Source organism: Hyperolius riggenbachi, chromosome 12, assembly GCF_040937935.1.
Source record: "Hyperolius riggenbachi isolate aHypRig1 chromosome 12, aHypRig1.pri, whole genome shotgun sequence".
Lineage (NCBI taxonomy): Eukaryota > Metazoa > Chordata > Amphibia > Anura > Hyperoliidae > Hyperolius > Hyperolius riggenbachi.
Window position 1 is genome coordinate 8,719,929 of NC_090657.1, and position 275,985 is coordinate 8,995,913.

At 47.9% G+C, this 275,985-nt stretch overlaps 3 protein-coding genes and 1 long non-coding RNA gene across 5 annotated transcripts in view; 2 read left to right on the forward strand and 2 right to left on the reverse strand.

The window, feature by feature from the left end:
• Positions 1-118,699: 118,699 nt before the first annotated feature.
• LOC137541541 (uncharacterized) lies at positions 118,700-189,928 on the reverse strand. Its single transcript, XR_011025206.1, has 3 exons — positions 189,892-189,928; positions 134,783-134,885; positions 118,700-118,985 (listed from the first exon to the last, which is right to left on the reverse strand). It is a non-coding gene; the product is annotated as an uncharacterized lncRNA (long non-coding RNA).
• Positions 189,929-189,962: 34 nt separating this feature from the next.
• On the forward strand, positions 189,963-241,227 carry MEIOC (meiosis specific with coiled-coil domain). 2 transcript variants are annotated; one of them, XM_068262873.1, is made up of 8 exons: positions 189,963-190,144; positions 204,347-204,475; positions 213,208-213,362; positions 216,222-216,326; positions 219,885-221,466; positions 224,291-224,425; positions 232,509-232,689; positions 239,173-241,227. In XM_068262873.1, exons 1-8 carry the CDS (start codon positions 190,139-190,141, stop codon positions 239,319-239,321), a joined length of 2,442 nt encoding a protein of 813 aa, XP_068118974.1. In that variant the 5' UTR covers positions 189,963-190,138; the 3' UTR covers positions 239,322-241,227. The 2 variants fall into 2 exon arrangements, with proteins under 2 accessions (XP_068118974.1, XP_068118975.1); XM_068262874.1 differs by lacking the exon at positions 204,347-204,475 and having other exon boundaries at positions 189,964-190,144.
• A 12,195-nt stretch (positions 241,228-253,422) lies between these two features.
• On the reverse strand, positions 253,423-268,055 carry CCDC43 (coiled-coil domain containing 43). The gene is made up of 5 exons (XM_068264137.1): positions 267,831-268,055; positions 263,697-263,787; positions 257,455-257,590; positions 256,547-256,602; positions 253,423-254,011 (listed from the first exon to the last, which is right to left on the reverse strand). Exons 1-5 carry the CDS (start codon positions 268,038-268,040, stop codon positions 253,824-253,826), a joined length of 681 nt encoding a protein of 226 aa, XP_068120238.1. The 5' UTR covers positions 268,041-268,055; the 3' UTR covers positions 253,423-253,823.
• Positions 268,056-268,237: 182 nt separating this feature from the next.
• DBF4B (DBF4B-CDC7 kinase regulatory subunit) overlaps positions 268,238-275,985 on the forward strand; it is a 103,381-nt gene continuing 95,633 nt past the window's right edge. The window contains exons 1-2 of the mRNA XM_068262643.1: positions 268,238-268,333; positions 272,371-272,403. Coding sequence (XP_068118744.1) covers positions 272,376-272,403 — 28 coding nt within the window. The 5' untranslated portion in view covers positions 268,238-268,333; positions 272,371-272,375. The remainder of the gene's footprint in view (positions 268,334-272,370; positions 272,404-275,985) is intronic.

The following is a 275,985-nucleotide window of genomic DNA, read 5'->3' on the forward strand; positions in this document are numbered from 1 at the left end:
TGGGTGAAGACGTTACACTGTCACCACTTTGCATTCAAATAAAGTTATTCAATAACAATAGTATTTTAAATCTAGCACTACAGCCAAGAAAAGCGTAATTATAAGCTGTGGGGAAAGTTTTTATATCGGTCTGTCCAGAATTTCATGCTGTATTTTGCAGCTGTGCATTCACTGTTTTGCTTTGTCATGCTATGCCAGACATACACAATGGTGAGAGATATATTTACTTAGTATTGTGAAGTGTATTGTTCTTACACACGTAAGCTCTCAAACACACCACATTATGAACATCGGATACAGCAGAACTGGCTGGATGAGGAAGTCATTGCACACAAGTGAACAGGGCCGCCATCGGGGGGGATAACTAACACTAGAGTGAGGGGCCCGGAGGCCTGGCCCCCCTGGCATTAAAGGATACAGTAGTGGTGGCTCTTCTCATGCCCACCACTCCCCTCGTTTCTCCACAGTAAGTTCGGGGGGTCGCTACTGACTAACGGAGGGGAGCGGTGGGCCCACTAAACATGGCTGCTTTCCCCATTTTTCATTTTATTTTCCACTAGGAATCCTTAATCTTATCCTATGAAAGCACTTACTGGCAGGCAAGGGGTGGGGTGGGTAGTGGGTGGGCCCAGCAGCCAGTGGGGGGGGGGGCAAGGCCTGATGATGTGTGAGGGGCCCCCAAATTTCTGATGGCGGCCTTGCAAGTGAATACAGATATTCCTGTCCAATCAGTCTTGGAAAAATGGTCAGTGGCCTAGATCTGATTAGCTGGCTCACTTCTATAGAGTGATGGGCTGGTCTGTCCCCTCTCTACCCGCATTTGCCAACAAGAGATGAATAATTCCCACACTGACTTAGAAGTTGTACCTGACCTGAGGTAAAGCTACCTAAGGTAAGCTCAGTACTCCCCTCTTGCCTGAGGAAGTGAGCTCAACCTGCGAAACGCATTGGAAACAAAATGGAGTAAAATTCCAATAAAATTGTGTTTTATACTGAAATAGACCCATCGTGTCATCCCTTGGGAGGTAAATCCACCACTGCCTTCCACTTTTAAACTGTTTTTAGTGTATTTTATTATTTCTGGTGCCTCTGTTTATCCTGAATCAGTCTAGCTGTTGTCCACCCTTGGTGGAGAGTAGTCACCTCCTTCTACCTACTACATACAGTGACTTCTTGACCGAGGTTGGGTCTAACCCCCCCACCTGCATTTACACCTAAGTGGTAACCTACACTTGTGAGTATTATTTCAGCTGTTGAAGTTTCGTCTCCTGCAACAAACCTTCACGTACTACACCATAGTGGGCTCTCAGTTGTCTCCCCTCCCCCTCTCTGTATTCAAGTACAGAGGTACTTTCACGCTGCATCCATCTGTGGATGCTGGGTCCGTTGTCCATTCCGATCCTTGTTCCCTCAGGTCCATGTAATCACTCCTTGAAAAATCTAGCTTTCAGCTAGTAGTAAAATGCACACCTAAAGTGGGGAGCAGAGAAAAAGATACTTACCTCAGTAGTCGGAAGAACCTGGATGGTCCAGAGGCCTCCCAGAACCTGGTAGGGCCCACCATTCCAAGTCATCCTCTAGTCACACTTCTGGCTGTGGACACATGCATCCAGACAGGGACAGCTTAAGAGTTTCCGAGGCCCTGGGGCAAACTCGGGGGCCACCTGCCGAACACCCTCTCCTCTCTGCTCCCCGGGGCCCTCGTCTGGCGGGTGGCGGCAGCTACACAGTACAGACACTCTTTCTTCGCTGTCCTCTTCCTACTCTAAGACCCAGCGCATGTTATGCCTAAACACGTGCCGGGTCATAGAAGGAGGAGGACTGCATGGAAAGAGTGGCCGGACTGTGTAGCCGCCGCTGCCCGCAAGGACAGGTTAATTACTGATACGGCTTGTCACACACAGGCCCCGGGGAGCAGTGCAAGTGGGGGGAGCAGGCAGAATTTAGTGGGGTTGTCGGCGTGGGGGGCCCCTGCAGAAGTCGGGGGCCCTGGGGCCTCCTTTGCCTCTATGGCAGCGCCGGCCCTGCATCCAGACCTGGCCACCTGCGAGTTAGGTCTGCTCATGCCCAGCAGAACAAAGCCACTCGTGTACAAGCTCTTACTTCTAATGGCCATGTGTGGACTTGCTTGTGCATGCTTGTCCGCAATCATGGATTTTGACTTGCTGAGCCACATCATATGCTTGAATGCGCTGAAATAGTGGCCTGTATGAGGATCAGAAATCCTCGACCATCCAGATTATTAATCTCCCCATAAGGTTTGTCATGCAGTGTGCTGTTGGGGGGCGGGGATTGGGGTGAGCCTCCCTACTTACCTATGGGGTGCTGCTCCTCTGGCCCATATGGGATGCACCATCTTCTCCAGGACGGACTGGCATTGAACCGCATTTTGTACGTCCCCACAGTGTCTCTATCTCGCGTCACAATGCATGCCGGGAGGTGTAGTCCATGGACGCGAGAACAGAGATGTTCCTATATCCGGGACTACATCTCCTGGCATGCATTGCAGGAAGTGCAAGAGAGACGGTGCTGTTCCCTCCTGGAAAAAATGGTGCATCCCGTAAAGCAGGAGTGTCCAAACTTTTCAGGCCAAGGGCTATATTGCAGTTCTTAAAGTGGATCCGAGATAAACTTTTACTTATTGCATAATTGTGTTCCTTTCATATAGTTTATAGGGCATTCCACAAGCCAAATACTTTGGGTCCGCTTTAAGAGTGCTAAGGGGCCGAACTAACAAAATAAAATACTATACTTTTTTCTTTGGGGGGGGGGGGGGGGGAGGGAGATAGTTATGCTGATTAAGCTGAGATATGCCTGTGGCGTTTTGTCAAATAAAACATTTCCGTGGAAATAACCCATATACCCTGTGCAGTTAGCACAGTGGCAGCTGCAAAACAGTGGTTGTACTGGCATAGTGACGGCTGCTAATCCGTGGCTGCTACTGCTACAGTGGTGGCTGTTAACCTATTGGCAAACAAAGGGGGGAGGCAACGCGGCGTCACAAGGTGGCCCCTGCATGTGGCACTGCAGCTATGGCCCACAGGCCGCATGGAAGTAACAACTGTAGAGAGCTTTGGTGGCCACCAAAAAAGGGTCGGCAGGCCGCATTTAGCCCCCGAGACGGACTTTGGACAGAAGGGCTGCGGCCAAAGGAGCAGCACCCTGTAGGTAAGTATAGAGGCTCACCCCAACCCCTGCCTCCCCAACGGCACACTACATTAACTGCTAGCCGACCGCGTCACGCCGGTGGGCATGGCCACGGCGGCAGCCCCAGGACGGCCTAACGCCGATCAGCGTAAAGTCCTGGGGCTCTGTTTTGCAGGACATCGCGCGCAGGCTGCGCGCGCATCTCCTACTTGGTGGGCGGAGCGGAGCTCAGACTCAGACTCAAGAGACTGTTAGATGGCGAAACCGCCGTCTAATTACCCGTACAGTGCTGCGATCTACAGCAGCGCTGTACTGGGGACAGCCGTGTGACACGGTTGTCCCCTCCATCGGCTCAGAGGTGATCCGCTGTCATAGGCTGAACCCTATGACAGCCGATCACAGAGAGCACATTTTTATTTTTAAAAAAAAGAAAATAAATATTATTAAAAAAATAAACAAACATCTGGGGGGGCGATCAGACCCCACCAACAGAGAGCTCTGTTGGTGGGGAGAAAAGGGGGGGGGGATCACTAGTGTGCTGTGTTGTGCGGCCCTGCAGCGAGGACTTAAAGCTGAAGTGGCCTATTTTACCAAAAAAGGCCTGGTCTTTATGGGGGTTTAACACTGTGGTCCTCAAGTGGTTGAAAACATCCCTTATGGGGAGGTTCATGTAAATAAAAAGAAATATCCTTAGTGCTCAGTGCACTTTAAGTTTAGGACATTTTAAAACATATTATTGGCACAGGTGGCAGGTTTAGTAAAAGGCTCCAGGGTGTGGTCAGCGGAAGGATACACTGGGAGAGGTCAGGACAGGTAAGGAAAAACGACAATCATCAGAAGAATTATGTATGGAATAACTATTCAAATCTATTATTTTATCTAAGTGCAATTGGTAATCCTACCTAATAAAACCCCACTGTCCCTGTGTCCCCTGTCCCTGTGGGCGTGCTTTATGCCAGCGCGCATGCGCAGCACACGGACCTTACAAACAGAAGGACGAGGGCAGGGGGTGCGTGTGGCAGGGAGGGCGGCCGTGTGCGTGGGTGGGTGCCCTTGGGAAGGGGAATCAAGTTGGAAAATGTACCGTGCCAAGACCTTCTTATCCCAAAAAACAGTTCTTAGCTCCCAGTGGAAGAGCAGGGAGGGCACATGCTGCCACCCTTTTTTTTAGGTTTAAATAACAGAAAATTTGGGAGTGAGATATTTTTAATCCGAAACAGTGTGTATAAATGTCGGATTATTGTGGCTCTGTACAATTAACAAGCTGACACATCACTGCATTCCAGCGGTTCTAGAGGTGTGGCTACAGGGACAAAAAAGGATAATTTGATGCACTGGGAGACATCTCAAGCTCACTCCAACCTGAATTATCGCAAATTCCTTCTGTTTTAAGAAAGCAAACTTATGTTTTTAATCAATAAGGATGACTGCAACATACTACTCTGTGGACTACCTTCTAACAAACTGGCCCCGCTCCAGTCGGTGCTGAACTCAGCTGCTCGTCTCATTCATCTTTCTTCTCGATCTTCCTCTGCTGCTCCTCTCTGTCAAGCTCTTCACTGGCTGCCAATTAACCAGAGGATCCAGTTCAAACTCCTAACCCTAACCTACAAAGCTCTCCCCAATCTCTCTCCCCGGTACATATCCTCACTAATCTCCAGATACAAACCCAATCGCAATCTCAGATCTGCACATGACCTGCTGTTGTCCTCCTCTAGAACCACCTCCTCACATTCACAAGATTTGCACGCGCTTCACCCCTTCTCTGGAATCCCCTCCCACAACACATCCGCCACTCGCCAACCTTTGCTACTTTTAAACGCTCTCTAAAAACGAATTTGTTCCGACAATCATATGCGCTACCTTAGGCCACTTCCCTTTGTCCTAAGACCAAATTGCACTCCTACTAGGCATCCTAAAACACACTGCCTCTATATATTTTATCGTATACTACCCCTCCTCTTGTCCCCCCCCCCCCCATTCCCTTTAGATTGTAAGCTCACAAGGGCAGGGCTCTCTCCCCCTTTTGTGTCTTGGAAATCATTCTACATTTTATTTATCATGTTACTTTTATCACTGCCATTACCACTTCTGTATTTTGTATTCTATATGCTGTATCATTTTTTTGTATTTTGTCACTAATTATGTATCTTGTATATTGGTGTACACGATTGTCTGTATTATGTACCCCATGTTTGTTTCTTACTTTGTACAGCGCCAGGGAATATGTTGGCGCTTTATAAATCCATAATAATAATAATGACATCCCTATAAATAAGCACTGGCCCTTGATGTCACATAACAGAGACTCTGATTCAGGAAGGACACCATTGACAGAGTCATTATCAGGCAGAAAGGACTTTACGTTCCCCCATTCAAGTGCTTTACAGAAAGTGATGTTAATGGCTATGAACGTACCGTCACCCTAACCCAAGATCAGTGTCCTCCTGTTGGGACTTGTCCTGGGTTCTTCCTCCACAGTGAATTACCTCAATAGGCTGCAGTAAATGATGCCAAGTTGGACTATGATTATCTTCCTGTTTGTCTGGAATGTACAGGCTTCATTCATGTCCTAGGAGGCCCTGCTAGCCTAACACCCACCTTCTGGCACCAGGTCCTCCCTGCCCCCACTCCAAGGGCCTTCACCCTGCTCACAAGGCCTTGAAATTAGGTAGTGTTTTTGCAGCTGTGCTCAATTACAGGAGCTAGGAAATAGCTGCAGTTGTGTGTAAGTTTAGTGACTATCCGTGTGCTGTCTCTGGATGCCACATTGATCTCCCTGTGCACTGCTGTAATATATCGGTATTTATGTGTATACAGTAGTTCTATTTGTATTTTGTATAATGCTGCACCTAAATACACATTTCACTGGTCTATATACAGAGGTGCTGCATTTACTGTGTGCCGCTCAGATCTTCAACAAGATGAAAGGCTCTTACTCACCTCACAATTTTTCAGACAATTTTCCAGGCCAGCGATTTTTTTGAGCGAAGAGTGGTCGTTTCCGCGATCTCACTAAGTGGGTACAGGCGCACAATCATGCCAACTTCCCTAAGTGTTGCGTGGTGATAACAACCATCATGGCGGATTGGCCAGGAGCTCTCTGCATGTGCGCACGATGACATGGTGACGTTGTGCACACGCACAGAGAGCTGCTGGCCGCATGAGGCTTACAATCTAGAGGGAGAGGTAGGGACACGAGAGGTAGGGGATCAGAGCTCAGCTGTGGGTTTAGAGCACTTGTGAGCGGTAGTAGGCCAGAGTGAAAAGGTGAGTTTTGAGGGCCTTCTTGAAGATGTAGAGGTAGGGAGTTCCATAGTGTTGGAGCAGCTCTTAAAAAGTCCTGGAGGCGTGCATGGAACTGGGTGATGCGGGGGCGGTCAGGTGAAGTTCATTGGAGGAGCGGAGTGAGCGGCTAGGTGTGTATCTCTGAGTAAGATCGGAAATGTACGTTGGGCAGGTTTTGTGGACAGATTTGTAGGCCAGACACAGTATCTTAAATCTGAACCCCATGTTTGTTTCTTACTTTGTTCAGCGCCACAGAATATGTTGGCACTTTATAAATCAATAATAATAATAATAGTAATAATATTATAGTAGCGTGACCAGACGTCCCGGATTGCCCGGGACGCGTCCCGGATTCGGGGTCCGCTGTCCCAGGCTGCACGAGGTCTCGGGAAACGTCTCGCTTTCAGCAGCGGGACGTCCCGGCCTCGGGACTCTGGCCACTCTATCCTCATGAACTGGCAGCAGCGTCTATAGACGCCGTGCCAGTTCATTGCCTGCAGCCCCGCTCCAGCCTCCTTCTTCCGGTGTCTGTTCCGACACCGGCAGGCGAGCAGGGCTACGGCAAGATGGCTGCCGAAGCCCTGTACTGGAGACTATTTGTGTCTCCAGTACAGGGCTTCGGGCGCCATCTTGCCGCAGCCCTGTCAGCACGGGAGACGAGCAGGAGGAAGGTGGTCCCGGGAGCAGCGCGCCAGAGGCCAGAGACTTCTGCCAAGTGAGTAAATGCTTTTTCCAGGTGAAATGTGCTCCCATTACGTTTTTTTTCTGGTGAAATGTTTGCCCGCATTGCGTTTCTTTTCCAGGTGAAATGTTTGCTCCCATTATGTTTTTTTTTCAGGTGAAATGTTTGCCCGCATTGCGTTTCTTTTCTAGTGAAATGTTTGCCCGCATTGCGTTTTTTTTCTGGGGAAATGTTTGCCCGCATTGCGTTTTTTTTCTGGTGAAATGTTTGCCCGCATTGCGTTTTTTTTTCTGGGAAAATGTTTGCCCGCATTGCATTTTTTTCTGGTGAAATGTTTGCCCGCATTGCGTTTATTTTCTGGTGAAATGTTTGCCCGCATTGCGTTTATTTTCTGGTGAAATGTTTGCCCGCATTGCATTTATTTTCTGGTGAAATGTTTGCCCGCATTGTGTTTATTTTCTGGTGAAATGTTTGCCCGCATTGCGCTTATTTTCTGGTGAAATGTTTGCCCGCATTGCGTTTTTTTTCTGGTGAAATGTTTGCCTGCATTGCATTTTTTTCTGGTGAAATGTTTGCCCACATTGCGTTTTTTTTCTGGTGAAATGTTTGCCCGCATAGCGTTTATTTTCGGGTGAAATGTTTGCCCGCATTGCATTTATTTTCTGGTGAAATGTTTGCCCGCATTGCGCTTATTTTCTGGTGAAATGTTTGCCCGCATTGCGTTTATTTTCTGGTGAAATGTTTGCCCGCATTGCGTTTAGTTTCTGGTGAAATGTTTGACCGCATTGCATTTATTTTGCACTGACATGTTTGCCCGCATTGCGTTTATTTTGTACTGACATGTTGCCCGCATTGCGTTTATTTTGTACTGACATGTTGCCCGCATTGCGTTTATTTTGTACTGACATGTTTGCCCGCATTGCGTTTATTTTGTACTGACATGTTTGCCCGCATTGCGTTTATTTTGTACTGACATGTTGCCCATTGCGTTTATTTTCTGGTGTCCGGGGTAACTGTTACTGCATTTATTATTTAATGGTCATAGATGGCTATGTTTGCTGCTTTGGGGTTACGGTATACTATTAGCATCACAGTTTCTGCACACCCATGATGCAAAGTCTCGTTTGTCCACATCATGGTGTAAACACTGCATTCTTATGCCTCGCTGTTACAAAACTGACTGCACAGAAAACAAAGATGTTCCTGGCAGTTGAGGTTCTTTCAGTGGTTTATGGCGAACAGGAATGCACAACAATGAAACCCAAGTCAGAGGAGTCAGGATGCTTATTTAGGAGGGGAGGGGGTCATACTTGAATGATCAGCTATAGACATGGCATATAACAAAGGTAACTGCAGACAGACACCGTGTGGTACCGCCACTTTTTACAGCAGTGTCAGGCTAGATTGTGGCAAATCAGGCTTTATTTGTAAATCTCTTAATTCCATCTGTCCTTTGGTGCTTTCTTTGCACACCTGACCATGAAGCAGAAAAGCTAGGAGCACCTTCCCCACTCCCTGACCTGGTCACAGCTTGCTTTCCATTTCTCCTACATTCCAGTGGTGACAAGACAGGCATAAGTTACTGTGGCCAAATGGCATTTCCACACCCCACAGGGGTCCATCCTAAGTGGAGGCAATCATTACACTCTCACTGGCTCACACACAGCAGTGGGCTTGATCAGCTGTACAAAATGAGCTTAGATCAATGTGTTGTTGGCATTAAACTGTAAAAGGGGACTGGGCAAGAACCTATAATGCTGGGTACACACGATAGATGCATTCCATAGATAATTTCCGACATGTCCGATATTACAATAATACAATACAATAACATTTCTATAGCGCTTTTCTCCCATAGGACTCAAAGCGCTTAGGCTCTCTCAGATTCAGTAATTGGTAGTAGGATGAAGTATTCACACAACAAAAGTTATATTTCTGCAAATGCCAAACTGAACAGGTGGGTTTTCAGTCTGGATTTAAACACCTCTAGAGATGGAGCTGTCCTGATCTTCTGAGGTAAGGAGTTCCAAAACGTAGGGGCAGCATGACAGAAGGCTCTGGGACCAACAGTTTCCAAGTGGGCTCTGGGTATGACTAGATTATTAGAACCTGTGGATCTGAGAATGCGGGGTTTACTTTCGACCGTTTTACCGCTCAATTTCTCATAGAAGCGAATGGAAATTGATAAGAAGAGATATGAGAATCGAGCGGGAAATCGAGCGAAAAACGAATCAAAAATTGATCGAACAGAAAATCGGACAAAAAAAACGCATCATGTGTATGTAGCATTAGGGCTGCGACCCACTACAAAGTGCTACGCACTATCGCAATTGCTAGTGATTTGTGCTACAGCTTTGTAAGCAATGTAAGAAGTGATTTCCCTGCTCCTATACAATACATTAGGGTGGAAAAGCTCCCAAAATTCTGCATGTCCTGCGATTGCAATTTCCCTAATCGCAGTCGCTCCAGTGGGATCTGCTCCATCCACTTACATTGGCAAAGCATTGTGGGAAATCCCTAGTAATTGAAAATGATCCCAAATCATGCCAAAACTGCTTTAGGCTCCATTCACACTTGAAAGCGCAAAACGCAGGTGCAGGAGTGATTTCTCCGCAATTTCACGCGGAAAAATCACTGGACACTGCAGCAATTTCCCCGCGATTGCATTTAGCGCTTCTATCGCCGGGAAATCTCCTGAAAATGGTGCAGGCTACGCGTTTGCGTTTGGCGATTTGCGTTAATCGCCGGCGATTAACGCAAATCGCCGAAGGGAGAACGGGCCCATAGGGTTTTATTACACTAGTGCTTTCAAAAGCGCTAGCATTTCAGCGTTTTGCCGAAATCGCCGGCAAAACGCTCTAGTGTGAATGGGGCCTTAGTGGGTCCCAGCCCTAAGGCCTGGAACCCACTAGCAGCACTTTTCTAAGCCTTTTGTAAGCACTTGCTAATGTAATGCTATGGGTGTAATTTTTTTTTTTTTTAAAGAGAACCCAAGGTGTGTTTAAAGAATGTTATCTGCATGCAGAGGCTGGATCTGCCTATACAGCCCAACCTCTGTTGCTATCCCAAACCCCACTAAGGTCCCCCTGCACTCTGCAATCCCTCATAAATCAAAGCCGTGCTGTGAGGCTGTGTTTACATCTGTAGTGTCAGTCTCAGCTGCTCCCCCGCCTCCTGCATAGCTCCGGTCCCTGCCCCCGTCCCTTCCCTCCAATCAGCAGGGAGGGAGGGAAGGGATGCAGGCGGGGACTGGAGTTCTGCAGGAGGCGGGGAGAGCAGCAGACTGACACTATAGAGATAAACACAGCCCGCTCTGACAAGCTGTTTGTCAGCAGCGTGGCTGTGATTTATGAGGGATTGCAGAGTGCAGGGGGACCTTAGTGGGGTTTGGGATAGCAACAGAGGCTGGGCTGTATAGGCAGATCCAGCCTCTGTATGCAGATAATATTCTTCAAACCCACCTCGGGTTCTCTTTAAATCCCCCATAGCATTGCATTAGCACTGCTAGTGGGTCCCAGACCTAACTGGAATTTTGGAGGGTTAACTATTTAGAGGCATTTTACATTTTGGGACCTGTCTTTTATATCCTACCTGCCTAGTGCCTACATGCTAGTCTGATCGGCTATTAGCTACGATGAAATGACTGCTGTAGGCGGTGGATACATGTTTGCATATTAATTAAGTGTAGTACGGAAGATTTGGACGATGACAAGATTCAGGGGAAATATAAACAAGTCATGCCTCTTCTATAGATATATTTAGACACTGTTCCGCCTTTGGCGTGCATGAATGATGATGCCTCTTTGTATAACTGTAGAACATCCAGATACCCACCTGGCTTATAAATTTATAGCACTGTTCTGTAGGCTATGCTGTTGGAAGTGAGGTAGTAGAGCAGATGGAAAGCATTTTCCAGTTGCCAAATCCTTGGGAAGCTGTACCATGGAGCAACACCACAACGGCACAGAGCATTCTAGCATGGGCTCCTGCACAGCACAGAGCATTCTAGCATGGGTTCCTGCACAGCACAGAGCATTCTAGCATGGGTTCCTGCACAGCACAGAGCATTCTAGCATGGGTTCCTGCACAGCACAGAGCATTCTAGCATGGGTTCCTGCACAGCACAGAGCATTCTAGCATGGGTTCCTGCACAGCACAGAGCATTCTAGCATGGGTTCCTGCACAGCACAGAGCATTCTAGCATGGGTTCCTGCACAGCACAGAGCATTCTAGCATGGGTTCCTGCACAGCACAGAGCATTCTAGCATGGGTTCCTGCACAGCACAGAGCATTCTAGCATGGGTTCCTGGCACTTCCTGCACAGCACAGAGCATTTTAGCATGGGTTCCCGCGCAGCACAGAGCATTCTAGCATGGGTTCCTGCGCAGCACAGAGCATTCTCGCATGGGCTCCTGCACAGCACAGAGCATTCTAGCATGGGTTCCTGCACAGCACAGAGCATTCTCGCATGGGTTCCTGCGCAGCACAGAGCATTCTAGCATGGGTTCCCGCGCAGCACAGAGCATTCTAGCATGGGTTCCTGCGCAGCACAGAGCATTCTCGCATGGGCTCCTGCACAGCACAGAGCATTCTAGCATGGGTTTCTGCACAGCACAGAGCATTCTAGCATGGGCTCCTGCACAGCACAGAGCATTCTAGCATGGGTTCCTGCACAGCACAGAGCACTCTAGCATGGGTTCCTGCACAGCACAGAGCATTCTAGCATGGGTTCCTGCACAGCACAGAGCATTCTAGCATGGGTTCCTGCACAGCACAGAGCATTCTAGCATGGGTTCCTGCACAGCACAGAGCATTCTAGCATGGGTTCCTGCGCAGCACAGAGCATTCTAGCATGGGCTCCTGCACAGCACAGAGCATTCTAGCATGGGTTCCTGCACAGCACAGAGCATTCTAGCATGGGTTCCTGTGCAGCACAGAGCATTCTAGCATGGGTTCCTGCGCAGCACAGAGCATTCTAGCATGGGTTCCTGTGCAGCACAGAGCATTCTAGCATAGGTTCCTGCGCAGCACAGAGCATTCTAGCATGGGTTCCTGCACAGCACAGAGCATTCTAGCATGGGTTCCTGCACAGCACAGAGCACTCTAGCATGGGCTCCTGCACAGCACAGAGCATTCTAGCATGGGTTTCTGCACAGCACAGAGCATTCTAGCATGGGCTCCTGCACAGCACAGAGCATTCTAGCATGGGTTCCTGCACAGCACAGAGCATTCTAGCATGGGTTCCTGCACAGCACAGAGCATTCTAGCATGGGTTTCTGCACAGCACAGAGCATTCTAGCATGGGTTTCTGCACAGCACAGAGCATTCTAGCATGGGCTCCTGCACAGCACAGAGCATTCTAGCATGGGTTCCTGCACAGCACAGAGCATTCTAGCATGGGTTCCTGCACAGCACAGAGCATTCTAGCATGGGTTCCTGCACAGCACAGTGCATTCTAGCATGGGTTTCTGCACAGCACAGAGCATTCTAGCATGGGCTCCTGCACAGCACAGAGCATTCTAGCATGGGTTCCTGCACAGCACAGAGCATTCTAGCATGGGTTCCTGCACAAAACAGGGCATTCTAGCATGGGTTCCTGCACAGCACAGAGCATTCTAGCATGGGTTCCTGCACAGCACAGAGCATTCTAGCATGGGTTCCTGCACAGCACAGAGCATTCTAGCATGGGTTCCTACACAGCACAGAGCATTCTAGCATGGGTTCCTGCACAGCACAGAGCATTCTAGCATGGGTTCCTGCACAGAACAGAGCATTCTAGCATGGGTTCCTGCGCAGGATGTTGAATAGGTGGTCCTTGTGCTTGGAGATGTTTCCAAAACAGAGAGAAGAAAGTTCCTGAGGAAAGTCAAGCTGCTATGGTGATCAAGTCTGACAAACTAGCTCTTCTGGAGGAACGTGTGCCAATAAAGCTGGATTTCTGCAAAGGCCCCAAAATCCTAGGCCTTGGGCGGCTGCAGTTCAAGGGGGCACCTGAACATGAAAGAAGTTGCTAGGTATGAAAGAGGAGGCTGAAAATGGGGAGACTGTTAGATGGTGAAAGTGAAACTGCCGTCTTTCTAGTTAAAGGGAACCTAAACTGAGAGGGACATGGATGTTTCCTTTTAAACAATACCAGTTGCCTGGCAGTCCTGCTGATCTCTTTGGCTGCAGTAGTGGCTGAATCACACACCTGAAACCAGCATGCAGCTATTCCATTCTGGCTTCAGTCGGAGCACCTGATCTGCATGCTTGTTCAGGGGCTGTGGCTAAAAGCATTAGAGACACAGGATCAGCAGGAGAGTCAGGTAACTGGTATTATTTTACAAGGAAAAAGCCATATCCTTCTCCGTTTAGGTTCCCTTAAGGCTGCATTTCCACTTGTGCGGTGCGGAATCGCCGGGAAATCACCGCAGACGAAATCGCATGCGGGTGCGATTTTGCATGCGGTTTTTCACGCGATTTCGCATGCGATTTCGCATAGGGTAGTAGGTGGGCGATTTTAACCATGTCACTGCCTGTGTAAATTAACATCACCTCCTATGCGAAATCGCATGCGAAATCGCGGGGAAAAACGCATGCCAAAATCGCATGCGATTTCCCTATTAGATACATTGTATGCGATTCGCTTTGCGGTGTGCGGGGAGCGAATTCTGACGGCTCTGCCATGCAGATTTTCCCCGCACACAAAAACGCTCCGTACAACGCACAAGTGGAAACAGGCCCATGCACTTGTATTGGCTGTGCGAATCCGCATGCGGACAACGCATGCGGATTCGCTATAGTGGAAATGAGCCCTTAAGTACAGCACTGTGACCTCAGCAGTGCTGTACTGGGGACAGCCGTGTGACATGGCTGTCCCCCTGAGGCAGAAGAGAGCGATCGGCTCTTATAGGGTTAAGCCTATGAGAGCTGATCGCCATGATTGGCTGGCTGGGGGGAGGGAGGGAGGGGATAAAAAAAAAGCTGATGGAAAAGCAGCATCTGTGGTAGCAGATCAGCTATTATCGGGTGCCCAACTCACCACCTTGGCCCTGTGTAGCTGCAGTTTACAGTGCGGTCTATTACACGGCTACCAAGGCAGTGGCCCGGAATAAGGCCCAGTTCACATCTGCGTTTCGAGCCAAAAGGATCCGGTGAGCGGATCCGGTCTCCGCTTCACCGGATCTGGATGGCTCTGTCCGCGGCCCGGTTCACATTAAAATGGAAAGTGAAAACGGATCTGATGAATGATTGATCAGATCCGTTTTCACTCAATTTCGCCAGCAAATACATACCTAATCTTCTGCAGCAGCCGGCAGTAGAGGCTTCCTCTTCTTCCGTTGTGACTACACAGCGCATCATGTGACTAGTCACATGTAGTCACATGACGTGGAAGACAACAGAAGCCTCTACTGCCGGCTGCTACGGAAGATTAGGTATGTATAAACCCTCCCTCACCCACCCGCCCGGCTGCTGCACCCTCCCCCACCCTCCCGTCGCTCAGGTTCACGTCGGCACATGCTCCCATCCCCCGTGGAACGGTCCGTTTCTTCACCACTGTGAAGAAACATTCCGTTTCCCATTGCCCCAAAGCTGCTGCATTTTTCTCTGGATCCGTTCCGCCGGGCAGAACGGTCCGGAAAATTATGGCCTGCAGCAATTTTTAGATCCGGGGACCGGAACGTACGGAACGTATCCGTACCAACGGACGCATGTGAATGGATCCATAGGTTAACATTGGATCCATTCACATCCGTTCCGTTTGTACAGTATACGTTCCGGTTACGTTCCGGAAAAAACCGCTAATGTGAACCGGGCCTAACTGCTTTGAATATCTGCTAGCAGTCATATGTGCCCCCCAATATCAGGGGTTAGGGTCTGTCAGCGGTTGGGAACTAAGCCAAAGCTGAAAACGTAGTGTGGGGTAAACTGTAACACATTGTGGGGGAAGTTCAGACACAACAAGGTGCTGAAAAGCAGGAAATGCAGAAAAACTCGTACACCCGTGGCTAACTGCACAATATCACCCCAACAGTCATGTGAGTTGATCCGCTTAATGGATCGGGCAAACCACCTGTTATCAGTCACTCGTCTAGACGTTTGCCACGGGTACATGCGCCATACTATTGTCCAACAGACCAAGTTTGAACGATAGTTGGGTGGAATAGTTGCACGTGTGTATGAGGCTTCAGACAAACCTGTTGTGTTGCAGTCACTTTCTCTGTTTAGGATTAAACAGGCCATCTGTAGGTCACTCTGGATTGACAATTGTGGCACAGTACTATAGACAAGATAAAACAGACAAAAAGCGGGGTTTTCTTTGAACCAAAATTCTCTCATTTATTCTTCATTCACAGTATCTTCAAATTGGGGACACGGCGTGTCGGTACAAAACCAGACTTCCAATCCACATAAAAAGACTGCCTGAAGCCGCTTCCTCAGAGGCACTCCGTACACAAACATTCGTGGGCTTATGACCAGTACCACCGCCATCTTAAGTTTGAAGAGGAGCTGTACTCAGCGCCGATACCATGCGTACACGGGCTGCAAGAGACGCTGTCTGACGTATACACGTGTACTTCTTATTTGTCTATGTTTGCACATATTTTACAATTTTTTGCCATAGTGCCCCTTTAAATAAATCTGGGGCAGCTGGAGACTATTTCTATATTCCGTAGACCCTTTTTCTGTGTTCTACACTCTAAGTTCTGCATTACAATACAGAGCACTGCTGCAAGGTCCTACTCTACAATGTAGCCCTAAAATTATGAAGAATTTATTTTGTAAAGAGAGTAGTTAAGGGTTAAATCATGTTTTGTTTTTCTATTGAGGTCTATGTGGTAGATTTTTTACTCACTCCTTGATGACCTGGTCACTGGGACAGTGAGGGGAATATCAGTGGGCTCATAGACAGCAATATAACATTCACAGATGTTATGACCCTAAAGTTGAACCTGTGAGAAAAAAATGCTAAAATGATATACTTACCTCAATAGATTCTGCATGATTCAGAGGCTTCCCCGGTCCTCCTGCCGCCCACCGCTGCTCGCCCGGACCCTCTTCCGTCTGTGTGCAAGTGCGGCTGCACCGTGAAGTAGCACGGAGGAAAAAACCACGAGCTGCTCCGTGCTTCTGCACAGGCCATCGTTACACCTTCGCAAGCCTATTCGACAAGCCCTTTTCAAAGCGCTAGGGCAATAAAAGTCTATGGACCCGTTCTCATTTGGGCATTTGCACTAATCGCCACAAATCGCCCAAAAACGCTAAATGCAAACGCGTAGCCTGCACCATTTTCAGGCGATTTCCCGGTGATCGTATTTCAGTGCTATAGAAGCACAAAACGCAATTGCTAAAAAATCGCCAGGTGTTAATGGTGATTTTTTTGGCGTTAATCGCTAGCGTTTTGCGATCAGCAAGTGTGAATGGGGCCTCAGGGTTGTAAAACACTGTGGGCTTGATTCACTAAACCGTGATAAGACAAATATCACACGTTATCAAAGTTATCACACGTTATCAAAGTTAACACGCCTTATCAGAGTAGCATAGCGAGCGCTAAAAACGTATGCCTGCTAATTGGCAATGTCGTCCTGCCCTGAGCCCCTGCGGGTTGGTAGCGCACGCTATGCTACTCTGATAAGGCGTGTTACATTGACAACGTGTGATACCTTTAATAAGGTGTGATATTTGTCTTATCACGGATTAGTATATCCAGCCCTGAGATTGGCAATCCCTAGTGATATTGTGCAGTGACTGCGCTTGTACTTCCCGTTCTGGAAACGAGAATCGCAGCACGCGGACTCCCAAAATGCTGTATGCAGCGCTTTTGAAAATCGCAACACTGCATTGTGAAGCAGCGCATAGGGAGACACTGCAATAGCGATTTGCCAATTGCCAGAATCGGCCAGTGCAGCACAATTGTCCCCCAATTGCCTCTAGTGTGAAACAGTCCCTTTGAAAGGACATAAATTGAGAGGGAATCTCTGTTATTGGAAGTCAGACAGACACAATCTAACACAGCATCATGCCCTCGCCTCACCCTCTCTGCTTTGCTGATATTGAACTGGTATCTAGTAATTATCCTCCAGTGTCTGTGTAGAATATTTCAGGAAAGGGTCCTGTGCTGAGAATCGGTCACTTCTACCCCTCCTGGTCATTATCTGGGGTACATCTGATTCCATGAATGAGAAGTATGTAAACCAAATGGGTATCACTGACGACCAGGGGTGGGATTCAAAGGTCTCCATGGTGGTTGCTGGGAAAATTCTGCACACAGGTACTGTGGGTAATTACATTTAGGAGGCCCCAGCAAGTTTTATAAGCACAAGTGCACTTATAAAAGCACTTATCCATCCTCTAAAGGTTTCTCTGCAGTGTAATTATGCACATCCTTGATGACCAGATAATGTACACTCACTGCAATTATTGGCAATGACAAGTATTCATACTCTACTCCACCCCTTGTGCAGTCTACAGGAAGAAGATATAGATCTCGGAGACAGTCAGCTGGACCTCACATTGTGGTTTACAGTAGACTAGCCATAGGTCCTCAGAATCCCTTGGTCTGGCTAGCCCTTTGAGGAAATTATACAACTAAAACAATTAAGATAAATTGAGCTAAATTCCCAACTTCAGCACAACTGCAACCGGCCCTATTCTGAACCAGCAGATCACCAAATCTTTTCACTTGTTGCTAAGAGTTGTACTGTAATAAGGCAAAAGAAGTGATGTTAGGGGCCGGTTCATGCGGGATTCTGCCACACGTTGATCAAATGCTTTTCTGCAAATTGGTTGAATAGTTGATCGACATGCTTGTTGAAGCAACAATTTTCATCCAGTTGGATAAAATTTAGAATCGAATGGTCGATCGGGCTGCAATATCACTAGATGTATGGCTGCCAGTTTGGATCCAAGTGATAGCATGCTTGGGAAAAACTGATTTGTGCCACCAAATCCTTGTGTGGTCTTTTTAGATAGCCACACTGCTGCCTAGTAGAGTTCTTCTTTAACACCTCCAGTGATTCAGCAGTAAGAGGTGGAGACCAGCAGCTGCATGGCTGACAAATGGACTGGAGCAGGCGTTGATGTCACAGTTGTCCACTTGTTTTTGCATTATGTTCCCATGCCTTTTTCACAAGTCAGGAAGAAAGTCTCCACCTCCCAGAGGAATGCTGTGTGTGCTCCATACTCTTCTGGCTGCCACACACTTTCCTTGCAGCTTTCCTCCCCAGGCCTGTCAGTGACCACTATAATGTCCCATTCATATGGGAATGTACTGTTCCCTGTCACGTCAGTGTGAACAGGCCCAGCATATACTGTCTGCTTGTGGCAGCCATGCTCAGTGTCAACAATACTAAAACTTGAAGCAAACACATTTCACTTCCTTTCTGCCATTCTCTTCCTGGAATTACTTTAGACATAGAAGATGTTTGTGAAATGAAAACACTGTTTTCCCCAAACCCACTGATGCTACTGTAAAGCTAAGTACAGGCAGGGTCGGGCTGAGGCAGAGGCGAGAGAGGCTCCAGCCTCAGGGCGCAGTGTAGGAGGGGGCACAGGGCTGAGGCAGAGGTGAGATAGGCTCCAGCCTCAGGGCGCAGTGTAGGAGGGGGTGGAGGGCGGGGCAGAGGCGAGAGAGGCTCCAGCCTCAGGGCGCAGTGTAGGAGGGGGCACAGGGCTGAGGCAGAGGTGAGATAGGCTCCAGCCTCAGGCGCAGTGTAGGAGGGGGCGCAGGGTGGGGCAGAGATGAGAGAGACTCCAGCCTCAGAGCGCAGTGTAGGAGGGGGCGCGGGGTGGGGCAGAGATGAGAGACGCTCCAGCCTCAGGGCGCAGTGTAGGAGGGGGCGCAGGCAGAGCTGAGAGAGACTCCAGCCTCAGGGCGCAGTGTAGGAGGGGGTGGAGGGCGGAGCAGAGGCGAGAGAGGCTCCAGCCTCAGGGCGCAGTGTAGGAGGGGGCACAGGGCTGAGGCAGAGGTGAGATAGGCTCCAGCCTCAGGCGCAGTGTAGGAGGGGGCGCGGGGTGGGGCAGAGATGAGAGAGACTCCAGCCTCAGGGCGCAGTGTAGGAGGGGGCGCAGGGCGGAGGCAGAGCTGAGAGAGGCTCCAGCCTCAGGGCGCAGTGTAGGAGGGGGCGCAGGGCGGAGGCAGAGCTGAGAGAGGCTCCAGCCTCAGAGCGCAGTGTAGGAGGGGGCGCGGGGTGGGGCAGAGATGAAAGAGGCTCCAGCCTCAGGGCGCAGTGTAGGAGGGGGCACAGGGCTGAAGCAGAGGTGAGAGAGGCTCCAGCCTCAGGGCGCAGTGTAGGAGGGGGCACAGGGCTGAAGCAGAGGTGAGAGAGGCTCCAGCCTCAGGGCGCAGTGTAGGAGGGGGCGCGGGGTGGGGCAGAGATGAGAGAGACTCCAGCCTCAGGGCGCAGTGTAGGAGGGGGCGCGGGGTGGGGCAGAGATGAGAGAGACTCCAGCCTCAGGGCGCAGTGTAGGAGGGGGCGCGGGGTGGGGCAGAGATGAGAGAGACTCCAGCCTCAGGGCGCAGTGTAGGAGGGGGCGCGGGGTGGGGCAGAGATGAGAGACGCTCCAGCCTCAGGGCGCAGGCAGAGGTGAGAGAGGCTCCAGCCTCAGGGCGCAGTGTAGGAGGGGGCACAGTGCTGAGGCAGAGGCGAGAGAGGCTCCAGCCTCAGGGCACTGTGTAGGAGGGGGCGCACAACTCACTCAGCTATCATTCCCCTATTGTGTATGAAACAGAATGAAATAAGAAAAAAGGGATACATGACAGTGACTGCAAACCAGATAGCTAGAGATTAAGGTGTTGGGGGGCCCTGGGGCGCCTCTAATAGCAATCAGTGTGTGACGGCTGGGGTGGGAGGGATGGGGAGGGGCCTCTTAGTGTAATAGCAATCAGTGTGTGACGGCTGGGGTGGGAGGGATGGGGAGGGGCCTCTTAGTGTAATAGCAATCAGTGTGTGACGGCTGGGGTGGGAGGGATGGAGGAGGGGCCTCTTAGTGTAATAGCAATCAGTGTGTGACGGCTGGGGTGGGAGGGATGGAGGAGGGGCCTCTTAGTGTAATAGCAATCAGTGTGTGACGGCTGGGGTGGGAGAGATGGAGGAGGGGCCTCTTAGTGTAATAGCAATCAGTGTGTGACGGCTGGGGTGGGAGGGATGAGGGAGGGACCTCTTAGTCTAATAGCAATCAGTGTGTGACGGCTGGGGTGGAAGGGGCCTCTTAGTGTAATAGCAATCAGTGTGTGACGGCTGGGGTGGGAGGGATGGGCCTCTTAGTGTAATAGCAATCAGTGTGTGACGGCTGGGGTGGGAGAGATGGAGGGGCGCACTTTGCTGTCTCAGCCTTGGGTGCTGGAGGACCTTGTCCCGGCTCTGAGTACAGGCACTATATTACATCACTAAATTTGCATTTGGATCACGTGACACAATTATGTCAGTAGGCTGGTGCATTATCCAGATGTTTTGAGCCCGAGACAATACAGCCCCCGACTCCCGAAAGCATCCTCCCCGAGAAAGTGGTTCTGGCTGCTACTGAGACTTGGGAGGATTGGGCACTTACTCTGAAACCTTATCAGCAGGGGGTTCCCGAAGGGAAACCAGATGGAGTTCTCTTTGTACCACTACAGTTCCAATTAAAGATTCTTCAGGTTTCCCATTCTCATAAGAATGCAGGGCATCCAGGGGTTGCCAGAACGCAGGAGCTGCTAGACAGATGTGTTTGGTGGCCATCCATTGTGTCTGATTGTAAAGAGTTTACCGAAGATTGCTCTGTGTGTGCCAGGAGTGAGCCGTCCAGACGGGCTCCTGTGGGTACTCTACAGTCGCTACCAGTGCCTGAACAACCATGGACCCATCTGTCCATGGACTTTGTGGGTGAACTGCCCAGATTTGAGGGGAAAACAGTGATCTGGGTGGTAGTCGATAGGTTCAGTAAGATGGCCCATTTTATCCCGCTGGACGGACTCCCCTCTGCTCAAGAACTGGCAGAACTCTTCATTCACCACGTTTTCCGGCTGCATGGTATCCCGGAGAATGTGGTGTCAGACAGGGGAGTCCAGTTCGTCTCCAAGTTCTGGAGGGCGTTCTGTCATCACTTCGGTATGAACCTATCATTTTCCTCCGGCTACCACCGGTGGTGATTGATGGGGAACCTGAGTTTAAGATAGAGCAAATTTTGGACTCTCGGTGGGTGCAGAACTCCATACAGTACCTTGTCCACTGGAAGGGGTATGGGCCTGAGGAGAGATCTTGTGTACCAGGGCATCGTATGCATGCGGAGGAACTTAAGGAAAAGTTTCATGAATTGCATCCTGAGAAGCCCAGTAGACTGTGTCCGGAGTCCACGCCTCAAGGGGGGGGTACTGTAACATTCTCTGGAGATGCAGCTGCGGGCAGTCAGGATGCCCCCACAGCTGCTTCGGTTTCCCTGTCGGGCGTTTCTCCTGTCCCTCCGGCGTCTAGCACGCCGAGGAGGGGATTGTCAGTAGCTCATAGAGTGGCTTTGTGGCGTGCGTGCGCACAGACAGGACCTTTATGCTGGGAGGAGGCGCGTCAGCTGACCTGCCGGTCAGCTGACGTCCGAGGAGACTCTCGGCAGCTCTGATTGGTTGATGGGCGTGGGTGTGGCCGAAGGGTCTCCTCCGCTTCTTAAGCCTCCGGGAATCACTTGCAAACTGTCTGCTGTTGCGAATGCTTCGTGTGAGCACTCAGACCTTAGATAGTTCCGGTGTGCTTTGATCTGGGAGGAAACCAGGGATTTCACACAAGACTAGGAATTATTACTACTGTTATTATTGCTTGATTATCTGTGTATGACTCTGGCTCTCTTCTGACTACTCTTACGCTATAAGATTCTGTACCTTTGCCTATCTGATCCTGTTGCTGACTCTGCCTGAAATACTACTATCCTTCTGCCTGCCGATTTTGTACTGTATCCTCCTGTCTGTTGCCGAACCGATCTGTCTGACCACTCTACTCACCAATGAGCCCTTGTCACTGGTAAGGTTCCTTACTGATAGTACCCACCAGCTCCTCTGGTGAGGTTCTGCCAAACTAATCAGTGTTACTGTTACACCAAGCACTGTACACTTGCTATTATCTTGTTTGCTATACTAGTATTATTGGTGATTCTGCAAATCACCATATAATCATGTATAGTGTCTGATTTATTGGTGATAATGCAGATCACACAATAACCAGACTTCTGTTTGCTACACCAATCGTTACAATATGCAAGTGAAACATTCTGAATCACTGTGTAATCCTTTGAAGTGTATCCAAATGATCCAACTCTCATTTCCAGTAACAGCTCATTGTGAAGTGTGAAAAATGTCTGAATAAACTAGTCACTGCTTACCGGCACTAAGAAGATCAGACTACATACTGAGAGAAAAAACAAGTTGCACACTTACCTTAGTAGTAGGAAGGCTTCATGGATCCTCCCCACAGTCCACCGTTTCAGCACAAAGTACCTCTATACCTGTTCAACTTGCGCCAGTTCAATAGGTCTCTTCTGGCAGCAAGTATAGCCGTGGATGAGCACATCTGGAATGGGTATTCTTTCCTCCGTGCACAAGCACTTCATTCTAGTCCTTGTCCTCGGCACAGCCAGAAAAACCTACTCAACAAGCTTTTGTTACATGGTTTTACTAGGACGCTGCATTGAAAGGGTGGGCTGCATGAAGCTTTTGGACCATTCAGAGCCTCTCCACTACCTAAGCTAAGTATTTTTATTTTTTTTCTTTCAATTCAGGTATACTTTACTTGTGTGCTGTACACCCCATGCCAAGTACACTTACCCACATTATGTACATTCTTTCACATCTTGTAGATACATACACTCACCTGAAGGATCATTAGGAACACCTGTTCAATTTCTCATTAATGCAATTATCTAATCAACCAATCACATGGCAGTTGCTTCAATGCATTTAGGGGTGTGGTCCTGGTCAAGACAATCTCCTGAACTCCAAACTGAATGTCAGAATGGGAAAGAAAGGTGATTTAAGCAATTTTGAGGGTGGCATGGTTGTTGGTGCCAGATGGACTGTTCCGAGTATTTCACAATCTGCTCAGTTACTGGGATTTTCACGCACAACCATTTCTAGGGTTTACAAAGAATGGTGTGAAAAGGGGAAAACATCCAGGATCCGGCAGTCCTGTGGGTGAAAATGCCTTGTTGATGCTAGAGGTCAGAGGAGAATGGGCCGACTGATTCAAGCTGATAGAAGAGCAACGTTGACTGAAATAACCACCCGTTACAACCGAGGTATGCAGCAAAGCATTTGTGAAGCCACAACACGCACAACCTTGAGGCGGATGGGCTACAATAGCAGAAGACCCCACCGGGTACCACTCATCTCCACTACAAATAGGAAAAAGAGGCTACAATTTGCACGAGCTCACCAAAATTGGACAGTTGAAGACCGGAAAAATGTTGCCTGGTCTGATGAGTCTTGATAGAGTCAGAATTAGGCGTAAACAGAATGAGAACATGGATCTATCATTCCTTGTTATCACTGTGCAGGCTGGTGGTGGGGGTGTAATGGTGTGGGTGATGTTTTCTTGGCACACTTTAGGCCCCTTAGTGCCAATTGGGCATCGCTTAAGTGCCACGCACAGGCTACCTGAGCATTGTTTCTGACCATGTCCATCCCTTCATGACCACCATGTACCCATCCTCTGATGGCTACTTCCAGCAGGATAATGCACCTGTAAGAATTCACCGCATACGGCGGCGGAACACCGTGACCCATGCTGAGTCGCAAGCCTCTGGGTCTCGGCAAAGCTCTGATGTTAGTGGAGTGCATGGCGCTCCGTTTCCATTGGCCAAGCGGCGGACGCGTCCTCAGTAAATGCTCCGCTGCTGTAAACAGTGACAGCATGCGTACTGGCGTGTCAGCTAACTTGCTGACACGCCGTAAGATGATTGGTTGTTTTGGATTCTCCTTTGTGTTCATTGGTTAGTCCTAGTATAAAGTAAGGTGAGCGCCCTCAGTTATCGCCCGTGATAGCCAATGCTGGGCTTGTTGCTAAGCTTGCACTCACATCAGGTTGCCTGTGTTACTGCCGACTTGTCTGTCTCTGACTAAGCTTTGTTCCAGATTGCCTTACCATTGCCTGCTTTTGACCACGCTTCTATTGGATTACCTGTTGCCGCCTCAGCTAGTACCTGGATTATTGCCACCCGGATTGCCCCCTGCATGTAAAAGGGCTTCCATGAACTCTGCCTGCCCTGACTCTGGATTCGACTACACATCTGCTTTCTGATTATACTGCATCTAACACAGCCTGTTATCCTCGCTATCATCTGGACTGCCTCTGCCTTTAGGCCTCAGGTGACTATACTAGCATATTGTGTTTGCACTCATTGCTGTGTTTGGTGAATGCTGTATGTCAGTTGTATGCCACATCTACCTGCAGGGTTTGTAGTATTGTTGTTAGGTAGGAGTTTACGCAGGTGTTAGGCCTGGGCGGTGGGTCAGTCATATGGGCATACAGCCTGACTCACAGCAGGTAACCAGACTAGCCTGACAGCACCGTTGAATCAATGCCACGTAGAATTAAGGCAGTTCTGAAGGCGAAAGGGGGTGAAACACCGTATTAGTGTGGTGTTCCTAATAATCCTTTAGGTGAGTGTATATCTGCTTTCTGTACACTCATGTGCTGTGCACTTATCACGTTATACACATGCACCAACGAAAAAGATTACTGGTCGGGACATGTGACCACCCACAAGCGGCGAGAGCCATTTAGGTGCAATTAAAATGAAGCCAAATGGCAGATTTTGTAACATCAGGAGTGTCAGAGCTTGACATGTGGTGGTGTAACCGGATGGCAACTAAGCAGGCCACGCTCAGATGTGACTGAGATGGGGAGGGGCTCACCTTTTCATCGTCAGTTCTGAGCGCTAGCAACCTTCAGGCCAGTGCACAGGAGTAGTCAACAGGCAGTGGATTCAGCCTCCCTTGTGAAAGATGCCTTATGCAGGGACAGATCTAGGGGGGGGGGGGGGGGGGGGGGGGGGGGGGCAAGCGTATCTTTTGCCCCAGGCGCAGCTTGTTGAATGTTGAATTCTTAAAAAGGCGGAAAAATTTGGATGGGAAATGGCAGTTTAGGCGCCAAAACCTGACCTTGCCCCAGGCGCAACTTGGTCTAGATCCGTCCCTGGCCTTATGCTGAATATTTACCTGACAATACAGGAAGATGGATTACAGCGACGTCCCCCACAACGAACGTTCCCCAAACAATCTTCCTGCTTGCCGGGAACATTACCCAAAGTGCACAAGAGTTCAGACCATTGCGGCACTAAGCGCGAGAGTCATCGGGGGATCTTAAAGATCCAATTTGCCGTGACGGTTGTTATCTCCACACGTCATTTATGCCATTGCGTGCCTGAACCCATGTCGCAAGATTGCGGAAATGCGTTCACTGTTTAGAAAATCGCCAGTCGATGGACAAATCATCATAGAAATCGTGTAGTGGGTATGGGCCATTAGAGAAGAATGGTAGCCTTGCTGAGTGGGGCTGTGAACCTTCATGAGTAGTATAGGTCACAGCTGGCTTAGCATGTAGCAGGACCAGGGCCGGCACTTCCATAGGGGCAAAGGGGGCAATTGCCCCTGCCCCGCCCAAGGTGTCTCCCTCCTCTGCTTCAGCTATGGTGACGCTATACATGCCTGCAGGGAACAAGGAAGAGAAGTACCGGTGAGGAGAAGCACTCCAGAGCATAGAGCACGGTACTCCCTCCTGTGTCCTGCCTGGATTAAGTAAGACTATAGTGTACACACTATACTCTCTGCATTTGTAAGGTAAAGGACGAGGGGGATAATGGGGACCCCAACAATGCTTTTGGGGACATGTCATAAACACCTACCGTAATAACAGTCTGATTCAGGGTGGGGGAAGGGGCTTGGCAGCCAGCTCGGGGGCCATGGGGGATGAATTTGCTGCAGGGGTGAGGTGCCCCCCAATTTACTTCTGCCCCAGGATCCCATTGGCCTCAATTCACTAAGCTTTATCAAACACTTTATCAAACGTTATAGTGTTAAGTGTTATATATTTATCGAATGTTTTATCAATAAAACGTCCAATAAATCCAAAGTTGAAGAGAGTCCACCACTTCCAGCAATTTTTTTAAAATTTTATGTACTTTTATCCTTCTGGCGCCTCTGTTCACCTACCAATATGTTCAATAAATCCACAACACCTTAGTGAATTCAAAATTACATTTTACCCATGAGGTCAATTATCAAACGTTCGATAAAGTGTTCAATAAAGCTTAGTGAAGTGAGGCCACTGTAGCTAGACCTGGGCCTGAGCAGGACATAGCGGGTTACACTGCAACAAAACAAACTGCATGTTGCAGGGGATTGCGTTCATAACAACAGCATATTTACATTGCTATTTGCTACTCACACTGGTTGAACAGGGGTTTAGTATAAGGTCTGGTGGTCACATGCCGCAGTCAACGTTTTCTGGACTTTTTCAATGTAGACTTTTTGGAACAGCTTGGACATTTTGTCTTCCTCCAATATTCTTTTCCGCTGCCTTATTGCTCTGATTTAATACCCTGCCTCACAGAAATTTCTCTCTCACATTATAATGTCATAAATCAAATCCAGCCCAGTAATTCAAGCTGCTGTGGCTTTGTTCGCTGTGCTCGGCGTAGAGCAGTCACGTGACTATGGAATGGAATTAGGATATCCCAAGACACTAAACACTGGAGCTGGCTGCTGCTGCAGTGAGTCATGTTACCTGAAGCAGAACAGCCCCCTTTCCCGCCCACTGCTCCCTCTGACAAAAATCCACACATACAATGTTAAAGGGAAACTCCTGGAAGGAGAAAAACTATTAACAATAACTCATTCTTTTATAAAGTTTGTGCCGGCCTCATGCACTTCTTAAAGTGTACATAAGGCGAACCTCGGGTTAAAGGATACCCGAGGTGATATGTGACATAATGTGATAGACATGGGTATGTACAGTGCCTAGCACACAAATAACTAGGCTGTGTACCTTTTCTTCTTACTCCGCCTGAAAGAGTTAAAAATCCGGTATGCAAACCGGTTTCTGTCTGGGTCAGGTCAGACCACAGAGTAACCCTCACTGGTAAGGAACTGCAGACATAAAACACTTTCCTGGCTGTAAATGGATTCTGAGAGCAGGAACGAGATAAAAAAGGGTCAATAGTTCTTAGATTTTAGCTCTGGCATACTTCAATGAATGTGTCATTGAGAAGAGGCCATGAAACAGTAAAAACTTAAAAAATAGATTTAAATATAAAATAAAACTGTGGGATTGCTATAAAAAGTCATTTTTAGAAGAAACTGCATAGATACAATTGTTTACCTCATTAGTTTATTTTCACCTCGGATGTCCTTCAAATAAGACATACTTACCTAAGAAGAGGGGAGCGTCTGGATCCTATAGAGGTTCCCCACGCCCCCTCCCGGTCTCCGTTGCCAAGCGCTGACCCCCCAAGAAATCCAACCAGTGCTTGTCAAATTGAAGAGGAGACCACGCCTGCACAGGAGGCTGGAGACGCTTGTGCTACGGTGCAGGCCCTGCCTTGCTTGTGCCTGAAGAGGAGGCCACGTCTGCACAGTAAGCTGGAGACGCTTGTGATGTGGTGCAGGCACTGCCTTGCTTGTGCCTGAAGAGGAGGCCACGTCTGCACAGTAAGCTGGAGACGCTTGTGCTACGGTGCAGGCCCTGCCTTGCTTGTGCCTGAAGAGGAGGCCACGCCTGTGCAGTAAGCTGGAGACGCTTGTGCTACGGTGCAGGCACTGCCTTGCTTGTGCCTGAAGAGGAGGCCACGCCTGTGCAGTAAGCTGGAGACGCTTGTGCTACGGTGCAGGCACTGCCTTGCTTGTGCCTGAAGAGGAGGCCACGCCTGCGCAGTAAGCTGGAGATGCTTGTGCTACGGTGCAGGCACTGCCTTGCTTGTGCCTGAAGAGGAGGCCATGCCTGTGCAGTAAGCTGGAGACGCTTGTGCTACGGTGCAGGCACTGCCTTGCTTGTGCCTGAAGAGGAGGCCACGCCTGCGCAGTAAGAATCAGAATCAGTTTTTTATTTCGCCGAGAACAGCAAGAGCCATAATCGGAATTATTTGTGGTACACATGGCAAAGACAGAGTAAAGACATACAACACATACACTTTGAAATGCAGTAATCAGATATACAGATAGTGATGCCGGTAAACACTAGTAAAAGGCCCCCGTTTCCGGATAAGAACCGAGGGAGGCAGCGACGGGGACCAGCTGACCGACCCGGCAACTACGAGTGCAGGTCGGACCGGGAAAGGTCAGAGTTCAGTGACCGAACGGCTTGGGGGAAGAAGGTGTTCTTCCGCCTGGTGGTTTTGGCTGGTATAGTCCTGAAGCGGCGGCCCAACGGGAGAAGCTTGAAGTAGTGGTTGCCAGGGTGAGAGGGGTCACGGGAGATCATGGTGGCCCTCTTCCTCAATCTAGCGGAGTGGAGCAGATCAAGAGGTGGAAGAGGAGATCCGATGATTCTCTCTGCATCAGCTATGACCCTCTGCAGTTTATGTTTATCACTGGCCGTTGCACCCGCGTACCAAACAATGACTGAGGAGCAGAGGATGAATTCTATGGTGGCAGTATAGAAGCTGGTCAGCAGCTCCCGTGGCATGCCAAATCTCTTCAGTTGGCGCAGGAAGAAAAGCCTCTGCTGGGATTTCTTTTGAATTTTAGTGGTGTTTTGCCCCCATTTCAGGTTATTGGTGAGAGTCGTGCCGAGGAACCGAACCGATGACACCGTAGAGACTTCTGTTTCTCCAATGAGGACAGGGGAGAGGGGGGGTGAGGGTTCCTCCTGAAGTCTACAACTAGTTCAACAGTCTTTGCTGTGTTGAGAACTAGGTTGTTCTCCCTGCACCAGTTGCAGATTCTCTCGACCTCGCTACGGTACTCATGCTCTCCGTTGCTACCAATAAGGCCAATAATAGTGGTGTCATCCGCAAATTTGATGACCTTCACAGAGTCAGCGGATGAGATGCAGTCGTTGGTATAAAGGGAGAACAGTAGAGGTGACAGAACACAGCCTTGTGGAGCCCCAGTATTGGTGGTTCGAATGCTGGAGTAATAGTTGCCAAGCTTCACCTGCTGTGTTCGATTTGACAGGAAGTCCTTGATCCATGCTCGGAGAGTGGGATCAACTCCGAGCTGTGTCAGATTGGTGATCAGGATGTCAGGGCAGATCGTGTTGAACGCTGAGCTAAAGTCTAGGAACAGGATACTGGCATAGGAGGCCGGCCTGTATAAGTGCTCAGTGATGTGTGCCACGCTGACATTGATGGCATCCTCCACGGATCTGTTTGCCCTATATGCAAATTGGAGCAGGTCTAAAAGGGCGTCCGTGGACCTCTTCAGGTGGGCAAGGACCAACCGCTCAAGGAGCTTCATGATGTTAGAGGTTAGGGCAACTGGGCGGAAGTTGTTGTGCTCGGTACTGCCTGGTTTTTTAGGGACTGGTACAATTATAGACCTCTTGAAACAGGAGGGGACTGTACCATCAGATAATGACTGCTTAAAAAAGGAGGTGAGCACAGGGGCTAGCTGATCGGCGCAGTAAGCTGGAGATGCTTGTGCTACGGTGCAGGCACTGCCTTGCTTGTGCCTGAAGAGGAGGCCATGCCTGTGCAGTAAGCTGGAGACGCTTGTGCTACGGTGCAGGCACTGCCTTGCTTGTGCCTGAAGAGGAGGCCACGCCTGCGCAGTAAGCTGGAGACGCTTGTGCTGCTGTGCTGGCACTGCCTTGTTTGTGCCTGAAGAGGAGGCCACGCCTGCGCAGTTAGCTGGAGACGCTTGTGCTACGGTGCAGGCACTGCCTTGCTTGTGCCTGAAGAGGAGCGCAGCCTTGATCTTCCAGAGGGTCCCGGTGAGCAGCAACAGCGGCGAGAAGGACCCCGGAAGCCTCTACAACATCATCGGTAAGCATGTCTGAAAAAAAAAAAAGATCAATCAAATCCCAGCAAGGCTTAGTTTGATTGGTCCATTTTCAAGCAGTATACGTTTGCATGCAGAACTTGTATAATCATCTTATTATTATTAATATTATTTGCATCTCAGTGACCATCCCTATCCAACAATTAGTTATAGGTAAGGTACCGTACAGTGGGGTGCAAACGTTTGGGCAACCTTGTTAGTCGTCATGGTTTTCCTGTATAAATTGTTGGTTGTTATGATAAAAAAAAATACCAGTTAAATATATCATATAGGAGACACAGACAGTGATATTTGACAAGTGAAATGAAGTTTATAGAATTTACAGAAAGTGCGCAATAATTGTTTAAACAACATTTTAATCATTAAAATTTGTCATTTTAATGATTCCAAAACCTTTAGAACTAATAATTGGAAGAACTCTGAAAGTCTGCAATTGTAAAATCAAGAGTCAAGGGAAAACACCAGGATAACGAAAATGGGATTGAAGCATAATATATGGAGCAATAAACAGGTCCTCTGCATAGCTGAATTTTAACTGAATAACTAAATTAAAGACCCAATACCCAAACTCAAGCTAAGTAATTTGGCTTGAGCAGGCCAGTGTGGTAAAGAGTCCAAAGGCTGGTACATTGGGAAGAGCAGCTGGAACATGGCCTAAGGTAGAAGAAATGACAGTGGATCAACATTTTGGATTGAGAGGACACTTTTTTATTTTTACCAGTGTGCAAAAATGCAATCTGGAGCAACCATCCCCAAATAGAAGTAGCAGCCTCAACACCATTTGTCATCAATGTATAAAGTAAAATATAGCGTTGATCCTCAGAAGAGCTCATAGCCTTATGCCTAGCATAGACAGTGTCTAATGTGTCTACCAGTCTCTAAGACCAGTTTTGAAGGGACCTGATTAACCTCCCTGGCTGTATGCAGTTTCTGAGGCTGCGTCCGCTGAAGGGATTTTTTGAGTTAAAGTTGTTGTAAAGCTTGTAGCTAGCACTAGGCTAGCTACCATTGTCCCCCAAGTCCCTCCGCACCCTTCTGATCCCCCTGATTGCCGCTGCTATACGTTACTCAGCCGCAATCCCACGAGTGCCGCAGCCTCCCCAAAGAGCATCAGTCGCCGCTATGGCGACGATCTGACATGACGTCATGCGTGATCCCGATCCTCCCCATAGCGAAGCCTGGAGCTGATTGGAGAAGCTGCGCCATCACGGGATTCAGGGGGGTACATATAATGGCGGCAACCGAAGGCAATCAAAGAAGAGCGGAGGGACTTGGGGGACAATGGTAGCTAGCGAAGTGCTAGCTACAAGCTTTACAACAAGATTTATACAAAAAATTCTTCCCGAGACAGAGAAATCCTCTGCGGCGGCTACCACGAGTGTAGGTCAAGGTCACCGCCAGGGAGGTTGATTACTCAATGTTTTTGGTATTTAAGAGGAAACAGCAACCTATCAGGTAATGTATGCTCCTGCCCGTGTTGAGCTGGGCGGGGGAGAAGCCGAGAGACTGCTGTCCCTATGCACGGCAAAGTAGGGAAATATAACAAATTTATTTCCCTGCCGATTACCTAGCCTGTCTTCTGGTGGCTTAAAGAGACACTGAAGTAAAACAAATAAATGATGATATAATGATTTGTATGTGTAGTACAGCTAAGAAATAAAACATTAGCAGCAGAGACATAAGTCTAATATTCTTTCCAGTACTTGAAGCGTTAAGAAACTCCAGTTGTTATCTATGCAAAAGAGCCATTGAGCTCCACGACTTTTAAAGTCGCAGAGAGCTCTGTCTTCTGAAGCTTATTATCTCAAGTGTCTCTAACTGTATTGTTGTATTCCTGCAGAGGACAGTTCAAAAGTTCACTAGCCTGCTCTGTAAAATCATTTAGAATGCTGAGTAGTGTGTAAACTGCAAATATTAGAGAATGATGCAAGGTTATTAAAAAATACTATATAACTGAAAATAAAAATATGAGAACATTTTCTTCGCTACTAATGTTCTAGTAATTATCCGTACTACACAACCAATTCATTATATCATAATTTTTTTTTTTGCTTCAGTGTCTCTTTAGTTCATGGTCCAGCTATTGCTGGCACCTGAATTAGTGTCCCCCCCCCCCCCCCCCCCCCCCCCAAGTGCTGCTATAGCTGTAATAACATTATGGTCTATGGCAGTGCCCAAAGCCGGTGCCGAGAAGTCCTGTCTCGACTTTACTAGCACATAGTGCATCAGGACTCATGAGTCATATAGCTCAATTAAAGCACATCTGACCCGAGGCAAAGCTACCTTAGCTAAGCACAGTGGTGTGATCATGCTGCATCGACATACCTTTGTGTGTTGTCCGATCCGCTCTTTAATCCCCCACGTTCCTGCAATCATTCTATCAAAATATGACTTAATTAAGATCAGGCAGGCTTCCTGTTATGTTCCTTCCCATCACCCTCCTCTCTTCCCTTCCCCCCATTCACGTCCCTTAAGAGGTGTAAAGTGAGTGAATTACCCACATTAAGTTAAAGGATATATCAGGCAAACCTAGGACAGAAAAGTTATACTCACCTGGACCTTCTTCCATCCACTAGAAGTCAATCGGGTCCCAAGCCAAGTTCCGCTGTGCTTTAGGCTCCCGCTGTAAGATTCCGACCATGCGTGCGCCTCTCGTGATTAGCGCTCTGCTCTTACGCAGTCCAAGTCTTTGTGACCTGCACAAGTGCAGAGCGCTCCCAGCCACAGGAGCGTGATCACGAGAGGCGTGCTGCTCGCATGCGCTTAAGACTACGACATAGCCACGGGTCGGCATCACTGGGAGTGGACAGCGACAGCCTAAAGCACAAACTTCGGGATGGGACCCGATAGACTTCTAGGGACTGAAAGAAACTTTTCTATCCTAGGTTTGCCTCAAGTAACCTTCAAGATGTTTCCTCTACTCAAACTAAAGAAGGCACTAGGATTCAAGATGGCCCATCTTCTTGGATTACTCAAGAGACCCAATTAAATGTAATTAACTTCTACTTCATAATTCGCATTTGAAGAATTTAGTCTAACCAAGATAATCTCAAGGGTCTTTAAAGTAGACTTTTGGCCATAAATCAAATTCCATGTTAATGGTTTAGACTTTTTAATTGAATCTATTATTAACAATTGTGTCTTTGACCATTCTATACCAGCGTATTCCCATAACCAGACACCCATAACTAGGGGCATATTTAGGGGCACGTCTGTCGCCCTGCTAAGGCTGAGCAACAATTGTGAGATATTTTTTAATGCCAAAAAGTCACTCTTCACTTTTATTTAACTTTGAGGTTTTAAACATATGCATTGTCATCAAAGCTGCAAAATCCCATTAATACCAATGCAATGCAATGCAACATCAAGCTAGCAATGTTTGCAGGAATAACATTGCTGAATGTATGCTCTCTCCCCAACAAGGTGGATGAGCTACTCCTACTGCTTGACAGCAAATCCTCCATTGCCAAGAACACTCCGGTCCTCTGCTTCACCGAGACCTGGTTGAATGACAATGTACCGGACAACTCACTACACGTGCCGGGCTACAACCTCCTCCGTGCAGATCGCGATTAGGCCCTTTAGGGGAAAAAGAGGGGAGGAGGCATATGCTTTTACATAAACACCGATTGGTGCACTAGCTCAGCAACCCTAAGCAAGGTCTGCACACCAGACATTGAGCTCCTAGCCTTGAACTGCAGGCCTCAGTATGCACCCAGGGAGTTCTCCTCATTTGTCCTCATCGGGGTCTACATCCCCCCGGACACTAACACCATGAACGCTATTCGAACACTTAGCGACACCATCTCCCAGTGGGAAACTGCACTTCCAGAAGCCCTCTTCATCATTCTGGGAGACTTCAACAATGCAAATCTGCGTCAGGAGCTGCCTCGGTATAAGCAGCACATCACGTGCCCCACCAGAAATCACAACACCCTAGACCATTGCTACACAGTTCTAAAGAACGCGTACAAAGCTGTTCAGGGAGCTGCCCTGGGGAACTCTTACCATAACCTTATCCACCTGATCCCCACCTACAGAAGGCTCCTTGAGTCCTCAAAGCCCATCACCAGGACTGTCAGGAAATGGACGGAGGAGGCAAAGCTTGAGCTACAGGCATGTTTCGACTGCACCGATTGGACAACCCTGGAGGCACCCTCCCTGGAGGAGTGGACAGAGAATGTCACTTCCTATATCAGCTTCTGCGAAGAGTCATGCGACCCATCCAAGACTTTCAAGGTCTTCCCAAACAACAAGCCTTGGTTCAACAGCAAGCTGCGCCGGCAGCGAAAACTCAAGGAGGAGGCACACAAGTCTGGCTCCTCTGAGGAGTTCAGGGCAGCTAGGAACTCCTTAAACCGAGAACTGAGAGCTGCAAAAAGGGCCTACTCTGACAAGCTTGGTCTTAGTCTCCAGTCCAACAACCCACGGGAGGTATGGAAAAGCTTTAGGACAGTGACGAACTTCAAAGCCCCCACACATCATGCGGCCCCAAGCACCCAACTGGCTGCAGAGCTCAACGAGTTCTACTGCAGATTCGAGCACCAATCTGTGCAGCTCGGGGTCCCTGCACCCGTGCCAGGAGAATCTCCTCCCCTCCCATCCCCACCGCCGGATCACGACCCCCCTGTGCCAGTTGTGGTCCAGGAAGCGGAAGTACTAAGACTCCTATGCAGAATCAACCCCAGGAAAGCCGCCGGTCCAGACGGTGTGTCATCAACCTGCCTGAGAACCTGTGCAGATCAACTTGCTCCCGCCCTGACCCCCATCTTCAACAGGTCCCTAGCGGAAGGCAAAGTACCCTCCTGCCTAAAAAGATCTTTGATTATCCCAGTTCCCAAAAAACCAGGGAACACAGAACTTAACAACTTCAGGCCTGTAGCCCTTACCCCTGTCATCGCAAAGATCCTTGAACATGTTGTTCTTGCCCTCCTGAAGTGCTCCACTGATGCCCTCCTCGACCCACACCAGTTTGCCTACAGAGCCAACAGGTCCGTGGAGGATGCCATAAACGTCAGCCTGGCATACATCACAGAGCACCTTGACAAACCAGACTCCTATGCCAGGATCTTGTTCTTGGATTTTAGCTCTGCGTTTAACACCATCTTCCCGATCATCCTGCTCGACAACCTTAGGCAGCTTGGAGTCAATCCCACCCTGTGTGCATGGGTCAATGACTTTCTCTCCAACAGAACGCAGCGGGTTATGCTTGGAAACTGCTCCTCCTAGGAAAAAAACCACCAACGTAGGGGCTCCGCAAGGGTGTGTGCTGTCCCCGCTACTTTTTTCTCTGTACACCAACAACTGTACCTCATCTGCAGACTCCGTCAAAGTCATCAAATTCGCAGACGACACCACTATCATCGGCCTTATCCACAACAGAGGTGAGCACACTTACCGAAGCGAGATTGAGAGGATCAGCAATTGGTGCAAGGGAAACAATCTCGTTCTCAATGCGACAAAAACTGTTGAACTCATTGTAGACATCAGGAAGCACCCCTCCACGCTCTCCCCAGTCCTCATTGATGGAACTGCAGTCTCCAGGGTGTCCGACGTACGGTTCCTCGGTACAACCATAACTAACGACCTTAGGTGGGAGCAAAACACTTCCAGGATACAGAAGAAGGCCCAGCAGAGGCTATTCTTTTTGCGTCAACTGAAGGAATTCGGTATGCCACGCGAACTGCTGACCAGCTTTTATACCGCTACCACGGAATCAATACTCCTCCGTCATTGTATGGTATGCAGGGGCATCCGCCAAGGACAAGTACAAACTCCAATGGGTAATTAACTCCGCAGAGAAGATCATAGGATCGCCCCTACCACCTCAGGGCCTTCTCCACACAGCGAGACTGGGATTGAGGGCTTCCAAGATTTCACAGGACCCCTCTCACCCAGGGAACTGCCATTTCGAATTTATGCAAACAGGCCGACGTTACAGGACCATCTATTCCAGAACTACCAGGCGCAGGAACACATTCTTCCCTCAAGCTGTCCTCCACTTGAACTCCACATCCTCCCTCCATAACCGTCCGTAGCGCATAGTCCCTAGCCAATGCTCTGATCCCTGATCTCTCTCCACTCTGGGCAGTACTGCCCTTCACTCTAGCTACCAGTGCTCTCAAATGAACTGTTCCCCAGTTTCTAAATGTATGCTGCTATACCCATCTCATTGTATATACCTGTCTGTTCTTGTTCTGTCTGTCATGTAAGAAATGCCTATGCCATGTGTACCACAACCAATTCCGGGCACGACAACTGTCGTACTTGGCGAATAAAGTCAATTCTGATTCTGATTCTGAATGGTATTCATTTTACATGAACACTACTGGTATGTTTCTTAAAGTGAACCCGATAACAAAGAAGAGTGAATGTTTTGTTGTCTCTACTCAGTGGCAGCCTATTAAGTGTCCCTAAATGAAAATAAATGAACTATTAACCTTTCTGTTTGATCTCCCCTGCTCTCATTCTGCCAGGAAAACTTGTATGGCTGTAATTTGCTTATCAGCGATGTTTACTGTTTTCGACAAGCTACCGACAAGACAGAAGCTGTCACTTCCATGCCTAGAAATTAACTCTTTCAGGCAGCAAAATAATACAATAATTCAATACAAGTACATCATTCAAACGAGTTTGTACACGTGGCCAACTGCACAATATCAGTCCAGCAGTCATGTGACATTGATCCGCCGGATGAGTCAGGCAAACTGCCTGTCAGTCGTTTGCCACCCATACACTTGCCTGATTGTCATCCAACAAACCGAAATCAGACGACAATCAGGCAGTTTGGTCGAGCGTGTGTACGGGCCTTAAAGAGGAACTGTCGCGAAAATCTTAAAACACATACAAATAAGAAGTACATTTCTCCCAGAGTAAAATGAGCCATAAATTACTCTTCTCCTATGTTGCTGCCACTTACAGTAAGCAACAGAAATCTGACATTACTGACAGGTTATGGGCAAGTCCAATTCTCCATGGGGGATTCTTAGCATGGCCTTTATTCTTTATAAAGACATTGCCTGAAAAAGATTTATACAAAGATGCTAGCCAGCCTCCCTGCTCGCTGCACACTATTGTGGCAGTTGGACGGAGCAACTGCCATTCACTAAGTGCTTTTAAAAAAGAAAGAAAACCTTGAGAACCCCCCCTATGAGAAGATGGGCTAGTCCAAAATCTGTCGGTAATGTCAGATTTCTACTACTTACTGTAAGTGACAGCAACATAGGAGAGAAGTAATTTATGGCTCATTTTACTCTCAGAGAAATGTACTTCCCATTTGTATGTGTTTTACATTTTAAGATTTTCACGATAGTTCCTTTTTAAGTATGCTTATACTACATGGACGTGGTAAAAATGGTCGATGGAAACTGGATGTGTGTATGCACCTTAACTCACAGTTAGCTGCTGTTATTGACAGTAAAGAACTATCACTGAAGAGGCGAGGCTCATTAGATGCTCTTTCTTTGTTGAACTTCAGCTTTTATTGTATGTATCCAGGTAAATGTATGCAGCTAGGCCCAGTCAGCCAGATCACTTAGGACATAAATGTCCCATTAGTAAGAGTGGCTGTCTGCTGACCTGAGGGGACAGGTTTTGTTTGCTGTAACATCTGTTGTCAGTGCTCTTGAATGCAGACACTGAATGTCTGCTAGTAATGCCCTCCCACTGAATTCCCATTTCACTTTATGAATGTTACACGGGTGAAGCACCAGTTAAAGACCACGTCTTAGCACAAGGTTTACTTAATCACTGCCTTGCTCCCTAAAGTACAGTGACTCAACAATCAAGCTTTCAAAGCACCAGGAAACAACTCAAATGTTTTAAGCTAGCAGCACTGTCACATGACCTGCTCTTGCTTTTTTTTGCAGTGGACAGGTAATTACCCTTTGCAGTATGCCACTTACCCACTTCACCCCAAAGCGGTTTTTACCCTACAAGAGTGATTTTCCCCTTTCAGTGCTCATCCCTTTCATTTCCCAATAACTACTAATCGCAATGAAATGATCTATATCTTGTTTTTTTTCACCACCAATTGGGTTTTTTTGGGGTTGATATTTGTTTTCAGTAATTACTTTATTTTCTATGCATTTTAAAGGGAAAAACAAGGAAAAAAATACACTATTTCTCCAATTTCAGCCCCTATAGTTTTAATATAAACACTGCTACTGTGCATAAAACCCACACATTTTATCTGCCCATTTGTCCTGGTTATCACAAGATTTTATTTATGTCCCTAGTACAAAGTATGGTGGCATTATAGTATTTGGAAATAAAGGTGTATTTTTTCTATGTTTTTTTTTCTCACTAATCTCACGTGCACCCGCAAGGGAACGCACGTGCATGAGCAGGAGCGTGCACGTGCATGCGCACAGCAGAAGCAGCACTGTTTGACTTATAAAAACATCCTGGAGCCATTAAGAGGCTCTAGCAGGACGTTTTTATATGTCTGCTTGTCATTAAGTGGTTAAAGTACCTTATTTCATTCAACCCAATGGGAGGGGCTTCAGTGGCACATATGTATTAGTACACCGCCGGAGAGCTGGGCGCAGGGTGAGCTGAATAACGGCTCACCCAGCAGCCACTCAAAACCCCAGCAGCATTAAATACTATTACCCTTCTTCATAACAACTCGGAGGTAGAAGTAATGTGGGGTGCGGCAATTGTCAGAACCCCAAATTACCCTTAAAGGATACCCGAAGTGACGTGTGACATGATGAGATAGACATGGGTATGTACAATGCCTAGCACACAAATAACTAGGCTGTGTTCCTTTTTTTCTTTCTCTGCCTGGAAGAGTTAAATATCAGGTATGTAAGTGGCTGACTCAGTCCTGACTCAGACAGGAAGTGACTACAGTGTGACCCTCACTGATAAGAAATTACAACTATAAAACACTTTTCTAGCAGAAAATGGCTTCTGAGAGCAGGAAAGAGATAAAAAGGGTCAATAGTTCATAGATTTTAGCTCTGGCATACTTCAATGAATGTGTCATTGAGCAAAAACAATAAAACAGTAAAAACTTAAAAAGTAGATTTAAATATAAAATTAAACTGTGGGATATCTAAAAAAGGTCATTTTTAGAAGAAGGAGGATAGATACAATTTTTTATTTCATTAGTTTATTTTCACCTCAGGTGTCCTTTAACCACTTGCCGACCGCCCACTACCTATGGGCGTCGGCAAAGTGGGACCCCCAGGACCGCGTAACGCCGATCGGCTCCTGGGGGACTGAATAGCCGGGGATCACGCGCGCATCCGCCGGCATTAGTCTCCGCCCACCCGCGACGTCAACCCGCCGGCCAATTAGAAGTGCCAGCGGGTTGTTAACTCCTGATATGCCGCATAGAAAGCGTATAATACGCTTTGTAATGTATATAAAGTGTATTATACAGGCTGCCTCCTGCCCTGGTGGTCCCAGTGATAGAGGGACCACCAGGGCAGGAGGCATCCCCCTAGTAAGCACACAAGCACACTGATCCTGCCCTGCCCCCTGATCGCCCACAGCACCCCTCAGACCCCCTCCTGATCACCCCCTCAGACCCTTGTTTACACCCAATCACCCCCCCCCCCCCCTAATCACCCATCAATCACTCCCTGTCACTATCTGTCAACGCTATATTTTAGATCAGGTCCTAAACTGCCCCTGGGGGCTCCTCATTACCCCCCCCCCACAGTGTACTGTATACATCTATTCTTCCCTGTAATCACCCACTGATCACCTGTCAATCACCCCGTCACCACCTGTCACTGCCCCCCATCAGATCAGACCCTAACCTGCCCCTTGCTGGCACCTGATCACCCGCCCACACCCTCAGACCCCCTCTGATCACCTCGCCAGTGCATTGCTTGCATGTATTCTCCCCTCTAATCACCTATCAATCACCCATCAATCACCACCTGTCACTGGTACCCATCAGATCAGACCCTAATCTGCCCCTTGTGGGCACCCAAACACCAGCCCGCACCCTCAGACCCCCCCCCCTGATCACCTCCCCAGTGCATTATCTACATCTGTTCTCCCCTCTAATCACCCACTGATCACCCATCAATCACCTCCTGTCACTGCCACCCATCAGATCAGACCCTAACCTGCCCATTGCAGGCACCTGATCACCCGCCCACACCCTCAGATCACCTCCAAAGTGCATTGTTTACATCTGTTCTCCACTCTAATCACCCATCAATCACCCCCTGTCACTTCTACCCATCAGATCAGACCCTAATCTGCGCCTTGCGGGCACCCAATTACCCGCCCACACCCTCAGATCAGATCGCCCTCAGACTCCCCCTGAACACCTCGCCAGTGCATTCCTTGCATCTATTCTCCCCTCTAATCACAACCTGATCACCTATCAATCACCCCATCACCCCCTGTCACTGCTACCCATCAGATCAGACCCTAATCTGCCCTTGCAGGCACCCAAACACCCGCCCACACCCTCAGACCCCCTGATCACTTCCCCAGTGCATTATTTACATCTGTTCTCCCCTCTAATAACCCACTGATCACCCATCAATCACCCCCTGTCACTGCTACCCATCAGATTAGACCCTAATCTGCCCCTTGCGGGCACCCAATTACCCACCCATGCCCTCAGACCCCCCCAATCATCTCGCCAGTGCATTGCTTACATCTATTCTCCCCTCTAATCACACCCTGATCACCTATCAATCACCCAGTCACTGCTACCCATCAGATCAGACATTAATCTGACCCTTGCGGGCACCCAAACCCACACCCTCAGACCCCCCCTGATCACCTCCCCAGTGCATTATTTACATCTGTTCTCCCCTCTAATCACCCATCAATCACCCCCTGCCACCACGTGTCACTGCTACCCATCATACCAGACCCTCATCTGCCCCTAGCGGACACCCAATCACCCGCCCACACCCTCAGATCTCCCTCAGACCCCCCCCCCCCGATCACCTCAACATTGCATTGCTTGCATCTATTCTCCCCTCTAATCACACCCTGATTACCTATCAATCACCCCGTCACTGCTACCCATCAGATCAGACCCTAATCTGCCCCTTGCGGGCACCCAAACAACCGCCCACACCCTCAGACCCCCCCCCTGATCACCTCCCCAGTGCATTATCTACATCTGTTCTCCCCTCTTATCACCCATTGATCACCCATCAATCACCCCTTGCCACTACTACCCATCATACCCGACCCTCATCTGCCCCTTGCGGGCACCCAATCACCCGCCCACACCCTCAGATCACCCCTAATCACCTCCCCAGTGCATTGCTTGCATCTATTCCCCCCTGTAATCACACCCTGAGGCACCCATCAATCACCTCCTGTCACCACCTGTCACCCCCTAGCACACCTACCCATCAGATCAGGCTCTAATTTGCCCCGTGTGGGCTCCCGATCACTCGGCCAAACCCTCAGATCCCCTTCCGATCACCTCCCCAGTGCATTCATTGCATCTATTCTCCCCTCTAATCACCCCCTGAGACACCCATCAATCACCTCCTGTCACCCCCCTAGCACTCCTATCCATTAGATCAGGCCCTAATCTGCCCCCTGCGGGCTTCTGATCACCCGGCCAAACCCTCACCCGCCCCACCGCAGTGACAGAATTTTTTTTTCCTGATCACTGCTGGTCTCTACGACTTAATTATGGCTGAGACCAACCGTTATGCCACACAATACGCAACAGCCAATCCAAGAAGCTACCATGCTCAGCCGTTTCGGTGGAAACCACTCCGAGTATCCGATTGTAACATTTTTTGGGGCCTTCTCCTTAACATGGGTCTAGTCAAAAAGAATGTATTGCGGTCTTATTGGTCTACGCACCCAATATATCACATGCCCATGTCCTCTGCTGCCATGTCCAGGTCACGATTTGAGAACATTCTGCGCTTCCTGCATTTCAGGCCCAATACATCCTGTCATCTAAGAGGCCACCCTGCTTATGACCGGTTCCACAAAATTCGCCCCCTCATAGACCACCTGTCATCAAAATTTGCAGATGCTTATACCCCTGAACAGTTATTTTGAGACATTTGGTTTCCAGACTACTCCTCGCGGTTTTGGGCCCCTAAACTTCCAGGGCAGTATAGGAACCCCACAAGTGACCCAATTTTAGAAAGAAGACACCCCAAGGTATTCAGTTAGGTGTATGATTAGTGGAAAATGACACTTTGTGGGAAAAAAAACCCAATAAAAATCAATTTCCGCTAACTTGTGACAAAAAATAAAGTCTTCTATGAACTCACCATACTCCTAATGGAATACCTTGGGGTGTTGTCTTTCTAAAATGGGGTCACTTGTGGGGTTCCTAAACTACCCTGGCATTTGAGGGGCCCTAAATCGTGAGTAGTCTAGAAACCAAATGTCGCAAAATGACCTGTGAAATCCTAAAGGTACTCATTGGACTTTGGGCCCCTTAGCGCAGTTAGGGTGTAAAAAAGTGCCACACATGTGGTATCGCCGTACTCAGGAGAAGTAGTATAATGTGTTTTGGGGTGTATTTTTACACATACCCATGCTGGGTGGGAGAAATATCTCTGTAAATGGACAATTGTGTGTAAAAAAAATAAAAAAAATCTAATTTACAGAGATATTTCTCCCATCCAGCATGGGTATGTGTGAAAATACACCCCAAACACAATATACTATTTCTCCTGAGTACGGCAATACCACGTGTGGCACTTTTTTGCAGCCTAACCCCGCTAAGGGGCCCAAAGTCCTATGTGCACCTTTAGGCTTTACAGGGGTGCTTACAATTTAGCACCCCCCAAAATGCCAGGACAGTAAACACACCCCACAAATGACCCCATTTTGGAAAGTAGACACTTCAAGGTATTCAGAGAGGAGCATAGTGAGTCTGTGGCAGATTTCATTTTTTTTTTTGTCGCAAGTTAGAAGAAATGGAAACTTTTCTTTAGTGTTTTTTTTGTCACAAAGTGTCGTTTTCCGCTAACTTGTGACAAAAAATAAAATCTTCTATGAACTCACCATGCCTCTTAGTGAATACTTTGGGATGTCTTATTTCCAAAATTGGGTCATTTGGGGGGTATTTATAGTATCCTGGAATTCTAGCACCTCATGAAACATAACAGGTGTTCAGAAAAGTCAGAGATGCTTCAAAATGGGAAAATTCACTTTTTGCACCATAGTTTGTAAACGCTATAACTTTTACCCAAACCAATAAATATACACGTATTGGATTTTTTTAAATCAAAGACATGTAGCACAATAAATGTGGACAAAAATGTATATATAAATTTTACTTTATTTGAAAGATGTCAGCACAAAAAGTAAAAAAAAAAAATCATTTTTTTGACAAAATTAATGTTTTTTTTTGATGAATATAGTAAAAACTAAAAATCACAGCAGCAATCAAATAGCACCAAAAGAAAGCTGTATTAGTGACAAGAAAAGAAGGTAAAATTCATTTAGTTGGTAGGTTGTATGACCGAGCAATAAACCGTTAAAGCTGCAGTGGTCTGAATGGAAAAAAAATGTCTGGTCCTTAAAGTGAACCTCCAGACTAAAAATCGACTCAGCAGCACTGAAAAGGCTTGGTGTTTCTTTAACAGTTTCACAGCGTCAGAACTTTGTTTATCTTATACAAGCCTCATTTTTAGCTGCACAGAAGAAAACTGCCCGGGCATTTTTCCCCCGATGCTGTGTAAAGCATGATGGGATTTCTGATGTTGTTGTTCTCGTTCTGCTGTTTTGGTGCAATTTTTTTTTTTGACATTTTGAATTTGACATTTCAAGCCTAGTGTGTGCAGCTGGGAGGGGTTATCAGGACACAGGACAGTTGTAACCGTGTCTCATACTCCCTGTCACCTCCTTTCAACCAAAAAGATGGCTGCCCCCATGACAAAGATGGCAGCCCCCATGAATCACAAACATTTGCCTGTTCTTTTAAAACAGTGTGGGTAAGAGATTATATTACCTATCTATTCTAATTAACATAACTAATGTAACTTAATGACAGTATGTTTGTTTTGACTGAAGTTCCCCTTTAAAGCCAGTGTTACCCGACATAAAAACAAAAGTCAGATACTCACCTAAGGAGTGGGGAGTCCTAATGAGCCTTCCCTCTCCTCTCCCGGTGCCCTAAGGATCCTCCGTTTAAATCCCTCGCCGCGTGGGACTTTGGAAGCCTTTAGGAGCCGAGTCCTCCCGAAGACAGAACTGGTCGAATACTGCTACGGGGGATCCTGAGCGGGACCGGGCACCGGGAGAGGAGAGGGAAGTCTCATTAGGACTCAGAGCCTTCCCACTCCTTAGGTGAGTATCTGACTTTTGTTTTTGTAGGTCGGGTAACATTAACTTTAAGGGGTTTTATGACTGCAGTCCTTAAGTGGTTAAAGGATACCCGAAGTGACATGTGACATGATGAGATAGACATGTGTATGTACAGTGCCTAGCACACTAATAACTAGGCTGTGTTCCTTTTTTTCTCTCTTTGTCTGAAAGAATTAAACATCAAGTATGCAAGTGGCTGACTCAGTCCTGACTCAGGAAGTGACTACAGTGTGACCCTCACTGATAAGAATTTCTACCTATAAACCCTTTCCTAGCAGAAAATGGCTTCTGAGAGCAAGAAAGAGATAAAAAGGGGAATTTCTTATCAGTAAGGATCACACTGTAGTCACTTCCTGTCTGAGTCAGGACTGAGTCAGCCACTTACATACCTGATATTTAACTCTTTCAGGCAGAGAAAGAAAAAAAGAAACACAGCATAGTTGTTTGTATGTTAGGCACTGTACATACACATGTCTATCATGTCACATGTCACTTCGGGTATCCTTTAACCACTTTCCCCTCCACTACAGTATATCTACGTCAGCTGTGGCCTCCTCCAAGCCACAGCGACGTAGATATACTGACCTGGCTGCAGCCCTGCTGTGCACGGTCGGGTGCTCTTTAGAGTGCACCCTCCGGCACTGTCAGCTGCAATACTAATTGGTGGAAGGGAACATGTTCCCTTTTGGCCACTTAGTATACCCCCCTCCCATGAATGATCGCTGCAGTAGTGAACTGCAGCGATCCTTCATCTGTCCCCCTCGGCGCACATATAGTTAATAAAAAGGCACAATCAAGCAGCCACACTCACCTACCTCGTTCCTGCGACTGTCCTGATGGCTGATCCTCCGATCCCCGCTCTGCAGTCAGCCGCATATTGTCGGAAACCCGGGTCCCGGCTTGATGACGTCATCAAGCAGGGACCCAGGTTACCGGCAATATGCGGCTGACTGCAGAGCGGGGATCGGAGGATCAGGCTTCAGGATAGTCGCAGGACCGAGGTAGGTGAGTGTGGCTGCTTGCTTGTGCCTTTTTATTAACTATATGTGCACGGAGGGAGCTGCCTGATGGGGGAGGGGGACATCTGGCTATAGTTTCTAGGGGGGAGGGGAGGGGGATATCCAAAGGGGGGTATACATGTTTACTGGGGGGCATCCGAGGAACCAAGGGGAGGGGGGTTTACAAATTTTGCACATCTGGGCACCTGGGGGGGGGGGGGGGGGGGGCCCATAACTTAACCTTCCTGGCGGTAAGCCCGAGCTGAGCTCGGGCTATGCCGCCGGAAGGCACCGCTCAGGCCCCGCTGGGCCGATTTGCATATTTTTTTTTTTTTGCTGCACGCAGCTAGCACTTTGCTAGCTGCGTGCAGTGCCCGATCGCCGCCGCTACCCGCCGATCCGCCGCGCCGCCCCCCCCCCCAGACCCCGTGCGCTGCCTGGCCAATCAGTGCCAGGCAGCTCTATGGGGTGGATAGGAATCCCCTTTGACGTCACAACGTCGATGACGTCGGTGACGTCATCCCGCCCCGTCGACATGGCGACGGGGGAAGCCCTCCAGGAGATCCCGTTCTTTGAACGGGATCTCCTGATCGCCCATCGCCGGCGGTGATCGGAGGGGCTGGGCTATCATGTAGCGGCTATCATGTAGCGAGACTTTGTCTCGCTACATGAAAAAAAAAAAAAAACATTTTAAAAAAAATATTTGCTGCCCCCTGGCGATTTTTTAGCAAACCGCCAGGAGGGTTAATACTGGGGGCACGTTTGGCTATAATGGGGGGCAGCGCTAATCCTGGGGGTACATCTGGCCATAATGGGGGTAATCCTGATCTGGGGACACATCTGGCTATAAAGAGGGGCACTAATCCTGGGGGTGCATCTGTCAATCTATTCTGGGGGTGGCAAACACGGGACACATCTGGCTATGCTGGGGGGGCTAATATTGGGGACACATCTGGCTATACTGGGGGGGTGGGGTGATACTGGGGACACATCTGGATATCTATACTGGGGCGACTTTAACTGGTGGCACAGTTCTTATGTCAATCGCACTTTTTATTTTTAAACAGAAATTGGTCAAAATTGAGAAATAGTGAAATTTTTTTATTGTCCTCCCTTTTTCCTATTAACATGCATAGAGAGGAACATTTTACTTGGGACCAAATACCCCCCAATGAAAGCTTAGTTTGTCTTGAAAAAAAAGATATATAGATCATTTATGTGGCACGAGTACAGATTAAGTTATTGGTCAGGGACACCGCTAAAGCGTCAAAACTGCTCTGGTCAATAAGGGGAAAACAAGGTCTGGATGTGAAGTGGTTAATGGCCACCTGTCCTCCTACATTGCATCCGCCACTCTCACTCTGCCTCCTGGTCTGCAGTCTTCATGTATATCACGAAACATGCAGAAGACCATGATGGAGGCAGAGGAGAGTAGGCTGCTGCAGCTGAGAAGGATGGAGAGAACCCAGCATTGGAGGAGGTAAGATTCCATCGCCACTACGAGGAAAGAAATAGGAGCTCTGGTAGTTACGTCACTGTAAATAACTCATGCAGTCCAGTATTTCGAAATAGAGATATTAATGCTATAGCTATTTCTCATTGCTAAAACACTGTCACCTCTCACAGTCTATCTCAGACCCCATATTTATGCTGCTGCAATAATGACGTGGCTTCTCCTTTCATGACTTCAAATCCGCCGCACAAGTGTTTGCTTTTTAGGAACGAATCCTCTGACCTACAGCTAAAACCAAGGTTCACTTGACTGTGATGTCACACGGGCAGGAGAGGCAGCAGAAACGCTCGTGTGATATTTCCGCCCCAGCTTTACTAGAGCGCCCTGGCATCTTAGAGATGCTGAGAATTCCCATAACAGCCTGCGCCCAGACAGGACAAGAAAAGGGATGAAATATACTGGGGCAGCGGACTACTGTCATTTATTAGGTAACATTTCATTGTAAAAACATTCTTAAAGATTTTTTGTTTTAATGAGTGTTCCGCTTTACAGTGAACTTGTATCCATAGGCTGGCCAGTAAAGTCAGCATATACACATCCTGATATCAGATGACTGTTCCATGTCAGTCTTCAATGTTATCTTTCTGTCCTGTGACTTCAAGCATGCATGGAGTGTGACTTCAAGCTTTCCGATTCCTCTTGGGCATGCTGGTGTAGTGGTTAGCACTTTCGCCTTGCAGCGTTGGGTACCCACCTCAGCCAGGGCTCTATCTGCACAGAGTTTGTATGCTCTCTCTGTCTGTCTGGGTTTCCTCCGGGCACTCAGTTTTCCTCCCACTTCCCAAAAACATACAGATAAGTTAATTGGCTTCCCCCTAAATTGGCCCTAGATTACAATGACAATATGTCTATGATAGGGATTAGATTGTGAGCTCCTCTAAAGGACAGCTAGTGACATTACTATTTATACTCTGTATAAATACTAAATAATAATAATTTCTCAATCACTACTCTGCTCCTATTGGCCAACTGTCACTTCCTCTTGTCGTGTGATGTTGGTGGAGGGATTGAGGGGCACTGGTCTTCTTTTAATTTCAATAATTTTTTTTGAAAATTTGTTTAAAGCTAATGTAACCCGGCTGTAAAAAAAAAAAGGCAGATACTCACCTAAGGAGAGGGAAGGCTCGGTCCTATTGAGCCATCCCTCTCCTCTCCCGGTGGCCCCGGTGCTGCGCTGGCTCCTCCGTTCTCGTCCCACACCGAGGGGACTTCGGAAGTTTTCGGGAGCTGAGTCCTCCCGAAGACAGGCTGCGCACGCATGCGCAGTGTCATCGCGGCCCGTCTTCGGGAGCACTCCGAAGCCTCCCTTCGGCTGGGAGCCAGCAGTATTTGACCGAAACGGTCGAATACCGCTACGGGGAGCCAGCGGAACAGCGGGGACCTAAACCCGGTTCCCATTAGCTTTAACAAGTCTTGTTATGACAGAGTCAACATCATCATCCTCATCAATATTTCTTGGTGTTACAATACACAGATTACACAGATAGTCAAACAATTAAATCAGTAGCAGTTTTATCTTAAACTTTTAAGAGACAGGAGTGGAGTCACTCCCGCTTGGAGTGTATAACCAAAAGAAAGAGATAGAAGGAAAAGGAAAGATAAAGAAAAGGAACAAAAGACAAGAATATATAATTGGTCCAGATTACTCTCCATTTCAATGCAGTGTTCTCCCCAGGCTCTTTTAGCCGGGTGCTCCACCCGGCTAGATTTGGTCAGCACCCGGCTGTTATTGGCTGGCCTCCTCCTATGCTGTAAGCAGAGTTGCGCACAGAAGCACCGGCCCTGCATTCTCTCATCTCGCCCCACCCGGCTACTTTTGCATGCCACCCAGCTGGAAATAGTTTCTGGGGAGAACACTGCAATGTATCACAATTCTGATACAATCGCAGATCTTGAGGATATACATTATTAAATCCATGCAAATGTGGTGAAAATATAACCTACATAGATATGTCAAAGTGATATTCAAAGTATCAAAAAAGATATCAATAAAGGTAATAAATGCAACTATGGCCCGACTCTCATTCATGTATAATTGATTACTAATAATCCGACCAGATAAAGTACCAGATTAAGTTCCAAGCAGATTGTGGGGCACTGGTCTTCTACTAACCTCCCTGGCGGTAAGCCCGGCACAGTGCTGCCGCCGCAGGGGATCACATGGCCCTGGGAGGATTTTTTTTAATAAAACCTGTTTTATATTGTTAAGCTAGTACTTCGCTAGCTAACCATGTGACCCAAGTACCTCCGGTCCCCACCGATCGCCCCTGATAACCTCCGGTATACGTACCCCCCAGGGATCCTGCGATGGCGCAGCCTCCCAATCAACACCCAGCTTCGCTATGGGGAGGATCGGAGCTGCGCATGACGTAGATGATGTCATGTCCGATCGTCACCGGTTGTCCGATCGTCAGACCGGTTCTGGGGGACTTGGCACTAGCCTAGTGCGAGCTAACATTAAAAAAATACTTTTAATACAAAAAAATCCCTCCTGCGGACGCAGTCACCGCATCTGCGTACCGCCAGGGAGGTTAATCTAGTATAGCTCTTCCTGTGAAGGAGACAGAGCTGCAGTCTAGGGTGCCACACGTGGCCAGTTCTTGTGATTGTTGCGTATAGTATCCAAATTTCTCGTTTCATTTGCAAATAAGCACTGTGCAAATTGACAGTTGGAAGCAGGACAAACATCCCAGGGAATAAAACAGGGACAGTACTAGTGCTTGTTTTCCAAATTAGGGATTAAAAGAATGATTTGTCAAACCTTCAGGCCACGAGAAGAATATAGTGGAAAATGTTATCACTCATAATAATCATAAATCATGCTCATGAATTATATTCAAGTTTATTTAATCAGGAACAACTTAGTTTGAGAGTTTTTTCTTTTAACCTCTTGAGGACCACAGTGCTAAACCCCCCTAAAGACCAGGCTATTTCTTTCAAAATAGGCCACTGCAGCTTTAAGGGCTCGCGGCAGGGCCGCACAACTCAGCACATGAGTGACCCCCCCTCCCTTTTCTCCCCACCAACAGAGCTCTCTGTTGATGGGGTCTGATCCCCCCCTATGTTTATTTATATTTTTAAATAATCGCTCTCTTGTGCCCCAGGGGGACAGCCGTGTCACAGGGCTGTCCCCAGTACAGCGCTGCTGCAGATCGCAGTGCCGTACTTAGTAAAAAGACAGCGGTTTCACCGTCGAACAGACTGAAGGCGGGGCGAAGCTCCGCATCCCAAGCAGGAGATGCGTGCGCAACCTGCGTGCGATCTCCTGCAGTAGCTGGCCCCAGGACTTGACGCAAATTGGCGTTAGGCGGTCCTGGGGCTGCCGCCGCGATCACGCCCATTGGCGTGATGTGGTCTTGAGGTAGTTAGTCAGTGACAAAAGTTCAGAATCAATTTAATTTCGCCAAGCATGACTGGGTCAAGCCCGGAATTGGGTTTGGCACCATGGAGCAGTACATAGAAAGAAAGGCAGGAAAAACGTTAGAATGACAGTACTCAAATATAAGCATACATGAATATACAATCAACAATAGATATACACAGCCAAAGTCTGCTGCGCCTATGCAGGTGGTAGTAAGGCGCTGATAGAGGGTGGTAGGATGTTAAGGGAGTTCAGGAGGCTAACGGCCATCGGGAAGAAAGAGTTCTTGTGTCTGGTGGTCTTGGTGGGGATGGCCCGAAGTCTCCGACCCAGTGGAAGTGGGGTGAAAAAACAGTGGCCTGTGTGAGAGAGGTCACTCGCAATCCTCAGTGCCCTGGCTCGCAGTCTTGTGTTATACAGGTGGTCAAGTGGGGGCAGAGGTCTCCCAATGATCCTCTCCGCCGACCTAATGATCCTCTGTAATTTGTGCCGGTCACTGGCGGTGGCTCCCACATACCACACCAAGATGGCGGAGCAGAAGATCGATTCAATGGTGGCAGTGTAGAAGCATGTTAGAATCTCCTGAGCCATGCCGAACTTCCGCAGTTGGCGAAGGAAGTAGAGTCTCTGCCGGGCTTTCCGTTGGGTTGACCTGATATTGACTCTCCAACTGAGATCGCTGGAGATGGTGGTGCCCAGCAGGCGAGCGCTGGGCACTCTGGTCACCTCGGTGCCATCGATGTAGATGGGAGGTGGGGTAGGTGCCGACTTCCTAAATTCAATTATAAGTTCGACAGTTTTGGCCGTGTTGAGCACCAGGCTGTTCTCTTTACACCAGTGGCATAGTCTTTCCACCTGCTGCTGGTACTCCCGGATGTTGTCCTTGGTGATGAGGCCAACAATGCTGGTGTCATCCGCAAATTTTATGACTTTGACAGAGTCTGCCGTGGATCTGCAATCGTTTGTGTAAATGGAGAAGAGCAGCGGGAACAGGACGCAGCTCTGGGGTGCCCCTGTGTTTGTTATCTCTTCTCGTGAGTAGATGTCCCCCAGCCTGAATACTTGGGATCTGTTAAAGAGAAAGTCAGTGATCCATAGCCGTAGGGTGGAGTGGACCCCCAGTGTGGTCAGGAGAAGAAGTAAGGTAGAAAAGATATTTCTGTTTGTTGTGAATCAGTAGGCTACAGTCATTTAATGCGTACCTGAAGTGAAAAAAAGTTGGACTCAGCAGAGAGTAGTCCAGAGGCCGCCTCGATCACCTTACGCTACTCCTGCACTGAGACGCTTACACAACATTCATGCACTAGCTGAAGAACCAGCATTGCTCAAGTATGTATTTAGCTGTTGTTGGGTCCGGTAACTTTTTCTAAGCTTGACATAGTCCCTCAATGACCAAGTTTGTGAGCTTTGGGGTCTTTGGCATCAATAATGTGAGAATGGAAGCAGTTTACATTTTCGCATTGAAATCAAACAAACAAATCTGTTTGGCTGTTTGTGGCTCTGCCCCCTTTTCTGAATTTGAACCCCAGTCACCCAATGACCAACTGTAGCAGGTTTGAAGCCTCTGCCATTAACAGTGTAAAAAGGTCAGCAATTTCTCTGAAAACCTGTGGGCGTGGTTTATTTAGTTTATAGGGAATTAGAGTATTAAAAACAAAAACGTATTTGGCTTGAGGAATGCCCTATAAACTATATGAAAGGAACACAATTATGCAATGTGTAAAAGTTCACCTCAGATCCACTTTAAGAATTCGAGGTGGGGAGGGCGCAGGTCTTCCAAACCTTGAGGCTGGTTTCACACTTGTGCGGTTGGAGGAGCCTCCCTAATTCGGCCAGGTGACCAACATTGAGGTGGAGAGCCCTGAAAACTGTATGCTTGATTACCAAGTTTTTAATATGTGAGTGGCCATTTTTGACATTTAATAAAATTGTGAATGGTTTTAAGCTACGGAGGGATACGTCTTTTATCTTTGGGGTGTTGTGTGCGGAATCAACTGTGATGTATATCTTCGCATCATGAGATGGTGACAGGCGAAGGGTGGCCTTCAATGACCCTGCAGGCGTGTCTTGGCCCAATCTGACAGAGGGTCTACTGATAAGGGTGAGTTTCCCCTTCTAGGAGTTGGAGGTGGTGCTCACTCGATTGAAGAAAAACCCACGGGTGTCACAAATTGTCTCAAGATACAATGAAAATAGAAGTTTCATGAACTTTTAGTTCTGTGGACGTTTTATCCGATAGTAGCACTAAGCGCTGTATCCATCGTTTTTCACTAATCTTCACCATCCGTTGCACAAAGAGCAGACTTTTACGCTTCAGACGATGTGCTACAGAACTCCAGACCTCCTACATAAGTTTTACTCTGTTACACCTGATTGCTGTTAGAGATGTCAGGGGTGCCCAAGGACTCATTGTACAGAACCTGGGGGTGTCCTTTAGTACAGCCCTTTAGAAAGGAGGTGCTCAGAATCACTAAACAGGTGTCAGGAATTCCAGTGGATTACTATCCAGATGCACACCTTTTTGCACAACTCTGCTCTTTCCCCTGTAGCCTACTGGAAAACCATATTGCCGCAACTGTTTAACGCAGCAAGGGACCCAATTCCGGCTCTATGGGAATCCACTATAATCCCCATGGTGAAGATGTGGATCCAGAGGATCAATAAGACAAGGGAACTAGAGGAGCTAGTTCTTACTGCACGTGATGTGGTAGACAGTATGTCTAAAATCTGTGGGCATGTTGGTATGAGTTCCAGAGCACTAAGGTGTACAGCAATACAATGGCCTAAGGTGTTGGTTTTAGGAAGGTACATTCTCAATTGATAGGTCGCATTGCACAGTCTAGTTGCATGTAGCCATCGGTGACTTCGCTAATATCTATGGAAGATAATGAAGAGACACGAGGTAGAAGCACTGAGCCTCCTGCAGTAAGCATTCTCTTTTCTCTTCTTTCTCACTTTCTTTCTCTCTTCTGACTCTTATTTGGCTTACAGAACAGTGGGCATTTTATAGGCTAGATGTGCAGGATTAATAGTTGTACATTTTGTGCAGACCACTAGGCAGGAAAGCCTTGTGCTTTTTTCTTGAATATAACTATTCTTATTTGCTATTTTAGGATGTATATTACACAATGATATATTTCATTGCCGGAATTAAATCTTTATTATGGCTGTTGCTGATAAAAGTGTCAATGTGATGGCTGAGAATGTTTTGATTATTTACTCTGCACTTTAATAAAAACATATTGAAACGGAAACAGGTTTGCTTTAAATTGAACCAGAGACGAAGCACCCTCATGTATTTTTACATTATATATCAGTGGGAACATTAGAGAAAATACCTACCCTGCTCTCTGTTTCATCCCTCACTGCTCAGCCTGCTTGTTAGCAGCCCTGATAAAAACCCCGACTGAGCACTTAGTCTGGCTTTGCTCAGGAATCATGATATATATGGTAAAATACATGAGGGTGCTTCATCTCTGGTTCACTTTGAAAGATACCAGAACCCAAAGGGTCTGGTTAAATGAAAGCTGCAATGGGTAGGGAGAGAAAATTAGATACTTACCGCTTCTGTCGTTCCCCGCCGTCAGCCGACAGTCTTCTCCAATAGATGCCGGGTTTCTGGGCGACTCTCCTGACCTCTAACCCGGACATACTGCACCGCGCATGCACAGTATGTCCTATCGTCTTCACTTCTGCATTACAATATATCATTTTATTTCTACACTTTGGGGTTGATTCACTAAACCGTGCTATGACAAATAGCATGCCTTATCAGAGATAGCACGCCTTATCAGAGATAGCACGCCTTATCAAAGTAGCATAGCGAGCGCTACAAACATATGCCTGCTAATTGGCAATGGCACTCGTCCTGCCCTGAGTCCCTGCGGGTTCATAGCGCTCGCTATACTACTCTGATAAGGCATGTTATCTCTGATAAGGTGTGCTATCTCTGATAAGGCGTGCTATTTGTTATAGCACAGTTTAGTGAATCAATCCCTTTGTGTTAGTCCCATAGTTTCCTTCAATTTTCTACATGTGAAACAAGCAAGCATTCTGTGGGCAGCACTCATATAAACATTACACCCATTTACTGCAAACTATTCTACATCGGATCTCTGATAGTGTCCAGTAGTGAACTGATACCTCCATCCAGAAATCTATTCTACAGGGAGTCTACACTCTCCAGTAAACTCATGGCCATCCACTGATAGTGCTGCAAGAAGATCAACAGCTATTGGCAGCTGCAACCTACAGAAGTGTCATGGCTGACAGCTGTTTCAGTGGATCTGGTGAGTAGAATGGCTGCAGCTGTGTCATGCCTGCAAAGTACAGTAGCCTGGAGACTCATATGGGACAGTCATCATTTTATCTAGGAGTCTGGGAGCAAGACAACAGGCTTTGGGCAATGTACAGCACAATAGTCATTGTTAAACTATTTTTACAGTATGCCGCATGAGACAGTCAAGTGACACAAGGGGCTCTATTCACAAAGCATTACCGCATGCAATGCAAACAACTCATTTTACCAAATGCCAATTCACAAAGGCTGTGACTGCATGGAAAACGAAAGAAGTTGTATCTGGCAAATAAAGCTAACACTCACGATAAATGACACTCGTCCCTCATCATCTCCTACAGATCTACAGACAAATACAGACAGATCATACAGACAAAAAAATATGAGAAACAATTGTATCTATCCTCTTTCTCCTAAAAATGTTTTTTTTTTTTTTTTTTTTTAGCTATCCTGCAGTTTATTTTATATATTTAAATCTAATTTTTAAGTTTTACTATTTCATGGCCTCTTTTCAATGACACATTCATCGAAGTATGCCGGAGCTAAAATCTATGAACTATCGCCCCCTTTTTTAATCTCTTTTCTGCTCTTAAAAGCCATTTTTACCAGGACAGTGTCTTATGGCTGTAATTCCTTATCAGTGAGGGTAGCACTATAGTCTGACCCGGCCAGAAACTGTCACTTGCATACCTGATTTTTTTACTATTTCAGGCAGAGAAGAAAAAAGGAACGCAGCATAGCTATTTGTGTGCTAGGTACTGTACATACACATGTCTATCTCATCATGTCACATGTCACCTCGGGTGTCCTTTAAAGAGGAACTGTAGTGAAAATAACATAGTAAATAAGCGTTAGGATTATAAAAATGCTTATTTTTCAAGATTCATTTATAATTTAAGATTATTTAGTCAGTGTTTGCCCATTGTAAAATCTTTCTTTCCCTGATTTCCATTCTGAAATGTATCCCAGATGGTGACGTCTTTAATCCTGCCAGGTGATCTGTACGGAACTTTTGTTTACTCAGAGAGGGAGATACTTCTTGCTAGGCAGATAGAAAAAGCCATTATTTCCCACAATGCAATGTGGTTCACAGACAGCAAACTGTCAGGACTTTGGTCATGACATCACACTGTGGGAGGGGTTTCACCACAATGTCATCCATACAGATGCCCCTGATGGTCTTTTTGAGATTTCTCAAGAGAAAAGATGTATCAGCTACTGATTGGGATGAAGTTCAATCTTTGGGTTCAAGTTCCTCTTTATAGAAGTAGGATTAGCCATACTATACCAGGGAAAAAAACACATATATAGGTAGATAAATACTTGATCTACTTACATAACACATGTATTGTACTGTCCACGTTTTGATTTCAGTGAATGTTATATAGTAAATTACGAGAATTCTGTTCCTGGTGGGGGCCATGTCTTTTGCCCACAGTTAAGGCTAACTTGTGATGTCATTTCTGCCCTTTACTTTTTTTCTTGTCTCCTCCAATCGCTGAGTCGCCTCAGCCTTGCTTGTAAACACAAGTGAGTAGGGGATTAGGTTTTAGATAAGAAGCTGGCAGGGAAATAAAGGGAAGAGGAGGAATAGATTATAGATAAAAAGAACCCCCAGCATGCAACTGTTTGGCACGGACTACTAAAGGGCCAGTGTTCCTTAAGTATGTGATAACTCCAAATCATAACAGCAGAAAAAGTTTTGAAAGTTTTGAATGCAGGATTAGCATCTTTATCACTTAATACACTCAGACCAGTTGCTGTTGAAATTTGATTTTTATGGTGACGATACCGCTTTATGTGACGTCGTCGTCTAATGCTGGGAATACACCATACAATTTAGTTACCTGCCAGATAGATAAAGTTCAACATGTTGGAAATGTATCTATCTTACCATCTATCTGCAGAGGAACTAGGCATTGTTCTACTCAGCAGGAGATAACCAGAAGACAATGCACCAGAGATAGTGACCAGTCTCTACAGAAAATAATCTAATTATGCATTCTAACAGAAAATCTAATGCTGGGAATACACGGGTCGATCCGGCGGCCGATTAGCCGCGGGATCAACCCCAGCCGCATCCCTGCTCGTCTGCACGGATCGATTACCGCTCGTCCCCGCCGGCGCTTCCTTATCAGCGCTCAATTCCCTGCCATTGTCCGCCGGCGGAGATCGAGCGGGCGAGGGTCGAGCAGCGTGATCGGGCCAGCTGAATATAATAAGCTGGCCGGATCAGCTGCTCGATACACGGTACAGAAACGTACCGTGTATCCCCAGCATAACAGAAAAATCTAACAGAAGAATCTAACAGAAAGTTGTATGGTGTATTCCCAGCATAACAGAACCCCAGGCACCTTGTTCTTCTCTGCCCTCTGGAAAGATGCTCCATTGTATGTCGCATCCCTCCTACCCTCTCTATAGTAACAGACATGTCGCTAGCCTCTGGGCTAGCAATGTGCTCTGTACAGCAGTCAGCTCTGAACTGTCACTCAAGACATTAAGATCTGATCCCTGCGAGCAACAGTAATCAAGCGTGTGAACAAGGATTAAGAATGTCCGAGTCAGATCGCCATTGTTTGCTGCCAAACAGTGTATACCAGCGATGTCCCTTTTCCATGTTTCTCCATAATCAGGATCCATTGGCTGAACTGAGTCTTTTAACTCCTTTATGGAGCAGTGAAAAGACCCTGGGGGTAGTTTGATTGTACTTTACCTATGCTGAACCTCTATAGTCTATGGACACATTTAAAGGGAACCGAAACCCAATTAAAAAATGAGTTTCCCTTACCTGGAGTTAGCGTCCTGTAACCGCGGTAACGCGTGTAATAATTCACATGGGGGCCAGCCGACTCCGAGTCGGTAAAAACGAAACTAGATGGCGGCAGGTGACCAGAGTCAGTGTTTGTCCATTGTAAAATCTTTCTTTCCCTGATTTACATTCTGAAATGTATCACTGATGGTGGCATCTTTAGTTCTGCCCGGTGATCTGTACGGAACGTTTGTTTACTGAGAGAGGGAAATACTTCTTGCTAGGTGTTTTGCCTAAGCAAATAGGGTTTTTGAACCCTCTAACTTCGCTCACCATTCAAAGATGGGAATAAACAAAATTGCTGCAAAACATGTATATAAAACTCAAAGACATAGTTTATTTAGTCCTACAATCCTGTTACAATATTATCTAAGCCTGCAGAATCATAGTTAGTTTGAGTAATTAGAAGTATGCATCAACACGTTACCAAGCTGTTGTAGACATCACCCAGGGAGAATCGGGGGACCTCAGCGACCTCGAAGGGGAAACAACTGGAACATACACGAACAGCACGTCTGCTGATCATCTGGAAAGATCCCAAAGTCAAAGTGTTTTCCCCCTGCCTTTAACGGACAGAATCGTCATATTATTATTATTATTTATTGTATTTATAAAGCGCCAACATATTACGCAGCGCTGGACAATAAATATATACAATGATACAAGGATGACATACATAGGGTTATACACATAGAACAAAGTTATACAAACAAATTGTACAAAATACATGATCATGCAATATGGGCTGGTTAGGTAGGCCCAGTAATACAAGTACAGGCTGTCATAGGACAGGAGCACATGATCCTGTAGATTACACTAGGGAGTGGAGGACCCTGCCAGAGGCTTACAATCTAAAGGGAGGGGTGGAAACACTAGGGGGGGCTGTTAAATATTCCTTAGAGAGTTACTGTGTGGTAGGAGGTGGGTAGGCCATCATAAAGAGGTGGGTTTTGAGGGCTTGCTTGAATGTGTTGAAAGAGGGAGCAAGTCTGATGGGTGGTGGAAGGGCATTCCAGAGGGTGGGGGCAGCTCTTGAGAAATCCTGCATAACCGCGCAAGCGCACAAGCAGCTAATCAGAACATGTTTCTATTCCACGCAAGCGCAGAAAGAACACATGCTGCTGATGCTGCTGATGCTGCCTCAGCGCGTGATCACAACATGACCTTATTCCGCGCAAGCGCAGAAAGACCATATGTTGCTATTTTAGCGCGTGATCAGAACATGCTCTCACTGCGCGCAGGCGCAGAAAGACCACATGTTGCCAATCAAGTGCGTGAACAAAACATGTTTTTCTTCTACCCAAGGGCAAGAAGAACATGTTGCTTTTTTGATGTTGCTTTGTGGACAAAGAATGTGAGCAAATGTAAGAAATGTAACTTATTGCACAGCAATTCATTGTTCTTACTCTGCACAAGGACAGACAAAATACAGCAACTTCTCCAGTTACTGTGTTAAACCAAATTAACCCATCCAGTACTAGACAGAGAACACATTTAACATATATACGTGAACAGTAATCCATACATTAAAGGATCCATACATAAAGACAGGCATGTCACTAACGTATCACACTAGGCAGATAGAAAAAGCCATTATTTCCCACAATGCAACGTGGTTCACAGACAGCAAACTGTCAGGACTATGGTCAAGACATGGTTTCACCACAATGTCACTCATACAGATGCCCCTGCTGGTCTTTTTGAGAAAAGGAGAAGATATCTCATGGGAAAGGGGGTATCAGCTATTCATTGATGATATTTTAATCATCTGGTCCGCAAGTGAGGATGATCTTCTCCAGTTCCACAGGAACTTCAATGCCTTCCATCCTACAATCAAATTGAAACTTACCTACTCTCACACAGAGATTAACTTTCTGGACACCACCATATACATCAGGGGTAACAACATACAAACCTCTGTGTATTGCAAACCTACAGACCGTCCCACATACCTAAGATATGACAGTTTTCATCCCAAGCACATTAAGAACTCTATAATTTACAGCCAAGCTATAAGGTACAACCGGATTTGTTCTGACAGGATGGACAGAGACAAGCACCTGGATCACCTTAAGAACACTTTCATTAAACAAGGTTACAGTCCTCCCATGGCTGAGGCCCAAATCAGGAAAGCCAGCAACATCCCCAGGACTGAACTCCTGAAATATAAGCAAAACCAGAAAGAGGAACGTGTCCCTTTGGTTGTCACCTACAACCCACACCTGGAAATCTTAAGGAGGATTGCTAAGGAACTTCATCCCATTTTACACAAGGATCACAGACTGAGAACGATATTCCCTAAACCTCCACTCTTGTCATATCGGCAACCACACAATCTAAAACAGATGATTGTCAGGAGCTCTTTGAATAGGCCTCAACAAAACGGAACATCACCCTGCCGACAAAAAATATGTGGGACCTGCAGACACATTTACTCCACTGACAGGGTAACGATACCAGGTTCACAACAGGAGTACAGAATACAAGGTAAATTTTCTTGTGGGTCCACCAATCTGGTATATCTGATCATGTGTGCTAAATGCCCCAATGTTATGTACGTGGGAAAAACTGGACAAACTCTGCGCAAACGTATGAATGGACACAGGCACACTTAAATGATACCAAATCTAGACTCCCAGTTGCTACACACTTTCGGTCCAACGGACACAGCATGGATGATCTTCGTGTCACTGCCCTGAAGGGCGGCTTCAAAACGTCAAATGACCGATTAATAGCAGAAACAAAATGTATAAATTGGTTCAAAGCTGTGCAGAAGGGTTTGAATAAGGACAACAACTTTCTATATTGGTATGAGATTGATGATATATGAACTGTCTCAGCCACTCTAGCTGAACTTGTGAACTAAGAATTTACGATACCTCTGGGTCAATCCTAATACCAGGTCTGTGAGCAATAAAGTAAACAAGGATCCTTATCTTACCCCATTTAGATGGTCTGTTTGTATTAAGGCATCTTAATGATGTATTTATGCTTAAAAAAAATATCTGTTTTTCCTTTTGATGTTGCATGTATATAAGCTGTCTGTACCACCAGCTTGCAAACTAACAGGATGTAAACCTGACGAAGGCTGCAAGGCCGAAAGCTTGTTCATTCTTATTCATTTGTAGTTAGCCAATAAATGGTATCATCCTGATTTAAAACTTCTTGCTTCTACTGATTGGGATGAGGTTTAATCCTGGGTTCAATGTCCTCTTTAAAGAGAATCTATATTGTTAAAATCGCACAAAAGTAAACATACCAGTGCGTTAGGAGACATCTCCTATTACCCTCTGTCACAATTTCGCCGCTCCTCGCCGCATTAAAAGTGGTTAAAAACAGTTTTAACAAGTTTGTTTATAAACAAACAAAATGGCCACCAAAACAGGAAGTAGGTTGATGTACAGTATGTCCACACATAGAAAATACATCCATACACAAGCAGGCTGTATACAGCATTCCTTTTGAATCTCAAGAGATCATTTGTGTGTTTCTTTCCCCCCTGAGGGGGGAGTTCATAGCAGAACCACAACACTGAAGAACTTGGCAGCCTTCCAGACAGAGGCTGACAAGTCTGACAAGGGAAAGATACATTGATTTATTACAGAGACTGTGATAGTACAAAGTGCTGCAGTAAGCCAGAACACATTAGAATAGCTTTTGGAACTTGTAGGATGATAAAAAACAGGATGCAATTTTTGTTACGGAGTCTCTTTAAGTGACAACGCCGTCTAACAGAACTTTATTTTAAAACAATATCCAGTGATTTCTTTACTTAGCTGAACTGCTTTGTAGGGCAACAGTCAGTCCTTGTTCTATGTGTTAATATAGAGTACTTCATCATAAGCGACTTATAAATATCCCGTGCTTGAAGCAGAGAACACATTTCTAGGTCACGTCTTAGAAATACATTCCTATATGAGTCCTCCTCTTCTTGCCTGAGCAGAAGATAAATCAGGGTTTGTACTTCCTTTCTGGTAATCCCCTGAGGGTGAGGCTTTCCTCCTGGGAATCTCTCCTGGCTGAGAAGAGGACCAGGTGGCCAACATACCTTTCACTTTTAAAGTCCTCCTCCGCCCCAATCAGATATTATGCATTACGGGTGGGATCTTCTGAAGAGCTTCCAACACAAATGTCATATTTAAAACAAAGGCTCCATAAAGTAGCAATCTACAGATGCTATTTCAGTGTATTAAGGTAGACAATAAATTGTATCATCCTTGGTTGAAACTTAACTAAAGACTTTCATAGTTTGTCTCCTCCTTTACCACAAAAAGGTCATCACCTTAAAGGGGTTCTCCGGTACCTGTAAAAAAGCTAAAACTGACACTTACCTGGGGCATCTATCAACTGCAGCTGTCATGTCCTGCGCCACCCTCCTCCGGTGTTCCGTTCTCCGCCGCCGGTAACCTGCTAATTATTCATCTAACTAGGCGAATACAACTGCGGCTGCGTGGCTGTGGCCACTCCCGCGCGCGTCATCGGGAGCTGACTGTGCAGGCGCAGTACAAGAAAACTTCGTAATGCGCCTGCGCTGTAAGCGCCTGGTGACGGCCGCGCAGCCGCAGTTCTATTCGTCTAATTAGACAAATAATTAGCAGGTTACCGGCGGCGGGGAACGCAGCATCGGAGGAGGACGGCGCAGGACATTACAGCTGCAGGGGATTGTTAGAAGCCCCAGGTAAGGATCAGTTTTAGCTTTTTTTACACGTACCAGAGAACCCCTTTAAGGTTAGGGTCACAGTTAGCAGAATTGCATGCGTTTTCCACTATCTGATATGGGAAAAACTCATGTGATTCTGCTAAGTGTGACCCTGGCCTAAAGGAAACCTTAAAGGATACCCGAAGTGACATGAGACATGATGAGATAGACATGTGTATGTACAGTGCCTGGCACACAAATAACTAGGCTGTGTTCCTTTTTCGGCCTGAAAGAGTTACATATCAGGTATGTAAGTGGCTGACTCAGTCCTAACTGAGACAGGAAGTGACTACAGTGTGACCCTCACTGATAAGAAATTCCAACTATAAAACACTTCCCTAGCAGAAAATGGCTTCTGAGAGCAGGAAAGAGATAAAAAGGGGAATTCCACACTGTAGTCACTTCCTGTCTGAGTCAGGACTGAGTCAGCCACTTACATACCTGATATTTAACTCTTTCAGGCACAGAAAGAAAAAAAGGAACACAGCCTAGTTATTTGTGTGCTAGGCACTGTACATACCCATGTCTATCTCATCATGTCACTTCGGGTATCCTTTAAGTCAAGGAAAAAAATCATCTAGTTTAACTTACCTGGGGCTTCCATGCAACTACCCTGTGCTTGCGCTGTGACATACCGATCCTCCGGTCCCCCGCAGTGACACCGTTTCATTTTCGGTAACTCGATGGCCACTGCTTTCTCGATCGAGCGTCTTGCGCCTGTGCAGTACGAGAAAATGAGCCGTCCCTTATCTCAGTTGAGTATCTACCTTCTTTATTTTTAGGAAGTTACAGTTGTCCTTTAAATCAAGCTGTAAAACAAGTCACTTTTTAAGATTATACATTAAATACAGATTAGCTGTAAGGTCTGTTTCTTGCAGACCGTCATCTTATTACTGAACAAAGTTTAATAGCTTCTCACGTTCAAGGTGGTTATTAAAGTGGTCTGAAAGCCAGCATGAAGTCTGAAAGCTTTGCTCTAGAAGATTCCTCATAGGTTGAAAGCTACTATCCCAGAATATTTTTTTTTAGCAGAACATCACTAAAATGGTTAAACAAAAGCACTTTGTCCTGCTATTCAGCTTCAAATCTGCATCCAAACTGGAGATAACAGTATCTTTGTTTACATTCCAATGTTGATACATGTGTGTAAGCACAGTCTAACAAGTGAAGGAGCTCTCTGTGCTTCAGACACACACACACACACAGTTCAGAAATGCTCATTAGAAGATGTTAAAGTGAATCCGAGATAAACTTTTACTCATTGCATAATCGTGTTCCTTTCAAATAGTTTATAGGGCATTCCTCAAGCCAAATATTTTTTGTTTTGTTTTAATACTCTAATTCGCTATAAACTAAATAAGCCTCGCTCACAGCTTTTCCAGAGAGCCTTGGCACTGTAGTAAGGGCTTATGGGAGCTCAGTCTGGGCAGGAGGAGGAGGTTATTAGCCAGAGATTTCAGAGGCAGAGGGGAAGAGGGGAGGCTGAGGGCTGGAGATGCTATCAGCTTGTTTGTGTAATGTGACAAACAGAACATGGCTGTCCTCATTGTATCACAGGAATAAATCATATAATGTTGAAGCTGTTTGCAGTTTTACAGTATTTGCTGTGTAAACTCTAAACTTTAAGTTAAGATATATAGACAAGTTACTTGTTAGAGTTTGTTTTTCATCTCGGATCTGCTTTAAAGTGAACCTAAAGTCACTTAAAAAAAACGAGACTCCCTCAGCCCCCTGCAGACGATCGGTGCCCTCGCAGCTCCGCTCCGATGTCCCAGGACCCGCCGGCGAGAACTTCCGGTTTGGCCATCACCGGCCGACAGGGATGGGAACGCGAGTGATTGTTCGCGTTCCCAGCCTGTATATCGCCCCCTATGCTGCTATTGCGACCTCCTGGCTGCAATAGCAGCATAGGGGGCGATATACAGGCTGGGAACGCGAACAATCACTCGCGTTCCCATGCCTGTCGGCCGGTGACGGCCAAACCGGAAGTGCTCACCGGCGGGTCCTGGGACATCGGAGCGGAGCTGCGAGGGCACCGATCGTCTGCAGGGGGCTGAGGGAAGCCCCAGGTGAGTTAATCTCGTTTTTTTTAAGTGACTTTAGGTTCACTTTAATATATAAAACGCAGTTTGAATAAAATGCAATGGCAGCTTTCAGGTATGATAAACTGTACTTTGGAAACTTGTAATTTGTAAACAGACAATATTACTTACATACAAAAGCAAATATGACAACAAGGCGCCAAGCGTGTCCCTGACCAATTGCTGTTGTATATGCTCCTGTTGTTTATGGCCTGAGGAAGCGGGTACAAAGCCTGCGAAACGCGTTGCGAAATCCCCCTGGAGTATACCCAATAAATATTTTGTTGAATAATACGGCCTCTTGAGTCTGCTTGTGGGAGGTAAGTCCACCACTGCCTCCTAAGCAATTTTGAAAATTTTACAAACTGGTTTTATACTTCTGGCGCCTCTGTTTTTCCTTATTGGTTATATATATCCACCCCTGGTGGAGGGGGATACCCCTTGTTTTTTCCTATCTACAGAGAGCGACTTCTTAATCCTGAGTGAGGACAGGAAAATCTCCTCACCTGCCTTTACAGTGGTTGCCTGGAGGTAACCCTGGTTTGTGAGTATATATTATACTCTTTCAATACTCAATTTTGCTAATAACCTACTACACTATATTGGGCTCTCGGTTTTCTCTTTTACATAAATATGATAACTGTATGAGTAATAAAAAGTAGGAAAGCACATTTTTATGAAATGTTATGTTGGAGTTTCAGACCCCTTTAAGTCATTATACCAGCCATCACCATTGTCTAAGCGTGTTGCCATAATCTAGCATGTGGCGCAGGCTCTGTGTTGACTCTATTTATGCATTTTATTAACCTTTTCGGGACCGGCCACCTACCCCCCCTTAAGGACCAGGCATTTTTGGCGGGAAGGGGGTGCGCGCGTTTGGGGGGGTCAGGCGGCCGGATCCCGTGTGTGGCTGCCGGGCATTGTGTCCCCCCCTTGGTGGCCTGGGCCCCCCCTTCTGCCAGCAGCCTTCACTTACCTTCCAGGTTCCAGCGATGAGCCGCACGGGACCCTCTTCTCCGGCCGGCATCTCCGCTTCATCTGACGAGCAGTTCCGGGTCGCGGCTTGATGACGTCATCAAGCCGGGACCCGGCGCTGACGTCAGATGAAGCGGAGATGCCGGCCAGAGCGGAGGGGGGCGCCGATCGTCGCTGGAACGGCAGGGAGGTGAGTGGGATCCTCTTCTTTCCCCCCCTGCCGCCGCAGCTGTCAAACAGATCACTACGATCCGACGGCGATCGTAGTGATCGTGTGATCAGCAGCCATACGCGATGGCTGCTGATCACTCGGGGGAGATGTCGGCTGTCATATGACAGCTTGATCTCCCCCTCCGGGTGCGCACGATCGCGTCGGGAGCGGAAATATCGGGCCGGCGTAGATCCTACGCCGCATCAGGCTAGAACAGCCACAAGTGCGGCGTAGGATCTCATTCACATGGTCCCGAAAAGGTTAATTAATGTCACCTCATGCCAAGCTGTTCTCATCCATTTGCGTGATTCACTCAACTGACCCTTCCCCTCTTCTCTTAGCGCTGTGCTTCCGCAGAGACTGATAAAAGTGTTAAGTCAGAGTGTGGTAATGCCCTGTAAGTAGGGGGCAGCCCGACCCTTGACCTCTATGACAAAAGCGTACAGTTGCCGTCTGTCATTCTGTGTATGTCTATTGTGTCTACTTCCGTGCTGAATAATAGGCCAGTGTTCATGGTTGGTATTGCTGCTTGTGACAGGTTCGTGACAACGCTGTTCAAGCATTAAAGTATCAGCACTCGGTCCCAGACGATGACAACGTTGTGAATAGTGGAGTATGCAGAGTCAATGCCTCACTGATTAGGTGGTAATTGACTAGAGGCCTACAAATGACTCTGGTGGCCTCTGCTCATTTTAAGCTTGCTGTTATGTTCATTTTACTTTCTATCTCCCCTGAGCTGATTGGCTGTTTCTGAAGAATAGAACCAGCGTAAATATGAATGCCTTAGTAAAGCACCTATTTACAGGACATGTTCTATAGTTCATGCAGGCTGAATTATTTGGCCTCTATGGGTCTGGTTTGTAAATGATTGGAAAGTCTCAGCATAAGGTTCATTGAGGCCAATGCCCTACACAACGCTAAAGTTGCCAGGCACAGAGAATGCATGGCATTGTTATGTGAATTAATACAGTAGCGGCCGCGATTGAAGTATCATGGCAGCGATACTTCACAGAAGCAGGACCATCCGCAGGTAATGTTAAGTGCATTGATAAGGAAGCTATGCGCGTAACTCAAGCTAAGTACACACTGGGGGACAATTGTAGCTGTCGCTAGCACACGGGAGCGTGTGCGCAACAGCTCGGCGACAAGTCCCTCTGCATCCACACGGCAGCAGAGGGATTAGGGATGCGGCGGAAGCTGTCGCCGAGGTTCCTCCCCCCCGCCGGAAGCTCCGTGTGCTGTGTGTGGGTTGCTGTCGCTAGCCCGCATACACATGCGGGACTAGCGACAGTTCCGGCGAGGTTGCGGCGACAGCTGTAGCCGGCGATTGAACATGTCAATCGCCTGGCGACAGCTCCGACGGGCGACGGTTCGGGGCGCGCGCATCATACACACAGGCGAACTGTCGCTGCAACATGCGCGTGCCACGTGGTTGCGGCGACGGCCGTACCCCGTGTGTATGAGCCTTAAGGAAGGCACTCTCCTTACATGGCAGCCAGAACTGCTATGTAAGGCGTGCATAGGGCACACTACTGCTCATTGATGATGATTTAAGTCCATGGTCCCAGCAGAAGATAGAGAGGTCTCTCACTAATACAACTTACAGAAAAACGAGCACAGCAATTCTCCCTAATATGGGACAGGTGGAAGGATAGAACCTGAACCAAACTAAAAATCTAGGAGGCTACCCACAGTTACTTTGCCTCTGGGTATCAAATGTGCTATGGTGGTTATTTTATCTATCCTTAAAGGGAAGGTTCAGGGAGGGGATTAAAAAAATAAAAATAAATTTCCACTTACCTGGGGCTTCCTCCAGCCCGTGGCAGGCAGGAGGTGCCCTCGCCGCCGCTCCGCAGGCTCCCGGTGGTCTCCGGTGCCCGACCCGACCTGGCCAGGCCGGCTGCCAGGTCGGGCTCTTCTGCGCTCCATTTCCTGGCACTTCTGCGTCCCACGCCGGCGCGCTGACGTCATCGGACATCCGCCGGGCTGTACTGCGCATGCTCAGAACTACTGCTACTACTGCCCGGAGGACGTCCGATGACGTCAGCGCGCCGGCGTGGGACGCAGAAGTGCCAGGACTTGGAGCGCAGAAGTGCCCGACCTGGCAGCCGGCCTGGCCAGGTCGGGTCGGCCACCGGAGACCACCGGGAGCCTGCGGAGCGGCGGCGAGGGCACCTCCTGCCTGCCACGGGCTGGAGGAAGCCCCAGGTAAGTGGAAACTGATTTTTATTTTTTTAATCCCCTCCCTGAACCTTCCCTTTAATTGTATTGAACAACATCCTACATGATATGCCACTAATGGCACTGTGTTATCAATATGCATGTGTCTGCGTTCGTTCCTATTAGCTGTAATATGCATTTTATGTCATAATTGTACCTTTTCTCTTATACTGTGTAGAAGAATCGACTCTTGTATGCAATACTGATGTATTACATTGACTACTCACTGTGACCTTTGAAAATATGCTAATAAACGTGTTTTTTAATTTAAAAAAAAAAATACAACTTACAGAAGGGGCAAGGGTCAGTAAGAATTACAGAGCAGTGCTGAACAAGTAATCACTATCTCAGTTCTTTTTTTCCACAACTTTAAAAAAGGCTGAATTGAAAGGTACATGGAAGCTGCCATATGTATTTCCTTTAAAGCAATGCCAGTTGCCTGGCAGTCCTGCTGATCTTTCCAGCATCAGTAGTGTCTGAATCACCCACTTTAAACAAGCACCAAGTCCAACTTAAATTGAACCTACAGACTAAAAATCTACTCAGCAGCACTGAAAAGGCTTGGTGTCTCTTTAACAGTTTCACAGCATCAGAACTTTGTTTTTCTTCCATAAGCCTCATTTTTAGCTGCACAAAAGCTTAAGCTCCGCCCCATCAAACAAAAACTGCCCGGGCTTTTTTTCCCTGATGCTGTGCAAAGCATCAGGGAAAACTAGTAGGAATAACAGAGTACTTATACCATACATCGAACACTCTGAATATGAAGGCACCAAGTGTCCTACATAGATTCAAATGAGAGTCACTATACAGCTCTTCAAATACTGAGGGTTGAAGTAGATTTAAAGGGGAGCTGAAGAGAGAGGTATATGGAGGCTGCCATGTTTATTTCCTTTTAAGCAATACCAGTTGCCTGGCAGCCCTGCTGATCCTCTGCCTTTAATACTATTAGCCATAGCCCCTGAACCAGCATACAGCAGATCAGGTGTTTCAGACTTTAAAGTCAGATCTGACAAGACTAGCTGCATGCTTGTTTCTGGTGTTATTCAGATACTACTGCAGAGTAATAGACCAGCAGGGCTGCCAGGCAACTGGTATTGATTAAAAGGAAATAAATATGGCAGCCTCCGTATACCTCTTACTTCAGTTCCCCTTTAAGGTGCCCATACATCTAGCGATGATGGGCAGATTCGATCAAGAGTCTCTCTCTGATCAAATCTAATTAGAGGGAGATCTGTCAGCTGCCCTTACACCGCAGCCCGATTCCTGATCAATTTCAGCATGAAATCTCTCGGGAATTGCCAAATTCACTGTGTACCTCCTGGTGTGTAAATGAGCCCCCCCCGCGCATTCATACATTTCCTGTCCTGTGTAGCCCACCGCTGGGCGGTGCCCCTCCATCTTCCGGTTCCTCCTCTTCTATTTGCTGACGTCACACATGTGCCATGTGCTACGTGTCGGCAGTGTGTGAGGTGCAAACGGAAGATGAAGAACCGGAAGACGGATGGGCACCACGCGGTGAGCTACACAGGACAGGTAGTGTATAAATGCACACACAGGGGGCACATTTATACACTAGGGGGGCAGCACCAGGAGTTTTGTCCCGCTACCGCCGTGCACCCATCAACCACCACGGCAGCCCAACATCTTGCAGCATGTCTGACCGATGCAAGCAACAAATTCCGGCCCGGAAATGGTGGCATCATTGATCGGGCATGCTCTTGGTAGCACCGATTTTCATCCGATCTGATAACAATAATCGTATCAGATGGAGGATCGGCCGCCAAGTCGAGAGATGTATGGCCGCCTTAAAGTGGACCCAAACCAAACATTTTTTTAATACAAAATATTTAGTTGCACCACTCTGACACATACAAAGATAAACAAACACTCCGTCAAACCTATGAGCATTTCAGTGCATGCTTTTCATCCTTCTCTTTTCATAGCTAGGGTTATACAGGTGGCAGCCATTACTTCTGAGCTTAGTAGGAGGTTTTAGATCATGGGTGTGTTTGTCATCAGCTACCCTCCCTCACAGGGGCGTGGTCTATGTGAAACCTCTCACACAAGCTGAGATCACCTCCCCTGTGACATCATCAGTAGCAGCCTGTGTTTTGTTTTTGTTTTTTATCTCCTCCACCAGTCTGCCGGATTCTGTCCCAACAATATGAAAAAAAGGGAGGGGTTCCTCCAATAAATGTAAAATATTTTATATTTGTCATCGTGCAGCTGAAAAAAGGCTGCTATTTTTTATTATAATTTAGAAAATAGATTTTATTTCTGAAATCTTGTATTTTTAATTTGGATCCACTTTAAGACAACAAAAAAATAAGTAAAATATCATGGGACATCTAATGAAAAAAGCACCATGACAGTAGAGAATCCTTCCACCACCTGTGTGCAAAATAGCACCCCACCACTTCACACAAGCAGACAATCTGCCCGCACTGTCATTTGTTCTGAAGTTGCTCTGAGGATTCCCTCTGCCATGAGTTTTGCTGTACAGCAGAGCAGGATCCCTGCAGTGCAGCATTGTGAGGTTAATGTGGAAGGTTGGGGTTACAGAACCACTGTCAGAAGTCCTTTGATATTGGAGAGGACACAGTTACTGTGTGAAGGGCTTCGGGGAGAGGCACAGTGTGACTGTCTCACTGGAGCTGACTCAGGGTCTGGGCTTTGTAATCCTGTCTGAGATGGATTGAGTCAGCAGGAGGTTTGCACAGACTTTGAAGAGATGTGACTGGCAAGAGAAGAAAGTGAGATTGCCGTACGGTGGAAAAGACCCAGAACATTTATATCACGCTTTTCTCCAGGCGGACTCTAAGCGACAGAGCTGCAGCCACTAGGGAAATCATTGCGGGGGGGGGGGGGGGGGGGGTGGGCTTTGAGGAGCCCCCCCCCCGCAAATCACAGGCAGCCGGCGGCGATCAGACCCCCCCAGCAGGACATCCCCCTAGTGGGGAAAAAAGGGGGGAAGTATGATCGCCTTTCTGCAAACCTGATCTGTGCTGTGGGCTGGAGAGCCCCCGCAGCACAGATCAGGCAAATCAGGCCTGGTCCTTAACGTTGCTAAGGTGTGATATCTGCGATAACGTGTGATATCTGTGATAAGGTGTGATATCTGTGATAAGGTGTGATATGTGCGATAAGGTGTGATATCTGTGATAAGGGGCCTGATTAAGTAAATAGTGCTAACCCAGTTAGCACACCTAAAGACTTTGCACGTGCTAAGTAGGGTGCTAAGTAGTTAGCACATGCAAACTACTTAGCACCGTAGTTAGCACATGCAAACTATTACTTAGAACCGTGCTAACTAGGGTGCTAAGTTGCAAAGTAGCTTGCATGTGCTAACTAGGATGCTAAGTAGTTTGCATGCGCTAACTACTTAGCACGTGCAAAGCATGTTAGCACATGCAAAGTGGCTTTTCACTGGCGTGCTAACACTTAGCAACCTTTTCTGAATCAAGCCCAAGGTGTAATATCTGTGATAAGGTGTGATATTTGAGTAATGGTTAGTGAATCATGCCCTATGAGCATTTTGAGCTTTTTTAAATCGCTATCGTTTTTAAAAGCGTTCTAAAAGCGCTTTTGTAATGAAATCCAAGATGAGTGCTCTCACATGAGCGATGAGCTTTCTTTCCAATCGCAAAAGCGTGTCTTGCAGTATTTTCTGAGCGTTGGTGCTTCATAGCAAGATATAGGAAAATTGCAAATCGCTTTAAAAGCACTTGGAACAGCGCTTTTGTGAGTGTTTTTCAAGCAAGGTTGCTTTAAAACACATTCAGTTCCAGGTCGAAGAATGCACTTCCTGTTTGTCTGCACAAAGAAAATCGCAAATCACAAAACAAAAACGCTTACAAAATCGCTTGCATAAAATGCTAATCACACAACAAATGCAGGTAATCGCTCACAAAAACGCTTAGCGCTTGTGATTTATAGAGTGAACTAGGCCTTACAGTGTTAGGGAGTCTTTCCCAACGTCTACTTAAAGAGACTCTATAACAAACTGTTCAGCCTTATTTCTTCTATCCTATAAGTTCCTATACCTGTTCTAATGTGGTCTGGATTACTGCAGCCTTTCCTAGTTGCACTGTCTCTGTAATACATCTAATCTTTTCTTTGTCAAGCTTTGTCAACCAAAGGAGGAATGGGCCGCCTCTCCTGTGATAGGGAGAAGTTATGCACGCCCCCTGCAGGCTCTGTGTGTGTGCCTTGTTTATCCCTCACAGACAGGTCTCTGCTCTCAGTTTCAGCTTGTCTGAGGGGGGAGGGAGCTGCCCATGCTAAGAAACCCTGACTGGAGTGCAGATAATTCACTATGTAATAAAAACTTGTAGTATACTGTAACATGATATATATACACATACATTACTTCCTGGTTAGCGACCATGTTTTTTGTTTGTAAGCACTGCCTAAAACTGGCGATTAAAAGCCAGGATCGCAGGGAGAGCGGCAGAAACGGCAGAGAGGGATCCAGGAGATCACAGTGACTCGATTGGTATGTTTTTTATTGTACAAATCGGACAGTACAGATTCTCTTTAATGGATAAGTGCTGGCTTACTGAACAAGAAGAGACCAGATTCAAATCCAGGTCTCCTGTGTCAGAGGCAGCACCCGACCCACACCTGCAGACCGCTTTACTGGTGTAAGGGATACCCTGTGTCAGAGGCAGCACCCGACCTACACCTGCAGACCGCTTTACTGGTGTAAGGGATACCCTGTGTCAGAGGCAGCACCCGACCTACACCTGCAGACCGCTTTACTGGTGTAAGGGATACCCTGTGTCAGAGGCAGCACCCGACCTACACCTGCAGACCGCTTTACTGGTGTAAGGGATACCCTGTGTCAGAGGCAGCACCCGACCTACACCTGCAGACCGCTTTACTGGTGTAAGGGATACCCTGTGTCAGAGGCAGCACCCGACCTACACCTGCAGACCGCTTTACTGGTGTAAGGGATACCCAAATCACAAGCCACCAGACCTGCAACCCACTTGATTGGAATCAATTCAGAAAGGAATCGATTTCTACCACACATAGCACATAGATTTTCAATAGAGTCCAGAAGGGAATCTATGGAAATTCAATGAAACTGCAGCATTTTTTCTTTGAATTTTTAAAAATTGATTTTCTCAAAAACTACAAGTCCAATTTAACAAAAATATAACAAATTTTATTCACTTGTTCCCATGGAAACACATAATCCATGCCGTCCGTATCGGTGGGTCGTTCGTAAGTCAGGGTCTACCTGTATAGTAATTTTCCCAGATGATTTATATTCCAGTAAATTGCCGAATTTACATTCGGATACTTTATGGGAAAGATGAATTGCATTTTGTTTTACATTGGAGGTACTCTTTAATGTGCATTTCACACACAAACGCATTTTTCCCACCAGCAAAAAAAAAACATTTATCATAATTCAATTTAAAATCAACGCAATTCCTGGACTGAATACCTAGCAAGGGTCAATAAGCCAATATTGCATCAATTACCACATCAAAGTATAAACATCTGAAACATGGTCTATCACTTTTGTGCCTCTCGCAATAACGTTTTACCTCCTGTTTAATATCAGCCTGCTTTCCCAGTTATCTTAAGATCTCTTAATACTCTTCAATCTTCCACTGTCAGCAGCTCACTTCACATTTCTCCAGCTCTTTCAGGTTTGCTTTCCACAACATTTTACTATTTCTAAAACCACACTCTCCTCCTCTTGCTATCTACAAACAGAAATCTACAATTTTCAAATGCCATTCCCACCTTCGCCCCCTCTCTAGACTAGCAACATTAAACTTTAGTCACGCCCCTAGAAGTGGGAGCAAACCTGATGGTGGAGTGGACATTCCCTTCCTTGACCATTGCTCTTACTCCTGTTCCTTCTCTTTCATCCTTTGGAATGCATGCTGTTCTCCTATACTCCCCCTCTCACCTTGAAATTACAGTGGTCTATCGTCCTCCAGGCCATGCATACTTTTTTAAAGAACAACTATCAAAGAAACTGTTCTACTGTAAGCCCCACATACCTATTGAGCTTTTAGCCAACAACACTAGAAAGCTTTTCAGAAGTCTCTTATCACAGCCTGTGTGTGAAAAAAATGCCTTGTTCACCAGCTGTTTGTAACAATTTGTGTTGGCATCAAGGGGTGGGGGAGGCAGAGCTGCACCATGTAGCTAGGCTCCACTTCTCTGTCACTATTCACAGAGGAATGATTTACTCTTTGTTTCAGACCTTCCTGAAGCAAGTGAAGTGTGGTCCAGTGTTAATCGAGGAGCAGAAATGCAGACATCAAACCAACAAACGTTGATACCTTTAATGACTAACTGTACATGGCTTATTGCAAGCTTTCTAAACGTTAAGTTTCTTCTTTAGGCATTATACAGAATTGGATCAGAACCATACAATATATTGTACGGTTCTGATCCAGTTCTGAATAATGCATGAAGAACATGCTCAGTAACTATCACGATCTAGGCTTGCATTTACTTTCTTATGCTCTAGACTTGCTCCTCTCATCATATTCTTTCACTGACCCCGACACTATACAATACCAAATCAAATCAAATCAAAGATAGCTTTATTGGCATGACCAAGATTCATTACAGGTATTGCCAAAGCAAGGGGAAATAGGGGACATGGGAGGGGGTGGGGTAGGGGGACAATGGCTAAGCAGTCAGTGGACATTTTTAGGTTTACAGTTCTGTTATGCTCCTCTCAGTCTGTGGCATGCTGTGACATAGTGTGCAGCGATTGTCACTGTGGATTCCTCTTCTCCTAGTAGGATATATGTTTTTCTCTCATCTTCTAGTGTGAGAAAGTCTGGGAATAGTTCCGACAATTTCTTAAAGTAAGTGTCCCTGGTTGCAGTATATTTGGGGCAGTGCAGCAGGAAGTGGCTTTCATCCTCAAGGGTCTTCTGCTCACAGTGTTTGCATAGTCTCTCTTCCCTGGGTTTGTACGTCTGTCTGTGTCTCCCAGACTCTATTTCGAGGTTGTGAGCACTCAATCTGTATACACTCAGGATTTTCCTCTCTTGAGAGTTTTGCAGCTTTTCCAGGTATGGGGCCATTTTATATTCTCTTTGTAGAGACTGGTATATGGCTAGCTTTTGTGACTGTTTTATTTCACTCCTCCATTTTTCCACATAGTTTTCTTTGCTCTTAGCTGTGGTGTGTTTTATCTGGACTTTTGTTATGACCTGTGGGTCGGGGGTTGGAGGGAGTATAGAGCTGACCATGACTTTCAGTGCACACGGCTTTTCTTGGTCTTCATTGTGCAGCATGGCTTTGTAGTGGGGTGAGTCGGGGCTGCTGCTCTGTAGGTGGGCCCAGAAGGACAACACTCTCTTCTGTACCTCAAGCAGTAATGGGAATCTCCCCAGCTCAGCTCGGCAGGCATTGTTTGAGGTACTCCGATGGACATGGAGAAGGTGTTTGCAGAACTCAAGGTGGAATATTTCTGTTGGGCTGGATTCCCATTTTGATTGGTCTGGGTAGGTGGTGGGGCCCCATACTTCACTTCCATACAGTAGGATTGGGGTGATGACACTGTCAAAAACCTTCAGCCAGACCTTTACTGGTGGTTTGAGGTGGTACAGTTCTTTCCTGATGGCATAGAACGTTCGGCATGCTTTGGCTTTTAGGGCCTCCATGGCTGACTTAAGGCTTCCTGATTGGTTGATTTCCAGACCAAGGTAGGTATATTTATCGGTTCTGCTGATTTCACAGTCATTGAGTATAAAGGATGGGCTCTGGGCTGACCTGTTTTTCCTCTGGAACACCATGGTTTTGGTTTTCTTTAGATTAATGGGGAGTGCCCATGTTGTGCTAAATTTCTCCAGGGTTTCTAGGCTGTCTTGTAGGCCTTCTCATCTGCATACAGTAAGAATTTCACTGTTGTGTCATGCAGGGTGAGTCCTGGTGCTGATGAAGCCTCTAGGGCTGAGGCTAATTTGTTGATGTATATGTTGAAAAGTGTTGGACTCAGGCTGCAACCCTGTCTTACCCCCCGACCCTGGAGGAAAAAAGGTGTTCTTTTCCCATTTACTTTCACACTGCACTTGTTCCCAGTGTATGAGCTCTTTATGACATCATATGTTTTCCCTCCTATTCCGCTCTCTAGGAGTCTCAGGAACAAACCTGGATGCCACACTGAGTCAAAAGCCTTTTTAAAGTCCACAAAGCAGGCAAATATTTTTCCCTTTCTTCGTCTGTGTACATGGTGCTTGATAAGGGTGTGCAGGGTGTAGATGTGGTCGGTGGTGCGATGGTTTGGCATAAAACCTGCTTGGCTCTTACTGATAACATTGTGCTGTGTGAGAAAGGTGAGGATTCTCTTATTCAGGATGCTGTTGAACAGTTTTCCCAGTGTGCTGCTCACACAGATGCCTCTGTAGTTGGCTGGGTCATAGCGATCTCCACTCTTGTAAATGGGAGTTATAAGTCCTTCATTCCAGACCTCAGGGAAGTAACCGGCGTACAGGACCAGGTTGAATAGTTTCCATATTGCAGCATGGATTTCTGTGGTGCCAGACCTGATCATTTCTGATAGGATTCCATCTGTGCCACTAGCTTTTTTGCCTTTCATGGATTGTATCTTCTCTTTTATTTCCTCCAGTGTGAAAGGTGTGTCAAGTGGGTTTTGAAAATCTTTCACCTTCTCCTCCAGGTTCTTTAATTTGCTGAATATTTGTTCTTGTTCTGGGCTGAGTTCTTTTATAGGAATGTCTCTGTATAGGTCTTTGAAGTATTGTAGCCAGACTTGGCCATTTTGGATATGCTGATTATTTTGTTTGGGTTTTTTGCCAATTTGTTTCCAGGTCTCCCAAAAGGAGTTGTCTTGCAGGGATTCTTCAAGCCGTTCGAGTCGATTTTGGATGTGATTTTGTTTTTTCTTTTTAATGGTCGCTTTATATTGACGTTGTGCGGCGTCATGTGCTGTCCTCAATTCCATGTTGTTTGGATGTCTGTGTTTTTTGTTTGATATGGCTCGTAGGTTGTTTCTTAGTGACTTGCATTCACTGTCGAACCATTTGTTTGAGTTTTTCTTTGATGGTCTCTTTTGGGCAGTCCTTCTTATGTTGGCCATTTCTGCAATGGTGTGTAATATCTGGTTGAAGTACTTTGCTGCTTGCTGCACACCTTGTTGATCAGGGTTGTAGGTATACGTTTGGTAGTCCAGAAGTAGCTGTATTGCTTCTGGTCTGTTGAGAGTCTCCTTGTACTTTATGGTTGATTCTCTGGACCATTTAAAAGTGGGTGGTAGGTTACACAGGCTTCCTGGATGTTGTTGTACAGAGGGTTTGCTTGAGGAATTGATGTATAGTAGGATTTGGTTGTGGTCTGACAGGTGTGATTGTGGGGTGACTATGAGAGCGCGGATGCTTGCAGGGTCCATGTCACTGATGGCATAGTCCACCACACTGCTACCTACATGGGAATTTAGTGTATATCTCCCTAGAGAGTCCCCCTTGGTTCGGCCGTTAAGGATGTGAAGTCCTAGACCTTTGCAGAGGTTCAGCAGTTGTTTCCCATACTTATTGACTGTGCTGTCATAGCTGTTTCTATCTTTCTGTGTGGTTTCAGGGTACTGGGTCTCAGGTCCAAATATATGGAAATTGCCTTCTGAGGTGAGGTAGTCTTTTTCTGTTCCTGTTCTGGCATTTAGGTCACCATAGATGAGTATTTTCCCCAAGGTTTGGAAGTGAGCAGCTTCCCTTTGTAGGACTTGGTAGCTCTCTGGATTAGAGTATGGTGATTCTGCTGGTGCAATATATGCTGCACAGAGGTAAATGTCAGTCTGAGAAGAGATGATGGAGCTGCTTAACTTTAACCAGATGTGGCTCTTTCCTCTCTTCACTGGTTTGATGTATTCTTGGAGCTCCTCCTTATACCAGATTATAATCCCTCCTGAGCAGCGGCCCTGCTTGATATGTTTGTGTTTCTGGGCTGCGACAGTGAATTCCCGATAACCAATGGGTACTGATGACTCGTCCTCTGTCTGGGTCCATGTCTCTAAGAGGATCTGTATGTCCACCTTTCTTAGTCTTTCTTCAAAGTCTGGGTCGTTTATTTTGGTTCCAAAAGCTGAAGCATTCAAGCCTTGAATATTCCAGCTGCTAATTATGAGGGGTTTCATATTGTGTTTGGTTTTGTTTACCTTGTAATGAGCTGTTTATAGGGCAGTCAGTTTTCCACAGTCCATCCTTCAGCATATTGTGTGTGGCAAGAAGCAGTTTCCTTAGTTCTTCTGCAATGTCAGTGCTCTGTGGTGTTATCTCAGTTGTAGGTCTTGTGGTGGCTGGGTTCCTCCTCTGTTGCCATCTCAGGGGATTCACATTTTGGTTTACAGAGTGATTTAGGTTATGCCTTTTGGGGGTAGTCTGGCTTGGATCGGCTGGTGCTGCCGCTGTCTGCGGTCTGGGTGTCAGGGGCCTCTTAAGCACCAGGTCTTTAAACTCTTTTGCCAGCAGGCTCACTCCTCGCTTATTGAGGTATTTATTGTCATACAGATGCTGATCTGATCACAACACTGTCACATCAGTCCTGCACACTTTTGCTCTTGTCACCAATGTCTGCCCACGCAGACTCAACCACCAACCCTCAGTGACTGAAATCTTCCAAACTCCTGAAAAGGTACTCTACAGCAGCTCTGAAGAAGGTAGGCGGACCTACCGAAACGCGTAAGCGGATTGGCTGTTTGAAACACGTGGTGACGTCACCTGAATCTCCGGCAGACAGCACCGGGATTCACATATGCCATTGGGTCGACACGGTAACAAGCTGAACATCACTTGGAGAGTCACCGGCCGGGACTCAAAACCGTTGTGAACCATACGGACTTCTGAAGTAACTCTGTCTATCTACACTATCCGGAGTTCCGTGAGTGTATCAATCATTTCTGCTAATGAGAATATATCCAATGCTGCTATTAAGATTGTATTCCGCTGCAATGGAGTACGGAAGTTGACCTCAATGAGGAGAGTGATATGAACTTTACCCGCTAGGCGGATTTTTAAACAGCTTATTTTATGATTGTAATCAAGTCCGCCTTTGAAAGATACGGAATTTGCATTTCAGTGACATGAACTATACCCTCAAGGCGGATTTTTAAGCTCATTGTTACTATTCATCTCCGCCTTCACAGAATACGGAATCTGTATCTCAGTGAGGAGAGCGTTTTGCTGGCGTTACTTAACGGATTTTGTCCGTCATCACAGACATATAGAAGTGCAATTTGGAAACACTATTGGAGTTTTAAAGACTTATTTTATTTTCATTTTATTTTCTGAAGCATCCATTAGAAGGAAATTAGATATGTGGTGATGGTGGGCTCAGTAGTGCACTATTGAGAGATAGTTTAGATGCAGTTTTGGGGGAGTCAGTAAGAAAACTGGTAGCCTGCTGGACGGTCAGACGATCTGTATATATGTGTATTTGAAGCTCATCACCATCATTTATTGTTGCTTGTATAAAACGGTTTATTAAAGAGATACAGTACTATATTACTGGAGGCGCAGGTAATTTTATTTGTATACTCTACACAACCCAGTTCTCAAGTATCACCAACACACCGGAACTTAAAGTCGCACCGCTCGTCATCCGTGTGTTGCATACAGTGAAGCATATAGGCAATGAAGAATATGTTTCACTCTCACTTTTAATGCTTGTGTTTTATTGTACCGCAGTGCATGCAGTGAGTTGGGATTCTACACGCTGTTAGCCGGCACCGGCTGCACTGAGAACGTCACAATGTGCCCGTTACATTGCACCGTAAATGCACCACTGTAGACGTAGCCTCAAGCTATAGAGGCCCAAGCAAGCGCACTGTTGATTACTACGCTTTTGTTAACTGTTCAGGGAGTAATATTCTACCACCTTGCATCACTCCATTTCAACTGCATTTTAAAAGGATCTAAAACGACATACTATAAGGAACTTATCTGTATCTGCTGATAGTTGCGCAGAGATGCGGACTGAGACCTCCACTTCCGGGTCTCGCCGCTTGTTACCCGCTGATGACGTGCAGGCTGCACTTCCTGATAGGCGGAGGGCGCATTCTCAGTAAGCGCTAGGTAAGCGCAAGGTAAACAGTAGTCAGCTGACTGCAGACACCTGATTATACAGCTGTCTGATTGGATGTGTGGAGTGTGGCCGGCCACTGATTGGATGAGAGTTGTATGTAAACGTGTTGAGTGCTCCCAGTCATCGCCTGTGATAGCACAGCTGTGGGTAGTTGCTGGGTGCGCACTCTTACTATATTGTTGTTATCTGGAATTGACCCTTGGCTTGTTTTTGACCATTCTTGTCTGCTGCCTGAACTGACCTTTGCGTTTTACCTGGATACTCTTGCCTGCTGCCTGGACCGACCTTTGCTTGTTACATGGATACTCTTGCCTGCTGCCTGGACCGACCTTTGCTTGTTACCTGGATAACCTTGCCTGCTGCCTGGACCGACTTTTGCTTGTTACATGGATACTCTTGCCTGCTGCCTGGACCGACCTTTGCTTGTTACATGGATACTTTTGCCTGCTGTCTGGAACAACCTTTGCTTGTTACCTGGATACTCTTGCCTGCTGCCTGGTCTGACCTTTGCTTGTTACTTGGATACTCTTGCCTGCTGCCTGGACCGACCTTTGCTTGTTACCTGGATACTCTTGCCTGCTGCCTGGACTGACCTTTGCTTGTTACCTGGATACCCTTGCCTGCTACCTGGACCGACCCTTGCTTGTTACCTGGACACTCTTGCTTGCTGCCTGGACTGACCCTTGCCTGTCACCTGCATCCTCTGACACACTGCTGTCTGTCACCATTGTGGGCCTCATCCTCATCACCAAGGTATTGCTACAGTTTGATACTTGTGAACTTTTGAACTCTGTTGATACTTGCCTCAGTGGGGCTCTGGGGGGTTATTGTCCACTCTACTTCAGTCTGTATGCCTTGCACGTGAAGACCTGGAAATAACCGTAGTCAGAAGACAAATCATGTGTCCTGTTCACGCAGGGGCTTGTCTATAGGTGAAGACCGTACGCCGGACTCATAGTCACGGCATTAGACTGGGGCAAAGGGACCGATTGTGGATACATCCTGTCAAGCCTTACACATACACTGCTAAAAGATATTGTACCTTGTAGTTTGTATATTCTTGTATGCACATCTGACAACATTGGGATATGCTCCTAATGATATGACAGATGGTGTCTTGGAAGAGTTCCTCCTAGATCTGGACCAGAACATCACTAAGCTCCTATACAGTTTGAGGAGCAACCTGGTGATGGCGGTTACAATGTTCCAGAGGTGTTCTAATGGTTATAGATCAGGTGAGCATGGGGCTAGTGAAAGGTATACATTCCTTCATCCTTCAGGAACTGCCTGAATACTCTTGCCACATTAGGACAGACATGCACCAGAAGGAACCCAGGACCCATCACATCAGCATAGGGTCTGACAATGGTTCCAAGGTTTTCATCCCAATACATTATGGTAATCATGGTGCTGCCTATAGAGGTCTGTGTATCTCTCCACAGATATACCTCCCCAGAATTCACTTACCCAACAAGAAACCGGTCATGCTGAGCAATGTAACAGGCAGCATATTGTTCTCTGCAGCTTCTCCAGACCCTTTCACATCTGTCATGTGTTCAAGGTGAACTTTCTCATCTGTGAAAAGGTACCAGTGGCAGACATGCTTAAAGCAGGAGGATTAGCCATACTACGATAAGGAAAAAATACATATATAAGTAGATAAATACTTGATCTACTTACATAACACATGTATTGTACTGTCCACGTTTTGATTTCAGTGAATGTTATATAGCAAATGAAGGAGAATTGTGTTCCTGGTGGGAACTATGTCTTTTGCCCACAGTTTAGGCTAAATCCTGATGTCATTTCTGCCCTTTACTTTTTTTTTCTTTTCTCCTCCAATCACCTAGCCACCTCAGCCTTGCTTGTAAACACAAGTGAGCAGAGGATCATGTTTCAGATAGGCAGCTAGGCAGGGAAATAAAGAGAAGAGGAGGAATATATTATAGATACAAAGAACCCCCAGCATGCAACTGTTTGGCACTGACTACTAAAGGGCCAGTGCTCCTTAAGTATGTGATAACTCCAAATCATAACAGCAGAAAAAGTTTTCAATGCAGGATTAGCATCTTTATCACTTAATACACTCAGACCAGTTGCTGTTGAAATTTGATTTTTTTATGCTGACAATCCCGCTTTAATCTGACATACTATGGCAAGTGACAATTGAGCTTAATGATGCCAGGCAGTGAGTACAGGGCCCATTAGATAATGCAGGGCCCCAGGACATCCTCAAACTCTGTTTGGTCAGAGACAGTCACACCAGTGGCTTGCTGTTGGTCATTTTGTTGGGCTCTGGCAGTGCTCATCCTGTTCCTCCTTGCCCAATGGAGCAGGTAACGGACCTGCTGATGGGTTAGATACCTGCTATGGCCCTGTCCAGCTCTCCCAGTGTAACTGCCTGTATCCTGGAATCTCCTCCATGCTTATGAGACTCCTGGGAGACACTGCAAACCTTCTGGCAATGGCATATACTGATGGGCCATCCTGGAGGAGTTGGACTACCTGTGCAACCTCCATGCATCACTTCATATTACCAGAAATGACACATCATCATTTATTTATATACAGTAGCGCTGACATCTTCCGTAGCACTGTACAGAGTATAGCGTTTTGTCACTGACTGTCCCTCAGAGGGGCTCACAATTTAATCCGCATCATAGTGAGATGTCCATCCTAGTCTAGGGACACACAGGGGAAGCCAGTTAACTTATCTGTATGTTTTGGGGATGTGGGAGGAAACCAGAGTGCCTGGAGCAAACCCACAGACAGCATAGCAATTTCTAGGAGAGCATGACGTCTACTTCACATACATACTTGCTACTAAGATGCATTACAATCCTGTTACTGGACGAAAAGTAAGTATTATAGTGCAAAGGATCTAAAAAACCTTAAAGTGTAACTGTCGGGCATAAAATGTATTTATTTATTTATTGTATAAATCAATTCTTTATTTTTATCTGGTAAACCAGTAATAAGGATGCTAACCAGGCAATCCAAAAGTTAAAATCTCTATTACTTTTCTTGTTGATAAATGATCATTCCCCAGTTTACCTGACTCTTATTTGGTAGGCTGCCGCACAAAGGAAGTTGCAGGGCATGCTGGGTTGTCCTTTTTTGCTTCTGTACATTAGTTGACTCTGAGGGAAGAAGCAAAAAAAGACAACCCAGCATGCCCTGCAACTTCCTTTGTGCGTCAACGTACCAAATAAGAGTCAGGTAAACTGGGGAATAATCATTTATAAACAAGAAAAGTAATAGAGATTGTAACTTTTGGATTGCCTGGTTAGCATCCGTATTACTTGTTTACCAGATAAAAATAAAGATTTGATTTTTGATTTTATGCCCGACAGTTACACTTTAAAGGACAACTGAAGCGACAGGGATAAGGAGGCTGCCATATTTTTTCTCTTGTAAACAATACCAGTTGCCTGGCTATCCTGCTGATCCTCTGCCATAGACCCTAAACAAGTATGCAGCAGATCAGATGTTTCTGTCAAGATTAGCTACATGCTTGTTTAAGGTGAGTGATTCAGACACTACTGCAGCCAAAAGATCAGCAGGACTACCAGGCAACTGGACATAAATACTGTATGGGAGCCTCCGTATACCTCATTTGTATATAATGAAGATGTAGCAATGGTGTGGTTAGCTGCCCTGTTACTATACTGCTGCCAATCACTTGTTAGTAAAGGAGCGTGTGCTGCTCTGTTGCAAGCAATGTACCGTGTTTCCCCTAAAATAGGACCTCCCCCAAAATAAGCCCGAGCTATGACCGCGCTCCCCTCATAATCATTGTTTGCTGGTGGAAATATTAGTGTGTGCAAATTGCTTATGACGAGAGGGAAGCAGAGGTCACAGAGCCAACCCAGAATACAGGAAGTGTGCGGCGACCGGGTCATAGGGCCCCGACCATCTTAAATAGGATCCTGGAGCTGTTATAGGTGGATGGAGGGGGACACAGCCACAGGGGAGGAGCAGTAAGAGACTGCACACCTCCCCATACACTAACATAGCATCTAACCTGCAAATTATAAGCCCTCCCCGAAAATAAGCCCTAGCACATGGTTTTGGGGGAAAATTATAATGAGACTGTGTCTTATTTTCGGGGAAACAATGTAAAGTATGCGCATCCTCACTGTGACTGTGTTACTGGTGTGGGAATCATCAATGTAACAAAGGCCCAAAAACTCATATACTTACTTCTGCTGCCCAAATCCCATGTGATCATGCCAGTATAGATGCTGTGCAGGGATTCCCTTGTATTCCCTCACAGTGGGAGGCCTCCACCCCTCCCCTTCCCCAATACAGTACATGCCTATAGAAGAAAAAAAAAACATTTATATCGCACTTTTCTCCTGGCAGACTCAAAGCGCCAGAGCTGCAGCCACTAGGGCACACTCTATAGGCAGTAGCAGTGTTAGGGAGACTTGCCTAAGGTCTCCTTACTGAGCCGAGATTCGAACCCTGGCTTACTGAGCCGAGATTCGAACCCTGGTCTCCTGTGTCAGAGGCAGAGCCCTTAACCATTACACCATCCAGCCATATGCATGCTTAGCATAGAAGAGCTAAGCATACCTATTTGTACTGTAGTCAAGTGTACTGTGATCACTGCACAATAATTTTATTTATTATTTATATAGCGCTGACATCTTCCGCAGCGCTGTACAGAGTATATATATATAGTCTTGTCACTAACTGTCCCTCGAAGGAGCTCACAATCTAGTCCCTGCCTTAAGGTGCCCATACACTCGTCAGATTGGCAGCAGATAGATAAGAAATGCATCTGATGATCTATCTGATGCGTTTTTAGAACATTTTTTACCAGGATAGAATTCCAATAGATTTCAGTTTGAAATCTATTGAAATTCGATCTGATGGCATTTTTTTGCCATCAGATTTATTTATTTATTGTATTTATAAAGCGCCAACATATTACGCAGCGCTGAACATTAATTTAGGTTACAGACAATATTTAGAGGTGACATACAACAATATGACAATACAGGAATACAAGAAAGACCAGATCACACAGCACAGTATGAGTACAAGGCAATGCTTAGTCAGTCACTGGATGGAGCATGGAGATCACACAGCACAGTATGAGTACAAGGTAATGCTTAGTCACTGGAGGGGAGCATGGAGATCGCACAGCACAGTATGAGTACAAGGTAATGCTTAGTCACTGGATGGGAGCATGGAGATCACACAGCACAGTATGAGTACAAGGTAATGCTTAGTCACTGGATGGAGCATGGAGATCACACAGCACAGTATGAGTACAAGGTAATGCTTAGTCACTGGAGGGGAGCATGGAGATCACACAGCACAGTATGAGTACAAGGTAATGCTTAGTCACTGGAGGGGAGCATGGAGATCACACAGCACAGTATGAGTACAAGGCAATGCTTAGTCAGTCACTGGATGGAGCATGGAGATCACACAGCACAGTATGAGTACAAGGTAATGCTTAGTCAGTCACTGGATGGAGCATGGAGATCACACAGCACAGTATGTGTACAAGGTAATGCTTAGTCACTGGAGGGGAGCATGGAGATCACACAGCACAGTATGAGTACAAGGCAATGCTTAGTCAGTCACTGGATGGAGCATGGAGATCACACAGCACAGTATGAGTACAAGGTAATGCTTAGTCACTGGATGGAGCATGGAGATCACACAGCACAGTATAAGTACAAGGTAATGCTTAGTCACTGGATGGAGCATGGAGATCACACAGCACAGTATGAGTACAAGGTAATGCTTAGTCACTGGAGGGGAGCATGGAGATCACACAGCACAGTATGAGTACAAGGTAATGCTTAGTCACTGGAGGGGAGCATGGAGATCACGCAGCACAGTATGAGTACAAGGTAATGCTTAGTCACTGGAGGGGAGCATGGAGATCACACAGCACAGTATGAGTACAAGGTAATGCTTAGTCAGTCACTGGATGGAGCATGGAGATTAGGCAAGTTAGGTTCACTCAGATGCATAGCATGGGTGCACAGTAATGGAGGTGCCAGATCAGGTAGGACACAAAAGGAGGAGGACCCTGCCCAAAGGCTTACAATCTAGAGGGAGAGGTAAGGACACGAATGGTAGGGGACCAGAGTTCAGCTGTAGGTTTAGAGCACTTGTGAGGGGTGGTAGGCCAGAGTGAAAAGGTGAGTTTTGAGGGCTTTCTTGAAGATGTTGAAGGAGGGGGCTGCCCTAATGGGTGGAGGTAGGGAGTTCCATAGTGTCGGAGCGGCTCTTGAGAAGTCCTGGAGGCGTGCATGGGACTGGGTGATGCGGGGGGCGGTTAGGCGAAGTTCATTGGAAGAGCGGAGTGAGCGGCTAGGTGTGTACCTCTGAGTAAGATCGGAAATGTAGGTTGGACAGGTTTTGTGGACAGATTTGTAGGTCAGACACAGTATCTTGAATCTGATTCTGGACTGGATAGGAAGCCAGTGGAGGGATTCTAGGAGGGGATCTGCCGTGGTGGAGCGATGGGAGCAGTGGATAATTCTGGCTGCCACATTCATGATGGACTGCAGTGGGGCTGTTCGGGTCATAGGGAGACCAGACAGCAGGGCATTGCAGTAGTCAAGGCGGGAAATTATGAGGGCTTGGATGAGAAGTTTGGTGGTGGCAGAGGTCAGGAAAGGGCGAATCTTAGAGATGTTACGAAGGTGGAAGTTGCAGGACTTTGTGAGGTTTTGGATGTGGGAAGTGAAGGAGAGTGCGGAGTCCAGGGTGACACCCAGACAGCGGGCTTGAGAGGTAGGGCGAATGGTAGTGTGGTTAACAGTGACATGCACATCTGGGAGGTTCATGGATGGCCTTTCTCCCCTGATGACGCAAGATTGCGAAGCCGGTCGGGAAGGCGACAGGCGGCACCATTTTATTTGAGGTCTTCTATTGACCATTTTATGCGCGCTACTTTTTCGGGGTTCCCAGTGCACGGGCCCCGTATGTGAGTTTTCCTTTATCCTTGTTTTTTATTGTTTTACTTGTTATGTAATAAAGACGGTTTACACTTAGATGTGCCGTACATCTCTTTCATGTCACTATCCTACTGGACTCCCCTTTGGCGAGTCTCTGCGACCTCAGGATATCTAATATATTCCAGAGGAATCTGTAGTGTGCAACATCGCTGGTGAAACGACACCATTTGAAAGTTCTGCGGACCACCTATCAAACTCGTTTACAACCTTATAATGTGGGTTGTTGGAATCTGGTTAGCCTTGCTTCTTTACCCTTTTGTTCGAAGATCCTGTATACCAAAAAATGATGAAAGCTGTATTACTATAGACCTGCGCTGACTTTATATATTCAATGCCTATATTGTGTAGTGTATGTATTGTTGTCTAGGGCCAGTTTAGGGGGAAGCCAATTAAGTTATCTGTATGTTTTTGGGGTGTGGGAAGAAACCGGGGTGCCCGGAGGAAACCCACACAGACACGGGAGAACATACAAACTCCTTGCAGACAATGACCTGGCTGGGATTCAAACCGGGGACCCAGCGCTGCCCGTGGATTGCTCCTGACTTCACAGTTTGAAACTATATTGACTGACAGATAAGTGCATTTATTTCAAGTTATTTAAGTTTGCCTGAGTAAATTTAAAAAGTCTAGTTTCCAACACCTGAGTGCCGCCATTGAATGCTTTGTGGGCACAAAAAGCTGTAAAGCAGTTGATGCAGTTAGCCCTGCGTGGCTATAAGAGAGTTAATCAGAGTAGTCTGCCTTGCATTCCCTACCCCCTCAAAGCCTCCGTCTCCCATCCCCCAGCTACTTTAGGACACCTGCTTTTTGTTAGGCTTTCAGCCTCTGGATAGCTTTCAGGAAGAGCAGGGGGGTTGTGTGGGGTCCAAATGAGATGGGCCAACTCCCTCCCCATCACCCCCCTCTCAACCAACTCTGACCTCTGGGACAGGCAAGCAGAAAAGACTAAAAGGGAAAGCAAGCTTTTATGACTGGAGTTTAAGCACAATAATGTGACTTGTGTCTGAGGTGCTGCAACCTATTCCCTGAACTCAGGAGATGGGAACCGAGCTGTACAATGATAATGACAGCAGTGGGCACTATTAGGATCAGCTGCCTTAATAGGGTGGATTTTACAAGCGCTAAATGAAGCAGAATGGACAGAGAGAACATAAAGAGGAGGCAGAAACAACAGTATGCTAAATCTAAACCAGCTAGGCGCAGGGACACGTACACATGTGATGTTCACAATGGTAAAAAGACATTTAGTCTGATTGTAGCACTAGTGTTCAGTAATGCTGGGCATACACGGGCCATTTTTTTTTAATCAATCGAGCCGCTGATGGCTCGATTGATAATTTCCGACAGGACCGATCACTGTGCGGATCGATTCCCCGCTCGATACCCGCGGGCGGACAATCGGGAATCGATCGGGGCAGACGAACGGTGACGCGCTGGCATAGAGCCGCTGGCTCGATTCTGGCGCATAATCTTACCGTGTATTCCCAGCATTTGGGCTCTTTCACATTACAGCTGCTTTTCTGCGTTTCAATGCAACAACGACGTTTGCGTTTTGCAAGGCTCATGAAAGTCCATTGACTTTCATTGTAACGTTCACATCTAACGCTGTGTTTTGGTGCGTTGCGGTTCAGCGCACCTGGGAGCTTTTTATTGTCCAAATCTTGCATATGTGTTACAATGAAAGTCAATGTAAAACGCAAACTACGAAAAAAGACAACGTTTTCAAAGTGCTGCAACAATTCAAAACCGTAACGAAACACAAATCACCTGCGTTTTACTACATGCGATACCACATTGAAAACGCATATTCATTGCGTTACAATGTACCGCAACGCACCAAAACGCACATCAAAACGAAAAACAGCAAATCGCATACTTTCAGCTTTTCAAAACGCAAGCTAGTGTGAAAGAACCCTAAAGGGGATACAAGGCTGCCAGCACCTTGTCTCCATCTCCACTGAAACCTTACAGTAGTTGACCGAGGCCACTAATGGTACAATCTACGAACGAAATTAATTATTATTATTGGATTTATAATAAGCCAGCATATCAGCAATGTTTACATGATAAAACATTAAAGGTGCAAATCACATACTGTATTTATATGCATCAGGGTCAGTTCACACTGGCATAACAAAAGGTCCATTATCAGGATCCTAATGGATGCGAAAGGATCCTAAAGGTGGCCATACACTGGTCGATTGCCACTAGATCGACCAACAGATAGATCCCTCTCCGGTCTAATCTGATCACAGAGGGATCTATTGGCTGCCCATACACTGCACACAAATTTGAATCGATTTGAGCATGAAATTGATGCAAAACCTGCCTCGCCGCTACTGCCGCCTGCCTCGCCGCCCCAGATCACTCCTGCTCCCCCGGCCAGCAGCAATATCACCTGTTACGGCGCGAGTCCCCGAGATCTGTGCAGTCAAACTTCTTTCGGCTTCCTACATGTCCTCTTCACTTCCTGTCTCGCCCTGTGGCAAGCTTAAGTATGAACAGTAGATGGCGCTCTCGACAGGAAGTGAAGAGGACATGGAGAAGAAGGCCACCTAGATGTAGTGAGACTGAACGAATCCTGGGAACTCGCGCCGACCAGACAGGTGATATTGCTGCCACTATGCTACATTGGTCGTCGCCACATCTAACGGCGCTAGCGATGAGCTCCCGACCCGCCGGCGAACTAGCAAAATTTTCCGTCGGGACCGATTGACTGAATCGATTGCGTTATCGATTTCATAGCAGATTCGATCACAGTGTTCGAATCTGTTGAATATCGGCGGGAATTCGAGCCAGTGTATGGGTACCTTAAAGCGGAATGAAACCCAGCATTTCTTCTCCGCTCTAATAGATTATTCACAGCATATTATATACAACCAGCAAATTGATTTTTTACTAGAACAGCATTCAAAGGGTTACACACAGGAATAAGAAGTTGCCTGCCAACAAAGCTGGACGCATTCTAACTTTAGATAATGTTATCTTGTGTTTAATTGTACAAACCAGGGAGGAGAGACTGTGCCAACACTGTGAGCAGAAGACCCTCGAGGACGAAAATCACCTCCTGCTGCACTGCCCTAAATATACCACTACCAGGGAACCCTTCTGTAAGAAACTGATGGAACTATTTCCAGCCTTTCACACATTAGAGGATGAGTGAAAACACTGCATTCTACTAGGAGAAGAGAAATCCACAGTGACAACCGCTGCACACTATGTCACAGCATGCCACAGACTGAGAGGAACATAAATGAACTGTAAACACCCTCCCCCCCCCCCCCAAATGTCCATGAACTGCTAACTCACTGCACCCCCACCCCACCCCATGTCCCCCATTCCCCCTGCTTTGGCAATGCCTGTATTGAAACTTGGTCATGCCAATAAAGCTATCTTTGATTTGATTGAATTGTATAAAGTGAGGAATGTAAACAAACACTTCTCTGACACTGCCGGGTCTCCTGAACACAGTCAGATAATCAGAAAGCATTTCTGCTTACGTTAGAACATGAATAAAGCAGTTATAAATAAAATGCAAAGTCAGCTTTCAGAGCAAAAAAGTGTACTTTGGGAACTTGTAATTTCTAAATGAATAAGAATACTTATGTACAAAAGCAAATATGATGACCGTATGGCATATAAAAAGTAGGAAAACATGTTTTTATTGAATATTATGTCAGGGTTTTATACCACTTTAAGTTAATAAACTGGATCCGTCTCATTGCTCTGTTTTAAAAAGATCTGTTCACCCCGTGTTGCCAAACGGAGAGCAAGTTTAGGGAGGCGTGATAAATCTGCATCGATGGATGCGTCGCATTAACCACTCACTAATGGAAAACTGATGCCCAAAAACTGTTTGATGGATCCGTTTTATACAGCCCTAAGGCTTTGTACACTTCTAATTATTAACAACAACAAATAACATGTGTAAAGCGCTTTTCTCCTGTAGGACTCAAAGCGCATAAGCATGGCTCAGACCAATAATTGGTTGATTGGTGAATTGTGGTACAGAGGAAGAACTCTATATGTCTGGAAATGCCAGGCTAAACAGGTGGCTTTTCAGTCTGGATTTGAATAACTCCAGGGAAGGGACTGTCTTTACTGGGTGTGGTAGGGAGTTCCAAAGGGTAGGGGCAGCATGACACAAAGCTCTGGTTCCAAAGGTTTTGAGGTGCACTCAAGCTATCTTATGGGACTGCTGCATAAATGCATACATTTCCAATGCCCTTACACATCAACTTTACCATTCCATTCCCTGCAGATTCAATGTAACTGCTGAGAATCGATCTCCGATGTCATAACGATCGAATTTTGATTAATTTTGACAAAAATCAATCAAAAGTATAAATTGGACAGGATGGAAAATCTAAGTAGATTGCCACTACCGCCTCTCCTACTTCCTGCAATCTTCCGGTTTTGTTTGTGTAAGGGAAAATGGCTACACAGCTCTGTGCTCTCCTCCGAGATCACAGAGCATACAGAGGAAACAAAGCGGAGGGGGAAAGGCGTGGAAGGAGCAGGGGAGAGGCAGTGTAGGGCCAATGAGAGGATGGGAATAGGAAAGGGGCGTTCCTAATGCCAGAGGGGGCGTTACACAGTAGTGCCTCTGCTGCAAGGGATGCCCCTCCCATCATTAGCCTACTGACAAGCTCAATGTCAGATGCAGGAGGGCGCAGCGCGGGGGCAGAGGGCGGCACAGAGCGGACATAGAGGCATGTCATAAAGCAGGGAACATGCCTCTGTGTCCTATCTGTCCCACTTGCACCACCTTCTCGGGTATACTTTAAAGGATATCTGAGGTAGAATAAAAAAAAGTTAAGCTTTACTTACTTAGTGCTTCTTCCAGCCCCCAGAAGTCTGTCTGGTCCAGCGCTGAATATCCGCTGCCCTCCAGGCTGCCGCAGTCTTCTCTGTAAGATCAGCAATCCTGGCTGGGTCATGGACTTCTGCGTATGTGTGTCTTTCGTGATCACACTCCCCCCACAAGATCAGATAGTATTTTTTTTAAACAATTATAAACTGGCTTAGTTTAGCTTTAAAGAAGGCATGGTAGAACATAATAAATTATCCTGGATACCCATTTTTACCAACATTATCCTGGTTTCAGAATCAGAAACACTTCTTAACCTCCCTGGCGGTAAGCCCGAGCTGAGCTCGGGCTATGCCGCGCAGGAGGATTTCTCCGGCTCTATTGGGGCGATTCGCCCCATTCAAAGTGCTGTGCGCGCAGCCAGCACTTTGCTAGCTGCGCGCACAGCTTGATCGCCGCCGCTCTGCGGCGATCGCCCGCACGCAGCGGCGAAAGAGGGCCCCCCCGCCAGAGCCCTGCCCGGACCAATGAGTTCCGGGCAGCGCTATGGGCTGGATCGGGTGCGCCTGACGTCAGGACGTCGGCTGATATCCATGACGTCATCCCGATCGTCGCCATGGCAACAGGAGAAGCCAAACAGGGGAACGCGTTATATATGCGCTCCCCTGTTTGCTATTAGTGCCGGCGACGATCGCACTAGAGGGACACATGCGCCCTCTAGTGGCGTTTCATGTAGCTACCACTCTGGTAGCTTTACATGAAACAAACAAAAAAAAAAAAAAAAAAAAAAAAAAAGGATTTTTGCCCATTTGGCAAAAAAAATTAGGGAGGTTAAAGGAGTGGACCAAGGAGGAAAAAAAAAATCCACTTACCTCGGGTTTCCTCCAGCCCCCGGCAGCCGTCCTGTGCCGTCGCCGCAGCTCCGCTGGCTCCCGGTCTCCTCCGGTGAAGAGACTGACCTCGCCAGGTCGCCATCTTCCTCCATCTTGCTGCGTTCCACGATGTGGCTCACTGAGTCGCACGGGCGTCATCCGGGCTGTTCTGCGCAGGTGCAGAACTACTGTGCCTGCGCAGAACAGTCTAGATTACGCCAGCGTGAATGAGAGCTGCTTGCGCAGGTGCAGAAGGAATTCTGCGCCGGAGGGGACCCAGGACCACCAGCAGTGATCGGAGCTGCGTCGAGGGCACGTAACGGCTGGCAGGGGCTGGAGAAAGCCCCAGGTAAGTGGACTTACTTTTTTAAACAGCTTGGATGTGTCCTTTAAATCTATATATTGCTGTATATTTTTATGTAACTCTGCTCGTCCAGTCAAGAGTAGCCTAGGCTATGACTCATGCTGCTTTTCCCCAGAGCGCTCTGGTAGATCATGTGATGTGCCTGCTCACTTCAAAATTCCAGTGATTCACCTTGCCAGCAGTAAAGATGCTGGCATCACTAATAATTTTTTAGGAAACCTAAATCAAACTGAAAAAAAGAAACAAAAAACCATTTACCTCCTAGGGCTTCTACCAGCCCCCTGCAGACGGCCTGTGCCCGCGCTGTCACTCAGCGATCCTCCGGTCCCCCGCAGAGGCTAAGTTTCAGTTTCCACCAACTGGCCATTGCTCCCACGCATGTCTCCGCGTAGCCAGGAGCATCCTGGACAGGCAATATTTCCGAGTACTGCGCCAGCGCAAGACGCTCATGCCGACGCAAGGATGCGTGTGGCCAGGGCCGCGCAGGAGCAGTGGCCAGTTGGTGAAAACCAAAACTTAGCCGCGTCGGGGGACCGGAGGATCATTCCAGGATGGCGCGGGACAGGACGTCTGCAGGGGGCTGGTAGAAGCCCCAGGTAAGTGAAACTTTTATTTCAGTATTAACACGGTAATCCCCAAAAGCCTTTTTTTGGCGGTGCGGTACCGCTGGCGCCCAATCCACAGTCTGAAACCAGCCTCAGACTATGGTAGGCCATGCGATTATGATGATGGTGAGGATTAGATTGTGAGCTCCTCTGAGGGTCAGTTAGTAATGTGACTTTATGCTCCATAAAGCACTGCAGACCATGTCAGTGCTATATAAAATATACAGTTATAATAATAACATCTCTGGATCATCTCCATAGGTGAATAAATGACCAAGCATATTTTGGTGTTCGTTGTTGTCGTCTGAATTAAAGTGTACTAGAGACGAATACACTAAAAAGCCCCATCTACACGATACGATTCTTTATACGATTCAATTACGATTCTATTTACGATCCGATTAAATCCAACATGTCCGATTGGGATTCGATTCGATTCAATTCGATTTGCCATTGTTTTGCAATGGCAAATAGAATTGAATTGAATCGAATCCTGATCGGACATGTCGGATTTAATCGGATCGTAAATAGAATCGTAATTGAATCGTACAAAGAATCGTATCGTGTAGATGGAGCTAAAGATTTAGTACTTACCCAGGTCTTCCTCCAGCCCTATAAGCACTGCTGCATCCCTCGTTATCCTTCCGAATGCCTCTGTTCACCTGGTATCGCAACCCAGTGATCTGGCTCAGTTGCGCCAGTTGGCCCTTCTGCGCATGCGCAGCCCCTCCACGCATGCACAGAGAAGCCGATTGGCACCAACTGAGCCCGATTACCGGGACCAATACCAGGCGAACCGAGGCACTTGGGAGGACAATAAGGGATGTTAAAGAGACTCCGTAACAAAAATTGCATCCTGTTTTTTATCATCCTACAAGTTCCAAAAGCTATTCTAATGTGTTCTGGCTTACTGCAGCACTTTGTACTATCACAGTCTCTGTAATAAATCAATGTATCTTTCCCCTGTCAGACTTGTCGGCCTGTGTCTGGAAGGCTGCCAAGTTCTTCAGTGTTGTGGTTCTGCTATGCACTCCCCCCTCAGGGGGGAAAGAAACACACAAAGGATCTCTTGAGATTCAAAAGGAAGGCTGTATACAGCCTGCTTGTGTATGGATGTATTTTCTATGTGTGGACATACTGTACATCAACCTACTTCCTGTTTTGGTGGCCATTTTGTTTGTTTATAAACAAACTTTTTAAAACTGTTTTTAACCACTTTTAATGCGGCGAGGAGCTGCGAAATTGTGACAGAGGGTAATAGGAGATGTCCCCTAACGCACTGGTATGTTTACTTTTGTGCGATTTTAACAATACAGATTCTCTTTAAAGAGAATCTGTACTGTCCAATTTGTATAATAAAAAACATACCAATAAAGTCACTGTGATCTCCTGGATCGTCCTTTGCCATTTCCGCCGCGATCCTGGATTTTCATCGCCAGTTTTAGGCAGTGTTTACAAACAAAAAACATGGCCGCTAACCAGGAAGTGATGTATGTGTATATATATATATATATCATGTTACAGTATACTACAAGTTTTTATTACATAGTGAATTATCTGCACTCCAGTCAGGGATTCTCAGTTTCTCAGCATGGGCAGCTCCCTTCCCCCTCAGACAAGCTGAAATTGAGAGCAGAGACCTGTCTGTGAGGGATAGACAAAGCACACACACAGAGCATGCAGGGGGCGTGCATAACTTCTCCCTATCACAGCAGAGGCAGTGCATTCCTCTCTGGGTCGACAAAGAAAAGAAGATTAGATATAATACAGAAACAGTGCAACTAGGAAAGGCTGCAGTAATCCAGACCACATTAGAACAGGTATAGGGACTTATAGGATAGAAGAAATAAGGCTGAAATTTTTGTTACAGAGTCTCTACTATATTTTATAGTATAGTCTCTACTATATTTTATAGTATAGTCTCTAGTATATTTTATAGTATAGTCTATAGTATATTTTAGTATAAAATATTTTAATTTGCCCATCTCCGGTTTCCTTTAAGGGATCCTATAAAAACAAAACAGATTATGTTTTCAATCTTACTGAGGCACAAATATTGAAAATTCAGAATGGTTCACTAATCTCTGTAGAGACAGGGCTTTTACGCTGCAATGTCACATGTGTTGTCTGCGCAGGAGGAGAGCATGTGCCAGGTTTCTCTCCCGCCTTTCTAGTCCTGCCGTTAGTCTTGAACACATAACTCTTTGTAGGTTTTCCAAGGTTTCAGAGCAAAAGCACCTCATCTATCAAGCGTAAAATGTTCCCTTGTGGGGGCTGGTAAATCTGCTGCAAAGAAATCCAGCAAATCTGCAGTGTGCTGCTCAGAGGCCTGCAGCTTCCTCCAGCCCCTCCATGTAAAAAAATCCAGTAACATTATAAGCCTCCTCCAAGCACACAGGAACAAATGGCCAGACTGCTCGGGCGAGATTTACCACAGCTGGTCAGGAGTTTTCACATTCAGTCGCCCAAATGTCCTGCTTGTTGATGTGTGATGTCTACATAATCATGTATTCCCACATACACTAATGGCTGGTCACACACAGTGCAACCTTCACCACAACATACCAGGGAGTTTAGTGTGATCAAGTTATATCTCAACAGCAGTTTTATCAGCTGCACACTTGGGTTACTTGAGACATTTGGTCTGAGTCATCAAGCAGGAAGCAGATTAATGTTATTTTCCAGGTTTATTTTTTCTGGAGAGGCTGAATGCTAATAAATGCTGTCTGCTATGGTGAAAAATTTAATTTTTCTTAAAGGGACTCCGAGCACCTCTCATGGGCATGCCTTTAAAGGATACCTGAAGTGACATGTGACATGATGAGATAGACACATAAATAAATCGGGCAATAGTAAAAAACCTGCACAATCTCGATAAAGGTGCATTAACTGAATACCCGAGGTGACATGTGACATGATGAGATAGACATGTGTATGTACAGTGCCAAGCACACAAATAACTAGGCTGTGTTCCTTTTTTTCTTTCTCTGCCTGAAAGAGTTAAATATCAGGTATGTAAGTGGCTGACTCAGTCCTGACTCAGACAGGAAGTGACTACAGTGTGACCCTCACTGATATAGTTGCTTATCAGTGAGGGTCACACTGCCTGTCTGACTAAGGACTGAGTCAGTCACTTACATACCTGATATTTAACTCTTTCAGGCAGAGAAAGAAAAAAGGAACACAGCATAGTTATTTGTGTGCTAGGCACTGTACTTACACATGTCTATCTCATAATGTCACTTCGGGTATCCTTTAAGCCAGATGACTTCCAACAAAGTCGTGCTATGACCCCTCTGGAGGAGCCTCTTGCAATGGCCATGCGTGTCACTTCCTCTTCCTGCTTCATTCAGTGATACACTTCTCTAACAGAGAAGACAGGGGTGACCCGGAATTTATAACATAGCCAAGACGGCAGCCGCAATTTTTAATTCGATCCCGAACAATAACTATTTGGTGGAGAACGGCGATTCAGGCATCAAATGAAAGAGGAGAGCACAAGCTAAAGAAAGGTATGCATCTTTAAGTACTTTGCAGTACAGGTCGGAGTCTTAAAGGCATGCCCACGAGAGTTGTTTGGAGTCCCTTTAATTCAAAATGTTCTAGAGTGACGCCCTGGAAGCTCAACTCTAACAAGACGAGTCAAATATTGCGTTTGGATTCATCACCCTCATGGGTGTAACAATTGCCCCCGTGACACCACCCTATTGAGGGGGATGGGGGGGCAGCAGCTTGGGGGAGTTGGTCCTGTGAGTATGCAGAGTGGCAGTGGACATGGGAGGGAAGCCACACAGTGCTTGGGTGGCTGCTTGGCACTTTCTAACTGAAGAGAAAGTTGCCGCTGGAAGCAGGTAAAGTATAACGCTCCACATCTGCTCTGCATACCCAGAGGACCAGGCCCCCCGAGATTCCACCACCTAACAACCCCTTCCTGTGATGGAAGTTTAGGGGGGGGGGGGGGGGTGCCACTAAGTAGTTATACCCAAGATCAGCCTATATCTCTGGAACTACTATCGGTTTTGACGTGCAGCTGTCACTGAATGTAGCTTTTTTTCAACACATGTGTAGTTAGTATTTCCCAGCAGAGGAACAACAGATTTGTAATAGCACTCTTGCCTAACTTAAAGTGGTCCTAAGGTGAAAAATGGGGCCCTATGGGGAACTCACCTCGGGAGCAGAAAGCCTCTGAATCCTAAAGAGGATCCAGCGGTGGGACCCCCTAAAGCCTGCCCAGGGGCATTTTTAGGCAAAGCCATTAGGGATGGCCCTGCTTAGGAAAACTCATGGAGAAGCATGTGATCAGTTTGATCAGCTGATAGATTTGTAAGGCTCTGATTTGCTGGTCCTGATCACGTGTTAAATCAGGAAGTCATCACAGCAAATCAGAACCTTACAAATCTATCAGCTGATCAAACTGATCACATGCTTCTCCATGAGTTCTCCTAATAGGGCCATCCCTAATAGCCATTACAGACCACCGCCTGAAGCACCATTGGTACTAGGGGGTGCCATGCCCCTGATTAAGCCCCGCCCCTGAACTAAACCCCACCTTCCGGATGAAGCCATGCCCCATTGGTGATTGTACTTCCTTCTGTCCCCTCGTACCTCCTTCTGTCTCCTTGTTCCACCTCTGCCTCCTGGTGTAACCCTCTGTGCCACCTTCAGTCCAGAAATGGATTCAAGTGAAATGGTGCCCTAGGCAAGCAAAGATTTTGGGCCCATGCTTGATGGCCACCTAGCTTTTTTGGAAAGATGTGTTGGGGGTTAGCATAAACCGGCCCCTAGACCTTCTCCAGACCCTAGGCACCTGCCTAAGTTGCCTTGTAGATGATGTGAATCTGTGTGTTGTCCCTCCTTCTGTTCCCCTTTGTGCCTCCCTCTGTCCCCTTGTCCCACTATCTGTTACCCCCCCTCCCCCCTGCACTCCCCCAGTCCAGCGTGAAAAGGCAGAGTATAGCCCAGCAGAAGCTGTGCTGTAACCTCCCCTCTGGAGTCCAGTGCTGTACCTGTGCGGCCATCCTGTCTGTTTTCTGCTCCCTCTAGTGCTAGCTCTCCTCATGTAGCGTGTAATCACACTACATGTGGTAGGAGATGCTGGGCACTAGGGCGAGTGGTGAGTGGACAAGCAGAAGCACAGCACTGGACTCCATCAGAGAGGTGAGAGCACAGCTTCTGCTGCACTATACTCTGCATTTACACCCTAAGCTGGGGGACTGCAGGAAGAGGATGGAGACAGACAGGATAGTCACACAGGCACAGCACTGGACTCCAGCGGAGAGGTGAGAGCACAGCTTCTGCTGCACTATACTCTGCATTTACACCCTAAGCTGGGGGACTGCAGGAAGAGGATGGAGACAGACAGGATAGTCACACAGGCACAGCACTGGACTCCAGCGGAGAGGTGAGAGCACAGCTTCTGCTGCACTATACTCTGCATTTACACCCTAAGCTGGGGGACTGCAGGAAGAGGATGGAGACAGACAGGATAGTCACACAGGCACAGCACTGGACTCCAGCGGAGAGGTGAGAGCACAGCTTCTGCTGCACTATACTCTGCATTTACACACTAAGCTGGGGGACTGCAGGAAGAGGATGGAGACAGACAGGATAGTCACACAGGCACAGCACTGGACTCCAGCGGAGAGGTGAGAGCACAGCTTCTGCTGCACTATACTCTGCATTTACACCCTAAGCTGGGGGACTGCAGGAAGAGGATGGAGACAGACAGGATAGTCACACAGGCACAGCACTGGACTCCAGCGGAGAGGTGAGAGCACAGCTTCTGCTGCACTATACTCTGCATTTACACCCTAAGCTGGGGGAGTGCAGGAAGGGGATTGGGACAGACAGGATGGTCACACAGGCACAGCACTGGACTCCAGCGGAGAGGTGAGAGCACAGCTTCTGCTGCACTATACTCTGCATTTACACCCTAAGCTGGGGGACTGCAGGAAGAGGATGGAGACAGACAGGATAGTCACACAGGCACAGCACTGGACTCCAGCGGAGAGGTGAGAGCACAGCTTCTGCTGCACTATACTCTGCATTTACACCCTAAGCTGGGGGACTGCAGGAAGAGGATGGAGACAGACAGGATAGTCACACAGGCACAGCACTGGACTCCAGCGGAGAGGTGAGAGCACAGCTTCTGCTGCACTATACTCTGCATTTACACCCTAAGCTGGGGGACTGCAGGAAGAGGATGGAGACAGACAGGATAGTCACACAGGCACAGCACTGGACTCCAGCGGAGAGGTGAGAGCACAGCTTCTGCTGCACTATACTCTGCATTTACACCCAAAGATGGAGAAGTACAGGAAGGGGATGTGCAATGAAATACGACAGGATAGGCAGGTTGTTTCAAAGTCCTCCCTGTATTATGCATCCACCCTATACGACATGGTTTATATTCTCTATTCTGCCTGGTGTGACAAAAAGGTTAGAAACGCCCCTGAGTCTGCCGATAAGGGCTTGTCGGCTGTGTGCACAGGTGGCTTTCCCTCGGGCTCAGATGGAAATAGCTGAGTCTGATTGGGACCGCTCTACTGAGCAGACACAAGCCGTTTGGACTTTGGCTATTTCCGCAAGAGCCCGAGCTGAAAGACACCCGAGCAGGCCACTGCCATTGTCTGTTCATGGAAGCCAGCGCTGGCCGAGGCAGACAGGGGAAACCTCATTAGGATCCAGAGGCTTCATACCCACAGAACCACAAAATCACAGGGAACTACCAATAAACTACGGATTGGTATATCGGTGGGTGGGGACAGTGGCTGCACAATGATCAGTAGAAATCAGTCATGTCAGATCTTTGGCGATGTCTGAGCACTGTACGTGGCTCTCCCCGCTCCCCGGCAAACCACTCCTCCGTACGTGCTTATTGTCCCTCCGCCCCCCCCTGCATAACAACACGCATGTCGTCAGCCAGAGGCTGGTGATACGTATGTACAACATCCCTGCACTGTAAATGCCTGCACTGGCTCCCTATCCATTTCAGGAAAAGTTTCAAAATTCTATGCCTGGCGTATAAATCTGTGCACTAAACCTGCCCTACCTACATCTCGGAGCTTGTTCACAGGTATAGACCAGGTCGCCCCCTCTGATCCTCCAACGACCTTCGCCTCACCACCCCACGCATTTCACACTCCCATGCCCGCCTGCAGAATTTCTCAAGAGCTGCCCCCACCCTCTGGAACGCCCTTCCAGCACCCATCAGACTTGCTCCCTCCTTCAACACATTCAAGCAAGCCCTCAAAACCCACCTCTACCCACCTCCTACCGCACAGTAACTCTCTACTACTGAATATTTATTTCAATCCCCCACCTAGTGTTTCCACCCCACCCCTCTAGATTGTAAGCCTCTCGCAGGGTCCTCCCTTCCCCAGTGTAATCTACATGATTGTGTGCTCCTTTCCTATGACAGCCTCGTACTTGTATTACTTGGCCTACCTAACCAGCCCAAATCACATGATCATGTATCTTGTACCCTCTCCCTTCCCTAGTGTATTCTACATGATGGTGTGCTCCTTTCCTATGACAGCCTGTACTTGTATTACTGGGCCTACCTAACCAGTCCATATCACATGATCATGTATCTTGTACCCTCTCCCTTCCCTAGTGTATTCTACATGATCGTGTGCTCCTTTCCTATGACAGCCTCGTACTTGTATTACTAGGCCTACCTAACCAGCCCAAATCACATGATCATGTATCTTGTACCCTCTCCCTTCCCTAGTGTATTCTACATGATTGTGTGCTCTTTTCCTATGACAGCCTCGTACTTGTATTACTGGACCTACCTAACCAGCCCAAATCACATGATACTGTATCCTGTACCCTCTCCCTTCCCTAGTGTATTCTACATGATTGTGTGCTCTTTTCCTATGACAGCCTCGTACTTGTATTACTGGGCCTACCTAACCAGCCCAAATCACATGATCATGTATCTTGTACCCTCTCCCTTCCCTAGTGTATTCTACATGATTGTGTGCTCTTTTCCTATGACAGCCTATATTTGTATTACTGGACCTACCTAACCAGCCCAAATCACATGATCATGTATCTTGTGTACCCTCTCCCTTCCCTGGTGTATTCTACATGATTGTGTGCTCTTTTCCTATGACAGCCTCGTACTTGTATTACTGGACCTACCTAACCAGCCCAAATCCCATGATCATGTATCTTGTACCCTCTCCCTTCCCTAGTGTATTCTACATGATCATGTGCTCCTTTCCTATGACAGCCTCGTACTTGTATTACTGGGCCTACCTAACCAGCCCAAATCACATGATACTGTATCCTGTACCCTCTCCCTTCCCTAGTGTATTCTACATGATTGTGTGCTCTTTTCCTATGACAGCCTGTACTTGTATTACTGGGCCTACCTAACCAGCCCAAATCACATGATCATGTATCTTCGAGCCGGAAGCTTCGGTTCCGATCCATCTACACCAGGACCACAAGACACAAGAACAGCTTCTTTCCCTCGGCTGTCAACCTCCTGAACTCTCTCCATGGGAATGCCCATCCCCACCCCACAATACCATGACGCACTGTAGCACTCTGCACATAGACGGCGCTCCAGCTCAAGCATACCATTCGGTTGTTTTTTTGTATTGTAACTTATGCCACATTGTCTCCCTCTGCATAAAGGTTATATAATGTTCTGTATTCTATAAGTTCTGTTCCTACTGCATGTCCTGTCCTGTATCTGTAACTATATTGTGTATCAGTACCCTGTACGTGCCAAGCCCAATTCCGGGCACGACCCAGTCGTGCTTGGCGAAATAAAGATTCTGATTCTGATCTTGTAGCCTCTCCCTTCCCTAGTGTACTCTACATGATTGTGTGCTCCTTTCCTATGACAGCCTCGTACTTGTATTACTGGACCTACCTAACCAGCCCAAATCACATGATCATGTCTCTTGTACCCTCTCCCTTCCCTAGTGTATTCTACATGATCGTGTGCTCCTTTCCTATGACAGCCTGTACTTGTATTACTGGACCTACCTAACCAGCCCAAATCCCATGATCATGTATCTTGTACCCTCTCCCTTCCCTAGTGTATTCTACATGATCATGTGCTCCTTTCCCATGACAGCCTCGTACTTGTATTACTGGGCCTACCTAACCAGCCCAAATCACATGATACTGTATCCTGTACCCTCTCCCTTCCCTAGTGTATTCTACATGATGGTGTGCTCCTGTCCTATGACAGCCTCGTACTTGTATTACTGGGCCTACCTACCAGCCCAAATCACATGATCATGTAACTTGTACCCTCTCCCTTCCCTAGTGTATTCTACATGATTGTGTGCTCCTTTCCTATGACAGCCTCGTACTTGTATTACTGGGTCTACCTAACCAGCACGAATCACATGATCATGTACCCTCTCCCTTCCCTAGTGTATTCTACATGATTGTGTGCTCCTGTCCTATGACAGCCTCGTACTTGTATTACTGGACCTACCTAACCAGCCCAAATCACATGATCATGTATCTTTTACCCTCTCCCTTCCCTAGTGTATTCTACATGATCGTGTGCTCCTTTCCTATGACAGCCTCGTACTTGTATTACTGGGCCTACCTAACCAGCCCAAATCGCATGATCATGTATCCTGTACCCTCTCCCTTCCCTAGTGTATTCTACATGATTGTGTGCTCCTTTCCTATGACAGCCTGTACTTGTATTACTGGACCTACCTAACCAGCCCAAATCACATGATCATGTATCTTTTACCCTCTCCCTTCCCTAGTGTTTTCTACATGATCGTGTGCTCCTTTCCTATGACTGCCTCGTACTTGTATTACTGGATCTACCTAACCAGCCCGAATCACATGATCATGTATCTTGTACCCTCTCCCTTCCCTGGTGTATTCTACATGATTGTATGCTCCTTTCCTATGACTGCCTCGTACTTGTATTACTGGATCTACCTAACCAGCCCGAATCACATGATCATGTATCTTGTACCCTCTCCCTTCCCTAGTGTATTCTACATGATTGTATGCTCCTTTCCTATGACTGCCTCGTACTTGTATTACTGGATCTACCTAACCAGCCCGAATCACATGATCATGTATTTTGTACAATTTGCCTTGTATAACTTTGTTACATCTGTCATCCTTGTATCATTCATTGTATATATTTATTGTCCAGCACTGCGTAATATGTTGGCGCTTTATAAATACAATAAATAATAATAATAATACAGCATTGTGGCTGCTTTGTTGCCTGGCAGGGATCAGTATCCAATCCCTTGGGCAACAGAGCTCGGGAGGTGAGTATGTAGCCATAGAAGTCACTACCCAGTTGAAGAAAGAACTAGACAACTGATAGGCTGTAGAGCTGTGCACTGATAGTGGAGCTAGTTCCTCAGCTGAAGACAAAACACAGAGGTATGTGCAATCAATAGGATTCACTTGACCCACTTGCATCTAGAGTTCTATTCATTCCAGAGGTCTTCTTTACAGGGCTATTAAAATAAAGTAACACGTTTCAGGAATTCATCAGAACTAAATATGAAGATGGTTACTGGCAAGTCATTTTGTAACTTACAGCTGACTTCCTGCCCACATAATCCACAGAAAATTACTACCAGTTGTTCCACTTACAGGATCATTCATAAAGCAATATCAGCAGCCCTAGAGATTAAGTCATCATGCCAACAGCCATAGGGGTTGATTTATTAAGAATGGTGAAAGACCAGGGCAACCAATTCAGGCTGTTTCACACCCAAAGCGAGTTTTAAAGAGAATTTATGTAAAGCGCTTTGACAATGAAATCCTATGGGCTATTTCACACCAGAATCGTTTTTATTCTGCATGTAGCGTTTTTGGAGTGATTGCGATTCTGTAAGAAGTAAAGAAAAGCAAAAGCACTGTGAAATTTCTCCAAAATCACTGAGGGCCCGTTTCCACTGGTCACTGCGCCCGGTTGCGAGACGAGCGGTAGCACTCCCTGGTCTGACGAATCCCAGAAGCCGTGCTGTGCTCTCGGCTATGGGATTCGAAGCCTCCCGCACGGAAACTGACAGCAATTCGGCCGGTGGCGCCATAGTTTCCTATGGCAGAGTTTCCCTGCGCGGTTTGCCTGCGGGGAAACTCTCCGAATTCGGCCCGGTTTACGCTTCAGTGGAAACGGGCCCTAAAGTGCTTTTTAGCCTTGCTTTGGAATTGCTGGTGATTCAGCACCACAACAGATGAAGGCGTAATACAACAGGATGCGAATGTTTGGGAAACCTTGTTAATCATCATGATTTTCCTGTATAAATCGTTGGTTGTTACGATAAAAAATGTCAGTTAAATATATCATATAGAATCAGAATCATAGAATCAGAATAATCTTTATTGTCGCCAAGCACACCGATTGGTGAGCCCGGAATTGCTTGTGGTTCACATGGCAAGTGGCAGTTCAAGAACATATAAACATATAAAATACATAACATATAAAATACATAACATATAAACATAAGCAAGGCAAAGCAAAGCATGCATGCAGATATATGGAGCAACACAGTTAGAGTCTTCGAGGGGTCAGAATTAACAGCAGTGGGGGGGGGGGGGGGGGCGGTTGCCCTAGGGGATAGAATGTCCCGGTGGTGGTGGGGGGTCTTGAGTTCAGTGAGTTCAACAGTTGGACTGCTTGGGGGAAGAAGGTGTTCATGCGCCTAGTGGTTTTGGTGGGGATGGATCTGAGCCGACGTCCCAGCGGAAGGGTCTCGAAGTAGCGTCTGCCCGGGTGGGAGGGGTCAAGTAGGATCTTGGAGGCCCTTGTCTTCATTCTCATGGTGTAGAGGAGATCTAGCGAGGGCAGGTGGGCGCCGATGATCTTTTCTGCTGCGTTTATCACTCTGTGGAGTTTGTATTTGTCCTTAGCAGATGTACCGGCGTACCAGACGATGATGGAGCAGCAGAGGATGGATTCGATGGTCGAGGTGTAAAAGCTGGTGAGCAGTTCCCGTGACATGCCGAATTTCTTCAATTGGCGCAGGAAGAATAGCCTTTGCTGTGCTTTCTTCTGAGTTTTTGTAGTGTTCTGCTCCCATTTGAGGTCGCTTGTTAGGGTTGTGCCGAGGAACCGTACACTTTGAACTCTGGAGACCTCGGACCCGTCGATGAGCACAGGGAGGGGGGCAGGGGAGAGTTTCCGGAAGTCCACGATCAGTTCCACGGTCTTTGCCGTGTTGAGAACGAGGTTGTTGTCCTTGCCCAATTACAGATCCTCTCAATTTCGTTTCGATAGGAGTCCTCCCCGTTTCGGTCGATGAGGCCGATAAGCGTGGTATCATCTGCGAATTTAATGACTTTGACGGAGTTAGAGGTTGAGGTGCATTTGTTGGTATACAGGGAGAACAGGAGTGGAGACAGCACGCAGCCTTGCGGTGCACCGACATTAGTGGTTCTCTCGCTGGAGATGTGACTGCCAAGCTTGACCCGTTGGGTTCTGTTGGAGAGAAAGTCCTTAACCCACCTGCAGAGGAGGGGGTCTACCCCGAGGTGCGCAAGGTTGTCGATCAGAATGTCCGGGCAGATGGTATTAAAGGCCGAGCTGAAGTCCAGGAAAAGGACCCTAGCGTAGGCCCCTGGTCTGTCAAGGTGTTCCAAGATGTATGCTAGGCTGACATTGATTGCATCGTCAACTGATCGGTTTTCCCTGTAGGCAAACTGGTGTGGTTCAAGGAGGGTGCCGGTGGAGTGCTTCAGGTGGGCCAGCACTAGCCTCTCGAATACTTTCATGATGACGGGGGTCAGGGCTACGGGTCTGAAGTTGTTGAGCTCCATGTTCCCTGTTTTTTTAGGGACTGGTATTATTGTGGACCTTTTGAAGCAGGCGGGGACCCCCCCCTCTGATAGGGATCTGTTGAAGAGAGAGGTGAGGATGGGAGCTAGTTGGTTTGCGCAGGTTCTCAGGCAATGTGAGGACACCCCATCCGGGCCTGAGGCTTTCCTGGGATTGAGTCAGCGAAGGTGTTGTAGCACATCCTCCTTTTGCACTGTGGTCAGAGCGGGGGTGCCACTGGTCACTGGAGGGCCCTGGGGGGCCCCGGGCATCCTTTTTCGCGGATGCCGAGGGATTTGGTGCTGGCTGGGATGCTGGGGCCGTGGGCTGCTTGGGTTGTAGATCAAATCTACAGTAGAACTCATTGAGTTCCTCTGCCAGTTGGGAGCTGCGTGTTGAGGGGGGGGCTTAAAGTTCGTGGCCGCCCTGAGACCCTTCCATACTTCCCGTGGGTTGCTGGATTGGAGGCTGAGGCCAACCTTGTTGGAGTAGGTCCTCTTTGCAGCTTTCAGTTCTCTATTCAGGGAGTTTCTGGCCTCTCTGAACTCTTCTGGGGTGCCCGACCTGTGCGTCTCCTCCTTGATTTTCCGTTGGCGTCGTAGGTTGCTGTTGAACCAGGGCTTTTCGTTTGGGAAGACTTTGAAGGTCTTGGTTGGGATGCATGCGTCCTCACAAAAGCGAATGTAGGAGAGGACATTTTCTGACCATTCCTCCAAGGTGGGTGCCTCTAGGACCGACCAGTCAGTGCATTCCAAGCAGGCTTGCAGCTTCAGTTTTGCATCCTCAGTCCACTTTTTTACGGTTCTAGTGATGGGCTTTGTCGTCTCAAGCTGTCTCCTGTAGGTGGGGATAAGGTGGATCACGCAGTGGTCTGAGTTCCCTAGGGGAGCGCCTCTGGTGGCCTTGTAAGCATTTCTGAGGGCTGTGTAGCATTTGTCCAGGGTGTTGTGATTCCTGGTGGGGCAGGTGATGTGCTGCTGGAAGTGGGGCAGCTCCTGTCGCAGGTTTGCGCTATTGAAGTCTCCTAAGATGACGATAAGGGCCTCAGGAAAAGTGGTTTCCCACCCCGAGATATAGTCGCTCAGTGTTCTTAGGGCATTTCTGGTGTTGGAATCCGGGGGCATGTAGACCCCTGCCAGAATGAAGGAGGAGAACTCCCTGGGTGAGTATCTGGGCCTACAGTTGATGGCTAGGAGTTCAACATCTGGTGAGCAGAACGTGCCGAGGGGTGTTATGTTGGTGCACCAGTTGGAGTTTACGTAGAAGCATATGCCACCACCTCTCATTTTCCCAGAGAGTTCTTGGTCCCGATCTGCACGAAAGAGGAAGTAGCCTGGCATCTGTAAGGCCTCGTCTGGGACATTTCTGTTGAGCCAGGTCTCCGTGAAGCAGAGCACTGGGGTGTTCCTGCTTAGCGAGAGTTTGCGGCCAAGCAGTAGGAGCAGCTCGTCCACCTTGTTTGGAAGAGAGCAAACGTTCGCTAGGAGTATGGCCGGTATAGGAGTGTGTAGTCCCCTTCTCTTCAGTCTCACCCGAGCCCCTGCCCTTCTCCCCCTGTGGCGACGTTTGTTTGGAGGGCCCCTGTCGCTGCTAGTCAGGTGCACGATGTGGGCGCTGACTGTCTCCCACAGGGAAGAATCAGAGGGTCGGTCGCAACAAGCAGGGGGCTCCCATTTCAGGAGTTCAGTACGGGATAGGAAGCGGATGGGATTTGCGTCCCGAGGGGGCAGTTTCTCTGCACTCATGCCTGGGGGGGCCTGGAAGAGCAGAGCGGGCAGCAGGCATGTGTTTGCAGGAGCAGACAGTCACTGCGGTCAGCAGGCATGTGTTTGCAGGAGCAGACAGTCACATAGGAAGCAGTGGGCTGGGTAGGCTAGTAGCGGGGTGACAAGCGGGCACAGAGAGCAATGCATCACAGTAACAGCAGTGAAGAATGATGTAAGTATAGCATAGTCTCACCGTTCCTCATATCCTGTCCTGGGTAGGGGGATCCAGCTGCAGGCATCAGCAGCGCAGAGGAGTGTGTCAGGCAGGGCTGCAGACCCTTGTTGGGGCCAGTGTCAGGCAGGCAGGGCAGCGGGGGCTCCAGTGGTGGCAGCACGCGACAGTTTCCTAGGAGTGGGGGCTCCGGTGGTGGCAGCAGGCAACAGTTTCCAGGGTGTGCTGCGGCAGGTGAGCATCCCCTCACTTAGATGCTGGGATAAGTGGGTGGACCGGGCAGCCACGTGGCTGCCACATGGTGGGTCGGCTGGATGCAGGCAGTGATGGTCTCGGCGTGCCAGCAGGGCTCAACTGGGTCTGTAGCACGCAGTGTCCCGGAGCTTCCTGTCTCTGATGAGAGGGCTGGTTGAGCGGGCCAGAAGCCTGAGCGGAGCGGTGCAGTCCTCGGCTGCTGTAGGGGCAACCTGTGCCGGCCTGATGGTCCTGCCGAGCAAAGCTGATGGCTACGGTCTGGGTGTCCGGGAGAGTGCGGACGTGCGGGCCTGAAGCTGGAGCCGCTGGGATGGAGAGCCGCTTGTCTGGGGAGCGTGCGGGCCCGGAGATGGGGCACGTGGGGCCGCTGGTCGGGCGGGCGTGCAGGCCTGAAGCTGGGGCCACTGGTCTGGAGAGCCGCTGGTCTGGGGAGCGTGCGGGCCCGGAGATGGAGCACGTGGGGCCGCTGGTCGGGCGGGCGTGCAGGCCTGAAGCTGGGGCCACTGGTCTGGAGAGCCGCTGGTCTGGGGAGCGTGCGGGCCCGGAGATGGAGCACGAGAAGCCTGCCGATGAGGGCTGGTGGCGGATTCTGCAGTGCGGGCCTGTAGATGGAGCCGCTGGACTGGGGATCGTGCGGGCCTGGAGAGGCAGCGCGTGGAGCCCGGCAGGCAGGAGGGAGCCTTCCGATGGGGATCTGGATCAGATGCAGCGGTCCGGGTGGCCTGGAGAAGCAGCGCGTGGAGCCCGGGAGGCGGTGGGGGGCCTGCTGATGAGGAGCTGGAGGCTCACCGGTAACGATGCTGCGGTCCGGGTGCCCTGCAGTGCGGGCCTGAGGATGGAGCCGCTGATCTGGAGCGTGGAGCAGCTGTGGTCACCCGATTAGGTGGGTTCCCTCCTTCCCTTGTTCTGCACTGTAGCTACACTAAACTAAGAACTCCACTAATGCTAGCTTAAACTAAACACTGAAAGACTTAAGTAAGAGGCTAAAACTAAGGCTAAAACTAACTAAAACTGACTAAAACTGACTGAAAAGTCACGGAGCCATGTGACCGAGGCACCTCTTACGGCGCCATCTTGGTCTTACTCACACTAAGTGATATTTGACACTTTGAACTCTGGAGACATACACAGTGATATTTGACAAGTGAAATGACGTTTATTGGATTTGGGTGGGTGGGAAGAAATCCACAATCTCTCACTGATCAGATTTACCGTAATTAGAGAGGGATCTATCTGATGATCAATCAAGTGGCCATGTATATACAGGAAGTCCCCGACTTACAAACACCCGACTTAAAGAGACACTGAAGCGAAAAAAAAAAATATGATATAGTGAATTGGTTGTGTACTATGAATGATTACTAGAAGATTAGCAGCAAAGAAAATATTCTCATCTTTTATTTTCAGGTATATAGTGTTTTTTCTAACATGGCATCATTCTATAATATGTGCAGATTACACAACACTCAGCATTCAAAATGAGTCTTTCAGAGCAGTCTGTGAAGTAATGACCTCTCCTCTGGCAGAGGAAAAGTAAATAGTCCAGGAACAGTTGAGATAATAAAAGTCAGATAACAGCCCTCTCCAGGACTAACTTAGTCAGAGAGCTTAATGGCTTGTTTGCATAGAGATAACAACTGGAGTTTCTCAACTCTTCCTGTACTGGAAACAATTACACTGATGTATCTGATCTTAATGTTTTATTTCTTAGCTGTGCTACACATACAAATCATAATATCATCATTTTTTTTCCGCTTCAGTGTCTCTTTAAGAATGACCCGCCGATACGAACAGCATGGATTCAGTATTTCCATGGGAAGAAGCCCAAAAAATTTTTTTTGTAGTTTTTGAGAAAATCGATTTGAAAAAATTCAAAGAAAAAATGGCTTTTAAACTTGTATAAGCAGACACAGAGGACAGAGGTGACACAGAGGGGGACACTGGAGGTACAGAGGAGGTACAGGGGACAGAGATAGCACAGTGTTCCAACTTAAGAACAGATTCAGGTTAAGAACGAACCTACAGTCCCTATCGCGTTCGTTAGTTAAGGGGACTTCCTCTAGGTGTATGGCCACCATAGGTTGGAAGCTTTGCCTGTTTGCTCAGAATCTCACAATGGGATTTCCTCCTGAAAGTCAATCCTTTCAGTAACTACTATTAGTGCAAATACCACGTATCACACAGAGCACTCCACCTCCTGTTTAATGCTAAGGATACATGTAGTCAGCTAAAGAACAAAACACCAGAGGAGAAATTTAAACCGCAAGTCAAGAAGACAATGATGTGGTGACAGGTCAGAGTCTCGGCACAGTAGAGAAGTTACATGTTTCACTACAAAGTTATATGAAGTATTTCCTCCCAGTATGCACACAAGAGAGAATTCCCCCTACGAGAGTGACTCATGGGATGAATGACTCTTCTGGAGGGATAGTGGTTTGTTGGAGGCAGGTAGGGGCAGTGCTGTGGTTTTGACAGAGACACAGAAATTCTGCACATTCCTGCTTTCATCACAACAGAAGGTACCCCTCACTGCGCCCCTCCCAAAGTACATTGCACTATCCAACCAGTTTAACTCACTCAAGTGTGAGCTTAGCTATACTACGAATTTGGCATTATCCTTAGCACTAAGGTTTTTATTCTGTATGAAGCACAACAGGCTGAACGAAGTAACCCCTACAGGAAGTGCAGAATTATTAGGCAAATGAGTATTTTGACCACATCATCCGCTTTATGCATGTTGTCTTACTCCAAGCTGTATAGGCTGGAAAGCCTACTACCAATTAAGCATATTAGGTGATGTGCATCTCTGTAATGAGAAGGGGTGTGGTCTAATGACATCAACACCCTATATCAGGTGTGCATAATTATTAGGCAACTTCCTTTCCTTTGGCAAAATGGGTCAAAAGAAGGACTTGACAGGCTCAGAAAAGTCACAAATAGTGAGATATCTTGCAGAGGGATGCAGCACTCTTAAAATTGCAAAGCTTCTGAAGCGTGATCATCGAACAATCAAGCGTTTCATTCAAAATAGTCAACAGGGTCGCAAGAAGCTTGTGGAAAAAACCAAGGCGCAAAATAACTGCCCATGAACTGAGAAAAGTCAAGCGTGCAGCTGCCAAGATGCCACTTGCCACCAGTTTGGCCATATTTCAAAGCTGCAACATCACTGGAGTGCCCAAAAGCACAAGGTGTGCAATACTCAGAGACATGGCCAAGGTAAGAAAGGCTGAAAGACGACCACCACTGAACAAGACACACAAATTGAAACGTCAAGACTGGGCCAAGAACTATCTCAAGACTGGTTTTTGTAAGGTTATATGGACTGATGAAATGAGAGTGAGTCTTGATGGGCCAGATGGATGGATTAGTAAAGGGCAGAGAGCTCCAGTCCGACTCAGACGCCAGCAAGGTGGAGGTGGAGTACTGGTTTGGGCTGGTATAATCAAAGATGAGCTTGTGGGGCCTTTTCGGGTTGAGGATGGAGTCAAGCTCAACTCCCAGTCCTACTGCCAGTTTCTGGAAGACACCTTCTTCAAGCAGTGGTACAGGAAGAAGTCTGCATCCTTCAAGAAAAACATGATTTTCATGCAGGACAATGCTCCATCACACGCGTCCAAGTACTCCACAGCGTGGCTGGCAAGAAAGGGTATAAAAGAAGAAAAACGAATGACATGGCCTCCTTGTTCACCAGATCTGAACCCCATTGAGAACCTGTGGTCCATCATAAAATGTGAGATTTACAAGGAGGGAAAACAGTACACCTCTCTGAACAGTGTCTGGGAGGCTGTGGTTGCTGCTGCACGCAATGTTGATGGTGAACAGATCAAAACACTGACAGAATCCATGGATGGCAGGCTTTTGAGTGTCCTTGCAAAGAAAGGTGGCTATATTGGTCACTGATTTGTTTTTGAATGTCAGAAATGTATATTTGTGAATGTTGAGATGTTATATTGGTTTCACTGGTAAAAATAAATAATTGAAATGGGTATATTTGTTTTTTGTCAAGTTGCCTAATAATTATGCGCAGTAATAGTCACCTGCACACACAGATATCCCCCTAAAATAGCTAAAACTAAAAACAAAACTAAAAACTACTTTCAAAAATATTCAGCTTTGATATTAATGAGTTTTTTGGGTTCATTGAGAACATGGTTGTTGTTCAATAATAAAATTATTCCTCAAAAATACCACTTGCCTAATAATTCTGCACTCCCTATATTGTAAATCAACCTGCGGCTGCTTCATGCTTCCCCAGACAAGGCAAAATTACATTTAGCATTGCTTTTTAACCACTTCAGCCTTCAGTCGTTTTTCACCTTATGCATCCGAGCAATTTTCACCTCCCATTCATTCGCCAATAACTTCATTACTTAGCACAATGAATTGATCTATATCTTGTTTTTTCCACCACCAATTAGGCTTTCTTTGGGTGGTACATTTTGCTAAGAATTATTTTTTTGTAAATGCATTTTAACAGGAATATTAAGAAACAAATGGAAAAAATGTATGGTGCAAATATTTTATTTGGAAATAAAGGTGCATTTTTTTAGTTTTGTGTCCATCACTATTTACAAGATTATAATTTAAAAAATATTAGTTGTATACCCTCTTCACATGCATATTAAAAAAGGGTTATTGAGTCTTTCCACTCAAGCACACGCCTGTCCCTATTTGGGTACTTGTCCACCTGGTTTCTATATTTAAAAAGTTCAGACCCTTAGGTAACTATTTATGTTTTGTTTTTTTAAATTGTCCTTTTTTTTAATTTTTTATTTTTAGGTAAACATTTTATTTGGGTAATTTTTGGGTGTGGGAGGTAAACAGTTAATTTCAAATGTAATTTATTGTGTCTTTTTGTATTAAAAATGTATGTGCATGTAGTTTTACTATTTGGCGGCACACGCACGATCGACCGAGCGCGGGAGCAGCTTTTTGGATGTGAAAGTCACGTCCAAAAGGTGAAAATAGTTAATAGAGGGCTTTTTAGTCTATTTTAGCCCTTTATACATTGCTTGGACCAGTGAGTGACTACGAGGGCACAGGATGGCTGCATGGGGCTGGTAGAAGCAGAACTAGCTGGCGGCGGGGGACTGGAGCAGCAGCAAGTGACTACGAGGGCACAGGATGGCTGCATGGGGCTGGTAGAAGCAGAACTAGCTGGTAGCGGGGGACTGGAGCAGCAGTGAGTAACTGAGGGCACAGGATGGCTGCAGGGGGCTGGTAGAAGCAGAACTAGCTGGCAGTGGGGGACTGGAGCAGCAGTGAGTGACTACGAGGGCACAGGATGGCTGCATGGGGCTGGTAGAAGCCCCAGGTAAGTGAAACTCATTTTTTTATTTTGCTTGGACCTTCCCTTTAAACGCTCTCTAAAAACTAATTTGTTCCGACAAGCATATGCGCTACCTTGGGCCACTTCCCTTTGTCCTAAGACCAAATTACACTCCTACTAGGTATCCTAAAACACACTGCCTCTATATATTTGTTGTATACTACCCCTCCTCTTGTTTCCCCCCATTCCCTTTAGATTGTAAGCTCGCAAGGGCAGGGCTCTCTCCCCCTTTTGTGTCTTAGAAATCATTATACATTTTATTCATCATGTTACTTTTATCACTGTCATCACCAATTCTGTATTTTGTATCATTGTTGTATTTTGTCACTAATTATGTATCTTGTATATTGGTGTATACCGTTGTCTGTATTATGTACCCCATGTTTGTTTCTTACTTTGTACAGCGCCACGGAATATGTTGATGCTTTATAAATCAATAATAATAAATAATAATAATAGTCCCCTGACGGTGGGAGCATCGGGGCTCACCAGCACTCTCCCTCTTGGTGTTTCATGCTGACATGGGTCCCGGGCGGTAGCAGCGCTTAGGGCCCCTGTCTGGCATGCACACCCGTAATATTTGGCAGAGCAGAACATTGATTATGGGCGGGGAGGAAGTGGCAGTTCCCCTCCTCTCAGTCTGTCCTTAGGAACACCTCTTTCACTTCTCGATACAATGTGTCATTGCACAGAGCACAGGAGAGCTGCGACATGAGTGTGCTTTGGGGTAGTTGTAAATACTTGTGTAGCAGAGGTCACACACACACACACACACACACATATATATACACACACACACACACACACACACACACACACACACACACACACACACACACACACAGGACACACACACACACACACACACACACACACACACAGGACACACACACACACTGTACACACACACACACACACACACACACACACACACACACACAGGACACACACACACACACACACACACACAGGACACACACACACACACACACACCGCAGCTCTCCTGTGCTCTGTGCAAAGACACATAGGGCTTGATTCACTATGCGGTGCTAACCTCCTTTCGCGCGGAGCACCCTGCGCTCTGTGTAGTGCGCGCGTAAACTTTTACGCGCATAAAGTTTTGCGCGAAAAGCTCGTTTAGACGTGCTAAGGGGGTTTTCACAGGAGTGCTAACAGTTAGCACCGCTTTGTGAATCAAGCCCATTGTATCAAGAAGTGAAAGAGGTGTTCCTAAGGACAGTCTGAGAAGAGGGGAACTGCCACTTCCTCCCCGCCCATAATTAACGTTCTGCTCTGCCAAATATTACGGGTGCGCAATGCCGGGACCACAGGCGCGCTGGAGGGTAAGGATGGTGCTTTGACAAATGTCACAGCACCACAGATAAAACAACATTTAAAACAAGATATAAAAACCCTAAAATCTGGAAGTAATCATACCGCTAGGGAGGTTAAAGGAATCTGAGCCCCTGGGTGCTCCTCAGATAAAGAGACTCGGAGACAAATAAACATAATAGATTTATATATACCTGGGGCTTCGTCCAGCCCCATCTTCAAGGTGTACCCGAACAACAAGCCGTGGTTCACCAACAAGCTACGGCAACTGCGGAGGCGGAAAGAGGCTGCACACAAGTCCGGCAACCAGGAGGACTATAGGAAGGCAAGAAATTACCTCAAGCGGGAGTTGGGAGCGGCCAAAAAAGAGTATGCGGAGAAAATTAGACTTAACCTGCGCTCAAACGACTCACGGGCGGTATGGAAGGGGTTGAAGGCTGCCACAAACTACAAGCCCCAACCCGAGCATGCAACACCCAGCCCGATACTAGCAGAAGAACTCAGCAGTTTCTACCGCAGGTTTGAGAATCAGGAAGAACCGGAGGAGAACCAGGTACCGGCTACCCCTCCCCCATGCACTGCTGGCAACACCGCAAGACTGCCCTCTCCCACGGTGGTGAGTGAAGCAGAGGTCCTGCGCCTCCTATCAACCCTAAACGCCAGGAAGGCCCCCGGCCCAGACGGTGTATCTCCAGCTTGCCTGAAAACCTGCTGCAGGCAACTGGCTCCCATCCTCTACGCTATCTTCGCCAAGTCCTTAGGTGAAGGCAAGGTCCCGGCGTGCTTCAAGAAGTCTACCATCATACCTGTGCCTAAGAAACAAGGGGTCACCGAACTGAATAACTTTAGGCCCGTGGCCCTGACATCCGTCATCATGAAAACCATGGAGCGCGCAGTCCTGGCCCACCTCAAGCTCTCCACCTCGCCACTCCTAGACCCCTTCCAGTTTGCATACAGAGCAAACAGGTCCACTGACGACGCGATCAATATCTGCCTAGAGCTCATCAACGACCACCTTGATAGGCCAGACACGTACACTAGAATACTACTTCTGGACTTCAGCTCGGCCTTCAACACCATCTGTCCACGTTTTCTCCAACGGGACCTAGCTGCACTTGGAGTCCACCCAAGTCTACAACTCTGGATTACAGACTTTCTTACCAACAGGTCCCAAGTCGTCAGACTGGGCGATATCCACTCTCAAGCTGCGACCACGAACACAGGAGCTCCCCAAGGCTGCGTACTGTCACCACTGCTGTTCTCCCTCTATACGAACAACTGCAGGTCCGAGGCAGACTCTGTCAAGGTTATCAAGTTTGCTGATGATACCACCATCGTTGGCCTTGTCACCAAGGATGACGTCCAGGAGTACCGTCAGCAGGTGGAGAGAATTTGCAATTGGAGCAAGGAGAACAGGCTGGTGCTCAACACCGCAAAGACCGTGGAGTTAATCATCGACTTCAGGAAGGCGGCTCCCACCCCCAATTTACATTGGCGGCTTCTAGGTACTACCATCTCCAGTGGCCTCAGCTGGAAGCCCAACATCACTGCCACCCAACGTAAAGCACAGCAGAGACTCTTCTTCCTCCGCCAGCTGAGAAAGTTCGGCATGACTCAAGAAATTCTAAACAACTTTTACTCCGCCACCATTGAGTCGATTCTCTGCTCTTCCATCCTGGTGTGGTATGCTGGCGCCACTGTCAATGATAGGGACAGACTACAGAGGGTCATCAAGTCAGCGGAGAGGATCATTGGGTGCCCCCTCCCCTCACTTGCCCTCCTACACAGCAAAAGACTAAAAACCAGGGCATTGAGGATTGCAAATGACTCCTCACACCCTGGCCACCGCTACTTCAGCATTCTGCCCTTGGGACGAAGGCTACGAGCCATCTCCACTAAAACCACGAGACATAGGAACTCGTTCTTCCCCTCGGCAGTCAACCTACTAAACTCCCTCCACGTTCTACCATCAAAGCGAGCTTCAACGAGCGGCGAGGCCGGCGGCGCTACGGCCGAACAACAGCCGACCAGCCCACAAGACCTAACTGACTATCGACACCGTAGGGAGACACTAGGATTGTGATTGTGTTTGTGATGTGTTTTTTACAATGTTTGTGTGAATCTGATATCTGCTGTGCCTCCTTCTATGCACTCTCTCTTTCTCTGTACCTCTTCCTCCTTCTATGCACTCTTCCTGAGCCATTGTATTGTACTGTGCCAAAAACAATTCCGGGCATGTCCCCTCATGCTTGGCGAAATAAATGATTCTGATTCTTCTGATTCTGATCTGCATGGATCGCTCCCACGCCTTCTGTATCGCCAGTACCGGGTCTTGTAACTTTGGCCAGTCGCGGGCAGTTTTACGCATGAGCAGTGACTCCCTCTGTCTCTCCGGTGCCTGCTTTACGTATGCGCTTGCATCGACTGAACCTGACTGGGCGAAGATACAGGGCCCAGTACGGGCGATAGAGAAGGCTGAGGACGGCGGCGTGGGAGCGATCCATGCAGATGGGGCTGGAGGAAGCCCCAGGTATGTATAAAACTTTTATCTAATTCGTCTCTGAGTCTCTTTTAAATACATAAAATAAACCTCTCACAAGAAAATTCCGTAGCAGACTAAAGCCTAAAGACTTCTCACCATGCTGTAGCCAAACTCCTGCCTGCGCTAACTACTATTTACTCCCCAAGTAATGACACAAATGGGGGGAGAGGTGTGTTTCACAAAACACACTTAATTTGGGTTACGGCTACCGCCAGTGGCCAAATTACCTTTTTTCTTTTTTGCTCGGGCTATTGCCAGCGCCCAAATGAGTCACTGAGCATCGCTGCAGCTGTAATTCCCATTACGGTCTATGGTGGCGTCCAAATCAGACGCAGAGGTCTCGGGCTGCTCTGTAGCCCCCCCCGTCTATATGAGGGCAGCCATCTTCTCTGTTCATGTGTCACAAAACTGCAGGTTGTAGTATCTGCAGCAATGTTGTGTGACATTACTGCACCTGTGGTTCTCCGGCACAGGGGCAGAGAAGATGGGGGCCCTCATATAGATGGTGGGGGGGGGGGGGGGGGGCTACAGAGTCGCCCCCTATAGGTAAGAAAATGCATAATGCACACGGAAAAACCCACAGCTTTTACTATTTCCTTTAGGGGGAGGTTCGCTTTATATATATTTGTTACATGTGGTGCTCGGGTGCCTTTAAAGAGACTCTGTAACAAAATTTTCAGCCTTATTTCTTCTATCCTATAAGTTCCTATACCTGTTCTAATGTGGTCTAGCTTACTGCAGCCTTTCCTAGTTGCACTGTCTCTGTAATATACAGTATCTAATCTTCTTTTCTTTGTCAAGTTTTGTCAACCCAGGGGGGAATGCACTGCCTCTGCTGTGATAGGGAGAAGTTATGCACACACCCTCCAGGCCCCCTCCAGGCTCTGTGTGTGTGCTTTGTATATTAGTCACAGACAGGTCTCTGCTCTCAATTTCAGCTTGTCATGCTGAGAAACTGTGAGAATCCTTGACTGGAGTGCAGAAAATTCACTATGTAACAAAAACTTGTAGTATACTGTAACATGATATATATATATATATATATACACATACATATATATATATATATATATATATATATATACATACATACACATACACCATTTCCTGGTTAGTGGCCATGTTTTTTGTTTGTAAACACTGCCTAAAACTGGCGATTAAAAGCCAGGATCGTGGCGGGGAGCGGCGGAAATGGGAAAGAGGGATCCAGGAGATCACAGTGAATCGATTGGTATGTTTTTTATTGTACAAATCGGACAGTACAAATTCTCTTTAACATTTTGAAAGAATGAATGCAGGCTTTGATTAGCATTTTACAATGTGTACATCATCAAGAACGCTCGCAGAACTTGGCAATGGAATCCTGCACAGGCAGATGAAGATAACAGGGAGCGGCAGCACTGTATTTTACAGAAGTGGACACACTAGGCCAAGCTGATGAGTTGCGTTCTGAGTTTCCCTATTATGGGTCCTGCTACTGCCAGTTCTGCTCGCTGCCGATCCATAAAGGGTTATTGGTGCCTTGCTGCACTGAGCTGGTAATAAGACGCTATCTTCTTGTTCATTCTTCCTGTTCAGCCTTGCCAGACCTGCCAAAATATTCCTCTGATTTCACTCCAAGCAGAGAGGAGTAACCAGAGCTGAGCTGGCAGAAGGAAAAGAGAGAGCAGAGGGGAGGAGGGGAGCAGCAGAGAGGGGAGACACAGAGCATGATGGGGGAAACTCTAAAAAACTTCCACAAAGTCAGAGCAGGAAATACGATAGTTACGCAGGATTACAGAAATCGCATGTTAAGGCAAATTTAAGAAAGAGACTCATAAAAAGCTTGAAGGCTGCAGTCTCACTAAAATTATCTGCCAAACACTGACTACGAGGGAATTATTTCTAATTACTGCAAAAGACAACTGAAATGTGTTACTGTAGTTATCAGTGCTTAAAGAGAAAGGGCTGGATTCAATAAGACAGGGGTCTACAAACTTTTTTGGTCGAGGGTCGGGTCAACATACTTCAAACTAACGGGGGGGGGGGGGGGGGGGGGGCGAAGTATACCTAATATTATGTAGAAAACATTACATTGAACCAGGTATTACCTGTTTACATGTGCAGCCCTTTTGTCTCCCATTTAACCAAAGCAGATATTATGCCCCCAATACAGCATGTACAGATAGTAAAAAAAACCTCTTTCCACCAGGCAGTAAAGCAGTGGTGGGGGGCCGGTGTAAAAGCCTCAGGAGGCCGCATTTGTTCCTTAGTTTGAGGACTACTGCACTAAGACAAATAGCATGCCTTATCCGAGATAACATGCCTTCTCAGAGATAACACGCCTTAGCCAAGTTAACATGCTTTATCAGAGATAATGTGCCTTATCAAAGTTAACACGCTTTATCAGAGTAACATGATGAACTTATGCCTGCTAATTGGCAATGATGAGCGCTCCACTCGTCCTGCCCTGAGCCCCTTCAACGTGGGCTGTACAGAGCCAAATAATCAGTCACAGGCTAACAAGTGTAAACAGCTCCAATGTATAAAATAGGAGCCATTCAATGTCCGTTCAGAAGTAAGCAGAGAATGGACAAAAAATATCCATTCTCCGCTCAAATGGGAACAGAGCCTAAAGGGTACATGAAGCGGATAGGGACCTGATAAAACAGATACAGTATTTACCTAAGACAGTGACAAGACTATATATACTCAGAGCCGGGCCAAGGTCCTCCAGCACCCAAGGCTGAGACACCAAAGTGCGCCCCTCCATCCCTCCCACCCCAGCCATCACACACTGATTGCTATTAGACTAATAGGCCCCTCCATTCCTCCCACCCCAGCCGTCACACACTGATTGCTATTACACTAAGAGGCCCCTCCTCCATCCCTCCCACCCCAGCCATCACACACTGATTGCTATTACACTAAGAGGCCCCTCCTCCATCCCTGCCACCCCAGCCATCACACACTGATTGCTATTACACTAAGAGGCCCCTCCTCCATCCCTCCCACCCCAGCCGTCACACACTGATTGCTATTACACTAAGAGGCCCCTCCACCATCCCTCCCACCCCAGCCGTCACACACTGATTGCTATTACACTAAGAGGCCCCTCCTCCATCCCTCCCACCCCAGCCATCACACACTGATTGCTATTACACTAAGAGGTCCCTCCCCCATCCCTCCCACCTCAGCCGTCACACACTGATTGCTATTACACTAAGAGGCCCCTCCACCCCTCCCACCCCAGCCGTCACACACTGATTGCTATTAGACTAAGAGGGCCACAGGGCCCACAACCTCCACAACACCTTAATATCTAGTTATATGGCTTGCAGTCACTATGTATCCCCTTTTCTTATTTCTTTCTGCTTCAAACACAATTAGGAATGACAGCTGAATGAGGTGTGCGCCCCCTCCTACACTGCGCCCTGAGGCTGGAGCCTCTCCAGCCTATGCCTCGGCCCGGCTCTGTATATACTGTACTCTGTAAAGTGCTGTGGAAGATGTCTGCACTATATAAACACTAAATAATATTATGTCTGTCCCCCGCAGTCTCAGCAGCAGGATGATGCAATCGAAGCAGCTGATACTTATTCCTTTAACTCAGCTGAAGTGATCAAATACATAAGACACGATTTTTAACTACAGTTTTTTGTTTCACACAAAGACCTCAATTCACAAACCATTACCACATGTGGTAAAGCGAAAAAAAATGGTTTTACCAAACATTTGGTCAAAAGTCAATTCACAAAGGCGGATTCCGAATGGAAAACTAAAATGACTGACTAGTGAGGTAAATAACAGATTTGTGAAGTTAAAAAAACGTCGGCCGCTTGTGATCTCATTTGCGCTCCCCGGGCCAGGAGGGTCCAGCGCAGACGCAGTACGAGAAAATCTCTACCGCGCCTGCGTATGACGCTCCCGGGTGACAGGGGCTCGAACCAGGTCGCATGTGACCAGGGCCGCGCGGGCGCAGTGGCCTGCAACCGGCGCAAGAGAAAGTGAGCCATGGCGGGGGACCGGAGGATCGTTTCAGAACGGCACAGGCACAGGAAGGCAGCAGTGGGATGGCAGAAGCCAGGTAAGTTAAGTTTCTTTAAAGATATCTTCAGGTCCGCTTTAAACAGAACCTGAACTGAAAATAAAAAGTCAAAATAACCATACACAGGTCATACTTACCTCCTGTGTAGTCTACTCCTCCATCTCTTTCTCCACTCCTGCTTCCCATTTGCCCACTATGATCAATGGAATTCTCTGTCCTCCATTTTAAAAATGGCCATTACCCCACAACAGCTTCCTGGTCAGCACACTGTTAAACTGTAATATCACCCACTTCAGCCATAGGGAAACATGGACATTGCCTTGCACATTCAGTTGTAACTGACAGCAGCTGATATATAACTGGCAGCAACTGGTATATTTCAGTTTTGACATAATATTGTCAGAACTGGAAGGGATCACTGTAAGAAGAAAATGGTGAGCTTCTGAGAGGAACTGATGGTGAGGTAAGTATGTAATATTCATTTGCAGCTACGTCATGTGTTTATTTTAAATAATTTTACTCAGTTCAGGTTCCCTTTAAAGAGAATCTGTACTGTCCAATTTGTACAATAAAAAACATACCAATCGAGTCACTCCTAGATCCCTCTTTGCCATTTCCGCCGCTCTCCGCCGTGATCCTGGCTTTTAATCGGCAGTTTAAGGCAGTGTTTACAAACAAAAACCATGGCCGCTAACCCGGAAGTGATGTGTGTGTGTGTGTGTGTGTATATATACATATACTACAAGTTTTTATTACATAGTGAATTATCTGCATTCCAGTCTGGGATTAGTCCCAGTTTCTCAGCATGTGAGAGGCAGCTCCCGCCTGCCTCAACCGCACAAACTGCATCACTGTCTGGGAGGAGTAAGCGAAGCACACAGAGCCTGCAGGGGGCGTGGAGGAGGCGTGCATAACTTGTATTCATTACAACAGAGGCAGCCCATTCCTCCTTGGGCTGTCAACGCTTGACAAAGAAAAAAAGATTAGATATATTACAGAGACAGTGCAACTAGAAAAGGCTGCAGTAATCCAGACCACATTAGAACAGGTATAGGAACTTATAGGATAGAAGAAATAAGGCTGAAAATGTTGTTACAGAGTCTCTAGAGTCTCTTTAAGAATAAGGGCCCATTTGCACTGAGTAGGAATTCACATTGTGATAAGTCACACCAGCACTGAAAGCAATGCAATATCAATAGAATAGCTTGTGCACCATGCATCCATTCCACTTGTAATGTTAGGGTAGATGCATACAAAAAAATTTGAATTAAATGTGCAGAAAAATGGGAAAATTCACATACTGAATACCTCCACATCCCTGACCTATCCAACACTACCATGGACAAGGTCTCCTCCTGCCTATCAGCCATCTCCTCCTAGATGTCCGCTAGGCCTACCTACCCCCATTAGGGCAGCCCCCTCCTTTAACATTTTCAAGAAGGCCCTCAAAACACACTCTGGCCTACCCCCCCTCACAAGTGCTCTAAACTCACAGCTGAACTCTGGTCCCCTACCTTTCGTGTCCTTACCTCTCCCTCTAGATTGTAAGCCTTTGGGCAGGGTCCTCCTCCTTGTGTCTCCTACCTGATCACCCACCTCCATTGCCATACACCCATCCTATGCATCTGAGTGAGCTAACTTGCCTAATCTCCATGCTCCCCTCCAGTGACTGACTAAGCATTACCTGGTACTCATACTGTGCTGTGTGATCTCCATGCTCCCATCCAGTGACTGAGCATTACCTTGTACTCATACTGTGCAGTGTGATCTCCATGCTCCATCCAGTGACTAAGCATTACCTTGTACTCATACTGTGCTGTGTGATCTCCATGCTCCCCTCCAGTGACTAAGCATTACCTTGTACTCATACTGTGCTGTGTGATCTCCATGCTCCCATCCAGTGACTGAGCATTACCTTGTACTCATACTGTGCTGTGTGATCTCCATGCTCCCCTCCAGTGACTAAGCATTACCTGGTACTCATACTGTGCTGTGTGATCTCCATGCTCCCCTCCAGTGACTAAGCATTACCTGGTACTCATACTGTGCTGTGTGATCTCCATGCTCCATCCAGTGACTAAGCATTACCTTGTACTCATACTGTGCTGTGTGATCTGGTCTTTCTTGTATTCCTGTATTGTCATATTGCTGTGTGTCACCCCTAAATATTGTCTGTAACCTAAACTAATGTTGAGCGCTGCGTAATATGTTGGCGCTTTATAAATACATTAAATAAATAAATAATATACTGAAAAACGCACGCAAAATGTTATATCCTTGTGCAAATGGACCCTTAAAGGGGCAATATGGTGAAAAACTGTAACATTTAAAATATATGCAAACATAAACAAATAAGAAGTACATTTCTTCCAGAGTAAAATGGACCATAAATTACTTTTCTCCTATGTTGCTGTCACTTACAGTAGGAAGTAGAAATCTGAGAGAAGTGACAGGTTTTGGACTAGTCCATCTCTTCATAGGGGATTCTCAGCCCGGCCTTTATTCTTTATAAAGATATTCCCTAAAAAGGATTTAAAGAGAACCAGAGCTGAAGAAGGTAAAAGATTTTATACATACCTGGGGCTTCCTCCAGCCCCATAAGCCTGGATCGCTCCCACGCCGCCATCCTCCGCTGCCTGTATTCGCCGGTACCGGGTCCCGTACTTTCGGCCAGTCGGCGGAAGCACGCGGCTAATTTTCCGCATCACTGATGCTCTCTCCTTATCCTTATGCGTACGGCGCCTTACTACGCAGCCGCATGCGTAAGGGTATGGAGGGAGCCCCTGTGTATGCGGACAGTTGGTCGCGTCCGCCGGAAGTGACGGGACCCGGTACCGGCGATAGATCCGGGCTTATGGGGCTGTAGGAAGCCCCAGGTATGTATGAAATCTTTTTATTTTTTTTACTGTCCTTCCTCTCTGGTTCCCTTTAAACAATGATGCTGGCCAGCCTCCCTGCTCCCTACACAGTTGTTTGGCAGTTGGACAGAGCAACTGCCATTCACTAAGTGCTTTTGAAAAAAAATAAAACCCTGAGAACCCCCCTATGAAGAGATGGACTAGTCCAAAACCTGTCACTTCCGTCAGATTTCTACTACCTACTGTAAGTGACAGCAACATAGGAGAAAAGTCATTTATGGCTCATTTTACTCTGGGAGAAATGTACTTCTTATTAGTACTGTATATGTTGTCACATATTTTACATTTTACAATTTTTCGCCATGGTGCACCTTTAAAGAGAACTCAAGGGGAGCCTAAGGTCAAAAATCAAGAGCTGTTCATGCACGAGCGCACATGCTGGAGCATGGCCACGCCTCTACAGCACCACAGAGCTGTTCATGCACGAGCGCACACGCTACACCTGCTGGAGCATGACCACGCCTCTACAGCACCACAGAGCTGTTCAAGCACGAGCGCACACGCTACACCTGCTGGAGCATGGCCACGCCTCTGCAGCACTACAGAGCTGTTCATGCACGAGCGCACACGCTACACCCGCTGGAGCATGGCCACGCTTCTGTAGCACTACAGAGCTGTTCATGCACGAGCGCACACGCTACACCTGCTGGAGCATGGCCACGCCTCTACAGCACTACAGAGCTGTTCATGCACGAGCGCACACGCTACACCCGCTGGAGCATGGCCACGCCTCTGCAGCACTACAGAGCTGTTCATGCACGAGCGCACACACTACACTCGCTGGAGCATGGCCACGCTTCTGCAGCACTACAGAGCTGTTCATGCATGAGTGCACACGCTACACCTGCTGGAACATGGCCACGCCTCTGCAGCACTACAGAGCTGTTCATGCACGAGTGCACACGCTACACCTGCTGGAGCATGGCCACGCCTCTACAGCACTACAGAGCTGTTCATGCACGAGCGCACACGCTACACCCGCTGGAGCATGGCCACGCCTCTGCAGCACTACAGAGCTGTTCATGCACGAGTGCACACGCTACACCTGCTGGAACATGGCCACGCCTCTGCAGCACTACAGAGCTGTTCATGCACAAGCGCACACGCTACACCTGCTGGAGCATGGCCACGCCTCTACAGCACTACAGAGCTGTTCATGCACAAGCGCACACGCTACACCTGCTGGAGCATGGCCATGCCTCTGCAGCACTACAGAGCTGTTCATGCACGAGGGCACACGCTACACCCGCTGGAGCATGGCCACGCCTCTGCAGCACTACAGAGCTGTTCATGCACGAGCGCACACGCTACACCTGCTGGAGCATGGCCACGCCTCTAAAGCACTACAGAGCTGTTCATGCACGAGTGCACACGCTACACCTGCTGGAGCATGGCCACGCCTCTGCAGCACTACAGAGCTGTTCATGCACGAGTGCACACGCTACACCTGCTGGAACATGGCCACGCTTCTGCAGCACTACAGAGCTGTTCATGCACGAGCGCACACGCTACACCTGCTGGAGCATGGCCACGCCTCTACAGCACTACAGAGCTGTTCATGCACGAGCGCACACGCTACACCTGCTGGAGCATGGCCACGCCTCTGCAGCACTACAGAGCTGTTCATGCACGAGCGCACACGCTACACCCGCTGGAGCATGGCCACGCCTCTGCAGCACTACAGAGCTGTTCATGCACGAGCGCACACGCTACACCCGCTGGAGCATGGCCACGCCTCTGCAGCACTACAGAGCTGTTCATGCACGAGCGCACACGCTACACCTGCTGGAGCATGGCCACGCCTCTACAGCACTACAGAGCTGTTCATGCACGAGCGCACACGCTACACCTGCTGGTGCATGGCCACGCCTCTGCAGCACTACAGAGCTGTTCATGCACGAGTGCACACGCTACACCTGCTGGAGCATGGCCACGCCTCTACAGCACTACAGAGCTGTTCATGCACGAGCGCACACGCTACACCTGCTGGAGCATGGCCACGCCTCTGCAGCACTACAGAGCTGTTCATGCACGAGTGCACACACTACACCTGCTGGAACATGGCCACGCTTCTGCAGCACTACAGAGCTGTTAATGCACGAGCGCACACGCTACACCTGCTGGAGCATGGCCACGCCTCTACAGCACTACAGAGCTGTTCATGCACGAGCGCACACGCTACACCTGCTGGAGCATGGCCATGCCTCTGCAGCACTACAGAGCTGTTCATGCACGAGCGCACACGCTACACCTGCTGGAGCATGGCCACGCCTCTGCAGCACTAAAGAGCTGTTCATGCACAAGCGGCCTCTTTTCACCTGAGTTACCTCCTATATCATTTCCATTTTTTCTTTAAACTAACTCTTCAGCCTCTTACATTTGAAAAAAAGTTGGTGAAAAAGTACTTTCAAATTTATTTTGAGTATTTTCTTGCTGGTGGTTTTTATAAAGGCATTTTTTGTCAAGTGGTAAAAATATCACCTAGGAGAAAACTGCAGAGAAAAAGTGATTGGCATATGGGCCAAGGAGTATCTGTACAGCATTACATACATACAGGTAAGGGGACACCATTTAGCCTGTCACTTCCCAGGCAGCCTATTGGGCTAAAGTGCGGGGATCTCATCCTACAAAGAGAACCAACCCCCAAGTCAGCTAGCTAATTGTACAAGCTGTTAGTCTGTATTTCTCCTGTCTGGCTCTCGGGGAAATTGCTGATGTTGCTGAAACCCAAGAGAAGCTGAAGACGTGTCTGACACTTCCACTGCCCGGAGGATCAACTGTGTACACATCACCATGGCAACAAGGACGTGAGCCCTCTGCTGCGCATTCGCACTGTCCCAGTTTGAAACATACTGTATGGCTCTTACGGAAAAACATTTTAAAATATGTGGCGTTCATGGCTCTCTCAGCCAACAAGGTTCCTGACCTCTGAGCTATAGGTTATATAGGAGAGAACAGAGGCGCCAGAAGGATAAAAGGGGCACAGAGGTGCCGAGTCACAGAGGTGCAGAGTGTTGTTTGTTTTGCTAGATGCGGTAACTCCTTTTTCTATTGCCTGAGGAAGCGGGCGCTGACCCGTGAAACGCGTTGCTTTGTTTTATCTGGAGTTCGTTAATAAATAGACTGAATGTACAGTCGTGTTGTGTCTGCTTGGAGGGGGTAAGTCCACCACTGATTCCTCTAATTACCAAATTTTTGGCTTTTAAGCTCTTTTAAAGAGACACTGAAGCGAAAAAAAAAATGATGATATTATGATTTGTATGTGCAGTACAGCTAAGAAATAAAACATTAAGATCAGATACATCAGTCTAATTTTTTCCAGTACAGGAAGAGTTGAGAAACTCCAGTTGTTATCTCTATGCAAAAAAGCTATTAATCTCTACGACTAAGTCTTAGTCGTGGAGAGGGCTGTTATCTGACTTTTATTATCTCAACTGTAAGTGAACTGTTTACTTTTTCTCTGCCAGAGGAGAGGTCATTACTTCACAGACTGCTCTGAAAGACTCATTTTGAATGCTGAGTGTTGTGTAATGTGCACATATTATAGAATGATGCAATTTTAGAAAAAACACTATATACCTGAAAATAAAAGTATGAGAATATTTTCTTTGCTGCTAATCTTCTAGTAATTATTCATAGTACACAACCAATTCACTATATCATATTTTTTTTTTCGCTTCAGTGTCTCTTTAAAACCCCTTTTATCCTTTTGGAGCCTTTGTTCTCTCCTATATAATATTGTATCCACCCTGGGTGGAGGGTTGCGACCCTTTTCTACTATCTACAGAGAGCAACTTCTTATTCCTGAGTGGGGTCAGGACAATCTCCCCACCTGCCTTTACAGTGGTTGCCTATTGGTGACCCTGACTTGTGAGTATAACAACTATTACTCTTTGTCATTATCCCCTTTGTCAATACATACTACACTATCGCGGCTCTTGGTGTTCCTCTGTTTATCTCGTCTGAGCTATAGGTACTTCAACAGTACTTGCCAGTCTGGTTGAAATTCTGTGTTAGCAATTATTTTATTTATGGAGACCCCATTCAACACACAATAACTAGCAGATGGGCAGGCTGGGTAGAAATAACAAATACTTTTATTTAGTGTTCATAATCTGAGCCCCTTTGGCCAGAATCACGAGATAGAATGAGAGGTTCTCTTGGGGTTATAGTAACCGTCACTACAATGCTAATAGAAAATCTGAGGGCAAAGCCGAAGGGAGCGATTGCTACCATAACATTAGGAAATATAGGATAGACATGATCTGAATGTGTTTCTCAGTGGGTGGTATGTTTTATACCTCACTTTTATTAGACCAGTGACAGACTGAAAAGTAATTAAGCAAGAGAGGGGGGTGTGGATTGGGTGGGCTTTACAAACCAGCAGGATATAGATTTACATACAGCTATCAGACCAACAGCTCACTCCTGCCTGTCCCAATATCCCAAGCATGCTGATCTGAGCAGAGTAATGCTGACTATAGGGCAAAGTAATTCTCCTTGGCATTCTGCAGCTTAAAGTGAACCAGAGACGAAGCACCCTTGTGCATTTTACCATATATATCAGAGGGAACATTAGAGAAAACACCTACCCTGCTCTCCATTTCCTCCTCACTGCTAAAAGTGTCTGTTATCAGCTGTGATAAGAATCCCGGACTGAACATTCAGTCTGGCTTTGCTGGGAATGATTATTGCTGAGTCATTATAGCAGAGCCACAAGGGGGCAGGCTTGGGCTTGAAAAGACACCAGAGAAGACAGACTCAGCTATAATCATTCCGTAGCAAAGCCAGACTGAGTGCTCAGTCTGGGATTCTTATCAGAGGTGATAACAGTCAGATTAAACAGAGAACAATGAAACAAAGAGCAGATTAGGTGTTTACTGTCATGTTCCCACTGATTTATAAGGTAAAATACAAGAGGGTGCTTCATCTGTGGTTCTCTTTAAGGCAGCCATACACTGGTCGATTGCTACCAGATCGACCAGCAGATAGATCGCTCTGTGATCTAATCTGATCACAGAAGGATCTATTGGCTGCCTACACTGCAAACGGTTTTGAATCGATTTCACTATGAAATCAATTCACAATCTGTGGAGCTGCCGCCGCCCCCAGCACACATTACCTGATCCGCCGGCACGAGTCCCCCGGTCTCCGCTGTCTCTTCTCCACTCTGGGCTCCAGCTTCACTTTACTTCCTGTCCGGGGAACTTTAAACAGTAGAGGGCGCTCTACTGCTTAAACTTCCCCCGACAGGAAGTAAGTGAAGCCAGCCGGAGCCCAGTGTGGAGAACGGTCCGCAGGGAGAGTGGGGACACGCGCCGGCGGTACAGGTAATGTATTGCCGCTAGCCTCGGTCTTTGGACATTCGAACGCCGCTATCAACGCACTCCTGACCGGGCGGCGATCGAGCGAAATTTTCTGTGCTGACAGATCAACGGGATCGGTTTTGGTAATCGGTCGATCGGTCAGCGTGTGCGCATCGATAATCTGCTGTCTATCGGCGGGAAATTGATAAGTGTATGGGCATATTTAGGATCTCAGCATGTGATACATGTAGGAGAGGCCACTGGATCCTAGAGAGTCTATGGTTGTCCCCCCATTCAGCCACGTTACTACGCTGGGACCGCTGAACTCCCCAGAATCTTAACAAGCTTGTGACGTGCCTCGCACAAGCACACTAGAGGCTTACTGCTCAAGCTCCGGTCGGATATAGCCTAGCCTGATTAGGTCTGCTCATGAGCAGCATGCACAGCAGAATGGCCCTGATCGGGCTCAGCTATTTCTGTTGCAGCCCGAGCAATAAACCGCTAATTGAACCTTTGCGTGGCACGTCACAGGCTTGTTCTGATTCAGGAGCACAAGCAGTAGTCTGCGCCTGCACGCCGACAAGCCCTTCAGGGGGTCACAGCACAGGAACGGGGATCAGCGGGAGGATGAGGGAAGCCTCTTTAGGATCCAAAGGCTTCCCCCTTCAGAGGTAAGTACCCACTAGAGGCACTTTTTTCTCACTACAGGTTCACTTTAATGCTGGGCATAGACGGTTCTTGCGCGCGGATCGTTCCCTGTTCGTACTTCCTTATCAGCGTTTCGTTTCTACCATTGTCCACCCGCGGGGATCGGACAGGTTGAATATTATCAATCGAGCCATCAGCGGCTCGATTGAATATATAAAACGAACCGTCTATGCCCAGCATTAGATTGAGGGCTCGTTTCCACTATCGCGAATCCGCATGCGTCCAACGCATGCGGATTCGCACATGTAATGCAAGTGGATGGGCCTGTTTCCACTGTAGCGTTGTTGAGGTGCGTTTTTTTCAGCAGTAAAAAAACGCACAAAAGAGCCAACGAATTCGCCTGCGAGTGGAATGCATGCGAATCGCCGCTAATGTATTTAATAGGAAATTCGCATGCGGCTATGGTATGCGAATTTCCATGCGAATTCGCATGCGAATTTGCATAGGTACCAATGTAACTTCAAACAGGATGTGACATGGTTGAATTCGCATATACCATCACCTATGCGAATTCGCGGCAAAAACGCGCAAAAATTCGCATCCGCATGCTATTTCATGCAATTTCAACAGCGGTGGAATCCAGGCGATTCTGCACCGCAATAGTGGAAACGAGCCCTAAATAAACTTAGGTCAATTTTGAATTGTAACAATGGATCTTGTATAAATAAAACTGAATTCGCCTTTGTTTGAATTAAAAGCAGTAGGGTATGCTTGAAAAGTATGTATGTACTGTCAGAGTGCACCACTCATAAATGTACGGTATGTATCCAGAGGTACTTGAGATAAGTTTGCCTATAGCGAGGGGCAATTGGCAGGAATTTTTATAGAGGGGCATACCAAAACAAAACAGGGAAACATCGGTGTAAAGTATCAGCCCTAATGCCTAGTACACACTATGAGATTTTCAGCCAGATTTCCTGCCAGATCGATTATTTCCAACATCTGATTTCCAATCGTTCCCGCAGGTTTTCCTGCCGCTCCCCCGCCTCCCTACACACTGTTAGCCCCCTGCACACTGCAAATCCGATTTGCGATTCTGATTTTCTCTGGATGCTATCAAAAGAAAAACACAGAAAAAATACAGCACACATTACCGATTAAAAATCGCAAATCGGAATCGCATGTAGTGTGCAAGAGGCCTGAGAGACGCACAGTCTCTCCTTGCAGCGTCGTGAACCAGAGGTCACGAAAGTGGGCCAATGCGGCCCACAGGAGCGGCGGTTTTGGAGCCTTCCTGATCCGCACAGCCCCCCGGATCAGGTAGCCTAGTTTTTGTTTTTTTCATTTTATGAACACACCTCGGGCTCTCTTTAAAGGAGTCATCAGGGGAAAATAAGTGGTACTTACCGGGGGCTTCCTCCAGCTCCAAGCTCCCAGGATTTCCCTCGCCGCAGCTCTGCCCGCAGCAGTACTACTGCGCCTGCGCAGTCCGTTCCGGCCCACGTGTCGGTGATTGACAGCGCCGCTCGGGCAGGCACAGTACAGAGCGACCTGGAGGTCGCTCTAACGTCATTGCCGGGGACCGGGACGGACCTGCGGCGAACGGCTGTGGGCAGAGCTGCGGCGAGGGACAGCCTACTCCTTTAAGCTACGTACACATTCTAGATATTTATTGTTCCAAGCAATTGCTTGTGAATGTTTTAGGTGACAATCTACCACCAAATATCGGCCGCGCAGTTGCTCCACTTGTCAGGATTTGTTGAGGGACTTTCAGCTGAGCAAGCGCTGGATTTCCCCAAGCTACAGAGGAGGGGGAAGCCTCATTGGGACCCTGAGGCACCCCCTCCCAAGGGTTTTTTTTGTTGTTGTTACAGAGTCTCTTTAAAGTGATCATGACATTTTGTTGCAGATGGCACGTATCCAGCAGGTGTATTTAAAGGACTGAATTGAAAGATATATGGAGGCTGCCATATTTATTTCTTTTTAAACAATACTAGTTGCCTGGCAGCCCTGCTGGTCTATTTGGCTACAGTAATGTCTGAATCACACCAGAAGAAAGCATGCAGCTAATCCAGTCAGATCTGACAATAATGTCAGAAACACCTGATCTGCTGCATGCTTGTTCAGGGTCTGTGGCTAATAGTATTAGAGGCAGAGGAGCAGCAGGACAGCCAGGCAACTGGTATTGCTTAAAGGAATCATCAGCCAATATTAAAGCAAATCTGATTTACTTACCTGTGGCTTTCTCCAGCCCCTCACAGCTGTCTGTCCCACGCCGACAGCTCAGCCCGCAGCCGCTGGCCCCCCGCACGGTGCAGAGGACGACCTTGAGGTCATCCTTACTGCGCCTGTGTGAAGCGCCGCTGTCAATCAAGCTCACAAAGACAAACAGCTGCGAGGGGCTGGAGAAAGCCCCAGGTAAGTAAATCAGATTTGCATTAGTATTGACTGATAATTCCTTTAAAGAGACTCTGTTACAAAATTTTCAGCCTTATTTATTCTATCCTACAAGTTGCTATACCTGTTCTAATGTGCTCTGGATTACTGCAGCCTTTTCTAGTTGCTCTGTCTCTGTAATATATCTAATCTTCTTTTCTGTGTCAAGCTTTATCGACCCAGAGAGGAATGCACTGCCTCTGCTGTGATATGGAGAAGTTATGCACGCCCTCTCCACTCCCCCTGCAGGCTCTGTGTGTGTGCTTTGTCTATTAGTCACAGACAGGTCTCTGCTCTCAATTTCAGCTTGTCTGAGGGGGAAGGGAGCTGCCCATGCCGAGAAACTGTGACTGGAGCTCACTATGTAATAAAAACGTGTAGTATACTGTAACATGATATATATATATATATATATATATATATATACAAACATCACTTCCTGGTTAGCGGCCATGTATTTTGCTTGTAAACACTGCATAAAACTGGTGATTAAAAGCCAGGATCGCAGCGGGGAGCGGCGGAAACGGCAAAGAGGGATCCAGGAGATCACAGTGACTCGAATTGGTATGTTTTGCATTGTACAAATCGGACAGTACAGATTCTCTTTAAAATGAAATAATATGGCAGCCTCCATATCACTCTCACGTCAGTTGTCCTTTCAGACAAGTTATGATGTGGATGGTCATATGCACTCTGCAGGAATTACTTACTTAGGGCTCATTCAATGCATTGGCAGGCATCCACACCACTGAGGGCTGCACTTTAGTATTCAAATCTATATCAACTGCTCCCATTAATTCAGTGCAATAACCAAAAGAAGAGTCAAGGTGTGCTAGATTTCAAGAACTATTCAGTTATCCTGTGCAAGCAAAGCCCACCAACCGCCATTGTGCCCACAGGGGTGTGATGGCGATACAATGTGTATAGATCGGTGTAGATTTCAATCACAACTGTGTTTTTACATTACATTCTTGTTAAGCATGAATGCCCTACCTGAAACGCTGTATCCCTGCGGCTAAACACTCAAGTAATCCCTCCAAACTCCCAGGGCAAAAATCCACGACTTTCCAGGTCGTGGATTTTGCTGCCCGGGAGAGGCAGAGCTTTGGGCTGCAGCTCTTCCTCCAGTCCAATCAATCTGCACTGATCGCCACCTCTTCCCCGCCCCTCTCAGTGAAAGAAGACTGAGAGGGGCGGGGAGAGGCGGAGATCTGCGCAGATTGACGGAGTACAGGCAGAGCTACAGCCCAAAGCTCTGCCTCTATACGGAAGCGATCCCCAATTCTTCCCCTGGAGATTTTGGGGGGATTAATTAAGAATGCAGCCGAGGGGATTGCAGCGTTTCAGGTAGGGCATTCATGCTTAACAGGATTGTGAAGTAAAAACAGTGATTTGGGGAGGCTTCAGAGTCTCTTTAATGTGCTTGAGTATGACTATTTCTGATATTGCAAACGTCTGATATAGTAAACTACTTGGCCCAGTCCCTTGGAGTTTGCTGTACAGGGATTATACTGTAACGTGTTTTTGTCAGGAAACCTGAACAATCAGGTAAAACACAAAAATACCAAAAAAGATGCTTTCTATGGGGGGATTTGAACCCAGCCCTAGAAGTGCAAGAATTACCCAATTGGAAGGAACAGACAGTGAATTGCAGAAAGAAGAGGGGATAAAGGGGTGGAAAAGAAGAAACATGAGAATGGGAAGAGTGAGGGTTAAGCTTAGTTTAGTGGGAATTACATATTTCTGATAACAGAATGAGAGAGAAATCCCAGAGACCAGGCTAAATCCAGAGTAACATAATCTGGCCAATTACAGTGTCTTCAGTGAGAATACACAGCACTGGTTCTATATGCAGGAGGAGGGATTCTGAACCTGGCTGAGGAGAGGAGGTGAGGGGTTAATGAGAGACATGTGCTGCTTTCTAGACTCAGAAATGTTATCACTTTAGGCCAAGTGTAATGTAATCTGCCTATAGGAAATGCACCCTGCAGGGCTGGAACAGGGGAGGCTGGACATCTTTTTACAGGAAAGTTTGTCTGCTGTTTACTTACCACCTCAGGGAGTTTGTTTTTGTGTTGCGTGCTGCCCAGCTGTGAGCTCCTGTGGTGTGATGTGTGGCCACTGGACCATTTGGTGACAGCTGAAAAAGTGACACTGGAGATGGAAAAAACAGGCCTTCATCAGATGTGACAATACAGTGTGGCAAGACAACAATACAGATTCACAGGCTAGGCCTGTGTACAGAATCCTTTCTGCCATACGGAATTATGTTTAGGTCACTGTACTGTATATGTTAAGATGCCCACCAATAATACAGACTTACTTAGGCTCCCGGCACACTACAAATCCATTTTGTGATTCCAATTTTCCCTGAATGCAATCAACAGAAAAAAGGAGGAAAAAACACAGCATGCAGTAACAATTAAAAATTGGAATCGGATGTAAAAATTGGAATGGCATGCAGTGTGCTAGGAGCCTTAAAGTGGTCTGAAACTCCAACATAACATTCAATAAAATGTGTTTTCCTACTTTTTATTACTCATACAGTTATCATATTTGTTTTTGTGCATAAGTATTGCTGTCTGTTTACAAATGACAAGTTTCCAAAGTGTAGTTTATCTTGCCCTGAAATCTGCCATTACATTTTATTCAAACTGCTTTTTATTATATATTAACATCTTCTAATGAGCTGTTCTGAGCTGTTTGTGTGCTTGAAACACGGAGAGCTTCTTTTCACTTGTTACACTGTGTTTACACAAATGTATCAACATTGGAACGCAAACAAAGATACTGTTATCTCCAGTTTGGATGCGGATTTGAAGATGAACAACAGGACAAAGTGCTTTGTTTAACCATTTCTGTGACGTTCTGCTAAAAAAAAATTCTGGAATAGTAGCTTTGAAGGTGTGAGGAATCTTTTAGAGCAGGGATCCACAAAGGTTTTGGGTGGAGGGCCGGGTCAACATACTTCAGAGTGCTGGGGGGCAGGAGTGTACATAATATGATGTAGATGTCTTTACGGGCCAGACAGTGAAGCATACCCAGGTGACACCCTGCAGTCCAATTGGTCAGCAGTGTCACCTGATGTGGAATTTGATTGGAAACCAGCAAATGACTGCTTTCCGGTTTCCATGTGGATGGGTGGTGCCAGCACTGCTATTCTATATGCGGACCAACAATATTTAAAGATGTAGCTGACCGCATCTATAAGTAATACATTTTGTGTGTGTGGGGCTGGTAAAAAGCCTCAGGGGGCCGCCTTTCGGCCCACGGGCCTTAGTTTGAGGACCACTGTTTTAGAGCAAAGTAGAAATGCTGACTTTCAGACCATTTTTAAGGACCACTATCGTGAAAAATGTAACATTTAAAATACATGTAAGCACATACAAATAAGAAGTACGTTTATTCCAGAGTAAAATGAGCCATGAATACTTTTCACTTACAGTAGGTAGTAGAAATCTGACAGGTTTTGGACTAGCCTATCTCCTCATGACTTTGTTGCGGTGCAAATGTTTTTTAACCACTACTGTAACGTGATGTATTCGGTGTGTAAGGGCCCTAAACATCATTTAGAGTGAGAACAATTACAAAGTGTGCTTGTAGCTTAACCGCTTCCGGACCAGCGTGATTGAAATCTACGTCCTGCTTGTGGCTGCGCAGCTCTGACAGAACGTAGATTTCAACAATCGTTGCCGTGCTGTCCTGCCACTCCCGCTGATCGCTCCGCTCTGCCCCCTCCAAAACCCACTCGCCCTGCCGTCAGCATGACAACAGAGCTGTGTGAGCCCGTCAGGAGCCGATATCATGGCTCCTGACCCTGTCATCACTGTAAGCCAATCCCGATGGCTTATATTTATGGACAGCGTCAGGAGCCAATGAAAGACTCGGACCGGTGCAGAGCTCTGCCGTCTAGAGACCTGTGGCAATGGGAGAGCGGTGTGACCGGTGGACATACAAATAAGAAGTACATTTTTTCCAGAGTAAAATGAGCTATAAATTACTTTTCTCCTATGTTGCTGTCACTTACAGTAGTTAGTAGAAATCTGACAGAAGCGACAGGTTTTGGACTAGTCCATCTCTTCATGGGGGATTCTCGGCATGGCCTTTATTCTTTATAAAGACATTCCCTGAAAAAGATTTATAGAAAGACGCTGGCCAGCCTCCCTGCTCAATTTTTTGGCAGTTGAACTGAGCAACTGCCGTTCACAAAGTGCTTTTAAAATGGAGAGATAGACTAGCCCAAAACCTGTCGTTAATGTCAGATTTTTCTTCTACCTACTGTAAGTGACAGCAACATAGGAGAAAAGTAATTTATGGCTCATTTTACTCAGGAAGAAATGTACTTCTTATTTGTATGTGTTTTAAATTTTAAGATTTCCGTAACAGTTGATCCTTAAGGGGCCAGAGACTGCTGGTACGGAAGTAGTTAGGATGCCTATCCTATATAAATAATACAGGCATGGAATGCTTTCTTTGTGAGGCAATGTTTTACATCGCTGACTTATTTGTTGCATTGTAAAGTTTTGATAGGAGATGCTATTGGAGCCCCTGTAACCCTCTGGTCTCCCCAAACCCCAGAACATCATTCCGTGAGCGCGTTATCACAAGGACGTTTAATGTGGATTTAATATACTAGAATCAACACATATTACATTGCACAGAGATAAAGAAATAGTTCTGTATGGGTGTAACCAGCTGAGGGATACAGAGGAGACCCACCCTGCTTCCTTTGTTCAGATGCTGAACAGATTTTTATTAAGAGAAGACATTATATTCACTTTTCCGAACATGTGAGGCCGGCCCTTTGTTTAACTCTCCCGATGTTGCTGGGGGACTCCATTCTTCAACAAGAAAGTCCAGCTGCTGGAACACAGCGATAGGTGGTCAGCAGCATCCCTGAAGAAATCATTTGCACTTTTCCAGATGGACGCTGCAATAAAATGTCATTTATAACGGAGAACAATCATTTTCCACCCAGAACTGCCTTTTGGGTGTAACAGTTTGAGGAATATGAGATTGTGAGCTCCATAGGGACGTGCATGAACAGTTGTGCTGCAGAGTATGTACTTTGTAAAATGCTGTAGAATCTGCTGCACCATATCAAGCAGGAGAAAGGAAAAACGCTGGCGGTGTGAAAAAAAAACAATCAGATTTCCAATCTAAATTGCCAATGACAGACTAACCCAGTTGCTGGCGAGAATATGGTTTTTCTTCGTTTTTTTCTTATAAAATTGGTACCGGCAACTAGTCTTTACACAATTATCACTTCTCAAAGTGACTACTACTACATTTGTTACTGAGAATGCAAGCACAGTATATAAAATACAGTGTTTTTCAGACTATAAGACGCTCCTGACCATAAGACGCACCTGGGTTTAGAGGACAAAAACTGGGGAAAAATATATATACCAAGCCTGGTGCATCCATGGTGAAGGGGCATCTAGTGGATTATGCCCCCTTTTGTACCTCATGTCCCTTGTACCTCTTGTGTCTCCCTGTGTCCTCCTCTATGCCTCTTTGTGTCCCCGTGTCCTGCTTTGCATGGGCACAGTACAGAGAGTCCCCCACATTATGGCAGGTTGGAGGTTCATATTGACAGGCCTTCAGTAGTTCACAAGTCAGGAACTCGCTGCATTCGGACTATAAGAACCAGTGACTTTTTTTCTCCACTTAAAGAGACTCTGAAGCGAGAATAAATCTCGCTTCAGAGCTCATAGTTAGCAGGGGCATGTGTGCTTCTGCTAAACGCCGCTATCCCGCGGCTAAACGGGGGTCCCTTCACCCCCAACCCCCCCGCAAAAGTTGGTCGTAAAATTGGTCGTATATTTCCTCTTCCTGGAGGCAGGGCTAACGGCTGCAGCCCTGCCTCCAGTCGCGTCTATCAGACGCGCATCGCCGCCTCTCCCCCGCCCCTCTCAGTAAAGTAAGACTGAGAGGGGCGGGGGAGAGGCGGAGATACGCGCTGACAGACGCGGTTAGCCCTGCCCCAACCAGGAAGAGATCCCCGGCTGCTTGGAGGGGATTTGTGAGGTGAGGGACCCCCGTTAAGCCGCAGGATAGCGGCGTTTTAGCAGGGGCACACATGCCCCTGCTATCTATGAGGTCTGAAGCGAGATTTATTCTCGCTTCAGACTCTCTTTAAGGGGGTGGGGTTGATAGCTGCCTAATCTGCCAATTATTCACTGATAAAAATAAATAAATTCGGGCAGTAGTAAAAGTCCTGCACAATCTCGATAAAGGTGCATTAACCACTTAACCAGTTCCCTACCCTGGGCTTTTCCCCCTAAAAAACCCAAGCAATTTTCTACAGGTCACAGGTCTCCCATTCATTAGCCCATAACTTTAGCAATACTTATCACAAATAAATGATCTATACCTTGTTTTTTTGCCACCAATTAGGCTTTCTCTAGGTGGTACTTTTTGCTAAGTATTATTTTACTGTGAATGCATTTTAAAGGGAATAAGGAGAAAAAAAAATGAAAAAAGTCATTATTTCTCAGTGTTCAGGCATTACCGTTTAAAAATAAAAAGTATTACTGTAGATCAAACCCACATATTTTATTACTCCATATGTCCTGTTTATTTCAACATATGTCCTGTTTATTATGACGTCATCAAGCCGGGATCCGATCCGTTTGGCATTATGACACAGGCAGCGGTAATGCACGGAGGGGACACTGATCGCGCTGGAACGAGGTGAGGTGTTTACATGCTAATCCTCCATGCTGCTTGCTCGATCGCAGCATGGAGGGGATGGGGGCATAATGGCTGGGGGCTATCTAAGGGGGAGGGGGGCACACTTGGCTATCTAGGGGGGCAAAGGGGCTCATCTGGCTATATATGGGGGGGGGGGGTAATGACAAAGGGACACATCTGATCATCTATGGGGAGGGGGGGGAATACAGCAGCACACCTGGGGATCTAAGGGGCACATCTGGCAATCTATAATGGGGGGAAGATAAAGGAGCACACCTATGGTGGGTGGAGGGTAATAAAGGGGCACATCTTGCTAACTACGGGGGTGGGAGCTTATAAATGGACTTAGCAGTTTAGATATGTATGCCGTGAGGGTATATTACTGTTATTTTGGCGTATACGGCTTGTAATTGCTAGTAAAGTGCAAAGCAAAAAATGGAAAAAATACACCTTTATTTACAAATATTATATTGTCGCCATACATTGTACTAGGAAGATAATTTAAATGTTGAAATAAACAGGACATATGGAGTAATAAAATATGTGGGTTTGATCTACAGTAATACTTTTTATTTTTAAACGGTAATGCCTGAACACTAAGAAATAATGACTTTTTTCATTTTTTTTTCTCCTTATTCCCTTTAAAATGCATTCACAGTAAAATAATACTTAGCAAAAAAGTACCACCTAGAGAAAGCCTAATTGGTGGCAAAAAAACAAGGTATAGATCATTTATTTGTGATAAGTATTGCTAAAGTTATGGGCTAATGAATGGGAGACCTGTGACCTGTAGAAAATTGCTTGGGTTTTTTAGGGGGAAAAGCCCAGGGTAGGGAACTGGTTAAGTGGTTAATGCACCTTTATCGAGATTGTGCAGGACTTTTACTACTGCCCGAATTTATTTATTTTTATCAGTGAATAATTGGCAGATTAGGCAGCTATCAACCCCACCCCCTTAAAGAGAGTCTGAAGCGAGAATAAATCTCGCTTCAGACCTCATAGATAGCAGGGGCATGTGTGCCCCTGCTAAAACGCCGCTATCCCGCAGCTTAACGGGGGTCCCTCACCTCACAAATCCCCTCCAAGCAGCCGGGGATCTCTTCCTGGTTGGGGCAGGGCTAACCGCGTCTGTCAGCGCGTATCTCCGCCTCTCCCCCGCCCCTCTCAGTCTTCCTTCACTGAGAGGGGCGGGGGAGAGGCGGCGATGTGCCGCTGATAGACGCGACTGGAGGCAGGGCTGCGGCGGTTAGCCCTGCCTCCAGGAGCGACCAAGTGTTGCAATGGGGGGTTTGGGGGTGAAGGGACCCCCGTTTAGCGGCGCAATAGCAGCGGTTTAGCAGGGGCACACGTGCTCCTGCTAACTATGAGCTCTGAAGTGAGATTTATTCTCGCTTCAGACTCTCTTTATGTTAACTTCGGTGGTATCTTCAGACGCTGTTGACCCTTCCACTGAAGGAAGAGGCGTTACCCAGAAGTGGATCTAAGCGACCACGGGTCTTCGCCCACACCCCCTGGAGGGGAGTGCAGGATTTCGCTGCCTAGTGCCCAGTCAGGTCACAACTGGGATAACCTCAGCAAGTGGTCAGGAGAACAGCGACGCTAATGTGTGAGATGAGCAGACGTAGTCAGACAGTAGCCAGAGGTCCGGGGCAGGAGAGATCAGCGTAGTCGGATCACAGGCCAGAGGTCGGGGCAGGCGGCAATCAGCAAAACGAGGTACAATCCAAGAGTCGGGGCAGGCGGCAATCAGGAGAAGTCGGGGTCACAAGCCAAGGGTCAAATCCAGGAGTCAATACAGCAAACGAATAACCAGAGTTTCCACGGGGCTTACGCCAAGCTGTCAGAACGAGCAGCACTGGAGTAATGGCCAGTGCTGCTTTTATACTGGATTTTGGCGCCGAAATTAACGCCCTGCGCATGCGCACTGCGCGCGCAGTGATGCACGCACGCGCAGTGCCGCGCACAGGCGCGCGCAACCGTGCACGCGCGCAAAACCTTGCGCATGCGCGCGCACAACAGCCCGCGCGCATGCGCACACCGCACAACGCCGCGCGCCGCCAACCAGGAAGTCTAGACACAACAGCCAAGGACCCCCTGTGCGTGCGCACCCCGGAAAGGACACGAGACCGACGCCGGGACCTGAGACGGTGAGTGTGACATTGCCCCCCCCCTAAGGGCAACCTCTGGGTGCCCTCAGGGGCTGGTTTTTCAGGGAACCTCTGGTGGACCTGTCTGACCAGTCTTGGGGCATGAACATTAAGAACAGGTTCCCAGGTGTTTTCCTCCATGCCGAATCCCTTCCATTTCACCAAGTATTGGACAGAGTTCCTAACCTTCCTGCTGTCCAGGATCCTCTCCACCTCAAATTCTTCAGCTCCATCCACCAGGACTGGTGGAGGAGGAGCAACCGAACGGTTCGGGAAGGAACTGGGCCTAACTCTCTTCAAACATGACACATGGAACACCGGGTGGATTCGCAGGGACTTAGGAAGGGAAAGCTTGAAGGCCACTTGATTGATCTGAGACAATACTGGAAAAGGGCCAATGAATTTAGGGCCCAACTTCTTGGAGGGACAACGTAATTTCAGATTTGTAGTGGACAACCAGACAAGATCTCCAGGAAGTAACTCAGGGCCCTCTCTTCTCAGTTTATCAGCGGCCCTTTTCCCTTTCTCCATAGCTTGTTTCAGGACTTTCTGAATTGTGCTGAAGTTGTCTTTGAGTGCTGCCACCCTCTCTTGAACTCCAGAAACTGTTGATGTAAAGTTAATACCAGGTAGGAAGGAAGGGTGGAACCCATAGTTCACGAAGAAAGGGGACTGGTTGGTAGCAGAATGGATGGAATTATTATATGCAAACTCGGCTGTAGCTAACAGAGGGACCCAGTCATCCTGTGAAGCCGAGATGAAGCACCTTAGATACTGTTCGAGGGTCTGGTTGGTCCTCTCAGTTTGTCCATTGGATTGAGGGTGATACCCCGAGGACAGTGATGAGTGTACTCCTAGGCTTTTACAAAGTTCTTGCCAGAATCTGGACGTGAATTGGACCCCTCGGTCAGAGACCACATCTAAAGGTAAGCCGTGCAGACGAACAATCTCCCTTAGGAAGAGGTCAGCTGTCTCAGCAGCGGAAGGTGTTCCTTTACAGGGAAGGAAATGAGCCATTTTAGAGAAGCGATCCACTACAACCAGGATGGTGGTAAAACCCTGGGAGGAAGGTAATTCGACAACAAAGTCCATGGCTATATTTTCCCAAGGTTTCTCGGGTATAGGCAAAGGGTTCAAGAGACCCCATGGTCTTGTACGTGGGGACTTCGAACGGGCACACACTTCACACGAAGCCACAAACTGTCTACCGTCCTTGGAGATACCCGGCCACCAGAAATCCCTTCGGACCAGATCAAGAGTCCTGTCTTCACCGAAGTGACCCGCAAGCTTACCGTCATGGCAAGCTTGGAGAACTGGGAGACGGAATTCAGAGGGAACAAACAACTTGCCTTGAAAAAAGTGTAGCCCTTCTTTGGCCGTTAAATCCGGGAGCAGATCTTGTGGTATCTGAGCTTGCTTGATAGAATTCAGAAGTTCAGACTGAAGCATGAGGAAGTGCTGAGGAGAGAGTATCCCTTCTACTTCTGGACCAGGAACAGTTTCTGAATGGAACATCCGGGACAAGGCGTCAGGCTTAGTATTCTTGGAACCTGGCCGATATGTAAGATGGAACTTAAACCGGGAGAAGAAGAGGGACCACCTAGCCTGGCGTGGCCTGAGTCTCTTTGCTGAACGAAGGTACTCAAGGTTCTTGTGGTCCGTGAGAATAAGTATGGGATGCTCCGCCCCTTCCAAGAGGTAGCGCCACTCTTCTAGTGCGGCTTTGATGGCCAGCAGTTCTCTGTCTGCCACATCGTAGTTCCTCTCCGCGGAGTTCAACTTTCTGGAGAAAAAGGCCACTGGATGGAGGATGGAACTCGGGCCAAAGCGCTGAGAGAGGATGGCCCCGATAGCAATCTCGGAAGCATCAACCTCCAAAGTGAAAGCCCTGGAGGGATCCGCATGCTTGAGGATGGGAGCGGAGGTGAAACTGGTCTTGAGTTGCTCGAAAGCCCCTTGAGCCTGTGGTGTCCATCTGAATGGAGTACATGTACTTGTCAGCTGAGTAATGGGAGCCACAATTGACGAGAAATTCTTTATGAACTTTCTATAGAAGTTGGCAAACCCGATAAATCTCTGGACTGCCTTCCTGTCAGCCGGTACGGGCCACTCCTGAATGGCAGAGACCTTCTGGGAGTCCATCTCCACCCCCGCAGGGGAGATCTTCAGGCCTAGGAACTGGATGTTCTCCTTGTTGAACTCACACTTCTCTGGTTTGGCATACAGCCTGTGAGTGCGAAGACGAGCAAGGACCTTCTTCACATGCCCCTGATGTTCCTTCTCCGAGGTTGAGAAAATAAGGATGTCATCAAGGTAAACCACTAGGAAATCATCAATGAAATCCCTGAAGATGTCGTTTACAAAGTGCTGAAACGTGGCAGGAGCGTTGCAGAGGCCGAAAGGCATCACAAGATACTCGTAGTGGCCAAACCGGGAACGAAAGGCGGTCTTCCATTCGACCCCCTCCCGGATCCGGATCAGATTATACGCCCCTCGCAGATCCAACTTGGAGAAGATACGGGCGGAACAGAGTCTGCGGAACAGGTCAGGCATGAGAGGAAGGGGATAGCGGTTCTTCACCGTAATCTTATTAAGTTCACGATAGTCTATGCAAGGGCGCAGTGACCCGTCCTTCTTCTCAACGAAGAATATTCCCGCTCCAGCTGGTGAAGTGGAGGGACGGATAAAGCCCTTTTGAAGATTCTCTTCAATATATTCCTTCAGGGCCTGGGTCTCCGGTTCCAAGAGAGGATAAGTTCACCCAAACGGAATAGGCGCCCCTGGTTGGAGATCAACGGGTCAGTCATACGGCCGATGAGGTGGAAGAGAATCTGCCCCGGTCTTATCGAAGACATCTAAGAAGTCATGATACATGGCAGGGACTATGTCCTTCTTAGGAGAGTTCAAGCAGAACAGGACCCCAGCACGAGGGAAACAGCAGCGTGCACAATACTCAGAGCGGAAGGAAACTTCCCCAGTAGCCCAATTTATCGTAGGGTCATGGGTCCGTAACCAGGGCATTCCCAGGATTACAGGAAATAGGGGTGATGGGAGTAAGTCAAAGGATAGATACTCCTGATGCTCTCCTTGAACAGACACTAATATAGGTAAAGTCTCCGAGACGATGGGACCAGACCCAAGACTAGATCCATCGGCCAGCTGAATGGTGAGAGGGTGGTGTCTGGTCCGTGTAGGGAGCTGGAGTTGTTGAGCCACTGATATATCCAGAAAACAGGAGCAAGCTCCAGAGTCGATGATGGCTCTAATTTCGACGATCCTTCCTCTGGGGCCCTGCAAAAAAAGGATGAGAGGAACATGAGAAGATGCAGGCGGCAGACCGGGAGCTCTATTGAAAAGCACCGTAGACTGAGGCTCACCTGAAGGGCGGACAGGGCAGTTCAGTCGAAAGTGGCCAGAAGCTCCACAGTAGAGACACAGGTTAGATGATCTTCTCCGTAGTCTCTCCTCCGCGGAGATCGCAGGCCGGGCCAGACCCAACTGCATCGGTTCAGGTTCATCGGATGCAGGAGTGAGGTCGAAGACCGGGCCAGAAGGAGAAGGCCAAGTGGGAGGACTTCCCAAGGGACGAGAGTTTCCTGACTTCTCCGCACGTCTCTCCCTCAGACGCCTGTCGATCTGAATGGCCAGGCGGATAAGTTCCTTCAGGGTGTCAGGAACTCCCACCCTTGCCAGCTCGTCCTTGATGGCGTCTGACAAACCTTGACGGAAGCGGAACTTCAGGGCCGAATCATTCCAAGACACGTCAGCTTCCCAGCGCCTGAACTCTGTGACATAATCCTCTACTGGCCGCCTCCCTTGCCGCAAGGTTTCAAGGACCAGTTCAGCAGAAGAAGCTCTTCCCGGGTCATCATACAACTCAGTCATGGCAGTAAAGGAGTCCAGGTCGCTCAAGGCAGGGTGGCGCTGTTCGACCATATGGAGCGCCCAGGCTTGTGGTTCCCCTTGAAGCAGTGAGATGACGGCCCCCACTTTAATCTCCTCATTAGAGTAGGTCCTTGGGAGCAAGGAGAAATGAAGTCGACAGGCACTCTGGAACCAACGAAACTTCGTGCGGTCGCCAGAAAACCGCTCAGGAAGGGGCAATCTTGGTTCTGGTGCAGGACCCACAGCACCCTGTGCCGCGGCAGGTTCAGGATTGACGGGAGGAGCAGAGGCAGGAGCAGAAGCTGGCACCACAGATCCGGCCGGCGGAGTAGCAGGAGGACGAAGTTGGTCCCGGATCTCCATGTAGCCTTTTTGGACCTCATCCACAGACAGTCGTAGCTGCGTAACCAGTTCATATAGAATCTCTACAGGTGAACGAGTCTCACTAGCGTCCATAATGGCTGCTCGTTACTGTTAACTTCGGTGGTATCTTCAGACGCTGTTGACCCTTCCACTGAAGGAAGAGGCGTTACCCAGAAGTGGATCTAAGCGACCACGGGTCTTCGCCCACACCCCCAGGAGGGGAGTGCAGGATTTCGCTGCCTAGTGCCCAGCCAGGTCACAACTGGGATAACCTCAGCAAGTGGTCAGGAGAACAGCGACGCTAATGTGTGAGATGAGCAGACGTAGTCAGACAGTAGCCAGAGGTCCGGGGCAGGAGAGAGCAGTGTAGTCGGGTCACAGGCCAGAGGTCGGGGCAGGCGGCAATCAGCAAAACGAGGTACAATCCAAGAGTCGGGGCAGGCGGCAATCAGGAGAAGTCGGGGTCACAAGCCAAGGGTCAAATCCAGGAGTCAATACAGCAAACGAATAACCAGAGTTTCCACGGGGCTTACGCCAAGCTGTCAGAACGAGCAGCACTGGAGTAATGGCCAGTGCTGCTTTTATACTGGATTTTGGCGCCGAAATTAACGCCCTGCGCATGCGCGCGCACGCGCAGTGCCGCGCGCAACCGTGCACGCGCGCAAAACCTTGCGCATGCGCGCGCACAACAGCCCGCGCGCATGCGCACACCGCACAACGCCGCGCACCGCCAACCAGGAAGTCTAGACACAACAGCCAAGGACCCCCTGTGCGTGCGCACCCCGGAAAGGACACGAGACCGACGCCGGGACCTGAGACGGTGAGTGTGACACTTTAAAACAGAAGGAATTCAGCTTTGAGTGAACTTCTGTGGTTACCCAGAATGCATGGCTACTGAATATGCAAATTATCGCTTTATGCCCCTAAAGTCAGGCTTACAAAGAGACCGACAAGCCCTCTTACTAGAAAGCAATGCTTAGTATGGTTCTCCTGGTGGTTTTGGGTCACCCCCAGCTGATGGGGTACTCTGCTGGCGGAAGACGGACACGGCACACGTGCTGATGCAAATTCAGATGAATTCCGTGAAAGACTGCAGGCAGGCAGCATTTCCCCTCTCCCCCCCCCCCCCCCCCCCCCCCCGCACGTTATTTAGTTGCAGCCTACTGATTTTAATAGGTTGCATTTCTGCATCCGAAATCCAGTGCAGGAAACCTCTGCTATGTGGCTCCAGTGGAGACAGGCCCTAAGGCAGGTACAGCATCATACAAAAGTCACTACAGAAGGACACTATGGCCTCAATTCACTAAACTTATCTCCTGTCTTTAATAACTCTTCTAGAGTTGTTACCATGGTGATAAGGCATGTAGTATTCAGGAAACATTTTACCTCAGGCAAACCTAAAGTTAACTCTTCTGTCTTTAAATTAACTCTCCAATCCTTAAAATAACTCCAGAGTTAAAGACAGGCTGTTAATTAGCTGCATGTGAAAATAACTACAGAGGAGGTAAATTAACTACAGAGGAGGTAAAATAACTACAGAGGAGGTAACTTAACTACAGAGGAGGTAACTTAACTACAGGAGAGGTAACTTAAGGAATGAAGAGATAAGATAACTCTCTCACTGTGTGGAGGTAAATTTTCTCTTGCCTTATTATCTCCAGCATGATCTTAGTGAATTGAGGCCATTTTCTGTTAATTGTACTGTTAATAGGCACCATAACCTAGTTATTTTGGAGACAGTACACATCGTCATCCAGGAACTAAAAGCCCTAGTTATAACCATTGCTTTAACTACTTGCCGACCACTCTACGCCAATTGGTGTGAACCCAGCGGCAGCCCCAGGACCGCTGCCTGCCGATTGGCGTGATCGGCTCAGCATGGGGCTAGCAGGAGATCACACGCAGGAGACTGTTAGACGGCGAAACCATCATCTAATTATGCTGTACAGCGCTGTGATCTGCAGCCGCGCTGTACTGGGGACAGCCGTGTCACACGGTTGTCCCCTCTGTTAGTGATCCGAAGTGAAGCCTATGACAGCCGATCACGCTGATTGGCTGGTGGGGGGAGGGAGAATAAATATATTATAAAAATAATAAAATACATATAAAAAAAACAACATAGGGAGAGCGATCAGACCCCACCAACAGAGAGCTCTGTTGGTGGGGAGAAAAGGAAGGGGAGGGGGGGGAGGGATCACTTGTGTGCTGTGTTGTGCGGCCCTGCAGCTTGGCCTTAAAGCTGCAGTGGCCAATTTCAAGAAAAATGGCCTGGTCTTTAGGGGGGGGGGGGTTGGGGGGATTTAACACTGCGGTCCTCAAGTGGTTAAAGCATACATGTCAAACTCTGGCCTGTGGAGCCATAACATTTGGCCAAGTGGTTTCCCCACTTTGCATTATGTTTGGCCCACTCTAGACCACCAGGGAAGCGATATTGGTGGTCGGGGGGGGGGGGGGGAAACTAGACACCAGGGATCTATTTAGGGGTGTTAGGGCGACCACCAGACGCCAGGGAACTCTATAGGGGAGGGAGGAGGGCATTAGACACGAGGGAACTGTATAGGGTTGGGAGGCCAATAGACACCAGGGAACTTTATATGGGTGGGAGGTGGCCAATAGACATTGAGGTTGGCTGACGATTTGGTCAGTGTCCAGGGATCTATTTAGGGGTGTTACGGGGACCACCAGACACCAGGGAACTCTATAGGGGAGGGAGTAGGGCATTAGACACAAGGGAACTGTATAGGGTTGGGAGGCCAATAGACACCAGGGAACTGTATATGGGTGGGAGGTGGCCAATAGACATTGAGGTTTGGTCACAGTATCCAATTTCGGCCAACTTTGTATTTGAGTTTGACATCCATGTTTTAAAGTACTGTATATGGTAGTAAATTTGCATTGATGGGTATTAAAGTGAACCAGAGACGAAGCACCCTCATGTATTTTACCATAGAAATCAGTGGGAACATTAGAGAAAACACCTACCCTGCTCTCTGTTTCATCCTTCACTGCTCAGCCCTGCTTGTTATCAGCCCCGATAAAATCCCTGACTGAGCATTCAGTCTGGCTTTGCTCAGGAATCACTATAGCGGAGTCTGTGTTCTCTGGTGTCTTTTCAAGCCCAAGCCTGCCCCCTTCTGGCTCTGCTATAATGACTCAGCTATAATGATTCCTGAGTAAAGCTAGACTGAATGCTCAGTCAGGGATTTTATCAGGGCTGATAACAAGCAGGCTTAGCAGTGAAGAATGAAACAGAGAGCAGGGTAGGTGTTTTCTCTAATGTTCCCACTGATCTATATGGTAAAATACATGAGCGTGCTTCATCTCTGGATCACTTTAAGGCCTCGTTCACCAAGGAATCACAAAACGCTAGCCAAATCACTAGTGTTTTGCAAAGCAATTTGTCACTGTACAGGAAAGTGATTTTGGAAGAATTGCTTTTGGAGAGATTCCCAGTCCAGGCGCGCACCATTTAATACGGAAGTGTGTGAGCCAGAGCATTCCCTGTTTATAGGCGACTATCTGACCTTTTTGTCTTAACAGATTTGATTTCATGGGCACAAATGCATAGTGCATAGCATTAAACATATAAGATGGTAATAATTTTAAGTTCATGCAAATTTTAATGTTATGCAAATGAATGCCACTTGGAATTATAATAACCAAATGCAGTTGCTTATGATTGTGACTGGTCCCATTCCAAGATGCATACAACCGGGTTGTGGAGCCGGTACAAAAATCCTCTAACTCCTCAGTTTATGAAACCGCCGACTCGGATTCCAGGTACCCAAATATTTCTCCGACTCCTCAGCCCAATCAGGGGTATGGAATCGGGACAAAAATTATCCAAATCCAACTCCTCAGTTTATAAAACCACTGACTCTGAGTACCGTATATTCCAGCGTATAAGACGACTGGGCGTATAAGACACAGATACTGGTGCTGTACTGTATGTGGTACCCAGTATATAGGCGATTGACTGGATTGGTCAACTTTCCGTAAGCTCATTGGTCAGCTTTGCCTGTCTCCCTGTTTATCAGAGCAGTATGGAAGAATAGGTCGCGCTGTGCCCATAAAACATGCCTCTTTCACCCTTCTGGTCCCGCCCTTGTATCCTATTTACCTCCCTCTCTGCCTCTCAGATCTCGCACATGTGCGCCTGCGCCGCTTCACTACAGTCCTCAGCAGCGAGATCTGAGAGGCGGTAACAGGATAGGATCTCACACATGTGCACCTGCCCCGCTTCACTACAGTCCTCAGCAGCGAGATCTGAGAGGCGGTAACAGGATAGGATCTCACACATGTGCGCCTGCACCGCTTCACTACAGTCCTCAGCAGCGAGATCTGAGAGGCAGTAACAGGATAGGATCTCACACATGTGTGCCTGCACCGCTTCACTACAGTCCTCAGCAGCGAGATCTGAGAGGCTGGTAACAGGATAGGATCTCACACATGTGCGCCTGCATCGCTTCACTACAGTCCTCAGCAGCGAGATCTGAGAGGCGGGTAACAGGATAGGATCTTACACATGTGCGCCTGCACCGCTTCACTACAGTCCTCAGCAGCGAGATCTGAGAGGCGGTAACAGGATAGGATCTCACACATGTGCTCCTGCGCCGCTTCACTACAGTCCTCAGCAGCGAGATCTGAGAGGCAGTAACAGGATAGGATCTCACACATGTGTGCAGTGTTCTCCCCAGGATTATTTTCCAGCCGGGTGGCATGAAAAAGCAGCTGGGTGGGGAGAGATGAAAATGCAGGGCAACTCTGCTTACAGCATAGGAGGTGGTGAGGAGGTGAGCCAATGACAGCCGGGTGGTCACCAAATCTAGCCGGGTGGAGCACCCGGCTAAAAGAGCCTGGGGAGAACACTGTGTGTGCCTGCACCGCTTCACTACAGTCCTCAGCAGCGAGATCTGAGAGGCGGTAACAGGATAGGATCTCACACATGTGCGCCTGCCCCGCTTCACTACAGTCCTCAGCAGCGAGATCTGAGAGGCGGTAACAGGATAGGATCTCACACATGTGCGCCTGCACCGCTTCACTACAGTCCTCAGCAGCGAGATCTGAGAGGCGGTAACAGGATAGGATCTCACACATGTGCGCCTGCACCGCTTCACTACAGTCCTCAGCAGCGAGATCTGAGAGGCGGGTAACAGGATAGGATCTCACACATGTGCTCCTGCGCCGCTTCACTACAGTCCTCAGCAGCGAGATCTGAGAGGCGGTAACAGGAGAGGATCTCACACATGTGCGCCCCTTCACTACAATCCTCAGCAGTGAGATCTGAGAGGCGGTAACAGGATAGGATCTCACACATGTGTGCCTGCACCGCTTCACTACAGTCCTCAGCAGCGAGATCTGAGAGGCGGTAACAGGGTAGGATCTCACACATGTGCACCTGCACCGCTTCACTACAGTCCTCAGCAGCGAGATCTGAGAGGCAGTAACAGGATAGGATCTCACACATGTGCACCTGCGCAGTTTCACTACAGTCCTCAGCAGTGAGATCTGAGAGGCGGTAACAGGATAGGATCTCACACATGTGCGCCCCTTCACTACAGTCCTCAGCAGCGAGATCTGAGAGGCGGTAACCGGAGAGGATCTCACACATGTGCACCTGCGCAGTTTCACTACAGTCCTCAGCAGCGAGATCTGAGAGGCAGTAACAGGATAGGATCTCACACATGTGCACCTGCGCAGTTTCACTACAGTCCTCAGCAGCGAGATCTGAGAGGCGGTAACAGGATAGGATCTCACACATGTGCGCCTGCGCCGCTTCACTACAGTCCTCAGCAGCGAGGTCTGAGAGGCGGTAACCGGAGAGGATCTCACACATGTGCACCTGCACCGCTTCACTACAGTCCTCAGCAGCGAGATCTGAGAGGCGGTAACCGGAGAGGATCTCACACATGTGTGCCTGCGCCGCTTCACTACAGTCCTCAGCAGCGAGATCTGAGAGGCGGTAACAGGATAGGATCTCGCACATGTGTGCCTGCGCCGCTTCACTACAGTCCTCAGCAGCGAGATCTGAGAGGTGGTAACAGGATAGGATCTCGCACATGTGCGTCTGCGCCGCTTCACTACAGTCCTCAGCAGCGAGATCTGAGAGGCGGTAACAGGATAGGATCTCACACATGTGCGCCTGCCCCGCTTCACTACAGTCCTCAGCAGCGAGATCTGAGAGGCGGTAACAGGATAGGATCTCACACATGTGCACCTGCACCGCTTCACTACAGTGCTCAGCAGCGAGATCTGAGAGGCGGTAACAGGATAGGATCTCACACATGTGCGCCTGCACCGCTTCACTACAGTCCTCAGCAGCGAGATCTGAGAGGCGGTAACAGGATAGGATCTCACACATGTGCTCCTGCGCCGCTTCACTACAGTCCTCAGCAGCGAGATCTGAGAGGCAGTAACAGGATAGGATCTCACACATGTGTGCCTGCACCGCTTCACTACAGTCCTCAGCAGCGAGATCTGAGAGGCGGTAACAGGATAGGATCTCACACATGTGCGCCTGCACCGCTTCACTACAGTCCTCAGCAGCGAGATCTGAGAGGCGGTAACAGGATAGGATCTCACACATGTGCGCCTGCACCGCTTCACTACAGTCCTCAGCAGCGAGTTCTGAGAGGCGGTAACAGGATAGGATCTCACACATGTGCTCCTGCGCCGCTTCACTACAGTCCTCAGCAGCGAGATCTGAGAGGCGGTAACAGGATAGGATCTCACACATGTGTGCCTGCACCGCTTCACTACAGTCCTCAGCAGCGAGATCTGAGAGGCGGTAACAGGATAGGATCTCACACATGTGCGCCTGCCCCGCTTCACTACAGTCCTCAGCAGCGAGATCTGAGAGGCGGTAACAGGATAGGATCTCACACATGTGCGCCTGCACCGCTTCACTACAGTCCTCAGCAGCGAGATCTGAGAGGCGGTAACAGGATAGGATCTCACACATGTGCGCCTGCACCGCTTCACTACAGTCCTCAGCAGCGAGATCTGAGAGGCGGTAACAGGATAGGATCTCACACATGTGCTCCTGCGCCGCTTCACTACAGTCCTCAGCAGCGAGATCTGAGAGGCAGTAACAGGATAGGATCTCACACATGTGTGCCTGCACCGCTTCACTACAGTCCTCAGCAGCGAGATCTAAGAGGCGGTAACAGGATAGGATCTCACACATGTGCGCCTGCACCGCTTCACTACAGTCCTCAGCAGCGAGATCTGAGAGGCGGTAACAGGATAGGATCGCACACATGTGCGCCTGCACCGCTTCACTACAGTCCTCAGCAGCGAGATCTGAGAGGCGGTAACAGGATAGGATCTCACACATGTGCGCCCGCGCCACTTCACTACAGTCCTCAGCAGCGAGATCTGAGAGGCGGTAACAGGACAGGATCTCACACATGTGCGCCTGCGCCACTTCACTACAGTCCTCAGCAGCGAGATCTGAGAGGCGGTAACAGGATAGGATCTCACACATGTGCGCCTGCACCGCTTCACTACGGTCCTCAGCAGCGAGATCTGAGAGGCGGTAACAGGACAGGATCTCACACATGTGCGCCTGCACCGCTTCACTACGGTCCTCAGCAGCGAGATCTGAGAGGCGGTAACAGGACAGGATCTCACACATGTGCGCCTGCGCCACTTCACTACAGTCCTCAGCAGCGAGATCTGAGAGGCGGTAACAGGACAGGATCTCACACATGTGCACCTGCGCCACTTCACTACAGTCCTCAGCAGCGAGATCTGAGAGGCGGTAACAGGACAGTATCTCACACATGTGCGCCCCTTCACTACAGTCCTCAGCAGTGAGATCTGAGGGGCGATAACAGGATAGGGAGTATCACCTGGCATCAATGACACCCGGGGTATAAGGCAAACCCTGACTTTTCAGAAGATTTTCAAGGGTTAAAAAGTAGTCTTATACATCAGAATATACTGTACCCAAAAAATTGCTTCGGATCTTCGACTCCACAGCCCTGCAGGCAACGATAGTTGTCCTTTCAGTCTACATGTAGTCACATTTACTACTGCGCTCCAGTCTGGAACAAATAATGGTTGATACAGAATCTTGGAATCTAGCAGATTGCTTTAGGGCAAGATAGTAAACTTATATAAAGCTGCTGGGAAAAACAGACAGTATATCATATGATTGTGCATATGTCTCACATCTATTTTTCTAACCAACAGAATCACTCCTACCCCCATAGATACAGTCCACTTGGAGGCTAAAGACATCCGCATGACCACCCCACTCGGAGCGTTAGAAGGAGACCATTTCATGTTGCTTTACAGAGATTTGTCATCCTGAAGCAGTTTTTTCCAGTAAGGAAATATCTTTTGTTCACATTCCACATTTACATAGATGATCTTACAACCCCACAACTGGATTTCTTCAGTCCACACCACATCAAGTAGATGTAGGCTGCATATATATATTGCAGTGACTTCATGCTTTCATACATCTTGGTCAATAAAACTTTGCTACATAACATTCTCCAGATAATGTCATAGTAATCAATGAGGTGATAAGAATAAGTTGTGCAGAGTGTTTGCGCCCTCTACTGCCCGCTTAAAGGAAATACAGCAAACAAAAACAGGCTACATTTCTGTAGTGCTTATGGTCTGAGGAGCAGGGCTGTGTAGTCAGTCGGAGTAATTTTGGGTACCTGGAGTCAGAGTTGGAGGTTTCATAAACTGGGGAGTCGGATGATTTTCGTACCAAATCCTTAGTTCTTTTTTTTTTTTTTTTATTGAAACAGGTTCAGCAATTATACACACATATCTAATAGAAATATAAAATTGGTAGCATTAAAGGCACATGAGTCTTATTTCTATAACAGAGTAACCAAGCAGCTCAGGGTGACCCAAACTACCTGGAATGTATAGGGGGATAAAAGGGACCAAAAAGCCCTCCTACTAATAAGCAAAGCTAGGTGAAATTTGCCTTCTTAAAACAGAAGGAAATTTGCAATAATTCAGTTATAAATGAACATTTGTGGTTACCCACAATGCACTACCACTAAATATGCAAATTATCCCTTTTCGCCCTTGTTAAAGTGAGTGTTTACCATTTAAAAAAAAAAAAAGTCGGATACTCACCTAAGGAGAAGGAAGGCTCGGTCCTAATGAGCCTTCCCTCTCCTCTCCCGGTGCCCGGTCCCGCGCCGGATCCCCCGTGGCAGTTTTCGACCAGTTCGGTCAAATACTGCAACTTCCGAAAGCCGAAGGGAGCTTTCGGAAGCCTTCGGGCTCCCGAAGACAGGACGCTCCATAGTACACATGCGCGAGCGCCCTCTGACGCACTCGTGCGTGCGTAGTATGGAGCAGCCCGTCTTCGGAAGCCCAAGTGCTCCCGAAGACCTCCGAAGTCCCTGCGGCGGCGGACGCGAACGGGGGAGCCAGCGCAGCACCGAGGGCACCGGGAGAGGAGAGGGAAGGCTCATTAGGACTGAGCCTTCCCTCTCCTTAGGTGAGTATCTGACTTTTTTATTTTTAAAATGGTAAACACTGGCTTTAAGCCAAGCAAGCACCCAGAACCGCTGGTGTATAGCAAGCCTATAAGTACATTTTAGGAAAAAGAGTGAAGAATTACCCAACAGTTACCAGTAGACCATAACCAGAATCACGTTAGATGTATTGTGTTGTTATATATAAAACTATCAAATAGCATAAAGTTTCCCTAGCTGATCCCAACAATGCTTAGTTCAAAACTTTAGCGGAGCAATAAGAAAGGAAGAAAAAAAAAGAAGAAGAAAGATAAAGAGAAGAAAGGTGAAATTAGAGATAAGAAGAAAAAAAGAAGAAACTGAGGGAAAAGAAAAAGAATAGGTCAACCATGGAGCGCACCAATCCAAAACATTTGGCTTCAATGAGACATCCTCAAAAGGAAATCTCACCCCAAACCTTATTAAAGATATAAAGTGTAGAGAAACCGAGAGCCCAATATAGTGTAGTATGTTAAGCATAAATGAAGTAAAGGTTATCGTGATAAAATTATACTCACAAACGTGGGTTACCACAAAGGCAACCACTGTATAGGCAGGTGAGGAGATTAGACCTGTCCTCACTCAGGGATAAGAAGTCGCTCTCTGTAGATGCGAAAGGGGGTAGATCACCCCTCCACCAGGGGTGGACACGGTATAGCAGTAGGAGAACAGAGGCGCCTGAGGCGCTACACCTGCTATTGCTGAAATTCTGTCTTGTCCCCATTTTTATTGCCTGATGAAGCGGGCTGGGCCTGCGAAACGCGTTGCACTATTTTGGGGTACTAATTAATAAATGTGACTACTATTCAGACAGTCTTTCGTGTCTGCTTTATGGAGGTAAGTCCACCACTTCCTCCCAGCAAATTTTAAAGTTTTTATCCACTTTTATCCTGCTGGCGCCTCTGTTCTCCTACTGCTTATTAAAGATATGCATTTTATCCTGTAGTTTAGCAGTAAGTCATTCCAAGTTATAAACATATTTTAATCAGCCCTTGAGTTCTATGATGGTGGGGGGATGAATATCTTTCCAGTGCTTAGAAATCAAGCAGCGGGCAGCTGAAAGGAAGTGGTTTCAAAGTATTGATGAAGAGCTTTTGATTTTGGGTAGTGGTTTAGCAAGCAAACAGAACCAAGGGTCTAATGGATCCTCAATATTAGTATGAAGTTTAATGAATAGTAGAACCTTGGACCAGAATGATTGGATTTTAGAACAGTCCCACATTATGTGATGCAAAGAGCCAATGTCTCCACAGTTTCTCAAGCATGCCGAAGATATTGACCAAATCCTTAGTTCTGGTAAGTATTAGGCCCCGTTCACATCACAGAACGCAGGCGCGTTCCGTTTAGAACACAACGCACAGGAACGCACGTCATGTGCGTCTCTGTGCGTTGCGTGGCTGATATACTATAGTAGAATGCAGCAAATTATTCAGGATACCAATGTTAAAGAAAACCTGTAATGAGAAAAAGTTCCCCTGGGGGATACTCACCTGGGGTGGGGGAAGCCTCCGGGTCCTATCCAGGATCCAGGCTTCCCCCGTTCTCCTGTGTCCCACGGTGGCGGAGATAAAGCTCCCCGAACAGCAGGGATGTAAATATTTACCTTCCCGGCTCCAGCGCAGGCGCAGTATCGGCTCTCCGCTCTGAGATAGGCGGAAATAACCGATCACTGTCGGGCCGCTCTACTGCACAGGTGCAAGTCTCCTGCAAGTCTCCTACACCTGCGTAATAGAGCGGACCCAACAGAGATCAGCTATTTCCGCCTATCTCTGTGCTGAGAGCCGCAACAGCGCCCCCGCTGGAGCCGGGAAGGTAAATATATCACGCCTTGTCAGGCTTGTCGAGGGAGGATTGCCGGACACTTCGGGGGAGCCAGCGCTGGACTGCCTGCAGCTACAGGGGAGGGGGAAGCCTCATTGGGACTATGAGGCTTCCCCCTACTGAGGTGAGTACCCCGCAGGGGAACTTTTTTTCAGTACAGGGTCTCTTTAAGTATCACTTCCTGTATTGCCGTATATTGGTATGTAGTCCGCCCTCCCACTGAGGCTAATCCTAGGCTGTTTATTATGCGGACTTGTTGGTGTGAACATCACCACTAAACTCCATGTCTGCATTTGTCCCAGTGTTCCACCATCACACACCCAGTGACAGAATGACGTGGAAATACCAGGTTTAAACAACAACTGAAATGCATATGGAGGCTACTATATGTATTTCTTTTTGCACAATACTAGTTGCCTGGCAGTCCTGCTGATCTATTTGGCTGTAGTAGAACAGCACCAGAAACAAGCATGCAGTAATCTTGTCATATCGTAGCAATCCCCGCATTTTCAGATCAACAGGTTCTAATAATCTAGTCATACCCAGAGTCCACCTGGAAACGTTTGGTCCCAGAGCCTTCTGTCATGCTGCCCCTACGTTTTGGAACGCCTTACCTCAACAGATCAGGACAGCTCCATCCCTGGACGTGTTTAAATCCAGACTGAAAACCCGCCTGCTCAGTTTGGCATTTGCAGAAATATAACTTTTGTTGTGTGAATACTTCATCCTACTAATTACTGAATCCGAGAGAGCCTAAGCGCTTTGAGTCCTATGGGAGAAAAGCGCTATAGAAATGTTATTGTATTGTATTGTATCTGACAATAATGTCAGAAACACCTGATCTGCTGCATGCTTGTTCAGGGGCTATGGCTGAAAGTATTGGAGGTAGAGGATCATCAGGAGAGCCAGGCAACTGGTATTGCTTGAATGGAAATAAATATGGCAGCCTCCATATTCCTCTCGCTTCAGTTGTCCTATAAACAGCAGTGTGAATTTAGCTTTAGAAGCCAGTTCATGAAAATAAGAGATTGGAAGATGTGTGGACCAGAGATCGCTGAGGCTGGGTGCACATAGGGTTGCCGCAGTATACCGGTATGACGATATACCACGGTTTGATTGTGCATGGTAATCATACTATGCACAATCGCGGTTTACTGGTTTTAGGGGCGGGGCCACCGGAGGGGGGGGGGGGGGGGCACGTAGCGGCAGGAATGCAACACGGCGAGCACAAGAACAGAGCCAGGGATACAAATACTCACTTGCGGGCAGCCAGCTCCGTCCTGAACGATGTACTGGCTTCATTGTACTTCCTGTTTTTGTATCACATTTCCCTGAAACAGCGCAGGGGGCGATGTTTCAGGTGCTATTACAAGTTGATGCAAGAACAGGAAGTAGAATGAAGCCCTTACATCGTGAAGGACCTTGCTGCCGATGTGACAGATAGTGCAGCCCGGAAGCAGCCTTCCTCACTCAGCATCACGCATGCTCAGTGTGAACTTAAATGTTATTTCTCCAAAATATCTCCACTTCCGCACCACCTACACTGACAACATTTTCAGAGCAGGAAGGGCACCCTCGATCTACCCCGCTGGTTTCTGAGAATGATTACAGCAAACCTGTCTCGGGACTCGGGGGCTGCAATTTTACGCAGAGGTAGATCGGGGGGTCCCCTCCCTACCCTGAACATTTGGGGAGTGTAGGTGATGTGGATGTGAAGATATTTGGGACGTTTAGCGCGGCACAACAATTAAAAAGTGACGCAGTCTCTTACTGCGCATGTGGGGCTGCACTATATGTCATTACACCGGCAAGTGAGTATTTATCCCTGCTGCTGCGTCCCCTTTCCCTCCCCCCGGCTCTCTGTGCTGCAGCCACCTAATTCTGGTTACACCTATCCCTGACTACCGATGCTGCGAGCACCTACTACTGGCTACACCTATCCCTGGCTACCGATGCTGCGAGCACTTACTACTGGCTACATCTATCCCTGGCCACCTATGCTGCAGCCACCTACTACTGGCTACACCTATCCCTGGCTACCTATGCTGCGAGCACCTACTACTGGCTACATCTATCCCTGGCCACCTATGCTGCAGCCACCTACTACTGGCTACACCTATCCCTGGCTACCTATGCTGCGGCCACCTACTACTGGCTACACCTATCCCTGGCTACCTATGCTGCGAGCACCTACTACTGGCTACACCTATCCCTGGCTACCTATGCTGCAAGCACCTACTACTGACTACACCTATCCCTGGCTACCTATGCTGCGAGCACCTACTACTGGCTACACCTATCCCTGGCTACCTATGCTGCGAGCGCCTACTACTGACTACACCTATCCCTGGCTACCTATACTGCAGCCACCTACTACTGGCTACACCTATCCCTGGCTACCTATGCTGCGAGCACCTACTACTGGCTACACCTATCCCTGGTTACCTATGCTGCGGCCACCTACTACTGACTACACCTATCCCTGGCTACCTATGCTGCAAGCACCTACTACTGGCTACACCTATCCCTGGCTACCTATGCTGCGAGCACCTACTACTGGCTACACCTATCCCTGGTTACCTATGCTGCGGCCACCTACTACTGACTACACCTATCCCTGGCTACCTATGCTGCAGCCACCTACTACTGGCTACACCTATCCCTGGCTACCTATCCTGCAGCCACCTATTACTGGCTACACCTATCCCTGGCTACCTATGCTGCGGCCACCTACAACTGGCTACACCTATCCCTTGCTACCTATCCTGCAGCCACCTATTACTGGCTACACCTATCCCTGGCTACCTATGCTGCGGCCACCTACAACTGGCTACATCTATCCCTGGCCACCTATGCTGCGAGCACCTACTACTGGCTACACTGATCTTTAGCTACCTATGCTGCGGCCACCTACTACTGGCTACACCTATCCCTGGCTACCTATGCTGCAGCCACCTACTACTGGCTACACCTATCCCTGGCTACCTATACTGCGGCCACCTACTACTGGCTACACCTATCCCTGGCTACCTATACTGCGTGCACCTACTACTGGCTACACCTATCCCTGGCTACCTATGCTGCGAGCAACTACTACTGGCTACACCTATCCCTGGCTACCTATACTGCGTGCACCTACTACTGGCTACACCTATCCCTGGCTACCTATGCTGCGAGCAACTACTACTGGCTACATCTATCCCTGGCCACCTATGCTGCGAGCACCTACTACTGGCTACACTGATCTTTGGCTACCTATGCTGCGGCCACCTACTACTGGCTACACCTATCCCTGGCTACCTATGCTGCAGCCACCTACTACTGGCTACACCTATCCCTGGCTACCTATACTGCGGCCACCTACTACTGGCTACACCTATCCCTGGCTACCTATGCTGCGTGCACCTACTACTGGCTACACCTATCCCTGGCTACCTATGCTGCGAGCAACTACTACTGGCTACACCTATCCCTGGCTACCTATGCTGTGAGCACCTACTACTGGCTACACTTATCCCTGGCTACCTATGCTGCGGCCACCTACTACTGGCTACACCTATCCCTGGCTACCTATGCTGCGGCCACCTACTACTGGCTACACCTATCCCTGGCTACCTATGCTGTGAGCACCTACTACTGGCTACACCTATCCCTGGCTACCTATGCTGCGGCCACCTACTACTGGCTACACCTATCCCTGGCTACCTATGCTGCGTGCACCTACTACTGGCTACACCTATCCCTGGCTACCTATGCTGCGAGCAACTACTACTGGCTACACCTATCCCTGGCTACCTATGCTGCGGCCACCTACTACTGGCTACACCTATCCCTGGCTACCTATGCTGCGGCCACCTACTACTGGCTACACCTATCCCAGGCTACCTATGCTGCGGCCACCTACTACTGGCTACACCCTATCCCTGGCTACCTATGCTGCGAGCAACTACTACTGGCTACACCTATCCCTGGCTACTTATGCTCCGAGCACCTACTACTGGCTACACCTATCCCTGGCTACCTATGCTGCGAGCAACTACTACTGGCTACACCTATCCCTGGCTACTTATGCTCCGAGCACCTACTACTGGCTACACCTATCCCTGGCTACCTATGCTGCGAGCACCTACTACTGCCTACACCTATCCCTGGCTACCTATGCTGCAAGCACCTATTCCTAGCTACACCTATCCCTGGCTACCTATGCTGCGAGCACCTACTACTGGCTACACCTATCCCTGGCTACCTATGCTGCGAGCACCTACTACTGGCTACACCTATCCCTGACTACCGATGCTGCGGCCACCTACTACTGGCTACACCTATCCCTGGCTACCTATGCTGCGAGCAACTACTACTGGCTACACCTATCCCTGGCTACTTATGCTCCGAGCACCTACTACTGGCTACACCTATCCCTGGCTACCTATGCTGCGAGCACCTACCACTGGCTACACCTATCCCTGGCTACCTATGCTGCGAGCACCTACTACTGGCTACACCTATCCCTGACTACCGATGCTGCGGCCACCTACTACTGGCTACACCTATCCCTGGCTACCTATGCTGCGAGCAACTACTACTGGCTACACCTATCCCTGGCTACTTATGCTCCGAGCACCTACTACTGGCTACACCTATCCCTGGCTACCTATGCTGCGAGCAACTACTACTGGCTACACCTATCCCTGGCTACTTATGCTCCGAGCACCTACTACTGGCTACACCTATCCCTGGCTACCTATGCTGCGGCCACCTACTACTGGCTACACCTATCCCTGGCTACCCATCCTGCGAGCACCTACTACTGGCTACACCTATCCCTGGCTACCTATGCTGCGGCCACCTACTACTGGCTACACCTATCCCTGGCTACCTATGCTGCGGCCACCTACTACTGGCTACACCTATCCCTGGCTACCTATGCTGCGAGCACCTACTACTGGCTACACTTATCTCTGGCTACCTATGCTGCGGCCACCTACAACTGGCTACATCTATCCCTGGCTACCTATGCTGCGGCCACCTACTACTGGCTACACCTATCCCTGGCTACCTATGCTGCGAGCACCTACTACTGGCTACACTTATCTCTGGCTACCTATGCTGCGGCCACCTACTACTGGCTACACCTATCCCTGGCTACCTATGCTGCGAGCACCTACTACTGGCTACACCTATCCCTGGCTACCTATGCTGCGGCCACCTACTACTGGCTACACCTATCCCTGGCTACCTATGCTGCGAGCACCTACTACTGGCTACACCTATCCCTGGCTACCTATGCTGCGAGCACCTACTACTGGCTACACCTATCCCTGGCTACCTATGCTGCGAGCACCTACTACTGGCTACACCTATCCCTGGCTACCTATGCTGCGAGCACCTACTACTGGCTACACCTATCCCTGGCTACCTATGCTGCAAGCACCTACTACTGGCTATACCTATCCCTGGCTACCTATGCTGCGAGCACCTACTACTGGCTACACCTATCCCTGGCTACCTATGCTGCGGCCACCTACTACTGGCTACACCTATCCCTGGCTACCTATGCTGCAAGCACCTACTACTGGCTACACCTATCCCTGACTACCGATGCTGCGAGCACCTACTACTGGCTACACCTATCCCTGGCTACCTATGCTGCGAGCACCTACTACTGGCTACACCTATCCCCGGCAACCTATGCTGCGGCCACCTATTACTGGCTACACCTATCCCTGGCTACCTATGCTGCGGCCACCTACTACTGGCTACACCTATCCCTGGCTACCTATGCTGCGAGGACCTACTACTGGCTACACCTATGCCTGGGTACCTATGCTGCGGCCACCTATTACTGGCTACATCTATCCCTGGCTACCTATGCTGCAAGCACCTACTACTGGCTACACCTATCCCTGGCTGCCTATGCTGCGGCCACCTACTACTGGCTACACCTATCCCTGGCTACCTATGCTGTGGCCACCTATTACTGGCTACACCTATCCCCGGCAACCTATGCTGCGGCCACCTATTACTGGCTACACCTATCCCTGGCTACCTATGCTGCGGCCACCTACTACTGGCTACACCTATCACTGGCTATACCTATGCTGCGGCCACCTACTACTGGCTACACCTATCCCTGGCTACCTATGCTGCAGCCACCTACTACTGGCTACACCTATCCCTGGCTACCTATGCTGCGGCCACCTACTACTGGCTACACCTATCCCTGGCTACCTATGCTGCGGCCACCTACTACTGGCTACACCTATCCCTGGCTACCTATGCTGCAGCCACCTACTACTGGCTACACCTATCCCTGGTTACCTATGCTGCAGCCACCTACTACTGGCCACAACTATCCCTGGCTACCTATGCTGCGGCCACCTATTACTGGCTACACCTATCCCTGGCCACCTACTACTGGCTACACCTATCCCTGGCTACCTATGCTGCGAGCACCTACTACTGGCTACACCTATCACTGGCTATACCTATGCTGCGGCCACCTACTACTGGCTACACCTATCCCTGGCTACCTATGCTGCAGCCACCTACTACTGGCTACACCTATCCCTGGCTACCGATGCTGCGAGCACCTACTACTGGCTACTCCTATCCCCGGCAACCTATGCTGCGGCCACCTATTACTGGCTACACCTATCCCTGGCTACCTATGCTGCAGCCACCTACTACTGGCTACACCTATCCCTGGTTACCTATGCTGCAGCCACCTACTACTGGCTACACCTATCCCTGGCTACCTATGCTGCGGCCACCTATTACTGGCTACACCTATCCCTGGCCACCTACTACTGGCTACACCTATCCCTGGCTACCTATGCTGCGGCCACCTATTACTGGCTACATCTATCCCTGGCTACCTATGCTGCAAGCACCTACTACTGGCTACACCTATCCCTGACTACCTATGCTGCGAGCACCTACTACTGGCTACACCTATCCCCGGCAACCTATGCTGCGGCCACCTATTACTGGCTACATCTATCCCTGGCTACCTATGCTGCAAGCACCTACTACTGGCTACACCTATCCCTGACTACCGATGCTGCGAGCACCTACTACTGGCTACACCTATCCCCGGCAACCTATGCTGCGGCCACCTATTACTGGCTACACCTATCCCTGGCTACCTATGCTGCGGCCACCTACTACTGGCTACACCTATCCCTGGCTACCTATGCTGCGAGCACCTACTACTGGCTACACCTATCCCTGGCTACCTATGCTGCGGCCACCTACTACTGGCTACACCTATCCCTGGCTACCTATGCTGCGAGCACCTACTACTGGCTACACCTATCCCTGGCTACCTATGCTGCGGCCACCTACTACTGGCTACACCTATCCCTGGCTACCTATGCTGCGGCCACCTACTACTGGCTACACCTATCCCTGGCTACCTATGCTGCGGCCACCTACTACTGGCTACACCTATCCCTGGCTACCTATGCTGCGGCCACCTACTACTGGCTACACCTATCCCTGGCTACCTATACTGCGGCCACCTATTACTGGCTACACCTATCCCTGGCTACCTATGCTGCGAGCACCTACTACTGGCTACACCTATCCCTGGCTACCTATGCTGCGGCCACCTACTACTGGCTACACCTATCCCTGGCTACCTATGCTGCGGCCACCTACTACTGACTACACCTATCCCTGGCTACCTATGCTGCGGCCACCTACTACTGGCTACACCTATCCCTGGCTACCTATACAGCGGCCACCTACTACTGGCTACACCTATCCCTGGCTACCTATGCTGCGAGCACCTACTACTGGCTACACCTATCCCTGGCTACCTATACAGCGGCCACCTACTACTGGCTACACCTATCCCTGGCTACCTATGCTGCGGCCACCTACTACTGGCTACACCCTGTCCCTGGCTACCTATGCTGCGGCCACCTACTACTGACTACACCTATCCCTGGCTACCTATGCTGCGAGCACCTACTACTGGCTACACCTATCCCTGGCTACCTATGCTGCGAGCACCTACTACTGGCTACACCTATCCCTGGCTACCTATGCTGCGAGCACCTACTACTGGCTACACCTATCCCTGGCTACCTATGCTGCAGCCACCTACTACTGGCTACACCTATCCCTGGCTACCTATGCTGCGGCCACCTACTACTGACTACACCTATCCCTGGCTACCTATGCTGCGGCCACCTATTACTGGCTACATCTATCTCTGGCTACCTATGCTGCGAGCACCTACTACTGGCTACACCCATCCCTGGCTACCTATGCTGCGGCCACCTACTACTGGCTACACCTATCCCTGGCTACCTATGCTGCGGCCACCTACTACTGACTATACCTATCCCTGGCTACCTATGCTGCGGCCACCTACTACTGGCTACACCTATCCCTGGCTACCTATGCTGCGAGCACCTACTACTGGCTACACCTATCCCTGGCTACCTATGCTGCGGCCACCTACTACTGACTACACCTATCCCTGGCTACCTATGCTGCGAGCACCTACTACTGGCTACATCTATCCCTGGCTACCTATGCTGCAGCCACCTACTACTGGCTACACCTATCCCTGGCTACCTATGCTGCGAGCACCTACTACTGGCTACAACTATCCCTGGCTACCTATGCTGCGGCCACCTACTACTGACTACATCTATCCCTGGCTACCTATGCTGCGAGCACCTACTACTGGCTACATCTATCCCTGGCTACCTATACTGCAGCCACCTACTACTGGCTACACCTATCCCTGGCTACCTATGCTGCAGCCACCTATTACTGGCTACACCTATCCCTGGCTACCTATGCTGCGAGCACCTACTACTGGCTACACCCTGTCCCTGGCTACCTATGCTGCGAGCACCTACTACTGGCTACACCTATCCCTGGCTACCTATGCTGCGAGCACCTACTACTGGCTACAACTATCCCTGGCTACCTATGCTGCGAGCACCTACTACTGGCTACACCTATGCCTGGGTACCTATGCTGCGAGCACCTACTACTGGCTACACCTATCCCTGGCTACCTATGCTGCGAGCACCTACTACTGGCTACACCTATCCCTGGCTACCTATGCTGCAAGCACCTACTACTGGCTACACCTATCCCTGGCTACCTATGCTGCGAGCACCTACTACTGGCTACACCTATCCCTGGCTACCTATGCTGCGAGCACCTACTACTGGCTACACCTATCCCTGGCTACCTATGCTGCGAGCGCCTACTACTGACTACACCTATCCCTGGCTACCTATACTGCAGCCACCTACTACTGGCTACACCTATCCCTGGCTACCTATGCTGCGAGCACCTACTACTGGCTACACCTATCCCTGGTTACCTATGCTGCGGCCACCTACTACTGACTACACCTATCCCTGGCTACCTATGCTGCAAGCACCTACTACTGGCTACACCTATCCCTGGCTACCTATGCTGCGAGCACCTACTACTGGCTACACCTATCCCTGGTTACCTATGCTGCGGCCACCTACTACTGACTACACCTATCCCTGGCTACCTATGCTGCAGCCACCTACTACTGGCTACACCTATCCCTGGCTACCTATCCTGCAGCCACCTATTACTGGCTACACCTATCCCTGGCTACCTATGCTGCGGCCACCTACAACTGGCTACACCTATCCCTTGCTACCTATCCTGCAGCCACCTATTACTGGCTACACCTATCCCTGGCTACCTATGCTGCGGCCACCTACAACTGGCTACATCTATCCCTGGCCACCTATACAGCGGCCACCTACTACTGGCTACACCTATCCCTGGCTACCTATGCTGCGAGCACCTACTACTGGCTACACTGATCTTTGGCTACCTATGCTGCGGCCACCTACTACTGGCTACACCTATCCCTGGCTACCTATGCTGCGTGCACCTACTACTGGCTACACCTATCCCTGGCTACCTATACTGCGGCCACCTACTACTGGCTACACCTATCCCTGGCTACCTATGCTGCGAGCAACTACTACTGACTACACCCATCACTGGCTACCCATCCTGCGAGCACCTACTACTGGCTACACCTATCCCTGGCTACCTATGCTGTGGCCACCTACTACTGGCTACACCTATCCCTGGCTACCTATGCTGCGTGCACCTACTACTGGCTACACCTATCCCTGGCTACCTATGCTGCGAGCAACTACTACTGGCTACACCTATCCCTGGCTACCTATGCTGCAAGCACCTACTACTGGCTACACCTATCCCTGGCTACCCATCCTGCGAGCACCTACTACTGGCTACACCTATCCCTGGCTACCTATGCTGCGGCCACCTACTACTGGCTACACCTATCCCTGGCTACCTATGCTGCGGCCACCTACTACTGGCTACACCTATCCCTGGCTACCTATGCTGCGGCCACCTACTACTGGCTACACCTATCCCTGGCTACCTATGCTGCGAGCACCTACTACTGGCTACACCTATCCCTGGCTACCTATGCTGTGGCCACCTACTACTGGCTACACCTATCCCTGGCTACCTATGCTGCGAGCACCTACTACTGGCTACACCTATCCCTGGCTACCTATGCTGCGAGCACCTACTACTGGCTACACCCATCCCTGGCTACCTATGCTGCGGCCACCTACTACTGGCTACACCTATCCCTGGCTACCTATGCTGCGAGCACCAGTGTTCTCCCCAGGCTCTTTTAGCCGGGTGCTCCACCCGGCTAGATTTGGTGACCACCCGGCTATCATCAGCTTACCTCCTTACCTCCTCCTATGCTGTAAGTACAGTTGCCCTGCATTTTCAACTCGCCCCACCCGGCTACTTTTTCATGCCACCCGGCTACTATTTCATGCCACCCGGCTGGAAAAAAATTCTGGGGAGAACACTGAGCACCTACTACTGGCTACACCTATCCCTGGCTACCTATGCTGCAAGCACCTACTACTGGCTACACCTATCCCCGGCAACCTATGCTGCAGCCACCTACTACTGGCTACACCTATCCCTGGCTACCTATGCTGCGGCCACCTACTACTGGCTACACCTATCCCTGGCTACCTATGCTGCGGCCACCTACTACTGGCTACACCTATCCCTGGCTACCTATGCTGCGAGCACCTACTACTGACTACACCTATCCCTGGCTACCTATGCTGCGGCCACCTACTACTGGCTACACCTATCCCTGGCTACCTATGCTGCGAGCACCTACTACTGGCTACACCTATCCCTGGCTACCTATGCTGCGAGCACCTATTACTGGCTATACCTATCCCTGGCTACCTATGCTGCGAGCACCTACTACTGGCTACACCTATCCCTGGCTACCTATGCTGCGAGCACCTACTACTGGCTACACCTATCCCTGGCTACCTATGCTGCGGCCACCTATTACTGGCTACATCTATCCCTGGCTACCTATGCTGCAAGCACCTACTACTGGCTACACCTATCCCTGACTACCGATGCTGCGAGCACCTACTACTGGCTACACCTATCCCCGGCAACCTATGCTGCGGCCACCTATTACTGGCTACACCTATCCCTGGCTACCTATGCTGCGGCCACCTACTACTGGCTACACATATCCCTGGCTACCTATGCTGCGGCCCCCTACTACTGGCTACACCTATCCCTGGCTACCTATGCTGCAGCCACCTACTACTGGCTACACCTATCCCTGGCTACCTATGCTGCGAGGACCTACTACTGGCTACACCTATCCCTGGCTACCTATGCTGCGAGCACCTACTACTGGCTACACCTATCCCTGGCTACCTATGCTGCAGCCACCTACTACTGGCTACACCTATCCCTGGCTACCTATGCTGCGGCCACCTACTACTGACTACACCTATCCCTGGCTACCTATGCTGCGGCCACCTATTACTGGCCACACCTATCCCTGGCTACCTATGCTGCGGCCACCTACTACTGGCTACATCTATCCCTGGCTACCTATGCTGCAGCCACCTACTACTGGCTACACCTATCCCTGGCTACCTATCCTGCAGCCACCTATTACTGGCTACACCTATCCCTGGCTACCTATGCTGCGAGCACCTACTACTGGCTACACCCTGTCCCTGGCTACCTATGCTGCGAGCACCTACTACTGGCTACACCTATCCCTGGCTACCTATGCTGCGAGCACCTACTACTGGCTACACCTATCCCTGGCTACCTATGCTGCGAGCACCTACTACTGGCTACACCTATCCCTGACTACCTATGCTGCGAGCACCTACTACTGGCTACACCTATGCCTGGGTACCTATGCTGCGAGCACCTACTACTGGCTACACCTATGCCTGGGTACCTATGCTGCGAGCACCTACTACTGGCTACAACTATCCCTGGCTACCTATGCTGCGAGCACCTACTACTGGCTACACCTATGCCTGGGTACCTATGCTGCGAGCACCTACTACTGGCTACACCTATCCCTGGCTACCTATGCTGCAAGCACCTACTACTGGCTACACCTATCCCAGGCTACCTATGCTGCGAGCACCTACTACTGGCTACACCTATCCCTGGCTACCTATGCTGCGAGCACCTACTACTGGCTACACCTATCCCTGGCTACCTATGCTGCGGCCACCTATTACTGGCTACTCCTATCCCTGGCTACCTATGCTGCGGCCACCTACTACTGGCTACACCTATCCCTGGCTACCTATGCTGCGGCCACCTATTACTGGCTACACCTATCCCTGGCTACCTATGCTGCGAGCACCTACTACTGGCTACACCTATCCCTGGCTACCTATGCTGCGAGCACCTACTACTGGCTACACCTATCCCTGGCTACCTATGCTGCAAGCACCTACTACTGGCTACACCTATCCCTGGCTACCTATGCTGCGAGCACCTACTACTGGCTACACCTATCCCTGGCTACCTATGCTGCGAGCACCTACTACTGGCTACACCCATCCCTGGCTACCTGTGCTGCGGCCACCTACTACTGGCTACACCTATCCCTGGCTACCTATGCTGCGAGCACCTACTATAGGCTACACCTATCCCTGGCTACCTATGCTGCGCCACCTACTACTGGCTACACCTATCCCTGGCTACCTATGCTGCGAGCACCTACTACTGGCTACACCTATCCCTGGCTACCTATGCTGCGAGCACCTACTACTGGCTACACCTATCCCTGGCTACCTATGCTGCGAGCACCTACTACTGGCTACATCTATCCCTGGCTACCTATGCTGCGGCCACCTACTACTGGCTACACCTATCCCTGGCTACCTATGCTGCGAGCACCTACTATAGGCTACACCTATCCCTGGCTACCTATGCTGCGAGCACCTACTACTGGCTACACCTATCCCTGGCTACCTATGCTGCGAGCACCTACTACTGGCTACACCTATCCCTGGCTATACCTATGCTGCACCACCTACTACTGGCTACAACTATCCCTGGCTACCTTTGCTGCGAGCACCTACTATAGGCTACACCTATCCCTGGCTACCTATGCTGCACCACCTACTACTGGCTACAACTATCCCTGGCTACCTATGCTGCGGCCACCTACTACTGGCTACACCTATCCCTGGCTACCTATGCTGCGGCCACCTACTACTGACTACACCTATCCCTGGCTACCTATGCTGCGGCCACCTACTACTGGCTACACCTATCCCTGGCTACCTATGCTGCAGCCACCTACTAATGGCTACACCTATCCCTGGCTACCTATGCTGCGTGCACCTACTACTGGCTACACCTATCCCTGGCTACCTATGCTGCGAGCAACTACTACTGGCTACACCTATCCCTGGCTACCTATGCTGCGAGCACCTACTACTGGCTACACCTATCCCTGGCTACCTATGCTGCAAGCACCTACTACTGGCTACACCTATCCCTGGCTACCCATCCTGCGAGCACCTACTACTGGCTACACCTATCCCTGGCTACCTATGCTGCGGCCACCTACTACTGGCTACCTATGCTGCGGCCACCTACTACTGGCTACACCTATCCCTGGCTACCTATGCTGCGGCCACCTACTACTGGCTACACCTATCCCTGGCTACCTATGCTGCGGCCACCTACTACTGGCTACACCTATCCCTGGCTACCTATGCTGCGAGCACCTACTACTGGCTACACCTATCCCTGGCTACCTATGCTGCGAGCACCTACTACTGACTACACCTATCCCTGGCTACCTATGCTGCGGCCACCTACTACTGGCTACACCTATCCCTGGCTACCTATGCTGCGAGCACCTACTACTGGCTACACCTATCCCTGGCTACCTATGCTGCGAGCACCTACTACTGGCTATACCTATCCCTGGCTACCTATGCTGCGAGCACCTACTACTGGCTACACCTATCCCTGGCTACCTATGCTGCGAGCACCTACTACTGGCTACACCTATCCCTGGCTACCTATGCTGCGGCCACCTATTACTGGCTACATCTATCCCTGGCTACCTATGCTGCAAGCACCTACTACTGGCTACACCTATCCCTGACTACCGATGCTGCGAGCACCTACTACTGGCTACACCTATCCCCGGCAACCTATGCTGCGGCCACCTATTACTGGCTACACCTATCCCTGGCTACCTATGCTGCAGCCACCTACTACTGGCTACACCTATCCCTGGCTACCTATGCTGCGAGGACCTACTACTGGCTACACCTATCCCTGGCTACCTATGCTGCGAGCACCTACTACTGGCTACACCTATCCCTGGCTACCTATGCTGCAGCCACCTACTACTGGCTACACCTATCCCTGGCTACCTATGCTGCGGCCACCTACTACTGACTACACCTATCCCTGGCTACCTATGCTGCGGCCACCTATTACTGGCCACACCTATCCCTGGCTACCTATGCTGCGGCCACCTACTACTGGCTACATCTATCCCTGGCTACCTATGCTGCGAGCACCTACTACTGGCTACACCTATGCCTGGGTACCTATGCTGCGAGCACCTACTACTGGCTACACCTATCCCTGGCTACCTATACAGCGGCCACCAACTACTGGCTACACCTATCCCTGGCTACCTATGCTGCAAGCACCTACTACTGGCTACACCTATCCCTGGCTACCTATGCTGCGAGCACCTACTACTGGCTACACCTATCCCTGGCTACCTATGCTGCGAGCACCTACTACTGGCTACACCTATGCCTGGGTACCTATGCTGCGAGCACCTACTACTGGCTACACCTATCCCTGGCTACCTATACAGCGGCCACCAACTACTGGCTACACCTATCCCTGGCTACCTATGCTGCAAGCACCTACTACTGGCTACACCTATCCCAGGCTACCTATGCTGCGAGCACCTATTACTGGCTACACCTATCCCTGGCTACCTATGCTGCGGCCACCTATTACTGGCTACTCCTATCCCTGGCTACCTATGCTGCGGCCACCTACTACTGGCTACACCTATCCCTGGCTACCTATGCTGCGGCCACCTATTACTGGCTACACCTATCCCTGGCTACCTATGCTGCGAGCACCTACTACTGGCTACACCTATCCCTGGCTACCTATGCTGCGAGCACCTACTACTGGCTACACCTATCCCTGGCTACCTATGCTGCAAGCACCTACTACTGGCTACACCTATCCCTGGCTACCTATGCTGCGAGCACCTACTACTGGCTACACCTATCCCTGGCTACCTATGCTGCGAGCACCTACTACTGGCTACACCTATCCCTGGCTATCTATGCTGCGGCCTCCTACTACTGGCTACACCTATCCCTGGCTACCTATGCTGCGGCCACCTACTACTGGCTACACCTATCCCTGGCTACCTATGCTGCGAGCACCTACTACTGGCTACATCTATCTCTGGCTACTTATGCTCCGAGCACCTACTACTGGCTACACCTATCCCTGGCTACCTATGCTGCAGCCACCTACTACTGGCTACACCTATCCCTGGCTACCTATGCTGCAGCCACCTATTACTGGCTACACCTATCCCTGGCCACCTATGCTGCGGCCACCTACTACTGGCTACACCCATCCCTGGCTACCTGTGCTGCGGCCACCTACTACTGGCAACACCTATCCCTGGCTACTTATGCTCCGAGCACCTACTACGGGCTACACCTATCCCTGGCTATCTATGCTGCGAGCACCTACTACTGGCTACACCTATCCCTGGCTACCTATACTGTGGCCACCTACTACTGGCTATACCTATCCCTGGCTACCTATGCTGCGGCCACCTACTACTGGCTACACCTATCCCTGGCTACCTATGCTGCAGCCACCTACTACTGGCTACACCTATCCCTGGCTACCTATGCTGCGGCCACCTATTACTGGCTACACCTATCCCTGGCTACCTATGCTGCGAGCACCTACTACTGACTACACCTATCCCTGGCTACCTATCCTGCGAGCACCTACTACTGGCTACACCTATCCCTGGCTACCTATGCTGCGAGCACCTACTACTGGCTACACTGATCTTTGGCTACCTATGCTGCGGCCACCTACTACTGGCTACACCTATCCCTGGCTACCTATGCTGCAAGCACCTACTACTGGCTACACCTATCCCTGGCTACCTATGCTGCGAGCACCTACTACTGGCTACACCTATGCCTGGGTACCTATGCTGCGAGCACCTACTACTGGCTACATCTATCCCTGGCTACCTATGCTGCGGCCACCTACTACTGGCTACACCTATCCCTGGCTACCTATGCTGCGAGCACCTACTATAGGCTACACCTATCCCTGGCTACCTATGCTGCGGCCACCTACTACTGGCTACACCTATCACTGGCTATACCTATGCTGCGGCCACCTACTACTGGCTACACCTACTACCGGCTACCTATGCTGCGGCCACCTATTACTGGCTATACCTATCCCTGGCTACCTATGCTGCGGCCACCTATTACTGGCTACACCTATCCCTGGCTACCTATGCTGCGGCCACCTACTACTGGCTACACCTATCCCTGGCTACCTATGCTGCGGCCACCTACAACTGGCTACACCTATCCCTGGCTACCTATGCTGCGGCCACCCATTACTGGCTACCTATGCTGCGGCCACCTACTACTGGCTACACCTATCCCTGGCTACCTATGCTGCAGCCACCTACTACTGGCTACACCTATCCCTGGCTACCTATGCTGCGGCCACCTACTACTGGCTACATCTATCCCTGGCTACCTATGCTGCGGCCACCTACTACTGGCTACACCTATCCCTGGCTACCTATGCTGCGAGCACCTACTACTGACTACACCTATCCCTGGCTACCTATGCTGCGAGCACCTACTACTGGCTACACCTATCCCTGGCTACCGATGCTGCGGCCACCTACTACTGGCTACATCTATCCCTGGCTACCTATGCTGCGAGGACCTACTACTGGCTACACCTATCCCTGGCTACCTATGCTGCAAGCACCTACTACTGGCTACACCTATCCCTGGCTACCTATGCTGCGGCCACCTATTACTGGCTACACCTATCCCTGGCTACCTATACTGCGGCCACCTATTACTGACTATACCTATCCCTGGCTACCTATGCTGCGGCCACCTACTACTGGCTACACCTATCCCTGGCTACCTATGCTGCGAGCACCTACTACTGGCTACACCTATCCCTGGCTACCTATGCTGCGGCCACCTACTACTGGCTACACCTATCCCTGGCTACCTATGCTGCGGCCACCTACTACTGGCTACACCTATCCCTGGCTACCTATGCTGCAGCCACCTACTACTGGCTACACCTATCCCTGGCTACCTATGCTGCAGCCACCTACTACTGGCTACACCTATCCCTGGCTACCTATGCTGCGGCCACCTACTACTGGCTACATCTATCCCTGGCTACCTATGCTGCGGCCACCTACTACTGGCTACACCTATCCCTGGCTACCTATGTTGCGAGCACCTACTACTAGCTACACCTATCCCTGACTACCGATGCTGCGGCCACCTATTACTGACTATACCTATCCCTGGCTACCTATGCTGCGAGCACCTACTACTGGCTACACCTATCCCTGGCTACCTATGCTGCGGCCACCTATTACTGGCTACACCTATCCCTGGCTACCTATACTGCGGCCACCTATTACTGACTATACCTATCCCTGGCTACCTATGCTGCGGCCACCTACTACTGGCTACACCTATCCCTGGCTACCTATGCTGCGGCCACCTATTACTGGCTACACCTATCCCTGGCTACCTATACTGCGGCCACCTATTACTGACTATACCTATCCCTGGCTACCTATGCTGCGGCCACCTACTACTGGCTACACCTATCCCTGGCTACCTATGCTGCGAGCACCTACTACTGGCTACACCTATCCCTGGCTACCTATGCTGCGGCCACCTACTACTGGCTACACCTATCCCTGGCTACCTATGCTGCGGCCACCTACTACTGGCTACACCTATCCCTGGCTACCTATGCTGCGGCCACCTACTACTGGCTACACCTATCCCTGGCTACCTATGCTGCAGCCACCTACTACTGGCTACACCTATCCCTGGCTACCTATGCTGCAGCCACCTACTACTGGCTACACCTATCCCTGGCTACCTATGCTGCGGCCACCTACTACTGGCTACACCTATCCCTGGCTACCTATGTTGCGAGCACCTACTACTAGCTACACCTATCCCTGACTACCGATGCTGCGGCCACCTATTACTGACTATACCTATCCCTGGCTACCTATGCTGCGAGCACCTACTACTGGCTACACCTATCCCTGGCTATACCTATGCTGCGGCCTCCTAATACTGGCTACACCTATCCCTGGCTACCTATGCTGCAAGCACCTACTACTGGCTACACCTATCCCTGGCTACCTATGCTGCGGCCACCTACTACTGGCTACATCTATCCCTGGCTACCTATGCTGCGGCCACCTACTACTGGCTACACCTATCCCTGGCTACCTATGCTGCGAGCACCTACTATAGGCTACACCTATCCCTGGCTACCTATGCTGCGAGCACCTACTACTGGCTACACCTATCCCTGGCTACCTATGCTGCACCACCTACTACTGGCTACAACTATCCCTGGCTACCTTTGCTGCGAGCACCTACTATAGGCTACACCTATCCCTGGCTACCTATGCTGCGGCCACCTACTAATGGCTACACCTATCCCTGGCTACCTATGCTGCACCACCTACTACTGGCTACAACTATCCCTGGCTACCTATGCTGCAGCCACCTACTAATGGCTACACCTATCCCTGGCTACCTATGCTGCACCACCTACTACTGGCTACAACTATCCCTGGCTACCTATGCTGCAGCCACCTACTACTGGCTACACCTATCCCTGGCTACCTATGCTGCGGCCACCTACTACTGGCTACATCTATCCCTGGCTACCTATGCTGCAGCCACCTACTAATGGCTACACCTATCCCTGGCTACCTATGCTGCGGCCACCTACTACTGGCTACATCTATCCCTGGCTACCTATGCTGCGAGCACCTACCACTGGCTACACCAATCCCTGGCTACCTATGCTGCGAGCACCTACTACTGGCTACACCTATCCCTGGCTACCTATGCTGCGAGCACCTACTACTGGCTACACCTATCCCTGGCTACCTATGCTGCGAGGACCTACTACTGGCTACACCTATCCCTGGCTACCTATGCTGCGAGCACCTACTACTGGCTACACCTATCCCTGGCTACCTATGCTGCGGCCACCTATTACTGGCTACACCTATCCCTGGCTACCTATGCTGCGAGCACCTACTACTGGCTACACCTATCCCTGGCTACCTATGCTGCGAGCACCTACTACTGGCTACACTTATCCCTGACTACCGATGCTGCGAGCACCTACTACTGGCTACACCTATCCCTGGTTACCTATGCTGCGGCCACCTACTACTGGCTACACCCTGTCCCTGGCTACCTATGCTGCGAGCACCTACTACTGGCTACACCTATCCCTGGCTACCTATGCTGCGGCCACCTACCACTGGCTACACCTATCCCTGGCTACCTATGCTGCGAGCACCTACTACTGGCTACACCTATCCCTGGCTACCTATGCTGCGGCCTCCTACTACTGGCTACACCTATCCCTGGCTACCTATGCTGCGAGCACCTACTACTGGCTACACCTATCCCTGGCTACCTATGCTGCGGCCACCTACTACTGGCTACACCCTATCCCTGGCTACCTATGCTGCGGCCACCTACTACTGGCTACACCTATCCCTGGCTACCTATGCTGCAGCCACCTACTACTGACTACACCTATCCCTGGCTACCTATGCTGCGACCACCTACTACTGGCTACACCTATCCCTGGCTACCTATGCTGCGGCCACCTATTACTGGCTACACCTATCCCTGGCTACCTATGCTGCGAGCACCTACTACTGGCTACACCTATCCCTGGCTACCTATGCTGCGGCCACCTATTACTGGCTACATCTATCCCTGGCTACCAATGCTGCGGCCACCTACTACTGGCTACACCTATCCCTGGCTACCTATGCTGCGGCCACCTACTACTGGCTACACCTATCCCTGGCTACCTATGCTGCAGCCACCTACTACTGGCTACACCTATCCCTGGCTACCTATGCTGCGGCCACCTACTACTGGCTACACCTATCCCTGGCTACCTATGCTGCGAGCACCTATTTCTGGCTACACCTATCCTTAGCTACCTGTGCTGCGGCCACCTATTACTGGCTACACCTATCCCTGGCTACACCTATCCCTGGCTACCTGTGCTGCGGCCACCTATTACTGGCTACACCTATCCCTGGCTACCTATGCTGCGAGCACCTACTACTGGCTACACCTATCCCTGGCTACCTATGCTGCGAGCACCTACTACTGGCTACACCCATCCCTGGCTACCTGTGCTGCGGCCACCTACTACTGGCTACACCTATCCCTGGCTACCTATGCTGCGGCCACCTACTACTGGCTACACCTATCCCCGGCAACCTATGCTGCGGCCACCTACTACTGGCTACACCTATCCCTGGCTACCTATGCTGCGAGCACCTACTACTGGCTACACCTATCCCCGGGAACCTATGCTGCGGCCACCTATTACTGGCTACACCTATCCCTGGCTACCTATGCTGCAGCCACCTACTACTGACTACACCTATCCCTGGCTACCTATGCTGCGGCCCCCTACTACTGGCTACATCTATCCCTGGCTACCTATACTGCAGCCACCTACTACTGGCTACACCTATCCCTGGCTACCTATGCTGCGAGCACCTACTACTGGCTACACCTATCCCTGGCTACCTATGCTGCGAGCACCTACTACTGGCTACACCTATCCCTGGCTACCTATGCTGCAAGCACCTACTACTGGCTACACCCATCCCTGGCTACCTGTACTGCGGCCACCTATTACTGGCTACACCTATCCCTGGCTACCTATGCTGCAGCCACCTATTACTGGCTACATCTATCCCTGGCTACCTATGCTGCGGCCTCCTACTACTGGCTACACCTATCCCTGGTTACCTATGCTGCAGCCACCTACTACTGGCTACACCTATCCCTGGCTACCTATGCTGCAGGCAACCTACTACTGGCTACACCTATCCCTGGCTACCTATGCTGCGGCCACCTACTACTGGCTACACCTATCCCTGGCTACCTATGCTGCAGGCAACCTACTACTGGCTACACCTATCCCTGGCTACCTATGCTGCGAGCACCTACTACTGGCTACACCTATCCCTGGCTACCTATGCTGCGGCCTCCTACTACTGGCTACACCTATCCCTGGCTACCTATACTGCGGCCACCTATTACTGGCTACACCTATCCCTGGCTACCTATGCTGCACCACCTACTACTGACTACACCTATCCCTGGCTACCTATGCTGCACCACCTACTACTGGCTACACCTATCCCTGGCTACCTATGCTGCGAGCACCTACTACTGGCTACACCTATCCCTGGCTACCTATGCTGCGGCCACCTACTACTGGCTACACCTATCCCTGGCTACCTATGCTGCGAGCACCTACTACTGGCTACACCTATCCCTGGCTACCTATGCTGCGAGCACCTACTACTGGCTACACCTATCCCTGGCTACCTATGCTGCGAGCACCTACTACTGGCTACACCTATCCCTGGCTACCTATGCTGCGTGCACCTATTACTGGCTACACCTATCCCTGGCTACCTATGCTGCACCACCTACTACTGACTACACCTATCCCTGGCTACCTATGCTGCACCACCTACTACTGGCTACACCTATCCCTGGCTACCTATGCTGCGAGCACCTACTACTGGCTACACCTATCCCTGGCTACCTATGCTGCGGCCACCTACTACTGGCTACACCTATCCCTGGCTACCGATGCTGCGAGCAACTACTACTGACTACACCTATCCCTGGCTACCTATGCTGCAGCCACCTACTACTGACTACACCTATCCCTGGCTACCGATGCTGCGGCCACCTACTACTGGCTACATCTATCCCTGGCTACCTATGCTGCGAGCACCTACTACTGGCTACACCTATCCCTGACTACCGATGCTGCAGCCACCTACTACTGGCTACACCTATCCCTGGCTACCTATGCTGCGGCCACCTACTACTGACTACACCTATCCCTGGCTACCTATGCTGCAGCCACCTACTACTGACTACACCTATCCCTGGCTACCGATGCTGCGGCCACCTACTACTGGCTACATCTATCCCTGGCTACCTATGCTGCGAGCACCTACTACTGGCTACACCTATCCCTGGCTACCTATGCTGCGAGCACCTACTACTGGCTACACCTATCCCTGGCTACCTATGCTGCAGCCACCTACTACTGGCTACACCTATCCCTGGCTACCTATGCTGCGGCCACCTACTACTGACTACACCTATCCCTGGCTACCTATACTGCGACCACCTACTACTGGCTACACCTATCCCTGGCTACCTATGCTGCGGCCACCTATTACTGGCTACATCTATCTCTGGCTACCTATGCTGCGAGCACCTACTACTGGCTACACCCATCCCTGGCTACCTATGCTGCGGCCACCTACTACTGGCTACACCTATCCCTGGCTACCTATGCTGCGGCCACCTACTACTGGCTACACCTATCCCTGGCTACCGATGCTGCGGCCACCTACTACTGGCTACATCTATCCCTGGCTACCTATGCTGCGAGCACCTACTACTGGCTACACCTATCCCTGGCTACCTATACTGCAGCCACCTACTACTGGCTACACCTATCCCTGGCTACCTATGCTGCGGCCCCCTACTACTGGCTACACCTATCCCTGGCTACCGATGCTGCGAGCACCTACTACTGGCTACACCTATCCCTGGCTACCTATGCTGCGAGCACCTACTACTGGCTACACCTATCCCTGGCTACCTATGCTGCAAGCACCTACTACTGGCTACACCTATCCCCGGCAACCTATGCTGCGGCCACCTACTACTGGCTACACCTATCCCTGGCTACCTATGCTGCGAGCACCTACTACTGGCTACACCTATCCCTGGCTACCTATGCTGTGGCACCTACCACTGGCTACACCTATCCCTGGCTACCTATGCTGTGGCCACCTATTACTGGCTACACCTATCCCTGGCTACCTATGCTGCGACCACCTACTACTGGCTACACCTATCCCTGGCTACCTATGCTGCGACCACCTACTACTGGCTACACCTATCCCTGGCTACCTATGCTGCGGCCACCTATTACTGGCTACACCTATCCCCGGCAACCTATGCTGCGGCCACCTATTACTGGCTACACCTATCCCTGGCTACCTATGCTGCGAGCACCTACTACTGGCTACACCTATCCCTGGCTACCTATGCTGCGAGCACCTACTACTGGCTACACCTATCCCTGGCTACCGATGCTGCGAGCACCTACTACTGGCTACACCTATCCCTGGCTACCTATGCTGCGGCCACCTACTACTGGCTACACCTATCCCTGGCTACCTATGCTGCGGCCACCTACTACTGGCTACATCTATCCCTGGCTACCTATGCTGCGGCCACCTACTACTGGCTACACCTATCCCTGGCTACCTATGCTGCGGCCACCTACTACTGGCTACACCTATCCCTGGCTACCTATGCTGCGCCACCTACTACTGGCTACACCTATCCCTGGCTACCTATGCTGCGAGCACCTACTACTGGCTACACCTATCCCTGGCTACCTATGCTGGGGCCACCTACCACGGGCTACACCTATCCCTGGCTATCTAGGCTGCGAGGACCTACTACTGGCTACACCTATCCCTGGCTACCTATGCTGCGGCCACCTACTACTGGCTACACCTATCCCTGGCTACCAATGCTGCGGCCACCTACTACTGGCTACACCTATCCCTGGCTACTTATGCTCCGAGCACCTACTACTGGCTACACCTATCGCTGGATACCTTTGCTACGGCCACCTACTACTAGTTACCTATGCTGTGAGCACCTAGGTGCAGATAGTAGGCTGGTGTCTTGGAAGCAAAGTTGCAAGGTCAGAGTGGCCAAGAAGGACAGGTAGAGCACAGGCAAGGTCACTTCATAGGCCAAAAGCCGAGGCATGCTGAATAAAAACCAGGGCTGTGGAGTCGGTACAAAAATCTTCCAACTCCAACTCCTCAGTTTATGAAACCACTGACTCAGACTCCAAGTGCCCAAAATGGCTCCGACTTCTCGACTCCGACTCCTTAGTCTAATACTTACCAGGGCTGTGGATTTTGTACACAAATCATCCAACTACTCAGTTTATGAAACCACTGACTCCAACTCCGACTCCGGGTACCCAAAATGGCTCTGACTTTCCGATTCCTTAGTCTAATACTTACCAGGGCTGTGGATTTTGTACACAAATCATCCGACTCCTCAGTTTATAAAATCACTGACTCCGATTCCAACTCTGACTCCGGGTACCCAAAATTGCTCCGACTCCTCAACTCCGACTCCACAGCCATGATAGAGACATTGGCCTCAATTCACAGAGCATTATCAAACACTTTATCAAACGTTTGATAATTTACCTCATGGGTAAAATCTCATTTTGAATTCACTAAGGTGTTATATATTTGTTGAACGTTTTATCGGTAAAACATTCGATAAATCTATAACACCTTAGTGAATTTAAAATGAGATTTTACCCATGAGGTAAATTATCAAACGTTTGATAAAGTATTTGATAAACGTTTGATAATGCTCCGTGAATTGAGGCCATTGACCTCAATTCGCTAAGCATAACCACATTCGGTAATGCTGTAAATCAAGCAATTGTGTACGGTATTTTTCTCCAGCTCTGACCAGCCGACAACTCACTCTCTCCATGTGGTAACAATGACAGACAGCCGACAAGGAGAGCAAGGCAGATTTGGTCCAACACCCTAGAAGGCGGGTCTTCACTCTGGCAGAGCAGGAAAAGGAGACATTTTATAAGGCTTTTCTGCATACCTTTAGATTTGAAAATCTGTATTTCTTTTACAGAAGAGCTCCCCCTGGTGGCTTCAGCACATCTAAAGGAATGCAGTGGATGGAAACACGCAAGACTCTAACACGCAGCTTCCTTTCTGACTGCTGACCTGATCCACAGCTGGTGACACTTAAAGGGATCTTTAAGTCTGTAAAAAAAATGAGTTTTACTCACCTGGGGCCGTCCTGGGGTCCCTGCAGCCGTCCCGTGCCCACGCAGACTCGCTCGGATCCTCCTGTCCCCCGCTGGCAGCTACTTTCACTTTCATCTGCAGGCCTGGCCACTCGTCTGATACTTTGCATTCCTGGCCGCAATAGCGCCCTCTATACTGCTATTGCAGACGGCAACGCGAAGAATCACTTGCGTTCCCAGGCCGGTCAGGCCTTTCAGCGAAACAGGAAGTAGCTGCCGCCGGGGACAGGAGGATCCAAACAAGACTGCGTGGGCACTGGACAGCTGCAGGGGGCAGGTAGAAGCAGGTTTAGCAGACTTAAGTGCCCCTTTAAAGAACAGGGCGTAGTGAATTGAAGCACATTTGTTCGGCAAATTACCAAACTTCTACCTCATGCAGAAAATCTTTAGTGTATTTGGAAAAAAAAAATGTAAAATACCAAATACAGTATTTTACTGACCTAAATGATTTTGCCGAACTGCCCTTAGTGAATTGAGGCCATTGTTAAAGATACAGACAAGACAGGGCAAGCAGAGTTCAAGATAGGCCAAAACTACTAGCAGAGTCAGAACCAGAGGACTGATTCAAAATGGCTATTAAAGTGATCTGATCCTAAGCCGAAGCTTGCGCACAAAATGAGATACTTACCTTAAAGGACCTCTGTCGCAAACATCTTAGGGCCCGTTTCCACTGTTGCGACGCGATTTCGCCGGCAATCCGACGCTTGTAAAAACGCATGCGGATGCGTTTCCGCATGCGTTTTTACCCGCGATTTCGCGTGTGATTTCGCATGGCAGGGTGCCATGCGAAATTAACCATGACACTGCCAGGGCAAAATAACATTGAAAAAGGTGCGAAATCGCACGCGAAATCGCGGGTAAAAACGCATGTAACAAACGCATGCGTTTTTACTATTAAATACATTAGCGGTGATTCGCACGGATTCCCGACGCAGGCGAATTCTGTGGGTCCCGTCGTGCAGATTTGGCCCGCCGCCAAATCGCTCCCGCACGCCGCACATGTGGAAACAGCCCCGGCCACTTCAGTGTAACAAGCGAATCCGCATCTCGTCGCCGCATGCGGATTCGCTATGGTGGAAACGAGCCCTTAAAATTTTACAAATAAGAAGTACATTTCTCCCAGAGTAAAATGAGCCATAAACTATGTTTCTCCTATGTTGCTGTCACTTAAAGTAAGTAGTAGAAATCTGAAAGAGAACCTAACTGAAAATAAAAAGTCAAAATAACCATACACAGGTCATACTTACCTCCTGTGTAGTCTACTCCTCAATCTCTTTTTCCTCTCCTGCATCCTGTGTGTCCTCTGTGATCAATGGAATTCTCCGTCCTCCATTTTAAAAATACCCATTACCCCATAACAGCTTCCTGCTCATCACACTGTTACACTATAATATCACCCACTTGAGCCATAGGAAAACATAGACATTGCCTTGCACATTCAGTTGTAACTGACAGCAGCTGATATATAACTGACAGCAGCTGATACATAACTGACAGCAGCTGGTATATTTCAGTTCTGACAAAATCTTGTCAGAACTGTAAGGGATCACTGTAAGAAGAAAATGGTGAGCTTCTGAGAGGAACTGACAGTGAGGTAAGTATGTAATCATTTGCAGCTACATCATGTGTTTATTTTAAATAATTTTACTCAGTTCAGTTTCCCTTGAAAATACTGACAGATTTTGGACTAGCCCATCTTCTCATAAGGGGTTCTCAGGGTTTTCTTTATTTTTTAAAGCACTTAGTGAATGGCAGTTGCTCCGTCCAACTGCCAAAATAGTGTGGCTGGCCAGCATCTTTGTATAAATCATTTTCAGGGAATTACTTTATAAAGAATAAAGGCCATGCTGAGAATCCCCCATGAAGAGATGGACTAGTCCAAAACCTGTCGCTTCTGTCAGATTTCTATTACCTACTGTAAGTGACAGCAACATAGGAGAAAAGTAATTTATGGCTCATTTTACTCTGGGAGAAATGTACTTCTTATTTGCATGTGTTTTAAATTTTAAGATTTTTGCGACAGTTCCTCTTTAACCACTTGCCGACCGCGCACTCATACCGCGCGTCGGCAAAGTGGCAGCTGCAGGACCAGCGACGCAGATCTGTGTCGCCGGCTGCAGGCTAATTAATCAGGAAACAGCCGCTCGCGTGCAATGAGCGGCCTTCCGTGTTTCGCTTACCTCGTCGCCATGGCGACGAGCGGAGTGACGTCATGGACGTCAGCCGACGTCCTGACGTCAGCCGCCTCCGATCCAGCCCTTAGCGCTGGCCGGAACTTTTTGTTCCGGCTACGCTGGGCTCAGGCGGCTGGGGGGACCCTCTTTCGCTGCTGCATGTGGCGGATCGCCGCACTGCAGCGGCGATCAGGTAGCACACGCGGCTGGCAAAGTGCCGGCTGCGTGTGCTGCTTTTTATTTGAGCCAAATCGGCCTAGCAGGGCCTGAGCGGCAGCCTCCGGCGGTGCTGGACGAGCTGAGCTCGTCCATACTGCTCAGCAGGTTAAAGTCAAACACACATTTTTTAGCAGAGAAATATATATATTTACATAGAAAGAGAGACAAAGTCCTGAAAGAGGGACAAAGGAGGAGGAAAGAGGGACAGAGGTCCCAAAGAGGGACTGTCTCTCCGAAAGAGGGAAAGTTGGGGGCTATGATGTGCCTCGGGAAGTTTGGGGTGATGTAGTTAGTGTGCAGCCGCGGGGATGCAGCATTTTAGTTAGGGCATTGATATTAAAGAGATTTTTTAATAATGAATTTTGAGCAACTTCAGTCTCTCGTTAACTATGTCTGCGTCCATGAAAGCAGGAATTAGACACACTGCAGATTTATTGCAGGATGTATAGCAAAGAAATGTTTTCTGTAAAGGTTATTATGCTATTGCTTATCTTTCACAGCAGAGAGGAAGTTCTGAGTAAGTTTCGTTGGTGATAGAGAAACACACAGATCTTCTCTCTTATGAGCACACATTAGCCATACCTCCCAACATTTTAAATTTAGAAATCGGGACACAGGCCACACCCCTAACCACACCCCCACCACAACCCCTAACCACACCCCCAACACACACCCTAGTCACGCCTACCATAAAGTTTTTGGAAGATTTTTTTTTAATATTAATGCCCTTATATTTTTTTTATAAATATATCCCTCATATATCCTGCCCGTGGGTGGGGCTAACTGTAATGTAGTTATACCAGCTAATGTAGTTACATAAAAAAATATGAAGTAAATGCACATAATGACAGACAGCGTTTCCCCAGTAAATGCATGTACTGAGAGACAGTGTTTCCCCACTAAATGCACATAAGAGACAGCATTTCACCAGTAAATGCACATAATAAGAGACAGCTTTTCACCAGTAAATGCACATAATAAGAGACAGCTTTTCACCAGTAAATGCACATAATAAGAGACAGTTTTTCACCAGTAAATGCACATAATAAGAGACAGCTTTTCACCAGTAAATGCACATAATAAGAGACAGCTTTTCACCAGTAAATGCACATAATAAGAGACAGCTTTTCACCAGTAAATGCACATAATAAGAGATAGCTTTCCACCAGTAAATGCACATAATAAGACACAGCTTTTCACCAGTAAATGCATGTAATGAGACAGTGTTTCCCCACTAAATGCACATAGAAGACAGCGTTTCACCAGTGAATGCACGTAATGACAGACAGCCTTTCCCCGGTAAATGCACGTAATGAGACAGCGTTTCCCCAGTAAATGCACATAAGAGACAGCGTTTCACCAGTAAATGCAGGTAATGACAGACAGCCTTTCACCAGTAAATGCATGTAATAAGAGACAGCTTTTCACCAGTAAATGCACATAATAAGAGATAGCTTTCCACCAGTAAATGCACATAATAAGACACAGCTTTTCACCAGTAAATGCATGTAATGAGACAGTGTTTCCCCACTAAATGCACATAGAAGACAGCGTTTCACCAGTGAATGCACGTAATGACAGACAGCCTTTCCCCGGTAAATGCACGTACTGAGACAGCGTTTCCCCAGTAAATGCACATAAGAGACAGCGTTTCACCAGTAAATGCAGGTAATGACAGACAGCCTTTCACCAGTAAATGCATGTAATGAGAGACAGCGTTTCCCCAGTAAATGCACATAAGAGACAGCGTTTCACCAGTAAATGCACATAATAAGAGACAGCTTTTCACCAGTAAATGCACATAATAAGTGACAGCTTTTCACCAGTAAATGCACATAATAAGAGACAGCTTTTCACAAGTAAATGCACATAATAAGAGACAGCTTTTCACCAGTAAATGCAAATAATGACAAACAGCCGGTGTCCCCAGTATATGTAGCCAGGGATATATGTAGCAAGTGGTATATGTCCCCAGTATATGTAGTCAGGGGTATATGTAGTCAGGGGGTATATGTCCCCAGTATATGTAGTCAGGGGGTATATGTCCCAGCATATGTAGCCAGGGGTATATGTCCCAGTATATGTAGCCAGGGGTATATGTCCCAGTATATGTAGACAGAAATATATATGTCCCCAGTATATGTAGGCAGGGGTATATGTCCCCAGTATATGTAGGCAGGGGTACATACAGTATATGTAGCCAGGGCTATATGTCCCAGTATATGTAGCCAGGGGTATATGTCCCCAGTATATGTAGCCAGGGGTATATGTCCCCAGTATATGTAGGCAGGGGTATATGTGCCCAGTATATGTAGCCAGGGGTATATGTGCCCAGTATATATAGCCAGGGGGATATGTGCCCAGTATATATAGCCAGGGGGATATGTGCCCAGTATATGTAGCCAGGGGTATATGTCCCAGTATATGTAGCCAGGGGTATATGTGTCCCTAGTATATGTAGGCAGGGGTATATGTCCCCAGTAAATGTGGGCAGGGGTATATGTGCCCAGTATATGTAGACAGGGTATATGTGCCCAGTATATATAGCCAGGGGTATATGTCCCCAGTATATGTAGTCAGGGGTATATATGTGCCAGTATATGTAGCCAGAGGTATATGTGCCCAGTATATGTAGGCAGGTGTATATGTGCCCAGTATATGTAGGCAGGTGTATATGTCCCCAGTATATGTAGGCAGGTGTATATGTCCCCGGTATATGTAGGCAGGTGTATATGTCCCCAGTATATGTAGGCAGGTGTATATGTCCCCAGTATATGTAGGCAGGTGTATATGTCCCCAGTATATGTAGGCAGGTGTATATGTCCCCAGTATATGTAGGCAGGTGTATATGTCCCCAGTATATGTAGGCAGGTGTATATGTCTCCAGTATATGTAGTCAGGTGTATATGTCCCCAGTATATGTAGGCAGGTGTATATGTCCACAGTATATGTAGGCAGGTGTATATATCCCAGTATATGTAGGCAGGTGTATATGTCCACAGTATATGTAGGCAGGTGTATATATCCCAGTATATGTAGGCAGGTGTATATGTCCCCAGTATATGTAGGCAGGTGTATATATCCCAGTATATGTAGGCAGGTGTATATGTCCTCAGTATATGTAGGCAGGGGTATATGTCCCCAGTATATGAAGCCAGGGGTATATGTCCCCAGTATATGTAGCCAGGGGTATATGTCCCCAGTATATGTAGCCAGGGGTATATGTCCCCAGTATATGTAGGCAGGTGTATATGTGCCCAGTATATGTAGCCAGAGGTATATGTCCCCAGTATATGTAGCCAGGGGTATATGTCCCCAGTATATGTAGGCAGGGGTATATGTCCCCAGTATATGTAGCCAGGGGTATATGTCCCCCGTATATGTAGACAGGGGTATATGTCCCCAGTATATGTAGACAGGGGTATATGTCCCCAGTATATGTAGACAGGGGTATATGTCCCCAGAATAGGTAGCCAGGTGTCCCCCCAGCAGGAGGAGAGCAGCGCAGTGGAGGGAGAGCGGTGGGCACAGCAGCGAAGAAGGGGGGCCATCTCCCCCCCCCCCCCTTACCTTAGGGTGCTCTCCCTCTGTCGCTCTCTCCTCCGGAACTAAGTGCGGTGGCTGGCAGCGGGCGGGACTTACCTTCCGTGTCTCCGTCTGGTCTCGTCGCAGGATGATTTGCCGGTAGTCTGGTCTGGTCCAGACCAAAGGCTGCGCCACCAGAACTTCCGGCGCTTGGAGCGACACGGAAGGTAAGTCCCACCCGCTGCCAAACGCCGCAGCACTTAGTTCCGAAGGAGAGAGCGAGGGAGGGAGAGCACCCTAAGGTGAGGGAAGGGGGGCCTTCTACGCCGCTGCCCACAGCTCTTCCTTCACTGCGCTGCTCTCCTCCTGTTACGGGTGGCTGTCAACACTGATATCGGGCTAGCCCCCAAAATCGGGACAGTTGGGGGCTATGCATCATTATTCGCCCTTCCTCTGGATCAGCAGGGACATGTGAGGGTGCAGGCTGGTGTTGTACTTTGTTCTCTGGTTGAACTCTATGGACATATTTCTTTTTTCAACCAAAATAACTATGTAACCTCCCAACTTTTTGAGATGAAAAAGTGAGACACTTAAGCCACGCCCCTGATCACACCCCCACCACACCCCTAGTCACGCATACCATAAAGATTAATATATATCATACCTCCCAACTTTTTGAGATGAGAAAGAGGGACACTTAAGCCACGCCCCTGCCCCACCCCTGATCACTCCCCCGGCACACACCTAGTCACGCATACCATAAAGATTTCATAAGAAAAATATGTTGTTTTATAATTCAAACCACACTGATCCTTTCTATGCTGGTTCATTTTCCTTCATAGTAACATTTTAAAATTAGTAATATATCAATTTATAGGATGGGAATAAAGTCTAGAGTCAATCAAACACATTTTTAGTAGAGAAATATATATATTTACATAGAAAGAGGGACACATGAGGAGGACAGAGGGACAGTTGGGAGCTATAGTGAATCCTCATGCTGGGAGGCGGGGCCTTGCACACTACAGGCCACAACCAGCCAGCCAGCCGATCCCCCTAACCGCCACCATTCCTACCTCCCCACAGTGACCCACCAGCAGGCCGCCTGACGTCACCCCCCGCGCGAGCCGCCACCTGCAGCACTCACCATTCTTCAGGCGGGAAACACGCCTCCTTCCGCTCCGCCCCCAGCCAATCCCGCGAGCGCCACGCAGCCATTGGCCCAGCCGCCCTCCACCTGACGCCAGCGCGCCCGCCACGTGATTGGACGGCTGGGTTGCCGGGGGCAGACTGCTTCGCGAGCGGCAGCGGGCGCTCGGGGGCGGGGCCAGGCGAGGTTATAAAGCAGGAGGGCGGGGCGGTGCGGGCTTCTTCAGCTGAGGGTCGCTGTGGTGATGGAGGTGAGATTGTGAGGGGAGCGCTGCTTGTGTGGAGGGTTGGGGGGGGTCTCTCATTGGCTGGGTGTGGTGGGAGGGAGGCGGCCTGTGGGGTGCCTAGATCTATGGCTGCCTGCTGAGGTACGATCTCTCTGCTCCCTGAGCTGCTATGTACTGGTGACGCTGATTCACATAACTCCCAACATTGTGACGTAAGACACAAGCCACGCCCCTGACACAACCCTAACCACGCCCTAGTCATGCATACCATAAAGATTTCATAAGAAAAATATGCTTTTTTATCACAAACCACACTGGTCCTGTATATCCTGGTTCATTTTCCTTCATGGTAACATTTTACAATTAGTGATATATCAACTGAAAGGATGAGAATAAAGTTTAGAGTCAATCACATTTTTTAATAGAGAAATATATATATTTACATAGAAAGAGGGAAGCTGGGAGCCATGCTCTATAGTGGTGCTGCTACGTCACACCTGGGAGGGAGGGGCCTGTGGGGTACCCAGATGTATGGCTGCCTGCTGAAAGGGGAACTTCAGCCTAAACATACTGTCATTAAGTTACATTAGTTATGTTAATTAGAATAGATAGGTAATATAATCTCTTACCCACCCTGTTTTAAAAGAACAGGCAAATGTTTGTGATTCATGGGGGCTGCCATCTTTGTCATGGGGGCAGCCATCTTTTTGGTTGAAAGGAGGTGACAGGGAGCAGGAGACACAGTTCCAACTGCCCTGTGTCCTGATAACCCCTCCCAGCTGCACACGCTAGGCTTCAAATGTTAAATTCAAAATGTAAACAAAAAAAATAGCACCAAAACAGCAGAACGAGAACAACAACATCAGAAATCCCATCATGCTTTGCACAGCACAAGGGGAAAAAAGCCCGGGCAGTTTTCTTCTGTGCAGCTAAAAATGAGGCTTGTATAAGAGAAACAAAGTTCTGATGCTGTGAAACTGTTATAGAAACACCAAACCTTTTCAGTGCTGCTGAGTCAATTTTTAGTCTGGAGGTTCACTTGAAGTGCAATCTATCTGCTCCCTGTGCTCGTATGCTGCCAGTGGCATAGCTAAGGAGCTGTGGGCCCCGATGCAAGTTTTACATTGGGCCCCAAAGCACTCTATATTAACAATTGAGACCAAAACCTGCCAATGGCGACTATATTGTCAGAGTTGCAAGAGGGGGATGGGGAATAGCTTGTTACTGATTCCCACTATTCAAAGAATCTATAGAAGTGATTATTATGAGCACAGGACCAATAGAGAGCTAATACTGCAGTCCAAGGGCCCCGATGTGGTCGCAACCTCTGCACCCCCTATTGCTGCGCCCCTGTATGCTGGTGAAGTGGATTTATGAAGAGATGGACTAGTCCAAAACCTGTCACTTCTGTCAGATTTCTACTACTTACTGTAAGTGACAGCAACATAAGAGAAAAGTAATTTATGGCTCATTTTACTCTGGAAAAAATGCACTTCTTATTTGTATATGTCTGCACATAGTTTACATTTTACAATTTTTCACCATGGTGCCCCTTTAACTACTTGACGACCGCCCCACGCCTATGGGCGTGGTCACGGCAGCAGCCCCAGGACCGCCTAACGCCAATTGGCGTCAGGTCCTGGAGCGCTGTTTTGCCGTCGCGCGCATCGCCCGGCATGCTGTCTGAGTGACATGTGACTGACATCTATTGCCTGTGCAGTTTTTTTTTTTACATCAGATTGATTGATTAATAGATTGCATTGTAATTGGTTTTTGATCATCTGTGATTGCCCTGTGATTTCATTTGCTGTTTACATTGGTTGGCATCTGACAGCGGCGCTCTGATTGATATCTGGTCGCCTGTCACAGCTCTGATCGAGGTCTGAGTGAGATCTGAGTGACATCTATTGTCTGTGCACTGATTTTTGACATCTGATTGATTGATTGATTGATTAGCGATTGGTTTTTGATCATCTGTGATTGCCTGTGATTTCAATTGCTGTTTACATTGGTTGGCATCTGACAGCGGCGCTCTGATTGATATCTGGTCGCCTGTCACAGCTCTGATCGAGGTCTGAGTGATATCTGAGTGACATCTATTGCCTGTGCACTGATTTTTGACATCTGATTGATTAGTGATTGGTTTTTGATCATCTGTGATTGCCCTGTGATTTCAATTGCTGTTTACATTGGTTGGCATCTGACAGCGGCGCTCTGATTGATATCTGGTCGCCTGTCACAGCTCTGATCGAGATCTGAGTGACATCTATTGTCTGTGCACTGATTTTTGACATCTGATTGATTGATTAGTGATTGGCTTTTGATCATCTGTGATTGCCTAAGATTTCAATTGCTGTGTACATTGGTTGGCATCTGACAGCTGCACTGTGATTGATATCTGGTCGCCTGTCACAGCTCTGATCGAGGTCTGAGTGACATCTGAGTGACATCTATTGCCTGTGCACTGTTTTTTGGCCAGTGAGTTAGCTAGGCCCCTTTGTTAGGTAGTTAGCGCCCAGACCCCTACACCGCAGTCAATAATAAGTCGCTGATTAGCGTCATCACTGTCGATAATCAGCATTGTCACTATATAGTATCTGTAAGTGATCAGTACTGATCGCAGTCAGATCTATATAAGTACGTTAGAGTCACCTTAGAGTAGGCTCCGCTAAAAACGCAGTATTTGCCTGATCAGGCCTGATCGTTCAGCCACACTTGCATTCAGCCTGCCCCACCACAGTGACAGAAATATTTTTTTTCTGATCACTGCAAAAACACTTCACAATAGCTGCGGCACTCTAAAGATTTGATTTTTTTTAAAATCAGAACTGAGCGACCTCAGCTTTTTAGTTCACAAGCACTCCTTTTTGCTAGGTAGGTGTGCTCTCTTTGCCGGGTAGACTCAGAGGAATACCCCCTAAATTTAGCAGCAGCAGTGCTAGCTTTCTTGCCTTCTTTGTCTGCTTGCCATTTGATGTTGTTGCTTGAGCACGCTGAAGAGGTTCAGAAGAAGAGGGGTTATGTGTAATCCTCCTGTGCAAACCGCTTGTTTCCGTAGCTGATACATGCATGCCAAATCGCTGTAGTGCCAACCACTTGCTTTTCTTTGAATTCACTTCCTACTTGTTAGGTTTGAGCACACAGGGATGTCGACAGTATCCGGACAGGACTGTGATGTGCAATTCAATTCAGATGATGACACGCCTTCAAGCGAGGACGAGCAGGCATGCACAATAGTGGAGGACGGCAGAAACGACGTCAAGAATTTTTTTTAAACGTCTGCCAACACTACTAAGTCCAACAAAACGGTGGGTGCTAGGGTTAAAAGGCAGCCTCCGTAGAAGCGCTGTTTAGCGCGAAACGGCTGTCAGGCATCCTGTGCCCCGCACCCACCGCCATCCACGCCTCTTCTCACCAGGGTATGTGTTTCCTCATGTCATAATTTTTTGCAAGTTGTTGCACGTTTGCACTTTATCTTTGCTACAATAAATTGAACACTTGCAGCAGTGCCAGCTTTCCTGCCTTCTTTGTCTGCTTGCCATTTGATGTTGTTGCTTGAGCACGCTGAAGAGGTTCAGAAGAAGAGGGGTTATGTGTAATCCTCCTGTGCAAACCGCTTGTTTCCGTAGCTGATGCATGCATGCCAAATCGCTGTAGTGCCAACCACTTGCTTTTCTTTGAATTCACCCCCTAAATTTAGCAGTCCACCATGGCAAGAAAGGGGTATTTCGCTGAAGAGGCCTATAGGATTCTGGCCCAGTCGGATGAGAGTGATTGGGACGAATCATGCGGGTCAGAATATGAACCTATAGATAGCAGTGGCTCACTAACTGATAGCAAAGATGACGAGGTTGTGGTTCCTGCTAGCGCCAGGCATACCGCACCCCATGTCAGTGGACCGCAGGTGGTGCAGGATCAACCTCAAGGGCAGCAGAGTGGTGCTAGCGCTGATCCAGGTTTTCATGGAGAGGCATGCACCGGCAGCGCAGCACATCCTGGACTTGGAACCAGTACTGCCGTAGACCCTGGTGAAGTGGTGAACACCAGCATGGCAGTTGAAACTGGTTTGGTGGCACGTGCAGTAAGACCCCGGACGCAGCCACCAGGAACACGGGCCCGTAGAACCCATAGACTCCCAGAGGTGCTGGCTAATCCCGATTGGCAACCCACTGGTTCTGCCGCACCCATAGTGCCCCCTTTCACCGCCCAGTCTGGAGTCCAGGTGGAGACAGATCATCTAGGATCGGCCTTAAGCCGCATCTACACGCGTAGATGCGGCCGCGATGCTCCTTATCAATCGAGCCGCTGATGCGGCTCGATTGATAAGATCCGACAGGACGGATCTCCGCACCGCCGATTCCCTGCTCGATCCCCGCGAGGGGACAATGGCAGGGAATCGTGTGGAAGATAAGCGGCGCCGGCGGGGACGAGCAGGCACGAGCAGGGAATCGAATGCGGCGAGCGGGGACGCGGCGGGCACGCGCGGGGACGCGCAAGAGGCCGCCGATCGCCACAACATCTCCCCAACATCTCCCCGTGTAGACGGGGCTTTAGACGCTTTTCAACTGATCTTCACCGAGGATCTCTACGACTTAGTCGTGGCAGAGACCAACCATAAGGCCAAACAATTTATCACCGCCCATCCGAGCAGCTTCCATGCCCAGCCGATTCGGTGGAAACCAGTCACAGTTTCCGAATTTAAAATCTTTTTGGGCCTTCTCCTCAACATTGGGTCTAACTAAAAAAAGTGTATTGCGGTCCTATTGGTCTACGCACCCAATACATAACATGCCCATGTACGCTGCTGCCATGTCCAGGGCACGTTTTGAGGACATCCTGCGCTTCCTGCACTTTAATGATGATACAACCTGTCATCAAAGAGACCACCCTGACTATGACCGGCTCCACAAAATTCGGCCCCTCATAGACCACCTGTCATCCAAATTTGCAGATGCTTACACTCCTGAACAGAACATCTGCATAGACGAGTCTCTTGTACATTTTACCAGGCGCCTTGGCATTAAGCAGTACACCCCAAGCAAGCGCGCCCGGTATGGGGTCAAGCTGTATAAGCTCTGTGACAGGGCCACATGCTATACATATCGTTTTAGGGTCTATGAGGGAAAAGACTCAAAATTGAAGCCGGTCGGATGCCCTGACTACCTGGGGAGCAGTGGCAAGATTGTTTGGGACTTGGTGTCACCCTTGTTCCAGAAGGGGTACCATCTTTACATGGACAATTACTACACAAGCGTGGCCCTTTATAAGCATTTACAGCTACTCGGAATTCGCTGCTGTGGCACTGTGCGGCCTAGTCGCCGGGGCTTCCCTCACCGGCTCACTAGTACCCGACTTGCATGGGGGGAAGGAAAATTTGCTCGCGGTGAAATGGAAGGACAAGAGGGACGTTTACCTTCTGTCCACCATTCACGCAGACACGACAGTCCAAATTCAACGAGCAACTGAGGTTGTTGAAAAACCCCTCGCCGTCCACGAATATAACCTTAACATGGGAGGGGTGGACTTCAACGACCAGATGTTGGCTCCCTATTTGGTTTCCTGCAGAACCAGACGCTGGTATGAGAAAGTGTCTGTGTATTTGATTCAGTTGGCAATGTACAACAGTTTTGTTCTCTACAGCATGGCTGGGAGAACTAAAGGATCCTTCCTTAAATTTCAGGAGAGATAGTTTCGGAACTCCTGTATCCAGGAGGAGCCGTGGCCCAACCCCAAAATGTAGTTAGCCGGCTACATGAAAGACACTACCCGTATGTCTTTCCTGGTACCCCACTTCACCGTTCCCCAAGAAAACATTGTGTCTGCAGCAAGCCTGGAATAAGGCGTGACACCACTTTTTATTGTCCCTACTGTGCTGGCGAGCCTGCCCTATGTGTAGGGAAGTGTTTTGAGAACTACCATGAGCAGGTACGCTATTAGAGTAGGGAATGCGAGACACAGAGTAGGGACACAAAGGTCTCTCAAGGCTCATTCACACTGGCGCGATGCGTTGCGGTAAATTGCCTAGCGGAAGTCCCACTTTGCAGTCCTCACTACGCCGGAAGTGTGTGACTTAACGCTAGTGCTTACCTACGCTACTGCGGCAATTTGCGTTGGCCGGATGGCGACGCAAAGATTACTTGGCAGAATGCCAGACAGGGGATACCATGTACTAACGCAGTATTCCCCGAAGGTCTGTTTTTGGCGGTGTGGCGGGCGCGACCCACCGGATACGCCAATATGCAGTGTGAAACCACACATCAGCTTTGGAGAGACCCAAATACACAGGGCTGCCAGAAACATCGCCTTCCTCTTGGGACAAAGTGCATAGTGTACTTCGCCATATCTCTGTCCCATGGGGAAGGAGAAGTTTGTCCTCGGAAGGTAAGTAAGTTAAAAAAAAAACAGGTAAGGAAAAAAGTTAAAAGTTCCAAATCCTATTGTTTGGTTAAAAAGGTTTAACCTCCCTGGCGGTAAGCCCGTGCTGAGCACGGGCTATGCCGCCGGGAGGCACCGCTCAGGCCCCGCTGGGCCGATTTGCATAATTTTTTTTTTTGCTGCATGTGCAATGCGATCGCCGCCGCCACCCGCTGCTATTCGTCGCGCCGCAGCCGCCCCCCCCCCCCAGACCCCGTGCGCTGCCTGGCCAATCAGTGCCAGGCAGCGCTGTGGGGTGGATCGGAGTCCCCTTTGACGTCGATGACGTCATCTGGCCCTTTGCTAGCTGCGTGCAGTGCCCGATCGCCGCCGATCCGCCGCTATACGCGTCGCCGCAGCCGCCCCCCCCCCCCCCAGACCCCGTGCGCTGCCTGGCCAATCAGCGCCGTGGAGTGGATCGGAGTCCCCTTTGACGTCGGTGACGTCATCCCGCCCCGTCGCCATGGCGATGGGGGAAGCCCTCCAAGAGATCCCGTTCTTTGAACGGGATCTCTTGATCTCCGATCGCCGCCGGCGATCGGAGGGGCTGGGGGGATGCCGCTGAGTAGCGGCTATCATGTAGCGAGACCTCGTTTTGCTGCCCCTTGGCGGATTTTGACAAACCGCCAGGAGGGTTAATAAAGTTTTAAAGTTAATGTTAATAATTTTCTTGCATTGCTGCTTGCTTGTTTTTCTTTTTGTATGTTTCTCTCTCTCTCTCTCTCTCTCTTTTTCCATCCTTTACCCTTCCAGGTGGACCGAGCGAACGACTGATCGACCAACCAGCTGCAGCACTGATGGTGCATCCTGACAGAACATTGCGCGTCTGTCAGGTTACACACAAGTCGGTGCATGCAGCGCTGCAGGACGAGATTTCTCCTCCGCAGTAAGATACGTTTGTCAAGGCATATGAGCTGAGGGGTTGTTGGAGCTCCTATGCTTTGGCAAGCACTTTGTATCAAACCCGGCAAAGGTTTTTTCATCCACATCGATCGATGTTAATGGATTAATCTTGTTTGCCAGGGCATAGGAGCAAAGTGGGTTTGTAAAATTTTGTGGGCGGTGCTCCTATGTCCTGGCAAACGCCATGCCCCCTTCTTTTTTCACATATTTCGGCAGATATTTTTTCATCCACATTGATCAATGCGAATGTGAGAATCTTTGCCGTTCATTTTTCCTTTTATGGAGAAAAAAAGTGCATCACCCGTATGCCCAATATAAGGAGTATAGCAGAAATCCTAATACTGGCCATACATGTAATGATTGTGGAGACGCTAAAATGCCAGGACAGACCCCTGAAGTGACATTTTGGAAAGAAGACAGCCCAAGGTATTTGCTGAGGGGCATGGTGAGTTCATAGAAAATTTTATTTTTTGTCACAAGTTAGCAGAAATGGATTTTTTTTATCACAAAGTGTCATTTTCCGCTAACTTGTGACAAAAAATAAAATTTTATATGAACTCACTATGCCCCTCGTGGAATACCTTGGGGTCTCTTCTTTCCAAAATGGGGTCATTTCAGGGGTGTTTTTACTGTCCTGGCATTGTTTGGTGGGGCCTAAATTGTGAGCACCCCTGTAAAGCCTAAAGGTGCTCATTGGACTTTGGGCAAGTTTGCGTAGCTAGCCTGCAAAAAAGTGTCACATATGTGGTATTGCCATTCTCAGGAGTAGTAGTAAAATGTGTTTTGGGGTGTCTTTCCACACATACCCATGCTGGGTGGGAGAAATATCTCTGTAAATTACAATTTTGTGTGAAAAAATTGTCATTTACAGAAATATTTCTCACACACGGGATTGGTTATGTGTGAAAATACACCCCAAAACACATTATACTGCTTTTCCTGAGTACAACGATACCATACGTGTGACATTTTTTTGCAGCCTAGCTGTGCAAAGGGGCCCAAAGTCCAATGAGTACCTTTAGGATTTTACAGGTCAATTTTAATTATTTGGTTTCCAGACTACTCCTCACGGTATAGGGCCCCTAAAATGCCAGGGCAGTATAGGAACCCCACAAGTGACCCCATTTTGGAAAGAAGACACCCTAAGGTATTCAGTGAGGGGTATGGTGAGTTCATAGAAGATTTTATTTTTTTGTCACAAGTTAGTGGAAAATGAGAGTTTGTGAGAAAAAGTAAAAAAAATCCATTTCCACTGACTTGTGTCAAAAAATAAAATCTATGAACTCATCATACCCCTCACGGAATACCTTGGGGTGTCTTCTTTCCAAATTGGGGTCACTTGTGGGATATTTCTGCCACCCAACATGGGTATGTGTGGAAAGACACCATAAAACACATTATACTACTTCTCCTGAGTACGGCAATACCACGTGTGACACTTTTTTTGCAGCCTAGCTGTGCTAAGGGGCCCAAAGTCCAATAAGTACCTTTAGGATTTCACAGGTCAATTTTAATTATTTGGTTTCCAGACTACTCCTCACGGTGTAGGGCCCCTAAAATGCCAAAGCAGTATAGAATCGTAATCGTATCATGTAGATGGGGCTTTAGCATTGACAGGATATCTACTAATGTCTGGTCTAGCTGTGTATCTTTAGTGTAGGAACCCATACTAAACATACACACTGATGAGTTCAGGTGACCGTTTACCTAAAATCAGTGTGCTGATAAGCTTCTCGGTTCTGTATCATGCAACCCATTTTCTTTTATAGGGAAGACAAGTAGATGATGTCTTGTTGGAGCTTGCAGCAGGAATTAGTCAGTTTCAGTGGACTGAAAAGGGGAAGCATCAGTGTATACCTGTAGCAGGGCTGTGGAGTCGGTACATAAATCCGCCGACTCCTCGACTCCGACTCCTCTAATTTGCATATTACAATCTTGTTGATTGAAAGTATGTAACATGAAATTCATCTTTTAACTGCCAACGCTTAGGAATTTTAAAAGACAACTGAAGTGAGAAGGATATGGAGACTGCCATATTTATTCCCTTTAGTCATAGACTAAAACTAGTCCTTGGTAAGAGTACTTGTAAAAGGTACAGACCAGAACAAAGAACATCTATCAGACCCTAGGCAATGTAACTGTGGGTACATGTAAGAGTGATGTGCAGGTACTCTGCAGGGGAATAAGGAGATTCTTCCTCTATTACACATTCTTCATGCACAATCTGAACATGGATCAGGCCCTAGCCATTGTGAATGTGGGTACATGTAAAAGTGATGTGCAGGTACTCTGCAGGGGAATAAGGAGATTCTTCCTCTATTACACATTCTTCATGTACAATCTGAACATGGATCAGGCCCTAGGCAATGTAACTGTGGGTACATGTAAGAGTGATGTGCAGGTACTCTGCGGGGGAATGAGGGGATTCTTCCTCTATTACACATTCTTCATGCACAATCTGAATATGGATCAGTCTCTAGGCAATGTAACTGTGGGTACATGTAAGAGTGATGTGCAGGTACTCTGCAGGGGAATAAGGAGATTCTTCCTCTATTACACATTCTTCATGTACAATCTGAACATGGATCAGGCCCTAGGCAATGCGACTGTGGGTACATGTAAGAGTGATGTGCAGGTACTCTGCAGGGGAATAAGGAGATTCTTCCTCTATTACACATTCTTCATGTACAATCTGAACCAGGTTTATGAGTGATAGACAACACCTCTGTGTTCAAAGCGCACAACATTCTCAGTGGATTCCCTGCAGCTCTGTGGGGAGAGCATATGTAGAGTATAGTACTACTGTGTAACAAAGTAAACCTGAGACAGATGAAATTAAAGATTTATACATACCTGGGGCTTCCTCCAGCCCCCTTCAGGCTAATCAGACCCTCGCTGTCCTCCTCCGCCACCTGGATCTTCTGCTATGGGTCCAGGTACTTGAGCCAGTCTGGCGTAGTGCGCATGCACACACTCCGCCGCCGGGAGCGTACTACACCTGTGCAGCACTATTGTGCAAGTGCAGATCGCTCCTGGCTGTTGAAGTGGCACGTGGCCGGACTGCACCGACTGGCTGAATTACCAGGACTCATAGCAGAAGATCCAGGTGGCGGAGGAGGACAGCGAGGGACTGATTAGCCTGAAGGGGGCTGGAGGAAGCCCCAGGTAAGTATAACACTTTTCTTTAATTCGTAGTCACCAAACCAAATTTTAACAACATATCAAATTATTTGATTTCATGAGCAAAGAGAGTGCGTACATTTGCATAAATCAGCATCAATGCAGAATTATTTCCATCTCATTGACCATCTCTATTAGTGACATGGCTAACCATCAGGCTTTATACTTACAGCATAGATGTTATTTAGTATATATAAGAGATTCCTGTGTACACATCATATATACAGTCACAATCAGATATGTATATCTGACTTTAAAAATACGGGGACTGCTTTATTGAAGCAGCACAAGTAATTATTTTTTGATTGGTTTATTTCATTTTTGTGGACTAAGCACAGCTATTACTGTATATATACATTATTTATGATGACTATTATATGAGAAACAGAACATTCTATAACATTTTCTATTTTAATTACAGTTTAAATTCATTAGGAGTCAGAGTCGGTGCATTTTTTCGCGACTCTGACTCCAGGTACCCAAAATTGCTCCGACTCCAAAGCCCTGTGTACACATACACTATATTGTTTGTTTAAAGTAGAGAAGGATAAGAACCTGGCAGGTTTTTGTTGCTGTCTGTGTTTTGATTGGAAAGATACACCTTTGTTTTCTGTATGCAGACAGAAGTATTCTTAAAGGATAACTGTAGTGAGAGGCATGTGGAGGCTGCCATATTTATTTCCTTTTAAACAATACCAGTTGCCTGGCTGCCCTGATGATCTGTTTGGCTGCAGTAGTGTCTGAATAACACCAGAAACATGCATGCAGCTAGTCTTGTCAGATCTGACAATAATGTCAGAAACACCTGATCTGCTGCATGCTTGTTCGGGGTCTATGGCTAAAATATAAGATGCAGAGGATAAACATGATAGTCAGGCAACTGGTATTGCTTACAAGGAAATTAATATGGCAGCCTCTATATACCGCTCTCTACAGTTGTCCCTTAAAGTGGATCCGAGATAAACGTACTCATTGCATAGTTGTTTTCCTATCATATAGTTTATAGGGCATTCCTCAAGCCCAATACTTTTTTTGTTTTGTTTTATTACTCAAATTCCCTATAAACTAAACAAGCCTCGCCCACAGCTCCTTTTGTGCCTTGGCACTCTTAGAGCAATGTAGCAAGGGCTTATGGGAGCTCAGTCTGGGCAGGAGGAGGAGGTGTTACTAGCCATAGATTTCATTGGCAGATGGGAGGAGGAGAGGGAATTGAGCTGAGGGCTGGAGATGCTATCAGCTTGCCTGTGTAATGTGACAAGCAGAACATGGCTGCTGTCATTGTATCCCAGGAATAAATAATCATATACAGTTGAAGCTGTTTGTAGCTAGATTTGCTGTGCAAACTGTCTAAGTTTTAGATACGATATATAGACAAGTTACTTGTTATAGTTAGTTTTTCACCTCGGATCAGCTTTAACCACTTCCTAACTGAGGGGTTTTACCCCTTGACCACCAGAGCAATTTTCACCTTTCAGCGCTCCTTCCATTCATTCGTCTATAATTTTATCATTACTTATCACAATGAAATGAACTATATCTTGTTTTTTTCGCCACCAATTAGGCTTTCTTTAGGTGGGACATTATGCCAAGAATTATTTTATTCTAAATGTGTTTTAATGGGAAAATAGGAAAAAATGTGGGAAAAAATTTATTATTTTTCAGTTTTCGGCCTTTATAATTTTTAAATAATGCATGCTACTGTAATTAAAACCCATTAAATGTACTTGCCTATTTGTCCCGGTTATAAAACCGTTTAAATTATGTCCCTATCACAATGTTTGGCGCCAATATTTTAATTGGAAATAAAGGTGCATTTTTTTCAGTTTTGCGTCCATCCCTAATTACAAGCCCATAGTTTATAAAGTAACAGTGTTATACCCTCTTGACATAAATATTTAAAAAGTTCAGTCCCTAAGGTAACTATTTATGTATTTTTTTTAAATTGTACATTTTTTATTTTTTTTTTAATTACAAAAAAAAAAAAATTTGGGGAGTGTGGGAGGTAAGGAGTTAATTTTTTGTGTAAAACAAGTTTATTTGTGTGTAAAAAATGGTTAGGGTGTAGTTTTACTATTTGGCCACAAGATGGCAACAGTAATTTTTTGTTTCATGCGACCTGCAAGCGTCCTTCCGGACTCTTGCAGGAAGTAGAAAGAGGCTGGGAGTTTGTTATTGCTCACAATGATCACGCTGCTCAGCCGAGCGGCAGCGGATCATTGCGGGGCTTAGATCAACGAACGGGAATGGATTTTCCCGTTCGTTGATCTCTGGGCGAGCGGGCGGCGGCGTGTTTACTAGCGGCGGGCGGCGTGTTTATGAGCGGGAGCGCGGGCAGTGGCGGGAGCGCGGAAAGTACGGATTTCTCCGTCCCTGGGGGTTAAAGGATGGAAAAAGGGACGGAGAAATCCGTACGCGCGGGGGTAAAGTGGTTAAGGATGCAGGTAGCAAAAACAACTTCAGCAATGCTTGCCTGTTCCCCAGTACTGTGGTGTGTTTTTATCTGTATTGTTCTTAGTTACCCTGTTGCAAGGACAAGTGATATGAAATCTCCAAATGTAAAATACACAAAACTAAAAGGAGATTTTTTAGAGTTAAAGGAAACCAGAGATGGCACAAAGAAAAATAAGTTATAAATACCTGGGGCTTCCTCCAGCCCCATACGCGCTGATCGATCTCACGCCGCCGTCCTCCGCTGCCAGCATCTACGAGAACCGGCTCCCGTTACTGACGTCATCGGAGCCGGCTACGCTGGAGAAGTGCGCCCTCTACGTATCTCTCCAGCGGCTGCTGCTGAGATACGCAAAGAGCGCACTTTCCTTACGCTTAGACTGGCTCCGACTGACGGAACAGCGAGGACCTGGTTCTCGTAGCTGCAGACATTGGTGGATGGCGGCGTGGGATCGATCAGCGCGTATGGGGCTGGAGGAAGCCCCAGGTATTTATAACTTTATTTTCTCCTTGATCTATGGTTCCCTTTAAGGTGGCCATAAATCTAGCGATGATTGGCAGATCGACAACGAGGCAGATTTCTCTCTCTGATTGGATCTGATCAGAGAGGGATCTGTCGCCTGCCCATACACCAAGACAGATTTCCGATAGATTTTAGCACAAAATCTTATCGAATCGGCCCAATGACGCCACCTGCCTAGCTGCCCCACCAAAGCATAAGTGTCCCCCCCAGATTCTCGTGCTCAATAAAGTCTTACTTGTCCACCGGCACAACTCCTATCCTTCTCTACTGTTGAGCGTCACTGCGAGCTTCAGTACCACACAGCAGAAGGGGTATGTAGGGACATCACACATGTGCCTGTTGCCCTATGATGCAGGCGCTCATGGTGACTGCAGACACTGGAGGAGGGCAGCAGTCGCACAGATGGAGAGGCAAGGCTTTACACTAAGCACATGGGCACAAGGGACACTTTTACACCCAGGGGTGACACCGGCCCGGGAATACATCAGTTGTCGCCATATCGAATGTAGTCACCGCTGCACACCCGATCGAGGACTTGCAACCGGGACTTTACAGCATGTCTGATTGATCATTTTGGGCGGCCATATTTTGGCACTGATTCCGAAATTATTGAATTGGAAGGTTGATTGCAATATGGAGTGGCTTATAAGCACCTTCAGTCTTTTCTGTTTGCTTTAAAGAAACAAAGGTATTTTCTACTTGAGAAGCTGTTAAATAAGGCAACTGTCTCTTTTTCATGCATGTTTTCTTTTCTAAAGCACACAGCTGCCTACAATCCAGATAGTTGGTGCAAGAGTAGTGTGGATGCTGGCGGGAAGCTGATGAATGGGTTTACCAGTAGTTCCCTTTCCAAATTCTACTCCATCCCTAGTGCCTACAAAGCTCAGGTACACTGCGAATGTCTGTATTACAACAGATCATCTCTTCATATGTCAGCTAAAGAAGCAACAGAGTTGTAACCGTGAATCGGAAATGTGTTTCTTTCAATTTGTGAATAACTACCCTTTCCATTTATTTTTCCTTTGTGTTTTTCCCTTTGTGTTGGATTTAAGGGAAGGATTGAATAAAATGGTCTGATCCAAATTTTATAGTAATTTACTGCCAGTGCAAACATAAATCCATTTAAAGAGACTCTGAAGCGAGATTAAAAATCACTTTTTACCTTATATTTAACAGGGGCATGTTTGCCCCTGCTAAAACGCCATGATCCCCCGGCCAAACAAGGGGTCTTTACCCTCCAAATGCCCTCTGTGGTGCCCGGGGAGCGCTTCCTTTTGAGGCAGAGCTAATGGCTGTAGCTCTGCCTCTCAGAGCGTCTATCAGTGCTGATCGCCGCCTCTCCCCGCCCCTCTCAGTCTTCCTTCACTGAGAGGGGCGGGGAGAGGCGGAGATCCTCCGGCTGATGGACTCGCATGGAGGCCTAGCTGTGGCTCATAGCTCTGCCTCTCAGAGCGTCTATCAGTGCTGATCGCCGCCTCTCCCCGCCCCTCTCAGTCTTCCTTCACTGAGAGGGGCGGGGAGAGGCGGAGATCCTCCGGCTGATGGACTCGCATGGAGGCCTAGCTGTGGCTCATAGCTCTGCCTCTCAGAGCGTCTATCAGTGCTGATCGCCGCCTCTCCCCGCCTCTCTCAGTCTTCCTTCACTGAGAGGGGCGGGGAGAGGCGGAGATCCTCCGGCTGATGGACTCGCATGGAGGCCTAGCTGTGGCTCATAGCTCTGCCTCCATGAGCAGCAAAATCTACGACCAAGAAAGTTGTGGATTCTGCAGGGGGGGGGGGGGGGGATTTGGGGGTTAAAGACCCCTCGTTCTGCGGGATAGCGGCGTTTTAGCAGGGGCAAACATGCCCATGTTGAATATAAGGTAAAAAGCGATTTTTAATCTCGCTTTAGAGCAGGGGTCTCAAACTCAATTTACCTGGGGGCTGCAGGAGGCAAAGTCAGGATGAGGCCGCATAAGGAATTTCACAAATAAAATCCTCAAATGTCATTGTTAACAGTTTTAATTATTTCTTCTGAACATGAAGTGTCCTACCTTATAGTTCGCTTCAGTGCTCCCATTACAAGTAATCCGCCTTGTCCCCGCCGCAAAACGAGGGCTGCAGAGCCCCCAAATCGCCCAGGGGGCAAATCTGCCGGCATTTCCTGGAAGGGGCAGAGCTTTCAGCTTCAGCTCTGCCCCTCCTGACGTCAATCGCTGCGGATCGCCGCCTCTGCCCGCCCCTCTCACTCTTCCTTCACAGAGAGGGGCGGGGAGAGGTGGCGATCCGTGCGGCGATTGACGTCAGGAGGGGCAGAGCTACAGCTGGAAGCTCTGCCCCTCAGCGCAGTCGTGGATGTTTGCCCGGGGGATTTGGGGGCTCTGCAGCCCTCGTTTAGCGGCGAGGATGCGGCGGATTACTTGGGAGCACTGAAGCGAACTATGAGGTAAAATAGTTCGCTTCCGTGTCTCTTTTGCTTTTGCCGGCGCGGGCCACAAAATATTGTACCGAGGGCCGCAAATGGCCCGCGGGCCGCGAGTTTGAGACCCCTGCTTTAGAGTCTCTTTAAAAGGGAGCCTGAGGTGAGAGACACATGGAGGCTGACATATTTATTTCCTTTTAAACAGTGCACATTGCCTGGCCATCCTGTTCATCAACTGCTTCTAATACTTTTAGCCATACACCCTGAACTTTCAAGTGTTCACACCCTGTGCTTTCTAATGAACTTATCTGCCATGGCAGTCAGGTGACACGGGGAGAGGTTAAATTACAACTTCTGATTAGTCACAGATAAGGGGGGATTAGACAGGCTAAACTCTCTAAATACACACAGGGTGGATTTCTCTGTTTTCCTTCTGTCCTGTGCAAGAGTTCAGCTCCACTTTAACCACAATTCTAATTTGCACATCAGATAATGATATACTTACCTCTTTATTGTACTGTTTAAAATCTTCCATAAAATAAATTCTGGAAAAAAAAAATAAGACCGAGGCTTCCCTGTTCTTATGTGGAATCATCATAAAAATGCATTTAGTTCCTTCTTGCAGTTCAAACCCTTAGGTACCACAATGTATGTAGATTGTAGAATAAATGTTTGTTGTTAATGGAGAAATAAAATATATCATATAAGAGATATAATAAATATTTCTTAAAATAAAAAAACAACACATCCTTTGGAGCAAAAAAAAACCCCTCACTAACCACGTGCCATATGACATCCTCATCTTAAATCTAAAGCCCAATCTACACGATACAATTCTTTGTGCGATTTGATTACGATTCTATTTACGATCCGATTAAATCCGACATGTCCGATTGGGATTCGATTCAATTCAATTTGCCATTGCAAAACATCGTAAATAGAATAGTAATCGAATCGCACAAAGAATCGTGTTGTGTAGATTGTGCATAAGTTAAAAGTCTAGCTCTAGGAAAGAAAAAAAAGCAAGTATATTGTGTTCAAACTCTTGATACCCTCATTTAATGGATTGTGAATTCTCTGCAGTGGTTCCTTAAAAGGCACCCGAGTTGAAGACCAATACAGGCTGCCATATTTATTTCTATTTAAAGAGACACTGAAGCGAAAAAAAAATATGATATAATGAATTGGTTGTGTACTATGAATAATTACTAGAAGATTAGCAGCAAAGAAAATATTCTCATACTTTTATTTTCAGGTATATAGTGTTTTTTCTAACATTGCATCATTCTATAATATGTGCAGATTACACAACACTCAGCATTCAAAATGAGTCTTTCAGAGCAGTCTGTGAACTAATGATCTCTCCTCTGCCAGAGGAAAAGTAAACAGTTTACTTACAGTTGAGATAATAAAAGTCAGATAACAGCCCTCTCCATGACTAACTTAGTCGGAGAGCTTAATGGCTTGTTTGCATAGAGATAACAACTGGAGTTTCTCAACTCTTCCTGTACTGGAAACAATTACACTGATGTATCTGATCTTAATGTTTTATTTCTTAGCTGTACTACACATACAAATCATAATATCATCATTTTTTTTCCGCTTCAGTGTCTCTTTTAAACAATACTAGTTGCCTGATTATCTTTCCGATCAGTAGTGTCTGAATCACACACCTGAAAAAAAGCATGCAGCTAAACTTGTCAGATTTTTGTCAGAAACACCTGATCTACTGCATGCTTGTTCAGGGTCTGTGGCTAAATGTATTAGAGGCAGTGGATTAGCAAGACAGCCAGGCAATGTGCATCATTTAAAAATAAATAAATGTCAGCCTCCATGTGTCTCTCACCTCAGGTTCCCTTTAAAGAGAACCCGAGGTGGGTTTTAAGAATATTATCTGCATACAGAGGCTGGATCTGCCTATACAGCCCAGCCTCTGTTGCTATCCCAAACCCCCCTAAGGTCCCCCTGCACTCTGCAATCCCTCATAAATCACAGCCACGCTGCTGACAAACAGCTTGTCAGAGCTGGCTGTGTTTATCTCTATAGTGTCAAACAAACAATTGGAGAACCTCACTCCCAAACAGTTCTCTGCTGCTTTATAAAGCCTGCAGGCTGCTTATAAGCCAATGAGAAGTGCACACATAATACACCTAGCTTGCAGTGATAATCAAGCAAAAGCTGAGCAAGTCAGCCAATTAGTAGGAGAGGGCTTCAGTTGCATATAGACAATGGCTATATGACCAGCAGGGGGCACCAGCGTGCAGGATATTCCCTCTCATCTGCCCCCCTCCTAACTAAACTGCATGGGATACTACAATAATTAAAAACAATGGTGCATGAGCCAGCCTGGGGCCCCGGGAACTCTCACTGCCCGGGGCCCCAGAACCAGCATCTAACACCATATGTGAGCGCAGCCAAAACCTTGGAGCTGCCACCTCCAAGGCCTGTCTCCTACTGCTCTAAAACTTACCAAACACACAATTGGAGAACCTCACTCCCAATCAGTTCTCTGCTGCTTTATAAAGCCTGCAGGCTGCTTATAAGCCAATCAGAAGTGCACACATAATACACCTAGCTTGCAGTGATAATCAAGCAAAAGCTGAGCAAGTCAGCCGATTAGTAGGAGAGGGCTTCAGTTGCATATAGACAATGGCTATATGACCAGCAGGGGGCACCAGCGTGCAGGATATTCCCTCTCATCTGCCCCCCTCCTAACTAAACTGCATGGGATACTACAATAATTAAAAACAATGGTGCATGAGCCAGCCTGGGGCCCCGGGAACTCCTGCATGCTGGTGCTCCCTGCTGGTCATATAGCCATTGTCTATATGCAACTGAAGCCCTCTCCTACTAATTGGCTCACTTGCTCAGCTTTTGCTTGATTATCACTGCAAGCTAGGTGTATTATGTGTGCACTTCTGATTGGCTTATAAGCAGCCTGCAGGCTTTATAAAGCAGCAGAGAACTGTTTGGGAGTGAGGTTCTCCAATTGTGTGTTTGGTAAGTTTTAGAGCAGTAGGAGACAGGCCTTGGAGGTGGCAGCTCCAAGGTTTTGGCTGCGCTCACATATGGTGTTAGATGCTGGTTCTGGGGCCCCGGGCAGTGAGAGTTCCCGGGGCCCCAGGCTGGCTCATGCACCATTGTTTTTAATTATTGTAGTATCCCATGCAGTTTAGTTAGGAGGGGGGCAGATGAGAGGGAATATCCTGCACACTGGTGCCCCCTGCTGGTCATATAGCCATTGTCTATATGCAACTGAAGCCCTCTCCTACTAATTGGCTGACTTGCTCAGCTTTTGCTTGATTATCACTGCAAGCTAGGTGTATTATGTGTGCACTTCTCATTGGCTTATAAGCAGCCTGCAGGCTTTATAAAGCAGCAGAGAACTGTTTGGGAGTGAGGTTCTCCAATTGTGTGTTTGGTAAGTTTTAGAGCAGTAGGAGACAGGCCTTGGAGGTGGCAGCTCCAAGGTTTTGGCTGCGCTCACATATGGTGTTAGATGCTGGTTCTGGGGCCCCGGGCAGTGAGAGTTCCCGGGGCCCCAGGCTGGCTCATGCACCATTGTTTTTAATTATTGTATCTCTATAGTGTCAGTCTGCTGCTCTCCCCGCCTCCTGCAGAACTCCAGTCCCCTCCTGCATCCCTTCCCTCCCTGCTGATTGGAGAGAAGGGACGGGGGGGCAGGGACCGGAGCTATGCAGGAGGCGGGGGAGCAGCTGAGACTGACACTACAGATGTAAACACAGCCTCACAGCAGGTCTGTGATTTATAAGGGATTGCAGAGTGCAGGGGGACCTTAGTGGGGTTTGGGATAGCAACAGAGGCTGGGCTGTATAGGCAGATCCAGCCTCTGTATGCAGATAACATTCTTTAAACACACCTCGGGTTCTCTTTAAGAAGCTATGCAAATGATTGTGGCATAATAGTATTCTTGTACCATCTGAACTGTGGATGTAAATGTTTTATCTCAGCCTATGCATCAAATATTACATGAGGTACTAAAGGAACTCTGTAGTGGGGTAAACACTTGTGTGTATTAAAACACCACTTCTCCCAGCAAAATGCCCATTTCACCAGCTACTTTGCAAATAAATGATTACTGAGCCCTTTGCCTGACACAGTATTCAGCCACTTGCCAATTCATACTGCTTCTAGCTTCTAACTATGGTTGTTTGGTCAGCAGCCATGTGATCTTTTGGAAAATCCTGAAAAAGTGTATTTTTAAAGGGGCACTATGGCGAAATATTGTAAAATTTAAAATATGAGCAAACATAGACAAATAAGAGTAAAATGAACAATAAATTCATTTTCTCCTATGTTGCTGTCACTTACAGTAGGTAGTAGAAATCTGACAGAAGCGACAGGTTTTGGACTAGTCCATCTCTTCATAGGGGATTCTCAGCAAAGCTTTTATTCTTTATAAAGATATTCCCTAAAAAGGATTTAAACAATGATGCTGGCCAGCTTCCCTGCTCCATACACAGTTTTTTGGCAGTTGGACAGAGCAACTGCCATTCACTGAGTGCTCTTGAAAATAAATAAATCCCTGAGAATCCCCCCCATGAAGAGATGGACTAGTCTAAAACCTGTCACTTCTGTCAGATTTCTACTACCTACTGTAAGTGACGCCAACATAGGAGAAAAGTAATTTATGGCTCATTTTATTCTGGAAAAAACGCACGTATTTGTATATGTTTGCACATATTTTACATTTTACAATTTTTCACCATAGTGCCCCTTTAAATGCTGATGATTATTTTGGGGGGCAATAGTAGGGAACATTTTGTTTTATACAGAGACAGTCTTTAAACCTTACACTACCAAACCTCAAACATGACCACCCTGTGGTGTACAAATCAGTTCAACTTTCATTTTTGGTAATGCACCTCCAAACCACCCGCCCACCCACCTGGTCGATGGCAGCGAGACCTGTGCAAGCTCAACCCTAACATCCTAGTTGCTGACCCCCTCCATGCCCTCTCCTCCACTCTCCCCACCCTAACCTGTCCTAATCTTGCTGCAGCTCAGTATCGCCAAACTCTCTCATCAGCCCTAGAGAAAGCTGCTCCACCAATATTCTGCCGCAACCGACCCCCTAACCCCCAGCCCTGGCGCACTACCCATACTCGCATCCTCCAGGGGAAAACACGCGCCACTGAACGGAAATGGAGGAAAACTAGACTTAACCAGGATATCCTACAGTACAAGACCAACCTGCTGCAGTTCCACACTGCCCTTGCTCATGCGAAGCAGGAATACTTTACCAAGCTCATCGGAGCACAAGCTTCCAACCCCCGGCGTCTTTTTGCCACTTTCAACTCCCTGTTTATCAAAATCCGCCAGGGGGCAGCAAAGTCATTTAAATATATAAATATTAAGATTAAATGGTACCTGGTCTACAAGCTGCGTGTCCTGTGGAGGGGTTCCCCAACCCTCAAAGTTATGCAAGAAATGTTTTATAAATCACTGACACGCGCTAATTACCTTCATCAATTTATTAAAACTTATATCATATAATCTCGATCAATAGCCACACATACTTTCCTTACACAACCATACTGTAGAGAGGCCTCTCCACTTGCTAAAACTTCCTACTATGCTACTCAATCTAAAATGTATTGGATATAGATCCTAAAAAAGAGAAGGAGACTGTACCCAATTAATCGTCCGTTTAGATCTCCTAAAAATTGTATAAATATATATTTTCCAAAAATGTTGATAAAAAGAGCGTTGCTCCAATCTTTCACTCTTCAAAATTACTTTAAAAAGTCACTTTCAGATTAGCGGTGTGGTCAAAAACTCACAGTTCCTTGTAAGTGGATATACCGCTCCTTTGGAGAGTCCTGACTGGTGTGTCTCCCCCGTATATTCTTAGCTTCCAAACCGCTCAAAATGTCCGGGTTCTCCCCGTCTGCCCGCCGCTTACCAGACTGACGTTCTTGCACAGCATACGTCACTTCCGCATATGCGTCACTGGAGTCCGCTCGCTGTGTTTCCCCGTCTTCTGGTTTCTGACATGCACTGCTGGTGGGTGACGTCACCTCTCCAAGCTATTGGAACTTTGCTGGCGGCTGCTGTGTGGTGGCAGTATGCTGCTTCCAAAGCTTATGCAGATTCTTATGGGCATTCGTTTAGCTTGAATTAGCACCTTCAATATAAAGGTAGAAGGACAAACCTGGGCATCCATCCATAAGTATATCTTCATTCCGGGTATGCCAGCTGCCGTTCTGCTGTCCAACCTATGCAGTTTCAGCATATAGGAATTAGAACCATGAATAACAGTATATGATACATTTATTTTCGAGTGTAGACCTCTGTAAAGTAAGAATTTCCTGCTCCATTATTGTTTGTGCTGGAGACATATATGTGGTGCACAATTAAGCAGAGCTATCACGTAGGGAAAAAATTATTTCTGATTTCTGTCTGGAAGACTTTGTTCTCATGGGTGGATATGTAGCCAAGTTCTGTCGCCCAAGGGATCCCTGTTGGGCAGCAGAGCAGCCATGACGCTGTACATACCTGATATCAGCTTCTGGCTGAAGATGCATTTGTTGCCGTGGGGGGCTGGAGGTAGGAGGAAGTGCGACGGAGCAGCTTCTGGCATGTGGGGGAGCTGCGAGATCAAATTAAATGAAGTATTTGGCTTTGCTAGAGATCTGACGTGCCGGATCTATAGGTATCATCGTTGCAATGCTGTTCCCACGCTGGTCTGACCGCCCGATTGTTGGTCATGGTGGTCGTTAAAGTCCGTCACAGCCTATTTCAGACCAGCCTGGGTATGGGCCTTAAGAGTAATGGTAGCTCACTCCTGAAGGTAGAAGCTGGAGGATAACAGTGAGCAAGGCGAGAACGGCCATAGTCAATCTTTAAAATGCACTGAGCACCCATCACACAGTGTTTTTTTTTGTCTGTTTGTTTTTTACACTGAACATCCCCATAAGGGAGGTTCCTAATGCAGTAGGCAGTTGAGGGGGTTGGGGCTAGGGGGAGCGGGGGAGCGCCATTGCTTAAGGGGGTGCTTATGTATTATAGGTTATCATCACCAGCGGCTGCAGTTGAAACATTTTTGTGGGAGATGCATGCTGACAGCTGTAGTACGTATATGTGAGTACATTAATGTCAGTAAGCCGGCAGCCATGCTTTGAGTCCTATCATGATACATAGGATGAGCAGCTACCAGTAATGTCTGTTCTGTTTAAGCCATGCTTGTCTTTTCAGAATGAAGAGAACACAGATTTGCGTTGGAGTGATTTCTCAATCCCTATCATTCCAAGTAATCCTGCAAATTGCGTTGATACTTCTCACCTGTATGCGCCGTGGTCAACATACTCTGATGACGTGAAACCTTCAGATCCGCTGCATCCCAGAACACTGTGAGTTCTGCTACTGTGTAAAGAAAACTCCATGCTCCATTCAATGACTGCATCACCCCAATGATATCCTTTTATAGCTAATTGACTGTGGTACATATTCCTCTAAGGCCGGTTTCACACTGCAAACTGCCTCGCACTACCAGAAACAGGCCCTCAGGGATCACCACGTTAGTATGGGGGTGTTTCCTGTCTGGCAGGAAGTGATGTGTGCTTGAGGTCACTTCCTGCTTTGGGGTATGCGGAAGTGCACAAAAGCGTATTGTAAGAATACGCATGCGCGTCCCGATGACGACTTTGCAAATCCTGCATCGCCATAAACTAACATGACTTCCGGGGTGATGCAGATCGCCACGGATCTAGCACGGTAATATAGTTCTGCGCTAGGGTTAGATTAGGGACTACCGGCGCAGCGTACCGCAACGTGGGAGGTATAAACTTCCCCACAGGGTTGCAATACGCTGACGCACCACACCGCCTCCAGACTGAAAGGGCCCTGAGGGATAGTTACTATGGCTGTATACTCTAGAGCAGTCTTTCCTACCTATTTCACCCTGGCGGAACCCATCAAATAATTTTTAGATCTTAGGAACCCCTCTATTAGTGGAGAGAGTGGGATTTTTTTTGCAGGAGGCACACTCTTAAAAAGAATGCGTGGATTTTTATTTTTTTTTACTGTAACGCCTTGTTTAGACCCTATTCCATGTGCCTCCTCTGTAATGCTCCCTATCACAGTACCCTATCTTAGGCCCACTTTCCACTACACGCAGATTGGATGCAGAAAAACTGACTCCAATGAAAGCCTATGGGAAAATCTGCATCAGAAAAATCGCGTTTAATGGAAACAAGCCCATAGGCATTCATTGGAGTCGTTTTTTTCTGCATCCAATCTGCGTGTAGTGGAAACAGGCCCTTACTGTTATCATATTCCCCACATACTATAGTTCTCCCTTATAATAGGATTCCTTATTATACTGCTTTATTATCATACTGGCTTTTATGACTGCACTCCTTATTATACTAATCCTCAATCTAGCCATTCTTTCTATAGAGGAGCCAAGAAAGTACCTTTTCACCCCACCAACTGAGGCCAGTCTCACTGGAGGGCAAACGCCAGGGAACCTCTGCAATATCTTGAAGGAACTCTGGCATTCCAGGGAACCCTGGTTGAGGAAGCCTGCCCTGGGTCAATACGGAAGAGTTCAGCACTATAATTTAAAAAAAAAACAAATCCTCCTTCCCAATCTTTACTGAAAACAGCTTGTTTTATCCAGCAGTGGCTGGATAGTGTAATGATTAAAGGCTCTACCTAACACAGGAGACCTGGATTTGAATCTCCGCTATTCCTGTTCAGTAAGCCAGCATCTATTCAGTAAGGAGACATTGGGCAAGACTCCCTAATACTGCTACTGTTTTTAGAGCGAATACTAGTGACTGCAGCACTGATGCTTTGAGTCGGCCAGGAGAAAAGCGCAATATAAATGTTATTTGTCTTTGTATACTCTAGCTACTCCTAAATCTAGCCCTACTGTGAACCCTGTGCCTAACACGCGTAAATTCTGACTCTGGCCATGTCCGGCGCCCAAATTGCACACCTGGAGTTGCTGTTACCGCAATTAACATTTGGCAGTGACCATATTACTTACCTCGTCCCTGCCTTACCCCTATATAAAATATGTTAAACATTTGAGTGATTCCCTATTGCAGAGGTATCTACTCATTTGTAGACCCCGCTCCCATAGAGAACAGCGGAAGCTGGGTGTACAATCACCAATCCATTATTTACATGAGGGCATGGGAGCCAGAGGCAGCAATAATGGCCGCTCACAGGATATTCTTTCTAGGCATGCCAGTTGATTAAATTCAGCAGCTTACAAGCACAGGTGTAGAATAATGTGCCCCGATACACGTATTGATGTTTGCACTCTGATACAACCAGCATTGTGTTAAACAATTCTCAAAAAAATGGAACAGCATACAACAGCTTTCCATCCCCAGAATTATGGGCAACTGGGGTAGAAGTCTTGGTAGTAAATGAAGCAGGGATGCTGTTATAATCGTCCGACTTGCAGAGCAACAGAGGTTGCATTGCAGTCACAGAATTATGGAGGTTTTGGCAGGATAATGAAAATCACCTAGCAAAAAAATGAACAGCGCTACTTAACAGATAAGTGCCTACCTGCAAGAGAGTGCAAGCCCCACTTGTGGGATAAAATACACACCTAGCATACACATAACTCCCACTTAGCAGCCTTGCTTTTGGTGTATATGCAGAGCTTCTGTTTATGTTCAAGGTGCGTTTGCAGTTTCTGGGGGGGGGGGCTCAGCGCACCTCTGATTGGAGGCCATTCGGAAGCGGCCTGGTGATGCGCTGATCCACCTTTGGCGCAATTAAAATCACCCACCCATAAGGGGCAAGGCAGGGATTTTCAGCACCTGCCACGCGCCGTGTAGCGCCGAGTCTCTGCACAGCTATAGCAGTAATGCATGTAATACCCTCATGGGTAATTCGGGGATCCGGCGGTTGCTGGACTCCAAATTATTTCTCCCTCCGAGTTGCTACGACTCATTGGGGGAATAGTACTTAACAACCCCAACACCACCATTCCCCCCGCCCTGAATTTGTGCGGCAGCAAAGTGAATTGTCATTTGGCTCACCCTGCGCTAAAATGACCAGGCGGCATACTGCCATGTGCGCCTAAGGGGGACCTCCTGGCATTTACTGGAGAGTGTTTTTGTACAACCACTGCTCAGTGCAGGCTTACTTTCATTTTATGCTGACCTATGTCTGTCTTTAGAGGTAAGTGATATTTGTTTGGCTAATTGGTACGGATCACCGACAAACTTTACTTCTCTTGTCAGGGTGCAGAATGACAGGAACGAATATGAAAGTGAGACTGACTTGAATGGAATAGTATCCAATATTGTTGATGAAGAAGACCAAGCTCAGCCAAGCGTTCATGATGGGTAGGTTTGATAGGAAAAAATGTTATCTTGGGGTGCGTACACATAAATTTGATTGGCCAATTTTACCAGTCTGAGGGCCAATAGATTTTGAATATTATGAACAGATTATGTAGATAAGCTCTCATACTACATGGAGGTGGTAAAACTGGCCTATTAAAATTGGATGTGTGTATGCACCCTTAAAGGGATACTGTAGGGGGGTCGGGGGAAAATGAGTTTAACTTACCCGGGGCTTCTAACGGTCCCCCACAGACATGCTGTGCCCGCGCAGCCACTCCCCTATGCTCCGGCCCCGCCTCCGATTCACTTCTGGAATTTCAGACTTTAAAGTCTGAAAACCACTGCGCCTGCGTTGCCGTGTCCTCGCTCCCGCTGATGTCATCAAGAGCGCACAGCGCAGGCCCAGTATGGTCTGTGTCTGCGCAGTACACTCCTGGTGACATCAGCGGGAGCGAGGACACGGGCGTGCAGGCGCAGTGGTTTTCTGACTTTAAAGTCAGCAATTCCAGAAGTGAACTGGAGGCGGGGCCGGAGCATCGGACACAGGACGTCTGCGGGGGACCATTAGAAGCCCCGGGTAAGTTCAACTCATTTCCCCCGACCCCCTACAGTATCCCTTTAATCTAGGGAAAGGTTATGGCCAGCTATTGTGGCTCCTAGAGTCGTATGTCTGCAAATTAGTATTCATCGGATCAAGATTGTAGTGCCTTCCTATACAGTCATATAAAGGCTTGACTAGAAGTATTCATCGTATTTAAAGGATACCCAAAGAGACGTGACATAATGAGATAGGTATGTGTATGTACAGTGCCTAGCTCACAAATAACTATGCTGTGTTCCTTTTTTCCTTTCTCTGCCTGAAAGAGTTAAAGGGAACCTTAACTGAACGGGGGGTAAAGAGTTCCACTTACCTGGGGCTATTACCAGCCCCCTGCAGCAGTCCTGTGCCCTCGGAGCCGCTCTGGGATCCTCCGGTCCCCCGCTGTCACTTAGTTTCGTTTTTGACGACTCACCAGTCGGCCGGCCGCCATGCTTATTATTGGACGCATTCCCTACTGCAATTAGCGCTGTTGCGGACCGCAACGCGTACAAAAATATGCGTTGCCGCATATCTACGCGTTGCGGTCCGCAACAGCGCTAATTGCAGTAGGAAATGCGTCCAATAATAAGCATGGCGGCCGGCCGACTGGTGAGTCGTCAAAAACGAAACTAAGTGACAGCGGGGGACTGGAGGATCCCAGAGCGGCTCCGAGGGCACAGGACTGCTGCAGGGAGCCGGTAATAGCCCCAGGTAAGTGAAACTCTTTACCCCCCGTTCAGTTAAGGTTCCCTTTAACTCTTTCAGGCAGAGAAAGAAAAAAAGGAACACAGCATAGTTATTTGTGTGCTAGGTACTGTACATACCCATGTCCATCTCATTATGTCACACGTCACTTCGGGTATCCTTTAACCAATTTATGACCATGCTGCTCTAATCCCTTAGTAGTACCAGAGTTATTTTTTTTTTTCAAGTTTTCTTTTGTGATTACTGTGATTGGCTCATAGAAAGCTACCCGATGTGACAAGACAATTGATCCCTCCCTGATCGGAATAAATCAATTTCTACCATACATAGCACATCAACTTCCAATAGATTTAATCAGGAAATATATTAGAAATCGTTCAAACCACAGCAGTGCAGCGCTATGGATCTACCAACACTCCTGCACTGCCCCCAATTAACAGACTTTTTGTCATGTCCAATTTTTTTTTAGTCAAGCATATTATGCAATACATTCCATCAGGTATGATCAAAGTGATATAATCTGCTGGGAATCCAACAGGAAAATCAATGAAGCTTCATGTTCCTCTGTTCCTCTTCAACAATTAGCTTTTTTTAATGTTATAGTTTTGTGCCATTTTTTTTGAATGGCACTTTTTTTGTAACTCTGTCTGTCTAAAGACTACTGAATAATATAATACAACTGTTTTGCCAGTATAGTAACTATATGCATTTTTTTAGTTTTCAAGGAACTGTGAACAGATTTATTTTTTTTAGCATAAAATCCATCAGCAATAGTGTATTGGGGAGTGGCTGAGATTAGAGAGGGCCCTTCTAGATGGGGTTTCTGAGGTTATTAGTGGTTTGGTGGGAAATGTAGAGTGTTTATGATGACTACAAAATAGAAAACTGTAGTAAGTGGGCAGTATCTTCCATTCCTCTTCCATCTCCCTGCGCCTAGAAAGAGAATGTTTAGAACATGAGGTTGTTGACATAGCATTGGGTGTTGACATGAGGGTGTTGACATGGCATTCTTCTCCTGAAAAGGTAGAAGTGCCCCATTGAGCAACTCTTCTCTCTTCCAAAGTTCTGTTCTGAGATAATGGAGGTAGGGATATTATTGAAGTGTCTGTATTGATTTACTGATGACACATATATATTGGAAATCAGTTGCAGAAAGAAAAGTGTTTTTCAGTGTCTGAAATCTGGTAAAAATTCAACCATCAACTGCTGACATGTTTTCGGAAGCACAATGGTCCTTAGACGTAGCATACTACAACTAAGGACCATTGTGTGTTTATACTTTATTAGACATTGTGCGGATCACTTTTTCCTTTCGGCTATCTTTGAGGATGGGATTCGGCTATCTTTGAGGATGGGATTACAGTATTTGACAGGGCGGTGGAGTCGGAGTCTGCGCAATTTTGGGCACCCGGAGTTGGAGTCGTTGATTTCATAAACTGAGGATTCGGGAGTCGGATGATTTTTGTACAAAATCCACAACCCTGTTAAGTATTAGATTAAGGAGTCAGAGTCGAGGAGTCTGAGCCATTTTGAGTACCTGAGTGGGAGTTGGAGTCGGAGTCGTGGTTTCATAAACTGAGGAGTCAGTGTTGGAAGATTTTTGTACCGACTCCACAGCACTGGTATTTGCTGCTCTGTAAATTCAACACCTGCCAAATGCCCCATTATGCTGTCCCGTGTGTTCCTTTGCCATGTAGTACTGTGGCACTCATTTCCCCACTGGCAAAGTGGCAGTTTCTTGTGATTTGTGTTCTATTGAAGAAGATGGCACTGGAATGGAAAATAGATTTCTAGTTGATTGGCTGTGTGCTTTTGGAATTCACATGAACAGGATAGTTGTAATTGTTTTCTTCTATTCCCAAAACAGCAGACATTACAGGCGTTACTGTTAGGGGAGACGTGAATATTAGAGATAGGTTGGGAAAGTCAGATTGCATACAATTTACGTTTTTCTTGAAAATGTTTTAAAAGTTTGTATAATTTTTTGAATGTTTGTATAATTTGATCACTGTACTAGCAGTGTTCTCCCCAGAATTTTTTTCCAGCCGAGTGGCATCAAAAAGTAGCCGGGTGGGGCGAGATGACAGAATGCAGGGCCGGTGCTTCTCTGCACAACTCTGCTTATAGCAGAGGAGGAAAAAAGCTGATGACAGCCGGGTGCTCACCAAAACTAGCTGGGTGGAGCACCCGGCTGAAAGAGCCTGGGGAGAACACTGGGCTATAGATAATATATTTCAAACTTTTAACAGAATGTTTTTGCATATTTTTTCTAGGGTGTCCAGGACCCTCTCGGAATCTTTATGGCCAATGAATTTAGCCATGCTGTCTGCATATTTTAATCAAAGGCCAGACATCAGACAATCTGAGGAGTTTGGATTTCTGCAGCAGAACTTGAGTGATGTACAAAGTAAAGAGGCAGAGAATGTGGAGGACTTTTACCGTGACATCAATGGTATTGATCAAGACGACCACTGGCAGTACTCCTGCCAGACAGATAATGCCAACAGCTATGGCTTACATGCCAAAATGGGCCTCAGTGAATCCACTCTTCCTAAAAACTGCTTTAAATCGCCAACTGGGTTGTCTGAGACATCCAAAGACCCCTTTCTGAAGAAAGATTTGTTGCTATCCTTACCAGACCAATGTAATTTCGACATACAACTTGACCGGTATGATGTGCTGAATAACTACACAGCTAAATGTGCTAAAAGCTCTCGCCTGGAATATCAGGAAGAGAAAAACGGTGCCAGTACATCCTCTGACTTCAATGCAGACTTGTTCTGTAAATTCCAAGCAAAGCAGGACTTCTGCAAACCTGAAAATTATATGAGCGATCACTCTCTTGGAAGTGCTGCACACCTGATGTCGGATAGATCTGTGTCAGAATACGATCATAAAGATAGTTACGGGATCAAAACACTCCGTGAAGAAGGTGGAATTTTCCCTAATCGCCTGCGCAAGCTGTCCAGCGGATCCAGCATTCAACGTCCTGACAGCATATTGCCTCATGACTCAGACAGGCTATTATGGTCAGCTGTCCAGGCAAATGGCAGCGATACCAATCCATATCAGAATCAAGTGCAGGTTAACGGCCATTTACCTACTCAGCAGAAAAGCTCAATACCTGGCTATTCAGCAAGCTCAGGTCTTAAATCTGACAGCACTTTTCAAAAAACTCGTAGGGAGGACATGGCATTTTCCTTGCCTTCATACGATTATAGGAATGCTCAAGTACAGGGAAGGCTTAACAAGATCAGAGAGGACCATGTGCTGGAGGAAATCTCTGGAAAACGACCCACGCTTGTGAACGGCCTGTGTGATAATTTTAGCCGCTATAGTACACCAATTGGCACTGGCACCGCAGCTAATCATGAGAAGAGGATACAGTTCAACGGTAAAGATATAACACTGGATCGCCTACCCGGAAGCTATCAAAATGCATTTTACAGCGCTCTATCTTCTAATCAAAGTTTCGGAAGTGGCGATACACCATTAGCAAACAGCAAACCAACCCATCCAAACATTGCTAGCTATGCCAATTCATCTTTGATGGCTGATTGTGCAAGTAAATTCTCATTTCCTGGCAATTTAAGATCATGTTTTCCCCAAAATATGGATTCCACCAATATTCCTTTAATGAATTCCTATGGCCTACGTTTATGGGAACCCCCGGGCCAGACGTACCCTCAGCTTAACCATCTCCTGCATGAAGGTAGCAGCTCGTTCCAGAGCTTGATGCCATTGCTCTGCAGACACAAATCAGAGAAATGCCGTAGCTTGCCTTCAGCAGAGCTACATACCCGCCTGGAGGAGTGTTGTGAGCAATATAGAGCTCTGGAAAAAGAGAGGAAGAAGGTAAAATGTATGTGATTTGTATGTCTTAGGAACCCTGTACTATAACTGGTAGTTTAAAGAGAACCTGTAACAAAAAAAAATGTTCCCCTGGGGGGTACTCACCTCGGTAGGGGGAAGCCTCAGGGTACCAATGAGGCTTCTCCTTCCCCTGTAGCTGCAGGCAATCCAGCGCTGGCTCCCCCGAAGTCTGCCGAATTCCTTGCTTGACAAGCCTGACAAGGCCTGATATATTTACCTTCCCTGGCTGCAGTGGGGGCGCTGTTGAGGCTCTCAGCACAGAAATAGCCGATCTCTGTCGGGTCCGCACTACTATGCAGGCACTGGAGACTTGTGCCTGCGCAGTAGAGCGGACCGACAGTGATCAGCTATTTCCGCCCATCTCCGAGCGGAGAGACGATCCTGCGCTGGAGCCGGGAAGGTAAATATTTACATCCCCGCCGTTCTGAGGGCCTGAGCGAGACCGCCGTGGGACACAGGAGGACGGGGGAAGCCTCAATAGGATCCGGAGGCTTTCCCCTACCAAGGTGAGGACCCCCAGGGGAACTTGTTGTCGTTACAGGATTTCTTTAAGTAGGCAAAGAAAAGAAAAACTTTTATTGAGAGAAGAGTGAAAAGGGAAGTAAAACATCTCTCATGATTCTCGAGCTAGGGGTTCTCTGATGTGCATGAAAAGAGTAAAGGTGGCCTTGCATCTCTCGATTTGGCAGCCAATCGACCATCCGATTCGATGATTGTAATAAAATCAAATGAAAATCTGTGTCGCCAAGAGCGTACTCGATAGACAATGTGACCAATTTGGGGCCGAAATTAGTCATATTTTGTGATTAGAAATGCTGCAAGGTGTCGGACCATCAAGGTCGATCTGCTGTGCGGTGGTAACAGTGAGCAATATCGGGACGAAGGGGACTAAACCCCCGACACTGCTCTCAGTGTATAAATGTGCCCCTCGTGTGTCCATGTATACATTACCTGTCCTGTGTTGCCCACCAGCAGTCTTCAAATTCCCCCGCTCTTCCATACACGCCGCTGGCATGGCGCGTGTGTAACGTAGTCAATCCAATGCACTTGTTAGTTCCTATTGGCCCATTTCCAAGCTACATACAATTTGGAATCGGCGGCTAATCCAAAAGTGCTAGATTAATGAAAGTCAGTGGAGGTGATCTCACAGTGGGGATTTCCCGAAATCGCAGTGCCTGCAGCATTATATGAGGTATTTGCACTTCAATTCAAAGTATAGCAACACTGCAAAATCGCTTCTCCATCGCTGTACAAATTGATTAAAGAGGGCCAAACACTGGCGGATGGCAACCTGATTTTATCAACAGATCGATCCCTCTCTGGTCAAAATGTGATCAGAGAGGGATCTATTACCATCACACACTGCAAAAATCTATTAAAAAAACGTTTGAACCGTACAAGATCAACTGGCAGGCCTCCCAAGTCTCCCCACATCCAGTGCGCCCCTATTGGCAGTGGAGCTTTCTTACATGTCCTCCGGCATGCTTCTTCCTGTGTCCTGTCCACATAGCCACTGGCCGCGTGTTTCACCATGCTCCAGTGGTATGTACATTGTCACGTAACATACGTTCTGTCAGTCCAGAGGAAACTTGCACAGATGGGATAGAGACAGGACACAGGAAAGAGCATGCCAGCGGACAAGTTAGTGTTTACTCAACAGGGGCCCTGGGCTACACCATTTCAGAGGGGGGGGGGGTCCATTGATTGGCCATCAGTCTAATGCCAGCAACCAAATACGCCACCTTTCAATTGAGGTTTTCTTTTGGCTGCAATTGATGAGATTATTGATCATGCAACCATGCTGGGCATCAATATCACTCATCGAATCTGCCGGGGGAAATCGAGAGGTGTAGTTTTATTGAACTTTTTTTTGCACCCTCTAGCTTGGCACTGTTTGATGCAGTACCAATTCATGCAGCTGTTTATCCCTTAGCTGCTCAATGAAAATTGAGGTGAATGAAACTATCAGGTCAGAATGGAATAGTACACATTTTTAGGCCCAGTGCACACCAAAAACCGCTAGCAGGTCCGCAAAACACTAGAGGTTTTTGAAGCAGATTTCAGAGCGATTCTAGGCATGTTTAGAGAGATTTTCGAAACATGCCTAGTGTTTTTTGGAGTGTTTTTGTGTATCAGATAAAAAAAAATTGTTACAGTAAAGCTGTTACTGAGCAGCTTCTGTAACAAAAACGCCTGGAAAACCTCTCTCTGATCTAGCGGTTTTCCACTTTCCTATACTTTACATTGAGGCCGAAACACCTCAGAAATCTAAAAAATGCTGCAGCCCCCGAGTTTGCGTTTGTGGAAAAACGAGCCGCTCTGGTGTGCACCAGCCCATTGAAATACATTAGCCAAGCAGTTTTCAAACAGCTAGCGTTTCTAAAAACGCTCCAGAACCGCTCTGGTGTGCACCAGCCCTGTGTGTGGGTCAGAAATTGCTTCCTGGGTACACAGGAAAGGATACTTCGTGTTGAAGTCAAATCCACTTCAAGCAATTACAGGGAAATCAAAATTTCAGGCAGAATCATTTTCCCGCTTTTGAGTAATTGGTGTCAAGGTTTTCTTCTATTTGCCTGCAAGGTCATTATTGATGCCAAATCAGCAGTAGGTTAGAAGCGACTTCCTGCACTTGAAACCTGAATGCTAGAATATTCCTCAAGCTTCCGGTCTGTAGACTCAGCAGATTTCTCTGTTTATGCAGTTGTCAGAAGGTATATCTGGAAACTTTGACTGGAGTTGGTTTTATGTGTCACTGCAGGTATACAAATGATAAAACAAACCCTTTCTTCTACACATTTTGTTTCAGGCGGAGTCTGTTGTCATAAAGCTTTTCCCAGTGAAGAAGTTGTCCAGCAATAACAACACTCCGATCCCAAAACTTAACGCCAATCCTTCCAGAATTGACCGCGTAATAGTGGATCACCTGCGTGAACATGCTAAAGTAAATTTGAACTTGTTTGTTTTCACTATTGTTTGGTAAAGTCAAGTGAAACTTTTAGAATCTTAAAGGCCAACTGCAGTGAGTAAAACACCATGACGTTGTGACCAGCGTGCTTTGGCAATCTTTCCCTGTGCTTTTCTAAGGCATAATTCTTAAAAATGAGCATGAGAAGCACTGACCTACACACATTCGCTATATCATGGCCTGTATGCACCTGGTAGTGGATCATTTGAGAGCCGGTTTACACAGGGTCCAAATAGACGCCGATGGAAAGTTTTGGCAATTTAATGCCGAGCCAGCCAATAGTTCCGGATGGGTCCTATAGAGCCTTCCCTATCCTCTCCCGGGGCCCTCATTGCAGAGGCAGCTCCTCCGTTTCAGGCCTCTTGCACACTGCAAGTGATTCCGATTCAGATTCCGCTTTTTAATCAGTTTTTACATCCGATTCAGATTCCGATTTGCAGTGTGCAGGGAGCAAACTGCAAATCGGAATCTGAATCGGATGTAAAAACTGATTAAAAAGCAGAATCTGAATCGGAATCACTTGCAGTGTGCAAGAGGCCTAAATCTCCCACCACTGGGGACTTAGGAAGCCGAGTCCTCCCGAAGACAGGCTCTATACTGCGCATGTGTAAGTGCGCAAGGGAGGTTGCTTGCGTGTGCGCAGTATGGATTGGCCCATCTTCGGGAGCACTCAGGCTGCATACAGTGCATGTGGGAGTGTGCAAGAGAGGACGCTTGCGTGTGCGCAGTATGGATTGGCCCATCTTCGGGAGCACTCAGGCTGCATACAGTGCATGTGGGAGTGTGCAAGAGAGGACGCTTGCGTGTGCGCAGTATGGATTGGCCCATCTTCGGGAGCGCTCAGGCTGCATACAGTGCATGTGGGAGTGTGCAAGAGAGGACACTTGCATGTGCGCAGTATGGAGTGGCCCATCTTCGGGAGCGCTCAGGCTGCATACAGTGCATGTGGGAGTGTGCAAGAGAGGACGCTCGCGTGTGCGCAGTATGGAGTGGCCCATCTTCGGGAGCCACTCAGGCTGCATACAGTGCATGTGGGAGTGTGCAAGAGAGGACGCTCGCATGTGCGCAGTATGGAGTGGCCCATCTTCGGGAGCGCTCAGGCTGCATACAGTGCATGTGGGAGTGTGCAAGAGAGGACGCTCGCGTGTGCGCAGTATGGAGTGGCCCATCTTCGGGAGCCACTCAGGCTGCATACAGTGCATGTGGGAGTGTGCAAGAGAGGACGCTCGCATGTGCGCAGTATGGAGTGGCCCATCTTCGGGAGCGCTCAGGCTGCATACAGTGCATGTGGGAGTGTGCAAGAGAGGACGCTTGCGTGTGCGCAGTATGGAGTGGCCCATCTTCGGGAGCGCTCAGGCTGCATACAGCGCACGTGGGAGTGTGCAAGAGAGGACGCTTGCGTGTGCGCAGTATGGAGTGGCCCATCTTCGGGAGCGCTCAGGCTGCATACAGCGCACGTGGGAGTGTGCAAGAGAGGACGCTTGCGTGTGCGCAGTATGGAGTGGCCCATCTTCGGGAGCCACTCAGGCTGCATACAGTGCATGTGGGAGTGTGCAAGAGAGGACGCTTGCGTGTGCGCAGTATGGAGTGGCCCATCTTCGGGAGCGCTCAGGCTGCATACAGCGCACGTGGGAGTGTGCAAGAGAGGACGCTTGCGTGTGCGCAGTATGGAGTGGCCCATCTTCGGGAGCGCTCAGGCTGCATACAGCGCACGTGGGAGTGTGCAAGAGAGGACACTTGCGTGTGCGCAGTATGGAGTGGCCCATCTTCGGGAGCCACTCAGGCTGCATACAGTGCATGTGGGAGTGTGCAAGAGAGGACGCTTGCGTGTGCGCAGTATGGAGTGGCCCATCTTCAGGAGCCACTCAGGCTGCATACAGTGCATGTGGGAGTGTGCAAGAGAGGACGCTTGCGTGTGCGCAGTATGGAGTGGCCCATCTTCGGGAGCGCTCAGGCTGCATACAGCGCACGTGGGAGTGTGCAAGAGAGGACGCTTGCGTGTGCGCAGTATGGAGTGGCCCATCTTCGGGAGCGCTCAGGCTGCATACAGTGCATGTGGGAGTGTGCAAGAGAGGACGCTTGCGTGTGCGCAGTATGGAGTGGCCCATCTTCGGGAGCCACTCAGGCTGCATACAGTGCATGTGGGAGTGTGCAAGAGAGGACGCTTGCGTGTGCGCAGTATGGAGTGGCCCATCTTCGGGAGCGCTCAGGCTGCATACAGTGCATGTGGGAGTGTGCAAGAGAGGACGCTTGCGTGTGCGCAGTATGGAGTGGCCCATCTTCGGGAGCGCTCAGGCTGCATACAGTGCATGTGGGAGTGTGCAAGAGAGGACGCTTGCGTGTGCACAGTATGGAGTGGCCCATCTTCGGGAGCGCTCAGGCTGCATACAGTGCATGTGGGAGTGTGCAAGAGAGGACGCTTGCGTGTGCGCAGTATGGAGTGGCCCATCTTCGGGAGCGCTCAGGCTGCATACAGTGCATGTGGGAGTGTGCAAGAGAGGACGCTTGCGTGTGCGCAGTATGGAGTGGCCCATCTTCGGAAGCGCTAAGGCTCCCGAAGATCTTTCCAAGTTCGGTGGCGGACACAGCAGTATTAGATCAGATCGGTGGAATACTGCTACTGGGGAGCCAGCGCTGGAGCATGGGGACCAGGAGAAGAGAGGGAAGACTATAGCAGGGGTCCCCAACCTTTTTGAGCCCGGGGCCCACTATCCCAACCAAAATTTTCTCCGGGGCCCCCCTGGGGGCGGGGGGTGGGAGGGGTGAGTGGGCGTGGCTAGTGTCGGCGGCAGCAGCCCCCCCTTTTTTCCCAGATTCCACAGTATAGCAAGTACAGTTTCCACAGTATAGCAAGTACAGTTACCCCAGTATAGCAAGTACAGTTAGCCTAGTATAGCAAGTATAGTTACCCCAGTATAGCAAGTACAGTTACCACAGTATAGCAAGTACAGTTAGCTTAGTATAGCAAGTATAGTTACCCCAGTATAGCAAGTACAGTTACCACAGTATAGCAAGTACAGTTAGCCTAGTATAGCAAGTACAGTTAGCCTAGTATAGCAAGTACAGTTACCACAGTATAGCCAGTACAGTTAGCCTAGTATAGCAAGTATAGTTACCCCAGTATAGCAAGTACAGTTACCACAGTATAGCAAGTACAGTCAGCCCAGTATAGCAAGTACAGTTAGCCTAGTATAGCAAGTATAGTTAGCCCAGAATAGCCAGTATAGTTAGCCCAGTATAGCAAGTACAGTTACCACACTATAGCAAGTATAGTTAGCCCAGTATAGCAAGTACAGTTAGCCTAGTATAGCAAGTATAGTTAGCCCAGAATAGCAAGTATAGTTAGCCCAGTATAGCAAGTATAGTTAGCCCAGTATAGCAAGTACAGTTACCACACTATAGCAAGTATAGTTAGCCCAGTATAGCAAGTATAGTTAGCCCAGTATAGCAAGTACAGTTACCACACTATAGCAAGTATAGTTAGCCCAGTATAGCAAGTATAGTTAGCCCAGTATAGCAAGTACAGTTAGCCTAGTATAGCAAGTATAGTTACCCCAGTATAGCAAGTACAGTTACCACAGTATAGCAAGTACAGTTAGCTTAGTATAGCAAGTATAGTTACCCCAGTATAGCAAGTACAGTTACCACAGTATAGCAAGTACAGTTAGCCTAGTATAGCAAGTACAGTTAGCCTAGTATAGCAAGTACAGTTACCACAGTATAGCCAGTACAGTTAGCCTAGTATAGCAAGTATAGTTACCCCAGTATAGCAAGTACAGTTACCACAGTATAGCAAGTACAGTCAGCCCAGTATAGCAAGTACAGTTAGCCTAGTATAGCAAGTATAGTTAGCCCAGAATAGCCAGTATAGTTAGCCCAGTATAGCAAGTACAGTTACCACACTATAGCAAGTATAGTTAGCCCAGTATAGCAAGTACAGTTAGCCTAGTATAGCAAGTATAGTTAGCCCAGAATAGCAAGTATAGTTAGCCCAGTATAGCAAGTATAGTTAGCCCAGTATAGCAAGTACAGTTACCACACTATAGCAAGTATAGTTAGCCCAGTATAGCAAGTATAGTTAGCCCAGTATAGCAAGTACAGTTACCACACTATAGCAAGTATAGTTAGCCCAGTATAGCAAGTATAGTTAGCCCAGTATAGCAAGTACAGTTAGCCTAGTATAGCACGTACAGTTAGCCCAGAATAGCAAGTATAGTTAGCCCAGTATAGCAAGTATAGTTAGCCCAGTATAGCAAGTATAGTTAGCCCAGTATAGCAAGTATAGTTAGCCCAGTATAGCAAGTATAGTTAGCCCAGAATAGCAAGTATAGTTAGCCCAGTGTAGCAGGTACAGTTACCACACTATAGCAAGTATAGTTAGCCCAGTATAGCCAGTAGTTAGCCCAGTATAGCAAGTATAGTTAGCCCAGTATCGCTGCCCCAGTGTCGCCAGCACAGTTAGCCCAGTGTAGCCTCTCCTCTCCCCCAAAACCCGCCCCCGCCCCGATCCCCCCCCCTGCGGCCGCCGCTCCTGTTACCTTACGAGCGGGCAGTCGCTTCCTTATGTTCCCCATAGCTCCTCTCCTCTTGCAGCACCTCGTATTACAGCAGCGCTTCCCGCGCGGCTGCTGTAAGGAAGGGTAGGAAATAGGGCAGCGGCTTCCTGTAGCGGCAATCGCCGTTACCATGGGAACGCTGCCCCGCCTCCTTCCCTCCTTACAGCAGTCGCACAGCAAGCGCTGCTGTAATACGAGATGCGAGAGGGGCTATGGGGAATATAAGGAAGAAAGCGGCCGCCCGCTCATAAGGTATCAGGAACGGCGGCCGCTGGGGGGAGAGGGAGAAAGGCCAGATCCTAGCGGCCCCCCAGATATCTGCCCACGGACCCCCAGGGGGCCGCGGCCCCCAGGTTGGGGACCTCTGCTCTATAGGACCCAGAACCCTTCCTTTCCTTAGGTAGGTTTTTTTTTTTTTTTTACGGTTCCCATTGACTTTAAACCTGGCCTTTTTAACCTTCTTGCCAGTTATCCCGAGCTCAGCTCGGGGTAACCTGCGCAGGAGGATGTCTCAGGCCCCGCTGGGCCGATTTTCACAATTTTTTTTTATTGCACGCAGCTAGCACTTTGCTATCTGCGTGCATATTTTGATCGCCGCGCCTCCCCCCCCCCCCCCTTCCTCTCCAGACCCCTTGCGCAGCCTGGCCAATCAGTGCCAGGCAGCGCTGAGGCGTGGATCGCGATTTCCTCTGACGTCCCGACGTCGGTGACGTCCCGACGTCCGTGACGTCATCCCGCCCCGTTCTGAACGGGATTTCCTGCTTGCAAAGATCGCCGGCGGCGATCGAAGTACGTAGGGGGATGCCGCTTGTCAGCGGCTATCATGTAGCTAGCGCTAGGCTAGCTACATGAATTTTAAAAAAAAATTACAAAAAAAGTGCTGCGCCGCCCCCTTGCCGACACAATTGGAACGGCAAGGGGGTTAATGGACACATAGCTGTTAATAGATAATGCATATTGTTAGTGGTCTATTTTCCTAAATGTATTTTTAAAGGGAAGGTCCAAGCAAAATAAAAAAATGAGTTTCACTTACCTGGGGCTTCTACCAGCCCCATGCAGCCATCCTGTGCCCTCGTAGTCACTCACTGCTGCTCCAGTCCCCCGCTGGCAGCTTGCCGACCTCGGAGGTCGGCGGACCGCATTGCGTACATTTTTAAGCATTCCCGCTAGTGCAGGAACATTAACACATACATTTTTACGCGTTACTGGTTCAATGCGTAAATTACGCATTGAACCAGTAACGCGTAAAAATGTATGTGTTAATGTTCCTGCACTAGCGGGAATGCTTAAAAATGTACGCAATGCGGCCCGCCGACCTCCGAGGTCAGGAAACTGCCAGCGGGGGACTGGAGCAGCAGTGAGTGACTACGAGGGCACAGGATGGCTGCATGGGGCTGGTAGAAGCCCCAGGTAAGTGAAACTCATTTTTTTATTTTGCTTGGACCTTCCCTTTAAGGGATTATCAGTAATGCTTGCCACTTGTGGACAGCCTAATCTCTTTTAGGGCCAGTGCACACCAAAAAATCTCTAGCAGATCCGCAAAACGCTAGCGGTTTATGAAGCAGATTTCAGAGCGATTCTAGGCGTGTTTAGAGCAATTTTTTAAACATGCCTAGGGGTTTTTGGGGCGTTTTTTATGTTTTGTTACAGTAGAGCTGTAACTGAACAGCTACTGTAACAAAAAACGCCTGGAAAACCGCTCTGATCTAGCGTTTCTCAGAGCAGTTTTCCACTTTCCTATACTTTACATTGAGGCAGAAACGCCTCAGAAGTCAGCGAAAATGCTGCAGGAACAGAGTTTGCATTTGGGGGGAAAAAGAAACCGCTCTGGTGTGCACCATCCCATTGCAATAAATTAAGCTAAGCAGTTTTCCCCCCCGCAAGCGGTTTAAAAAACCGCTCAGAACTGCTCTTGGGGTGCACCAGCCCTTAGTTGGGATTCCAGCCAGTGAACTTTGTAGTTTTTTCTCTCTACCTTGCTTAAAGGGCACTACAGCGAAAAATTATAACATTTAAAATATGTGCAAACACATACAAATAAGAAGTGCATTTTTTCCAGAGTAAATTGAGCCATACATGACATTTCTCCTATGTTGCTGTCACTTACAGCAGGCCAAGTAGTAGAAATCTGACAGAAGTGACAGGTTTTGGACTATCCACCTCTTCATGGGAAGATTCTCAGGGATTTATTTATTTTCAAAAGCACTTAGTGAATGGCAGTTGCTCTGTTCAACTGCCAAAATAGTGTACAGCGAACAGGTAGGCTGGCCAGCATCTTTGTATAAATTTTTTTCAGAGAATGTCTTTATAAAGAACAAAAGCATTGCTGAGAAACCCCTATGGAGAGATGGACTAGTCCAAACCCTGTCGGTAATGTCAGATTTCTACTACCTACTGTAAGTGACAGCATTATAGGAGAAAAGTAATTTATGTCTCATTTTACTCTGGAAAAAAGCATACTTCTTATTTGTTTATTTTTGCACATATTTAAAATTTAAAAATGTTTCGCCTCAGTGCCCCTTTAAGTTTCTTTGGCTTGGTTGGCACTACTCACATTAATCCCCAGCATTTGTTTGGCTACACATCAAGTGGATATTGTATGCTGTGTTAAAGAGGATCTGTAACCTCAAAAAATCCCCTGGGGGGTACTCACCTCGGGTGGGGGAAGCCTCCGGATCCTAATGAGGCTTCCCACGCCGTCCTCCGTCCCTCAGGGGTCTCGCTGCAGCCCTCCGTGCAGCCGTGACGTAATATTTACCTTCCTGGCTCCTGCGCAGGCGCTCTGACGGCTGTCGGCTCCGAACTACACGGAAATACCCGATCGCCGTCGGGTCTGCTCTACTGCGCAGGCGCAAGTTTCCGGCGCCTGCGCAGTAGAGCGGACCCGACTGAGATCGGGTATTTCTGTGTAGTTCGGAGAGGAAAGCAGCCACAGCGCCCCCGCTGGAGCCAGCAAAGGTAAATATTGAAATTACAGTCGGGCCTGTCGCCGGCTGTTCGGAGGGCTGCAGTGAGACCCCCGTGGGACAGAGGACGGCGTGGGAAGCCTCATTAGGATCCCGAGGCTTCCCCCACCCGAGGTGAGTACCCCCCAGGGGATCTTTTTCATGTTACAGAGTCTCTTTAAGTAACTGTCTGCTCATTCTGAATGCTGTAGTTACTGAAAAGCAAGAAGTTTTGAATCAGGATGATACCATTTAAAAACGTTTTGCTTTTACTTATGGCTAACACGGTACAACACTCTACTGCTACTACTGTCATTAATGGATGAACACTGTAGAATGTCACTGGAACGTTGCATCCTTCACTATCTTGAAAAAGTATGCACATTTTCAAGTGAAGTACTAACTACATGGCATGAATAGGTTAGCTATTTCTATTCGCTCATAATGTCCACCGCTAGTTAATGTTTGCCTACTTAATTACATTATTGCAATCTTAAAGCTAATTTAAAAGCATGTGGATCTGCAGCTGTTGTTTAGTAAAACATTTCTGTTTACAAGGTGGTAGCAATACTGGGTAAGATGGAACGTTTCCGCAGTACACCATTCCATGCCAACATTTCCACCGCTCTTGATCGTTACTTGGAAGCAGTTCACAGGGTTCAGGCCCGACGTAGGGATGAGATGGTCAAAACAGCAGGTCGCCAAAGGCACGGAATGGCTCAACTCCAAGAGAACAGAGGTATACCACTTCGCTTCTAAAGCAGATTCTGCATTAGATTATGGCAACATGTATGTATTTTTAATGGACATTCTCATACCACAAACAAATATTATACTTAACCTTTACTGTCCCCAAGAAATATAGGTATCGTATGGGCAAAAACCAAGGGGAAAATATATATATACTGAACCCGGTGCATCCATGTTCCAGGAGATGTAGATGTTTTCCCCCAAATGTGTCCTCTTCTGTCCCCAGTGTGGCCCCCTCGGTCCCCGGTGTGTGTCCACTCCTTCCCGTGTATCTCCGCTTCCCCCCTGTATAAGTAGAAGTATAGCGGCAGCTGTCTTAAGGCTGGCACACACGTGTCTGATTTTTACAAAATTTCTCCCACCCAGCATTGGTATGTTTAAAAATACACCCCAAAACACATTATACTACTTCTCCTGAGTACGGCAATACCACATGTGTGGCACCTTTTTGCAGCCTAACTGCGCTAAGGGGCCCAAAGTCCAATGAGCATCTTTAGGCTTTACAGGGGTGCTTACAATTTAGCACCCCCCAAAATGCCAGGACAGTAAACACACCCCACAAATTACCCCATTTTGGAAAGTAGACATCCCAAAGTATTCAGAGAGGGGCATGGTGAGCCCGTGGCAGATTTCATTTTTTTGTTTGTCACAAGTTAGCAGAAATGGAAACTTTTTTTCTTTTTTTTTTTTTGTCACAAAGTGTGGTTTTCCGCTAACTTATGCCAAAAATAAAATCTTCTATGAACTCACCATGCCTCTCAGTGAATACTTTGGGATGTTTTCTTTCCAAAATGGGGTCATTTGGGGGGTATTTATACTATCCTGGAATTCCAGCACCTCATGAAACCTGACAGGGGGTCAGAAAAGTCAGAGATGCTTCAAAATGGGAAAATTCACTTTTTGCACCATAGTTTGTAAACGCTATAACTTTTACCCAAACTAATAAATATACACTTATTGGATTTTTTTTTATCAAAGACATGTAGCAGAATACATTTGGACAAAAATGTATATAGAAATGTTACTTTATTTGAAAAATGTCATCCCAGACTGACCACAACACATTAGGGCGATTAGTGAATCCCTCTGTTGTTTAATAGAATGAAGTAGGAGGCGCCCGTAGTATGTTTGTTGTATTTTTGGTTATAGTTAAGTGAAAATAGCGAATAAAAAATTATAATAAAAAATTATAATAATAAGTAAGATAACGGACGGTCCTACCTTAAAAAAGTAGTCACTTCGCTATATAGTAGGAGGCTCACAGGCGCCTAGGAAATCCGTCCTTCTGTTGCAAGGCACGGTACTCGACCTGAGGAAGCGGTTATTCCGCGAAACGCGTTGTCAATCAAAAGTGCCCAATAAAGCTTTTCACTTTCTATACTATATAGCGGAGTGACTACTTTTTTAAGGTAGGACCGTCCGTTATCTTACTTATTATTATTATTATTATTTTTTATTCGCTATTTTCACTTACCTATAACCAAAAATACAACACAAACATACTACGGGCGCCTCCTACTTCATTCTATTTGACGTCTTACCCCAAGTTAGGGGTTACCACTCCGGCGAGTGGATCTTTTGAAGAAGTTGCGACCAGATTCGGATAAGACCGAGCGGGGACGGTACTTCCCCGTATGCGCACGAAGTGGTTGCTTGGTTCGCAACCCAATTTTGTGAGTATAAATGCATATTTTCGTTCGAACTATCACCTTAACTCAACATACTACACCAGATTGGGCTCCCGGCTTCTCCTCCCGCCCTTTTCTTGTTTCCTTCACTACACCCCTGTTGTTTGCACCATAAGGGTGGGGGGGATCGACCAGAACCTCCATGATATATTCCTGTGGCTATATCTGGCACACCCGATACACTTGTACCATATACGTATGTATGTATATATATATATATATATATATATATATATACTTCTTTGCTAGATTTGAAAAAGACAACAATCGGCCTCCAGTCAACTTTGGGCCCACTACAGACTCACAGCCATTAATCCTTCACATACATGAAGTGCAGCAAGCACTCACAAATATCAACACCAGGAAAGCTGCAGGTCCTGATGGTGTGCAAGGACGTGTGCTCCAGGCCTGTGCTGGTCAACTAGCGAAAGTTTTTACACAAATATTCAACCTCTCTCTGTTCTTGGGTGTAGTCCCATCATGTCTTAAATCTACAACCATTGTGCCAGTCCCAAAAAATCCTAGGATAACCTGTCTTAATGATTATCAACCAGTTGCTCTAACCCCTGTCATCGCCAAGTGCTTTGAACTACTGGTAGCCACACACATCAAGGCCTCCATCCCAGCAAATATAGATCAACACCAGTTTGCTTACCGAACAAATAGATCGACTGAGGATGCCATCTGTGTAGCTCTCCATGCTGCCCTCTCACACCTGGAAAAGCCCAACTCCTATGTTAGGATGCTCTTTGTTGACTACAGCTCAGCATTTAACACCATTGTACCTAGCCAGCTGACCAACAAACTCCATGCACTAGGTCTTGCTCCCTCCATATGTACTTGGTTATTGGACTTCCTTACTAATCGCCCTCAAACTGTCGGACTAGGAAAACAGACATCCTCCACCCTTACCCTGAGCACTGGCGTGCCACAGGGCTGTGTATTAAGCCCTCTCCTCTATGCACTTTTCACCCATGACTGCCAGCCTATCCATACCTCAAACGTAATTGTTAAGTTTGCAGATGATACGACTGTCATTGGGCTTATATCAGACAATGAGGAAGCTGCATACAGAGAAGAAGTTAGGAACCTGACTGCATGGTGCGACATTAACAACCTGTTATTAAATACAAAGAAGACCAAAAAAATTATTCTGGACTTTAGGACCACCAAAAAGACTACTCACCTACCGCTAATGATCAATGCAGAGGCTGTGGAGAGAGTTTCCAGCTTCACATTTTTGGGAGTCACCATCGCAGAGAACCTGTCCTGGGCTGACAATGCTTTAGCTCTAACTGGCAAAGCACAATAGCGCCTCTACTTTCTGAGAAAACTAAGGAGCGCTGACCTCCCACAGAAGCTGCTGGTTAATTTCTACAGATGCACTATAGAAAGCGTTCTGACCAATTGCATGCTGGCCTGGTACAACAGCTGCACGAAGGCTACTAGAGAAGCCCTGCAGCGAGTTGTTAAAACAGCAGAAGCCATTATTGGCACTGAACTACCATCACTGGAACTTTTGTATAATTCTCGCAGCTCGAGGGCCAAAAACATTATCAAAGACAACACTCACCCTGGAAATGCCTTGTTTGAGCTCCTTCCATCAGGTAAACGTTTTAGATCAACCCGCACACACACAAACAGACTGAAAGACAGCTTTTTCCCATCCGCCATAAACTTGATAAACTCTGAATCCTCTCTGAAATAATTAACACTGTGTACAAATTGTTTAAACATCTGTAATACCTGGCATACTTGTATAATTTCTTCTCTTCCTTGTTACTATGTTCCCTATATGCACCGTGGGGTTGTCATGAAAAGTAATTTTGTTGTGTTACGCAATGACAATAAAGTGAATTGAATTGAATATATACAGTGTATATACATATATATATATATATATATATATATATATTTATATATATATATATATATATATATACACAGTATATATATATATATATATATATATATATCTCATCCATTATAATTAAACTATAATAAATTCTTGTTTTATTGTTACTACCGTGTTTCCCCTAAAGTAAGACACCCCCCCCCCCCCCCCCCTGAGAATAAGGCCTAGCAGGAATTCCTAGCATGCTTGAATTATAAGACATCCCCTGAATGTAAGCCCTAGCAGCAGCCCACATGGCACCAGCAAGTCGCGCTCCATACAAAGCCTGGATACAGGAGAGTAGCAGTAGAATGTGAGTTCTACAGTCCTGTATATGTGTCAGGCAATTTGTGTTTTTGTTGGAGCCATCCCTCCTGATCTGTCCTGATAAGCATCAGCAGCACTTCACCTCTTCCCAGGACACACAGCTCATCCTATCATAGCTCTGGGGAGCCTGACAGAGTTCTCTGTCTGCAAGAAATATTCAGCAGAATCAATTTCTTGTAAGTGAGAGCCAATATCTGCAAACCACAAGCTCTGTGCATGCTGCTTGTGTTTCAGCATGGCATGCAGTACATACATTTTGTATAGGAAAACTACCAGTGTTTCCCCCCAAAATAAGACATCCTCTGAAAATAAGCCCTAGCACTTCTTTTGGAGCACAAATTAATGTAAGACAGCGTCTTATTTTCGGGGAAACACGGGTAGTACAATAGGGCCTGTCCCTCAGGGACAAAGTTGGCATGTTAAAACAGATCGGCAAGGAATTTGCAGATTGCCCTTGCTGACTGCCGTTTTACAAATGATAATTACTTGATACAATATTGATTACCTTCCTTACAGAGGCAGAACATAAATAATTATTCAGGATTCCAATTGTTACGTTAATTATCCCAGTTTCGTCATCTGAAGCACTTCTTTTCACTACATATATTGCTGTATACTGGTAATCCTGCCCTCCCAGTCATGATTAGCCTGTGGTTGGGCACGTTGGAAGATCAACTAATGTTACTGCTCACTACACAAATGGCCCTGATAATTGAGTCAAGTAACAGGAAGAGGCAGGTTTGCTGCAATGTTCCCTCTTATCTCCCTTCCATTTCCTTCTCCTGAAGTGGATCCGAGATAAACTTTTACTCATTGCATGATTGTGTTCCTTTCATATAGTTTATAGGGCATTCCTCAAGCCAAATACTTTGTTGTTTTGTTTTAATTCTCTAATTCCCTAAACTAAACAAGCCTCGTCCACAGCTTTTCAGAGGGCCTTGACAGTAGCAAGGGCTTATGGGAGCTCAGTCTGGGCAGGAGGAGGGGGAGGTGTTACTAGCCAGAGATTTCAGAGGAGGAGGGGGGATTAGGTTTTCACAGGCTGAGGGCTGTAGATGCTATCAGCTTGCCTGTGTGTAATGTTTACAAACAACATGGCTGCCCTCTTTGTATTACAGGAAGAAATAATCATATTCTGTTGAAGCTGTTTGCAGCTAGATATGCTGTGGAAACGATCTAAACTTTAGATAAGATATATAGACAAGTTACTTAATAGTTAGTTAGAGGGAACATCACAGCAAGCCTGCCTTTTCCTGTCTTAAAATTTGACTTTAGCCAAAAGTAAAAATGTTCAAGGAGATTTTACGGGGAACAGGGTTAACAAGCAGAGGAATGGAGAACACACAGAGGCATGTGGATCCAGCATGAACATACCTCTATGCTTACCTTTGGGAGCTTTGCCTCAGGTCAGGTGTGCTTTAAGACTTTCTGGCCAATAGCTTCCTGTTTTGGCCTACACAAAATATGGCCATTACTATTTATAGAGGAAAAGAATTTTACAGTTGGAAAAAAATGTACAAACTGTAACTTGTACACAGTATGGAAGGTAAAATCCAGCTTCATGGAGACTATGATCCATATCCAATTGTTAACTGAATAAATCAGTGGATACCGTGCCTGAGAATCATAAGCATAGAAGCGAATATTTAGTAATCATTGCAGTGAAGAGTGTCCAGTCAGACCTGACAAGCTTGAGATGTGAGCATGAGTGTTTGGTATATGCATGAACTCAGAACAAGAGAAAAACATGAAATGCGAAATGGTCCTGTTGTGTGTAAGGGTGTGGTCTTCAGCAGGGTTATCAAGCTGGACCTGGGCTGTGATGGTGGACACATCTGGAAGATGGAGAGCAGTGCGAAGCTGCAAGAGGTGTGGCCATAGGGAAATTAGCCCTCTCTGACCCTCCCCCCCCCCCATACTTTGTGGAACAGTTTTGCATTTTGACAAAGCTGTTCCTGCTCATCCTTATGATTTATCTGCACATTGGGCTGCCTGGATTTGTCAGTAAAGATACAAAATTCTCAATTTGGGTGCTGATCATATCACCACTGTTTCAGCATCCTTCACTATGGTGTGATGTAACTGCACTGCCACTTACTAACCATTTTGTAAATTAAAAGGGACTCAGAGCACCTCTCATGGGCATGCCTTTAAGCCAGACGACTTCCAACAAAGTCGTGCTATGACCCCTCTGGAGGAGCCTCTTTCAATGGCCATGCGTGTCACTTCCTCTTCCTGCTTCATTCAGTGATGCACTTCTCTAACAGAGAAGACAGGGGTGACCAGGAAGTTATAACATAGCCAAGATGGCAGCCGCAATTTTTAAATTGAAATCGAACGAAAACGATTTGGTGTAGAACGGCATCAAATGAAAGAGGAGAGCACAAGCTACAGAAAGGTATGCATCTTTAAGTACTTTGCAGTACAGGTCGGAGTCTTAAAGGCATGCCCATGAGAGGTGCTCGGAGTCCCTTGAAGGACAGGTCCCGCATTTATGATCTTCGGCACATTAATAAATCAGGTACAAGTTTTGCTAAATTGTGTTTTCTGTTCTCCATTCCAGATGTATTTATCCTTGCCGATTCCATCAGAGAGATGGCATTTGCAACGCGGAAAGCCCGCACAGCTCTGTGGTGTGCCTTGCAGATGACACTGCCTAAGAGCTTTCCTGGAGACGGTAATGGAAAAGTCAGCGATAAACACCTATACTAGTTTTATCAAGATGGACGTTGAAATGATTTCTTATTAGTTTGATATTTATTTAATTAGCAGAGTTTCTAGATGGCTGATGTTCTAGAGTTTGTCTTGAACTATCAGTGCTTGTTTTAAGAAAAGTCAAGCATGTTTTCCCCATCTGATTTTTAGATTGGCTTTAATAATGGTCATATTTTGCACTGCCTCTGTCTGGTCAGGACAGCAGAAAGACTGGACAAGGGGGGTATTTATTTATGGGTTGGTTTCTGTCCCAATATTTGTGTGTATCATCACAGCTTAAAAATACACCAGACCAATTCAACAAATTAAGGCCCAAAAGTTAATTTTAATATTTTATTTTAGAGTGAACATAGGTCGAGACTGTCTGTAGCTTTAGGAGGGCCCTCAGATCTGTGCTTCAGTCACGATTTCACAGATAATGAGTCGAATGTTCATAGATATGGTTACAGCGGGTTCATTGTTTAGAAATCATTGCGGGCGGTACAATCCACAGCCTGTAAACCATATGCTGAGAAGTCAATTGAAAAGCATCAAAGTATTTATTTACTAAAATTCTTAAACGCGCTTTCAGATTAGTGATGGGACCTAATCTTGATTTTGGAATTCTCCCAAAGGCTTGCTAACATGAATTTCTGGGTGGAGTTCAGTATGTTTCATTGGTGTATTCGATCATTTTAGCAGTTTATTGATTTCCCAGTTGCCCATGTTTGGCTGCTACATAAGCAATACCAGGGCACACAAGCAGTTTGTGGCTGTCAGTTGACATGTGTCACCTGCAGATGAAGCATTGCATTCTGTGGTGTATGCTGTGGAGCAATGGCTTTGTCACACAGGCAGTATTAGATGCTTTGTCTGGCAGGGTTGTGTGGTTGGCTGAACCGAAGGGGAGGAACGTTATCGAACCAAGAAATCCAGAGCTAAGCTTGTACACGCATCTTCAGTTTCTGTTTTTTTTACAGAGGTGTGGGGCCGCTAGTGCATGGTGAGTGCGCTTGTCTGTGGACCAAGATCTGGTGCAGAAGGGATTTCATTCTAGTTATTATTATTTTATTTTATTTTTTCATTTTGGGTGATTTTTTTTATAACTGCGCATCTCTTGGACAGATTTCACTTCCTGTCCCTGGGATTTCTATGGAGGTTTGTAGCTTAACTGCAAAACAGTCCCAGGCAGAGGAAATTAGGGGCTATACCATAAAAGCTAATAGAGATAGTCAGTGATATGCTACAGAATAATCTCATTATACACTCTGGTATAGTAAACTACATCTCCAGGTACCGGCCAATCTCCATTATAAGTCTAGGGGAGCAACGCCTGATATAATACAACTTGTTATAGTAAACATGTTTTTATGCCCCTACGTGACACTGACTCTGGATGTAGTAAACAGTGGGCGGTGCATGCGTCATATGTCAGTGGGTGGAGCATACATCAGATGTCAGTGGGCGGTGCATGCGTCATATGTCAGTGGGTGGCACATGCGTCATATGTCAGCGGCCGGTGCATGCGTCATATGACAGTGTGCGGTGCATGTGTCATATGTCAGTGTGAAACCCACGGTCTGCTGCTCTCTGCAGGCTGGTTGCAAGTAAGTTGATGCCTGATAACAGTTGTTTGAGCACAGTACAGGCTGCTTTCACTTGTAATGCACATCAGAGCGGGCCTACTCGCTGCAAAACTAAGGAGAGTAGAGAGGAGAGTGTTAAGTCCCGCCCGCGGAGGTATCGGAGCCACTCGCATTACAGATGTCAGTGGCTTATCCTAATTGCCTGCATTTTGAAGAGAGGCCTCAAATTGTTTCAAGTGTGAGCAGAACACGTGCTGCAAGTCCCGCCTGCAGAGGTATCAAAGAAACTCACAGGAAGCGAGTGGCTGCCTTTTTTCAATGATGGCTGCAATTTTTAAGGAGCCCTGGATACTGTACCAGCAATATGTCCGGACTGGCTATGCAGCCCTAAGGTATGCTTAACCTTGTAGTCCACCAAACGTGCAACTGCTTGTACTGTACCTCCAGTGGGAGGACAGAGCTGCTCCTGTGCAGCAGAGAATGCACCAGGGCATGCTGGGCCATTTCTAGGACACGTGCTTGTACTGTATCTCCAACGTGAGGACATAGCTGGTCCTGTGCAGCAGAGAATGTACCAGGGCATGCTGGGATATTTCTAGGACAAGTGCTTGTACTGTACCTCCAATGGGAGGACAGAGCTGGTCCTGTGCAGCAGAGAATGTACCAGGGCATGCTGGGATATTTCTAGGACAAGTGCTTGTACTGTACCTCCAATGAGAGGACAGAGCTGCTCCTGTGCAGCAAAGAATGTACCAGGGCATGCTGGGCAATCTCTAGGGCCATTTCTGATACAGTACAATCTCGTTATGGTAAACTCCATGGGGCCAGGAAAAGTGGTTTACTATATCAGAAGTTTACTTTATTAGACAGTGTCCTAGAAATATCCCAGCATGCTCTGGTACACTCTCTGCTGCACAGGAGCAGCTCTGTCCTCCCATTGGAGGTGCAGTACAAGCACTTGTCCTAGAAATGGCCCAGCATGCCCTGGTACATTCTCTGCTGCAAAGGGGCAACTCCCATTGGAGGTACAGAACAAGCACTTGCACATTTGGTGGACTAAAAGGTTAAGTATACCTTAGGGCTGTATCGTCAGGCTGGACATATTGCTGGCACAGTATCCAGGTCTCCTCAAAAATTACTGCCACTAGCTTCCAGTGAGTGGCTCCGATACCTCCGTGGGCGGGACTTGCAAGCATGTGCCTTGCAGCACCAGCCTGAAGAGACAGATGATGCATGCACTGCCCACTTTTTACTATGTCTAGAGTCACGCAGGGGTTAAAAAACGTTTACTATAACAGAGGTTTTATTATATCTGGGTTTACTATACCAGGCATTGCTTCCATGGACTTATAATGGGAGATTGGCCGGGACCTGGAGAGGTTGTTTCGTATACCCAAATGTTTACTATACGTTATAATAAGTTTATTATAACAACATTATACTGTATAGTAAACCACTTGGAGTTTAGTATAATGAGATGTTACTGTAATAATTCTGGCTTGCATGCAGACTCTCTGCCAGTTATATGAGGTTTGCATTAACCCTCCTGGCGGTTTGCTAAATATCCGCCAGGGGGCAGCAAATCTGTTTAAAAAAAAAAAATTTCATGTAGCCGATTTCATGCATCCCCCCAGTTCAAAGAACGGGATCTCCTGGAGGGCTTCCCCCGTCGCCATAGCGTGACGTCAAAGGGGACTCCGATCCACCCCACAGCGCTGCCTGGCACTGATTGGCCAGGCAGCGCACGGGGTCTGGGGGGGGGAGGGCGCGACGAATAGCGGCGGATCGACGGGTAGCGGCGGCGATTGCACACGCAGCTAGAAAAGTGCTAGCTGCGTGTAGCAAAAAAAAAAAATTATGCAAATCGGCCCAGCGGGGCCTGAGCGGTGCCTTCCGGCGGCATAGCCTGTGCTCAGCACGGGCTTACCACCAGGGAGGTTAAATTTGCATGCAAGCTGGTAATAGCATCTCAGTGACCATCTCTCAAAGCTAGTGTCACTTGTTGCTGTCTGTCACTGTAAGATTTATCATTTCATGTTTGATTAGAAATTCTCTGTTAACACAGGACAGCAATGAAAATCCTTACAGCACTATTCATGTTTTATTTAAGTTTCATAGCACGCAATCCAGGGATATCTTTACCCATAGGCCCCTCTCCTCTTTTTGTGCATCACGAAACATAAACTATCCAGCATTGGCCAGGCATTGGAAGTCTTACGATTGGCTCAACAGAAGTTGTTTAATAGCTGATCATTGGAGGAGAGACAATACTGTTTTGTGAAATGTCACTTGGGGTGAATTAACTTTGGGTTGGGTGTCGCCATTGTGAAGTCATTTAACTGCATTTTACTAATTTAAAAGATAAAAGAAAAAAAAAAACCTTAGAAGTCCCTTTTGATCCTTTGAGTTGGCCATTTTAAATATTTAGTTTTAGCATAGGTAAGCATTCTGATATTTAATATACTGGTTAGTGTTCTCCCCTGGCTCTTTTAGCCGGGCGCTCCACCCGGCTAGTTTTGCTGAGCACCCGGCTGTTATCACCTCCCCTCCTCCTTTGCTGTAAGCAGAGTTGTGCAGAGAAGCGCCGGCCCTGCATTCTCTCATCTCGCCCCACCCGGCTACTTTTTCATGCCACCCGGCTGAAAAAACAATTCTGGGGAGGACACTGCTGGTAGTAGTCTAGTTCATAGTACACTGCTTATGTTTTAAGCAGTGCTACTTTTGTCATTAAATTGTTTTTCCTCATAATGCAAGTATCTCTCACTTATATTGCATGAAATGGTGTTCTGACTGCACTCCATTGTTTGGCCCCATTGGCTGTAGCACTGGAAATCGCTGACAGGTAGACATATAATGTATTTATCTGACACAGGTGAATCCTGTTTTCTGTCAGGCATTGACAGGTGACTTACTTTTGGGTGCTTTAGAGCTTTTGGAGTCTATTTAGTTGCAAACCATTCCAGCATGTACCCTGATCATCCATTTATTAACTTGCTATTACTACAAATAGAGCACTTAATAAACGATCTAAAATGGTGTAGATGGCTATTACATACATATATGTATTGAAGGCAACTCTATAATGATATATAATGTACATCCTGCTGCAAGTGAATAAAGTGCTTTTGTTAAAAGAAAGTAGCTTGAATTGTTTTAATTTTTTGCACAACAGTACATATCATTCATATCATTACTGTTAAAGAGGAACTCCAGTGCAAATAATGTAATAAAAAAAAGTGCTTCATTTTTACAATAATTATGTGTAAATGATTTAGTCAGTGTTTGCCTATTGTAAAATCTTTCCTCTCCCTGATTTACATTCTGATATTTATCACATGGTGACATTTTTACTGCTGGCAGGTGATGTCAGTGGAAGGAGATGCTGCTTGCTTTTTTGGCAGTTGGACGCAGCTGTAAACAGCTGTTATTTCCCACAATGCAATGAGGTTCACAGACAGGAAACTGTCATGACCATGGTCCTGACATCACTCTGTGGGAGGGGTTTCACCACAATATCAGCCATACAAATATTACTGGTGATCCATTTGTGAAAATGAATAGATTTCTCATGTAAAAGTGGGTATCAGCTACTGATTGGGATGAAGTTCAATTCTTGGTCACGGTTACTCTTTAAGTGTAATGTTGTGGGATTCTCTTGAGATTCATCTGTCCTCAGTCAGTATAACAAATTAAACTGTTTAGAGCAGTGCTGGACGATTTACTAGATATAGAGGACCTAGGGGTGTAACAATAGACCCTGCAAGGGATGCAGCCGCAGGAGGGCCCAGAAGCCACAGGGGGCCCTGTCCTGATAGACTGACATCTAAGTGCAATGAGAGAAAAAAACGTTGTGCTCTCTGGACAATTGTTCTAATGACTGCATCTGCTCAGCCACTGATAACGAATCATACAAGTTTTGCAGACAAAGTTTTGTAAGTTTTTGTGCAGCATGCGCTTGTGTACAGAGCCTCTCTACCCCTCCCCAAGTGCTGTGTACTGTAGTGATGCTGGAGGAGTCCGCAGAGCCCCGCCCCCAGCCTCTCCACCCCTCCCCAAGTGCTGTGTACTGTAGTGATGCTGGAGGAGTCTGCAGAGCCCTGCCCCTAGCCTCTCTACCCCTCCCCAAGTGCTGTGTACTGTAGTGAGGCTGGAGGAGTCCACAGAGCCCTGCCCCTAGCCTCTCTACCCCTCCCCAAGTGCTGTGTACTGTAGTGATGCTGGAGGAGTCCGCAGAGCCCCGCCCCCAGCCTCTCCACCCCTCCCCTCCCCAAGTGCTGTGTACTGTAGTGATGCTGGAGAAGTATGCAGAGCCCCGCCCCCAGCCTCTCTACCCCTCCCCAAGTGCTGTGTACTGTAGTGATGCTGGAGGAGTCTGCAGAGCCCCGCCCCCAGCCTCTCCACCCCTCCCCAAGTGTGGTGTACTGTAGTGATGCTGGTGGAGTCTGCAGAGTCCCACCCCCAGCCTCTCCACCCCTCCCCAAGTGCTGTGTACTGTAGTGATGCTGGAGGAGTGTAAAGCCCCTCCCCAACCTCTCCTCCCCCTCCCCAAGTGCTGTGTACTGTAGTGATGCTGGAGGAGTCTGCAGAGCCAGTTCTACTCCATCAGGGATGGACAGAGTGAGTGTAATAAGCTGAGGCTGGGAACACACTCGTCTGTCGGTTTTCTGTATGCGCTTTCTGCACACCATGGGCTTGATTCACAAAGCAGTGCAAACTGTTTACCACGGGAGTGCTAAACAGTTTGCACGTGAAGTGCTTTTCGCGGACTTTGCGCGCGCAATAGTCCGCGAAAAGCACTTCACGTGCTAACTGTTAAGCACTCCCGTGGTAAACAGTTTGCACCGCTTTGTGAATCAAGCCCATGGTGTGCAGAAAGCGCATACAGAAAACCGACAGACGAGTGTGTTCCCAGCCTCAGCTTATTACACTCACTCTGTCCATCCCTGATGGAGTAGAACTGGCTCTGCAGACTCCTCCAGCATCACTACAGTACACATTTTATCACAGAAGCTAATGTAACTGATAGAGAAAATGCTCCCAGTGCTTCACTGCTGTCTGTTTTTATCTGCATGGGGAAAACACACATACAAGTGTGCACTAGCCAACCAAATAACATTGTTTCTCAATTTACCTGTGCAGCGGGAAGGGGGGGGGGGGAGCAGCGGGGGGGGGGGGGGGTGAAGAGACAGGTTTGGCAGGAGGGGCCCCATCCAAAGTGTCGTAAGGAGGCCCAGTGATTTCTAGTTACACCCCAGAGAGGACCTCAAGTGTGGCCTGGCTCTGATAAAGGGTCACACATTACATTTTGAGATGCACATCTCTGGTCCTGACCTTGTGACCAGTGGTTCTCGGGTACCCCTTTTCAAAATCTGAATTGATCCGGATACCCAGATATCCGGATCCAAACTTTTTGCTATCCGGATAGAATAGAAAAACCGGAAGTGGCCTTTAAATTGCTTCTAAAACTTTTTTTAGGGTCTATGAGGCATGTAGCATCATGTTTTTTAAAAGGGAAACACTAATTGATTATGTAGGGACTTAAAATCCCCCCCCCCCCCCCCAAAAAAATGGCTGTCAATTAACATCAGGACTAGGTTCCAGACAGCGTTTGTGCAGCCCACATTGTGTCCAAAGTCCAACCGCACAACTGGGACATGACAGTTTTCAGCCCAGACACCTCCAAAAAATTACGCAGAAATTGTGTTTTAAATTAAATATAGGTGGTATCGGTGGCCTGTGGCACCCTAGCCTGGCGGTGGGAGCTTCATAGGCAGCAGGAGCAGGACAATGCAACAGCAGGTGTTGCACTTTGCATTTTGCACTTGGCACTTTGCATTTGGCATGTGCAAAGTGCCATGTGCCGAGTGACAGACAGCAGAGGAGAAGACACTAGTGCACACTAACTGTCACACTGGCACTGCTCAGCAGCACAGCAGTTCTGTAGTAAGCTAACACAGTAGTACTACTACTCTAACAACTAACTAGCACTGACTGCAGTACTACAGTACTAACTACACAATAACACAGTAATCCTAATCCCTAACCTATACTGCAGCTAGCTAAGGCTAATAGCAGGCAGCAGCTGGCCTGGTCTGTGCACAGCACACACACAGACACATAGCAGCAGCCCTGCAGCACACACTCTGTCACACAATGAACTCAAGCTAATTAACAATACAACAATAGTGTAGTGATAGTGAAGGGGGTTAATCACTGAACAGCTTTAGGTTTATCACTGTATACAGCACTTGCTAGGCCAGCAGCACTGGAGCATGTCTGAGCACTGCAGTCACACAGGACGAGATTTCTCATCATGGCACCCACAGGGGGGCTGGCCAGGGTTCCTTTCTGTGATTGGGTGCCAGGGCTTAGGCTGGGAGCCCTCTGATTGGCTCAATGAGGTCAGGTGGGGCTGGCCAGGGTTCCCCTCTTTAATTGGTTGCCAGGGCTTTAGCTGGGAGCCCTCTGATTGGCTCAATGACGTCAGGGACGTCATCTCCTTAGTTACAGTATCTCAATAGTCGGATATCCGGATTTCCAGCCAACTATCTGCGGATAGCTATCCGGATTTGCCCAGGTATCTGGAATCCGGACCAGAGGTCGGATAGCTGAAAAAGGTTCGGCTATCCGGGTTACCCAGATATCCGGATGATCATCACTGCTTGTGACCAGCTCTGAAGCCTTCTACATACTTCCTCCAGGATACTGCGCTCTCAAGCATCAAATCCACCTCTTGCAGTGATATTGCTCACGAGAAAAACAAGCATATCATAGTACAAATTCTTCCAAGCTGTACAGGCGTGGAAAGTCGGCTTGGAAGAATCTGTACTATGATATGCTTGTTTTTACTTCGGATCATGTGAGTGCACTACTTTTTAGTTTTTAAATAAATGTATGTTTTTACACTATAAGGAGTTCCTTCAGTTGTTTGTTAGGTCATGCATAGCGAGCCCTGAAATGACATGCTCCATTTGTTGATCCGTATGCTGAGGCTGCGCTGTTTGGGACTTGCTGGGAATAATCAAAGCGAGGTTGCTGTCTTATAATTTGGACGGCAGAGCATCAGGTGAGAGGCCATGTGTGACTTTGTGGGAGGCTTTGTGCACTAGAGGAGAGTGTGGGAACCTTTGAGGCATAAGGTGCTTTTATTGCTGTCTGTGACCTGGCAGCTGTAATATAATATGGTGAGGGCCTGTGATACCTATTTTTTTCGGAGGATGCACATACAGATGTTTTTCTAGCACTGGGTGCTTTGGGATATAGACACTTCAATAATACAGTATCACGCTATGGTTTTGGTTTTTTCTCTTGAGCAATATCACTGCAAGAGGTGGATTTGATGCATGAGAGCGCAGTATCCTGGAGGAAGTTGGAATACACATTATATGCTTGGTGAACTATATTGCGATCCATAGACACGTAAAAATTGATGGACTAGAATTGGTCATGTGTGGTTATAGTACAGTGTTCTCCACAGGCTCTTTTAGCCGGGTGCTCCACCAGGCTAGTTTTGGTGAGCGCCCGGCTGTCATCGGCTCACCTCCTCCTCTGCTGTAAGCAGAATTGTGGAGAGAAGCTCTGGCCCTGCATTCTCTCATCCCACCCCACCCGGCTACTTTTTCATATCACCCGGCTGAAAAAAATTTCTGGGCAGAACACTGTAGTATCTCTAAATGTATTTTGAGCCAGTAGGTGGCAGGCTTGGGCTTGAAAAGACTCCACAGAAGAGTGACTCAGATATAATGATTTCAGGTCAAACCTAGACTGAGCCAGTCGGGGATTCTTATTACAGCTGCTAATATACTAATTAAGAAGATAAGAATGAAACTAAAAGCAGGGTAGGTGTTTACTGTCATTTTCCCACTGATAAATGTAATAAAATACATGAGGATGCTTCCTCTCTGGTTCTCTTTAAACAGGAACTGTGGCCAAAATCTTAAAATTTAAAATATACCAATAAGTAGTACATTTCTCCCCGAGTAAAATGAGCCATACATTACTTTTCTCCTATGTTGCTGTCACTTACAGTAGTAGAAATCTGACATTACCGACAGGTTTTGGACTAGTCCATCTTCTCATAGGGAGGTTCTCAGGGTTTTCTTTATTTTTAAAAGCACATAGGCCCAGTGCACACCAAAAACCTCTAGCAGATCCGCAAAACGCTAGAGGTTTTTGAAGCAGATTTCAGAGCGATTCTAGGCATGATTAGAGAGGTTTTCTAAACATGCCTAGCGTTTTGGGAGCGTTTTTGTGTAGCAGATTACACTTATTGTTACAGTAAAGCTGTTACTTAACAGCTTCTGTAACAAAACCGCCTGGAAAACAGCTCTGATCTGGCATTTTTCAGAGCGGTTTTCCACTTTCCTATACTTTCCAATGAGGCAGAAACACCTCAGAAATCTAAGAAAATGCTGCAACCCCCAAGTTTGCATTTGTGAAAAAAACGAGTCGCTCTGGTGTGCACCAGCCCATTCACTTTCATTAGCCAAGTGGTCTTCCCCCTGCAAGCGTTAAACGCTCCAGAACCGCTCTGGTGTGCACCAGCCCTTAGTGAATGGCAGTTGCTCCGTCCAACTGCCAAAATAGTGTACAGCGAGCAGGGAGGCTGGCCAGCATCTTTGTATTAATCATTTTACAGGGAATATATTTATAAAGGCCATGCTGAGAATCCCCTATGGAGAGATGGACTAGTCCAAAACCTGTCGGTAATGTCCAGGGCTGTGGAGTCGGAGTCGGGCAATTTTGGGTGCCTGGAGTCGGAGTCGGGAAAAAATGCACCGACTTCGACTCCGACTCCTAATGAATTTGTAACTGTAATTAAAATAGAAAATGTGATAAAATGTTCTATTTCCCAGATAATAGTCATTAAAAATAATGTATATATACAGTAATAGCTGTGCTTAGTCCACAAAAATGAAATAAACCAGTCAAAATTAGTTACTTGTGCTGCTTCAATAAAGCAGTCCCCGTATTTTTAAGGTCAGATATACACATCTGATTGTGACTGTATATATGATGTGTACACAGGAATCTCTTATATATACTAAATAACATCTATGCTGTAAGAATAAAGCCTGATGTGTAGCTGTGTCACTAATAGAGATGGTCAACGAGATGGAAATAATTCTGCATTGATGCTGATTTATGCAAATGTATGCACTCCCTTTGCTGATGAAATCAAATAATTTGATATGTTATTAAAATTTGGTTTGGTGACTACAAATTAAAGGGTAACTGAAACGGATGAAAAGTAAAGTTTTATACATACCTGGGGCTTCCTCCAGCCCCCTTCAGGCTAATCAGTCCCTCGCTGTCCTCCACCACCCGGATCTTCTGCTATGAGTCCTGGTAATTCAGCCAGTCAGCGCTGTCCGGCCGCATGCTGCTCCCACAGCCAGGAGCATTCTGCACCTGCATAATAGTGCTGCACAGGTGTAGTATGCTCCTGGCGGCGGAGTGTGTGCATGCGCACTACGCCTGACTGGCTCAAGTACCTGGACTCATAGCAGAAGATCCAGGTGGTGGAGGAGGACACACAGGGACTGATTATCCTGAAGGTGGCTGGAGGAAGCCCCAGGTATGTATAGTACTATACTCTACATATGCACTCCCCACAGAGCTGCAGGAATCCACTGAGAATGCTGTGCACATTGAACACAGAGGTGTTGTCTGTTTACAATCTCCTCATTCCCCTGCAGAGTACCTGCACATCATTCTTACATGTACCCACACTTACATTGCCTAGGGCCTGATAGATGTTCTTTGTTCCGGTTTGTACCTTTTACAAGTACTCTTACCAAGGACTAGTTTTAGTCTAAAGGGAATAAATATAGTAGTCTACATATCCTTCTCACTTCAGTTGTCTTGTAAAATTCCTAAGCGTTGGCAGTTAAGAGACGAATTTCATGTTACATACTTTTAATCAACAAAATTGTAATATGCAAATTAGAGGAGTCGGAGTCGTGGAGTCGGAGTCGGTGGAATCCTAAACTGAGGAGTCGGAGTCGGTGGATTTTTGGACCGACTCCACTGTCAGATTTCTACTACTTACTGTAAGTGACAGCAACATAGGAGAGAAGTAATTTATAGCTCTTTTTACTCTGGGAGAAATGTACTTCTTATATGTATGTGTTTTAAATTTTAAGATTTTCTCTACAGTTACTCTTTAAATCTGCTCCATTGTGCTCTGTTCATCGTCCTAAACACCCCACCTTGTAGTACTGGATTTTACATATATTTCCTGTTGATTCCAACTGACCTAAGTCAGTGCAGTGTACGCAATGTGCATGTGGGGGGCAATCTTACTGATATTGTAGCTCGGTAATGTCTGAGGAGTCTACAGATCTTCGAGGTTCTACAAGGAGCTGTGGCAATCACTAACTGGTTTACTGATTTAATAGTTCTGGCCCTCTCCTTCTCTCTGTAGTCACTCAAGGTGCTGCTTGCTGAAGTACAAAGCTATGAAAAAGTCACTGAAATAATGTGATATTTATATTTAATATATAGGGCTTGATTCATAAAGTGGTGCAAACTGTTAGCACGCTGGTGAAAAGCCCCTTATCACGCCTAAACTCAGTTTAGGCATGATAAGTTTAGGCATGATAACTATAGCACCGCAGTGCACAGCTGATCAAAAGTTTTGCACTAGCAAAGTCTGGTGCGTGAAACGTCGCATGGAGTTTAATGGCGCTGCTTTGCGCGCGGGACTTTGCGATCTAAACTTATCACGCCTAAACTTATGCCTAAACTTATCATGCCTAAACTGAGTTTAGGCATGATAAAATGGTTATCACGCCTAAAGTCTTTAACTGGGTTATCACCGCTTTGTGAATCGAGCCCATAGTGTATGCTTAGTTTGGTGGGCTTAATCCAGCAGGGCAGCGTCCCTGAGTAAGGGCTGGTGCACACCGGAGCGGTTCTGGAGCGTTTTTTAAAACGCTTGCAGGGGGAAAACCGCTTGGCTAATGAAAGTGAATGGGCTGCTGCACACCAGAGCGGCTCATTTTTTCCCACAAACGCAAACTCGGGGGGCTGCAGCATTTTTTAGATTTCTTAGTGGAAAACCGTTGTGAAAAACGCTAGATCAGAGCGGTTTTCCAGGCGTTTGTGTTACAGAAGCTGTTCAGTAACAGCTTTACTGGAACAATGTATGAAATCTGCTACACAAAAACTCTCCAAAAAACTCTAGGCATGTTTAGTAAATCTCTCTATACATGCCTAGAATCGCTCTGAAATCTGCCTAAAAACCTCTAGCGTTTTGCAGATCTGCTAGAGGCTTTTGGTGTGTTCCTGAGCCCAGCAGAGGTAAAGAACCCCAATGGTGGCAGAATACAGGCGAGAAGATCCAGAAGGGAGGGGGAAATGAGCCTAGTGAAAATACACTATCCGTTCTCATAGGCTTGTATGGAATCTGTGAGCATCTGCAGAGTTTATCCTTTTGGGGACCGACATAGTTTGAATCTACGTCCAGCAGGTGGTGCTGCCGCCCTGACCGGACATAGATTCAACGTCCATGATAACGAACCATCCAGACGCGATTGTGCACACCGGAGAGGGGAGATTAAGCTGTCAGATGACGCTCTGGCCGGCATCCTTGCTGTATTGACGCTAAGTGCCGGGTCCCGGTTTGATGACGTTTTCAACCCGCAACTTAGTGTCACTACAAGCGGGGAACCCAGCGCGAGCGGAGGTGTCCACAGCTGCTCATCGCTGGAGCCTGGGAGGTGAGTAAAGGCTGCTGGCAAAAGGGGGGACATCTGGAGGCGGACACACACACAGCCTAGCAAACCCCAGCAGGGATCCGGCTGCCTGACCCCCCCCCCCCCCCCAAAGCCCCCCCGCATGTGAAATGCCGGGTCCTTAACCTCCTGGGCGATACAATACTAACGCCAGGGGGCGGCGCAGCACTTTTATTTTTTTAATCATGTAGCCTAGCGCTAGCTACATGATAGCTGCTGTGCAGCGGCATCCCCCCACCACCTCCGATCGCGAGGCGATCAGAGCAAACAGAAAAGAACGTGATTTCCTGTTTGGCTTCCCCCATCGCCATGGCGACGTTTGGGATGACGTAAACGACGTCAGAGGGAGTCCCGATCCACCCCTCGGCGCTGCCTGGCACCGATTGGCCAGGCTGCGCACTGGGTCTGGGGGAAGGGCGGCACGGCGGGTAGCAGCGAATCGGCACGGAGCGGCGGCAATCGGTATATACACACAGCTAGCAAAGTCCCCTTCCCTGCCTCTCCTTCTTGCGCTGCTTCCCCCTTCTGCTCATGGCCTCTGGGGGAGGCCTTTGTGACACCCCCTCCCTGTCCGTCACCCAGTACACCACGCCCCCTGGCTCCCATTGAACGGAACTGCCCCTGGGATGCAGACAGGAAATTTCAAAATAATTATTCCAAAAAGTAAAAACATGCAATGCACAAACATTTTGCAATACAATTTGCACCCAAGATGGAATCAGCATTGTACTGACCGTTTCTGCCTGTACCCATGGCCCACTATTTCCACAGACATCAGATTCGCTCAGACGTGTCGGTGTTTCGGGCAGTGCTTTTATTTTAGATAAATTTACAAATGTATAAATATATTTTCAGTGCACAGAAAGGAAGCCCAATCAGTGAACATCTCTCCCCTCCCCCAATGATGAAGTCTTATTGTCATACTGCAGGCTGAACCGGCAAGAAGAGGAGATGACGATGTTATAAGTCAGCATCGTAGTAACATCATTCACATGAAATGTCATCTCCCATCTTGCTCCTGCAGCCAGGTGTATCTTATAGTAGTTTTGGCAACCTTGGTTAATAATAATGTTCAGTTATAAGGACCACCAGAACTAACAACGAAGTTCTGAGGCATCCTACCAAATATCATTGTAGAGGCTTGTTACCCAATACAGCCACAAATCCCGCCCGCGCCAAAGTCTGTAGCAGACATCTTATCGTTTGCGCTCTCCCTTTTGTGTGCGTTTCTTCTCCTTGTCCTTGCGATCCTGTTTGGCGTGTTTGTCCTTATCCCGCTGCTGTTTGTCTTGTTCTTTTTTCTTCTGAGAGGCCTCCTTCATGGAGTCACGCTCGTGCTTCCTGGCATTGACAATGTCTTCTAAATTTGTGTTCTTGAACAATGCTGGATTACGGGTAAAGGATCAATAAAATGGAATTATGCAGGAAATAGGAACCTTTTACAGAACATATTTTGCCTCTCTATTGACTATAAACATACACCAAAGGCTCTTGGACCGCAAACCTGTGCTCAAGTCCCACCAACAGTGCTTTGTGGACAAGCACCTATAGTGCTGCCCATAATTATTCATTCCCCTGGCAAATTGACTTAAAGAGACTCTGAAGTCTCATAAAAATCATGTTTTTGTATTAAAATTCTCTTTAACATGATTGCCCTAACTAAAACGCCACATCTCCTCGGCTGAACTCGAACTAAATCCCCTGTAACTCCCCCCCCCCCCCCCCACACACAAAATCCATGCCTTACTTGGTCGTGGATTTTGCTGCCCGGGGAGGCAGAGCTTTCAGCTGCAGCTCTGCCTCCATGCGCGTCAATCTGCCCACGGATCTCCGCCCCTTTCAGTGAAGGAAGACAGAGGGGTGGGGGAGGAGGAGGAGATCCGCGCTGATAGACGCGTGGAGAGGCAGAGCTAAAGCCAAAAGCTCTGCCTCTCATGGAAGCGCTGCCCGCAATGGCCTCAATTCACTAAACTTTATCAAACACTTTATCAAACGTTTGATAATTTACCTCATGGGTAAAATCTAATTATGAATTCACTAAGGTGTTATAGATTTATTGAACATTTTATCAATAAAACATTCAATAAATCTATAACACCTTAGTGAATTAAAAATTAGATTTTACCCATGAGGTAAATGATCAAACGTTTGATAAAGTGTTTGGTAAAGCTTAGTGAATTGAGGCCAATGTGCCCGGGAAGTTTGGGGGGGATTTAGTTAGAGTACAGCATTTTTAGTTATGGCAATAATTTTAAAGAGATTGGTCTGGCGGCGGCAATACAAGGGCACAGAGGCGTGTCATTGTGCACAGTACATGCCTCTGTGTCCTATTAAAGCGGAATATAACCCTGCATTTCATCTTTGCTCTAAAACATTATTTACAACATATTATATGCAACCAGCATTCTTTTTTTTTACTAGACCAGCATTGGAAGAGTTACACACAGAGCTTGAAAGTTCCGTGCAGTGAAATGTGGACGCATCCGAAGTGTAGATAATGTTATCTTGTGTTTACTTAAATGTATCAAGTGAGGAATGTGACACATTCTCTGACTGTGCAGAAGCAGCTGGAGACAGAGAGACACTGAAAGCATGTCTGCCTGCAATACAGCAATGAATAAAATGCAAAGTCAGCTCTCAAAGCAACCTATAACTTCTAAATGAATAGTAATACTTGTGCACAAATGCAAATATGATAACCCTATGGCATATAAAAAGTAGGAAAACATGTTTGTATTGAATATTATGTCAGGGTTTTAAACCACTTTAAGATGTAATAAATCCGCCTCGGATTCTCTTTAAGATTAGAATCTGAAGAGGTGCCAGAATAGAGTAAAATATTTAAAAAACAAGTTTAACCCTCCTGGCGGTTCAATTTTTCTGCCAAATAGGCAGAAATCTTTTTTTTGTTTTGTTTCATGTAAAGCAGGCATGGGCAAACTTGGCCCTCCAGCTGTTACGGAACTACAAGTCCCACAATGCATTTGCCTTTATGAGTCATGACTGGCTGTCAGACCCCTGCAATGCATTGTGGGACTTGTAGTTCCATAACAGCTGGAGGGCCAAGTTTGCCCATGCCTGATGTAAAGCTACCAGAGTGGTAGCTACATGAAACACTACTAGAGGGCGCATGTGTCCCTCTAGTGCGATCGTGGACGGCATCAATAGCAGACAGGGGAACGCGTATATAACGCGTTCCCGTTTGGCTTCTCCTGTCGCCATGGTGTCGATCGGAATGACGTCATGGACGTCAGACGCCTCAGATCCAGCCCATAGCGCTGCCTGGAACTCATTGGTCCGGGCAGCGCAGGGCTCTGGCGGGGGGGCCCTCTTCCGCCGCTGCGTGCGGGCGATCGCCGCAAAGCGGCGGCGATCAAGCTGTGCGCGTGGCTAGCAAGGTGCTAGCTGCGCGTACAGCACTTTAAATGGGCAAAATCGCCCAACCAGGGGCTGAGATATCTTCCTGCGCGGCATAGCCCGAGCTCAGCTTGGGCTTACCGCCAGGAAGGTTAAGGACATAGGTAGTGCTAGACTTACCTCCCCAAACAGACTAAAAACAGTCAATTATCAGCAGAAAAATTCACTTTATTTATAACTCCAAAATTTGCAACGCATTTCACAGGTCTATGTCTGCTTTATCAGGCTTTAACAGGAGCAACTGTATTTTGGAATCTCGGCCAGAAGGGAGACATTTTTGCTGGCTGAGATTCCAAAACCAGTTGCAAGGCCGAGTTTGGATAGATTTCATGTTGAACTCTATTGGTAATAGGAGGAGTCAGGACAGAACCAGTTAAACGTATAACTCCAGGGGACTGTGCATCTAGGCAGTGGGGCAACCGCAGAGCTGAGAATAAACAGAAATAATGCAGAAAGGTAGCGCAGACATAATGAAGCAGCCAGTACTGCAACCAAAGGATACATTTTTCAGGGTTCTGAAAAGCAGCAGGACCAGCCGATTCCTTTTCCTCTGCTTCAGTATCATTCATTAAGGAAATACAGATCATAGTGAAGGCATTTATTAGGTCAGGAAATATATATTAAACTACTAGTAGTAGTGCTTCTATTTGTTTTCTGAAAAAAAAACTACTGCGAGGAAGAAAAACAGAAACCCTTACCAACTTAAAGAAAACCTGTAACAAGAAAAAGTTCCCCTGGGGGATACTGACCTCAGGTGGGGGAAGCCTCCAGGTCCTATCAAGGCTTCCCTTGTCCTCTTTTGTCCCACTGCGGTCTCGCTGTGCCCCTCCGAACAGCAGGGATGTAAATATTTACCTTTCCGGCACTGGCGCAGTATCCGCTCTCCACTTGGAGATAGGCGGAAATAGATCGCTGTCAGTCCGCTCTACTGCGCAGGTGCAAGTCGCCTGCGTAGTAGAGCGGACCCGATGGAGATCGAATATTCCACCTATCTCTGTGCAGCAACAGCGCCCCCCACTGGAGCCGGGAAGGTAAATATAGCAAGCCTTGTCAGGCTTGTCGAGCCAGGATTGCGGGACACTTCGGGGAAGCCAGCGCTGGACTGCCTGCAGCTACAGGGGAGGGGGAAGCCTCATTGTGACCCTGAGGCTCCCCCCTCCCTGAGGTCTCTATTCTATCCAGAGCCCTCCCTCTACGAAGGAAAGTATTAGATAATAGATGGTCATTGTATATGGGTAGGAGTGGTACAGTACTGAGGTTCCAGCTTGTGGCTATGGTGAGAAGGTTATTATATTGGGTCTCTGCTAGAGAAATAAAGCTGGTATTTATAAACCTCAATAGCTAGATGATAATAAATGTATGATTTGTAAAGTCATTTTTTCTACCCATAATGCCTGGTATAAAGGATATTCTTCTTCATCGGTGATATTGGCATACTGGGCCAGCAGAGCGGCCTTTCTCTGCTGCTCTGCCCCGGATACCTCTTTGGGCTTGACAACCATTTGTGCTTGTTTTTCCATCATGCTGGCGAGAGCTTCCACCTCATCTAAACAGAAAAGAATACATTGTTAGTCGGGAAACAGGAGTTCAGCAGGGTTGCTTTTACTGAGGAGCTACGTACTTATATCTACTTGGAATTGAAATGTAAATTAGACAGCACTGCCCGCGGTAGAGGGGTAGTCAACTTACCTGTCACGGACGGTTGCGGGGCCGCAGGCGCGTCCTGGAACCGCCCGTAAAGAAAAGAACGATCGCACTCGATTCCCTGCATCGATTGCGCTTTAGATCAATAGAACCAAGATTTGATGTGTAGTATCCCTCTGCCTAGGAACAGCTGGGGGATCTGTCTTAGCTGAAGTGAAAGCCTGGGGGGGAGGTGTTAATTAGCTTGGACATATTCCTGTGGAAGGCACAATTCCCCTTTCTGTTCTGGGAACCAGGTGACACCTAGCTGATCTCATGTAGATGTTAATTAACCAAAGGGTGATCAGGATGCCTAGGTGCAGCCAGGCAGGCTACGAATCCTCAGGAGGTCTTGACACCTTGCTCTCTGGTAAAGATCAAAGGGAAGTCAGCTGTTAGCAGCTAGAACACATCCTTAATAACCTGAGTCTCATAGCATAATCCATAACTTCCCAGATCTGTCATATTTCTGGGGTTCCTGAGATGGCAGCTTCGCCAAACGTGGGGGAAGTGTAGCATGAGTCCCGATGCTGGTTCTGAGGAAGTTTCAGAACATTCTGCGGTAAGGACTGCCAGTTAGGCAGTTTGAAAGTGCCCTGATGATACCACAGGGGTCCCACCCCTCATGTCTGGTATCAGGGCGCTGGGTAAATCGAGACAGACCTGAAAATGTTAATAAATCTGCCCTGACCTGTACGGTTCTGTGAGATAGAGCCCATATATGGGTAGATATGATTTCTGGTCCCCAGGACAAGGGGAGGGCTCATCTTCTAAGGGGGTGTGTGGCTCCCCGCCCTCACTCCCTCCTACTGAATCAGGGGCATAAGAATGGCAGAGGACCCAAACTCAGTGTCCTCCACCCTGAAAACATCTTGAACTCATCGGTGCCAGCTTGAGGATATGCTGGCATCCACCTGGTCTGAACTCTGAACTTTGATTGAAACCCAGAACTGATTTTTCCCACAAAAAGGACATCTTTCCAGGAACTAAGTATTTTTCTCCCTTCTTTTATTTTTTATACTGGCTATTACCGTTTTAATAATTGTTGATTTTAATAATTGTCTGTATATATTAATTATTTATATTGCTGTGAATAAAAGACTTCCTCCAAGTCATTCACTGTTCCGCTACCCTGCTTATCAGCACACACAGAACTGATCCCGGGTCTCTGAAGATACGCTACTGTTTGTTTGTTGTTGGCTAGACAGAATACCGTGTGTTTAACCGTTTTATTCGCAGGACTAGTCAGTCAGTAAATCGGGTCCACTGGCCCATACCAGTGGTGGTGGCAGATACCGTGGAATCGTGTGTACGTTGTAATTACCCGTGTCTCACAGGCTCCCTTCTGGGTTGTCTGCGGCTAATTCTTAACGGTTCCTGCGCATTGACTGCGACCAGAGTTCGCACGATCTGTGCGCTGGCACCGTTTAGAAGGCTAAGTGCGGTCAGCCACTAGGGCTCCTGTGACAGTTACCCATGTTAGTCGATGCGCTCCATTCATTTCCCATGACATGTTCCATGTCACTTCCATGCTGCATCCTTCAACCCGGAAACAGGTGGCATGGGAGTGACGTGGAATGTGAACGGAATCTAACATCGTCGGCGGCCACATGGGTCATTTAACCCCCCTCCTGCGGGCAGCGATGGCTAAATTCATTTTTTTTTTTAAAGATTCTATTATTTTTGAATATTATGAAAAAGATAACAAGAATAACACATTGGTCAACAATCAACTTGTACAGCAGGGTATACAAATCAAAAATATAAACAAAAAAGTTCACAAGCTGATGAATGTATAGGTAGGAGTACAGGCCCATTCTTGAAAGATATCACATTCCAAACGGACGCTACTAAACAGTATAGTCCCCCAGTACTTAGGCAATAAATAGCATTATTGTGGAATACTACAATCTCCTGAAAACATTATCATATGGCGGGAAGTCACTACCCTATGTGTATTTTATAGTAACGTCTACGGTATGGAGCTCTAACGATAATATAAGTTAGTTGGCAACTTTGGGTCCCTATTGGGAGATAAATCAAAGTGTCAAGAAATGGTGACTTAAAGGGAGTCTGAAGCGAAAAATATTTGCTACATTTACCTTTTAATTCGCTTCAGTACTCTCATCAGCGGTAAACCGCCGCATCTCCACCGAAAAACGAGGGCTGCAGGGGGGAATCTGGCCGGCTCTTCCTGGACGGGCAGAGCTCTCTGCTGTAGCTCTGCCTCTACGGATATCGCAGCAGATCGCCGCCTCTCCCCGTCCCTCTCACTCTTCCTTCACATAGAGGGGCGGGGAGAGGCGGCGATTGACGGCAGGAGAGGCGGAGCTACAGCTCAGCTCTGCCTCTCAGGGCAGCACAATCCATGACCAAGTTTGTTGTGGATGTTTGCCCCGGGATTTGGGGAGTCTGCAGCCCTCGTTTTTCATCCGAGATGCGGCAGTTTAACGCTGATGAGACTTCTGAAGCAAATTAAAAGGTAAATATAGCAACATTTTATCACTTAAAGGGAAGGTTCAGGGAGGGGATTAAAAAAATAAAAATTTCCACTTACCTGGGGCTTCCTCCAGCCCGTGGCAGGCAGGAGGTGCCCTCGCCGCCGCTCCGCAGGCTCCCGGTGGTCTCCGGTGCCTGACCCGACCTGGCCAGGCCGGCTGCCAGGTCGGGCTCTTCTGCGCTCCATTTCCTGGGACTTCTGCGTCCCACGCCGGCGCGCTGACGTCATCGGACGTCCTCCGGGCTGTACTGCGCAGGCGTAGAACTACTGCTACTACTGCGCAGTACAGCCCGGAGGACGTCCGATGACGTCAGCGCGCCGGCGTGGGACGCAGAAGTGCCGTGCCTTGGAGCGCAGAAGAGCCCGACCTGGCAGCCGGCCTGGCCAGGTCGGGTCGGGCACCGGAGACCACCGGGAGCCTGCGGAGCGGCGGCGAGGGCACCTCCTGCCTGCCACGGGCTGGAGGAAGCCCCAGGTAAGTGGAAATTGATTTTTATTTTTTTAATCCCCTCCCTGAACCTTCCCTTTAAGAGTCTCTGAGCACGGGCTATGCCGCCGGGAGGCACCGCTCAGGCCCCGCTGGGCCGATTTGCATAATTTTTTGCTACACGCAGCTAGCACTTTGCTAGCTGCGTGTAGCATCCGATCGCCGCCGCTACCCGCCGATCCGCCGCTATTCCTTGCGCCGCCCCTCCCCCAGACCCCGCGCGCTGCCTGGCCAATTAGTGCCAGGCAGCGCTGTGGGGTGGATGGGAGTCCCCTTTGACGTCGATGACGTCGGTGACGTCATCCCGCCCGTCGCCATGGCGACGGGGGAAGCCCTCCAGGAGATCCCATTCTTTGAACGGGATCTCCTGATCTCCGATCGCTGGCGGCGATCGGAGGGGCTGGGGGGATGCCGATGAGCAGCGGCTATCATGTAGCAAGACTTTGTCTCGCTACATGAAAAAAACAAAAACAAATTTTTAAAAAAAAAAAACACTACTTTGCTGCCCCCTGGCGGATTTTTTTAAACCGCCAGGAGGGTTAAAACAGACAAAGAGCTGTTGTAACTTCATTACAGTAATCTCCTAAGATCAAATATATCAAACCTACCTTATAAAACCCGTTGATTTTTTAAATCTAGCAGACCGATCAAAGAGGACAAACGACAACAAGACATGACAGAAAGAGGAGAAAAGAGAGAAAGTAGAAGAAAAACAAAAAAGTAAGACAGCAGGGCTTCAGTACATGCCCAGGAGGGGCCAGGGGAGCATCGTGCAAGGCCAAAATAGGCAAGTAAATCCCTTCACAGCAGGGGAGCAAGGCATGGGACCCCCCAGATAACACAGGAAGGATTACCTTCCACTTTGGGCTAAATTACATTTTGATTCCGAGTAGCTACGAGTACTTAGCTACTCGTTAAGAGCAACTCTAAAGGTGCGTACACACATGCGACTATAGTCGTTTGTAACGATCGTTCCCCGATCTTTACCAACGACGATCGTTACAAAAAACGAACCACCGACTATTAAGGCAAACGACGAACGAGCCAAATCGCTACAAAAGAAAGTTCTGTCTCGGCGGATTTTAACCAACGACGATCGTTTGCAAAAGTAGTACATCGTTGGAAACGATCGTTCGTACTAGGCTTGACATGCGCATGTCACTATTTCTCCATGGAACTTCTCATTTTTATGCGCAGGCGCAATAGTTGCTTTCTGTGATGTAACGTTCGTTCTAACGATCAGATCATTACACACATTTTAAAACTACCTTTACTTAGGTCGTTCTTTCATCAATTAAAAGTTCGTTCGTCGTTCTTAACGAACGATCGTTGTCGCATGTGTGTATGTAGCATAAACGTCAGCACAGCCAAATATGCTATTACTGGAAATGCCAAAAAATATGCTTCATTGGAGTTTAGGCCACCTCTGCAGACAATCCAACATGTGTACAGCGGTCCTTCATCCGTCACCCTCCATAGCAACACTTCCCTGAAGAGATCAAGTCCCGATCGCGGCAGGTGACCGTTATTTTGAGTACACGTCTTTAAAATAATTTTCCAGACTATTTATGGTTTATGTTTGCACAGGTATCTTCCATGGCTGGGATTGACTTCCTAGTGTAAATGCAACTGTATGTTTTCCCTGAAGATATTCGGCACACAGACCTTTTCTGTCTGAAACTGCCAGCATTAGGAATTTCAACCAGAGAGCTGCTTTCATTATTAGAATGAAAGTTCTCTTTCAGCCATACTTGAAATAGCATGGAATTTTTTTTTTATTTTTTTTTAAATGAACGAGGGACGCGAACAAGGCTGCTGGCGAGTGACTGAGACTGCTGCTAGGGGCTGGAGGAAACCCCTGGTGAGTAAAATCTGTTTTGTCTCCCCTCCCCCCCCCCCTCTGGTCCGGCGACCAGAATAAACAAGGAAGGCCGCAATGAGCAGCCTTCCTTGTTTTGCTTACCTCGTCGCCATAGCGACGATTGGAGTGACGTCAGCCGACGTCCTGACGTCAGCCGCCTCCGATCCAGCCCTTAGCGCTGGCCGGAACTTTTGTTCCGGCTGCGCAGGGCTCGGGCGGCTGGGGGGACCCTCTTTCGCCGCTGCTCAGCGGCGGCGATCAGGCAGCACACGCGGCTGGCAAAGTGCCGGCTGCGTGTGCTGCTTTTTATTTCGCTCAAATCGGCCCAGCAGGGCCTGAGCGGCGACCTCCGGCGGTGATGGACGTGCATAGTCGTCCATACCGCTGAGGAGGTTAAAGGATACCTTAAAGGGGATCTTCAGCCTAAACAAACATACTGTCATTAAGTTACATTAGTGATGTTAATTAAAATAGATAGGTAATATAATCTCTTGCCCACACTGCTTTAAAAGAACAGGCAAATGTTTGTGATTTCATGGGGCAGCCATCTTGTTGGTTATAAGGAGGTGACAGGGAGCATGAGACACAGTTCCAACTGTCCTGTATCCTGATCACCCCTGCCAGCTGCACGCGCTAGGCTTCAAATCTCAAAATAAAAAAATAAAAAAAATTTGCACCAAATCAGCAGAATGAGAACAACATCAGAAATCCCATCATGCTTTGCACAGCATCAGGGGGGAAATGCCCGGGCAGTTTTCTTCTGTGCAGCTAAAAATGAGGCTTGGGTAATAAAAACAAAGTTCTGATGCTGTGAACCTGTTAAAAAAACACCAAGCCTTTTCAGTTCTGCTGAGTAGATTTTTAGTCTGGAGGTTCCCTTTAAGAGCTTATTTCCAACTAGGTGCTGCAGCCGTTTCCAATTCAGTGGCACCTGTCCAGTTTTCACAGAAGCACAGCTGCTAAATAGAAGACAGTGAAATGACAGCAAGGGCCTGGGAGGACTACAGGGTGCATAAACTGGACACAACTCTGATTTATTAGCATAAACAGGGTTTGTCACTGTTCCTGCATGCTTGCCTGCCCTTGTACGTCTGTTCCCATCTGTAAAACTGCAGCTCTACCTTCCTGCTTTGCTTGTGCTGCTTCCAGTTTCTGTGCTTCAATCCACTTGGTCACGATTTCTAGACAGACATCCTCTATAGAATCTTCCTCCTAGCAACAAAGTAAAAGAGACATTTTACAATCGAACCACAACTCAGGCATGAAGAAAAGTGTGAAAAGACAAAAGTGTATTTGTTGAAGCCCAACTTAAGTCTAGATTTAGCTGTAAGCGCATTTACGGAATTTAGTATACAGCAGAGGATGATGTTTTTAATTTCCTCCTTTATTGCACTGCAGATAATGGTACGTTAGCCCACCACTGTGTTGGACACCTTCAGGTTTTGTCCCTGACACTAAGGTGCCCACCGGAGACCCCATAAAATGTTAAACAATTTGGCCAACAACATAGTCCCTTACGTTATTGAAGTAAACCTGAGACAAGGGGGGGGGGGGGGGGGGGGGGGACACTTACTACTTTACTTACCTGGGCTTCCTTCAGCTCCCAGTATCCCAGTAGTCTTACAGGTCTCTTGGTTTCCTCCCGGTCCCCTACTCCCCGCCCCCTCCCCCCCAAAAAAGTCACCAATAGCGGGCTGTACATGCATTTCCTTGGTCATGCTCCCATCGCCAGGAAAATCTAGTTATGTAGAATAAGTATTCAGCAGAGAGTTACTGAGTGGTAGGGGGTGGGTAGGCCATCTTGGAGAGGTGGGGTTTGAAAGCTTGCCTCCAACACATTTAGAGCTGGTGCACACCTAGAGCGCTTCTGAGCGCTTTTAAAAACACCACCAATTCGAAAAGCGCTTGGCTAATGTACAGGTCCTTTTAAAAATTAGCATATTGTGATAGTTCATTATTTTCTGTAATGTACTGATAAACATTAGACTTTCATATATTTTTGATTCATTGCACACAACTGAAGTAGTTCAAGCCTTTTATTGTTTTAATATTGATGATTTTGGCATACAGCTCATGAAAACCCAAATTTCCTATCTCAAATGGTTAATTTGCATATATTCAGCAGTGATGCACTGGGAGACATCTCAAGCTCACTCTAACCTGAATTATCGCAAATTCTTTCTGTTTTAGGAAAGCAAACTTTTGTTTTTCTTAACATCTTAGTAAGGGGGCTTTTAAGACCATTGTAGTCCCTTACACACCCCAATGAGTTCTGGGTCACCATGAGCTTGCTGGTTAGTCTGTTCCTCTCAAAAAATTAGCATATTTCATCCGACCAATAAAAGAAGTGTTTTTAAAACAAAAAAAGTCAACCTTCAAATAATTATGTTCAGTTATGCACTCAATGCTTGGCCGGGAATCCTTTTGCAGAAATGACTGCTTCAATGCGGCGTGGCATGGAGGCAATCAGCTTGTGGCACTGCTCAGGTGTTATGGAGGCCCAGGATGCTTCCATAGCGGCCTTAAGCTCATCCAGAGTGTTGGGTCTTGCGTCTCTCAACTTTCTCTTCACAATATCCCACAGATTCTCTATGGGGTTCAGGTCAGGAGAGTTGGCAGGCCAATTGAGCACAGTAATACCATGGTCAGTAAACCATTTGCCAGTGGTTTTGGCACTGTGAGCAGGTGCCAGGTCGTGCTGAAAAATGAAATCTTCATCTCCATAAAGCTTTTCAGCAGATGGAAGCATGAAGTGCTCCAAAATCTCCTGATAGCTAGCTGCATTGACCCTGCCCTTGATAAAACACAGTGGACCAACACCAGCAGCTGACATGGCACCCCAGACCATCACTGACTGTGGGTACTTGACACTGGACTTCAGGCATTTTGGCATTTCCCTCTCCCCAGTCTTCCTCCAGACTCTGGCACCTTGAATTCCAAATGACATGCAAAAGTTGCTTTCATCCGAAAAATACTTTGGAGCACTGAGCAACAGTCCAGTGCTGCTTCTCTGTAGCCCAGGTCAGGCGCTTCTGCCACTGTTTCTGGTTCAAAAGTGGCTTGACCTGGGGAATGCAGCACCTGTACCCCATTTCCTGCACACGCCTGTACACGGTGGTTCCGGATGTTTTTACTCCAGACTCAGTCCACTGCTTCTGCAGGTCCCCCAAGGTCTGGAATCGGTCCTTCTCCACAATCTTTCTCAGGCTCCGGTCACCTCTTCTCGTTATGCAGCGGTTTCTGCCACACTTTTTCCTTCCCACAGACTTCCCACTGAGGTGCCTTGATACAGCACTCTGGGAACAGCCTATTCGTTCAGAAATTTCTTTCGGTGTCTTACTTGAGGGTGGCAATGATGGCCTTCTGGACAGCAGTCAGGTCGGCAGTCTTACCCATGATTGCGGTTTTGAGTAATGAACCAGGCTGGGAGTTTTTAAAAGCCTCAGGAATCTTTTGCAGGTGTTTAGAGTTAATTAGTTGATTCAGATGATTAGGTTACTAACTCATTTAGAGAACCTTTTCATGATATGCTAATTTTTTGAGATAGGAAATTTGGGTTTTCATGAGCTGTATGCCAAAATCATCAATATTAAAACAATAAAAGGCTTGAACTACTTCAGTTGTGTGTAATGAACCTAAAATATATGAAAGTCTAATGTTTCTCAGTCAGTACATTACAGAAAATAATGAACTTTATCACAATATGCTATTTTTTTTTTAAAAGGACCTGTAATTGAATGGGATGGATCACACCCAAACGCGGGTCCTGCAGTATTTCAGCTGATTCAGCCTCAATGTTAAGTAAAGGAAAGTGAAAAAAAAAAATCGCTCTGAAAAGCACTAGATCAGAGCGATTTTCCAAGCATTTTTGTTACAGAAACTGTTCAGTTACAGCTTTACTGTAACAAAAACAGAAATCTACTACAGCAAAATGTTTCAAACATCGCTAGGCACGTGCCTAGAAAAATCACTTCAAAAAGCGCTGTTTGTGATTACGCTGGCGCTTTTTGGTGTGCACTGGCCCTCAAAACCCACCTCTTCAAGATGGCCTACCTTCCACACAGTAACTTTCTACTGAATATTTATTCTACAGCCGTACCTAGTGCGTCCATCTCCCTCCCCTTAGATAGTAAGCCTTTGGCTGGGTCGTCCCCTCCGTAGAGTATTCGACATGATTGTGTGCCCACCATTGTGCTCTTTTTTTCTTACTTGAAGTATTGGACTTACCGAACCAGCCCAAATCTGCATGAACTTTGTTTTTATGTTGTATAACCTTGTTATGTTACATCCACCATCCTTTGTACCATTGTCTGTATTTATTTTCTAGCGCTGCGTAATGTTGGTGCTTTATAAATTCAATAAATAATAATAATAGCCCGTGACTGGTCCATTCGGTGAGCTTTTGGACAGTCACAGTAACACAGCGGAGCAGACTGGGAGAAAACCGAGAGACCTCGAGGAAGTCTCAGGTCACTTAAGGTGCGTACACACGTCAGATTTTTCCAAACGACCGGTCGTTTGGACGTCATATCGGGCGTGTGTACAGGTGGTCATTCGGCTGATAAGACTAGTTCTGACAGATGCGCTTGGCGGATCGGTCAAATCCAGTCTTATCAGCTGAATGACCGTTTGTACACACGCCAGATATCACATCCAATTTGACATTGAATCTTCCTATATCCAGTGACAAACGCATAGTAGGAAGGTTAAGGGTTAGGGAAAGGGATAGTAAAGTCTACGGGAAGTAGGTTAGCTCGACGGTGTAAGTTAATTCATTGGAGCACCGATCGTTTGGAAAAATCCAACGTGTGTATGTACCTTTAAATATAACTTTTCATTGATTCAATGCGCAATGTAACATGTCAAATAAATATGGCTAAAATCTAAACAACACCAGCTAGTCCAGGCATGGGCAAACTCGGCCCTCCAGCTGTTACGGAACTACAAGTCCCACAATGCATTTGCCTTTATGAGTCATGACTGTGGCTGTCAGAATCCTGCAATGCATTGTGGGACTTGTAGTTCCTCAACAGCTGGAGGGCCAAGTTTGCCCATGCCTGAGCTAGTCACTGTGACTCAGGCCAGTCATGTGACATTTGCCAGTTGAGAAAGCATGCTGGGAGATGTAGTTCCTCAGCAGGTTGGGGAAGTTACTGAGAGAGGTCAGGGCAGCTCGGGAGAAGTCACAGAGCACAGTGCAGGCGGCTGCTGTCACTGCCGCCCCCCCATCACACCCTGCAGCCCGCATATCCCACCAGGAAGGCGGCCAGGATCCCCAGGAGCGCCTCGTCCCTCTCCTCCGGGCTCTCCTCCTCCCGAAGCACCCCCTGGATATACGCCGGGTACACCTCGGGGTCCATCCCCAGCGCCTCCAGCCGCTGCTCCAGCCAAGCCCCGAATCCCCCGGCCGCCACCTGCTCGCTGGGCGCCGCCATCTTCCAGCCGGGCTGGCCTGTTCTGCGCATGCGCGTCTGTCTCTGGGCTGGCCTATTCTGCGCATGCGCGGCTAGCTCTGAGCTCAGGGCTGTCCTGCGCATGCGCGTCTGGCTCCGGGCTGGCCTCTTCTGCGCATGCGCGGCCGGCGCTCCGCTATGCGAGGTGGTTTGTCCTCTGCAGCTCGCCGTCCAGAGTGCAGGCGGGAGCGGCGCAGTTTGAACGAGAAGAGAGGAGGAGAGATAAGAGATGTGAGGAGACTGGAGAGGAGGAGGGGGAGCTGCTGCAGGGAGTCGGTGCTGGAGCTGCGGCTGGCTGTGCGGAGGTGAGCCCTGCCTGCTGCATGATACATGATACAATGTAACAACCCTACATCTTACATTGTTACTGTTACTGCTGGGAGGGGGGAGAGGACACTGAGGTGTAGCGGCCTCAGGAGATGTATAGTGACGGGCAGGCCTGGATTTACCTGACAGATGTCCTGGCACCTTAGACTCCGCCCTCCATGAACCTACAAACCCCCACCGAAATGCGCTGGCTGAAGTACCCTCAATGTTTAAGAAACCCTGTAAGGAAGAAAACCTCCCCCGGGGGGTACTCACCTCGAGTGGAGGAAGCCTCCGGATCCTATCGAGGCTTCCCTCGTCCTCCTCAGTCCCACGGCGGTCTCACTGTGCCCCTCCGAACAGCCGGGATGTAAATATTTACCTATCCGGCTTTAACGCAGGCGCAGTATCGGCTCGTAGATAGGTGGAAATAGCCGATCGCTGTCGGGCCGCTCTACTGCGCAGGTGCAAGTCTCCTGCACAAGTCTCCTACGTAGTAGAGCGGACCCGACAGAGATCGGCTATTTATGACTATCTACGTGCTGATGGCCGCAACAGCGCCCCCGCTGGAGCCAGCAGAGGTAAATCAGCACTTGTCAGGCTTGTCAAGGGAGGATTGCGGGAGACTTCGGGGGAGCCAGCGCTGGACTGCCTGCAGCTACCGGGGAGGGGGAAGCCTCATTGGGACCCTGAGGCTTTCCCCTCTCGAGGTGAGTACCCCCCAGAGGAACTTTTTTTTTGTTACAGGGTCTCTAAATAGCTAGAGGCAGGGCCGAGGTAGAGGCGAGAGAGGCTGCAGCCTCAGGGTGCAGTGTAGGAGGGGGCGCAGGATGAGGCAGAGGCGAGAGAGGCTCCAGCCTCAGGGCGCAGTGTAGGAGGGGCGCAGGATGAGGCAGAGGCGAGAGAGACTCCAGCCTCAGGGCGCAGTGTAGGAGGGGGTGCATGGCAGAGGCGAGAGAGGCTCCAGCCTCAGGGCGCAGGGTAGAAGGGGACGCAGGGCCGAGGCAGAGGGGCTCCACCCACAGGGCACAGTGTTGTAGGGGTGCAGGACCAGGCAGAGAGGCTCCAGCCTCAGGGCGCAGTGTAGGAGGGGTGCAGGACCGAGGCAGAGGCGAGGGAGGCTCCAACCTCAGGGCGCAGTGTAGAAGGGGGCGCAGCGTAGAAGGGGGCGCAGGATGAGGCAGAGGCGAGAGAGGCTCCAGCCTCAGGGCGCAGTGTAGGAGGGGCGCAGGATGAGGCAGAGGCGAGAGAGACTCCAGCCTCAGGGCGCAGTGTAGGAGGGGGTGCATGGCAGAGGCGAGAGAGGCTCCAGCCTCAGGGCGCAGGGTAGAAGGGGACGCAGGGCCGAGGCAGAGGGGCTCCACCCACAGGGCACAGTGTTGTAGGGGTGCAGGACCAGGCAGAGAGGCTCCAGCCTCAGGGCGCAGTGTAGGAGGGGTGCAGGGCAGAGGCGAGGGAGGCTCCAACCTCAGGGCGCAGTGTAGAAGGGGGCGCAGCGTAGAAGGGGGTGCAGGGCAGAGGCAAGAGAGGCTCCAACCTCAGGGCGCAGTGTAGGAGGGGGTGCAGGGCTGGGCAAAGGTGTGAGATGCTCCAGCCTCAGCTATCATTTCCCTGTTGTGTTTGAAGCAGAGAGAAATAAGCAGAGGGGCTGCATGGCAGTGAGTGCAAGCCAGATAACTAGAGATTAAGGTGTTGGGGGCCCTGGGGCGCCTCTTAATCTAATAGCAATCAGTGTGTGACAGCTGGGGTGGGTGAGATGGAGGGGCGCACTTTGGTGTCTCAGCCTTGGGTGCTGGAGGACCTTGTCCCGGCTCTGGATAGAGGTCCCAAAGTATTAGGTAGCTAGAAGAACCTCAGTATTAAAGAGAATCTGTACTCTAAAATTCTTACAATAAAAAGCATACCATTCTATTCATCATGTTTTCCTGGGCCCCTCTGTGCTGTTTCTGCCACTCTCTGCTGCAATCCTGGCTTGTAATTGCCAGTTTTAGGCAGTGTTTACAAACAAAAGACATGGCTGCTAACAGCCTGTGATAGGCTGAGAGGAGCTCAGTCTGTGACTCACACAAAGCTGCAGGGGGCGTGCAGAGGGTGTGTATAGCTTCTATCCTATCACAGCAGAGCAGCACATTCCTGCCTGAGTGCCTGAGCCTGACAAAGCCGTCAGAGGAAAGAAGATTAGATCTTATAACAGAGATAATACAGCCACTGTGCAACTAGGAAAGGCTGCAGTAAGACAGACCACATTAGAACAGGTATAGGAACTTATAGGATAGAAGAAATAAGGCTGAACATTTTGTTACAGAGTCTCTTTAAGTAGCTAGAGGTTCCCCTGACTGAAGGAAGATCTGGTCAGTGGAATGCAGAGACCCGGGTGAGTAACCTCCCATTTACACTCTCATCAGGACTCTGCATAGGGAAGGAGGGAGGGTGATACTCGGGTAGGGGAGTGAGCCGCCTTTCCATCATCAGGCGCCTGTAGGCATGTGCCTACTGTGCCTTATGGTAAATCCAGCCCTGGTGATGGGAAAATGCATTGAGCGTTACAAAGACCTGAATTACAGTACAGTGAACAGGGAGAAGCACAGGTAAAGCTTTAGGTATTGATATAGTAACCAGGGGAGAAGCATTGGGAATAAGGAATAGCAGCCAGAGAAGAAGAAATGGGAAGACTGAGGTATAGTGACCAGAAAAGAATCATTGGGGAGTCTGGGCTACTGTAGTGACTGCCCAGAAGTACAGTGAGGAGGCAGGGGCTGGCCAGAAGTACAGTGAGGAGGCAGGCGCTGGCCAGAAGTACAGTGAGGAGGCAGGGGCTGGCCAGAAGTACAGTGAGGAGGCAGGGGCTGGCCAGGAGAACAGTGAGGGGGCAGGCGCTGGCCAGGAGTACAGTGAGGGGGCAGGGGCTGGCCAGAAGTACAGTGAGGAGGCAGGCGCTGGCCAGGAGTACAGTGAGGAGGCAGGCGCTGGCCAGGAGTACAGTGAGGAGGCAGGCGCTGACCAGAAGTACAGTGAGGAGGCAGGGGCTGGCCAGAAGTACAGTGAGGAGGCAGGCGCTGGCCAGGAGTACAGTGAGGAGGCAGGCGCTGGCCAGGAGCGCAGTGAGGGGGCAGGCGCCGGCCAGGAGCGCAGTGAGGGGGCAGGCGCCTGCCAGGAGCGCAGTGAGGGGGCAGGCGCCTGCCAGGAGCGCAGTGAGGGGGCAGGCGCCTGCCAGGAGCGCAGTGAGGGGGCAGGCGCCGGCCAGGAGCGCAGTGAGGGGGCAGGCGCCGGCCAGGAGCGCAGTGAGGGGGCAGGCGCCGGCCAGGAGCGCAGTGAGGGGGCAGGCGCCGGCCAGGAGCGCAGTGAGGGGGCAGGCGCCGGCCAGGAGCGCAGTGAGGGGGCAGGCGCCTGCCAGGAGCACAGTGAGGGGGCAGGCGCCTGCCAGGAGCACAGTGAGGGGGCAGGCGCCTGCCAGGAGCGCAGTGAGGGGGCAGGCGCCTGCCAGGAGGGCAGTGAGGGGGCAGGCGCCTGCCAGGAGGGCAGTGAGGGGGCAGGCGCCTGCCAGGAGGGCAGTGAGGGGGCAGGCGCCTGCCAGGAGGGCAGTGAGGGGGCAGGCGCCTGCCAGGAGGGCAGTGAGGGGGCAGGCGCCTGCCAGGAGGGCAGTGAGGGGGCAGGCGCCTGCCAGGAGCGCAGTGAGGGGGCAGGCGCCTGCCAGGAGCGCAGTGAGGGGGCAGGCGCCTGCCAGGAGCGCAGTGAGGGGGCAGGCGCTGGCCAGGAGCGCAGTGAGGGGGCAGGCGCCGGCCAGGAGCAGTGGTGGGGCAGGACATGTAGGGACTTGGTAGGAGATTGTTGATGCAAACAACAACCCAGTAGATGCAAGAAACATGGCCTTTATGCTGATTACAATTTTTGTAAAGATTATCCTAAACCCAAAAAGCAAGTATGTGTTCTGTGAATATTTTATATTGGGTAGTGTAGGATAATTGAAGAGGTTATTCCAATAGTGAATTTGTGCTTGAGTTTAGTAATTTTGTATACTAATTTCTTTCTTATATAGATGCTATGGCTGCACTGATCCCTGCTCCATCTGGTAAGTCCCCTATAAATGTGAATTATTGCAGTGGCTTTGCAGTTTCCCAACATTATTTGCACTTCTTCTCCCCTCCTCCCCACAGCAGGTAAATTGTCCAAACTTACAAAAATTAATGAAGCCCAGGTGTGTTTTTTTTAACCCCTAAATAATGGTTATGTGCCCTGTGACCAACCTTTCAGCACAGGTGAATACAACTGTTGTTAGGGGGCTCTCTTTATGGAGGTGCGGACACACGTCGGACTGACACAAGCTACCAGTCGTCAGACCCGCCTGCGGAGCGGACATTCTGACGACGGTTTCCGCGTGTGTACAGTCTGCTCGCCAATAAGGCTGTTTTTGACCGCTGTCTCGATACCGGCGCAAAAATGAGCCGTGTATGCCCAGCATAATACTTTTAGCCATTGACCCTGAGCAAGCATGCTACAAATCAGATGTTTGGCTGGATAAGCAACATGCTTGTTTCAGGTGTGTGATTTGATGCCTAGTACACACACCATTCAATTTTCTGTAATGCTGGGTACACACTGAGATTTTCTGGTCGATTTACTGTCAGATCGATTATTTCCAACATGTCCGATTTGCTTTTCGATCGATTTCCGTGCACTTTAATAGGAAATCGATCGAAAAGCAAATCGAACATGTTGGAAATAATCGATCTGACAGTAAATCGACCAGAAAATCTCATAGTGTGTACCCAGCATAAGATTTACCTGCCAGATAATTTCCAACATGTTGGACGTTATCTATCTAACCATCTACCTGCCGAGCAATTAGGCATTGTTCTACTCAGCAGGAGATAAACAGAAGACAATGCACCAGAGATAATGGCCAGTCTCTCCCTGTACTTTACAGAAAATAATCAGAACACAGAAAATCTAACAGAAAAATCATATGGTGTATTCCCAGTATTAAGGGGCCCATACACTCAGCCGATTTTTGATCGATCAAAATCGATCGGTCGATTGCAAATTGATTTGCGGACAATTTCAATCGATCTGGCAGGCTGGAAAATTTAGGTCGTTCTGTTGAGATTGCTTATCATTTTGCATTGGCCCTAATGGAAATCTGATGGCAAAAAAAATGCCATCAGATCGATTTTCTGTAGATTTCAAACTGAAATCTATTAGAAATCTGTTCCTAGTGAAAAATGTCTGGCGATCTATCTGCTGCTAATCTAACGAGTGTATGGCCACCTTTAGACTAGACCTTTAAGGTGGCCATACACTGGCCCGATTCGCCGCCATTTCGACAGCAGATTCGATCACTGGGATCGAATCTGCTGCCAATCGTTCGCGCTACATGCCGAATTTCGATCCTTTTCGTCCGATCCCGTTGATCGCTCCGTGCGGAAAATTAGCGTCGATCGCCCGCGGGTAGGGAGCGCGTCGCTAGTGGCGTTCGAGTGCCCGACGACCGACGCAATAGAGCCGCATACATTACCTGCTCCACCAGCACGTCTACGCCCGGTCACCGCTGCGCCGTGTCCGCTCTGGTCTCCGGCATGCTTCAGTTCCTCCGGCCGCACTCTACTGTTTAAACTTCCTGCCGGGCAGGAAGAAGTAAAGCATGCCGGGGCCGGAGACCAGAGCGGAGACGGAGCAGCGGTGACCGGGGGACTGGAGTCGCGCCGGCGGAGCAGGTAATGTATGCGGGATGGGGGGAGCGGCGGCAGCACCACCACCACAACAGATTGTGAACGGTTTCAGGCTGAAATCGGTTCACAATCTGTTTGCAGTAAAGGTAGCCATATGATCCCTCTCTGATCAGATTCGATCAGATAGGGATCTGTCAGTTGGTCGAATCTGATGGCAAATCGACCAGTGTATGGCTACCTTTAGACATCAGGCGACTTGGCAGCCGATTGACCATCTAATTCGATTATAATCGAATTGGATGAAAATCGTTGCTGCCAAGTGCATGCCCGACCGACAAAGCGACCAATTTCGGGACAGAAATTCATCGCTTTGTCTATTGCGCATGCTGCAAGATGTCGGGCTGAAGTGGCTTGGTCGGGGGGGGGGGGGGGGTGGCGGTACAGCGGCGATTTCTGAGCGAACGACAAGACGACGAAAACCCCCGCCGCAATGTATAAATGTGCTGCCTGTGTGCATTTATACATTACCTGTCCTATAGCAGCCTCCACGCGGTGTCCAGTAACCTCCAGGCGGTATTCCGTATGCGCAACTGGCGCATACTATCTGATGTTGGCGCATAGCGTCAGATGCTAGGCACCAGCAGCGTGTACGGATAGCCGCCCGGAGGGTACAGGACAACCACCGAGGCTGCTACAGGACAGGTAACATAAATGTACACGGGCAGCACATTTATACATGGGGGGGGGGGGGGGGGGGCAGCGGCGGTACAGACGCGACGGGCTCAGGCGATTCCCTGAAGATTTCATGCTGAAATCGGACGGGAATCGGCCTGTAGTATATGGGCAGAATTGACAAGAGACAAATGGATCTCTAATCAGATACAATTAGAGATAAAAATAGTCTCTTTGTCGAATCTGTCCATAATCTTTAGTTCTATGGGCAGCTTAAGGAGTTGGAGCAATTTTTGGTGCCTGGAGCTGGAGTCAGTGGTTTCATAAACTGAGGATTCATATGATTTTTGTACTGACTACACCAGTGGTCCTCAAACTAATGCCCGCGGGCAGAATGCGCCCCCCTGAGGCTTTTTTACCGGCACCCCATACACAATGTATTACTTATAGGTGCGGTCAGCTACATCTTTAAATATTGGTGGTCCGCATATAGAATAGCAGTGCTGGCACCACCCATCCACATGGAAGCCAGAAAGCAGTCATTAGCTGGTTTCCAATCAAATTCCACATCAGGTGACGCTGCTGTCCAATGCAGGTTGTCACCTGGGCATGCTTCACTGTCTGGCCCGCAAAGACATCTACATCATCTTATGTATACTCCGGCCCCCCAGCAGTCTGAAGTATGTTGACCCCGGCCCTCCACCCAAAATGTTTGGGGACTCCTCGACTCCACAGTCTGGGTGGGGAAGAGGTTGATACCCCAACTGCTAGCAATATATATTGTGCTGCGCTATGGTTCCACCAAGAATCTTGATAAGAGTCCACACTGATTCTGGGAGACCCTCCTCCTCTCAACACTCTACCCAGGACTCCTCTCTCAACACTCTACCCAGGACTCCTCTCTCAACACTCTACCCAGGACTCCTCTCTCAACACTCTACCCAGGACTCCTCTCTCAACACTCTACCCAGGACTCCTCTCTCAACACTCTACCCAGGACTCCTCTCTCAACACTCTACCCAGGACTCCTCTCTCAACACTCTACCCAGGACTCCTCTCTCAACACTCTACCCAGGACTCCTCTCTCAACACTCTACCCAGGACTCCTCTCTCAACACTCTACCCAGGACTCCTCTCTCAACACTCTACCCAGGACTCCTCTCTCAACACTCTACCCAGGACTCCTCTCTCAACACTCTACCCAGGACTCCTCTCTCTCTCAACACTCTACCCAGGACTCCTCTCTCTCTCTCAACACTCTACCCAGGACTCCTCTCTCTCTCTCAACACTCTACCCAGGACTCCACTCTCTC

Excerpts from the sequence above, each read along its gene's own strand:
- MEIOC (XM_068262873.1), top strand. Across the intron at positions 204,476-213,207 it reads CTAGTGCCTACAAAGCTCAG|AATGAAGAGAACACAGATTT; the intron begins GTACACTGCGAA and ends TTGTCTTTTCAG. Across the intron at positions 221,467-224,290 it reads TGGAAAAAGAGAGGAAGAAG|GCGGAGTCTGTTGTCATAAA; the intron begins GTAAAATGTATG and ends ATTTTGTTTCAG.
- CCDC43 (XM_068264137.1), bottom strand. The coding sequence starts at position 268,040 with ATGCGCAGAACAGGCCAGCCCGGCTGGAAGATGGCGGCGCCCAGCGAG. Across the intron at positions 257,591-263,696 it reads AGCACAAGCAAAGCAGGAAG|ATGAGGTGGAAGCTCTCGCC; the intron begins GTAGAGCTGCAG and ends TTTTCTGTTTAG. Across the intron at positions 256,603-257,454 it reads AATATCACCGATGAAGAAGA|TGAAGCAGAGGAAAAGGAAT; the intron begins ATATCCTTTATA and ends AATGAATGATAC.